The 288,358-nt window shown below is 41.8% G+C and overlaps 2 protein-coding genes across 2 annotated transcripts; one reads left to right on the top strand and one right to left on the bottom strand.

Moving 5' to 3' along the window:
• Window positions 1-48,527: 48,527 nt before the first annotated feature.
• On the top strand, window positions 48,528-117,451 carry CEP83 (centrosomal protein 83). Its single transcript, XM_082666672.1, has 16 exons — window positions 48,528-48,557; window positions 48,690-48,962; window positions 49,396-49,546; window positions 65,325-65,417; window positions 67,294-67,425; window positions 77,406-77,657; window positions 80,491-80,622; window positions 87,353-87,467; window positions 88,740-88,884; window positions 88,998-89,147; window positions 94,874-94,949; window positions 97,615-97,772; window positions 99,424-99,553; window positions 113,772-113,875; window positions 115,668-115,857; window positions 116,839-117,451. The coding sequence occupies exons 2-16, from the start codon at window positions 48,790-48,792 to the stop codon at window positions 116,941-116,943; spliced, it is 2,106 nt and encodes a 701-aa protein (XP_082522798.1). The 5' UTR covers window positions 48,528-48,557; window positions 48,690-48,789; the 3' UTR covers window positions 116,944-117,451.
• Window positions 117,452-121,064: 3,613 nt separating this feature from the next.
• PLXNC1 (plexin C1) lies at window positions 121,065-260,746 on the bottom strand (the record flags this gene model as incomplete). The annotated part of the gene is made up of 31 exons (XM_082667025.1): window positions 259,673-260,746; window positions 242,003-242,143; window positions 230,574-230,708; window positions 227,087-227,187; window positions 206,335-206,449; window positions 198,110-198,257; window positions 194,685-194,772; window positions 192,569-192,671; window positions 192,327-192,428; window positions 180,615-180,754; window positions 177,045-177,224; window positions 174,361-174,448; window positions 171,163-171,366; window positions 170,861-171,046; window positions 168,394-168,496; window positions 165,467-165,568; window positions 165,069-165,172; window positions 161,371-161,409; window positions 161,037-161,161; window positions 159,837-160,035; window positions 155,096-155,242; window positions 142,063-142,240; window positions 139,715-139,818; window positions 129,965-130,019; window positions 127,505-127,536; window positions 127,298-127,405; window positions 126,063-126,226; window positions 124,132-124,279; window positions 122,503-122,643; window positions 122,333-122,407; window positions 121,065-121,169 (listed from the first exon to the last, which is right to left on the bottom strand). Exons 1-31 carry the CDS (start codon window positions 260,729-260,731, stop codon window positions 121,065-121,067), a joined length of 4,719 nt encoding a protein of 1,572 aa, XP_082523151.1. The 5' UTR covers window positions 260,732-260,746.
• Between the last annotated feature and the right edge of the window lie 27,612 nt (window positions 260,747-288,358).

The raw sequence follows: 288,358 nt of genomic DNA, 5'->3' as shown, positions 1-288,358 counted from the left end.
ATCATCTAAAATATTTATTTATTGCCTACTGTGTCCCAAGCATTATATGTTAAGCAGAGAACATACCGTAGTAAACAGAACATGATCCTTCCCCTCAAAGAGCTTATTATCTGGAGCATGCATTCTCAATGGGCAAAAAACGTTAGTTATTACAATTGTTTGTGGCCCTCCAAAGAGCCACAGTACATAAACAGATATACAGGATATCTGTGGTTTAAGATCTCATAGTGGGTAGGGGGGAAAATTAGGATAAAAATGCCTAAAATGACTCCTTAGGAGGTCAATCATGAAACTAAAGTTAAAAAGCCTGATCTAAAGGAGGAAAAAGAGAAAAAATGAATAGGATGAAAGAGAACAAGAAGGAAAAGTAGAATGATGAAAGAGAAATAGGAGAGATGAGAAAATGAGAAGGTATGTGAAATTTTAAGAAGACAAAAATAGTTCTGTCTACCACTGAGCCATACGACATATAACTTTTTTTCCTTGACATTCTGAAATACAAGCTTATTCTTCTTACATTATTTCTGGCTTTGGCAACAAAGTATTAAATGTGAAAAGCAATACTAGAATGCCTTCTTTTTATCAAAAGAATTCCCATATCCTAAATCACTCTTTCTTAATCAAATACTCCACATGTCCTCACTTTCTCTCATTTAAAATTTAAACTTATAAAACAATTTCCTATTAGGTTCCTAAGGACCCCATTATTCCACTCTTGTATGTGTAATGCAAATTTATTAGCTCCATGATATCAAAGCCTTCATTTTTATAGCAGTTATTTCTTTCATTTATCTGCCATGGTAAACAAACACATTTGTTGTTGCTTGATAGCTTATCAAGCTTTTCTGCAGTTTGGATTTACCCCTCAGGACCATATACTTTCCTTTGCTGTGAATACGGGTGCACCTAACAACTTTATGATTACTAGTTAGATTTCTCAGATATCTTGATATAAGGAATTAAGTGACCTTGCTAGCAGACATTGGTATTTCAGTTAACAGAAAGGAATCATCTTTATCAGCACTTAAAATATATATTTTATTGTGGTATGATTAACATAGAATAAAATGCACACATCTTAGATGTTCATTTTTTAAAAAGACTTTAAAAGAGCAGTTTTAGGTTTACAACAAAATTGAGATGAAGGTACAGAGATTTCCCATATACCCCCCCACTCTACACATGTATATCCTCCCCCATTATCAACATCATTCACCAGAATGGTGCATTTTTTTTACCAAGGCTGAACTGACATTGACACATCTAATCACCCAAAATCCATAATTAACCTTAGGATTCAGTCTTGGTGTTGTACATTCTCTGGGTTTGGACAAATGTATAATAACATAATCCATCATTACAATTTCATACAGAATATTTTCACTGCCCTAAATTTTACACTCACACTAGCAATGTAAATATCACAATTTGAAGCAGCTGGAATTCATATTTGTGTTATTATTAGACTTTGATGTGTCCATTTCACTTAAGTTAAATTTTTTGGCATAAAGTTGTTGAAATTATCCCTTTAATATCTGTGTAATTACGTTAAAATGAAAACTTATGCACAGAAAAATAAAGTAGATGACAGAAAAGGAATCGGGAAAATAAGCACATAACATGGCAGAAAAAGGACGTGTGTGTGTGGTAGGAGTAAACAGTCTAGTGACAGAAAGAGGGAATTATAGTTCAGTGTGGCAAATGCCATGAGAGGCATAGAGAGAGCACACAGGAAGGATACCCAGTCCAATCTGGGAGTCAGATCAGGATGTCCAAATGACAAAAGTTTGTCCAACTCTAGGTAAATTAATGTAACCAAATCTGTGGACACTTAAAAAGCTGAGACTTAGATCCCAAATATAATTACTTCACATTGGTTATCCACCTGTGAGGGTCTGTAGTAAACTGGCCCTTTTTCACTGGCATCTTTAATTAAAACAATTTTGTTTTTGTAAAAATGATATATTCATTATACAAAATTCAAACAAGATAGAAAAGGTCAAAAGATAAAATAAAAATCAGTTGCATTTTGGCTGACATCCTTCTTGATCTTTTTGTATTTACATTCACATACATACACATGCATACTCATGTTTGGGTGAAGCACTGTTCGTGCTAAACTGTACTCTGCTTTTTAGGGGGAAAAACAAACCTATATGCTGTGGACATATTTTTGTGTAAATAAAGAGATTTACATCATCGTTTTTAATGGCTCAAGGGTATTTCATTGTATGTAGGTACCATAACGTATTTAACTAGTGTCCTAGTGATGGTACTTACATTGTTTCCATAAGCACCTATTATAAAAAGGGGGTGAGGAACATCCTCGTAAATCTGTTTTCTTTTTCTTTTTCTTTTCTTTAGAGCGCATGACTAGAAAATGAGTTTGCTGGGGCAAAGCCTAATTATTTTGTTAAATTTTGGTAATTAACGGTGTACCAATTTCAAGGTCACACCAGTTAGGCATGACAGTAATTGTATCCCCACCTCCTATCTGCACTGATAGACAAAAAGGATGTTTGCAAGTTGAACATCTTTTCATTTGTTAATTAGAAGTTTGTTTTTCTTGGTTTAAGAATGTCCTACTGATATCCTTTGCCAATTTTATTTATTGTGTTAAGTTTTAAAATTGATATTCTATGAGCTTTTTGTGTATTAGGAATATTTTCCTTCTTTTTCCACATGATACAAATTTATATTCCATTTTGTGTGTAGATAATAATCTTTATGTGGTTTTTATCGAGTTTTTTCTTTAATGGTTTCTGGTTATTGCTTCATACTTAGAAAAGGCCTTTCTCAGCTCAAGATTATAGTCACCTAGATTTTCTTGTAATATTTTTATGGTTTCATTCTTTACATTTAAATTCTTGTCATCTGGTATTAAACAAATGAAACAGATGTAAAGCCGGTCCCCAGCGTTTAGTAATTCCTCAGATCATCTTTTTCCCACTGACCAATGATTTGTAACATATAGTTCATTGATACCACTGAACCCAGTGGGCCCTGTACTCGAGCTAACACGTTTTGAGATTTGGAGCGTGCGGTGCGGGGAGGGACTCGCGCATGGGCCTCTTTCCTGACCTGGCCGTTTCCGCCTGGCAAGCTGCGCCGGCTCCCCACTCGTGGGCCCAGGCCCCATGGCCGACGCGGTAGGCAGGAGACTTCGAGACTCATTCCGTCTGCACGGTCGGACACAAAGGCAGGCGGCGGTGGCGGCAGGACCACTATCAGTGCCCTCAAGGAAGAAAAAGTGTCGGAAGAGCCAGCGGAGCGCAGGAGAAGCGCGAAACTGGGAGAAACCGCCGAGACGTTGCGTGGGGAGGAGGCGAGGGGGAGCGGCTTCCCGCTCAACTGCGCGCGTCACTCTGGCTCCCTGAGGCAAGTGCCGGGCCCCGGACTGGGCGTTCCCTTCGGCTCTAGGGATCTCCGCGGCCCCAAGAGGCTTCTCGGAGCGCCAACCTGGCCCCGCCGTTCCCACTATGGTCGGGCACTACCCCAGCCTCGGCTCGCTCGCCGCCTCCCTCTTAACTGCCTCTGGCCGCGGCTGGCGTCCGCGGCGTCGGTGACGTCGACGTGGGGGCGGGACTTCCTGCTTCGCGCGCCCTTCGGTCTCGGGACTCAGCCCGCTCTGCGGGGTTTGAAGGGTGGCGGGCGGCGGGCTCGGGGTTGTTTCCTAGTCGGACTTCGGCTCCGGCCCCGCACCCCAGAGAAGGCCAGTCCACCGAGGAGGAGCGGGGTTTATCTCCATTGCTGCCGCTGCCTTTTTCGCCTTCGGAGCTCTCTCGGGATACCCCACATTTCCAGGGGTCGGGAGCCCGAGGGGCGCTCTTGGCCCTGCGGCTCCTGCTCTTCAGCCTGCGCCGCGAGCGGCCGCCGAGACCTCGCCAGGCGTGACGGGCTGGGCCTGCACCCCGCGTCCGGGACCGTCTCCCGTGGCCCCAGTGCCCCGGCGGGAAGAGTGCCGTAGGCTCCCGTGGCTGGAGCAGTGGAGGTGTCCACCTGGAGAGTGCGGCCGGAACACCGGTCACTGTTAAGTTTTCTGTGCGCACGTTGCAAGGTCCGAGTGTGAGTCTGGTACGTAACGCTCTCTTGTCCGTGGTTTGGAATGCTCGTGGCTTTTTTCTTTACAACTTGCCCTTGAATTCTTCTTTTATTTTTCCCGTAAAGCAGGTGGAGCGGGTGTTAGAAAAGTAGGCTGGGAGAATGTTCTGTAGCCGATTAAATGCACGTGAAACTCTGTGGGGCTTTTTGATGAACTCCAGTGGTGCTTGGGTAGCCTCAGTTTAAAAGCTGACTAAACGTGTGGTACCTCCAGTTTCATTTGTGAAAAAAAATAAGCTGCCATTTTCGTTGACCCTGAAGACAATTCTAACAGTGATGTTGGCTGTCATTACAAAGATAACGTTAGAATATGTGAATGCATGCCGGGCTCTCATGGACATTTTCATGTATCCTTAGTGTCCAACTTTGGCCAAAAAAAATGGGTACTGAGCTCTTAAAAATAACCATTGTCAAGTATTTTAAAAGCCTTTGGTCACATTAGTTGTAACGATGAAACTATTTCAGTAAAATCTCCAAGATGTCTAGGATAACAAGAAACTTGTCCTTAGTTTCTCATATCAGTAGTATATAGTTCATAATGTGTTCAGACTATGAGCATAAAATACTTGAGTAGATCTAAAACTGAGTGGGTTGTTAAAGCACAGCTTTTGTTACCAAGCAACATCTCTGTAAACAAGTCTAATATTCAACTAGAATATAATTAAATGTATCTATCCTGCAATTATCCGGATTCAGAGTTCTCTGAATTCATAGTTTAGCCTGTAGGTGGTTATAGTTCATACTCACCTTTTGTACTGAGCTGTGATTTCAAACGCATTTTGTTTAGGATTATTAGAATGCTTTACATTTTAGAGTCGTATAGGACTCTACAGAGAGTTAAAAATGGATTTGAGTTACCCTTTGGTTTTTGGGGACATACTATGTCAGTTGTTCCCCTTCCTTTGAGTATTTTCTAACCAGGTGAAGTGTGGTTATATTTAGGAATTGTATCAACTAGTAGGGTGATACCAATTTAGGGTAACATAGAGCATTGAGAGAACACTTATTGCTCACAGGTGGTTTTTTTTTTTTTTTTTTTGCTTGGGTCTCTCCCTGTTGTGGCCTCTCCCGTTGCGGAGCACAGGCTCCGGACGCGCAGGCTCAGCGGCCATGGCTCACGGGCCCAGCCGCTCCGCGGCACGTGGGATCTTCCCGGACCGAGGCACGAACGCGCGTCTCCTGCATCGGCAGGCGGACTCAACCACTGCGCCACCAGGGAAGCCCTCACAGGTGGTTTTTAAACCTTGGTTTAGCCAGTAATGTCACTCTTACTCTACTCATTGAACCCTTAATGATATAATTTGTATGGCAAGTAAAGGCATACCTTGGAGATATTGTGGGTTTGGTTCCAGACGACTGCAGTAAAGCGAGTCACATGAATTTTTTGTTTTTGCTTTCCAGTGCATATAAAAGTTATGTTTACACTATACTGTAGTCTATTAAGTGTGCAATGTGCATTGTGTCTAAAAAATGTACATACCACGGGGGCTTCCCTGGTGGCACAGTGGTTGAGAGTCCGCCTGCCGATGCAGGGGACACGGGTACGTGCCCCGGTCTGGGAAGATCCCACGTGCCGCGGAGCAGCTGGGCCCGTGAGCCATGGCCGCTGAGCCTGCGCGTCCGGAGCCTGTGCTCCGCAACGGGAGAGGCCACAACAGTGAGAGGCCCGCGTACCGCAAAAAAAAAAAAAAAGTACATACCTTAATTTAAAAAATACTGTATTGCTAAAAAGTGCTAACCATCATTTGACAATGCAGGGTTGCAACAAACCTACAATATGTAAAAAATGCAGTGTCTGAAGTGCAATAAAGTGAAGCACAATAAAATGAGTTATGCTGGTAGTTTTTTTTTTTTTTTTTTGGTTCGCGAGCCTCTCACTGCTGTGGCCTCTCCCGTTGTGGAGCACAGGCTCCGGACGCGCAGACTCAGCGGCCACGGCTCACGGGCCCAGCCGCCCCGCGGCACGTGGGACCTTCCGGGACTGGGGCACGAACCCGCGTCCCCTGCATCGGCAGGCGGACTCTCAACCACTGCGCCACCAGGGAAGCCCTGGTAGTTAGTTTTTAGACCACTTTTTTGTGATATTTTGAATGCAGTAACCTTTCAAGTATGTAAGAAAGTAGGTGAGAACATTTGAGACACCGTGAGACTGAATGACTTCTTTGAAATCAAACTATTAGTAATGGGAATCGGAACTTGCAGTTTTATATTCTTTACATCATGCCCTGACTGTATTTCAAAAATCCGTAGATTCTGTTTTAGTCCTTTCCCTCTTTTTCCTGCATGCTGATGTTGAAGTAATGAAATATTCAAGAATGGGAAAGACAAGCAAAGAAGAAAAATCAAGAATGATTCATGCACGTTGTGTGATAAAATCCTTAGTAATCAGAAGTCAGCATTTTGTCATGAGAAGTTCTAATTCAAGAAGCTTAGAAGAATGAAATCTTAACAGATTAGTGAATGGTCAGAATTTTGTGTGTGTATGTGTGTTTTCTAGGTACTCTCTCTGCCTAAAGAAAATGAGTTTTATTTTAACTTTGTCATACATAATGTATTAGGCTCAGCAAGTAATTTTCTCAAGTTGTCTAACTTGAGTTGTCTAACTTGAGTTGTCTGTGTGTACTTTTAGGGAATGTTTATATGTATCTGTGTAAAAATTTTCCAGAAGTACTCTTTCCTGCTGACTGAAGTTCATATTTCTTAATCTGAACTCTTCAGAATCTCATCACACTCTGCCTTTTCAAGTTTATGTTCTTTACAGAAAAGCTGTACTCTGACCAGACTGGTTTCTTCACCGTCCTCTAAACCTACTATGTGCTTTCTGCTCTCCTTACCAGTCTTCATGTCACTGCCTGATTTCTTTCCTTCTTTCCTAAAATCTGAATTGTACCCTTTCTATAAAGTTCAACTCTGCAGGGGAGGAAAAATTCTCTACCCTGTTAGGGTCTGTGGCTGGGCCTAAGAATTAAATTGATATAGATTAACAGGAGAAAAGCATACAAGTTTTAAAAATTTTTTACATGTACATGCAGAATGAAGACCAGAGCAGAAAGCTTTTACAGGTCTTCCTCGACTTACAGTGGGGTTACCTCCCCTATTATAAGTTGATGGGTTTAATATACCTAACCTACCCAATCTACTCAACATCATAGCTTAGTCTAGCCTACCTTAAACATGCTCAGAGCACCTATATCAGCCTACAGTTGGGCAAAATCATCTAACCTACAGCCTGTTTTATAATAAAGTGTTGATTATCTCATGTTACTTATTGAATACTGTACTGAAAGTGAAAACAGAATGGTTGTATGGGTCCAGAGCAGTTGTAAGTGTATCGGTTGTTTACCCTCTTGATTGCTGGGAGCTGCAGCTCGCTGCTCCTTCTGCCACCCAGAATCATGAGAGAGTATTGTATTGCATATCGCTAGGCTGGGGAAAGATCAAAATTAAAAATTTGAAGTATGGTTTCTACTGAACGTGAATTGCTTTCGCACTGTTGTGAAGTTGAAAAACTCCTAAGTTGGGGACAGTCTATATCTTTTAGACAAAGAACAAGTTTGTGAAACATTGACAAGACAGAGTTTTGGACTAGGAGGAGTAAATTGTAGAGAAATGACTAGGAAGATAAGGGTTAGTTTAACAAGTTTGTACACATTTCTCGGCTTTGATTCCCCATCTCTGGCGATAAGAATGTCTTTTGTCCTCCTGGTACAGGGCTGGCACCTTTCACATGGGAGTTTTATCTCCTGCTTTCTGGAAGAAAAAGGAGGGTCAGAGTGCTCCTCTTGTATCTGCTGTTTCTCAAGTGCCTTTAACTACATCAGTATACCAGAGCGGCAGATTTTGGGGTAACATGTCCTAAACTCCACCTCTGAAATCCTGTAGAGTGTATATTTGTCAGTCCTACCATTTGATACTTTATATTGTATTGTTTTATCATTTCTATGTATGTCTTATCTTGCTAACTAGATTATAAGCTTTTTAGGCACAGGAAATCAGATCTCAGTGAGCTGTATCTTTAATCTCTTCCAAATAGAAGTTGCTGAATGAATGTTTATTAGAGATAAGGAATGTATATTTTTACTTTTTTCCTTCCTCGCATAATGTAGTGCAACTAAAAGAAAATCTTTTGAGAGTAACTGAGGGAGGAAGGGCAACTGTTAACCATAAGAAAGGGGATTAAAGAGGCGGGATTCACTGGAATTAGAGGTAAAGTTTCTGTTACTAGAAAGTGTGAATAGTTGAGAATTTCCCATGACCATGTCAGCAGTAAGGACTCCCTCAGGAATGCTAGCACTGTTCCCTAGTGGGCTTGGGAGTTTGGTCAGTTTCCTGGTTCTTCCTTAGTAGAATCTGGGTTTAAAAAAAATACTTCCCCCACTCTTTCCTTTCTTTCCTCCTCCCTGTCTTCTTCCATTCCTCTCTTCCTATTTCCCCATTTTGCCCTTTTCCATTTTACCTAGTAAAGACTTAATTTATGAAATTATATTAGTACTTTTATTTGGCCCTCATAAATTAGCAGTTCTAAGTTTTATATTTTTCTGTCAGGAGTGCCTCTCTGGGTCATGGAAGGATCATAGACTGTAGTCTAGCACTATTTTTTTTTTAAGTTTGAGATATAATCCAGGAAGAAAGAAATTAAAGTCATGAAGTGTCCAGTTATTTGTTTTCTGTATATTGTAACTTCAAATCACTTTTGGATTAAAATTCATGGAATTAGAAGGAACCTAAACCTAACCATTCTCTTCTGGAAAGTGCTTATCACTCTCCAAATATGTCCTTAAAAATTCTAGGTAATTTTTATAGTCTTGTTGTAAATCCTGTATCTGATGCTTATGACAAACAGTTACTTCAGTTAAAGGTATAAAAAAGTTGAGTCTCAGTACATTTATAAATCTTGGTTCGATTCAGTTGTTTCTTAGTGAGCTGGCTGTCTCAGCTTCTGAGTTGTTGTGCAGTATAGCATAGCAACCATTGGCAACAGTAGCATTGGACTCCAGGGATTTTCCCCATGAAGTTGCAGCGTGTATCTCTAGTGTTCACATTCAGTCTGTCTTTCTCAACTGAATCGCATTAAGGCAGACATTTGAGGTATTGTTAAACTGAAATTGTGTATAATATAATTAAGTATATATTTTTTGAGTACTGACAAATTATAACTTTCATGTTTTCCTCCTAGAGATGCATGATAAATATATATTGAATTATGGTGTGTGAAGGACATGTGAAAAGACTGGTTCAATTAAAGATTAGTCTATTCTGGACAGAAAAACTGTTAAGTAATAATTAACATCAGAGTTCTACACAACCGATACAGCCAGCCAGAGCTGGAGTGGATGAATTTGAAATGGTTCTTCTCTAGATAACATTTTTATATTACTTCTGGAGGTTCATAGAGAGCATAGATTAATAAGCATGAATTAATAGGCACCATGATTTTATGGGAAGAGAATTATGACTCAGGTGACCATGGCTTGACTAAGTTAGTTACTTAACCTTTCTTGGCCTATTTTCCCATTTCAAAAAATAAATTCCTGAAGATTTCTTTGAGAAACTGTATCCTTCCAATTTAAAGCAAATTTTATTTCTTCTATTCATTGGTTTAGTCAATGTTTGAGTGCCCATTATGTGTCTTGCACTATGCTAGGTACTAGATTGTGAATAAGACATAGTGCCAAGTCTCAAGCAGCGTGTTTGGTAGGAGAAATGGATTAAGTCATTATTTGTAATATAACCTGGGAAGTGCTATAAAGATAAATAAGGGTGTGTTCTGGGGGCATGTAGGGAGGACATCTGACTTAGAACTGCAGACATGATACATTATGACTGAGGAATGCCTCATTAGAATTATGTAAGGGTAATTTGAGAGTGTACAGAGAAGTATTCAACCTGGCCTGGAGGGAGTTAATCCATCAAGGAAAACTGGGGAGTTTCTCTGAATTGGAGAGACAGAGTCAGAAGTCGTCAGCCATAGTGGTATTTAAGATCCTGGGTGTAGACAAGAGCTGGTGAACATCAGCATGTAATAAGGAGGTGGAGAAAGAGAATAGGGAGGAAAACCAGAGAAGGGTAGAGTTTTGGAAGCCAAGGGAGGAATGAATATCACATTTAGTATACTGATTAAGTGAAAGTTGCTAGTCAAGAAACATTGTGTAGCACTATAAATGTAAACCCATCTTTGCAAAGATGCTTTCTACAAAGATCTGAACTTGCAGATGGGGATGGCTTAAGTCTTTGGTTAGCATCATAACATAGAGGAAGAAGTATATGTTTTGGAGCCTGAATCCTGAGATTGAAGATTAAAATCTTGGCTCCACCACTTTACTAGCTGCTTGGCTTTTTGGAAAAATTACTTAATTTTAGGGTCCTCAATGTCTTCATATGTAAAATGATACTTTTTTTTTTTTCCACATGAGTCATATGGATTAAAAGATACATGTTGTAATACCTGACTCAATTATAGTGGGCACTTGTTAAATGTTAATTTTTATCCATTCCACTGTTACACTCTTCTAAACACCTTTCTTTTTTGCCTCTTCTCCCCACCCCTGTACCCCTCATCATAATCTTTTATCCTTCAAGATCCACCCGAATTCCTGCCTTTTCCTTGATGCCTTTCTATACAGATGATAATTCCAAATTTTCTATAATGAAATGAACATATTCTTCTATCCCTCAGAACTTTCATATCCTTTTATTTTTAACCTTAAGGAAATTTTATTGACTCATGTATAAGAAGTCTGCAGATGGGTGGTTCTAGGATTATCAAATCAGTGACTCAGTGACATCATTAAGAACCTGGATTCTTTCTGTTTGCTTGGCTATTTGAACTTTGGCTTGATTACAGCAGTCCAATCATCACATTTTCTAAAGTTCAGAAGAGATAACTTTTCTGCCCAATTGTGAGCATACAATTCAGTGATCTTTAGTACATTTATAGAGTTATACAGCCATCATCACAAGACAGTTTCAGAACATTTTCATTAAACCTCCCCAGCTTCTCCCAAGCATGTATGCAGTCAATCCACCTCCCAACCTAGTCCCAGCAAACCGTTTAGCTGCTTTCTGTCTCTATACATTTGTCTTTTCTGGACATTTCATATAAATGGAATAAAAAATATGTATACTAGTCTTTTGCATCTGGCTTCTTTCAGTTAATATTTTTGAGGTTCATCTGTGTAGCATGTATCAGTATTTTGTTCTTTTTTATTGCTGAATAGTATTCTCTTGTATAGATATGTCACATTTTATTTATCCATTTATCAGTTGATGGACATTTTGGATTTTTTCCACTTTTTGGCTATTATGAATAATGCTGCCATGAAGATTTGCATAAGTGTTTGTGTGAACATATATTTTCATTTCTCTTGGGTAGATTCCTTGGAGTGAAATTGCCGAGTCATATGGTAAGTTGTAGGGTATATTTGGTCTTTGTCCCTGATTGCTGACACAGAGCTTCCAAAACCCCTTGGAATTTGTTGAGTGATAAGGAATATCTTTTGTTATTCATAATGAGCCCCTTTTGATCACACCTAAGTTTATGCTAATGTGGTGATTTAGAAGGGATCCCTAGATCACCTCAGAAGGGACAGGTCACCAGAAAGACCAAGTAATGAGATGGCTGGGATTTTCAACCTTACCCACTAACCTCTGGGAAAAGGGAATGGAGACTACTATAAAAACTCTTGAACAGTGCAATTCCAAGAGCTTCTGAATTGATGAATACCGGTGTTGAAAGAGTGGCATTCCCAGAGGGCAGAAGCTCTGTGCCTCTTTCCCCATACCTTGCACCATGCAACCCTTACATTAGGCTGCTCCTGAGTTGTATCCTTTATAATAAAGCAGTGATAGTAAGTAAAGTGTTTTGAGTTCTGTGAGCCGTTTTAGCAAATTATAAAACCTGAGGAGAGGGTTGTGGAACCCCTGACTTACAGATGGTTGGTCAGAAGTGTAGGTGGCAACCCGGGACTTGTGTCTGAAATGGGAGCAGCCTTGTGAAACTGAGCCCTTAAACTGTGGGGTCTGCAATACTTCTGGGTAGTGTCAGAACTGAATTAAATTGAATGACTACTGGGGACTTCCCTGGTGGTCTAGTGGGTGAGACTCCATGCTCCCAGTGGAGGGAGCCTGGGTTCGATCCTTGATTGGGGAACTAGATCCCACATGCATGCCGCAACTAAGAAGTCCGCATGCCACAACTGAAACATGCCACAACTGAAACATGCCACAACTGAAACATGCCACAACTGAAACATGCCGCAACGAAGATCCCATGTGCTGCAGCTAAGACCCAGTGCAGCCAAACTAAATATTAAAAAACAAAAAAAAATTTAGGACACTCAAGTTGGTGTATGGAGGATAGTTGGAGAATTAGTTGATGTGAGGAAAACTCTACAGAAGTATTCTAACAACAGTTCAGAATTAGTTTTTAATCTTTTGAGAAACTGCCAAATTGTTTTCGAAAGTGACCAATTACATTCCAGTCAAAAATGTACAAGGGTTCCAGTTTCTCCACAGTCTCATCGACACGTGGTATCATCTGCCTTTTTGATTATAGCCCTTCCACTGGGTGACTAGTAGAGTCTTGTGATTTTAATTTACATTTCCCTAAATACAAATGATGTTGAGTTGTTCATGTGCTTATTAGCCATTTATTGTCTTCTTTGGTGGAACATCTATTCAAGTCGCTTGCCCATTTTTTTAGCTGTTTTTTTTTTTTTCTTACTGAGTTGTAGAAGTTTTTTATATATTCCTGATAAAGGTCTTTTATCAGAGATTTACAAAGATTTTCTGCCAGTTTGTGGCTTGTTTTTTTTTATTCTTAATGGTGTCCTTGAAGTGCAAAGTTTTCAATGAAGTTTAATTTATCATTTTTTAGTTTGATGGCTTATACTTTTGATTTTGTGTTTCAGAACTTTTTGCCTAACTCAAGGTCACAAAAATTTCTCCTGTCTTTATTAAAATTAGTCTTTTCTTTTTTAAAATTTATTTATATATTTATTTATGGCTGTGTTGGTCTTCGTTTCTGTGTGAGGGCTGTCTCTAGTTGTGGCAGGCTGGGGCCACTCTTCATCGTGGTGTGTGGGCCTCTCACTATCGCGGCCTCTCTTGTCGCGGAGCACAGGCTCCATACGTGCAGGCTCAGTAATTGTGGCTCACGGGCCCAGTCGCTCCGCGGCATGTGGGATCCTCCCAGACCAGGGCTCGAACCCGTGTCCGCTGCATTGGCAGGCAGATTCTCAACCACTGTGTCACCAGGGAAGCCCAGTTTGTTTTTTTTTTAGCTCCTTCATTTAGATTTAGGATCCATATTGAAATAAATTTTATGTATGGTATAAGATAAGGTCTAAGTTCTTTTTTATTTTCATGCCACGTGGATGCCAACTTGTCCTAGCACTATTTGTTAAAATGGCTATTCTTCTCCGTCTTGGATTGTATTGGTACCTTGGTAAAAAAATCAGTTGCTTATAACTTGAGTTTATTGCTAGTCTTAATTATGTTCTATGTATACTCCTGTACTTAACTCCAGTACCACACTGTCTAGATTCTTGTAGTGTTATATACTAAGTTTCAAAATGGGTAGTGTAAATCCCCTAACTCTTTCAAAAGTGATTCTAGATCCTTTCTATTTACGTATGAAATTTAGGATCAGCTTGTCAGTTTCTACCAAAAAATTAGCTGGGATTTGATAGAATTTGCACTGAATCTATAGATCAACGTGGGAAGAATTGGTAACTTAAAATTGGGTCTTCCAATTCATGAACATGTAATGTCTCCCAATTATTTAGATCTTAATTTCTCTCAATGCTGTTTTAAAATTTTCTACATATGTCTTGTACTTACATTAAATTTATTCCTAAGAATTTGATAGTTTTTGATTCTAATGAGAATGGAGTTTTTGTAGTTTGATTTTTAGATTGTTCATTGCTAGTACCTAAAAATACAATCAACTTTTATATATTGTTTCTACATAGGTGATCGTGTCTGTGAATAAATCATTTCTACTTTCTTTCCAATCTGAATGTTACTACATTTTGTCATTTATTTTTGCCTTATCTTATGGGCTAGACTCTCCAGTGAGAGATGAATAGAAGTCTTGAGAGTGCTCCTGGTCTTGGGGGAAAGGTACACAGATTTTCACTATTAAGTGTGATGTTACCTGTACATTTTCTGTAGATTTCTCTTTATTAGGTTGAGGAAGTTTCCTTCTGTTCATAATTTGTTGAGAGATTTTAGGCATGAATGGGTATTGGATTTTGTCAGATTTTCCTCTGCACCCAATGAGATGATCATATGGTTTTTATCCTTTATCCTGTTAATATGGTATATTACATTAATTGACTTTCAGAGCTTAAGCCCATATTCCCAGGATCAGTTTCATTTACTCATGCTATATAATCTTTTATATATTGCTGAGTTTAGTTTTCCTAAATTTTGTTAAGAAATTCTGTTTCTATGTTCATGAAGGATTTTAGTCTGTTGGTTTCATTTCTCATGATGCCTTTGTCTGGCTTTGGTATCAGGGCAACATTGGCCTCATAGAAGGAGTTGCATGGCGTTTCCCCTTTTATTTTTTTTGAAGTAGTTTCCAAAGGATTGCTATTACTTCTCTAATTATTTGATGACATTTATCAGTGAAACTGTGGGAACCTGGGCTTTTCTTTGTGGCAAGATTTTAAATCACGAATTTGGTTTCCTCACTTGTTATATTTCTATTCAGATTTTCTTTATTTTATTTTTTTTTCAGTTTTGATACTTTTGTTTCCAGGAATTAGTCCAGTTCATATAAATTGTCTAAGTTGTTGTTGATATAAAGTTCATATTTTTAAAAAGTCCTTTAAATTACTGTAAGGTTGGTAATGATGTTCCCTCTTTCATTATTTTGGCAATTTATATCTTTTCTGTTATTTTCTTGGTGAATCTAGCTGTTTGTCAACTTTGCTTATCTTTTCAAAGAATCAACCTTTTATTTCATTGATTTTTTTTTTCCCTGTTTCATTGATTTCCACTCTGATATTTCTTTTTTTCTTTCTTCTCCTTGCTTTGGGCTTAGTGTGCTGTTTTTTCCCTCCTAGTTTTCTAAGGTGGAAACCTAGACTATTGAATGAAACCTTTCTTCTTTCCTGATATGTGTTTAAAGCTGTACATTTCCCTCTAGGCACTGCTTTAACCGCATTTTGTACATTTTGATATGCTGTTTTTTGTTTTACTTCAATTCAAAATATATTTTGAAAATTTTTCTTGTAATTTCTTTGATCCATGGGTACTTAGAAGTGTGTTGTTGAATTTACCAATATTTGGGAGTGTTCCCAGATATCTTTCTATTGTGGATCTCTAAATCCATCATGATCAGAAACTTACTTTAATGATTTTATTTTTTTAAATTTATTGAGACTTACGGCCCAACATATAGTGTATGATGGAGTGTGTTCCATGTGTGTTTGAAAAGGATGTGAATTCTGCAGTCTTTGGGTAGAGTGTTCTATCAGTTATCTTAATTGTGCCATTCTAATTCCTCTGTTGATTTATTTTACTATATTATGTTATTTTCATTGTGGTTGCTTTAGGGATTATAATATGTGTTTTAACCTATTACAGTCTTCTTCAGAATAGTACTAAATTAATTCTGGTAAATTATAGAAACTTTGCTCCAGTATAGGTCTTTTTATCTCTTCCTTTTTTTTTTTTTTGGCCCACACTGTGGCATGTGGAACTTCCCCAACCAGGGACCGAACCCACACCCCCTACAGTGGAAGCACAGAGTGTTAACCACTGGACCACCAGGGAAGTCCTTCCTCTTCCTTTTTATGCATGCATATTAAAAACCCAACAACACAGTGTTTTAATTAATGCTAATTTGCTAATTAATTTAATTATTTGTTTAAAAGAAATGAGAGCAATTATATTTTTAGAGGTTTTTTATTTTTTTTGCATTTACCTATATAATTACAATTTCCAGCATGTATTTCTTTTAAAATAAAAGTGGATTTGTTGCTTTCTGGTGATTTTTTTTTTCAGCCAGAAAATCTTCCTTAAGTATTTCACATCAGGCATTCCTGACAGCAACAAGTTCTCTCAGTCTTTACCTGGAAATATCTTTAATTCACCATCATTTTTGAAGAACCATTTTGTTGAATATAGAATTTTTATTTGAAAGCCTTTTTGTTTGTTTGTTTTAAATTCCATTTTTCCCTCCCTGGACTCATTGTTTCTGATGGGATGCCACCTGTTAATCATATTATTATTCTCTTATATCTGATGAGTCATTTTTCTCTTGCTCCTTTTAAGATTTTTTCTTTATCTTTGTTAGCCTTTTGACTGTGGTGTGTCTTAGTGTTGACCTCTGTGTTGGATTTTCTGGGCTTCTTGGATAGATAGATTAATATTTTAAATTTGGGATGTTTTCAGCCATTAATTTTTCAAGGTCTTTTATGCATTGTGTCTCTTTTTTCTTCTTCTGGAACTCTCATTACATGTATGTTGATACACTTTGTATTGTCTTTCAGATCTCTGAAGTTCAATTCATTTCTCTTCAATCTCTTTTTTTTTCCTCTGTTCTTGAGGGTGGATACTTTCTCCTAATCTATCTTCAGGTTCATTGCTTCTGCCTTCTGTCATCTCAGGTCTACTGTTGAACCCTGCCTAAGTTTTTATTTCAATAATTATAGTTTTCAACTTCAGAATCTCCAATTAAAAAAACTGTTTCTGTCTCCTCTTTGAGATTTTCAGTCCTGAGTCATTGTCATTATACTTTCATTGAATTCTTTAAATATGGTTTCCTTTAGTTCTTTGAACATACTTATTATAGCTTCTTTGAACTTTTTGTCTGCCAAATCTAATATTTGGGAATACCCAGGGACAGCTTCTATTTGCTGTTTTCCTTCCTGGGAATGGGTCATACTGTTTTTTTGTTTTTGCTTATAATTTTTTTTGAATACTGGGCTTTTTTTTCTTTTGGCCACACTGCATGGCTTGTGGGATCTTAGTTCCCTGACCAGGGATTGAACCCAGGCCCTTGGCAGTAAGAGTGTAGGGTCCTAACCACTGGACCACCAGGGAATTCCCTCCTGGACATTTTAGATAATAGTTTGAAGCAACTCTGTGTTTTGACCTTTCTCTCAAAGGTTGATGTTTTTTTCTGTTCATTTGTTTAGTAACTTGTCTGGTCTAAATTTGTGAAGTCTTTTCCCCCTACATTGTGTGGTTCCTGATGTCTCTGCTGTTTTATTTCTGTATTTTTAAACCTGGCTTACTATTTCTGCATAACTTAGTGTTCAGCCAAGGATTGGGCAGAGGTTGTGTTCAAACAGCTTGGACTAATATGGCCAGCACTAGTACTAATATGGCTAATGTTGCTGATGGAGCTGTGTGGGCTGGGCATTGTATTCAAACACAGGTCATGTTCGTGTCTGCCCTGGATTTTACTTTCCACCAACCTCTCTTGCATCTCTTCTGTGCATGTGCTCTGTTGGCTAAGGATGTGTGAGTGACCTGGGCTTGCTCCAGTTTCTGGGGCACAAGAGACTGTCTTTGTTTTTGTCTTGACTGTCTTTGTTTTTGTCTTTACAGTCTTTGTTTAATGTGGGCTGGTAAATAATTTATTAAACCCCTTAGGCTTTCTCACCTCCCAAAACTCCTGTAAAATTCCCAGCTAGTCTGCCAGTTTGTTGCTTGCTACTTGGAGTCCTGCAACCTCAGGCTAAAGGTGCCACTGGCCCTCACTGTTAGCTGCCACAGAGATCTCTGCTTTAATTGACAATGCACGGGCTCAACAGATTACCTTCAAGTAGTGGTGGTGAAGCTGCTGTTTTAGTCTGCCCTACCCTTGTTAAACTCCTAAGCACCCGAAAGGTAAGAATACTGTAGACTCATGTTCTTACCCAGAGTTCAGTTGTTTTTGTGAATAAATACTTCTCAGTTTGTTGAATGCCTTTGATTGAATTCCAGAGCACTGATATGGTTGATTTTTGGCTGTTTTGTGGAGAGGATTTGTTGACCTGCTCCTTCTCTCATGCTGGAAATAAGAGGCCTGTCTTTTGGTTTATGTGTGGAATTCTTCTCTCAGGAGGATAAAGTCCCATCTTTCTTTTATATTACTCATAATCCTTTGCACAGCATTAGACATTTATTGATCGCTCCAAATGTACTTGAGTTAAATTTCCTGATTTTCTTCAAGCATCAAATTATATGGCATTTGGGGCTGGGGAATTACAAGCTCTAAGTAGTTTCTTGCTTTCCTTATCCTTTTGATCAGTGGAAGGAACTGCTTACCGTTCATTCAACAAGTGTTTATTGACTACCTGTCATGTTCCAGCTATTGCGTAGGGTTTTGGGGTATAAAGATGACTAAGACATAATCTCTGATCCCAAGGAGGTCTTTGCCTAGTGAAGGAGATTGGTATTCAAATAGCTGATTATAATGTGGTGAAGTAAATACATTAATAGGGATAGATGTGTGGCATTATGGAAGAGCTCTCAAGGATACTTAACTCAGAATGGATTGGGGGGGAAGAAAATGGGAAGCATCCAGGAAAGACTTTCAGAAGGAAGTAATGACTGAATTGAATATGAAGATGAGTGAAGGGTGAGATTAGGAGATTGTGTTCTAGGAAGAGAGATCAGCATGGGGTGAGAAAACGTGTGGTGTGTTCAATGAACTATAAGCAGTTTAATGTTGGGGCATAAGTACATATCAGGGAGTTTTAAGAGATAAGGATGGAAGGGTAGAGAGGGCCCAGATTTTGAAGGGTTTTATATACTATATTAAAAAGCTTGGATTAACCTTTATTGACCAATTCTGCAAAACTGTGAGTGGGAAGTACTTTAGGATTCTGTCAAAGTTCGATTTGAATTTTGTTTAATTACATTTTCAACTACTTCCAAAGCCACAATAAAAGACTCTGGGGGTGTGTGTGTATTTCAGATGTGCTATGAGCTGGATTTTAAAACACTAGAGACCAACAGCATATTAACTGATAGAGAATAAAAGATCTGATATGTCTTTAGAATAACATCTTATGACTTTAAATTTTTATTATTAATATACATGAATAAAATGATATAGTGTTTCTAAATGTTGGATTCTATAAGATTTAATTTGAAAAAAGCTTATTGCTAAAATTGTTTGAAAACTACTATTGTATTTAGATAACAGGCAGTTATATTGATAAGGGAAATAAGCTGAGCCATAGATTTGGTTAATTTTGTAGAGTATGGATTTGAGGCTGACAACAACCACTTTTTTTTTTTAGTATATTTTTGAGTATTTATGGCATAAACTTGCATAGAAGGGAATGGAATTTGAGGACTTCTGGGTTATTTCCTGAAGTGGGGGCTGGAACTTCATCTTAATCTTTTATATTTGGTCACTGTTTTCTGATCTGAAAAGGGGATACTTTTTTCTTCCTCCTTTGGTCTTCAAGTAGACTTTGAGGTTCCTCCTTTTTCCTCAGTGACATTTTCCCTCTGATTATAAACATAACCTATGTTTGTTGTAAAATAAGAAAAGTTCAGGAAATGCACAATTAATAAAATCAAACATATCATCCAGAGGTAATCGTAATATTTTAGTGCCTATCCTGTATCTTTTCCTGTGCGTATATAGTCATTTAATATACTTTTTACAAAATAAGGATTATACAACATTTTATAATTGCTTTTTCTACTTCTGTAACAAACATTTACCAATGTTATTAAATATTCTTTCATAACTTTTTTTTTTTTTTAAAGAAAAATTTAACTGTGACATCATCTGGGCCTAGAGTTTTCTTTCAGGAAAATCTTTTTTCTAAAGTTCATACTGTTTTTTTTCTTTTTTTTTTTTGTGGTATGTGGGCCTCTCATTGTTGTGGCCTCTCCCGTTGCGGGGCACAGGCTCCGGACACACAGGCTCAGCGGCCATGGCTCACGGGCCCAGCCGCTCCGCGGCATGTGGGATCTTCCCGGAGCAGGGCATGAACCCGTGTCCCCTGCATCGGCAGGTGGACTCTCAACCACTGCACCACCAGGGAAGCCCCCATGCTGTTTGTTTTTAAAAATAGCTTTATCTATTGATAAATTGATAAATTGTACATTTTAAAAGTAAACAACTTGTTTTGTTATACATATACACCTGTGAAACTATTACCACAATCAAGGTATTAAATATATTCGTCATGACCTAAAGTTTCCTCATTAGTGATCTTTTCCTCCTTCCCCCACCTCCACCAGCCACTCATCCTATTTCCAAACAACCACCTATCTGCTTTCTGTCACTGTGATTAGTTTGCATATCCTGGAATTTTATGTAAATGGAATCATGTAACATACTCTTTTTTGTCTAGATTTTTTTCACTTAGCATAATTATTTTTGAGATTCACCCACATTAATGCATCCCTTTATTACTGAATAGTTCCATTGTATGGATATATCACAATTTATCCATTTACCTCTGTTGGACCATGTTTGAGTCTCACAAAGCTGCTATGAACATTTGTGTAAAAGTCTCTGTTTTCATTTCTCTTGGTTAAATACCTATAAATGAAATGGCTGGATTATATGGTAAGTGTATGATTAATTTTTAAGTAACTGACAAAGTGTTTTCCCAAACGATTTTCCTATTTTACATTTCCATCAGAAGTTTATGACAGTTCTAGTTCCTCTGCATTCTAGTTAATAACTTGCTGTGATCAGCCTTTTAAATTTTAGCCATTCTAATAGGTGTATAGTAAGTAGTATGGCATTGTGTTTTTAATTTGCACTTCACTAAAGACTAATGATATTAGTCTTTACGTGTTTAATTTCACGTGTTTAATTAACCATCCATGTATCTTCCTTGGTGAAGTGTCTATTCAAATCATTTGCCCATTGTTTTGTTTGTTTTGCTAAATTGAGGTGTTTTCTTGTTATTTAGCTTTATTTATTTATTTTTGGCTGCGTTGGGTCTTTGTTGCTGTGCGCCGGCTTTCTCTAGCTGTAGCAAGCGGGGGGCTTCTCTTTGTTGCAGTGCACAGGCTTCTCATTGCGGTGGCTTCTCTTGTTGCGGAGCACGGGCTCTAGGTGCGCGGGCTTCAGTAGTTGTGGCTTGTGGGCTCTAGAGCGCGGGCTCTGTAGTTGTGGCGCACGGGCTTAGTTGCTCCGTGGCATGTGGGATCTTCCCAGACCAGGGCTCAAACCCATGTCCCCTGAATTGGCAGACGGATTCTTAACCACCACGCCACCAGGGAAGTCCCCCTGTTATTTAGTTTTGATAATTTTTTATGTATTCTGGATGCAAGTCCTTTATCGATATATGATTTATAAATTATTCCTTCAGCCCTGCTTATCTGTTCATTTGCATTACAGTGTCTTTTAAAGAAGTTCTTAATTTTAAAGTCCAGTTTTTCAATTTTTTCTCCTATGGATTATGCTTTTGGTGTTGTATCTAAGAAATAAATAACTCAGGATCAAAATAATTTTCTGTGTTTGCTTCTAAGAGTTTTATTGTATTATGTTTGTGTTTACATACACATTTTGATTCAATTTTGTGTATGGTGTGAGGTATGACTTGAAGTTTATGTTTTTGCATGTGGACAGGCAGTTGTCCTAGGACCATTTGTTGAAAAGACTATGCTTTCTCCATAAAAATGACTGTGCTATTTGTCAAAAATTGATTGACCATGTATATTTGTGTCTGTTTCTGAACTCTCCTCTCTTTTTAATGGGTTTATGTGTCTGTCATGATATGAATGTCACACTGTTTTGATTTCTGTAGCATTTTAATAAGTCATGAAGTCAGTGCAAGTTCTCTACTTTGTTCTTTTTCAAAGTTTTGGCAATTCCAGGTCCTTTGTGTTTTTCTATAAATTTTATAACTGGCTTGTTAATTTCTATTTTTAAAAAGTCGGCTGGAATTTTGAATGGCATTGCATTGAATTTGGGAGAAATTAACATCTTAATATTGAGTAATTTGATCCATGAATATGGTATATTTTGCTATTAAACATGCTTTTTTATAGCCTCTTTTTCCATTATAAATAGCACTGTGATGTAAGCATCATGGTGGCAGGGACCTAATTCTGTCTTCCACTCCTTCCTGGCTCTTTGCATGCACTCAGTAAACAGTTATTCAACAATAAATGAAGAAGGTTCCTGAACATATATATTTGTGCATATTTCTGATTAGTTTCTTAAGAGTACTTCCTATGTGTGGAATTGCTAGGTCAAAGGATATGCTCATTTTTAAAGCTTTTGGTTATTAGACACTTCCCTAGAATTTTGGTTTTTTGAGGCAGAAATATCTTGATTGATAACTGTCATAAGGCATGCATAATTGATTAGCAAATGGTGTTCTTGATGACATTCTTCCCCAAGTTTTCTCTTAAATTACACTGTAAGCCTATGGGAAAGTAGGATTCATATCACAGAAATTTTGTGGATCACTTTTCTGTCATTAACTAGATTTATTGGAATTGGGAGCTATGGAGATAACCAAAAATGAAGGCGATTGTAGTTTTCTTTTGAGGAACTCATAGTCTCTTTGGAAAGATAGTTTACATAGTTATAAATCACTAGAAGGGAAAAATACCCATGTGACAGAATTTAGAATAAATATCCTGAGGCAAGCCCAAGGAAAGCAGAAAGAAGGGCAGAAGCTATTGTTTACATTCACTTTTAGAGTTAACTATCAACTCTGAAAATAGTTTCATGATTGTTCAGACTGTAGGGTTTTAGGTTTGACTCTGACCTTGATTTGTGGATTAGTTGAAAAGTTGAGGAGGTATTTTAATTTGGCATAAGTATATGAACGATATTGTGAAGGTAAGAATAAGCAACATGTGTATGAGAGAGAAGCAACTTAATTTGCTCTAGCAAAGGGGTCCTGTGGGGCAGCAAAATGAAATTGTTTGCATTTGTATAGGGAGCTGGCTAATGCAGGGCTTTGAGTTTGGCTGAGAAGTGTAGATTTGATTCAGTAAACAATAGGAAGGATTATAATTAGGAGTTATAATAATGGAAACAGTTAATGAGCAAGATTGTCCTGGTGGATAATTTGCAGTCTATGTAAGGATGAGGAAAGACCAAAATCCAGGACACTGTTTAGGAGGCTTCTGTTAAAATAAACCAAATGTAAAATATTTGAGATTTTTGCACTAGAGGGTGGTGGAAAAGAATGGTTAAAATCAACAGACAGATGAAGAATCAGCAGGATTAATAATATATTACTGATAGGAGAGGGGGAATAAGTTGTGTGCTAAGAAATAAGGGGAGGGTAGTAGTGATTTTTTTTTTTTTTTAAGGAGGCAGGTAGAAAATTTGAAGTTAAAGGGTTTCATTCTTGTTATGCCAAGCTTCCATTATAGATGGGACATGTAGTAGAGTAAGAGTTTTGAGCTGAGAGAGAGGTTAGGAACGTGGTTATAAATTTGAGTGTCATTCAATAAGATGTAATAAATCAAGCTGTGAGAGAGGCAACTTGACTTTTTCTTTAAATTTTTTTGGCTGCGTTGGGTCTTTGTCGCTGCGTGCAGGCTTTCTGTAGCTGTGGCAAGCGGAGGCTACTCTTTGTTGCAATGCGCAGGCTTCTCATTGTGGTGGCTTCTCTTGTTGCGGAGCACGGGCTGTGGGCACGCGGACTTCAGTAGTTGCAGCGCATGGGCTCAGTAGTTGTGGCTCGCGGGCTCTAGAGCGCAGGCTCAGCAGTTGTGACGCACAGGCTTAGTTGCTCCGCAGCATGTGGGATCTTCCTGGACCAGGGCTCGAACCCGTGTCCCCAGCATTGGCAGGCAGATTCTTAACCGCTGCGCCACGAGGGAAGTCCGTTGACTTTTCTTGTAGAGCTGGAACAACAGACTAGAGATTCTCATGGTGAATGGGAGAAAGAACATACAAGGGTGAACAAGAAGGGTCAGAGAGATAGGAGGTGATCATGGTTTGTATATGCTAAGAGAAGAATATTTCAAAGAGGTTCTTAAAGGTGATTATGTGCAAACTGCCTTGATAAGGTTTCTTTATGTTTACTAGTGTTTAGCATAGCTTAGTAAACGTAGTAAACTCTTGATGAAAGATAGTTTAAATTATTGTCTTAATTATTGGATTAAGATTGAAATTTTTCATGTTATTATCTGTTATGTTCAGTTGGTAAGAAAGGAATAATGACACAGTTATTTTCATAGTTGATAAGCCATGTGTCTATACTCTCATGTAAAGGTATTGCCAACATTATCACTTTTGTCCCAGATTACAAAAGTAGTTTATTTTTGCATCATTAAAAACAAAACAAAACAAAACTTATACTAATAATTTTATTAGCTCAAGTGAAGGGAATAGTATATGACTTTATAATTATAGTTTTGTAAGATGCTTTTGCCTCCCTAATATTGTGGCATTTTTTTTTAAGTTTTATTTTTTTGCCCTTAGTTGTTTCTTTTAATTAAACTTAAAAAAAAACCCAGCCAGTTTACCCATTACTCCCCTCACCGCCACACCCAACTTCAACCACCAATCTGTTCTCTGTATCTATGAGCTTGTTTTTGTGTGTGTGTGTGTGTGTGTGTGTGTGTGTGTGTGTGTAGATTTCACATATAAGAGATCATATGTTATTTTTCTCTCTGACTTATTTCACTTAGCATAGTGCCATCAGGGTCCATCCATGTTGTTGAAAATGTCAAGATTTCCTTCTTTTTTATGGCTGAGTCATACTCCATTGTACATACATACACCACATTTTCTTTATTCATTCACCCATGAATGGCCACTTAGGTTGTTTCCGTGTCTTGAGTCTTGTAAATAATGCTGCAGTAAACATAGGGTTACATATGTCTTTTCCAGTTAGTGTTTTTGTTTTCCTCAGATAAATACCCAGAAGTGGAATTGCTGGATCATATGGTAGCTCTGTTTTTAATTTTTTGAGGAACCTCTGTGTCCTTAATTTTCCAGATGGATTATTGTACATGTTCATACTGCCTCAAGACTGTGGTCTTGGTCTTTTCTATTTTCTAAACCAGTTTTATTATCTCTGTTATAAAATATTTTCCAAGATAACTTATATAATTTAAAAAGTCTTACCACAAGGTGTCATTGTAACCTATAAAAATAAATTCCATGTAAATATGTGCAACACCAATTTTTACATTTCCTGTGTTTTTAAGTCTGTTTTTTTTTTTCTGTTTCATGTTTTGCAGTTGTCTTTTAAGATATATTGTATATCTCTTGTATTAAAGGAAAAAATTAAGTAGCTCCTGTTCTTGAGTTCTCATGTTTTTGCAAAAACACATGCCTTCCACCCACAAATGTCTTAAGAGTGTGTTGCTATAGAGATGATGGTTTGAAGGAAAGAATGAGGAGGAGTAACAGCAGGTGGACATTCAAGGAACAAAATACTTATTTTATGTCTTTGTTCCTGACAGAGCCAGCTTTAGCGTTTACCCCTCTGCTGGTGAAATCCCTATAGAAGAAAAGTAGGTATTTAGAGATACTGTGATGATGTTTGCATTTACTCGGATGCTTTTGCAAAGGTCCCTGTGCTTGATTCTTTGTTCCTACGAAAGATTAGTGCTTGAAGTAATTGTAATCTTTGAAACAGTCTGTCTTCTGCTTTAACTGGATTGTACTTTATTTAAAACAAAACAAAAAACTGTCCTGATTTCCTTTTTAATTAGTGTCTTTGAAAGAGATGGTTTTTTTGTTTGTTTTTTGTTTTTCTTTTTTTGAGAGGTGTATCAATATCTAACTACAAACTCCTGTTACTTCTGCCTCCAAATTCATTTTCAGGACTATTGCCTGTCGACTACCTGCTGCCACTATTTTTGTTCAGGCGTTCATCATTGCTTTCCTGGACTTTTGATCTCCTTTTCTTTTTCTTACTCCCCACCCCACCTCAAATCTGTTCTGCACCTTGGATAAGGTAGTTATTTTTGTGAAGTACAAATCTGAAACTACCCTGTACTGTCCGTCATCTACCACAAGCTTAAAACCTTTCCTTGGCTCTCCTAGACCCCAGGATGAACTCCCGTCTTCTGCACATTGCCTTCAAGGCTCTGCCCCACCTCTTCAGGCTGATAATGCTTCCCCACATCTCTCCCCTGCACCTCCAGTGATCTTCTCTCCATCTCCGTGCCTTTGTACTTGGTGTTTCTTCCCTGCATCCCTTTCTTTGTCTTAACTCAGGATTTCCTTCTTTGTGAAGTCGTCCCTGACAGCTTCTCCAGCAGAATTTTGCCTCTCTTTCAAGTGCACCCATACTACCTATAAATATATTACAGTGCTTTATAGTTTTGAAACTTTCTGAATTCAATTATTTTAAATAGGTAATATCCCCACATGGCAAAAAAAAATTTTTTTAAGTACAGTAAGGGTTTAATAAATTGTAAATTTTCTCTTATTTTTGTTTAGTTAGCAATTGTTGATCAACATGTATGTTTCCTTGACCACTATGAACTCTTTTTTTTTGCGGTACGCGGGCCTCTCACTGTTGCGCCCTCTCCCGTTGCGGAGCACAGGCTCCGGACGTGCAGGCTCAGCAGACATGGCTCACGGGCCCAGCCGCTCCGCGGCATGTGAGATCTTCCCAGACCGGGGCACGAACCCGTGTCCCCTGCATCGGCAGGCGGACTGTCAACCACTGCGCCACCAGGGAAGCCCCACTATGAACTCTTTGAGGGCACAAATTTTCTTTTATTTATTTCTGTATCTCTACCCAACAAAGTGTCTGGCATAAAATAGGCACTTAGAAAATGTCCATAGTACTCTGAATATGGGCAGGTTCTTCCTTGCTGAGAAGTCAGCTGGACTTGATGGTCTGCATATTTACGTATCTCCCTCAGAACCCTGTTAGGCAGTGGACCACTCAGTAAATATGATATAGTAGCCACTCAGTAGGTACTGATTGTTTAATTGCTTTTTTTTTCTTTTAAATAAATGGTTTTAAGGTTAACCTGTATTGTGTGACTTTTATTTATCTCCCTTTTCTGGCTCTGAAAAACTTTATACTTTCTTTCTGGCAGATTCTCAAATATGAAAAAGGGAATGTTTACATGAACTCCAGTAAAAATATCAGTTAAACTCATCAATTTTTAAAGTTTATTTAACTTTTCAGACTAATGCATAAATCTCATGGAAATAAAATTAAATCAGAATTTATTTAAAAACAAATAATTTCCAGGACATGTTGTTGGATCAGTAGACAACCTTCATTTTGTGTTAGGAGCCATATGGTAGCCTTTTCTATTTCAGGAGAAATACGGGACTGTGAACAAAGAAGACTCTGTAGCTCGCACAAAGGTATTAAGTACTCATAACTCTTTTGCAAAGTCCCCTCTATTATATGTAATAGAGCTTACACTAAGAAACATGGAAATGAATTTGAAGTATGGTTTGTGCAAGTGTCATCCTTGTTTTTCAGATCACACCTTTTCAGAGACTTTTATAATTTATTTCTAAGCATTTGAGGTTGACTGGTTACTATATCATACTTTCCAGAATTCTTTTGTGCGAATTAAGCTATGCGGAGGCAGACAGTGCAATTATAAGAATAGAATAACATTTTAATTCAGAGTGCTTTGGTGGTTGATTGCTAACCACTCTAATACATACCTTTTTCCCTTTCTCCTTCCTTACCCTCCCGTTTCTTTCTAAATCACAATTACAGGGCCTGGCGCCTTTCCAGGACTTTGAAGGGTCTGCTCCCAGCTGCACTTCAGGTTTTGGCAGGGTGTCAGGTGGTGACATTTTTTGTATACAAGACATCCTAGGATGGCCATCCAAAGGCTGTTTGGGTGACTAGTATAGGATTCTCTCTGGATATTAAGGAAACTCATTTTTACTGTTCTGTTTATAAGTGAAGTCATGCTGGATGTAGGTTCTCTCTAGACTTTTAATGTTGTTTTTAAAAAACAACATTCACTTTGGGGGCATGTAGTATTTAGAGCATTGTTTTGAAATGTTCAAAGGCGTAGCATGTGCTTTTTAATGGAATGTGTTTTGGAAGCTTTCCATGAGCATCAGCAGCTGTGCTTTTAGAATATTTTGAATTACCATCCTCTTGGGCAGACATTGTACCACTGCTTAAGAAATACAGCTCCTGTGCAAAAGAAAATGTCATGTGTGGGTCTGTGGAGCTGGGACTGGTCTAAAGATATGGGAGGAAGGACATGTGGGTGTGGTTATGTGATAGTAATAGTTGCAAAGATAGGAAGATGTATTTGGAGAAGGGTTATGCTGAGTCTTAAAAATTGCCTTTCACAGAGACTAGTCCATCTCATAAGTGCTTACTGATTAACAGGCTGATCAAAATAATCTGCTTTACCTTTCATTATTGTTTGAATTGTGTACTTTAAAACATTTGCATTATGAGTTTCTTTATTTGATAGACTCCACACAATAGGAATTGTTTGTTTTATTATATAGTTCAAATGCCTAATACATATTTAGATGTTCTGTGAGTAATTGATACCTGTCTATTGACTGGCTAAAATCCGAAAAGTCTGACTGTGGTAAGAATTTAAAACTGATGGAAATTTTCAGACTGGCTAAAATTCATTATGAAAAAGTAAACTGAAGAGAGAGCCAGGGTATTGGTTAGTTGTGGCTACTGTAACAGATTACCACATACTAGGTGGTTTAAAACAGCAACAGTTTATTCTCTTACAGTTTGGAGTCCAGAAGTCTGAAATCAAGGGCCACACTCCCTGTAAAGGCTCTAGGGGAGAATCCTTTCCTTGCTTCTTCCAGCTTGTGGTTTAAGGCATTCCTTGGTTTGTGGCTGCATTTCTCTGATCTCTGCCTTCTTGGTCATATTGCCTCCTCCTTTAGTCTTTCTCTTATAAGGATACCTGTCATTGTATTTAGGGCCCACCCATATAATTAAGGATAAGCTCCTCCTTTTAAGATCCTTAATTTAATCACATTTTTTGCCATATAATATCATTATCACAAGTTACAGAGGTTAAGAAGTGACATAGCTTTTTGGGCCAGCATTCAGCCCAACACAGAAGCCTCAGTTACTGAATATGGATGAGAGAAGTGAATTGAGGCTAAAGTAGCATAGAATGGTGGACACATTCATTTAATATTTTTGAGCCAGTATGTACCTGTGTTTGTTTTAGGTGTGGGGGTTATAAATATGAGTAAGACAGGTTTTCTTCCCTTGGGCGAAGTTACATTGCCTGTGTTACATATATTAAAAAATTACAAGATAGAAGATAGAATAATTACATAATAAGTTTGGGAGAGTCAGGAGTACTTCATGGAGGAAGTAATGCATTCCTGAGCAAGGTTTTGAAGGCTGACTGGGAATTCACTAGATCAGAGTGCAGAGAGGATAGAAAAGACCTTCAGGGCAAGGAAATTAGTATTTGCTAAGACATGGAGGTAGAAAACAGCAGTTTGTGCTCACGAAGCCACCTGTAAGTCAGGGCACGGAGATGAATTTAAAATTTGTTTTGTTTCTAGTAAGTTGCAAGGTAGACAGTCTTTGTTGTGATCCTTCTTAAAGCAAAGATCTTTTCATTGAGAAGATCTGTGAATGGCCATTAAATAGGTAAAAAAGATGCCTCAGGGAAGTGCAAATTAAAACCGCAATGAGATACATCCCCTAGAATAGCTAAAATTAAAAAGACCATGTTAAAAAAAAAAAAAGACCATGTTAAAGTAATTAAAGAGGCCATTAGACTGTGGTGGCTGTAATGCCTTGGTAGCCTATGTAAGCAAACCAAAACCTAAGCCAGAATCAATGCACTTGAATCCCAGAAAGTGAAATTTAAGAACAACCAATTACAGCCAACTAGGGTTTTCCAAATAAGAAAACTCCTCAACCTGTAGCCAACCAAATGCTTTCCTTGCTTTGGTTCCGCATCTCTGTAAAACCCTCTGCACTAGCTCCTATTGGTGGTATGGTCCTACTGCTTTCGGTTAGGTGCTGCCCAATTGGAATGGATGTATGCTCAAATAAACTCTTGAAAATTTTAATGTGCCTCAGTTTGTCTTTTAACAACTGACAGCACCAAATGTTGGCAAAAATGTGGAGGAAACGACTCATGTTGATTGAAATGGAAAATGGTACAACTACTTGGAAAAAGATTTGTCAGTTTGTTATAAACATATACTCCATGATCTAGCAGTTCCACTCATATATTTACACTTGTCACCAACTGAAAACGTGTCTACAAAAAGTCTTGTACAAGCAGCTTTATTCATAATAACCAGAAACAATCCAAATGCCCATCAGTAAGAGAACAAAATGTGTTATATTTAAACAATGGAATAGTCTTAGGTTCTTCCTTTGTGAGCTCATGGAATTGTATACTTAAAATTTATGCATTTCATTATATGTACATTTTACTTTAGAAACAAAAAGTCTAAATAAACAGAATTGGTGGAAGAAATGGTCCTTTTACACGTTGTGTATCCATGTGATATCTGAAACTGTGGTACCCTCACAACTGAGAGGAGAATTAAGACAGCAGGATGTTGGCAGAAGAATGGGAAAGACCAGGGTCCTTGATAATACTAATTTTTGAATGAAAATTTAGAATTTTGAGTTTTAAAATGGAAAATTTTGACCTCTTTAAAAAGTTGATTATAATATACATGTAAAAAAACAGAAAAATGCCCATCTGAGGGATTTACAAAGCAAACCACAGTGTAACCTCAACAAAGATCAAGAAGTAGAACACTACCAGCCTTCCTCAGGTAACATTATCCTGACTTTCTGTGTTAATCACAACCTAAACATACCCAGGCATGTATTCTCCAAATACTGTCGTTTTGTCTGTTTTTTATTTTTTATGAACTTTAGTTGTTTGGAATAATTGAGTACTTTTTTGTGTGTGTCTTTCTTTTGCATAGTGTATTTGTGATATCCACCTATATAGAGTCCATCTGTAGCTTTACATTGCCATATAGTACTAGTTCCTTTATACCATAGTTTGGTTCTTCAGCTGTTTATGGAAATTTGTTTCTAGGTTTCAGTTAGGAATAATACTGCTGTGAACAGTATTATTCCAACAGAAATCTCTTGGTGTACTTGTACTCACATATCAGTTAGTTATATATCAAGTAGAGGAATTGCTGAGTCATAATATATATGCATTTCTTTAACTTTAGATAATGCTTGCTTTTTTCCCAAAGTGGATATGCTATCATGCTTCCCATTCTCTCTGACCTTGTTACCATCAACCTTTTTGGTTTTCTCATTATGATTTTAATTTTATAAAGAATTCCTACACATTAGTACATAAAAAGATAGTAGAAAAAATTGGGCAAAAGATTCAAATAAACATTTCACAAAAGAGAATACCCAGAGGACCCATAAACAAAGAATGTCTTTAAAATATTTTGTTGGTGGTATGTAGAATGCAATTAATTTTTGTATGTTAATCTACTTAGCAATCTTACTAACTTGCTTTTTCTAATGATTTCTCTGTAAATTCTTTTGGATTTTCTGTATACACCATCAGAACATCTGTAGGTAAAGTTTTATTTTTCCTTTTCCAGTTTTCTTTTAACCTTTTATACCTTTGTCTTTTTCCAGATCTTCAGTACAAAGCTGAATAAAATTGGTGATATTGGACATCCTTGTCTTGATTGCATTCTCAAAGTCAGGCATTGAAGATTTTGAAATCAGTCACGGTGTTTGCTGTATTCTTTTTGAACACACCTTTTATCAAATTGATGTGCCTTTTAGTTCCTAGTGTGCTGAAGTTTTTTTTAATTGAGGTGAAATTCGTAAAACAAAATTAACCGTTATACAGTGTGCAATTCAGTGGCGTTTAGTACAATCACGACGTTGTACAACTACCACCTCTATCTAGTTCCAAAACATTTTATCACATCAAAGAAAACGCTGTACCCATTACCCTATTCCCTCCCCCCAGCCCCTGGCAGCCACCAATCTGCTTTGTCTCTATGCATTTACCTATTTTGGATATTCCATATAAATGGAATCAGACTTTGATGACACGAATGGTAGACATTTTATTTTATTGCTACAGGTCCCTGAGCATTGTTATTTTTGTCTATTTTCTATCTGTTGTTTAAGCTGAGTAATTTCTATTCTACTAGTTCATTCTTTCCTCTTTGTCTATCTTTATTTCTACTGTTGAGCTCATACTTAGATTTTTATTTTGGTCATTGTATTTTTGATTTCTAAGATTTCCATTGGTTCTTCTTTATATCTTCAATTCTTTGCTGAGACTTGTATCTGTTTGCTGTGACTTTTTCTTTTTTCATGTATTTCAAGCTTGTTTGTAATTGCTCACTGAAGCATTTTAATCATGACTTCTTTAAAATCTTTGTCAGATAACTTTAACATCTCTGTCTTCTCAGTGTTGGCATCTAGCAGTTGTCTTTTTGCATTTAATTTGAGATCTTCCTCATTCTTGGTATGACCAGTGATTTTCTATTGAAACCTGGACCTTTGGGGTTTTATGTTATGAGACTTTGGATCTTATTTAAACCTGTTTTAGCTGGCTTTTCGTGACACCTCTCTGGTGGGAGAAAAGGGGGGAAATGCTACCTCATTATTGCCAGATGAGGATAAAAGTCTAGTTTTCCCATTTGGCCTCTGTTGACACCTGAGTTATGGAAGATCATCATTTTGTTGTTGGGTGGTGAGGACTTCTTGCTTCCCATGTGGTCTCTACTGACACCGTAGAAAGGGTAGCCTTGTTATTACTGAGTGGTAGTGCCAGCCCTTACTCTCCACTAGACCTTCTCTGACAGTTCAGCAGATTGAGGAATGTGCTAATCCTTATTACTGTTGGTGGGGTGAAAGTTCAGGTGACCCATGTGGTCTCCACTAACATTGCAGGAGCATGGGGCTTTATTACTTCTCAGCAGAGATGAAAGTCCCAACTTCCTACTGCTTGTAGATTATCCAGGTAGGGTATTGGGGTAACTCATTACAACCTGGCCTCTCCACTTGGCCTTTGCTTGCATGGATGGGGGTGGAACCACAACTTTTTTGGTTGTATTTGCCTGTAGTAAGTTGATACTGTCTAAAATTTTTTTGTCTTGCTGGGCTTCCCCTTTCTTATTACTTTGGCTAGAGAAACAGGGTTTTTTTTGGGGGGGTGGTGTATGTGAACCCACTGCCAGCTTCTTCAGTTCCAAGTTGGGCATAAGTGAGGGAAAAAGAAAACCCAGGGAGCACGCCATTGTGTTGGTTCTTATGTCCGGGGTCCTTGGCTGGTCTGCCTTCTAGTCTCCGTTTTTCAGAGTCATGTTATGTATGTCATATATATATACTATTTGGGACTTTTAGTTGTATTAGTGGGATTAGGGTAATGTACACCTGCTCCATCTTCCTGGAAGCAGATGTCTTTATCCCTCAAGTTTTAATCTGTTTTCTTTAGTTCTAGATATTTTCTAATTTTTATTGTGACCTTTTCTTTGGTTTATAAGTTATTTAGAAATGTATTATTTCTAAGCATATATAATTTTCCAGTTATCTTATGGTATTGAGTTCTAGTTTAATTGCACTGTAGTCAGAAAACATATTCTGTATAAGTTTGCTTTTTTAAAAAATGTGAGATATTTTTAAGACCCAGCATGTGGTCATTTCTGAATGTTATGTGTATGCTTACAAGGAATGTGTATTCTATAGTTATGGGATACAGTTTTCTATATATGTCAGTAGGTCAGGTTGATTAATTGTGTTGTTTAAATTGTCTGTATTCTTACTGATTATTTTTTTCTGCTTGTTCTATTGGTTACCAAGAATAGTGGTTAAATTCTCCCCCTAAGAGTGTGAATTTGTCTCTTTTTCCTTGTAGTTCTGACCTCTTCATTTACTGTATATAAATTAAAATTGTCACAGCTTTTTGGTGTACTTAATCTTTTATCATTATTAATGTCTCCTTCATCTTTAGTAGTATATTTTGCCTTAAAATCAACTTTATTTGACATTAATATAGTTCCACCATCTCTTTTGATTGATGTTTGTATTATCTTCTCTTTATCTCAACCTTTCTGTGCCCTTATGTTTTACAATTGTCTTATAAAAAAGTCATATAGTTGAGTTATGTTTTTCCTTCCAAACTTCTATGTTGAGAAACCCTTTTTTAGAGTATTTGAGTAATTTTAATTTTTCCATCCTTTTAGCATGCGTTAATGGTTATCCTAGAGAAAGGTTTGCAGGCTTTTATTATGAAGAGTCACATAGCAAATATTTTAGGCTCTTCAGGCCATGCATGGTTTCTGTTATGTATTCTTTTCTCCCTTCCTCCCTTCCTTCATTCCTTTTATAGAGCTGTTTTAGATTTACATCAGAATCAAACAGAAAGTACAGAGGGCTCCAATGTACCCACTACTTGCCCCTGCATGCACAGCCTCCGGCACTGTTAACATCCCACAGCCGAGTGGTACATTGACATGTCATTATTACCCATAGTCCACAGTTTACGTTACGGTTCACTCTTGGTGTTGTACATTCTGTGGGTTTTAACAAATGTATATTGGCATGTATTCTATAATTATAGTATCATACAGAATAGTTTCACTGCTTTAAAAATCCTTTCTGCTCTGCCTGTTCATCCCTTTTTTTCCCCTAACGCTTGGCAACCAGTGATCTTTTTAATGTCTCCATAGTTTGGTCATTTCCAGAATATATGGGAATCCTACAATATGTATCCTTTTTTAGATGGGCTTCTTTCACTTAGTAACATGCATTTAAGATTCCTCCGTTTCTTTTCATGGCTCATTTCTTTTTAAGGCTGGATAATATTCCATTGTCTAGATATACCACAGTTATCCATTCACTTACTGAAGGACACCTTGGTTGCTTTCAAGGTTTGGTAATTATGAATAAAGCTGCTATAAACATCTGTGTGCCAGTTTTTGTTGGATGTAAGTTTTCAACTCATTTGGGTAAATACCAAGGAGTGCAGTTGCTGGATTGTATGGTAAGAATAATGAATTAGGGTTTCTGTTGCTCCACATCCTCACTAGCATTTGGCGTTGTCAGTGTTTGGGTTTAGTTCATTCTAATAGGTGCGTGTTGGTATCTCATTGTTGCTTTAATTTGCAATTCACTGATGACATGTGATGTGCAGTATCTTTTCATGTGCTTATTTGCCTTTGTATATTTTCTTTGGTGAGATGTTTGGCTCATTTTTTAATCCAGTTGTTTTCTTATTGTTGAGTTTGAGTTCTTTGTATATTTTGGATAACAGTCCTTTATCAGATATATCTTTTGCAAATATTTTCTCCCAGTCTGTGGCTTCTCTTCTTATTCTCTTGACAGTGTCTTTTGTAGAGTAGAAATTTTTAATTTTAATGAAGTCTAACTTGTCAATACTTTTTCATGAATCTTGCCTATGGCGTTGTATCTAAAAAGTCATTGCTATACTTAAGGTCATGTAGATTTTCTCCTATGTTCTCAGAATTTGATAGTTTTGCATTTTACATTGAGGTGTGTAGTCCATTTGAGCTAATTATGTGAAAGGTGTAAAGTCTGTGCCTAGATCCACGTTTTACTTATGTGTGTTATTTTTGCATGTGCTCTTTTGTCAAAGATCAGTTGACTATAATTTAGCCTGTTTCTGGACTCTCTGTTCTTTTCCATTGATCCATTTGCCTATTCTTTGGCTGATATATTGTCTTGATTATTGTTGCTTATATAGTAAGTCTTGAAGTTGGGTAGTGTCAGTTCTCTAACTTTGTTCTTCTTTAATATTATGTTGGCTATTCTGGATCTTTTGCCTTTCCATATAAATATTAGAATCAGTTTCTTGATATCCACATGATAACTTGTTGGGATGGTATAGAATTCATCTATCAGGTTGGGAAGAACTGACATCTTGGCCATATTTAGTCTTTCTATCCATGAATATAAACATTTTATTGTTGCCTGCCCTTTGCCCCGAGGTGGGAGGGAGGAGGCTCCTCAGAGCCTAGCACAGGAACTGTAAAGGAAATTGGTAACCACTGGCAAAGAGCACGTGCTGTGAGGGATACCCAGAGCAAAAAAAAAAAAAATAGTTAAGGTGTGAAAAGTCTCTATTACGGTAAGGCCAAAGAGTGAAAGGAACAGAGAGAACAAAGGTTACTTCTGTGAGGCTGGGGAGAGGAACACGCTGGCCAAGTGGACTGTTGAGGAGACTCCTGAGGAAGGCAATTCTGACATATGCTACAACATGGATGAACCTTGAGGACATTGTGCTAAATGGAATAAGCCAGTAACAAAATGACAAATACCGTATGATGCCACTTATATGAGCCGTGCGGCTGACAGGGTCTTGGTGCTGTGGCTGGGTGTCAGGCCTGAGCCTCAGAGGTGGGAGAGCCAAGTTCAGGACATTGGACCACCAGAGACCTCCCGGCCCCACGTAACATCAGTCGGCGAGAGCTCTCCCAGAGATCCCTGTCTCAATGCTAAGATCCAGCTCCACTCAATGACCAGAAAGCTCCAGTGCTGGACACCCCATGCCAAACAACTAGCAAGACAGGAACACAACCCCACCCATTAGCAGAGAGCCTGCCTAAAATCGTTCCTGCCCACCAGAAAGACAAGATCCAGCCTCATCCACCAGAACACACAGGCACCAGTCCCCTCCACCAGGAAGCCTACACAACCCACTGAACCAACCTTACCCACTGGGGGCACACACTAAAAGCAGTGGGAACTACAAACCTGCAGCCTGCAAAAAGGAGACCCCAAACACAGTAAGTTAAGCAAAATGAGAAGACAGACAAATACCCAGCAGATGAAGGAGCAAGGTAAAAACCCACCAGACCAAACAAATGAAGAGGAAATAGGCAGCCTACCTGAAAAAGAATTCAAAGTAATGATAGTAAAGATGATCCAAAATCTTGGAAATAGAATGGAGAGAATACAAGAAACGTTTAACAAGGACCTAGAAGAATTAAAGAGCAAACAAACAATGATGAACAACACAATAAATGAAATTAAAAATTCTCTAAGAGGAATCAATAGCAGAATAACTGAGGTGCAGGAGAACGGATAAGTGATCTGGAAGATAAAATAGTGGAAATGATTACTGCAGAGCAGAATAAAGAAAAAAGAATGAAAAGAACTGAGGACAGTCTCGGAGACCTCTGGGACAACATTAAATGCACCAACATTCGAATTATAGGGGTCCCAGAAGAAGAAGAGAAAAAGAAAGGAACTGAGAAAATATTTGAAGAGATTATACTTGAAAACTTCCCTAATGTGGGAAAGAAAATAGTCAGTCAAGTCCAGGAAGCACAGAGAGTCCCATACAGGAAAAATCCAAGGAGAAACACACCAAGACACATATTAATCAAACTATCAAAAATTAAATACAAAGAACAAATATTAAAAGCAGCAAGGGAAAAGCAACAAATAACATGCAAGGGAATCCCCATAAGGTTAACAGCTGATCTTACAGCAGAAGCTCTGCAAGCCAGAAGGGAGTGGCAGGACATATTAAAAGTGATGAAAGGGAAAAACCTACAACCAAGATTACTCCACCCAGCAAGGATCTCATTCAGATTCGATGGAGAAATTAAAACCTTGACAAGCAAAAGCTAAGAGAATTCACCACCACCAAACCAGCTTTACAACAAATGCTAAAGGAACTTCTCTAGGCAGGAAACACAAGAGAAGGAAAAGACCTACAATAACAAACCCAAAACAATTAAAATGGTAATAGGAGCATACCTATGGATAATTACCTTAAATGTAAACGGATTAAGTGCTCCCACCAAAAGACATAGACTGGCTGAATGGATACAGAAACTAGACCCGTATATATGCTGTCTACAAGAGATCCACTTCAGACCTAGGGACACATATAGACTAAAAGTTAGGGGATGGAAAAAGATATTCCATGCAAATGGAAATCAGAAGAAAGCTGGAGTAGCAGTTCTCATATCAGACAAAATGGACTTTAAAATGAAGACTATTACAAGAGACAAAGAAGGACATTACATAATGATCAAGGGATCAGTCCAAGAAGAAGATGTAACAATTGTAAATATGCATTCAACATAGGAGCACCTCAATGCATAAGGCAAATGCTAACAGCTATAAAAGGAGAAATTGAGAGTAACACAGTCATAGTATAGGACTTTAATACTCCACTTTCACCAATGGACAGATCAATCAAAATGAAAATAAATAAGGAAACACAAGCTTTAAATGAGACATTGAACAAGATAGACTTAACTGATATTTATAGGACATTCCATGTAAAAACAACAGAATACACGTTCTTCTCAAGCACTCATGGAACATCCTCCAGTATAGATCATATCTTGGGTCACAAATCAAGCCTTGGTAAATTTAAGAAAATTGAAATTGTATCAAGTATCTTTTCCCACCACAGTGCCGTGAGACAAGATGTCAATTACAGGGAAAAAAAACTGTAAAAAATACAAACACACAGAGACTAAACAATACGTTACTAAATAACCAAGAGATCACTGAAGAAATCAAAGAGGAAATCAGAAAATACCTGGAAGCAAATGACAATGAAAACACGATGGCCCAAAACCTATGGGAGGCAACAAAAGCAGTTCTAAAAGGGAAGTTTATATAGCAATACAATCCTACCTCAAGAAACAAGAAAAATCTCAAACAACCTAACCTTATACCTAAAGCAGTTAGAGAAAGAAGAACAAAAAAAGCCCCAAAGTTTGCAGAAGGAAAGAAATCATCTTAAAGATCAGATCAGAAATAAATGAAAAAGAAATGAAGGAAACGATAGTAAAGATCAATAAAACTAAAAGCTAGTTCTTTGAGAAGATAAACAAAATTGATAAACCATTAGCCAGATTCATTAAGAAAAGGAGAAGACTCAAATCAACAGAATTAGAAATGAAAAAGGAGAAGTAACAACTGACACTGCAGAAATATAAAGGATCATGAGAGACTACTATAGGCAACTATATGCCAATAAAATGGACAACCTGGAAGAAATGGACAAATTCTTAGAAAAACACAGCCTTCTGAGACTGAACCAGGAAGAAATAGGAAATATAAACAGACCATTCCCAAGCACTGAAATTGAAACTCTGATGAAAAGTCTTCCAACAAACAGAAGCCCAGGACCAGATGGCTTCACAGGCGAATTCTATCAAACGTTTAGAGAAGAGCTAACACCTATCCTTCTCAAACTCTTCCAAAATGTAGTAGAAGGAGAAACACTCCCAAACTCATTCTGTGAGGCTACCATCACCCTGATACCAAAACTAGGCAAAGATGTCACAAAAAAAGACTACTGGCCGATATCACTGATTAATATAAATTCAAAGCTCCTCAACAAAATACTAGCAAACAGAATCCAGCAGCACATTAAAAGGATCATACACCATGATCCAGTTGGGTTTATCCCAGGAATGCAAGGATTCTTCGATATATGCAAATCAATAAATGTGATACACCATATTAACAAATTGAAGGATAAAAACCATATGATCATCTCTGTAGATGCAGAATAATCTTTCGACAAAATTCAACACTGATTTATGATAAAAACCCACCAGAAAGTAGGCATGAGGGAACTTACCTCAACATAATAAAGACCATATATGACAAACCCACAGCCAACATTCTCAATGGTGAAAAACTGAAATCATTTCCACTAAGATCAGGAACAAGACAAGGTTGCCCACTCTCACCACCATTATTCAACATAGTTTTGGAAGTTTTAGCCACAGCAGTCACAGACAGAAAACAAATAAATGGAATCCAAATCGGAAAAGAAGTAAAACTGTCATTGTTTGCAGTTTGCTGCAAACATAGTTTGCTACCAGAAAACTACTAGAGCTAATCAATGAATTTGATAAAGTTGCAGGATACAAAATTAATGCACAGAAATCCCTTGCATTCCTATACACTAATGATGAAAAATCTGAAAGAGAAATTAAGGAAACACTCCCATTTACCATTGTAACAAAAAGAATAAAATACCTAGGAATAAACCTACCTAAGGAGACAAAAGACCTGTATTCAGAAAACTATAAGACACTGATGAAAGAAATTAAAGTTGATGCAAACAGATGGTGAGATATACCATGTTCTTGGATCGGAAGAATCAGTATTGTGAAAGTGACTATATTACCCAAAGCAATCTACAGATTCAATGCAATCCCTATCAACCTACCAATGGCATTTTTCAGAGAAGTAGAACCAAAAGTTTTACAATTTGTATGGAAACACAAAAGACCCCGAATAGCCAAAGCAATCTTGAGAAAGAAAAATGGAGCTGGAGGAATCAGGCTCCCTGACTTCATACTACACTACAAAGCTACAGTAATCAAGACAGTATGGTACTGGCACAAAAACCTAAATATAGATCAGTGGAACAGAATAGAAAGCCCAGAGATAAACCCACACACCTATGGTCAACTAATCTGTGTCAAAGGATGCAAGAATATACAATGGAGAAAAGACAGCCTCTTCAATAATTGGTGCTGGGAAAACTGGACAACTACATGTAAAAGAATGAAATTAGAACACTCCCTAACACCATACACACAAAAAAACTCAAAATGGATTAGAGACCTAAATATAAGGCCAGACAGTATAAAACTCTTAGAGGAAAACATAGAGCACTCTATGACATAAATCACAGGAAGATTTTTTGACCCACTTCCTAGAGAAATGGAAATAAAAACAAAAATAAACAAATGGGACCTAATGAAACTTAAACGCTTTTGCACAGCAAAGGAAACCATAAACAAGACAAAAAGACAACCCTCCGAATGGGAGAAAATATTTGCAAATGAATCAACAGGCAAAGGATTAATCTCCAAAATATACAAGCAGCTCATGCAGCTCAATATCAATAAAACAAACAACCCAATCCAAAAATGGGCAGAACACCTAAATAGACATTTCTCTAAAGAAGACATACAGATTGCCAACAAACACATGAAAGGTTGCTCAGCATCACTAATCATTAGCAAAATGCAAATCAAAACTACATTGAGGTATCACCACACACCAGTCAGAATGGCCATCATCAAAAAATCTACAAACAATAAATGCTGGAGAGGGTGTGGAGAAAAGGGAACCCTCTTTCACTCTTGGTGGGAATATAAATTGATGCAGCCACTATTGAGAACAGTACGGAGGTTCCTCAAAAAACTAAAAATAGAAGTACCGTACGAGCCAGCAATCCCACTACTGCACATATACCCTTTGAAAACCATAATTCAAAATGAGTCATGTACCGCAGTGTTCATTGCAGCTGTGTTTACAGTAGCCAGGACTTGGAAGCATTCTAGGTGTCCATCGACAGATGAATGGATAAAGGAGATGTGGCACATATATACAATGGAATATTACTCAGCCATAAAAAGAAACGAAATTGAGTTATTTGTAGTGAGGTGGATGGACCTAGAGTCTGTCATACAGAGTGAAGTAAGTCAGAAAGAGAAAAACAAATACAGTATGCTAACACATATATATGGAATCTAAAAAAAAAAGTGGTTCAGAAGAACCTAGGGGCAGGAAAGGAGTGAAGATGTAGACATAGAGAATGGATTTTAGGACACGGGGTGGGGGAAGGGTAAACTGGGACGAAGTGAGAGAGTGGCATGGACATATATACACTACCAAATGTAAAATAGATAGCTAGTGGGAAGCAGCCACACAAAACAGGGAGATCAGCTCAGTGCTTTGTGACCACCTAGAGGGGTGGGATAGGGAGAGTTCGAGGGAGACGCAAGAGGGAGGGGATGTGGGGATATATGTACACATATAGCTGATTCACTTGTTACACAGCAGATACTAACACAGCAATGTAAAGTAGTTATATTCCAGCAAAGATGTTTAAAATAATTTATTGTTTATTCTTTGACTTCTTTCATCAAAGTTTTATCATTTTCCTTACGTAAGTCTTATACATATCTTTTTAGATTTATACCTGTTTCATTTTTGGGGGGTTTTAATGTGTATGGTATTGTTTTAAGTTTCAAATTCCATTTGCTTATTGCTGTTGGAAGAAAATGACTTTTGTATATTAATCTTCTATCCTGCAATTGTGCTGTAATTGCTTATTAGTTTGGGGAATTGCCTTTTTTAAAAAAATTTATTTATTTATTTATTTTTGGCTGCTTTGGGTCTTCGTTGCTGCGCCTGGGCTTTCTCTAGTTGCAGTGAGCGGGGGCTACTCTTTGTTGCGGTGTGCGGGCTTCTCATTGCGGTGGCTTCTCTTGTTGCAGAGCACAGCCTCTAGGCGTGTGGGCTTCAGTAGTTCTGGCACGAGGGCTCTAGAGCGCAGGCTCAGTAGTTGTGGCACATGGGCTTAGTTGCTCCGCAGCATGTGGGATCTTCCTGGACCAGGGCTCGAATCCGTGTCCCCTGCATTGGCAGGCGGATTCTTAACCACTGTGCCACCATGGAAGACCCTAGGGCAATTGCTTTTTTAATTGACTCTTTTGGCTCTCCTTTGTGGACGATCATGTGATCTGCAAACAAAGATAGTTTTATTTCTTCCTTTTCTTCCTGTATCCCTTTTGCTTTTCTTACTGTGTTAGCTGAGTGCCATCCACTACAGTTTTGAAAAGGGGTGGTGAGAAGGGACAGCCTTGCTTGTTCTTGTTCTTACTGGGAATGCTATTTTTCTCACCATTAAGTATGCTGTTAGCTGTAGATTTTTTGTAGATGTTCTTTATCGAATTGAGGAAGTATCTGTCTGTCCCTTATTTGTTGAGAGTTTTTATCATGAATAGGTGTTGGATTGTCAGATGCAAAAAGTCAGATGCTTTTTCTGCATCTATTGATATGATCATGTGATTTTTCTGCATTAGCCTGTTGATGTAATGGATTATAGTAATTGATTTTTTTGAATATTGAATATTGAACCAACCTTGCATGCCTGGAATAAATCCTCCTTGGTCATGGTGTATACTTCTTTTTAAACATGCTGTATTTGATTTGCTAATATTTTGTTGAGGATTTTTACATCTATTTTCATTCTTTTTATTTTAACTCTTAAAAAAGGAGGTGACATTTTTAGCTTGGGGCCATACAAAAAGGGCTACAGGCCAACTTTGGCCCATGGAGTGTAGTTTGCCAACCCATTTCCTTTATAATATGTATTGTTGACTTATCAAAATAGAATGTTAATTGATACTTTTACTCTTCTCCCATACAGTGCAAGGACTCTTTTGCACTTGTAATTCTACCTTTATTGTCTTATATACCATTTATCTCATGTATTTTAAGTCAGTATATGTTAAATCCCACAAGCTATTATCAATATTTTATGCAATTAATATTCAATTCAAATTATGCATATATTTATGGTTTCCTTTAATCTTCCTTTCTGCATTGTCAAGTTCATATCTAAGAATTTTCATTGTGTATGAAACGTCCTTGACTGTTTCTTTAGTGTACATCTTTAGGGATGAATTTATTTTGTTTCTCTGAAAGTGTCTTTGTTTTACCATCATTCTTCAAAGTTGTAGTATTGCTGTATTTATCGAATGTTAGTTTGGCAGTTGTTTTCTTTCAGCACTGTACATTGTCTTCTGGCCTTCACTGTTGAAGTCACTTCTGTCTTTTTGTTGCTCTTATTTACAGGCACCTTGTCTCTTTCTGCCTGATTTTAAGATCTTCCCTTTATTTTTGTTTTTAGCTGTCTTAATGTGATGTGCGTAGGTGTGGATTTCTTTTTATTTATGTGCTTGGGGATTGTAGGACTTTCTTTTTTGGTATTTATTCATTTGGCAGTGTCGGGTCTTAGTTAAGGCACGTGGGATCTTCAGTTGCAACATACACAGTATTATCTTTTTAGTTGTGGCATGTGGGATCTTTAGTTGCGGCATGTGAACTCTTAGTTGTGGCATGTAGGATCTAGTTCCCTGACTAGGGATTGAAACTGGACCCTCTGCATTGGGAGCGTGGAGTCTTAGCCACTGGACCACCAGGGAAGTCCCTGTAGGACTTTTTATATCTGAGAATTGATACCTTTCCTCAGTTTGGGGATGATGTCAAACTGGTTTGTTTCTTTTTTTTTGAGGTATTGCTTCTGCTCTGTTCTCTCCTTTCTTTCTGGGACTCCAATTTCATGTCTGTTAAAGTGACGTTTTAACTTTATTCTCTATTTCTTTCCTTCTTTTCTATATTTTCCATCCTTGTTTATCTTTCTACTTTTTCTTGAACATATTCTTTTAAGCTGTCTTCCAATTACTTCCTAAACTATGTCTAATCTGGGCTGGTTTACCCACTCAGTTGAGCTCTTGATTTTGGTTATCACATTTTTCAAGTTTAGAGTTTCCATTGCTTTCTTTTTATGGTTTCTAATCCTTTCCCAAATTTCTCAACCTTCTTTTCTATTGTTTTGTACACAATTAGAATTTAAAAAATTCTTTTAGATCCATTGTCTGATGACTCTTTAATAGTGAGACCCTGTGTGTCTGCTTGTCGTCTGTTGTTTCTGTGGCTTTAATTCATGTTACCTTATCTTCCCATGAACTTTTACATGTGTGTATGTGTCACATATTTATTTTTTAGAGCAATTTGAGGTCTAGTCTAATATCTTTCTTCTGAATTACCCTTATTCCTAAGAGGCAGCCTTTGAAGTCTCTATCCGAAATGAAGGGTGTTCACCAGGGCTTCTCCACTCCTTGCTGACTTAATATATCTTTCGTTGAATTTAAAGACTGTCCCAGGGCATTCAGTCTCCCAGCTACCTCTCTGGAATTGGCAGATACCTCTAGGGGAATGGTGGTTCCAAGTGCCAGTCTCATCTTCCTGCATCCATATCTTCCCCCGTTCCCATCTCAGTAAATATTTTTTCTTTTGTTTTTCAGTGTCTTCAAGCTGATTTAAAAAAAGTATGTATCCAGCTTTTCTTGCTGTCCTTAGCGGGAGGCTTGATCCTAATTACTTAATCCTCTATTACTGGTAATAGAAGACTGTCTTCAGATTTCTTGGTATAAGAGATAGATTATATGGTAACTGAGTTGGGGTTTTCCATTTTTAGCTAAGGACGTTTCCATTTAAAACGTCCTTATAATTAGTATAAAAAAATAGAAGTTCTTTCTTTGTAACCTTGAATATAGAATGATGGACCACTTTTGAAGGTCAGAGAAAGAATTATTTTATGAGGCCTTTCTATCTATGACACTAGATATCTATTTGGAGGACTACCATACTGTATTTTTCAAGATTATTATTGATAAGTTGATTACTACTGAATTAGAGAACTGGATATGTTATATGTGCAGAGTACTTGAAAACAGATAAAAAATTCATTCTGACCTTGGTTAGTTTCACACAAATTGGCAAATAGTTTTCTGTAATTCTTAACTATTCCTAGAGGAGAAAATTCTGGAAAAGGCTATTGGCAAATGCAACCCAGGGGCTCATAACTTTGAGTCAAGGATTTCTTTCCAGTATCTAACTACTGTGTTTAAGCCTATTTATATTCAGTCATCACAGAAATAGAGAACAGTTAGTGATTATCGTGCATACTAGAGTCCATTTTCATTAGTATAGGGTTCACAAACTAAGACAAAATCTGTGTGAACAAAGGTGTGATGTGCATATCTATTCAGGGGCTAGCTGGAGTAGAATATTCTTGGCAGATGGTAGGAAATGAGATTACACAAGGTAGATTGGGGCTGATTGTGTAGTGCTTTGCAAGACTGGGTGTTTTGATTTTGTCTCATATATGGGAGCTTTTGAGTGAGAATGAGAAATCAAATAACAGTTTCTGACTGTTAATCTGGTAGTGTTTGGAGGGTAGACTAGAGAGAGAAAATATTGGAAGCAGGGATAATAAAAAGCTCTAATAGTCTAGTTACGAGATGATACAAGCTTGACTTTTTGTGGTTAAGTAGGAATGGAGAGAATGGAATGCATTTTAAAGAAAGAGTATTTGTTGTTCATACATGGGAAGTTGAGAGAGAAAGCAGAGAAGACTTTGAGTTTGTAAGTGTGGATGAATGTTAGCATAATACTGGTATCAATATCAGAAGCTGGAAAGTAAGGATGTTGAAGGTAGATTGAAAGCAAGGGTAATGAATTTGGTTTAAGATAATTTGAATACAGGGTGATAGAATTGTTCATTATCTGGAAAACAGTTTGTAGTTGTTAAAAAGAAAATTTAACAGTAAAATGTTGAAAGTGCAAGGTGCAAGTTTTCCTGTCAGGGAGTCCCCCCATTATTATTTCCCCAGAAGTTACCACTATTCCCTGCTTGGTGTACCACTATTTGACTTTTTATGTGTATGTAAACATATGTGTGTGTGTATCTGTCATTTATACTCTTCACCATGCTGTGGGGACAGATCTAACTTGTCCTTTTTAATGTATAGTATAGATAAACCTTTATTTATGGAAGTTTAGCTTATTTCTGATTTTTTCATTTTTTTAATTAAAAAAAGTCACAAAGAAAATTCTTATATAGTAATTACATTTGGGTACTCATCCAGCTATTGTCATAGAATAAATTCCTAGGATTGGGCCAGGGGATAAGCAGATTTATCATTTTGATACAGGTAACCTTGCAGAAAGCTTACTGTAGATGTGTGTGTGTGCACGCACGCAAATTAACGTATTTTTTGTGGTATGAGGGGAAAGTATATCATGCATTTGGGTGTGGTACCTACTGGTGATGTGTGTTGGTATATTCTAGCTTTATTATTCAAAAAATTAACATGTTAAAAAGTAATGAAATTGCAAACATCAACTTGGAACAGGAGAAATCCTCCTGGCTTGGGAAAATACACGGGGGCAGTACACATATGCTTGCATAGAAACTAGAATTGGAGATGCGGTAATGGTGGTGGTGATTAAGAAAGGGATATTCTGAAATTAGTGAAGTCCTGGAAAGTACGTCTAGTAAATATTTCAGTGCCAAGAGGGAAGGAGATAAATCATTTTAATTTTATTTTCCAGAAACTTTCAGGTCTTTGTAAATTTTATTTCTGTGAGGACTTAACTCTCATTTTAGGGTAGGGGTCAGTGACAATGTTTACTGTCAAGTTAATTGGAATACAGAGGAAAAAAGATATTCATTTTACCTTGGAAATCTTTCTTTTACTAGTAGTAGGACTGAAGGGTAACTTTTGATTTGTAAGCTTTTAGCTAATTAAAACTAAAACCTCATAATGCCTTTTGGTGATATTAGAAAGTATTAGGTATGTTTATTGTATGTTTCTGTCTCTTAAAAATTAATTTGCATCAAAGAGCAGAATCAAAATTACATGCCAGGGCTTCCCTGGTGGTGCAGTGGTTAAGAATCCGTCTGCCAATGCAGGGGACACGAGTTCGAGCCCTGGTCTGGGAAGATCCCACATGCTGCGGAGCGACTAAGCCCATGCGCCACAACTACAGAGCCTGTGCTCTAGAGCCCGTGAGCCACAACTACTGAGCCTGCATGCCACAACTACTGAAGCCCACGCGCCTAGAGCCCGTGCTCCGCAACAAGAGAAGCCACTGCAATGAGAAGGTCGGGCACCGCAACGAAGAGTAGCCCCCGCTTGCTGCAACTAGAGAAAGCCTGCGCACAGCAACGAAGACCCAACACAGCTGAAAATAAATAAATAAAATAAATTAATTAAAAAAAAATTACATGCCACTTTTATGATCCAGTTTATTAATTCCATGGCAAATGTATATTCTTGACAGGATAATGTTGTGGCAGCTGCTACTACAAACAGTGCACTCTGCATTTGCAAAGGTTGAATCCTTGTGCACATTTAACCGAAGAATAAGGAGTAAAGTGTCCTTGAAAGACTTTTACCCCTCTGTTAAAATAGATAAAGCAGGAAACCAAAGCAACCTCAATTTTAGTTTAAAAGTCTTCTTATGTAATACGTAGACATCACGTTAATTTATCAGAAATGATGTAGTTCAAGCAAGACTCAGTAATTTAATGGTGGGGTTGTGTAGGCTAAAGATGGTCTCTTGTAGTAAGAAAAGGTAATTCATAATAACCCATGACTAAGGGAGGTACTGTTAGGAAAAAATATATATAATAGTTTTGAAAAAGATGAATGAAGTTAAAAGGGACAGAATTGTTTTGATTAAATTTTTTGTTTTTAATTATTTACAGTAAGAACACTGTGTCATATTTTACTTCTAGATAGAGCAAACATTTGGTTACTTTCATAATCCTGGATTGGTGCTTTTGGGGATAGCTGAGGTGATTGACTTTCCTGTTCTTAGCACAGTGCATAATACATAGATGATCAATATTTATATGTTGACTGATTTATTCTCTGAATCTGCAGCCTGAGTGCAGTCACCTTGTGTCAAATAAAAGATCCTTTGTAGCATTAATCACAGACATAATTACATGCTGAAGGTCATCTTTGTGAAGACTGTGATTCTCCCCAGACACTTATCAAGTTCCAAATAGCTTTTCCCCTGGTTTCAGAGTATGGATTTCGTACCAGAATCCACTCTTGAAGTTTACCTCAGTAACTTCAGGAAACATTGGTGATTTGTGACTCTGGGACTACCTATACTGAAAGAGTCGTTACATCTAGTTAGGCTAATACTTGAAGATATGACCTTGATGGGCACAGAAACTGCATGGAGTAAAGAAAATTTAAGGTATGATTCAACTTTATTCTTGAATTTTATGAACAACTGAAAATCTGAAAATTGAGTTTGTTATAGAAATGATAAGGAGAATAATAAGTGATGAGTTCACTGATCACTAATTAAGTGTATTTCTCTCTTCAGGTATAATTTGGCCTCCCGAGATTCTGTCTTAGCACGAAGAAAGTGAAAAATACTCTTGAAAAGAAAACTAAGACAATAAGAAAGCAAGACTTGCTTTTACATGGTTGTCAGCTCACTTACCAATATGGACACTTTTCCCACCATTTTTCCTCCTGGTGGAGACAGTGGGCTGACAAGTTCTCAATCTGAGTTCCAAAAAATGTTAATTGATGAACGGTTACGATGTGAACATCATAAAACTAATTATCAGACTCTGAAAGCTGAACACACAAGGTAAATAAATTACTTAAATTTGGAAGTGAGAGGCTTGATTAAAATTTTTTATTTTGTCTAAATGTTTGCTCTGGAACATACAGTATAATTTTGTTATTTTGCAGTATACAATGTACATTTAAAACTTTTAAAATACAAGTAAATTTTCTTTAAATCAAGTGGATTATAAATTTGTAAAAGTCTTGTTTTGAAAGTAGCAAGACATATAAAATTAAATGTATCTAGGTGGCTAAATATGTTTTTTTCCCCTTCAAAGTAAAATTGCATTCAGAAATTACAGTGTTAATAATAAATGAAACTGTAAAGCAATTATATTTGTAAGTTTAATAAATATATGATGTTGATCTTGCTCTGTAGTGTTGGTTGACTTCACATAAAGTAATGCGATTAGAAAGCAAAGGATACACTTAAATTCTTCTTTTTAAAAAATCAGGTTGCAGGATGAGTACATAAAGTCACAAAATGAGCTCAAGCGCCTATTAAATGAAAAGCAAACTCACCAGGAAAAATTTCAGCTGCTGCTTGAAGAGCTACGAGGGGAGTTAGTAGAGAAAACTAAAGACTTAGAAGAAATGAAGCTGCAGGTAAGAAAATATATTCAAATTAGTATAAAAGTAGTCAGATATTTAGTGGAAATAAATAATTTTGGTAAATTTGGTAAATTTTCCCTATATTCTTAATGAATATTTTGTTGTATCTCTAGGTGGTATAACTTAATCTTCTTTCATATACTCTAGAATGTTAGCTACCCTGTAGGGTTTAGCCACAAAACTGTTATTTTAGGTAAATTTGTATTATATTTCCTGTTCTGATTTAAATAATACCTCACTCTTCAGAATAATTGGAGGAAAGACCAGTTTGTATTGATAAAAATTCACAATTTAAAAATATTTTTAAAAATAAAGGTGTATTGGATTTAAGTATTGATCTAGTGCTTGTTACAAGAAGGCATTATTAATATTGGAGTCATGGGTTGATAGAGTGAAAAGCCATCTTTCAAGTCATCCAGTGTGGCATTATTATCCAATTCATGTATTCTTTTGACAGCAGTGTTAAAGGAGTTTGTCATTCCGTATTATCTCGAAATCTTCCATTGTTGGAAACACCACCACTTAAGCTTGGGTTGGACCCTCCACCATGTTTACTGTTTCATTCCTACATATACATATTTAGGTCATTTAAACAAATAAAAACCTTTGAAATGTGAGTTGAAGAGGGAAATATAATTTAAACCTTTAGAATTGGTGGATTAATTTGTTTTGCAAAAATTGAGGCCTATATGAATGCAGTCTGTGAGCACTAAACCCAAGGTATTCAAAGTATTATTTTCAGGCATTGAAGATGTAATCACTGTTTCTTGAGAGTAACATGTAGACATGCTTATTTGTAATAAGCACATGCAAAATAGCCTAAGAAGACTAGAGTGGCTATATTAATATCAGATAAAATAGACTTCAAGACAAAGAGTATCATTAAAGATAAAAAGAACGTTTTTATAACCAAAAAAAAGGGTCATTTCACCAGGAGGGTGATGACCTTCAACAAATAGTTATGTTTCTATTCCTTAGTTTTCTCACGTGATAAAGGGCATAAAGGTTTTTATCTAACAGGGGTTGCTGTAAGGACTGATGAGATTATAACCTGTATATTTTCAGTACGGTGTCTGGCACATAGTAGCTACTCATAAATGATGGCAATTTTTATTCTGTTGGAACACAGACTCCACGAGGGCAGGTAGAGTGTGTCTCCAGTGCTCAGGATGGTGCCTAGCAAGTATTTGTTAAATGAATGACATGAATAAGTAGAATAAATGAGCAAGTTGGAATTGTTCTATTCATATATAGTATAATGTTGCACTTGTTGTCTCATAGGTATCTAGAGCCTTAGCATCTTAGAGTTGATAATCATCTAGTTCTCTTTCATATCTGTCATGAATTGAATTGTGTCCCCGAAAAGATAAGTTGAAGTTCTAACTCCCAGTACCTCAGAATGTGACCTTATTTGGAAATAGGGTTTTACAGATGAAATTACTTAGGTTAAGATAAGGTCGTACTGAAGTATGACAGGCCCTTAATATAATATGACTGATGTCCTTAATAAGAAGAAGAGAAAAGACATAGAGACGGAAACACACGGGTGGTGGTGGAGCAGAGAGAACGTCCTATGATGACAGAAGCAGAGATTGAAGTGTTGCAGCTGCCAGGGAATGCCAAGGATTGCCAGCACATCAAGACAAGCTAGGACAGGGCAAGGAAGGGTTCTTCCTACAATTTTCAGAGGGAACACTTAGCTGACACCTTGATTTTGGACTTCTGGCCTCCAGAACTGTGAGGCAATAAATTTCAAAGCAGAATTCCCGTTTGGAACTCTTACGACACAGAGCTGTTCATTCTGTGCTTCAGTGCTTTCAGTGCTAGAGAACCTAGTGAATTGTAAAGTGATACACTTCCATTTATGGATTGGAGGATGTTAAGCATTTTCTCTATCATATTGAAAGGAAATCATCCTCCCTGTAGCCTCCCTGTTGGTTATTGCAGTGTTCCTTGGACCTACACAAAATAACTCTGGATATTTCTTCATGTGATAGCTTCCCAAATGTTTGCTGATAAATAAAATTTATCTGTTAAAGTTTCTGTTTTTCAAAATAAACATATCTGATTTCTATGTGATATTTACCTGGCAGAAATAACTGAAAGAAGCATTTATACATAAATACATGTATTGAAGCAGTTTAGCTATTTGCTTCAGGGGGTGTTTGCAATTTGTACAAATTGTGAGTTAAGTAAATTCAGCAAAGTAAAATCAGCAAGAAATACGTCAATGAAGGTTTTATGAAAGATGATTATTTTAAAAATACACATGTATTGTCTACCTGCAAAATGCCTTTTCAGATTTAGAATTTAATATCTCTGGCTTCATAGAAAAACAATGTAAAAGACATTCATTTAAAGAATATTTCTGCATCACTTGTGCAGTTGTAGTGAATGGGGATAATAATAGTGCCTAGCTCATAGGATGATTATAAAGTTGCAATGAATCAATGATTAGAAATTATTAGTATGGTGCTTTGATGTCGTAAGTGGTTACAACAAGTTAGCTATTACATTGTTGTTATGTAACATGTTAGCAAAACCTTTTTTAAAAATATGGGAGTCATTTTATATGTTTCTGAAAAAAATTTAAAAAAATTACTTTGCCAACAGGGAAGACATATGGGAACATATGTTTATGTATGACTGATTCACTTTGTTATAAAGCAGAAACTAACACACCATTGTAAAGCAATTATACCCCAATAAAGATGTTAAAAAAAAAATTACTTTGCCAAACATTTATATGCTTTCTTTGTGCCAGGTAATGAAAACTGTGTAAACCAGTACGTTTACCATTTTATTTGGCTGCTAGGAAGCTCAGAGCAAAATTTAATACTCAGTTTGTCATTAATCTTTTAAGAATCTCTGGCACAGCAATATTTGCCCCCTTAAATCAAAATATTCTTTGAAAAATTCTGGTCTGTTTTATATTATTATTTTTTTTTATTGGAGTATAATTGCTTTACAATGTTATGTTAGTTTCTGTTGTACAATGTACTGAATCAACTATATGTATACATATATCCCCTCCCTCTTGTACCTCCCTCCCCCCACCCCCCATCCCACCCATCTAGGTCATCACAGAGCACCGGGCCGAACTCCCTGTGCTATATAGCAGGTTTCCACTAGCTATCTGTTTTACACATGTTTTACACATGGTAGTGTATTTATGTCAAACCTTATCTTCCAATTCATCCCACCGGCCCCTTCCCCTGCTGTGTCCACACGTCTGTTCTCTACATCTGTGCTTCTTTTCCTGCCCTGCAAATAGGTTCATCTATACCATTTTTCTAGATTCCACATGTATGCGTTAATATTGTTTTGTATTATTAATATGACAAATGTTGGAGTATTGAAGATTTTTTATATATTTAGTATAGGTAATGACACATAGGCGGTTGTATGACAGAGCATTCTTTTAAGTTTCTTTTCAGACAAGCAGTGGCAGTATTCCATTAGAAATCTAAGACACAGCATAATTTCCTCCTAATATGACATTGAGTTAACCCTCTAATTCTATGTCTTTGGTGTATGTCAGCTTTGAGAGAGAGGGAGAGGGGAGGAAGATAGATTTTTTAATGTGTGTGCTTGTTGTTAATAAGTTTCTTATGAGATAAGCATCTCTAACCATAGATTTTTTTCTTTATCAGAGACCTCATTGATCACAAGACTCCTGTGTAGTTACCAATTGCAGTGTTGTTTTTTCCTTTGTGTAGATACATTTTTCCATCAGTATCATTTTCCTTCCATCTTATGGACTTTAACATTTCTTATAGTACAGAAATACTGGTGAGAATTTTTTCAGCTTTTGTATGTATATGTAAGAAATGGTGTTTAAAGGTATTTCAGCTGAGCGTTGAATTCTAGATTGACAGTTTTTTCCCCTAATACTTTAAAGATGTTGCTCTTCTGTCTTCTCACTTATGTGTCACATAAGAAATTTGTTGTTAGCTTTATCTTTGTTCTCTTTATCTAGTGTGTCTTTTTTTCTTGTCAGCTCTTAAGATTTTTTCTTTATTGCTTTTCAGTAATTTGACCTGCCTTTGCACATATCTTCATGTTTCTGGTGCTTGAGGTTTAATGAGCTTCTTGAGTCTGTGGGGTTATAGTTTTCATCAAATTTAGAAAAATTTTAGATATTTTATCGCAATATTTTTTTCTGCCTCCTATTTGATTTCCTTTGGAGACTCTGCTAGTAGGCCACTGAAAGTTCTCCCATAACTCACTGATGTTCTGTTTGTTTATTTTTAAAGATTTATTTTTAAATTTATTTATTTATGGCTGTGTTGGGTCTTAGTTGCAGCACGCAGGATCTTTGTTGAGGCACACGGGATCTTTCATTGCGGCGCAGAGCTCTTGGTTGCGGCATGCAGGCTTCTCTCTAGTTGTGACGTGCAGCTTTTTCTCTTCTTTAGTTGTGGCATGTGGGCTCTGTAGTTTGCGGCATGCAGGCTCTCTAGTTGAGGCGCATGAGCTCAGTAGTTGTGGCGTGTGGGCTCAGTTGCCCCTCAGCATGTGGGATCTTAGTTCCCTGACCAGGGATCAAACCCGTGTCCCCTGCATTTTAAGGCGGATTCTTTTTCACTGGACCACCAGGGGAAATCCCTGTTTATTTATTTTTAATCTTTTTTGTCTCTTTGTTTCATTTTGGATAGTTTCTGTTGTCATGTCTTTAAGTTCTCTGATCTTTTTTCCTGCAGTGTCTAATCTGCCAGTAATTTTATAGTGCATTTTTCATCTCAGAAATTGTAGTTTTTATCCTGAAGTCCAGTTTTGATTTTTTTCATATTTTCCTTGACATGTTCAATCTTTACTTGTAGCTTTATGTGGAATTCAGTTATAGTAACTATATTAATGTCTTTGCTAATTTTAGCATCTCTGTCACTTCTGGGTTGGTGTTGGTTGGTTGATTTTCTTTTCCTATTTATTGTGGGTAGTATTTTCGGGCTTCTTTACATATCTGCTAAATTAAAAAAAATTTTTTTTGTATTTAAGTTTCAGGTGTAGAGCACTATGGTTCAACCTCTGTATACACTAGAGTTACCACCACCACAAGTCTAGTTATCATCCATCGCCATACAGCTGACCCCCTTCATCCATTTTGCTCACCTCCCAACCCCCTTCTTCTCTGGTAACCACTAATCTGTTCTCTGTATCTCTGAGTTTGCTTTTGTTTGATTTTGTTTGTTTGTTCATTGGTGTGTGTGTTTTGATTCCTCATATGAATGAAATCATATGGTATTTGTCTTTGTCTGATTTATTTCAGACAAAGAAACTTAGCATCATACTTAGCATCATACCCTCAAGGTCCAACCATGTTTTGAATGGCAGGATTTCATTTTTTTATGGCTGAGTAGTATTTTGTTGTCTGTGTGTGTTTGTGTATGTGTGTGTATGTATAATGTTCTCTTTATCCATTCATCCATCAGTGGGCACTTAGGTTGTTTGCATATCTTGGCTATTGTAAATAATGCTGCAGTGGACATAAGGGTTCATATATCTTTTTGAATTAGTGTTTTCATGTTCTTTAGATAAATACCCAGAAGTGGAATTGCTGGATCATATAGTAGTTCTATTTTTAATTTTTTTAAGGAAGCTCTATACTGTTTTCCATAGTTGCTGCACCAATTTACATTCTCACCAACAGTGTAACAGGGTTCTCTTTGCTCCGTATACTCATCAACCCTCGTTATTCATTGTTCTTTGATAATCACCATTTCTGACAGGTATGAGATGATATCTCATGGTTTTGATATGCATTTTCCTGATGATTAGTAATGTTGAGCATCTTTTTATGTGCCTGTTGGCCAGCCTTATGTCTTCTTTGGAAAAATGTTTATTCACATTCTCTGCCCATTTTTAAGTTGGGTTGCTTGGTTTTTTCTTGTTGTTGAGTTGTAGATAGGTGATTTGCAAATAACTTCTCCCATTTAGTAAGCTGCCTTTTGTTTTGATTATGGTTTCCTTTGCTGTACAGAAGCTTTTCAGTTTGATGTCTGTTTTTTGCTTTGGTTTCTCTTTCCTTTGAAGTCTGATCCACTGAAACATTGGTAAGATTAATATCAGTAAGGTTGCCACTTATGTTTTCTTCTAGGAATTTTATGGTTTCAGGTCTTGAATTCAAGTCTTTATTCCATTTTGAGTTAATTTTGTGTATGGTGTAAGATGGTGGTCTAGTTTTTTATTTTTTTTTTGCATGTGGCTGTCCAGTTTTCACAGTATCATTGACTGAAGAGACTGACTTTTTTCCCAGTATCATTTTTTTTGAATTTTATTTTATTAATTTGTTTATACAGCAGGCTCTAATTAGTTATCCATTTTATACATATTAGTGTATATATGTCAATCCCAATCTCCCAGTTCATTACACTATCACCTCCTCCCGCCACCACTTCCCCCCAGGTGTCCATATGTCTGTTCTCTACATCTGTATCTCAATTTCTGCCTTGCAAACTGGTTCATCTGTACCATTTTTCTAGGTTCTACATATATGCATTAATATATTTGTTTTTCTCTTTCTGACTTACTTCACTCTGTATGACAGTCTCTAGATGCATCCATGTCTCTACAAATGACCCAATTCCGTTCCTTTTTATGGCTGAGTAATATTCCATTGTATATATGTGCCACATTTACTTTATCCATTCATCTGTCAATGGGCATTTAGGTTGCTTCCATGACCTGGCTTTTGTAAATAGTGCTGCAGTGAACATTGGGGTGCATGTGTCTTTTTGAATTATGGTTTTCTTTGGGTATATGCCCAGTAGTGGGATTGCTGGATCATATGGTAAATCTATTTTTAGTTTTTTAAGGAACCTCCATACTGTTCTCCATAGTGGCTGTATCAATTTACATTCCCACCAAGAGTGCAAGAGGGTTCCCTTTTCTCCACACCCCCTCCAGCATTTGTTGTTTGTAGATTTTTTGATGATGCCCATTCTGACTGGTGTGAGGTGATACCTCACTGTAGTTTTGATTTGCATTTCTCTAGTAAGTAGTGATGTTGAGCAGCTTTTCATGTGCTTCTTGGCCATCTGTATGTCTTCTTTGGAGAAATATCTATTTAGGTCTTCTGCCCATTTTTGGATTGGGTTGTTTGTTTTTTTAATATTGAGCTGCATGAGCTGTTTATATATTTTGGAGATTAATTCTTTGTCCATTGATTTGTTTGCAAATATTTTCTACCATTCTGAGCGCTGTCTTTCCATCCTATTTGTAGTTTCCTTTGCTGTGTAAAAACTTAAGTTTCATTAGGTCCTATTTGTCTATTTTTGTTTTTATTTCCATTACTCTAGGAGGTGGATCAAAAAAAATCTTGCTGTGATTTATGTCAAAGAGTGTTCTTTCTATGTTTTCCTCTAAGAGTTTTATAGTGTCCAGTCTTACATTTAGGTCTCTAAACCATTTTGAGTTTATTTTTGTATATGGTGTTAGGGACTGTTCTAATTTCATTCTTTTACCTGTAGCTGTCCAGTTTTCCCAGCACCACTTATTGAACAGGCTGTCTTTTCTCCATTGTATATCCTTGCCTCCTTTGTCATAGATTAGTTGACCATAGGTGCATAGATTTATCTCTGGGCTTTCTATCCTGTTCCATTGATCTATATTTCTGTTTTTGTACCAGTTACCATATTGTCTTGATTACTGTAGCTTTGTAGTATAGTCTGAAGTCAGGGAGTCTGATTCCTCCAGCTCCGTTTTTTTCCCTCAAGACCACTTTGGCTATTCGAGGTCTTTTGTGTCTCCATACAAATTTTAAGAATTTTTGTTCTAGTTTTGTAAAAAATGTCATTGGTAATTTGATAGGGACTGCACTGAATCTGTAGATTGTATTGGGTAGTATAGTCATTTTCACAATATTGATTCTTTCAATCCAGGAACATGGTATATCTCTCCATCTGTTGGTATCATCTTTAATTGCTTTCATCAGTGTCTTATGGTTTTCTGCATACAGGTCTTTTGTCTCCCTAGGTAGGTTTATTCCTAGGTATTTTATTATTTTTGTTGCAATGGTAAATGGGAGTGTTTCCTTCATTTCTCTTTCAGATTTTTCATCATTAGTGTATAGGAATGCAAGAGATTTCTGTGCACTAATTTTGTATCCTGCAACTTTACCAGATTCATTGATTAGCTCTAGTAGTTTTCTGGTGGCATCTTTAGGATTCTTTATGTATAGTATCATGTCATCTGCAAACAGTGACAGTTTTACTTCTTCTTTTCCAAGTTGTATTCCTGTTATTTCTTTTTCTTCTCTGATTGCCATAGTTAGGACTTCCAAAGCTATCTTGAATAATAGTGGCGAGAGTGGACATCCTTATCTTGTTCCTGATCTTAGAGGAAATGCTTTCAGTTTTTCACCATTGAGAATGATGTTTGCTGTGGGTTTGTTGTATATGGCCTTTATTATGTTGAGGTAGGTTCCCTCTGTGCCTACTTTTTGGAGAGTTTTTATCATAAATGATGTTGAATTTTGTCAAAAGCTTTTTCTGCATCTATTGAGATGATCATATGGTTTTTATTCTTCAGTTTGTTAATATGGTGTATTACATTGATTGATTTGCGTATGTTGAAGAATCCTTGCATCCCTGGGATAAATCTCACTTGATCATGGTGTATGATCCTTTTAATGTGTTGTTGGATTCTGTTTGCTAGTATTTTGTTGAGGATTTTTGCATCTATATTCATCAGTGATATTGGTCTGTAATTTTCATTTTTTGTAGTATCTTTGTCTGGTTTTAGTATCAGGATGATGGTGGCCTCATAGAATGAGTTTGGGAGTGTTCCTTCCTCTGCAACTTTTTGCAGGAGTTTGAGAAGGATTTGTGTTAGCGCTTCTCTAAATGTTTGATAGAATTCACCTGTGAAGCTATCTGGTCCTGGATTTTTGTTTGTTGGAAGTTTTTTCATTACATTTTCAATTTCATTACTTGTGATTGGTCTGTTCATATTTTCTATTTCTTCTTGGTTCAGTCTTGGAAGGTTATATCTTTCTAAGAATTTGTCCATTTCTTCCAGGTTGTCCATTTCATTGGCATGGAGTTACTTGTAGTAGTCTCTTAGGATGCTTTGTATTTCTGCGGTGTCTGTTGTAACTTCTCCTTTTTCATTTCTCATTTTATTGATTTGAGTCCTCTCCCTCTTTTTCTTGATGAGTCTGGCTAATGGTTTATCAATTTTATCTTCTCAAAGAAGCAGCTTTTAGTTTTATTGATCTTTGCTATTGTTTTCTTTGTTTCTATTTCATTTATTTCTGCTCTGATCTTTATGATTTCTTTCGTTCTGCTAACTTTGGGTTTTGTTTGTTCTTCTTTCTCTAGTTCCTTTAGGTGTAATGTTAGATTGTTTATTTGAGATGTTTGTTGTTTCTTGTGGTAGAATTGTATTGCTATAAACGTCACTCTTAGAACTGCTTTTGCTGCATCCCATAGGTTTTGGATCGTCATGTTTTCATTGTCATTTGTCTCTAGGTATTTTTTGATTTCCTCTTTGATTTCTTCACTGATCTCTTGGTTATTTTATAACGTATTGTTTAGCCTCCATGTATTTGTGGGTTTTTTTCCCTGTAATTGATTTCTAATCTCATATCGTTGTGGTCAGAAAAGATGCTTGGTAAGATTTCAGTTTTCTTAAATTTACTCAAGTTTGATTTGTGACCCAAGATGTGATCTGTCCTGGAGAATGTTCCATGCACAGTTGAGAAGAAAGTGTAATCTGCTGTTTTTGGATGGAATGTCCTGTAAATATCAATTAAATCTATCTGGTCTTTTGTGTCATTTAAAGCTTGTGTTTCCTTATTAATTTTCTGTTTGGATGATCTGTCCATTGGTGTAAGTGGGGTGTTGAAGTCCCCCACTACTATTGTGTTACTGTCGATTTCCTCTTTTATAGCTGTTAGCAGTTGCCTTATGTATTGAGGTGCTCCTGTGTTGGGTGCATATATATTTATAATTGTTACATCTTCTTCTTGGATTGATCCCTTGATGATTATGTAATGTCCTTCCTTGTCTCTTGTAACATTCTTTGTTTTAAAGTCTATTTTATCTGCTATGAGTATTGCTACTCCAGCTTTCTTTTGATTTCCATTTGCATGGAATATCTTTTTCCATCCCCTCACTTTCAGTCTGTATGTGTCCCTAGGTCTGAAGTGGGTCTCTTGTAGACAGCATATATATGGGTTTTGTTTTTGTATCCATTCCGCAAGCCTGTGTCTTTTGGTTGGAGCATTTAATCCATTAACGTTTAAGGGAATTATCAATATGGTTATTCCTATGACCATTTTCTTAATTGTTTTGTGTTTGTTTTTGTAGGTCCTTTTCTTCTCTTGTGTTTCTCACTTAGAGAAGTTCCTTTAGCATTTGTACAGCTGGTTTGGTGGTGCTGAATTCTCTTAGCTTTTGCTTGTCTGTAAAGCTTTTGATTTCTCCATCAAATTTGGATGAGATCCTTGCTGGGTAGAGTAATCTTGGTTGTAGGTTCTTCCCTTTCATCACTTTAAATATGTCATGCCACTCCCTTCTGGCTTGTAAAGTTTCTGCTGAGAAATCAGCTGTTAACCTTATGGGAGTTCCCTTGTATGTTGTCATTTTTCCCTTGCTGCTTTCAGTAATTTTTCGTCTTTAATTTTTGCCAGTTTGATTACTATGTGTCTCAGTGTGTTTCTCCTTGGGTTTATCCTGTCTGGTACTCTCTGTGCTTCCTAGACTTGCATGGCTATTTCCTTTCCCATGTTAGGGAAGTTTTCAACTATAATCTCTACAGATATTTTTTTGGGTCCTTTCTCTCTCTCTTCTCCTTCTGGGACCCCTATAATGTGAACGTTGTTGTGTTTAATATTGTCCCAGAGGTCTCTTAGGCTGTCTTCATTGCTTTTCATTCTTTATTCTGTTCTGCAGGAGTGAATTTCACCATTCTGTCTTCCAGCTCACTTAATCCCTTCTTCTGCTTCAGTTATTCTGCTATTGATTCCTTCTAGTGTATTTTTAATTTCAGTTACTGTATTGTTTATTTCTGTTTGTTTGTTCTTTAATTCTTTTAGGTCTTTGTTAAACATTTCTTGCATCTTCTTCATCTTTGCCTTCTTCCTTTTTCCAGGGTCCTGGTTCAGCTTCACTGTCATTATTCTGAATTCTTTTTCTGGAAGGTTGCCTATCTCCACTTCATTTAGTTGTTTTTCTGGGGTTTTATCTTGTTCCTTCATCTGGTACATAGCCCTCTGCCTTTTCATCTTGTCTGTCTTTCTGTGAATGTGGTTTTTGTTCCACAGGGTGCAGGATTGTAGTTCTTCTTGCTTCTGTTGTCTGCTCTCTGGTGGATGAGGCTATCTAAGAGGCTTGTGCAAGTTTCCTGATGGGAGGGACTGGTGGCGGGTAGAGCTGGGTGTTGCTCTGGTGGGCAGAGCTCAGTAAAACTGTAATCCACTTGTCTGCTGATGGGTAGGGCTGGGTTCCCTCCCTGTTGGTTGTTTGGCCTGAGGCATCCCAACACTGGAGCCTACCTGGACTTTTTGGTGGGGCTAATGGCGAACTCTGGGAGGGCTCAAGCCAAGGAGTACTTCCCAGAACTTCTGCTACCAGTGTCCTTGTCCTCACAGTGAGACACAGCCACTCCCCGCCTCTGCAGGAGACCCTCCAACACTAGCAGGTAGGTCTGGTTCAGTCTCCTATGGTGTCACTGCTCCTTCCCCTGGATCCCGATGTGCACACTACTTTGTGTGTGCCCTCCAAGAGTGGACTCTCTTTTTCCCCCAGTCCTGTCAAAGTCCTGCAATCAAATCCCACTAGCCTTCAAAGTCTGATTCTCTGGGAATTCCTCCTCCCATTGACAGACTCCCGGGTTGGGAAGCCTGACATGGAGCTCAGAACCTTCACTCCAGCGGGTGGGCTTCTGTGGTATAAGTGTTCTCCAGTTTGTGAGTCACCCACCCAGCAGTTACGGGATTTGATTTTATTGTGATTGCACCCCTCCTACCGTCTCATTGAGGCTTCTCCTTTGTCTTTGGATGTGGGGTATCATTTTTGGTGAGTTCCAGTGTCTACCTGTTGATGATTGTTCAACAGTTAGTTGTGATTTCGGTGCTCTCGCAAGAGGGAGTGAGCGCACGTCCTGCTGCTCCACCATCTTGAACCAGTCTCCTCCCCAATATCATTTATTGAAGAGGCTGTTTCAGGCCTTGAATTCCAGTCTGTAATCCATTTTGAGTTAATTTGTATATGGTGTAAGATAGTCGTCTAGTTTTATTTTTTTGCATGTGGTGGTCCAGTTTTCCCACCAGTATCACTTATTGAAGAGACTGTCCTTTCTGCAGTGTATTTCTTTCTTTTGTCATAGATTAAATGTCCATATATGCATGGGCTTTTTTCTGGGCTCTCTATATTCTGTTCCATTGATCTATGTGTCTGTTTTTGTGCCGGTATCATACTGTTTTGATTACTATAGCTGTGTAGTATAGTTTGAAATCATGGAGTGTGATACTGCCAGCTTTGTTCTTATTTCTCAAGATAGTTTTGGCTATTCAGAGTCTTTTGTCATTCCATGCAAACTTTAGAATTATTTCTTCTGGTTCTGTGAAATCTGCCACTGGCATTTTGTAGGGATTGCACTGAATCTGTAGATTGCTTTGGGTAGTATGCATATTTTAACAATATTCTTCCAATCCATGAGCAAGGAATATTTTTCCATTTTTTGAGTATCTTCAGTTTTTTTCATCTGTGTCTTATAGTTTTCAGTGTACAGTTTTTCCCGTCCTTGGTCAAATTTATTCTTAGGTCTTTTATGCCTGGTAAATATTTATTGGATGCTAGACATTGTGAATTTTACTTTGGTGAGTGCTAGATATTTTTGTATTCTGGTAAATATTCTTAAGCTTTGTTCTGGGACACAGTTCCTTGGAAACAGTTTTATCATTCTGAGTCTTGCTTTTAGGATTTGTTAAGTGAGAACAGATTAGTGTTTAGTGCTAATTATTCCCACTACTGAGAGCCTTCTGAGTACTCTACTCGTATCTCTCTGGAATGAAGTTTTAAGTCTGGCTTTTGGGAAAAGGAACTCTGTGAGAGCTCTAAATACTCATCCCTCTAATCCTTTCAGGTGGTCCTTTGCCATGGCCAGGAAGCTTTTGCAAAGCTCACCTTCTGTGTTTTCTGTTTCTTAGGGATCTTCCTTGCTTCATTATGTCCAATGTCTTGAAAACCATCGTGGTTTTTTTTGTTCAGTCTTTTGTTTGTTTCAGGCAGGAGGGTAAACCTGGTCTCTATGCCATCTGCTGGCAGTGGAAGCACTTTTTTTTTTTTTTTTTTGCGGTATGCGGGCCTCTCACTGTTGTGGCCTCTCCCGTTGTGGAGCACAGGCTCCGGACGCGCAAGCTCAGCGGCCATGGCTCACGGACCCAGCCACTCCGCGGCATGTGGGATCTTCCCGGACCGGGGCATGAACCCGTGTCCCCTTCATTGGCAGGCAGACTCTGAACCGCTGCGCCACCAGGGAAGCCCAGCACTTTTATTTTTAATTAAAATATTTTAATTAATTATGGAAATCTCAAACAAGTACAGAAGTATAGTGAGTGGTACGATGCATCCCCACATACCCATCACCCAGCATCAGTAATTACCATCTCTGAGCCAGTCTTGTTTTATCTTCTAACACTTCTGCCTCTGTCTCTCAACCCCTCTGGATTATTTTGAAGCAAATCATATCATCTCAACCCTAAATATTTTAGTATACATCTCTATTATATACCAAAGCAGTTCCTCAAAAGTGTTTCCACGATACCATTTACATACCTAAAGTACTTATTTCTTTGAACCTCTTAGTGTTGTGTCTTTGTTCACGTATTCCTAATTTTCTCACAGTTTTGCTTGTTTGTTGTTATTTTTAAAGTTGGTTTGTTTGAAAAAGCATCCAAATAACATTTACTTATTCTTTTTTAATTACCATTCCTTCTCACTTTGGACTTGAAATTATTATAGACTCTTGACATCATAAACCATAATAACAGGATCTTTCCATCTGGTTTCTTTAGCCCCATTCACTGCCTCTCCTTCCCATAGCCACCAGTTCTCTCCCACCAAAACTTTTGATTCATCTTGCTTCTTCCTAAAATATACATATGGTAATGCTTATTCACCTTCAGTGAATAAGCAAGGTACAGAAAAATGTGTATGGTATGCCTTTCTTTATAGAAAAATTAGAAGTAGTATATATGCTTATATATCTGTGTACTGCTTCAAGAAGGGTACATAAATTATTGACAGTGGTTGCTTCCTAAGAGGGAAACTAGATGACTGAAGTGAGAAGACTTAGTTTTTTAATATTATATTTTGTTTGAATTATTTTATTTATGTAATTTATTCATTTTAAGTAAAAGGAAAAAATTTTTAAATACTGAGTAAATTATAAGAATATGAACTTGGTGTTCAGGAAGCTTCCACTATGTGGCTCCCACCTCTTTTCCTTTTGTTTCCAGCCAGGATGCAGCTCTCCAAGGTGGCGTTTAATGGAAGTGTGTCAGCATGGCCTTGGTGTCACAGAGTCTAGAGATTACTACCAACATTAACACAGGGGCGCAGGATTCTAAATTTTCTGTAGTGCTTAGGGTGGTTCTACCTAAAATGCCTTTAGGTCACCTTTGAGGATCATTTTTCTCCCCAGGGAATTTAATATTTTATCCATTCTTCGGTTTTGGGTTCTACCTAAGCTTTAGTTTTCCCATTCCTTTGATGTGCCATTCTTTCTGTCCTAAATATCTTTTTTGTTCATCTTTACCTTTCTGGTAAGCCTGTATTGCCTATTTTTATAGGTATTCGTATGTATAAATTATTTTTCACTTGAAAGTGTGAACTTTTTATGGGGAGAGATATACTTCCTTTGAGGTTTTGTAATCTTTAGCAAGTTTGACTCTGTGTGTTTCAGTTTTGATAAAAAGGGGTATGATAATGTAGCTATATTCTGGATTGTTGTAGGGATTAAATAAATTAATGCATGTAAGGAATTTAGAACAGTATGTTATGTAGATTATAGTATGTTGCACAATGCTTTACATATAGTAGGCATTCAGTAAAGTTTTTCGAATATTTGGAGTATTGATGAATAAACAAATAAATATTATTCTTAGTTTTCAGAGATTAATGTAAATACAAACTAGGTTTTTTTTTTTTTTTACAACTAGTATTCATTAATTAATTGATTAAAGAAATAATCGAGTGTTTCCTTTGTGCTAGGCAGTAGTGCGAGGTTTTGGGAACACATGATGACTAAAGACTAACTGTGTGTTCTTTTAAGGAGCTTACGTAAATACTTATTGAAATGTGAGTTCTATAAGAGTATAACATGGAGGAGCCTAAAGTAATTTTGCTGGTAAATATCAGCTTTCTCTGATTGAAAATAAGTCTGAAGAATTTCCTGTGGTATACCAAATTGTTATACCTTTATTTTGCTTGCTTTAGAAAATAGAATCAGCCACTGTATCCAACATGATAATCTTAGCTGCCAACATAGTTTTTCCTATTAATAACAATAATAATAATCAGTAATTGTCTTTACCTCATGTTAATGGAATTTTGGACATCTCTGAGAGCTTGAAATTGAGTTTCTTTGTTTCAAATGATGGTTCTATTTATATAATGGTTATTGTAAAATTAGGTATATCATGAAATTTCTATTAGTTTAATTTCATTGTCATAATTAGGAGAGAGGCTTTGAAATTTGTCTGATTCTTCAATTTAATATTTGTGATTTCATATTTAGAATTGTTTTATATTTCTCTACATATTAGGTATTAAGTCCACAGAAGTTGGAATTGTTACGAGCTGAAATACAACAAGAACTAGAAACTCCAATGAGAGAATGTTTTAGGCATCTGGATGAAGTAAGTAATTTGTATAGAAGGGCTGTGCATTTATCTACATGTGACTGTGAAAGGCTTGAGGAAAAGCATCATTCTCCTACTCAGAAGCCCTGCAACAGCTTCCGTTCTTACTCAGAGTCCTTATAGCAGCCTTTAAGACTGCAGACGATCAGATCCCATTCTTGTGTCCACATTTGGCCTTCTTGGTGTTTCTTTGGCACTTCAGAAACGGTGCAGTTCAAGTCTTTGCCCTAGCTGTTATTCCTGCCACATATCTCTTGGCTAATTTTCTCATCTTTTTCAAGTCTGCTGAAATTTCACCTTTCCAGTAGGGCCTACTTTGACCAACCCCTGCCTCCTTTTAATATTGCAACTTGCCTTTCCTGTCACTCTTTAGACTTTTGGATACCCATTTACCCTGCTCTACTTTTTATTTTTCTCTAGTATTTATAATCTTCTAATATGCTATATAATATTTATTGTGCTTATTTTTAAAATTTTCCCTTTTACAACTGCTAGAATGTAAGTTGTATGAAAGGAGGAACCTTTATCTGGTTTTGTTCACTGTTAGAGTCCACGTTCCTAAAACACTTCCTAGCATACAACAGGTTCTCAATTAATGTTTTCTGAATGAAAGAATGAATTTCATGCAGCCTCAGAAAAGTAAAAATTTGTTAGTTTTTCTTCAGATTGAGATCAATCTCCTCATATGAAATGTTGGTATGATGTGACTGAATGTTTAATAAAGGGAACAGGAAGAGATGACAGATATTGACTATATTATGTACTATCCTAGACATTTTATACGTTATCTTATTTAATAAACATACTGGGCCTTATACATACAAATGAATATTGTCCCCCTCAAAATGGTCCCCTTTGGAAAGTTGTAGACTAGTGATGCTGTCATTGCACAAAACAGTTGTGGGAATCCTCTTTTATAAATGATTTTCTGGCTTGATAAAGTCATCTTTTCAATATCATCCTGATGGGTAACCAGAGCATTATGGTTTAGGAGTAGATTTGATTTTGGATTATAAAAAATTACTTAAATCTGAGGTAGGTGATCAAGTTAAGTAAAAGCATGTTTTTTTTTTTTAAAAAAAAGTATGTTTCTGATAAAATCACAAAACCCACTTTCTTGGTTTGTAAACAGGCTTAGAAATCTTTCAACTAAAGATATATAGTGAGCTGAGTATTTTAGGAGGCATGCTTTCCTTGTTAATTCCCTGATGTATGTTGGAATAGTGTCTCCATCTTCCTGCTCTGTTACCTGAGTTTTTATTGAGATTCAGAATGCCAGCAGCTTTTGAAGTGTTAGGAAGCAGAATTTTAGAGCATAGGCATTGCATGTGTTCTTGGTTAGTCAGGAGAGTTGGTGCTACATATATACTTCAGACTAGTGTGTTGAATTGGACTATCATTGTAATATTTGACTGAACCTTGAGTTACTGTACTAAACATTCAAATAATCATTTACCTACTTAGAATTCATCCTTTTTGACTTCTAAGGGGGTATTTTATATTTTATTACAGAATTTTAAAAATCTATTTTGAAAGGTGTGCTACATTTTTAAATATTATTTTATTAAGCCCAGAGGTCAAAAGTTTTGACATGCTAATACATTTTTATTATTAGAATCAGTGAGGAAATAAGATTAATTGAAGGGTAATTTGTTTTACTGATACCTTTTCAGGAGTGTGCTAGTTCTGTTTGTAGCATTCTTGTCATGAGAACTTTTCCAAGATTTGTTTATACTTCTGTTAAGCTTAATTTTTTACTTTTAGAATGGCTCTTAGTATAAAACAATTTAAAATTTTTGAAAAGGTGATTTTTGAAGTGAGTACAAATTTCATTTATAAATTTGTGATAAATTACAATCTTCTTTTAATTTAGGAAGTAGAAAAGTATAGAGCTGAATATAATAAACTTCGCTATGAGCATACATTTCTCAAATCAGAATTTGAACACCAGAAAGAAGAATGTGCACGTATTTTAGAAGAAGAAAAAATAAAATATGAATCAGAGGTGAGTGACTGATTATACTAGTTTAGTCTTTATCCTGCTAGTCAATAAAATTTTATGATTTTATATTTTTTGTGAATCTCAACCTAAAGTTGATTGCATAATTGTTTTATTAATTAATGGTTAAGTATTTGTCATGATTTTCATCTGCTCTATAGCAACATTTTTCTGGTGAATGTTCTTTTTGGACTGTTAAAAGAGGAAAAGATGAAGAAAATTTATTTTGCCCCAGTCAGTGGAGATAGATAGCAGAGACAGACTTCTCTTTGCAAATACAGTTTGTCTGTGTGATTGCTTATTTAGCACTGTCCCCCTCTACTTATTGGAATCAAACCGTGTTCAGGAGAGCTCTGGCTGTCAGCCCATGCTCCTTGTTTCCACTGATACAAACAAGGGGTTTATACATTAGGGTGTGCCCATCACCATCACTTCGTTCTTTCTGGCATCTACAACTGCAACATTCTGTCTCTGATGCCTATAGCCTATACCCCTATTCTCTATTAAGTTTGGCAGCCTCTCTTCTCATTTTGTCGTTTGTCTCCTAATTTTGCCAAAAACGAGGTTTGTGTCTCTTATTCTTCATGTTGCTTTTAGGTGATTTTTCAGGATGGAAAGAGAGAAATATCAGTTTTATGTTGCTATATTCAAATAAGAAATCTAATGCTAGTTGAATTTATTAAAAAATATCTTGTTGTCCGTACTTACATGAAGCATTGTATGTACAAACACATCTTCATAATACATTTATTGCATTGACTTTATTTGTAATTAAGAGCTAAAATATATTCTCCTTCCTTTACCAATTACTAATTGGATCAGACTGATTTCTTCTTATCAGTGAGCAAATTCCTCCATGATTGTTTGAAAAGTAAGAAGTTGAATGAGCTTTGGATCATTGGGGTCCATTAAGAATTTGGTACCAAAAAACTATAAATAATTATAGTCTTTTTCATTAAAAAAATTATTTATTTTTTTTTACATATGATCTCATGTCTATTATGGTCAGTGATATGGAGCAGGACCGTCTTATTTTCTCCATTTTAAATGGCGACACTGAAGCACGAGATAAGTGACTTGCCCAAAGTCTCACAGAAACTCAGCAGCCAAGTTAACAGTAGAGCTCAGGTACCCCAACTCCTACCCAGAGTTTTAAGTTTCAAATTATTAATGATTTGAGGTTGCCATGCTAATTAGGGGCCATCTAACCACTGGAATATTGTAGAGAGATCAATTGATTTATATTATGTAAGATTTTGAAAGATTTTGAGTCTGTAATTATGATAGACTTAAAGGAACTACATATAAAAATTTTCCTGTGGAAAAAAAAGAATGATAAAAAGATTTCCAACCTAAAATGTAGGTTTAGTATATTGAAGAGTAACTACTGAGGCTGAAGATAGTGATGCTTTATTTTATACTTTGCTTTTAAAGTCTAATGTTGATGTTTATCTGGTAATGATTATTTGTATTCTGTAGTTTCTAGTTTTATTGTGTTTTTAAAGAATGAAACCTGCATCTGAAACCTGATGCCTATTCTGTTTTTCACCCATGAAAGACCAAATGATATTCATTAAAAATTTTAAGGTGCCAGTGGCATCTTAAATAATTTTCTAATTGGAATGTCTTATGACATTCTTAGAAATCTGGAGATAAACGGCTAGCTAAGAAGCTATGATTAGTAAAGGCTAGAAAAGTAAAACTTTCTAATAAGACTGAAGTTCTCGTATGAGTGTGTTTCATGTTTGATAATTGCAATCATCGTTGCTTTTGTTGTGGTCATCCATTTACAATGCTTGGTGTCAGCTTATCTCTTGTAAAAATAAAATACAGTGTGTGTGTGAGTTGTGGGGGAAAAAAAAAGACTGAAGTTTTCTCCTTTCTACTTCCTAGTTGATTATGCAGGAGTAATATTAATTAGTGGATAATTGGGTGTCTGCTTTCATTCCATCACTTATCTTTACACTCCAGTTTCTCTTTACAGTTAAAGTAAAAACTAGTGAGATGATGTGGACACAAAACAGCAGTAAAACTTCAAAGTAAAGCCTACTCTTGCCATCTATCAACTTTACAATTTTAATTGGTATAAAATATATTAGCTTGGTGTATTAAAAATAATTGGATTTTCTTGCATTAATTAAGGAATCACACAATACTGTACATTTTCACTTCTACAGATAAAAGAAATAACTGAATATTCTTTAGTGTTTTGTTTCATAGGGGAATACTTGAGGAAGATTTTGTCAGTGTTTTCCTGAGGAGCACTCTAGGAATTCACATGTCCCTCATGATATTTTGAAGTTTAAAAAGTATATGAAAGAAGATATCTTTATGAAAAAGATAATGGCATGATTTCTCAGTGCATTTGACTGTATACAGATGAAATTCTGAAGTTACATATATAGTTGTTATTTGGAAGTGCTACTAGTGTGTTTATATTTTATTAGGACTCTGATTTTATATTTTTCTGCAAATAGTAATGAAGAGCAGTACAAAGAGTTTTAGGTACAGATGATTGTAATGTAGCCTGAATGAGTGAAAGAGTAATCCAGTGGAGATACTAAGATCTTGAGAGAGGGCAGTGAGCACTGCATCATATGAAGACCTGTCAGTGACACAGTACATAGTGACAGGTCTCCGAGATTATTCCATCATGCTTTCCAAACTGGCTGAGCTCTACCTTGGCTTGTATGGGGCTGGTGAGAAGCCAAATTTCCTATGGCAAAGAAGGAGAACTTCTTTGGGTCCCTGTTACCACATGCTGTTTTTTCATTATAGCACTGGTAGCACAGAACTTGATAATGCGCTCCTTCTTTGGGTCCTTATCCTGACATGTATGTCGGTAGACATCATGAAATCTCTCAAAACACTTCTTTTTTGTTCTGATAGGTTTTGAAGTTCTATCTGGAGTGCTGCTTTAGGTCCCGGTGGGTTCCGTTATCTGAAATATTCCAAGTTCTCTAACTTACACCCTTCTCAGATTACTCTGAACTATTGATACATTACAATAGATAAAAGTCTCCCAAATTAAAATTAAATTACTTCACAGTTGGAATTCTCTGGAATTGATTTTAGCAAACTTTTAAGAAGGGCTTTGTGAAATTTTACTCATTAAACTTTTCTGTGAAAGCAGTTTTGAATATCTCAAAAACTTAACTTTTTGCCTGTAAAATTTTAAACATTGCAGATGTTCATTTAGCATGACATGGGGAACGGACTTAACTTCTCTGTGCATCAGTGTCCTCATCTATAAAATGGTGTTGTCAGTAGTATCTATCTCATGGAGTTGTTTTGAGGATTTAATAAATTAATGTGTGTAAAGTGCTTAGACCACACATAGTAAGCCTTCAATAAATGGTAGTTGCTATTATCATTATTTAAAGTTCCACGTGCTCAGATTTCTTGAGTATATGATCTTGTCCTTTACTTGAGCATGTTAGGGTTTTCAGTGTCAGGTCTGCACTTAGATCCTCTAAGTATTTTGAGGGCACATATCTCATTACAGTGCCTGCATCCCCCATCTTCATCTCACCATCATTCTGACTGCTCTGCTTTCAGGTGCTCTCTGCCCTAGCTTTTCCTATCAGTCACAGTTAGTTATCTTTTACTACACTCATGACCTCTCGGGGCCTGAAAAAGGCATGTGTTTATTATCCCTATTCTCTTGTTCAGTTTGAGTAGAATTCTTCTAAAGACACTGAACATCACCTCATTTCCCAACAGTTCTTGCATCCCATCGTCTGATCTTTCCATATTTATGTCTGGAGGCAAATACATAGTCATGGGGAGAAAGTTCTTAGTACTGTCTTTCTCTTACTAGGAGAAAGTAAGGAGTTTAAGGAAAGGAGATGTTATCTTCCAAAATTAGATTAAAATATGAACTTAAATCTGTAAATAATTTAAGTGCTACCTTCTTCTTAGTGTAAATAAATGAGAAAATGGTTTTGTTTTCCATCATTGATATAGGAAAAATCAATTCTAATACATATAGGGGAAAAGGGGAAACTTGGAATAATAGGAATATAAAAAGGTAAGCTAACTTGACTTTAGAAACAAAGATCAGGGAACTTGAAATTTCATGTGCCAAATGTTTACCATAATGCCTGACAAATAGTAAACATTCAAATTAATGGTATTATCACTATTAGTACCTGACAGCATTAATCATAGTACTAATTTTCATAATAAATATAGTAGATATTTTTAAATAGATTTCATATTTGTAAGTGAGAAGCTACAGAAGTTGAAGAAGTGAAAGAAAACAAATTTGTATTTAATTTACTGGGAGAAGCACTTTATAATTCTTGGAATTTTGTCAGCAACCCTAGAGATTAGATAATCATTATTCCCATTTTATAAATGAGAAAACGCTCATGAAGCACTGAGAGACTGGTTCAAGGTTGGACAGCTAGTAGGTGGTAGAGCCAGGAATCAAATCTAGGTAGTCTGGGGGTTTCTGCTTCTGGCCATCGTAGAGTTTTAGGGACTGAATTTAACTTAAGGTGCTGACTAAAAACTGGGACAAAATATAGGAAGCTGTGGTTTTCAGACACTAGAAAACAGGTAGTACGTACTAGGCAGTGATCCCTAAAAGAAGGAAACAAATAAAATGAGCTCTGAGAGATTGCCTCATCTTATGTCCACCAGAGTGGAAAGGCCACCTAATGCGTGGTGCATTGCATAGAAGACTCAGAAGGATTTTATCTCAGTAGTAGGGCCAAATTAGCCCCACAATAGTGGCTACTCTGGTTCTGCCTAACAAGTGTAAAAGAAAGATTTGAAAGGATCAGACTATTCCTAAGTAACTTAACTGAATAATAGAACAAAGATTTAAACGTACCTAAAGGAATACAAAAGAACCTAACATTAAAATGAAATAAAATAAAAATAAAATTCAGAATGTCTGACATCCAGGATAAAAGGACTGGGTTCATAGTTGTATTCTACCAAACATTTAAGGAAGAAATTATACCCCGTCTTTACAATTTCTTTCTAAAGATAGAATCAGAAGGAATCTTCTTAATTCAGTCCATGAAGCCAGCATTACCCTAATACCTAATCCAAACAAAGACGTTACAAGAAGACTATAGACCAAACTCTCCCATGAACAAAGATGCAAGAATTCTCGATGCCACGTCGTTAGATCCCACATGCCGTGGAGCAGCTAAGCCCATGTGCCACAACTCCTGAGCCTGTGCTCTAGAGCCTGGGAGCCACAACTACTGGAGCCCGTGCTCCGTAACAAGAGAAGCCACCAAAATGAGAAGCCCGCACACCGCAGCGAAGAGTAGCCCCCACTCACCACAGCTAGAGCAAGCCCATGTGCAGCGACGAAGGCCCAATGCAGCCAAAAATAAGTAAAATAAAATAAATTAAAAAAATAATAAAGAATCCTCAGCAAAATATTAGCAAATTGAAATCAACAATGTATAAAAATAATAATGCATCATGAACAAGTAGGATTTATTTCAGGCGTTCAAAGCTGGTTCAACATTAGAAAATGAACTAATGTAATTCATCACATCAGTAGGCCAAAGAAGAAAAATCACATCATCATATCAATAGATACAGAAAAAGTTGTTGATAAAAGCCAACACCCATTCATGATAAAACTGTCAGCAAACTAGGACTAGAGGGGAGCTACCTCAACTTGATAAAGAACATCTATAAAAAAAAGTACAACTAACGTCATACTTAGTGGTGTGAAACCAGAAGCTGTCCCACTAAAATCAGGGAACAAGGCAAGGATGTCCCCTCTTACCACTCCTTTTCAGTATTGTACTGGAGTCTTAGCTAATACAATAAGACAAGAAAAGGAAATAAAAGACATACAAATTTGGAAGGAAGAAATAGAGCTGTCTTTGCTTACAGATACATGATTGTGCAGAAAATCTGAAACAATCAATAAAAAACTCCTGGAACTAATGCAGCTTTTACAGTGGAGTTGCAGGATACAAGGTTAATATACAAATGGCAGTCACTTTCCTATATGACAGTAATCAACAAGTGGAATCTGAAATTAAAAACATCATTTACATTAGCACCCCCTCCAAATGAAATACTTAAAAAAATATGTAGAAGATCTAAATGAAGATCTGATGAACATAATCACAGGATGAATAGAGTGGTATTTCACCTTCATGGAGAGGAAGACTTAATGTTGCCAAGATGTCTGTGCTTCCCAGCTTAATCTGTAGATTAAGTACAATCCCAGTCAAAACCCCAGCAAGTTTTGTGGATATTGACAAACTGATTCTAAAGCTTATAGAGAGCGGCAAAAGACCCAGAATAGCCAGCACAATACTGAAGAACAAAGTTGAAGAACTGACTATAAAGCTATGGTAATCAAGACAGTGTGCTGTTGGCAAAAGAACAGACAAACGGATTAATAGAACAGACCAGAGAGTTGAGAAATAGACCCGTAGAAATAGCATCATCTGTTCTTTGACAGAGGAGAAAAGGCAGAGTAGAGAAAAATTATCTTTTCAACAAATGATGCTAAAACAACTAGACATGCAAATGCAAAAAAAAAAAAAAGTGGATCTAGACACAGACCATACAACTTCCCAGAAATTAACACAAAATAGATTATAGACCTAAATGTAAAACTTAAAATTATCAGACTCCTGGAAGATAATGTAGGGAAAAACCTAGATGACCTTGGGTTTGGTGATGACTTAGATACACCACCAAGATATGGTACTTGATACATGAAAGAAATAATAAGTTAGACTTCATTGAAGTAAAAACTTTCCACTCTGAAAGACACTCTATTTTTTTTTTTTTTTTTTTTTTTTTGCGTTACGCGGGCCTCTCACTGCTGTGGCCTCTCGTGCTGCGGAGCACAGGCTCCAGACGTGCAGGCCCAGCGGCCATGGCTCACAGGCCCAGCCACTCCGCGGCATGCGGGATCCTCCCGGACCGGGGCATGAACCCATGTCCCCTGCATCAGCAGGCGGACTCCCAACCACTGCGCCACCAGGGAAGCCCTGAAAGACACTCTAGAGAATGAGAAGAGAAGCCATAGGCTGGGAGAAAATATTTGAAAAAGATATATCTGATAAAGGACTGTTACCCAAAATATACAACGAACTCAAACTCAACAATAAGAAAACAAACAACTGGATTAAAAAATGGGCCAAAGACCTTAACAAACATCTCACCAAAGAAGATATACAAATGGCAACTTAGCATCTGAAAAGATGTTGAACATCATGTCATTAGGGAATTCAGGACTTCAAGGGAGATGACATGTGAATCTGAGATTGGAGGAAAAGGGGAGAGCGGAGGCTGTGTCCAAGATCTTTACCCAGAGGATGGATAGCAGTGATTGAATATGAGCTCCTCCAGAACAGAGGTTTTATGATTGTAGTTGACCCTTGAACAACATGGGGTTTGAACGGTGTGGGTCCACTTATACCTGGATTTTAAAAAATAAATACACGTACAATACTGCATATAAGTGGACCCACACCATTCAAACCCATGTTGTTCAAGGGTCAACTGTACACAATCCACGGCTGGTCGAATCGGCAGATGTAGAACCCGCCCATACAGAGGACTGATTTGAGCCCTTGGTTTTTGGTATCTGTAGCAGGTCCTGGAACCAATCCTGTTAGATACTGGGAGCCGGCTGGCTGTCTCTGCTTATCTGCTAGGTTCTCTAATGTATCCTTAATACCTAGAGCAGTGCTGCCTATGCAGTAAGTACTCAATAAATATTTGTTGCATGAACGAATGAATAGAGAAGTTAGAAGGCAGTGATTACCAGTTTTGGGAGGAGTGACTTGGTAGAGAACTCTTGTTAAGGAGTTATCAATGTGAGATCTAATGCTGAATTTGGTATTAGCTAGCTCAGTCCAGAGCTTCAGCTCTCACTTCAACTATCACATAGATGCCTTTTAAAACTACTGGAGGAAGCAATAACATAGGAAACATGCTGGTCATGAATATTAGCTGTCTGATCCCATATGTAAAATGAAGACTACAGGATAAATTATTGTTACTAAATGCAATTTTATATATAACACTTAGCTCAGCACTTGATCCATATTAAGTACTCAGTAAAGGGCACCATTGTTTGAACCCGAGTTTCATATCAGTGAGCTGCCACACCTCTGATATAGCACAGTGGAACAATATTTGGATTTCCTCATGCAAAAGCTAAGTGGTTTCTTAAAGATCTTCCAGCCCAGCCCTTCATTTTAACTGATGCCAAAGTGAAAAAGTGACTTCCACAAAGTCACACACCTGGCTGAAGGAAAGATGGAGGGAAAAAGGTAGTTGCGGACCAAACCTTGGGGGTAATGTTTATGTAAAGGATGGGAGGAAAAATAGGAGACACTAATTAGTTGAGTGTTTGAGGGCTTGACCCTGAATTTTACAGCTGCCTTCTATAATAAATTTTATTTTCTGGGAAGAAATGGCATTTGCCTTCTGTGGATAGCTCTACCTGTATTTCCCATTGACATCTTTAATTCAGCTTCAGTTCAATGTCCAAAACCTAACTGGAATCACTACATGTTAGAACTGAATAGGATCTTAGAGGGCCTCATTCTAACCTCTCATTTTACAGATGAGGAAAACATTCTGCCCTGGGGTGGAGGTCTCACACTTCTTAGATTCACTTATAGCAAAGTGAGCAACCAGTTGTCCCTTGGGCCATTTTTGCCCAGGCTGCAGAGCATTACTTTAAGTCCTTTGGCTTAGAGTGAGCCTGCTAAGCTCCTCCTGGCTACAACAACCCCTGGTGCTGTTTATAGCCGGCGCTTCTAACTTTCTTTTTTCTTTTTTTTAAACAACTGAATCTTTAAGTTAAATCATCTGAAGAAACCCCATATATAAAAAGAGACTAAAAAGAGGAGCTGCTGTGGTTAACAACAAAGGTTTGTTGGTGGTGATAGTAGGGGATAGGGAGTTGGCGAGATCAGCAGAGGGAAAGAATGAGGTGTTTTTTTTTTTTTTTTTTTTTTGCGGTACGCGGGCCTCTCACTGCTGTGGCCTCTCCCGTTGCGGAGCACAGGCTCCGGACGCGCAGGCTCAGCGGCCATGGCTCCCGGGCCCAGCCGCTCCGCGGCATGTGGGATCTTCCCGGACCGGGGCATGAACCCGTGTCCCCTGCATCGGCAGGCGGACTCTCAACCACTGCGCCACCAGGGAAGCCCAAAAGAATGAGTTTTACTGTGATTACTTGGACCCTTATTCCTGGAGGTGAGGGGCCTCTGAAGTGCCTCAGAGGTTAGGAAGCAGTTTGAAATCCCCTGATTTGGGGGCACATGAGATCTGTCAGCGATGGTTGGCGTGAATGAGAAGACCACTGGTATTTTTGTTCAACAAGTTCCTTGGTGATTTGTCTACATGCCCTGGAGTAATGATTTTCAGCTCTTTCTTGGATCTGAGAATTAAGAGCTAGGCCATCACTACAACTAGGGCTTTAAGAAACTCTCAGCTATTATTTAAAAGCTCTCATCAGTCACATTTGTTGTTACTTATATGGACAAGCAGCTTTTTTTGTAAATTAAGTTGCCTTGGAATAGATGATTTTATTAGTATAGATATAGCCCAAGAATTACTGTCACATGAGGAAAAGCTTAGGAGTAATCAGTTTATGCAAGATCAATATGATCTTGCATAAACCCCTATAATGTTCTGATGAATTTAAAAATACTTGACATATTTTAATTATTTTATAGTATTACTTATAGTTTTGAATTTTAGTCAGCAACTGATGAAGCCCTGTGCTAGGCACCACGGGGAGATGGAGGGAAAATAGGACAAGATCCTTGCCCTCACATTTGAGTCATGCCAAGTACAGAATGAAGAATGTGACATTTTAGGATTTTTTTCCTTTGTACTTCATTTTACCACCTGAGCTTTTTTTTTCATATTGTACAATTTTTAATTTTAATTTACTGACTTGTAAAGCATGTTCATGGCTGAAAATTCAATAATTTAAGGTTGTATGCTTTCTTTCAAATTGTCATCAGATTGCAAGACTGGAGAAAGATAAAGAAGAACTACATAACCAGCTGCTTAGTGTTGATCCCACAAGAGACAGCAAACGAGTGGAGCAACTTGTTCGAGAAAAAGTCCATTTGTGTCAGAAATTAAAAGGTTTAGAGGCTGAAGTAGCAGAATTGAGAGCTGAAAAAGAAAATTCTGGTGCTCAGGTAGAAAATGTCCAGAGAATTCAGGTGCGGCAGTTGGCTGAGATGCAGGCTACAGTCAGATCCCTGGAGGTAAGGTTTTAATTGCTTCCCGGTAGATATCGCGTACTTTCTTTAAAGTGCAGTTGACAAGCCTTTGATTTTTTTTTTTTTTTTTTTTTTTTTTTTGCGATATGCGGGCCTCTCACTGTTGTGGCCTCTCCCGTTGTGGAGCACAGGCTCTAGACGCGCAGGCTCAGCAGCCATGGCTCATGGGCCCAGCCACTCCGCGGCATGTGGGATCTTCCCGGACCAGGGCACGAACCAGTGTCCCCTGCATCGGCAGGCGGACTCTCAACCACTGCGCCACCAGGGAAGCCCAAGCCTTTGATTTTTTAGGGCATAAATGTCTGCTCACCAATCTAACGCTGACGCATTTATGGAATCCCAAGAGTATATATACTTTTTGTAAAGAAGAAAGCTCTTGATTCATAAGCAGTAGCTATGCTACCATATTTACAAGGGGATTATTTATTCTTTGGGAGTCACGTTGCCTATCTGAAATGATTTAACTTTTACAGTGCCACAGAGTAGAATATGCAAAATTCAAAAAAAAATGGAGTTTCTGAAGACTAAAGTCACCTCAAACCAGAAAGAGCAATTTCTTTCTAGTTATTTCCTTACACTGGGATTCAAGATCTTAAAATCGTAAATCCTGTTTCAACAGAAATACCATACTTATATTATGACAGCTTCTTGCCGGAGTTACAAAATTGAACTTGGCTACTAATGCATATAAGCCTTTACTGAATTATTTCCCTGAGTTCATTAGAGAAAGAAAAGAGCTGGCAGAGCTAAGCTGGTACTCCTAGAGGTATCTTCCTATGAAAGTTCTTGTTTCTGTTGTTGGAGAGGAAAAACTTTTCTTTTACCCTCTTAGGTTCAGAGTTTAAGGGTTGTGAATTAAACTGACAACAGACAGATTAGCAAGAGAAAAGATAGATTTTTATTCATGTACGTAAACAGGAGTTCACAGAAAAATGTGACTCAAAGAGGCAGTAGTAGTTTGGGGCGTATATACCATTCTAATAAGGAAAAGAGAGGGGGAGAAAGGACACTTATAGGAAAAGAAATGACTTTTAGGAAAGATAAACGGGCCCTTAGGAAAACAAATGGCAGATATGATAATTTTGTGATGTTGTTTGTGTAGGTGCTTTCTTATCCTGGTGTTGACTTCTTGTCTTCTGTGATAGAAGTTGGCCTTCCCTAGTTATGAAATCCCTGCGGAGGGGACTTCTAACACTTAAATTCTTTTTAGAGGCTCTACTTTTAGACAGATAAGAGGAGTTCAGGAAAAAACTTTGTCCTGTGTCTGTTGATTCTCAAAAGCCTTCAGCTCCAAATAATTCTTATTCCACAGTGGCATATGCTGGACCCCTTTACAGTTTTATTGAGATAATGCTTATTCCTCCTAGTCCTTAGTGTCTTACGTGTAGCAAATATACTAGTTTGATAGTTTTTAAAATTTTATTTTGAGCAGTCCAAAATGTTTTGTTTTCTTCAGAATAGTTGTGAGGTAATTTGAACTGGAGGGAAATTAGTGTGCACCTAGTTTGTAATTAAAGTCCAATATCCAAATCCAAAGTAGTGATTTTTTTCTGGACAGCAAACTGGTACAAGAAGTACATTAATATGTTTTGAAGAGTAGAAGTCACCTTTTTATTTTTTGGATGAAACATCTGGCAGTATTTAGTGGTTTCCTGAATTGAAATTGTCAGTATCATTGGACCTTAGACGTGAGGCAGTTCAGAATGAAGTGTTTATGTTGCCATCCTTCTATCCTTAACGTATTTACACGGTGACAGTGGGATGACTGCGATTGAGTATGGTATGTGATCTCAGTGTGAAACTTTGCATTGAGGTCCTTTAGAGTGATTATTTTCAGGACCAGTTGAATGATGACAAAAGATGGGAGGTTCTTTCACAAGAGCCTGTATTTCATTTTATCATTTGTCAGATGAAATGAAAATACGCACATGACAGGTAGCCTGCCTTTCTTTGATTTTTTTTTTTTTGTCTATCATTGTGCCTGAAGAGTATCATTTTTTATGTGAGGAAAATAGGGGTTTTTTTTTCTGAATTATTTGTTGAATACACTCCTTATCATATTTAAGATATATAGGAAATGAGCTGTTGCAGAACTGAAGCTTATCCTTTAAATGCAAAATGTTTTCATTTTAACTATTTTGAATAGAAGTATTTTTAAAAAGCATTTAGTTTTCCCTTTCTAATTAAAGAGTACTATGAGTATTACCAACTGGAAATTTTCTTGACAGCTTACTTCATTAAGAATATTATGTGATGAGTTCAGGAGCTATTGAGTTCTTTGCCCATACTTCCAGAAGCTCCAGATTAGTTGAGGATTTTGAATTTTTAATCTCTTGGGGATTGTTTTCTAATCTCCATTGATTTTAGATTTTCAGTTCTCACTTCTTACTACTACACGTAAGCCCTCTCCTCTACCTTGTAATGTGCTTTTTCATATCTGCTGTGTACTTGAAATCCACCAAAATGCTTGTTTGAATTATGTCCACAATAGTATACTTGATACCAAATAGGTATCAAGTGAGTGTGTTAGGTTCTCTCTCTCATGCGAGAAGTGTATGGGTTTTATCTTGGTGGAGGCTGTTGATAAGTTGTTTGTCCAGATAACTTCGTTGCATATTTCCTGGAGCAAATATCTTGCATATGAATTCTACCAATTGCTTTGTGAAAACTCTTGTTACTTCGGTATATGTTAATATTGTTGAGGTTTTGAATAATTTTGGGTAGTATGATTATTACATTTATTTAAATAGTGTTTATTTTGTTTTTATATAATTGAAAAATTGTCAACAAATTTTAAAATATTTTATTTTAATAAAAGGCTGAAAAACAGTCAGCTAAACTACAGGCTGAACGCTTGGAAAAAGAGCTACAATCAAGCAATGAACAAAACACTACTTTAATTAGTAAATTGCATAAAGCTGAACGGGAAATAAATACATTGACCAGTAAAGTAAGTTGTCTTAAGTATTTGCTTTATTCTTTAGAATGCTTGAGACTGTATAATAACAAAGGAATTTTGTGTTTCAGTAGCTTAGTTCCCTACATTGAAGTCTCTTTTTTGATCTTATTCTACCTTCCAAATACATGTAGAAACTGACCAGTTCTTTTTTTTTTTTAATTTATTTATTTATTTTTGGCTGTGTTGGGTCTTCCTTGCTGCGTGTGTGCTTTTTCCACTTGCGGTGAGCAGGGGCTACTCTTTGTTGCGATGCGTGGGCTTCTCATTGCGGTGGCTTCTCTTGTTGCGGAGCACGGGCTCTAGGCGTGCGGGATTCAGTAGTTGGGGCACGAGGACTCAGTAGTTGTGGCTTTGGGGCTCTAGAGTGCAGGCTTAGTAGTTGTGGCGCACGGGCTTCATTGCTCTGCAGCGTGTGGGAACTTCCCGGACCAGGGCTTGAACCTGTGTCCCCTGCATTGGCAGGCGGATTCTTAACCACTGCACCACCAGGGAAGCCCCTGACCAATTCTTAACGGCTTTCATTGTGACCACTCTAGTCCAGTTTTTACAATAGCCTCCTAATTGGTCTCTTTACTCTCTACCCTGTCAGAGCTCTGTGTGATCTGGCCCCTGCAATCTTTGCTCAGCCGTCACAGTCCATTTTCCCTCCCATTCACTTTGCTCTAGCCTCACAGGCCTTCTCACTCTTCTTTGAGCAAGCTTACTTCTACCTCAGGGCCTTTGCACTTGCCCGCCTTGCATGGTCTTCCCTCACATATGTATATAGCTTTCTTCCTCTCCCATTTCTTTTCTTTTTTAATTAATTAATTTATTTTTGCTCACGTTGGGTCTTCGTTGCTGCATGCGGGCTTTTCTCTAGTTGTGGCGAGCGGGGGCTACTCTTCGTTGTGGTGCGCAGGCTTCTCATTGAGGTGGTTTCTCTTGTTGCGGAGCATGGGCTCTAGGCATGTGGGCTTCAGTAGTTGTGGCACATAGGCTCAGCAGTTGTGGCTCGCAGGCTCTAGAGCTCAGGCTCAGTAGTTGGGGTGCACAGGCTTAGTTGCTCCACAGCATGTGGGATCTTCCCGGACCAGGGATCGAACCCGTGACCCCTGCATTGGCAGGTGGATTCTGTGTTTTGTTTGTTTGTTTGTTTTTTTGATACAGAAATATGTTTATTAATGCATTAAAACCAAATCTCATGATGAGTTTAAAAATTACTGTAATTTTGAAGCAGTGATAAGTATTAATGATATTTTGAAATATCTACAAAAAATGTAATATGATATGAAAATATCTGTCACAGGTACTGTTAATACTACGATGGTTTGTAGTCAACATTCATAGTTGAAGTGGAAGGTGGATTCTTAACCACTGCACCACCAGGGAAGCCCCTCCTCACCCATTTCTGATGTTGCCTTATCAGAGAGGACTTTTTTTTCTTCACTTTGTAAAATACCATCTTCCTCTGCCTTATTCTCTATCTTTTTTACCTGCTTTATATTTCTTCATAGCTCTTAACACCATCTGATATATTTGTTTATTTTTGTCTTTTCTACTCCCTTTGCCTCAAATATAAGCTCCAAGACAGCAGGGACATTGCTTTTATTACTGTTGTATCTCTGGCTCCTGGAACAGTGCTGGCACACAGTAGACAATAAATATTTGTTAAATGAGTAAATTAATAGCAGCAGCATGATCTGCATTTGTTATTTTATTTTATTTATTTATTTTTTGCGGTACGCGGGCCTCTCACTGTTGTGGCCTCTCCCGTTGCGGAGCACAGGCTCCGGATGCGTAGGCTCAGCGGCCATGGCTCACGGGCCCAGCCACTCCACGGCACATGGGATCTTCCCAGACCGGGGCACGAACCTGTGTCCCCTGCATCGTCAGACGGACTCTCAACCACTGCGCCACCAGGGAAGCCCGCATTTGTTATTTTTAAAAGAATATAATGGTTTGAACACCTTTTTCCCAGGAACTTAGAGGTTTTTTTCCCCCTCAAATGCAATGTATATAAGGAATCCAGTAACCAGAAGTAGGGTAGCAATGATGAAAGTATTTTATAGAATACCGCAGTGAATATCAGCTCTAGAGTCAGACATATTCAAATTCCATTTCTTCCCCTTGCTAGCTGTGTGACCTGGGCAATTTAATTTCTCTCTGAAGACTTTAGCATTTTCCTTTATAAAACAGACTAATACCTACTTTATAGAGTGTGGCACAGATTAAATGAGATATTATGCATAAAGCACTTAGCATAAGGTCTTATATATAATCACCTGAATATTAGCTATTATTAGTAGTACTTGGGTCAGCTCTAAGAACTTGAAAATAAGACTGATGTCTGAATCAGTGAGATCATGTATTATATTTCTGTCAGAGCAGAGTTATGTAAAATCACCTTAAAAAACAAAATGGTTTCTAGACCAGAGGGAATTTATTGTAGCCTGGTAGAAATATATGAACTTATCTAGAGGAGTAGTGCATTCATCGTAAATTCCTTGTCCACAGTCAAAGTGTTTATGACAGAGGCAAGAGAGAGTTTTAGTTGGCAGAGTGTGAGTATTCTGGTCCCATTGAAGAGATCATTCTTACTGTGGAAAGGAATACCTCAATCTATTTTAGTTTGTGGCCATGAAATAATCGATTCATCCCATTCCTTTTGTTCTGACTGCGTGAGCCCTGAGCAACTTTCTGACTGTTATGTGATTTCCTCTGTAATTTTGTCTACAGGGAGAGAGAACGCACTGGTCCTTCAGAGTTAGAGTATTCTAGTTTCCATTATAGTTTTTTCTCGCAATTAATAAACTGACATTCTGGTTTTATAGATCACTCTTTGTAAACTTTAGTAATGTGAGTTCAACCTTGAGAGTGGTCTTTAAGTGTGGTGACAAAATTTGATTTCTGTGCCTGAAAAGCCAAAGCCATAATATTAGATGTATTAGATGCCACCCTTGGGAGATAGTCTACCCAGTTTTTTCTATGGCAAATACATACTCTTTTACACTTCCAGATTGTATGTTTATTAACACAGATTGCTAAGAGTTACCTGTCTTTTTAAAGGCATACTTGCATTATTATGCATATAAATGGTTTATTAAAAACCACCCACCAACTTCAGACAGACCAAGTTTTCATTTGAGATCTTGCATATAAAAAGATTTCATTGGAAGGTTAAATTTTAAAATAATGTTTCAAACATTGTCAGAGTTATCTTTGCAACTTGAAATTTTCATCCACATTTTGCAATTCTCACAAATGGTTGTTTGCAATGCAGAGGAACACCTGGGGTGTATTTGTCTAAGTTATTCAAATTTGTAAATGTTTGTTAGGTTTTTGAACAGTTATGTCATTGTGACTGTCGGTGTCTTGGATTAAAAAGTATTACCAAAGATGGCCTAAAAATGATGACCTTAAAGATATCTAATATTCAATGAGATAAATTCTTCCTGTTATGAGGTGTTTGAGCTTTAGAACTCCAATAAAATGTACAGTTTTAAGGAAGTCATCCCACAGAATTACCTTATTAGCTAAGTTTATGAGGTCATACCATCTCAGACCTTTGAAAAAGATCAGAGTTTGAGTACTGTCTCTTTGGAATTTACATCAAGAGCTTCTTGAGCAATACATTTTTTCAACTTTATTTGAATTTCTGGCTTACATATATTGTTTTCTTTGTGTGTGTGTGTGTGTGTGTGTGTAATTAACAGATCCTGAACCCTTATAAAATGCTTACTGTTGCTGCTTCGTTACATTTCTTAAAGTTTTATTAGTACTAGCTAATATTCTGAGTACTTCTGTTGTATCAAAAGCATAAAGCAAATTCACAATGTAAAGACCAGAATCTACATGGAAAACATATTGTGGAAAAATAAAAAGCAGAACAGGGTAGCTTGGCACACGGAAGCTTAAGAAGATTGTAAATCTCTTCAAATTATTTGCAGCATTTTAACATTGTGCATTTTATTTAAGAAAAGATCCCTAGTTTTCCTAGGATTTTTGATGCTTGATTACAAAAGTTAAGAACTAGGAATCTAGAGGCAGAAAGAAACTTTATTATAACTATTTGGGATTTGGTTCATATTACTCATAGAAAGTGTTTTTATTCATCGTATCTAATAAATATTCATATACGTTTTTCCATTTTTAATAAATAAAATAATTTTAATATCATTTTGGAAGTTAATTACTATTAGTGTGAGTGCATTCAGTATTTCAGTATTTTAGAAATGTGGCACTAAAGAAAAACTCATCCGGGTCCATAAATAAGTTAATTTGAACGCATGTTGCTTGAGCATATACCACTACTTTAATAATAGAAGTAGTTCTGAAGATAGACTTGTCGTTTGACTTCCGATCAGTGTTCTTTCAGTTTCACTGATTATAGTTTAATTGAAAAATGTTTTCTCATTTCAGTAAATCTCAGTGAATGAATTAAGAAATATGTTTTTTATATATTTTGTAGTTCTTCTCGTTGAAAGATTCTACAAAATAAGATGGCTCTGATTTTCCACCTCATATATAAAGCAGCTACAATGTGGTTTGCTAATGAACTGCTGTGTCATTCAAACCTTCTACAGTTAGTGTATAATAGCAGGTTATGATTACATTTGTCATAGAAAGTAGATTTTCATTGTAGTTGTATTTCTTCCAAATTTTAAAGCATTTATAAATTCTGTCCATGAAATTATAAAAACCCAATCTATAGAAAGTTTAAATTTTAAAATAAATACAATTTTTTAGCTGCTCTGAAAGTATTTCAAAGCTGCTTTGTAAACATTGTTCAATGAGACTTGCTTTCATAGAAAAGAACTTCAGAAAGATTTAAAAATGCAAATCTGATGTCAGCACAAGATATTCATTTTGTGTTGTGTCATTTGAAAATCTACAGGTTAATTTGTGTCGTAGTGTGGTTATTAGCAGTACAAAGGCAGCACAGTACTTGACTTTCTTGTTTCCTTTAAGTGAGGAATTTGCAGGAAACCTTGTTATGTTTCCAAGACCTTTCATAGATGGAGTCTCCTCCAGTAAGACACTTCTGTTTCTCATCTTCACCCTCTTTGGCTGTAGGACCTCTTCCTGATTTATTTCTAACTCCCATCTCTAGTTTTTATAGCCTTTTATTGCACTCAAGTAAATTATCCTTTACCCTCTTGTTACCACCATCTTATATTTTACAGATTTGGCTTGTATATATTTGTGATTTTCTCCTCTGATTTCATGGTTTTATACATTAGTATAATATGTCAGAATGCAGGTTTATCTAACCTTTATATCCGTACTGGTTAAATCCTCATTATATAGTACTGTACCTAATTTTAGAAGCACCTCACCAAAGGGCAGGGATATGGAAACTGTTAAGAGAGTAGTACAGATGATTAGAGAGACAAAGCTTTCTTGTTTGCTGCTGTATCCCCAGCTCCTAAGACAGTGCTAGGGCACATAATAGGTGCTCAATAAATATTTATTGAATGAACAAAGGAATACTACTTTAAAAAATTTTTTTGTTTATTTTTGGCTGCATTGTGTCTTCGTTGCTGCATGCGGGCTTTCTCTAGTTGCGGTGAGCAGGGGCTACTCTACTTTGCGGTGTGCGGGCTTCTCATTTCAGTGGCTTCTCTTGTTGTGGAGCATGGGCTGTAGGTCACGCGGGCTTCAGTAGTTGTGGCACGTGGGCTCAGTAGTTGTGGCTTGCGGGCTCTAGAGTGCAGGCTCAGTAGTTGTGGCGCACAGGCTTAGTTGCTCCGCAGCATGAGGGATCTTCCCGGACCAGGGCTCAAACCCGTGTCCCCTGCATTGGCAGGCAGATTCTTAACCACTGCACCACGAGGGAAGCCTAAGGAATACCACTTATGAACTATAATTATTCAGCTTTCAAAAGGAATGTCTCAGGGAAAAGCTGAGATTGGTATGTGGTTAATTATATGGAAAATATTGACAATTAGTTACATTCACCTTGGGGCTTTAAAAGAATCAGGTTTTGGCAATAAAGGTTTAAATTAGATTCATACATTTTGTACTTGTTTATCCCACTACCAGCATACACACACACACACACTATTTAGTCACCAACTTCAATAGATTATTCTTTCTTGTCCCCTTTGTTAGTCCTTTGCCTCTTAATTGGTTTCTTTACTTTCAGTTTCTTAATCCAGCACACTTGCAATTAGAGTTAACTTTCTGAAACAAAGTTGATTGTGCCACCTTCAGCAGCTAAGAGGATATACAACCCTTTTGTATGGCATATAAAGTTTATTCCCTGCCACTCCACAGTTTTCACATCTTCCTCTGCTCTATCTATGACACATTGTTCATTGTTTTCCAAGCAAACCAGGTGGCGTTCTACCTTTATAACATTTTATATGCTGTTCCTTATACCTAAAATGCCATTTTGTCACCAGCAGTTTTTTTTAGAGGAAGGTTTCAATTTTTTTTTCCCTGAGGATGTTTCAGTCATTGACTATTGGATTTTAGGTACTTGCAGTTAAGCCTTTAAAGGCAAGATTAAGCCCGATGACCCCACCCTGCTATTGAAAGAAATGACTCAATTCTGTTAGGAACAGACTGTTTTCTTGGTGCTGAGTACTGTTCCAGGAACTGAAGCATCTTCCCTGCTGGAAGGTGCTTATACTCTATACTCTGCTACCAAAGTGTTTTCTCATTTCTACTAATGTTTTTGGGTTAGCATTTAGTGGCAAGAAAATGACCAATAGTAATTTCAATTTCTAATTATCAACAGGTAAAAGAACTTAAACATTCAAACAAACTAGAAATAACAGACATCAAACTGGAGGCAGCAAGAGCTAAGAGTGAGCTAGAAAGAGAAAGGAATAAAATTCAAAGTGAACTGGATGGTAATATATGATTTCCCATGCTTTTTACTGTTACTTTCACATATAAACTCAAATTACTAAAATAGATCAAACTGAAGTTTATTTCCAATTTTAAGCTTAATTGAATTTTAATTTTAGAGCACACATATGTATTGTTTTTATTTGTATGTTAAATGTTCATTCTGTGATGTAACTTTTAAAAAAACAATCTTATGGTTATATCATTGTTATTTGATTAATACATAAATTAAGTGAAACTTTATAGATCGGATTCCATACTTCCTGGGTATATAACTTAAAATCTGTTTAGATCATGTGATTATTAATATCAGACCATTTAAAATCTAAAGAATATATAAGTGGGTTCCAGGTCCAATTTTTAAGTTTAAAATTTTTTTTATGTAGACCCTAGGCCAGTTGTTGGGCCTAGTTCAGCCTAAGCTTATTTTTAAACTCCAATTTAGTCTTAGAATGTCCTTCTCATCAAGATTTCTCAGAAATTATATTATTTCTGACTTTTATTAAGTACTTAAATAAGCTGCCTGGACCTGCAGCTGTCATGAAGTTGGTCTCTAGTTGAACTGGCCTCCAGTTACAGTTTCAGACAGAGCTTATGATGAATGACTATTTTCATTATTAATTTCTACTTGATGTTGACTCACGGATTTTCATAGAGTTAGGGAGCATATTTTCTTTGGAACTTAAAGAGTTTGAGATCCAGTTTTGCATTCTTTTTAAACTTTGAGTTAGATATGAATTTGTTTTAGTTATTCCATATGCAAAATACTTGTCATTTCATTACGAGGAAAATTTGTGAATTCACTGGACAAACTTGAAAGTGTCCAATTTGTATTAGATATCTAACAGTTCTGATAAGTTTCAAAAGCTTCTGTGATTTTATTCACTCTGCTTTCCAGCTAGCTTTATGATGATGCTGTCTGTGGGATTTAGGTTACAGAACCCTTTTAGAAGTTAAGTATTTAAACCTCTTTTCAATATTACCCAGGTTGATGTCCCCAGCTCTCACGATCCAAATGAGTAAATGTATATAACCTTTTGTTAAAGTGTTTCTGTGTGAGTGCTTAATAAAATGACAAATTAAGTCTGAGTAGTAGTCTTTTTCGTTAAGAAAAGTTTACCAACAAAGTAAAGATCTTTGAGATGTGTATCTGGAGAGACTTACTTTCTATATTCTTTCGTCTTACCAGCTTACGAATATTTGCTGTTAATTGCAATTTTTCTTCTTAATAACATTGAATACAGTACAGTTTTCTCCTTTAAAAAAAATACTAGGATTACAGTCAGACAATGAAATTCTCACATCAGCTGTTGAACACCACAAAGTGCTTTTAGTAGAAAAGGACCGTGAATTAATACGTAAAGTACAAGCTGCCAAAGAAGAAGGTTACCAAAAACTTGTGGTATTACAAGATGAAAAGTAAGTACCTAATTACCTTATTTTGTGTTAAATCTCCTTGCAAATGAAAACATTTTGCTGTCATATCATCCTTATTGTAGTTCTTGTAATATAATTATCATCTGTTGTTTTAGGCTAGAACTTGAGAGCAGATTAGCGGATTTAGAGAAAATGAAAGTGGAACATGATGTCAGGAGGCAATCTGAAAAGGATCAGTGTGAAGAGAGATTGCGAGCTTCACAGATGGCAGAAGAGTCGGCCAGGAGGGAACTTCAGAGTATTAGGTTATATATGCATATTTTTTTAAACTTCATTTTGAAATAATCTCATAGCCAACAAAACATTGTAAAACTAGTACAGAGTATTCGCATATAATTTTCACCCAGATCTCCATATCTGAATTATTTTGATACCTTTGTTGGTTTCAGTTGGCCATATGTGAGTGTGTCTGTTTCTGGACTCTGTTCTATTCCATTTATCTGTATGTCTGTCTTGACAGCAATATCACACTCTCTTGACTACTGTAGCTTCATAGTAAGTTTGATTCAGGTAGTGCAAGTCTTCTACCTTGTTCTTTTTTGGCAAGATTGTTTTGGCTCTTCTAGGTCCTTTGCCTTTCCTTGTAAATAATCAGCTTATAACCATTTTCAAAAAGGCTTAAGATTTTGATTGGGATTGCACTGAATTTGTAGCTCAGTTTGAGAAGAGTTGTCATCTCAACAGTATTGAGTCTGTCCAATCCATGAATATGGCTTATCTCTCCATGTATTCAGATCATCTTTAATTTCTGTCATCAGAGTTTTGTAGTGTTCATTGTATATATCATGCTCATATTGTATTACATTATAATTCTAAGCATTTTTATGTGATTATAAGTGGAGTTATGTTTTAAAATTTTACTTTCTAATTGTTTATTGCTGACATATAGAAATATAGTTGAGGGGCTTCCCTGGTGGCACAATGGTTAAGAATCCGCCTGCCAACTCAGGGGACACCGGTTCGAGCCCTGGTCTGGGAAGATCCCACATGCCACAGAGCAACTAAGCCTGTGTGCCGCAACTACTGAGCCTGCACTCTAGAGCCCGTGAGCCACGACTGCTGAGCCTGTGTGCCACAACTACTGAAGCCTGCACTCCTAGAGCCCGTGCTCCGCAACGGGAGAGGCCACTGCAATGAGAAGCCCATACACTGCAACGAGGAGTGGCCCCCGCTCGCTGCAACTAGAGAAAGCCCGCGCACAGCAACAAAGACCCAGTGCAGCCAAAAATAAAATAAATAAAATAGATACAACATTAAAGAAATAAAAAATGTTTAAGAAATATAGTTGATTTTTATGTATTGACCTTGTATCCTATGACCTTACAGAAGTCACGTATTTTCTACTAGCTGCTTTGTGGGTTCTTAGTTTTCTAACGTCATGTTGTATATGTTGTATTTCCTTTTAGTTTACTTGTTCATTTTTTGGTTTTGGTGTGTTTTTTTGAGAATTTAAGTAGGTTTTATTTTTTTGATAGTATTTTTTTCAATAGATCTTTATTGGAGTAAAATTTTTTGAGTTGGGAATTTAATTCAACTAATGTTCATTCTTTCATCTTTATTGGTAAAAATATCATGCTGAGAATTTTCTTATCACTGCTTTTTAAATGTATCATATAGATTTTGATATGCAGTGTTTTAATTATCATTATTTTTTAGAAATTCCCTAATTTCAATTTGCATCTTCCTTTTCACCCAAGAAGCAATAGAAGGTATAGTTGTTTAATAGAAGGTGAAACTAATAGTTTTCTAGGGCTGCCACAACAAAATACCATAGACAGGGTAGTTTAAACAACAGAAATTAATTTTCTTACAGTTCTGGAGGCTAGAAGCCTCAGAGCTCAATGTGTTAGCAGATTTAGTTTCTCCTAAAGCCTGTCTCCTTGGCTTGCAGATTGGTTGCCTTCTTACTGTGTCCTCACAGGGGCTTTCCTCTGTGTGCATGTATCCCTGGTACCTCTCCCTCTTATAAGGACACCAGTCATAGGATTAGGACCCACCCATATAACCTCATTTAACCTTCGTTACCTCTTTAAAGGCCTTGTCTCCAAATACAATCACGGGTAAGTGATTGAAGGATTTTGAATTTTCAGGTGATAGGGCTTTCTTGTTTATTTTGTTGTTAAATTTTAGTTTTATTTCATTGTGATCAGAGTATTGATTCTGTTATTTCTGCTTTATGGAACACTCTAATGTTTTCCTTGTGACCTAATATATCAAGGCCAGGACTACGGTAAAGCCAGTGAGGCACCCAGGGTGCAAAATTTAAAGAGGTACTCACTCTTATGTGTTGACATTGGACTTGCAGGAAACCTGGGGTGAGTCTCCTTAAATTTTTCACTCTGGGCACCTCACTTGCCTTATCTCAGTCTCAGACCTGTAATACATGATTGATTTTTATGAGTGTTACATAAGGACTAGTAAAGAAAGTACTCAATTATGAGTATAAAGTTTGAAATATACATCCATAAGATCTACCTTACTAACTATGATGTTCAGGTCTTCTGTATACTTTTTTTTGTCCACTTCATTTGTCTTGTACAAAGAGTGATATATTAGTCTCCTATTATTGTGTTAGTGTGTTTCTATCTATGACTCCTTAAATTTCTTGTAATTTTTTTGCTTCATAGGTGATTGATATATTATTTGGTATATAGATAATCATAACAGTTATACTTTAATTATGAATTGTGGCTTTTAGCATTTAAAAGCACTTTTCTTTTTGTCATTTAATTTTTTTTGCTTGAATTCCACCTTGTTTGATATTGTTATTACTCCTGTTTTATTTTACAATTGTTGATCTGTTTTTTCATAGATTTCTGACAGCTGTTGCTGTAGATTTTTTTAGGTGCATATATATTCATGGTTACTTGTTATTTTTCCTTTAATGTTTTATCTTGAATTTTATATAGTTTAATATTAACATTTCTACTGTTTCTTTCCTTTTGTTCATATTTGTGGTACATCTTTTCACTTTATTTTCAGCTTTATTTATTGTTTTATTTTAAATGTGTCCCTTATGGACAAAAATATTACAATACCTTTTAATACAGGTAATTACAGGTAATACAGGTAATTACAATACCTCTCCCACAACGGGAGAGGCCACAACAGTGAGAGGCCTGCGTATCACACACAAAAAAAAGATTTGAATGATAGTTTCTTGAGCAGTATGTTAACTCATTGCGGAGCACAGGCTCTGGACGCACAGGCTCAGCGGCCATGGCTCACAGGCCCAGCCGCTCCGCGGCATGTGGGATATTCCCGGACCGGGGCATGAACCCGTGTCCCCTGCATTGGCAGGCGGACTCTCAACCACTGCGCCACCAGAGAAGCCCCTAAGGTTACTTTTTATTTGTAAAATGTAATTATCCCTTAGAATCCTAAATGTAATGATCTTAAATCATGGACTAATTTTCTTCTTAAAAAAAATCAAAAATCTCCTATCAGTTATGAATTCTAACCCAGCACTGCTTCAGCAAAGTGAACTGAAGAAAATTTTGTAGATCATCTCTTATAGTCTACCAAAATGGTGTTCTTACTCCTTTCATGTTTAATGATAGTCAGATACTCTTCACCAATGGTTTCTTTGGCTTCAGTTTTTATAGGTAGGGCATGTTTGTTTCTCTTCATATCTACATAATTATTTAGAAAGTATTCAGGCCACTAATGCTTTCATAACTCAGTCTTGTTTCTTGTTCATTTATCATGTGTATCCAAAATCTCAACCAGAGCTAAGATATACTTGGGGCCTAAGTTTTCTAACTCTGGACTGGAGCTAGGACCCATGGTGTTTTCTCCCCTATTTTCATCTCCATGGTTTTGTAGAAAGAAACCTTTACTAACTCGGTAACCTAAAAGCTCCAAGTTAATAACAACCTTAAACATTTAAGGGAGAAATGCCCAGAAAGTTTGAGGGAGTAATAGTATAGCTAGAATTACAGAATAAGAGTATGATTGGTACTGTCAAAGGAGCACAGGAAGAGCAAGACTGGTCCTCTTCCTTTAGGTCCATTGTTTCTGGTGTTTGTATGTAAATATCTCAGGAGCAGTGTATTTTATTGTTTCTTCCATATCATATTGTCCAACCACCTTGTGCATTTAAATGTGTAATCCAGGATTTGGGTTGGTTCATTCAGTCCAACAACAGATACTTACTGAATTTTTTTTTTAATAGATCTTTATTGGAGTATAATTGCTTCACAATACCGTGTTAGTTTCTGTAGCACAACAAAGCCAATCAGCCATATGCATACACATGTCCCCATATCCCCTCCCTCTTGAGCCTCCCTCCCACCGTGTCTATCCCACCCCTCTAGGTCATCGCAAAGCACCGAGCCGACCTCCCTGTGCTATGCTGCTGTTTCCCACCAGCCAACTATTTTGCATTTGGTAGTGTATATATGTCGATGTTACTCTCACTTCGCCCCAGCTTCACCCTCCCACCCCATGTCATCAAGTCTGTTCTCTATGTCTACCTCTTTATTCCTGCCCTGCAACTAAGTTCATCAGTACCTTTTTTTTTTTTTAGATTGCATATATATGCGTTAGCATACTGTATTTGTTTTCCTCTTTCTGACTTCACTCTGTGTGACAGACTCTAGGTCCATCCACCTCACTACAAATAACTCAATTTTGTTTCTTTTTATGGCTGAGTAATATTCCATTTTGTATATGTGCCACGTCTTCTTTATCCGTTCATCTGTCAGTGGTCATTTAGGTTGGTTCCATGTCCTGGCTATTATAAATAGTGCTGCAGTGAACATTGTGGTGCATGTCTCTTTTTGAATTATGGTTTTCTCAGGGTATTAGTGTTTAAAGCACAGCCCTAGGCCTTTGAGAATATTGTCTTCCCAAGAAGCATTTCTAATTGGGTTGAAAAGGCATGCTAATAATGCTAAACTATATCTAGTACGTGCCAAGCAAATTATATTTGAGGTAAATGAAGGATTTTTAAAAGGGAAGTTTGAGGGCTTATCCTGTCAGAGCTAATTAAGTGTACAGTCTTTCTCATGAGGTTAGTTAGTCCCTTGGTCACCAGGGATACACTGTGTTTTAAGGTTTTGGCTGAGAATGTATCATTCCTTTTGAAAAGGACACAAATTGTGTAAGTGTGCATTCATCTCAGGGATGAAAACTCATATTTTATAGAATACAGTATGGTGTCTGTACTAGATAGTTTTCTTTTAAATTCTGAATTTAAAATCAGTATAATTACGGCATAATGAAGTGGGAGACAGAGATACTTACTTGGGTGTGAGAAGACCTGGGTCTCATCTTGATTTGGCTACTTGGTAGCTGTGTGATTTGGGCCTAACTTTGCTAAGCCTCAACCTCTTTTTCTGTATTATCTGGAATTATAAAGGTGACTCTGCTTACTTCCATACAACTGTTATGAGAAATTACTACAATTGGCCAACCTTAATTAAATGCCTGTTATACTATAGACATCATGGTAGGCATTTAGGATACATTTAGGAGCTCTATAACCCAGTAGAGTGAAGGTGAAGTAGCAGTATATCTGAAAGCATTTTGTAAATTGTGAAATACTGCATGGCTATAAGATAGCTTCTCCTAAACTGGACTCCTTTCTCCTGCCTTACTGACCCACTAGGCACTCCTCCACCAAAGCCATTTTTTCAGGCTGTTCCCTGTGTTTATCAAGATCCTACCCACCAGAGTTTTGTCTCCATGTAGTAGTCTCTCATCCTTCTAGATAGACTTGATTTCTCATCTTCTCTATGCCCATAGTTTGTAGATTTTTCCATAGCAAAAGCAGAAATTTGTTACATTTTAATTATATGTGGACACAGCTTAGTTGCCTGAAGTCAAAATCTTTGTCTTTGAATCTACCACTTTATATAGCACAGCGCCTTGTGTCAATATGGGCACTCAATAATATGATTGTCTAATTCAGTGAAATATATGAACTCTGGATTTTTAGTAATGTCTTTTGTTGGGTTGTGATTTTTAGGTTAAAACTTCAACAACAAATCGTGAATATTGAAAATGCAGAGAAAGAAAAAAATGAAAATTCTGACCTGAAACAGGTATTATTTTAGCAAACATTTTGCTTTTACTTTTTTAAGTGCTTCTTTAAATCTGTTTTTGAATCTTTATTGGAATTGTATATATAAATATTCTGAAAATATCACTCCAATTGATAATGAATTGATGAAGTTGATATGTAAAGTGTTTAGACCTCTTTAAGCTCTTGTTTAGTAAGCTTCTTTTGTTTTTCTTAAGATATTTATATGCTGCGGCTCATGATGAATTTTTTTTAAATTATAGTTTAAAGGGCAGTATTTTGAATTACTTGTGTGATTGACTTGTAACTTTGCATTTTCTTATTCCATGAGCTATTTTTTATTATATCCCTATGAAATCTAAGAGTTGTATTTATGGAAGGAAATTCATATTTTAATTAAAGTTGTTTGGGTTTGGGAAAGATTTATATGGGCAAAACATTATGAGGAGTGAAAATTCCATTTTTAGGATTTATGCTTGCATGCTAGCTGGCATTGCTTTGCATGTATAGTTATGGTTTCTAAGTTCCAAGTAGGAGGGCATAATGTGTGATAGTCTGAGAGGAGTTATCTAGTTTCATTGACATTGGGCTTTCTGTCATCCTGTAGATATGGAGAAGTATTAAGCTCTTTGAAAGTTGCTTGTTCAACCAGCTGTAATACAAGTTTTATATTTACTGCTGCAGTTAAAAGGACTGAATAGTTCTTCATGGAGAAATTCATTCTAAAATGGAAATCTGAGACATACCTTTTTACTTTATTCTTCTGACAGTTGCTCTTTGGACCTATACAGTTCTGTATGTGGCTTTGCTACCATCAGGAAGTAATGGAATTATTTCCCATTTATTGCGTAAAGAATCTGGTTTCTTTTGGCTCTTGAGTCTTGTAATGGATTCTTTTGATCTGAAGTCACTTGACTCTCTGCCTCCAAACTTCTCTCAAGAGAATGGCTTAGAGAGGTAGAAGAAAGTGAAAGAAAAATGAATACTTGTTTATTAATTGGTAAAATGGCTTGTGCAAGAATTAGGTGTAAATATGTCCCAAATGAATTATTTGGATAAGACTTAAGAGCAATGTGAATCTCCTAGCCTGTTAATCTGTAACTAGATAATTAGCTACTTTTCATGAGAAAAAGTACTCCCAGATAAAGCTAAACTGGGATGAAGAAGCCTGACATTTCAGAGTTTGATAAATGGTTCTAGAGGCCAAGGAATCCCTACCATTCATTAGGTTTCTCAGAGCATCTTTCTTCTGCCCAACACTCTATAAAATGCTTAAAAACTACTCAAAAACAATGTGAGAATGATCCTACCTGCATTTATGATTCCTGACTATTCAGAGAGCAGAACCTTTGGAAGGGTTGCTAATCACAATGTTGTGGGAGTGGGAGAATGGATTTTCTTAGCAGCTTTCCCAGCTTACCTTTTAAAATCTGTTCTTTCCTCGGAGGCTAGGAGACTAATATTTGGATTCTCTTTGCTCACCTCCCTGCTCTCCTTCTAATGACACTTCTCCCCATTTCTAGTACCTCTTCTGGCCTGCTTATTTGGGGAAGAAGAGAGAGGACTCAGTGGCAGATTGAGGAATAGGGTTCTTGATGGTCTCTGGTTATATTAAGATACGATCCTAATGCTGCTGCCTTTTTTTTTTTTTTTAACGTTTTTATTGGGGTATAATTGCTTTACAATAGTGTGTTAGTTTCTGCTTTATAACAAAATGAATCAGTTATACATATACATATGTCCCCATATCTCCTCCCTCTTGCATCTCCCTCCCTCCCTATCCCACCCTGTAGCTGGTCACAGAGCACCAAGCTGATCTCCCTGTGCTATGCGCCTGCTTCCCACTAGCTATCTATTTCACATTTGGTAGTGTATATATGTCCATGCCACTCTCTCACTTCGTCCCAGCTTACCCTTCCCCCTCCCCGTGTCCTCAAGTCCATTCTCTAGTAGGTCTGCATCTTTATTCCCGTCTTGCCCCTAGGTGCTTCATGACCTTTTTTTTTTTTTTTTTAGATTCCATATATATGTGTTAGCATATGGTATTTGTTTTTCTCTTTCTGACTTCACTCTGTATGACAGACTCTAGGTCCATCCACCTCACTACAAATAACTCAGTTTCCTTTCTTTTTATGTCTGAGTAGTATTCCATTGTATATATGTGCCACATCTTCTTTATCCATTCGTCTGTCGATGGACACGTAGGTTGCTTCCATGTCCTGGCTTTTGTAAATAGAGCTGCAGTGAACATTGTGGTACATGACTCTTTTTGAATTATGGTTTTCTCAGGGTATATGCCCAGTAGTGGGATTGCTGGACTGTATGGTAGTTCTATTTTTAGTTTTTTAAGGAACCTCCATACTGTTCTCCATAGTGGCTGTATCAATTTACATTCCCATCAACAGTGCAAGAGGGTTCCCTTTTCTCCACCCCCTCTCCAGCATTTGTTGTTTGTAGATTTTTTGATGATGGCCATTCTGACCGGTGTGAGATGATATCGCCTTGTAGTTTTGATTTGCATTTCTCTAATGCTGGTGCTTTTTATAATTTCATTTCAGGGTGTCCTGAAGGGCACATCAGTTGGGTGTGGCATATGTGAGGGAAGATGCTTAGTGTCCTCTGTGTCTCTCATATTCTATTGCATTTGTTTAGTGGCCTTATATTTCTCTTCTTTCTTCTCTTTTAAGCAAATCAGTAGTTTGCAGATCCAAGTGACCTCACTTGCACAGTCAGAGAATGAGTTGCTGAATTCAAACCAAACACTGAAGGAAATGGTGGAGAGGTTAAAACAGGAATGCCGAAATTTAAGAAGCCAAGCTGAAAAAGCACAACTAGAAGTTGAAAAGTAGAGTTTGCTCTTTTTTTTTATGTACAAACTGTTTCTTCTTTCTGCTATATTATATATAGTTCTTTTAATGATGATTCCAGTGTTGACTGTATTTTGGGAACTAGTTACAAATACCGCATTGACAGTGTACAGTGGTCTTAGGTAATGTATTTTCTGTTTCTAGAGATGAGCTTTATGGACTCTTGAATTGATTTAAAAAAAAAAAAAAGAAAAGAAAATAGACATCTAGGGAAGAAAACCTTTTAAAATTCTGCCTGACCCCACAGTATTAGGAAAACCTTCAAAGAAACACTTCTGTATTCATTGAGTAAATCAATACATTTCTTACTTCAAATATCTAAATTCTTCTGAATGCCAGAGAACAGAAACAAAATTTTTGATGTGTATAGCTTACCTCTTAGAATTACAGTTATAATCTTTTGGATTTTCCCTTTGAAAAGTTCATTTACTTGTTTATATTTTTTGATTTTGAAATCTCTTAGTAGTAGACAGTCTAGTAAACTGGTAGGGAGATGAATTTGGTGACCAAGATCTTATATTCCCTGGAAAATGTTGTTTATATATGGTAGGAAACTACTATTTTGTATTTGCTTTGTTATTATAACATGTCATTATTATAAGTTTTTGAATCTATGAAACATTATTTTCACAGTTTTTCTTCTGAAGGCTACCTTGCCACATAAAACCTTTTCCTTATTTTTCTATTATTTAATATTTTAAGGCTTGTCCATGGACTCATATATGTGGTTGAATTTCAAGAAAAGGAAGTAAGCAAGATAACTGTCCATAATGTGTTGTGATGTTCCACAGGGTCCAAATTATTTTGCTTATATTTTGCAAATAATAGGAATTTGTATCTTGGGATCCTCAAGTGATTTGAAATGTGCTTAAGAATTCCAATCATAGTATAGCTAGCAAATGTAACTAACTTATTGGTTTCTGAATGTTATTCATAGGATTATATAGCAGAAAATAGCTGGACTTGGGGTCAATAGAATGTGATTTTGATCCCAGCTAAGATACTTAAAATCTGTTTGACCTTAGTCATGCAGTCTGACTCCTCAGGGTTTGTATATCTCATTTGTACTGCCTGTAGTGATGATACTAAAAATCATAAAGTATACAGAAGAGCTTTAAAGATGTAAGTTGTTACGATGTTACTATAAAATACCATTTATATGAATTTTACTCTAGCCAGGAAACATACCACATTAAGACTTGATACCAAGGTTGATTTTAAACCATCTTTATTAGGCCCAGTTTTTAATAGCTTGGTGGTATCATGGTTTAAAGCTGATTATCAGTTGTTTGTCCTGTCCCCCCGTTAACTAGGTATAAGTCTTTAAGCAAGTTAGTTAACAGCTCTAAGCCTCAGTTTCCTCAGCTATAAAATGGAAATGATAGACGTACCTAACTCAGGGGGTACTGTGAAGAATAAATGATGTAGTACACGTACTGTTCTAAGCCCAGTGGCTGGCTCATAGGAAATACTCAGTAATGGTGGTGATAGCAGATACGTGGCCATGCAAGAATGCCTGTGTTGGATTATGAAGGCTGTGGGTGAAGTAGGTAGTGAGTTTGATTATACTTGCGGTAATATCTCTTCTAAGAGTTAACATCTCATGTTTTGCGTACGTTCTTCTGACAGGGCATTGGAAGAGAAGCAAGTACAGTGGTTGGAAGAAAAGCATAGGCTTCATGAACGTATCACTGACAGAGAAGAAAAGTATAATCAAGCTAAGGAGAAATTGCAGCGAGCTGCAATTGCCCAAAAAAAGGCAAGTGGTTCTCATTAAAGTGATTTCTATAGAGTAAAAGCATAACTATTTTAGGAGAATAAGATGTATAATTAAAACTGAGACTTTACGGGTATGTTCAGTTTGATATTTAAACATGACATTTTGCTGTCACATTGTAAAGATAAATTGGGAAAATGCAAACTGCTCAACAGGTTTATTTCTAAATGTTGTGTACAAGTCAGTTTTTCAGAGTATGCATTTTTCCACAGAGACAGTGGTTTTCATTGATAAAGTTTCTAGACCAGCCCATACAAGTGTCATTTAACTCATTCGCACTTAAATTACAGGGTGATTAGGCCTGTTTCAACTGTGCTTAACTAATACTTTTAACATTTGTTTTGTTTTACTTTAACATTGTTTTTGTTTTTTAACAAAAACTTTTTTGTTTCCAACTCAGGAATATAGAAGCAAGTATCTCATTGCCCCAGAGAAGGAACTAGGACTCCCCTGGCTTCTGAAACAGCCATGATAGTTCCCACAGCCATGATCTTTTTAAAGTTTCATCTTTGCAGGCATATTTTCTCCAGAACCTAAAAACTTTCTTTTCTTGGACGTATCCAGGGCATCATGGAACTAATGTAACCAGATGATTCATCTAAGTCAGTGGTTTACAACTTTTTTTCTACTCAACAAACCCAAGGAATGTAGCATAGCCCCATCAGTAACCATGGCTCTCCATGGCAGCGATTCAGCAGTTATTTTTAGTAAGATTGGCGCATGTGTGTTGGGGGAAGGGAAAGGAAGTATTTAAAAAAAAAATCCCACAAATGATTTGGATATGTCTCCATTTTATAAGTTCCTTTAGTAGTGGCGTTGGTTGTGGGGAAGTGAGGAGGTCTGAAATGAGAGGAATTTGTACTCTAGACATAGGCACACCGGTGTCTTAATGTCTGTATGTTTATTGGTAAGGTTAGCTGTTCATATTTGCATAAGAGAAGAGAACTGTATATCATTTACATATTCTGAATTTGGAAATCAAGGACACAGTTTTTAGTTACCTGTTTACATTATTAGATATAACTGCCAAATTCATCCTGATAGTTGGAGTGACGACATGAGAAGTCTTAAAGTCATTACTTCCCCACTTTCTTGCTTTATGAATGCTGCTTTTCTCTTTCCATTATGCTAAAAGTAGTATAACATTGAGATTAGAAAATAGCACTTAACGATATAGGATCCCAGCGTTTTATACTCAAATATAAATACTTATGTTGTTGTTTCGTTGTTTTTTCCCCCTGTATCACTTCTCTCTCTTTCTTTCCATATAAGTACTGAGCAGCGTATGGGTATTGATGGGATTTTAGTGAAGTTATTTCATGGCTTGGAATGATCTCCGAAATCCTACTTATGCTTCCTTGTACTGTTTGAAGCCTAAAAGCATCTGATGCCAGATTAGCTAGAAATCATAAGAAATTGTAAGAGCTGATTTTATCTTTCACAGAAAAAACTTTTTTGTTGGGGTTTTAGAGATAAGTGTCTTAGAGATCAGATTCTAATTATTGAGGCTAGGTTGGGTTGACTTCTTTTGGAGCAAAAGTGACATCCAGTGGTGAGAGAGGTTATCAACTAATCATAGGTATACCAGAAAGGGAAGGAGGTGATTTTTTTTTTTTTAATTTTATTTATTTATTTTTGGCTGTGTTGGGTCTTCATTTCTGTGCGCGGGCTTTCTCTAGTTGCGGCGAGCGGGGGGCACTCTTCATCGCGGTGCGCGGGCCTCTCACTGTCGCGGCCTCTCTTGTTGCGGAGCACAGGCTCCAGACGCGCAGGCTCAGTAGTTTTGGCTCACGGGCTTTGTTGCTCCGCGGCATGTGGGATCTTCCCAGACCAGGGCTCAAACCCATGTCCCCTGCATTGGCAGGCAGACTCTCAACCACTGCACCACCAGGGAAGCCCAGGAGGTGATATTTTAAGAAACGTGCGAAGTAACCTTTCATCAGTATTGACCTAGGATGAATGTTTTTCCTACTGAAATAACTGCCAAATTATGGGGGTGAATATAGTAAACACCTGTTTTACTTTTAAAAATGTGACCTGTGGATAATGGTTTTAAGTTGCAGGAAATTGTTAAACTCAATTCAGTAAAAATTATGACCCAGAGCTGTCCCATTATGTGGAGCACTGCCCTGTAGGCTTACAACTTTACCTCAATTAAAGTGGAAAAGCAGATAGTACATGTGACATAGAAATACTGTAAAAAGTATATAAGTATGTATAATTTTAGGGCTGGGGGATCTTAGCATTCAGATAGTTTTTACAGATTTGGAAACTGAAGTGGTAGGGAGCCAAGATCATTGACTAGTTAGGAACGCTGTGACTAAAGTCTACATTTTTCTATTCTTAATCCTGTGCTTTTTCTGCACTGTTAACTCTTTTAATTGCCCCCTTTCTTTGATTCGAGATACTTTACTGCTTTTCTCTTCATTATAACCATAATCCACATGAGTCTTATTTCCTGTGGCAGAATGATCACTATAAAATTAATTTTTTAAACTCACACCCTTTTCCCATTCAAGTTAAATATAGTGCTTCTGTATGAAAATGTTGGCTATAAGATTATATAAATATGATTCGTAAAATTGCAACAGACTTTTAAGTTTCTTAGATGGCAAAGATCATAACTTTCTTGTGTAGTAAGGCTTCAATTAAGTCACGAAATATTAACTCTAGGGCGGAAATCATAGTCCTTTAGAGTTACTTTCCTGTGAGAGGTTCTTACAACTGGGGAGTAGCAGCTTTATTTTTTTTTCCCCAGGCTAGGTAAGATGGCTTCATTTACAGCTCCAACCTCCTAAGCACAGAGATTATGTCATTTCTGGTAAGTGTTTTTAGGTAGAGTCTTTGTTCAATGATATTTTGCTGTGTTGATTTGTTTGGAAAAGTTGGACCGGGTATCTTGAGTTGGAATGCCCTTCTGTAATTGATGACTTCTCTGTATGTTGTTCCCCACACACTGTTGAAATGTGAGTATGAAGAGAGATCTCTTGGTATGAGGACGATGAGTTGTGCTTTTCCTTTTGAGGCGCTTGAAATGAGAACTTGTTATTTTTATTCTAAGGTATATCTCTAAAATAATTCTTGGTTAGATGTTATGAACGGTTTTGAGAAAGAAATGAACCATAGTCTTGAAGTTATAAAATATCTATTGAATATGCTGTGTGGCCTGGCATTATTTTATACACCGAGGGGAAAATAGAAGCCATGATTAATTCCTGCCCTTGATGACCATATAATCTAATTGGAGAAATAAAATAGCATGCAGTACCTAAAGAATCTATTAGTCATTTCCATGTGATCTGTGTGGACACTAAAGTTTGAGAACTACTGTGCTAGAGAGAAGAAAGCCTTAAGACAGGGAGACTAGTCAGGAAGCTATTTATAATAATCTTAAAATGAGGTAAGACGTCTGGAATTTGGGCTTGCAATATAGAATGAAGGTGAAGGATGACTCCTAGAAGTATTCCAAAGGAAAAAATGAACAGAATATAGTGCTAAATAAGAAGAAAGAGAAAAATACGAAGTATTTTAGCTATGAGAGGATACAGAGGAGTTGTCATGATGGAATAAAGACCATGTGTCAGTTGAGTAGAAAGAGAAGATACATTTGACTAAACACACGTCAGGTATGAACTGATGGTAGTGCATCCATATAGACATGTCATAGACTTTTTTTTTTTTTTTTTGGCTGCACTGTGCAGCATGTGGAACTTCCCTGACCAGGGATCAAACCCGTGCCCCCTGCAGTGGAAGCGCAGAGTCCTAACCACTGGAGCACTAGGGAAGTCCTGTCCTAGACTGTTAAGTGAAGATATCATGTAGGTTAACAGAAATAATGGAATGTAAAGTGTGGAGATCAGTAATTCAGCTCAGGGATGTATAATTAGACACTTGAGATTTTGGGAACTGTTGAAGAATGAAAGGACTAAGAACTAAGTTGACTTGGGAAGAGGAGCTGGATTTAGTAGAGGAATGGTCATAGAAGTAGAAGCTATAGTATGGTGTTACAGAAGCCACAGGAAGAGAAAGGAATCAAAGGTAAATGGTCGTGATTATTGAAGAGAGTTCATTGAATTTGGCTAGAAGGTGATAAAAGGAAAATTTCAGCTTTGATTCTTACATCAGTATTCTTTTGATTTTTCTTTAACTCTTTTGTGTTGTAATGTGTGTAACACTAAGGCATCCATTTGATAGACCTGTGATTGTATTGGACTGATAAAATCAAAATTCCAATCATTCCTTACAGCCACTTTGTCCTGTGGACTTTCATTTCTTTCAGTAGAATATCATTCTTCCAGTTACTTTGTCTTCAAACCTTTGATTCATCCTAAGGGCTCCCTTTCCCCAAATATAATCAGTCACTGTATTCGTTTCCTAGGTCTGCTATAACAAATTACTACAAACTGTGTGGCTTAAAACAACAGAAATTTATAATCTCACAGTTCTGGAAGTTAGAAGTCCAAAATCAAGTTGCTGATAGGGCCATGCTCCCTCCAAAGGCTCTGGGGAAGGATCTGTTCCATGCCTCTCTCCTAGCTTGTGGTGGTTGCTAGCAATCCTTGGTGTTCCTTGGCTTGCAGACACATCACTTCAATCTGTGCCTCTCTCTTCACATGGTGTGTGTCTGTCTCTGTATCCAGATTTTTCCCTTTTCCTAAGGGCACAAGTCAATATTGGATTTAGGGCCCACCCTAATCCAGTATAACCTCATCTTAACTTTACCCTTTTTTCAGATAAGGCCACTCTGGAGTGTTTTCCAACACCAAGAACCAATTATCTAATTCTCTGGACACCAGCTGGGTGCCAATAATTCAATTAAATTCTGACACTACATCAGATTCCACAAATTAAAGGGTTCAGCCTCAAGACTAACCCCATGTCAGGTGTCAGGTCCTTAGCCATCTGCACTGCTGACCAATGACTATAAATTGGGGTACCCATAACACCCCCCACCCAGGTTCATAGAACTCAGGAAAACATTTTACTTGTATTTACTGGTTTATTAGAAAGGATACAACTCAGGGACAGCCAAATAGAAGAGATGTATAGGGCGAGGTATGGAGGGGGAGGGGTGCCCTCTCTGGGAGTGCCCCCTTCTAGCAAATCAATGTATTCACTATCCTGGAAGCTTTCCAGGTATCCTTGTTCAAGAGTTTTTAACAGATATCAATCTCCAGTACCGCCACTCCCAGAAGTGGAGGGTGGAGAGTGGGAGGTGGGAATAGTGCTGCAGGTTCCTACCTTCTTACTACTTGGTCTTTCTAGTGACTGGCTCTATTTTGAGATTACCTAGGGGTCCCACCCTAAGTTAACTCATTAGTATTAACTCAGGTATGATTGAAAAGGGCTGGTTATGAATAGCAAAAGATGCTCCTATGACTCAGGAAATTCCATGTGTTTTAGGAGCTCTGTGCCAGAAGCCCAGGGCAAAGACCAGATATATTTCTTCTTATATCATAGTCACATTCTGAGTAAACATAAATATTTCGGAGACACTGTTCTACCCAGTATAGTCACTAGAGCCTGTGAATTCTTCCTTTATAATGTATCTCACATTTTCCCCACCTCATTTCTTTTTATTCTTATTGCAACATCCTAGCTCAGACTCTCTTCACTATGAGGTTTCTCTATATTCGTTTAGGCAGTTTACTCAACAGATTTATTGAGAACCTACTGTGTATTATACCAGGTACTGTTTTATTCACAGGGATACAGAAATAAAGACGCTGCACTGAGGAGCTTATGTTGTAGTGGATGGGAGACACGGGGTAAAGGAACAAGTGTCAGGTGGAGATGCGTGCTAAGAGGAAAACTAAGGGGGATAGAGGGCATTTATATAGGTGATCAGAGAAGCCTCTGATAAAGTAACGTTTGAGCAGAGACCTCGAGGAAAGAAGGGGGAGGCCATATTTTGTATGTAGGGGAAGAATGTTCCAGAGGGAATAGAAAGTAAAAGAGGCAGGGGTCTGCTTGGTATGTTGAAGGAATACAAGGAGGGAGACCTGGGTAACTGGAATGGACAGAAGTAGTAGGAGGCTAGGTGATGTAGGGGCTTTTTTTGGGTTTTATTCTGAATGAGATAGGAACACACTGGAGTTTTGAATTGAGAAATGCTGTAATCTGAATTATATCTTCAGGAGAATCTCTGGCTGTTGTGTAGAGGGGCAAATAGGACTCAGGAAGACCACTTTTCGGTAGTTCAGATGAGAGATGTAGAGAGCTAGTAGCAGACTTGTGGTCGGATTCTGTATATTTTTAAAGGTAGAACTTAACAATGGTTACAGGGTATTAAAGAGATAAATCAAAGATGCCTAAGATGTTGGGCTTGAGCACGTGGTTAAAATAGAATTGCTGTTTACTGACGTGGGAAAGACCTTGGAAGGAACAGGTTTAGGGATAAAATAAAGATGCCTCTTTTGGACACATTAACTCTTTGAGATGCCCATTAGACTTCCAAGTGGAGATACTAAGCATTCTGGTGAATACATGAATCAGGGCTTCAGGGAAGAGGACTAGGCTAGAGATAAAGATTTGGGACTTACCGGCATGTAAGTGATATTGAAAGCAATGGGATTAAAAAATAAGGTCACCTGGAAAGTGAAGGAAGACAGAAAAGAACAGGTTTGAGTTTTGAGGAATTCCAGACTTTAGAAGTTGGGAAGTTAAGGAGGAGACTGAGAAGGAGTGGCCAATATGATAGGAAAAGAACCAAGAGAGTACTAGATGCCAAATGAAGAAAAATGCTTCAAGAAGGATTAGCTGTGTCGAATGACATTATAGTGTCGACGAAAAATTAATCAGGCGACCTAAGAAAGAATTGGAAAATTTTATTCAAGACAAATTTGAGGGTTAAAACCCAAGAAGAGCATCTCAGAAAGCTCTGAGAACTGTTCCGCCCGTTAGAAGCCAAGATACAGTTTATATAAGCTTTTTGAGACAGAGGGCTGTACATTAAATGACCTATTATTGACAGTTTACAAAATCCAGATTTTAGTGCCATTGTGGTGGGTCATGTGACCCTTTATAATCTAGAAGGAATGTTCTCTTTTAAGGCATTGTCTTGCTGATGCTAGGAGAATGTTGCTGTTTATGGTTGAGCAGGTATTCCTGCTGATGGGGGAGGTATGGTCAATGCATAATGCAGATACACAAGGCACAGTGAGGGGAGAGGGGAGGCCAAAGCGCAGAGAAGAATTTTTATGTTTAAATTTTTCTTGTCTTGCCATAAATATGAATTTTATTTCACAGTGGTAAGATGATAAAATAGTAAGATGAAGACTAAGAATCCATTTGACTATATGGTAATTGTTGGTGGCTTTGTCAAGAGTTGTTTCTGTGGAGTAGTAGGTATGCAGGTCTGATTGAAATGGAGTATAGTTTGTCGAAGGAATTTTGTTGTGAAGAACAGAGAACTGGGGTAATAGCTAGCATTGTGGGAGCAAAGGCTTCCTTTAAGAAGGGAGAAATTATAGGATGATTCAGTAGCAAGGGGAAAATTGATGATGCAGGAGAAAGAGGGGGCAAATGAAGGGATGATATCTTTTAGTAGGCAGAAGGGCATTAGATTCAATTCAGAGAGGGAAGGGATAGAAACACAATGTATCTATTGTACCTGGAAAAAAGACAAAATATATGCTTGTAAGTTCCTGATAAATTCATGGATGTAGTGGAAATTCTGTACTGATGGCTGCTATTTTCTCAATGCAAAAAAGAATCTGGGTCACCAGCTCAGACTGTGAAGAGTGGAGGTCTAACAGATTTGAGAAGAGACAAGAAGTTGTGAAAGAATGTAAGAGTTTGGGAGAGTGATTGGATTAGGGAAATTAGTAGGATTTCCAGGTACCAATAGGGGGGCCCATTTGAAGTTAGTGCTGGTTAATTTAAGGTGAGACCGGTCAGAGAGAGAGAGAGTGTGTGTGTGTGTGTGTGTGTGTGTGTGTGTGTGTGTGTGTGTGTGTGTGTGTGTGTGTGTGTGTGTGTGTGTTAGAAGAAGAAGAAGGAGGCTTGGCTTGGGTCAAGATAATGAGGGTGCTGCAAAGAAATGATTATAATGTTAGGGTCTAAGGCATTCATTGGGTCTACTAGTCAACCAGCTATCCAGTTCTTTTGCTGCATTCTAACTCAGTTCCTGGCAAAGAGTAGTGCTCAGTAAATGGCTGGTTGTTTTTACAGTGATGAGGATGGGGCAACATTGTCCTGAACCCTGTCTTCAGGAAGCTTATCTCCAGATTTGCCTCTTAAGAGGCAAACTTCAGAGTCCATCCTATACACTGATACCATATTAATCTTTTCAAAACAATGCTTTCACCCATCAGTTTCCCTGCTGGAGAACCATCAGGGGAATCCACATTCCTATAGAATTACAGATTCTTCTTAATTCATTTCTTATCCTTTCTAAAAAAGCCTTTTCTCAAGATTTTGTATTTTATGACTGGAATTCCCTTCAGAAATCCCTGTATTTTGTATTAACTATGGTTAATATAGGGCCCAGTTAAGTGTGCACTCTGTGTGTGTGTGTGTGTATAAATATACATGCTTAAGATTTGAAGATGATAGTGAAAAAATTGGTATTTTACTACAATTTAAATGAGCAGTACAAATGGAGAAACAGAACTAGATTTTAAGATGGCAGGTTTATATAATCATATAATAATGAAGTATTAAGCATTTCGATCTTTAAAATGTCTGCTGTTAGTTGGACTAAAATACCTAAAAGGAGCATATGCTTTTGATAATGACAGACTAGGAAATATGTGGATCAGCTCTCCACATGAGAACTAGAAGAATCAGACAAAATATTTTTAAAAATATCTCCATGAAGGGCAGTGAAGAATTAAGAGGCCAAGATCCTGGAGAGATGGGAAACCTGGAGAGGTGAGCTCAGCATTTGGGGCTGCTTTTCCCTTAGAGGAAGCTGCCAGTTCTGGAAGAGACAGCTTGAGAGGCTGAGAAGTGAAGCAAAGCTTTTGACAACCTCGTAGGGCTTGGGGACCAAAAATTGGAGTTCAGAATCTGCCAGAGAGAGGGTCTCAGGTCTGAGTCTACTAGTGCTGTGGGTTGAGACCATGAAGGGGTATGCCCTTGGACTAAGAGTGAACTAACTGCAAATAGCCTGGCCCTTGCAAGTATTGAAGCACAGCTTCAGATCATCTGTCCTTAAAATTAGATTAAATTAACCCCTGTTGTTAGTGTTCCTAGCTGCCTGCAAGAAACAAATGTAAATCTGCTTTAAGGGAAACTAGCATTGTAGGCTTCAGTTATTTCCTCAGTTTTTAAAATGTAGTGTCTAGCTCTAAATAAAAAATAAACAGAGATACTACTGCACATCCATTAAAATGGCTAAAATCCAAAACACTGACAGAACCAAATGCTGGTAAGGATATGGAACAATAGAAACTTTCATTTATTGCTGGTGGGGTTGTAAAATGGTACAGCCATTTTGGAAGACACTTTGGCAGATTCTTACAGAGTTAAAACGTAGTCTGGCCATACAGTCCAGCAGTCATGCTCCTAGGTGTTCATTCAGATGAGCTGAAAATGTATGTTCACACACACAAAAAAGCTGCACACAAACGTTTGTATCAGCTTTATTCATTATTGCCAAAAGTTGGAAGCAAGCAATATGTCCTTCAGTAGGTGAAGGTTAAAAAACTTTGCTGTATCCATACAAGAGAATATTATCCAGTGACAAAAAGAAATGAGCTATTAAGCCATGCAAAGACATGGAAGAACCTTAAATGCATATTGCTAAATGAAAAAAGCCAGTCTGAAAAGACTATATATACTGTAAGATTTCAAATATATGACATTCTGGAAAAGGCAAAACTATGGAGACAGAAAAAAAATCAGTGATTGACAGTTTGTGGGGTAGGAAGTAGGGATGAATAGGTAGAGCACAGGGAATTTTTAGGGCAGTGAAACTATTCTGTATGATACCGCAATAGTGCGTACAGGACAGTATGCATTTGACAAAACCATAGAACTGAACAACACAAAGAGTGACAATGTAAACTGGACTTTAGTTGATAATAATGTATCAGTATTGGTTTATCAATTTTAACAAATTTCTATTAATAATAATAATTCTAAAAATAGCTGCATGAGGAAATAACATTGAAAATCAAGAGAAGTAACAGTCAATATAAAGAAACCCCCCATAGGGGATCCAGGTAATGGAGTTATCAGATACAGACTTTAAAATTACCGTGTTGTAGATGCTCAGAAATAAATGCTTGAGAATTGATCAGTAAACTAGAAGACATTTTTTAAAATGGCAGGCTTAGAACTAAAAAACACAATAACTGAATTATGAACTCTATGTATAGATTTAACAGCATCTTCATCTGCCTCCGCAAGGCATGAGCAGAAATCAATGAAGCAGAGGTTATACAATAGAAAATTTAACTTGCCAAGAGCTGATCAATCTGAAAAGATTGATAAAATGGCTTCTCCCCAAACTCCTCATAAAGTAGGTAGGTAGGTAGATGAATAAACACAAATGGACACTATAATGAATGAAGAAGGGGTATCACTATACATCTTATAGATATTAAAACAAAAAGACTATTATAAGAACTGTGTTAATTATGCAATTTTGATGAAATGAACAAATTCCTTGAACATCTCAACAAAACTAATACAAGAATAATTAGGAAATCTAAATAGTCCTGTATCCATTAGGGAAATGGACTCCTTAATTTAAAACCTTCCATAGAGAAAATTTGGTATTTATATATATATATTGCAAAATGATTACCACAATAAGTCTAGTTAACATCCATTACCATATATAGCTACAGAATTTTTTTCTTGTAATGAGAACTTTTAAGATATCGCTCAGTAACTTTCAAATATTGCAATGTGTATCATTAACTATAGTCACCATGCTGTACTTTACATCCACAGAACTTATTTATTTTATAACTGGAAGTTTGTACCTTCTGACCTCCTTCACCCATTTCACCCAGCCCCCAGTCCCTGCCTCTGGCAACTGCCAGTCTGTTCTCTGTATCTTTGAGCTTATTTTATTTTTTTTTTTAAAGATTCCACATGTAAGTGAGATTATGTGGTATTTTTTCTTTCTCAGTCTGGTTTATTTCACTTAGCAAAATGCCCTTAAGGTCCATCCATGTTGTCACAAATGGCAAGATTTTCTTCTCTTTTATGGCTGAATAATATTCCAGTGTGTATATCACATCTTCTTTATCCATTTATCCATTGATGGATACTTAGGTTGCTTCCATGTCTTGGCTGTTGTAAATACTGCTGCAATGAACATGGGGGGTGCATATGCCTTTTCAAGTTAGTGTTTTTGTTTTTTTTTCACTAAATACCCAAAAGTGGAATTGCTGGTAGTTCTATTTTTAATTTTTTGAGGAACCTTCGTGTTATTTTCCATAGTGGCTGCATAAATTTACATTCCCACCGACAGTGCGTGAGAGTTCCCTTTTCTCCACATTCTCACCAACACTTGTTGTTTCTTGTCTTTTTGAGAATAGCCATTCTGACAGTTGTAAGGTGATAATCTCATTGTGGTTTTGACTTGCATTTCTGTGATGATCAGTTCTTTCTTTACATACACAATTAGAAAATAAAATATATACCATTTCCATTAGCATAAAAAATATAAAATATTTAGGAACAAATCTAATAAAAGATAGGCAAATATTGCTAAGAAAAAGTAAAGAAGACCTAGATAAAGGGAAACTATACCACGCTTGATTTGAAAGACTCAATATTATTAAGATGTCAGTTCTTCCCAAACTGATCTGTAGATTGAATGCAGTCCTAATCAAAATTTCATTAGTTTTCCTTGTGGAAATTGGAAAGTAGATTCTAAAATTCATATGAAAGTACAAAGGACTAGAACAACCAAGGCAATCTTGAAGAAAAATAACAAAGCTGGAGGACTTAACACTACTAGGTATCAAGATTTACTTTAAGCTACAGTCATTAAAACAGTGTGGTATCGGCATAAGGACAGACAGACAAATGGAACAGAATACAGTCCAGGAATAGTATATGAACACCTGACTTACCACAAAGTACCACTGCCTTTCAATAGGGAAAGGATAGTCCTTTAATGATGTGGAGTCAATTGGTTATCATTAACCCAACCTAATTAGATAAAAATGAACCACAGACCCAAATGTGACAAGTAAAAAAATAAAGCTGCTAGAAAAAAACTTGGGGAGAAAATCTTAAGATCTTGGGATAAGTTTTTTTAAACAGGACATAAAAAGCACTAACTGTAAAAGATATGGTTGATAATTTGGATTTTATTACAATTAAGGACTTCTTTTTATAACACGACACTCTTATGGGAAAAAATGTTACCACACACTGAGAGAAGGTCAATCTGCAACACAAATATCTGACAAAGGGTTCGTATTCTGAATATATAAAGAACTCCTACAAATAAGAAACAGATTACTCAAAAAAAATTTTTTTTAAACAGGCAAAAGACTAAGACAACACTTCACAAAAAAAGGAAATCCAGATGGTCAGTATGCATAAGAAAAGGTAATCACCCTCATTAGCTAACAGGAAAATGCACATTAAAGCTACAGTGACATATTATTCTATTCCACCAGAGTAGCTAAAATTTTAAAAGACCGACCACACCAAGTGTTGGTAAGGATGTAGAGCAATTAGAACTGTTGTATATTGCTGGTGGGCCTGTAATTAGTAATTAGTTAGAACCACTTTAGAAAACTGACAGTTTTTACTAAAGATAAAACATATGTATACTGTATGACTCATTCCTGGGTATATACTCAAAGAGAAATGAGGACATATATCTACCAAAAGCATATTCAGGAATGTTCATAAAACTTGATTCATAGTAGCTTCAAAGTAGAAAACAATTCAAATTCTTATCAGTAGGAGAAGGGATAAAATATAGTGTGTTTGTAAAATGGATAACAGCATAACAGTAGAGAGGAACTGTGACATGCAATAACATGGCTTAGTCATAGGGATAAAACGTTGAACAACCACCAAAAAATCCAGAAACAGAAGTGTATATAGTGTATGATTTCTTTGATGTGGGCAGGTGAATGAATAGACAGAGTCCTGAGTCACCTGTACATATATACATCCTTGTGCTAATAAAGGACAGAAGGGTGGTTCCTGGGCCAGGGTAGGCGATGAATGAGCTATACCCGTAAGCAGTAACATGAATAAATCTCGCAGTATTGAGTGAAAGAAAAAAGCCATCTGTAAAAGAATGTGCACTGTGACTCCATTTGTATGGAGTTCAAAAATACACAAAACTACAGCTTTGGAAGTAAATTAGTTGGTTACCTTTTCAGAGGACAGAGGGGGTAGAGATTGAAAGGAGGGAAGGGTAGGGGCCCTTTTGGTACGGCAGTGCTCTTGACCTGTGAGGTAACAACACCAGCATTTGCTTCGTGGTTTTACATTTTGCTTTACATTTACATTATGTGCATTTTTCTGTAAGCCTGTTATACTTAGGTAAAGAGTTAGAAACCAGAAATCTAAAAGGTCTGGAGCTACTAAGTGATGGTCAACATTTATAGGTGTTTTTCTGTAAAAAAAATAATAAAAACGACCTGTTTATAAAACTGAAAAAGTGTTACCTTTTTTCATTTACTACTTTTGCATTATACATAGATTTTTCCATATTAGAAAATTTTCCCTTTATGAAGTTTAAATTTTTTTCTTTTTAATATTTAGAAAGGCATGCTTTCAAACTGAGATGCATCCATAATCAATCTTATCTGTCTGATCCTTTAATTTACTACTTTGGTAGCAATTTATCAGTTGCAAACATGCTTTTAAATTTTAAATTTATAGTTGTTTTAAACCCATGATAATCGTCTGGGAAAATGAACAGTCACGATTATGAGGTGACAGGTAAACTCATTAGTAAAACTTGACTCCTTCCCTTCCTAGATTTTTTATTTGCACAATTTCCTTATTGATATCAATTTTCTGGCTTGACATTTATAATGGTTCTGTTTGTCACGTTGAGGATATGAGGTAGATCTGTGTTTTATTACCTTTAAAATTTTTAGTAAGCATCATATCTACTAATCTTTGCTCCTAGTATTCCCTGAAAATACTCATCTCTAAGTAAAATTTTTTTGGTGAGTAAAATATTCACTATATAGCTTTGTTCAAATAGGAGAGTATGTATTACCATACTTGCTCATATTAATTGTTTCTCTTTTTCTAGAGAAAATCTCTCCATGAAAACAAGTTGAAGAGAATGCAGGAAAAGGTAGAAGTCTTGGAGGCAAAGAGAGAAGAATTAGAAACAGAAAATCAGGTGTTAAATAGGTAATGTGTTTGTATGTATACATACCCCATGTGGCTATTTTGACATTATACAACTTTGTTTCTGAGTATAGTGCACTTGGGTTTCTTTTAAAATATACATTTAAAAGAATTCTAAAACTATGCATTAGACTCCTAATTCATTATCTTTGCTTTTTTTTTTCTGATTGAATGTTTCTTCAAACCAAAAGGTCTTTAACACATGCATTTGTATTACAGTTGGGACTGACAGGAGAGGTCAGTCACTGGCTTTGGTAGCCAGGAGTGGTGTGAATCCTTGCTGCTGAGACGAGACAGTTTAGTGATTACAAGTTCTAAAATTGTGGCCACAACTTTGAATCAAAGTTCAGTTTTTTTATTTTTTGGTATGGAAAATATTGGGCAGTAGCTTCTGGTTTTTCATTTACATCCAAGCACAGCTAATAATCTGCATCATTAGCATTTTTTAGCAGAGATTTACCATATTAAGATAGTGGTAGTGGCAGTGTCTGACCCATGTGATTCAAGTTAATAAAATCTTTTCAAATTCAGGTAATTAGTAGTTGTCTTCAGCATTTAGACAGTATCAGACTTTTCTGTAACGGGAATTGCCTGTATAGCAAGCAGTGATGTTTTTTATAATGTGCACTGGTCTTCTTGGGTATAATTATTACCAAAATGTGAACAGTTGTGTTTTTTTTAGAACATCCAAGAGGTTTCTAGACTGTGGAATAAATGCCAACTTTATAATACTCTCTGTTCCAAAGTAAGAAGCCACCAAATTCATTCTAAAACAAAATTCAACTTAATATTTCAAAATTAATGGTTATGGAGGAGGTGTTACCAATTCAAGATTGGGCAGCTATAGCACAGATGGCCTAGAACTTCGAATGGTTTTGAAACTATATTTGATTACTGGTGTGATTGATCGTCAGGAAATTTATGTCCAAAAAGGTGGTGATCTGTGAAAATTGACCATATTTCACCTACAAAAATGGCATTCGTAAGATTCAACCTAGGGCTTCCCTGGTGGTGCAGTGTTTAAGAATCTGCCTGCCAATGCAGGGGACACGGGTTCGAGCCCTGGTCCAGGAAGATCCCACATGCTGTGGAGCAACTAAGCCCGTGCGCCACAACTACTGAGCCTGTGCTCTAGAGCCCGTGTACCACAACTACTCAGCCTGCACTCTAGAGCCCGTGCGCCACAACTACTGAAGCCCTAGAGTCTGTGCTCTGCAACAAGAGAATGCACTGCAATGAGAAGCCCACATACTGCAATAAAGAGTAGCCCCCCCCAAAAAAAAGAGTAGCTCCCACTCCCTGCAACTAGAGAAAGCCCACATGCAGCAATGAAGACCCAACACAGCCATAAATAAACAAACAAACAAATAATTCCCTTTAAAAAAAAAGATTCAACCTGGCATTTTCTCTATTTCTATTTGATTCCTGCAGTAAAATAAGGCACCCTTTTGGTTTAAGGAGTCTCCTTTTAGTTTTAGGATTCATGGGTTGGTGGAGTAAAGTGGAAATGAAAGTAAAAGTATCAAAAGATTTTTAATCTTTGATTAATTGGCAAATAAAACTTTAAAATCAGTTGATAGCCTGCAGGGCCAACAATAACGCATATAATTAAGATGTCATATCATGTTTCTGTTTATCTTTCTAGATAAACCAAATTTTATGTGTATATTATATATAGATAAATCTTATAATTTAGAAATTCTTTTCTTCCAATTAAAATTATGTTCTATGACTCATACCGTTCTTCAATAGAATGTAACTGTATTAAACAACAGAAACACTTTTTCTTTTTAAGACAAAATGTTCCATTTGAAGAACATACAAGGCTTCAAAAAAGACTAAAGGATATACAGAGAAGACATAATGAATTTCGAAGTTTAATTTTGGGTCCTAACATACCTTCAACAGCATCCATCAATCCTGGAAGCTTTCAGTCACCAACTGTGATTCCAGGCATGGAACTATCCTTTCCTCCTCATATGCAGGTATGAGCATTTATTTTAGGAAAGAAAGTTAGATAAATATTTCCATACGTTTTTACCTCTTTAAATAGTTAAAAACCTAAATCTTTACCAGAAAAGTCTGCTGAGAGGCATAGTGGATTTGAGTCTATCCTATCCTTTAGCGATGGTGCTAGGAGTAAAGTCTCCTGTTGGGCAGTTGAAAGGAAGAAGCTTAACTGATAAGTCTTTGAATAACTGTTGAGTTTGTAGTCACTCATACAATGCTAATTACTACCAACATTTACGCAAATGTACTGCACTATGTATTTTCCATACAATATTTAATCCTAATGAAAAATGCTTTGAGGGAAGGTATTGGTATTCCCAATTTGCAGGTGAGGAAGCTGAGTCAGAGAGGTGAAGTGACTTGACTAAGGTCATAGCTAAGTGAGAGTTGAATTTCATACCTAAATCTAATCCCAAAACCTGAGATGGTTCTACTTTATCAGATCCCTAAGATGTTGATGGAATCAAATTGATTGGATGATTTTCAGAAGATGAACTGTTATTAAGCAATGACATCTTGTAATGTTGAAAGCACTGAAGATTTTTAATGTTGTAAGTCACCGAATTGAATCTCAAACGAAGTGCTTTGTTTATATAATAAACTGCTATTAAACTCTCATCACATTAGAAAGTTGCCATATAAGTACAGCTGGGCCCTACATTACTATTATCTAATTCACTCCCTGGTGAATTTTACACCTAGAGAGGAACAGACTTTGGTTTTTTGCTGAAGGCTACAGCCAGAGGCAGGAGAGAAGCAAGGACTAGTTGGTAGTCTAGACCATGCTGGTGTTCTTAGACTGCTAAAATGGTCATCCTTTTCTTGCCAGGTGTTGCAGGCCTGAATAAAAGAGGCACTGAGGCCACTGCCTAACGGTTATTTTTCCACCAGTTTTTCTAAGTCTTTTTTGGTGTGCTTTTTCTTTTCTTTTTTTTCCCTCTTTCTGTGCTTTTAAGGAGGAGCAGCATCAAAGAGAACTCTCTCTACTTCGCAAAAGACTGGAAGAACTAGAAACAACACAAAGAAAACAACTAGAGGAACTTGGATTTCCTGGGGAATGATTTTCTTGGAGAAAAGGCAGATCAAAAGGGATGAAATCAGTGACTCAATAAGGCTTGAAGTTCTAACGTATGTGGTATTTAGATACTTCATTACTGTTTGCCAAAACACTTGAATGTGCCTCAAGAGAAGGTACCAGTACATGATGTATTGAATGAATGTCAGGATTTTAGGGTTATACTAATGATAAGTGAAGCACTAAAGCAGCTTCAGAGATACTTAGAATATTATTGACAACCCTTTGAGAATGTGAAATAAATGAATAAAAGGAACTCATTAGGGAATCAAGTTTTTAAATTATTTTATTAATCTTACTTTGTTGAATTTTTTGGCATTTTGCCTAAAACATGCCCATCTTGAATTCCCTCTTCCTCTTCTTTGAGATGCTTGGCAATAACAGGGTCAGTGAACATTTTCTGGTTTACTATATATGAGTTATAAACCTCTAGTTCTTGAAAAATGACAATTTTAAAGTTAGTGTAAAAAAATAAGATATCTAGATATATATTATAAAACACTACCTTTTCTAAAAGCTGTGTGCACATAATTTATTAAAGAACTTAACATTTTTCTAACTGCATTGTTTTGTGTTTAATTTTGTTTTAACCATACAGTGTAGAAGATCTCACTAATTTTGGCTTCGTTGGGTTAGGATTGATAGGAAATATAACAAAGTACAAATTAAATCCTGTGGCTCTATACAGCAAGGGCCATTCATTGCAAAACTTGCACCCAGTGGGGTCCCTTTAGAAATATTGCTGGTTTTTAACTTTTCCTCCTCCTGTTTTGGATCTAACCAAACTGTTATAAATGTTTTATTTCTGTGGCTGCATTGGGTCTTCGTTGCTGCGTGTGGGCTTTCTCTAGTTGCAGGAGCAGGGACTACTGTTCATTGCAGTGCGTGGGCTTCTCATTGCGGTGGCTTCTCTTGTTGTGGAGCATGGACTCTAGGGGCGCGGGCCTCAGTAGTTGTGGTGCACGGGCTTAGTTGCTCCGCAGCATGTGGGATCTTTCTGGACCAGGGCTCGAACCCGTGTCCCCTGCATTGGCAGGTGGATTCTTCACCACTGTGCCACCAGGTAAGTCCCCATTTGCTTTTCGGTTTTTTTAAATTTTATTTATTTATTTATTTATTTTTGCTGTGTTGGGTCTTCGTTTCTGTGCGCGGGCTTTCTTAGTTGCGGCGAGCGGGGGCCACTCCTCATCGCGGTGTGCGGGCCTCTCACTGTCGCAGCCTCTCTTGTTGTGGAGCACAAGCTCCAGACGCGCAGGCTCAGTAGTTGTGGCTCACGGGCCTAGTTGCTCCGCGGCATGTGGGATCTTCCCAGACCAGGGCTCGAACCCGTGTCCCCTGCATTGGCAGGCAGATTCTCAACCACTGCGCCACCAGGGAAGCCCCCCCATTTGCTTTTTTATGTAACATTTTTAAGGCATTCTGCTGGAATAACTAACTTCACGTCAACAAGGCAAAGCTCAAGTCTGCCGGACTAAGTGGAATGTTCATTATCCAGTAGTCCTCACATTCAAAAGTCAAAGTTAATTGATAGTGGAGGCCAGGAGTAAAATTGCACAGCCTTAACATCATTTAGAAGAAACTAGATTTACTTACTAATTTACAGAGCATATACAGTGACACTTTGTTTTCGAAAAATAATTAATTTCCATGGAGCCACTCAGAATTTTAAAATCTATTATAACTAGAAATTTTGAAGGAGGAAAAAGACAAAAACAGTCCACATTTACATCAAAATGTTTATTTTTGGATATAGACATTTAAAACATTCATCTCCAAGAACGGCTTCAATCAGGTATACAATAAGAAATAGACTTTAAATCCCTAATACAGAAAAAGGTAACAGAATTAATTTTTAAATGCTGCTGTAGACACTAGTGTTAGAAAAAGAAAGTTGTTTATAAATGGTTTTGCACCAAAAAAATATGCAAAGAAACTTGAAAATAGACAATGTTTGCCATTTGTTTCTCTGGTTGCTGTTTAATATAGACCCAGTGACTGATTGTCTTCAGCACACATCTAATTTGGCCATTTACTGCATTTGGCTAATGTGGTCCAGATAGTGCTCTTCACTGGAGGATTGACAAACACGCTACATACATTAGTGAATCTTCACACCACCTCAGTGAGGTAGGTTAGAAATATTGTACAGAAATTGAGGCACAAAGAGGTAAGTGACTTGCCCAAAGTTCCCAGCAGCACAGTCCCTGGAAAAGAAGGTAAGTCTCCACACAGGACTCATGTGCCAGAGAGCTGGACAGGGACACCCTCATGTAGCATTTACTGAATACTTAGATAAAGCTGTAACTGATCCTTTGAGATTTCTTAGCATTTCTGTACCCTAAAGAAGGGAAGTCTTCTGGGCAACTCTCCTACCCTTGGCTCTCAACTCTCCTACTATTGTGAACCCCTTCACATCAAGACTATAGCAGCCTTAGATGGGGACCAGACCTCTCACCTTTATAAGTAACCTATTTGGTAGTATTTTTGAGGTGTGTCCATTGGACAGATAATAGTCGAAAGCGACAGGATTGGGAAGGTGCCTATCAATCAGGGCAATAAATGCTTATTTTCTCTGATCAGTTTGTGAGGTGTCACCTCTCACTCTTTACCAGAGAGTGAGGAGCAAAAAGAACTGCATTCATTTAAGACAAACTCACATTTAAATCCTGATATCCCATACAGTGTTGGTAAATGATTTTAAGGAATGTGTGATCAATGTTTTATTTGCTACTTGAAAAAATTTCTTTCCTCAATCTGGGATTTTGAGCACCAAGGGTAAAGGTGCCACAAGGAAAGTTTGAGAGTTGCCAATTACACTTTTTACTTCTGGTTTAATAGAAGGAAAACACAGTGGTATTAAAGTTGGTCATGAGCAGCAAAAATTCAGGAATAAAAAATCAGCAATAAAAAGACTACAGTATAACTAGATAGATAGGGAATTCTTTTAAAAAAAGGCATGAATAAAACAGGTTTTTTTAAACTCTTTCTCTTGTGAGGAATACTCTCAAAAAGTACATCGTAAGACTAAGATACCAAGTTGTATACTAATATTTTTCAGGCCATGGGCCTCAAATATATATATTCATATATAATACTCCAGTGTGAACAGCAATTTCATGAAATGTAAAATGTTTTTTTTTTTTTAATCACACACAAGTATTTATAACCACAGGGTTCACCAGAAATCTAAAGCAAGGAGATAGTAATATAGAGATGTAGGATTAGAGGAGTGAGTTACTCTTCCACAGACAGTTCTGATCGAAGTGTTTAGACAGAAAGAAGCTACTGATTTTTTTTTTTTTTTTTACAATAGCCAACCTGTCCACTATCAAATACATTTAATATGAAAAAAATAAAATGAAGAAAACGTACATACTTTAAAGTGTCTGGGTAAAATGCTGTCGCATTTAAAGAAGCCTACTCCCTCTCCTTGCTTTAGAGTTCCTTAGTGAAATGGAGGTGAGTTTGATGGAGTACAGTCGGTGACCACTGAAAAAACACGAGCCCTTTCAAAATGTTGCAACACTGTTAGTTTTTGGTTTAAAAACACACACACACTCACAAATGCTAAGTGTACACACTACCAAATTCTGCGGTCAGCTTTTCCAAGAACTACCGGGGAAAGTTTCAATGCTGCAAGTCCTCAAGGTTGCCCTAACACCCCTACCTTGTTTCCAGATGACTCATTTCACATTTTGTTTTGATCACTGGCAATGTCCCTTGTCTGCAGAGGTGCAGTGTAGTCACAAGTGCTACACAGCTGTAGTTTTCAAACAAAACCACGTATATCATTGTGCTTAAGTGGAGACTGTAGTTACAATACCGACCCTTGCCTACTGGCCCTGTATTCTCTGTGAACAAGGAGGCTGTTTGTAACAACCACTCCAACTCTATGTACAGAAGCACTCCCACAGTACACACACAGGCACAGTGCTTGGTATGCTTTCTAAAAGCTGTGCATGTGCCTTGCTCTCTTAAAAAAGACAGTGCTCAAAGTGGAACCTATGTGCAAACTTAAAAAATTAACGACACAGAGTAGCTTAAGCAGCCATTTTGCTCCCAAGTCGTCTGAAGAACTTTACCAGATTAAGCCAGGCCCCAGAGTGCTTACATCCACTTGCATTTCTTCTTTTCATCAAATAAGACTTTTACATGCAAGAGTTGTTTCTGAGCTTCTTCCAGCCCTCGTTCTCTTTCTAGTTTATTTAGAATCTGTTGACAATTAGAACAGTTATTTTAGATATTGTGGTTTTAGCATTACAATTTTTTTTTTTTTTTGCATTCCTGATGCTGTGAGTGGTAAAATCTGTATGAAACAGATGCCAACATTTTCTTCAATCATTTAATACTCACTTTGCAAGTTGTTTTGCTAAGTCATTATCACAGGATCAACAACGCTTAGGTTTAAAATAGAAGCTCACAAGAAATTCCAAACTATTTGCTTATAAATATAGGGCCAGAATTTCAAGGCCCTGTTTTATGCATTATGTTACAGCCATTCCAAGCACAGCAAGCATTCCTGGGCAGCCAACATGCAGGCAAGTATTTCTTCTTAAATGCAGCAGGCAGGGGCATCCTGGTCAGAGACGTCTACTTCCCTTCCCTCCCCTCCCCTCCCCTCCCCTCCTGGGCAGTGTAGTCCCTCCTCTCCCCTCCCTTCCCCAGTGCTTCCCTTCTAACCCCTGACCCCTGGAAAGAGGGATGCTTATCATGTTCAAGGAACTCATTGCCTCTACCCTACCTTAGTGCTTCACTTGATCTTCAAGTAGCAAATGGAATTGGTGAGCTATTCTCACCATTGACATGGATAGCCTGTCCCAGCATGACTGAGTGGGGGGAATCAGGGAAGGGGGAATTAACATATTTGGAAACAGCGCATCTGATGACTGTGTCTGTGTGAATTCCCAAAGAAAAAAATCCAGATTAAGGAGGATTAATCATAAAGGAGAATGGTTTATTGAAATAGTTGCTTAAGTTAGAAAATATGTCATACTTTAACTACTGAATACAGAATCTAGGCGATTTAACAAGCTTAGCTTTCATTTTAGCTGATTACAACCAAGCATAAGCAGGCCCCTTTTATTAGGACCACTACTTACTCATCAAAGTTAAGTATGCCAGTATGGCTACAGGCCCCATTAACTCAAATGTAAATGGTTGGTCCAAAGGCGAGCAGCATAATAAAACTATGAGGGGCAGCAGCCACGCGCAGGGTCTGGCTTGGTGCCAGGATCCCCCATCTCACACAGGCTTCCTGGCCTCCCTTTCTGGCCATTTGGGATGCCAGAGCTGTCCTGAGACCTACAGAATGCTTTATAACCAAATTCTGGTGACTGATTCATATCTATTCTTTAAAATGTTATTTAAAATCTTACCTCATCAAAATATTTTACGATGTATTTGTAGATTTCTGTCAAGGCCACTTCTTCATTAAATTCATTTTCATGTTTCTTAAAGAAATAAAGCCTTGTTGAGAGATTCTGCAGTGGCTTTTTTTTTTTTTTAAGAAATATCCAAATACAGTCTTTTTACTTTGTAACAATACCTTAGATTCCTGAGTTAAGAATTCTTCCATCTCTGAAGATGACAATGGAGGCAAATCCCTGATTGCTTTGTAATAAGACTTGACTTCCTCTTTGTAGGTTGGGATATCCTTGGCATAGAGAAGTTTATTAGTTGGTGCTTCCTGAAAAACAACCACCGCCAAAAGAGTTTTTAAAAAACCATAGGGAATTTATAAGAGTACCAGTGTAGCTGAACCTCCACCACGATTATCTCGTGGTAACAAGGACTCTTCACACAGCAGGCCTTCATAAACGTTGTTGACTGCCTGACTGACTGCTATCCAGATAGTTCTGGTGAGTCACTGTTATTTTCAGGCAGATTAAATGCTAATATATTCTGCCTTCCTCTTATAAAAGAACTGAAATTATTATTTTTGCATGATTTTGAGTTACTGTAACAATGGAACTTACTGCAATCATAGTTCATTACTAATAGTTGTAAAAAGCCTGAATTAAAACGTTTGCTCTCATCCTCACCCACCAGTGAATTCTGGCATTTATAAAAGGTTTGAGTGTGGGTCTGATTGAGCCCTTTATATAACCATGAACGTGGTAGGTAACTGGCAGTGGCAGATTTTCCTGCTTGTCCCTTCTATTTTATTAGATTATAAAGCTCTTCCAGTGTCCTCAGGAAAGAGCATGGTCATTAGTATTGGTGGCTCTGATGTCTCATTTTTGCAAAAATTCCCTGGCAGTTTGAATGTTTTTAAGTAATTTTAACAGTGATATTAAAATTTAAATGAAGATTTGTTTTTAAAAGTTATAATTTTGACAAAATTAACATCTACTGTCAAAGAAAAATTAATAAATAGTCAATCTAAGAAAGAAATGGAAAAATGTATTCAGGCCAACCTGAGGATTATGACCCAGGAGATAGCCTCTCAGAAAGCTGTGAGCACTGTTTGGAAGAGGTAAGGGGGGGAGGCCTGTATATGTGATCTGAGGGAAGGGGGATGTGCAGTCAAATGTGCACATCTTGGTTGAAGTTCACTGCTATTTGTGAGGAACAGATATCTTAGAAATGCACTAAAACCATTAACTAAGTATGGGAAGATTCAAGAAACTGAGTTCATAAAATTTTCTCTTGAAAATATCTAACTGAGGGCCAGTTCTGCCAGTTTCCCCAGAGCACAGAATGCCTCATCCTGATCTTTGCCTTGAATTCCTTTCAGGGTGTTATTACAATATTGATTTGATTGTAAACTGACAAACTAGAGGTATTAGAAATCTCAGGCAAGATTTTCTTCCCCATCAGAAATTTGTTGTATTCAAATAGACGCTTTTAGGTATATTCAGATGGAATTAATTTAGGCAAATTTCAATAGTTTCATACTTCGGGTTCATAGTTTATTAGTGCCTGTAGATGATTTTTCTAGGAAACAAAGAAAAACAAAAGGTTTTCACAGGCGGAGTCTGCAGTAGGGTGGAGATGATCTATTTTGGTTTTCACTTAAACTAGGTTAAAAATAGAAATAAATGAGAGATTTTTTGAAGAAAAGCAAATTTTCAGTGACTATCACTGACTTTCTTTTTAGCTGGTATGGTTTATTATTTGAATGTTTACGAGGAAGGCAGAAATACATACAGGAAATCCTAAAGCTGGGCCTTACCTTTCCAAGTTGCTGCTCTGTGAGGGAGAACGCATCCATGAACGCCTGGGCGATCACTGACAAACAGCCGTCTATGTGTGGTGTCTTCTTAATGTCAAAGACAAACTGAGGGTTCTTCAGGATATTTACCCAGAAGCGAAGAGGGAGGCTGTTCCAAAAGAGAGAAATCTCTCTTCAAATACAGCCATTCATATGAGGCAGATGCTCTGTTTATCACAGTTTGTAAACGGGTGTTTTTGTCCTTGTCATTGAAGTATGCAAGTCTGCTTTGCCAAATATACCAAGCAACAGATGGCAGCGTCACTCAGCACAAGAAAGGGTTAAACTGTCAGAGCTACTGAAAGGGAGGACTGGAGAAGTCTGAAAGTGGCCCTTGACAAGACAAGAACTTTCTCCACAAAAAGTTCCAGATTATATTAGCTAATGGTTACCAATGAGAACGTCTCATCAGATCTCTAGAACCTGACCTCTTCTCACCCCCTCTAAGTGCTACACCCTGGCCTAAGCCACTGTCATCTCTCACCTAGATTATTACCCCCCAGTTCCCAAAAGTTAATTCTCCCACAGGTACTAGCAGAATCAGGTCCTGTGTCTCCTCTGTTCCAAACCCTCTGTGGCTCTCCACCCCTCTCTGGAGAAAACCCCTGCATGACCTAGGCCTGGGCCCTCATCTACTACTCTTCACCTTACTCGCCCCAACTCCACTGGCCTCGTCACTCCTCTTCTTCATGCATACCAGGCACGCTTGTGCCTCAGGACTTCGCTTTTGTCTGTCTTTCTGAAACGGTCTTGCCCCAGACGGCCTCATGGTTTGTGCCCTCTTTGAAGACCTGATCCAAATGTCATCTCCTGAGGCCTCTGACCACCTGTCCTGTCTCTGTCCTTTTTTCCCCACTCTGTGCACTGCACTAGTCGACTTCTAACATACCACAATTTACCTGTTAAAATGCAAGCGCTGTAAGAACACGGATTTCTGTCTGTTTATTACTTTATCTCCAACACCTAACAAACAGTACTTGGTATACAGTCGGTACTCAGATATTTGCATATGAACTTGGAAGTCATTCAGGGTCCTGTGGCCTAGCTAATTCCCTCCATCATATGGGCTGCTGGGCCTCTCAGTAGCTCTCCTGTCCTGACTAGTGCCCCTACTCGTGTGCTGCTGTCTTCACAGTGAAATTGTCGCCTGCAGCACCGGAGCCTGGTGTGGGAGAAGCAGGGCCTGGGAAGGAGGGGCTAGAACAAAGGGAGGGAGGGAGCCAGAGTAGAGACTTAGGATAGACCTGGAGCTTTTAACACTTATTTAAAATGGTCTGGCTTCACCCCAATGCTTAGAAGGGCTTGAGGCTGCACTGAGAAGTTCTATTACATCATAACTAACTCTCATTCACCTCATGCACAGAGTATTTCAATTAGAGGTAATGAGCCATGTTTCTTTACTGAGGAGAAATTTTAATTTGGATGCCTTGCCTCAGCTTAAAGTATTAAAAAACAAAACAAAATACACCCCCCCTTTGACTAATTCTCATGGCATTTGATCAAATAAAAGGAGAAATTTCTATACAAAATAGACAGCTTGGAAACCGCAAAGAGTAATTCTCTGAGGGACAAATTTAAGAGTCTTCTCTAATGGAAAATTGTATGATAAAACCACAAAATATTAATTTCTCATCTTTTACTGGTCAAGCTAAACTTGTTTAAAGATAATTATTTTCTTTGTCCTAAAGACTAGGAGTCTCAGCACAGGAATGGTTTTGTTTATTGTTTAAAAATAGTAAAAACAAGAAACTGCTTTGACATGATAGCTTACCAAGCCAAAAAACTCTAAGATAGGGATAAATGAATCCTTCTGTAACCATCCATGCCCTTCTTTTAGTTAAGATTCTGACCCAGGTTCTTGAAAACAGTAATCACCTACTGTTTGTTCCCACCTGTTTGTTTTCCAAATATGTACAACATCAGGATCTGTGATTTTTTTGCTTTCAGCCTGGGCATCCAAAAAGTCAAAAAAGTATTTTATAGCAAACGGGGCTCTGCTGTTGGGTAAACTCCAAATGCTTCTAAAAAGTTTTTCGAGCACAGAGTGAATTGCCACCTGAAAGACAGAGCACATCAGACTTGGAAGATTTAAAAAAATAGGGTGGTGGTTTTGAAAACACAATGAAAAATGAAATCTAAGTTACAAAACAGAGAAAAACAAGCTGAAGATAAAGTATGTAAAATCGACAAATGAGGCCAACACTCACAGTATTAGACAAAGGTCCTGAAAATCCATGCCCAGGTTTAGATCTGCTTCATAAGCTTCTTGCTGATAACACTGTTTAGTCAACAGGGAGGCTACCTTAGACATCTCTAGCAGTTGAAATGTAAGTTGGAGGTCTGTATACATAAACCAAGAAGCCCCAGACGGTTGGCTTTTATTATGTTCAGCCTAGAAAAACTCAAGTGGTATTGCTCGGTTCCCAGAACTTTTCCTGTTGCATGTATTTCCATCATAGGGTTTTATTGTGTACTTTCCAAAGCATTTGAGTGTTCTACTAAAACAAAATAGGCAGAGCTCTGTGGGACAGATGAGAAAATCAAGAGGCTCTGGCTGTCCTCTACCCACTAGATAATAGCATTTACATTGCGAGTCATTTCAGGAAAAAAAAAAAAAAAGGATCACCACAGACTTCCATTAATCCCACTAAAAGCCAGATAAAGTAAAATTTGCTCCCAATTTGGTATTCCATGGGCTTTCATATCTGACACTTTTATATGTGAACAGAATTCTTAGTTTTAAAATGACCTCCCCCCTCTTCATTTTATTTGCAACTCAAAGAGGGAGTTTTATTGCTCACCTATAATAACAAGTAAACAAAAAGGAATAATTATGCTGTCCACCTAAAAATATAACAATAGTGCAATGGTGGGTAAAGGGACTGGGAACAATATTAAATCCCTGACTGAAGATGTTATGGTGGAAATTTGTAAAGTGCTTTATCTTTGCAGTTTGTAAAAACAGAAGAAGAAGGGGGTAGGAAGTGTTTACAATTCAAACTTTCATTTTGCTTTGCTAGAAGGCACAAGGGATTTGTAGCATTTTCACACTTCAGTGGAAATGAAGTCAAACACATCACACACCCCCAAGGTAGCCGTAAAAGCGCTCCCAGAACAGTGAGTTTACCTTGGTCGACAGCAGCTTTGTCAGATACATTTCTTTAACTTTGAACTTGTGCTTCCCTCGATGTCTCTTTCCCTGCACATCTTGGAATGCTTCCGAATCTGGTAAAATCTAAAGGGAAGACAGAGTAGAAGAAGCATTACCCAAGGAGACCGTTCGTGCTGCAGAAGGCATCCGCTTCAGCAGGAGCACGAGAAAGCCTGAACTCACCAAATGGCAGTGGTCTTCTGAGTATTCCACATCTGAACGCCACAGAAAGAGGGAGAGAAACAGTCCATTAAAACAACAGCCACGGTAACTGGCCTTCTCATAAGATGCCCCATTTGTGCTATAAACAGAAGAGGTTACTTGAGCCCTCCTACTTGAGCTCTTCATAGCTACACCCCCCCCCCACCTCCTTGCTGTGTCTTAAGACCTTAAGAACATTATTGAAGACAGGATGGGCCAGGGACTGGAGTGGGAAGCAGGTTCCCTGTCCCTGGAACAGGCTGACCGATCACTTCAGGGTGGGGTAGGAGAGGTTCAGGTCAGCTAGAGCTGGGGCACCTACTGTGTGCCAGGGGCTACTGGGCAAACAGCAATGAATAAGACAGACCTAGCTCTCACCTAATGGAACTCACATCCTAGCCAATGAGAGAGACTTACTAATTACACAATTAATTATTTAATTCATATCCTTGTGATAAGAACTGTGGAGAAGAATTATATGCTAGGAAAGTATGTAACAAGAGACGAACCTAGCCTGGGAGGTTCTCTGAGGAAGGGATGTCGGGACTGAACCTAAATGAATGGATAATGAGCCAGGCCAGTGGGGGAGGAGAATGGGTACAAAGGCCCTGTGGTGGGAGAGAAGGCGATCTCGGATCTGAGAGAAGGGCAGCAAGGCGGAGGTCATAGAGCAGGTGGGAGAGCAGCACAGAGTGAGGACACTCTGGGAAGAAACGAGGTTGTGAAGGGAGTGGCAAATGCAGGGAAGGGAAGGATTAAAGCACTTGGTTTTTTGTTTTGAAGATTAGAGACTAGAATACCTTGAAATGCTTGTGGAAAAATACAGTAGCGAGCGAAGGAAAGCAAGCGCAGGTGAGAGGAGAGATCGCTGGTGGTGGCGTAGGAATGCTCAGAAGGTCGGAAAGGAGGGTGGGATCCAAAGCCCAGGTGAGAGACAGGCCTTGCTGGGAGGAAGGGCAGCCCTGGAATGTCAGGGGAGCAAGGAGGAGGGAATGGCAGAGGCAGGGAGGCAGGGTTAGTGCACACTGTCGAGGGAATTCTGATTTCTGTTTTCTCTGTGAAGCACTGGGTGAAGTCATCTGCTGATAGTCAGGGGAGCAGTGGGGGGTCAGAGCTTCGAGGAGAGAAGGTGGGATTATGGAGAACACAGTCGGTTGCTTCGAGAAGCAGAAGCACGGGGGGGGGGGGAACAGGCTACGTGGAGGGTCCTGGTCAAGACGGGAATTTACTGTGACTCCAACTGTGCTGTCGTGGGCCTTTCCCCTGTGGCTGCCCAGCTGTAGGGTCGGGAAAGGTGAGAAGTTGGGTTCATCCAGGGCTGGGTTGGGACTGTCACGCAGTGGGTGATGAAAGGACAGAGGGGCAAGGGTTTGGAGGGTGATCCAGTGTCCACTGGATTGGACAGGGAGGAAGCAGAGGTGTTTTTGACTGCCTTGAAGTCCCATTAAGTGATCCAAATGCAAGATCTCTAAATAACAAGCTCTCAAAAAACCAGTCATTAAAGCCTAAAATACACAGCTCTTGCACTTATTAACAGCACAAAGACACCAATCCCCCTAGACCAGAAAGATAGCCGCCTTCTGCAAGGTGGTTTCTCACTATAGCCTGACGTATTGATGGATGGGGGAATGTGGGGTGGGCAGGGTTCCCCACAGGGTGTCCTACAACCTACCAAGTTATCCTATTTAATTGGGAGCCCTGCATTCTTCATTTGCACTCACCAGATGTTGGGACCTACCAGGCTGCTCCTAGCACTGAATCCAGGAATCAGAAAGTCCCACCTCCAGCTGTGTGTGTGAACAGGTCCTGCTGGTGAGACCCAGAACCTTTCTGGGGGCTGAGGACTGACTGTCTTGCGTGGATATAATTTCTCTGGAGACAAACCTGGAACCTGGACCTAGGGATTTCCTCAAGGCACTGTCACAGTGTTTTCCTGCCCCAAGGCTGGCGGGGAGGTAGAAGAGAGTTCAGAGACTGGCCTAGTAATTTTTCACAAAGCCCTCTCTGTAGTTGGTCTGTCACTAGGAGATTTGGGCTAAGTGAATTATCTTGTGTGTTCAGAGCTTCCAGGGCTGTGTGATAATCTGCGGGCTTCGCTCAGCTTGCCAGGGGGATCCCCTCGGTTAGCCCCCATCCTACTGAGGAGTTGGAAAAGAGTTACAGTGGCTAAGATTCTGCCCTGAGCTTAGGGTGGTTAATGACAGCAACTTCCTCAGTGTCGGGCAGCCGGGGCAACCACTGTTTACAGTTTCCTGTCCCCCTCTTTGCAGGTTTCACATTCTCAGGACCAGAAACAGATCTAAATGCTTTCCTCCACTCTCTCAGAGAATTACCTGGCAACCACTCAATCTCATCTTTGTGACAGTACATCCGAGAGAGGCAAAAAGTGATGCTTTATAAAGTGGGGTGAGAACAAAAGGTTAATAGCATTATGTCTGTTACCTGAAGTAAAATTTGCTATCTTCTTAAAAACTTTTATAGAGGATCCATTTGATATCTGAAAGCAAAGATAAAAAATAGATGAGTTTTCAAAATTTGATGTATTTCTCAACTTTACCCAGGAATTAGATGGCTGGGTGGATCTTATATTCTCTCACTTATTCTATCAAATATTTATTAAGAATTCCTATGTTTTGGGCACTGGAGGCTGGGGCTATAATGATAAGCAAGACACTGTCTCTGCCCTCAAAGAGTCTGCGGTCCTGTGAAGGTGGCAGACCGAGGCCATGAGATACAGGGAGGCAAGTGCTCGAAGGATGCTGTGGGGCCGATAGGAGGTGGGCCAGCCCTGGACCAGGGGAGGACCCAGCTGTGCTGGGAGGCATCTCAGCTTCTAGGGGACAGGAGATGTTCGGGCCGTTTTCATTTTGGGGGTTACTACTATATTAAGAAATGCTGAAACAAGTTTTCAAAAACCTATAAACTGGTAACAGAGCAGTTTCACATCTAGGTATACACCTGTACATATCCTGAGATAAACTTTGTAAACACCCCGTACTGGAAATAACCATCAACAGTAGAATGAATAAATAATTTGGGGTATATTCATAAAACAGGCTATGATAAAACAATGAAAGTGAGCAAATCACTGCTACCTGCCACATGCATGAACCTCACAGTGATGAACGGTGAGCCAAAGAAGCCTGACAAAATGGAATGCATACCGTGTGATTCCATTCTCATTTAGCTAAAACAGTCGAAACTATGATTTAACTGTTTGGAGAAGAGAAAGGGGGGTGGTGATTAGGAACGTCCAGGAGGGAGCTTCTGTGGTGCCCACAGTGCTCTGTTTCTTGATCTGAGTGGAAGTTATAAATAAGATAGGCTCACTTTATAATTCATCCAGTAGTACACTTACAATTTGTTTTCTTTTCTGCAGGTATTGCTTATTTTTTAAAAGAATCTTGTAAAAATCATAAAAATGCATGTACTTTTAAATAAAAACTTTAAAATTGAAGCATGACTTACAGGAAAGTGCTACTATTAAGTGTACAGCTCAAGAACGTTCACTTAAGTACATACTGTGTAACCACCGCCCACATCAAGATATAAAATTATATTTCAAGGTCCCAAGAAGTACCCCTATTATGCTTCTCAATCAGTAAGCACCCCATCTTCATCCAGGGGTAATCACTTTTCTGACTTCCATTGCCATTGATTAGTTTTATCTGTTCTTGAACTTCATGTAAATGGAATCATTCAGCATGGGGTCCATATAAGGTCTACAGCGTTCATCTGTGGTGTTGCAGCGACCAGTAGTTCATCCTTTTTAAATTACTATTATTCTGCTGAATGAATACACTACAAAAAAATTGCTATACAATAAAAGGAAAGAAGTACTGACACATGCTACATGAATGGACCTCAAAAACATTGCTAAGGGAAAGAAACCAGGCACAAAAGATCCAATTCTGTACAGAATAGGCAAATGTATACAAACAGAAGGTAGGTTACTAGTTGCCTAAAACAGGAGTTGGAAGAATGAGGAATGACGCTGAATGAGTTCAGGGTTTCTATTTGAGTTGATGAAAATGTTCTAAAATTAGACTGTGGTGATGATTGCACAACTCCACAAATGTTCCAAGAACCACTGAATTGTACACTTTGAAGAGGTGACCTTTGTGGTATATAAATTATATCTCAACACAGCTGTTAAAAAACTGTCACAGATTTTAAATGTACGCAGTTGACAAATAAATGCTTTTACCACACTGACACACAATTTCAACACCAATGTATAGCCTCTTTTGGAGATAAGGTCAAGAGTTCTCATCTGAGGCTTTTTGGGACCGTGGAAGCCGGGCCCCAATGGCCTTTTGTGCACCCCTTCCCCACACCCAACCAGGGGAAGAAGGCCTCTTCAGGCCAAGGGGGACTAGATGCGGAGAGACAAGAGAGCAGGCCTTGCTTCCTGGGAGGAGTAAACTCTTTTGAGGGGCTGGTCCACAAAAATGTAAGACAAATGGGCCATAAGAAGAGGCAGGTCAGGGATACACAAATCTTCACCTTCATTCTGGGATGTGGCTGAAAGATCAACCCTGTCATTTCTGAACATCGCACTTGAAAGCGCGAAGGCTGCTCTGAATTCTAATATTAATTTGGACCTGGCCTCCCTCCGCTTGGAAAAAAGTAGAACCTTAGAATTTCTCTTCTGGCCTGCAGCACACCGGTTATCAGAATGTACAAACCTGTTCAGCAAACACCAAAGGATTAAAGCCTAATCTCTTGCAGGTTGTCCCCACAGAGGAAGGAACACGCACGAGAGCCAGCCCTAGAGGGGGCCCCTGAGCACAGGGTCCAGCCAGCCGTGTCCAGCCAGCCACTAAGTATAGGCCAGAGGCCTCCAACTCCTGGTGTTCAGGACATCTTGTAGGGAGGGGGCTCTGGGCAGGGGCTGGCAGGGGCCCTCTGGCCTCTGCAAAGTATCTCGAGCACGGATTCTAAACTCTTATTGAGCTCCTGGACTCTGCCATTATTACCAAACGTCCTCTCTTCTCCCCTTGAGCTATTCACTGAGCGACCCTGTTGGCTGATTTGTCAGCTCTCCTCCATATTTGATGCAATTAAAGTAAACGCTCTGTGCAGGCACCCCCCTAGCAATACTCAGACGCCGAGTTTATGAGAATGTTTGAACACAGTTACAGAATTCCTCCCCATGAAGAGCTGGATATGCTCTGTTTCTAAGCCAATAAATACCTTTTTAAAAAAGGAAGCTGGTGATTCATTCTGGGTAATTGTCAAAGAATGAATCCCAAATGGACCCTGATGAGTGTTACGCCAATACTCTGCTACTGTCAGATGCTTTGTTTCTCCAAAAGCAAGCACCCTTGCTTTATAGTCCCAGACACCACGGATGGACCTTCCAAGGAGGAGCACAGCCAAGAGTTCAAACGTCTTTTCAAGAGCTGGCAACGACTCGCTGCTGACACAGCGCTCGGGCATTAAGACAGCGCACACGCAGCCTGTACCGGGGAAATTTTACTCTGAAATCATCTCCTGAGAGCAAGTGTAAAAGCATTTTATTAGCGGCTGAGTTGTGTGTGTGTTTGAGCATGTATGTGTGCAAGTGTACTGCTAACTTTCACAGCTGCTCTAGGGCTGGAACATTTTTCCCCCGCGTGACACTTTAACATTGTTGTAAAGACAGAAAACTAGTTTGTTTACAGATGTTTGTGGGGGGAGAGGTTTCCATTTTCTATTTGGCACAAAAGTCAGCTGCTGCTCAGTTAAGGACAGAAATGCCTTTTTGAAAAGTGCCACAGAATCTGAAGTGTTAAAACTATGATGCTGTTTGTTCCATCTGAGGAGCTCCAAATGCTTTCCTAAGAGTGGATCATTAATCCTCCTGTACTCCCGTGAGGCAGGGAGCGTCCTCTTGGCCCCTACTTTAAGAATGAAAACCAAATTAAATCAACGAAAGATTAATGTCACTAGATGGATCTGTGGCAGGAATGTTTCTCCAGCCCAGAGCAGAACTGGTACACAGGCAATTTCAAATTCAATTCCTTCCAGTCTCATGATGCTCCAAGATTCAAAACGACGACGAGGCCACACCCCTCCAGTGATGGCTGGCCCGTGTCGGAAAGAGGTGGAGAGGACTGCAGACTTTTCCACCATCAGAATTATGAGCTGTGACCACAAAGGGAGAGATGGACCCATGTCATCAATTTAAAGTTGCTCCTGAAATAAACAGAAGCTATGGACTTCCCTGGGGGCACAGTGGTTAAGAATCCGCCTGCCAATGCAGGGGACACGGGTTTGATCCCTGGTCCAGGAAGATCCCACATGCCGCAAAGCGACTAAGCCCGTGCGCCACAGCTACTGAGCCTGCGCTCTAGAGCCCGCGAGCCACAACGACTGAGCCTGCGTGTCACAACTACTGAAGCCCGCGCACCTAGAGCCTGTGCTCCACAACAAGAGAAGCCACCGTAGTGAGAAGCCTGCGCACTGCAACGAAGAGTAGCCCCCGCTCACCGCAACTAGAGAAAGCCCGCATGCGGCAACAAAGTCCCAACGCAGCCAAAAATAAAAACAAATTTATTAAAAACAAACAAACAGAAGCTACATATCCCCCAAACCATTTGCAAGTAAAGGCGGGATTTCTTCGTGGTAAAATACTATCTTTATGCCACAAGTTGAAGATTATGCCATAAAAACAGATTTTCTAGAAATGGAAGGTTGAACTTATACTTAACCTGATGAAACTGCCATTTTTGTAAGTAAAAAATGGTCAGATATTGGCCATTTCAAATGACTGAGCCCAAGAGGAAAGCTGGAACTTTAGCCTAAGAGTTTTATGGAAAATTATGAATAGGGTCTGAAATACCATGATACTTTTTCCTTAAGTCTAAAAACACAATAGTCAATACAAAGCACCATGTGGAAGCCCTTACTGGTATCTCTCATTCCTAAAATGGTATTTTGTGAAAACAGAATCCTATTCAACTCGTGTTGTCCCAGCAACCACTCATCAATACTGCTCTCCCCGCCTTCCCCTTAGCTCTTCTCACTGACACCCCAAGGCTGGAGGCAGCTGAAAAAGGAATCTATTTTCTTCTTCAGGGCCAGAGGGATAACCTTGCTCAGTTCTTCAGAAAAGGAGGCTCGGTGCTCATTGGACTGTTTGGAAGGGGCCCATCAGATCATTCTCAACAGACACGTCAAATCACCCAGGATGTTCCTGACACCCAGGACAGAGCTCTGAAGGATTCTTGAAACTAGTGAAAATGACAGTACAGCTCCTGCTTCTCTCTTGTGTGCCTGGAATTAGCCTTGGGCCAGAAGCAAACACCCCTTTGAGGACTGCTGGAACCCTGAGCTAGTCTCAGGGAGGGAGCTTGGCCTCCACCAGTGTGCGGGCGATTGGGAACCTGAGCTCCCCAGGCGTTTTTTGGGCTGGAGCTGTCAGCTCTTGGATGCCTGAAAGAGGCCTCCCTTCTGAAAGAAGGTAACTACTGTCGCCTTCAAGGAATATTGGCCTTAAAGGATGTCAGAGTGGGATTAGAAGGAAGCATTTTGATAAACTCACAGACGTGAGATTCATCATAAGATCTGAAAAGAGGTTACCCTTTTAATTTTGACATCACAGAAGGCAACTACCAGAATTTCTCATAAGCTCTCCAGCCAGGCTGCTTCAGAGGCTAGGAGCACAAGCTGCAAGGCTGGCTCTGAGCAAGGTTATCCCTGTGGCCCTGAGCAGAGCCATGGTCTCTGTGCAATTCCTTTTTCATCTGCTTCCAGCCTCGGGCCGTCACTGAGGAGAGCATGGGAGCATGGCCAAGTTTCTCAGCCTCCCTGGGCCTCAGAATGGGAATAATGACAGTGTCTACCTCACTGGGCTATACAGAGGACTAAAGGACTTACTCTTTGTAAGAGCTTCTAGAACAGTGCCCAGTATACAGGAAGCACTCCATGTGTCTAGTAAGTACGAATCTGAAGTCATTCATGCTGTAAGAGCCCTTTAGAGACAGTCCAAGCCCCTTAGAGTCACAGATGAGACACCTGACCTGAAGAACCACTGACTTCACCCAAGCAGACCCTTTGGAACATTCCTATGAGCTTTAAATGTCATGTGAATGACAACTTTGGCGTTAGAAGTGACCACTTGGGCACCGGCGCGCTCCCGTTAGGAGGAACATGCTTCAGTGACACGGTGGTTAAACGTATCTTCTGCCCTCAAAACCTCACAGCTCAGAACGAGAAGTGTGATCTGTAGAGAACATTTCCTGCCGGACACAACACCTGTCCTGCACACTTGATGCTACCCCACAGCTGCGTGTGGGTGCAATAACATGGTCCAGCAAGAGGGCACACGGCGGGGCAGGTGCAGAAAGCCTGGACTGGGAGAAGCCACCCTGCTTCAGTCCCACCGGGCAAGCATCCCCACACCCTCTATACACGCACACAGACACACACAACTGATCTCGTCAGCTCCAGAGCACAGCACAGTCCCCTTCACAGGGAACACACACACAGAGGTGGCCAGTTAAGGAAGCACCAGGGCGGAGTGCTTTATAGTGGAGAAAACGCCTGTGGCTTCACGTGTTTGTAAAGGCATCGGCTTTACCCCTTGTCTGCCCGGGACAGAACGAGACTGGAGCAGAAATCTGTCCTCTTCCATGCTCATCTGATGGAGAATGAGGGTAATCAAAGCACCTTCATCACAGGTTGTGTCAACGTGAATCACGCTTATGCACACGACAAGTGCTGGGTACCAGCTGCCACTGTCATCATTCTGGAGAGCAACTGTGCCGACGCCCAGGGTTGGCAAGGATGCCATCCTGCTGGTGACAGGGCATTGCTGGCAATCTGGTCCATGAGATGCTATGTTTTTGCTGTGCCTTCAGATCCCCTCTAGAAACCTGTTCTTCAAATATACAGACAGTAAATCATTCAGAGGAGACCAGCTACACTCTATTTGCCCTAAGGACAGAACAAGGCAAGAGGAGAGAGGCTCGCACTCCAGCAGAGGGGACTTTGTTTAGATAGCAGGAGGAACTGGCCGTCACTAAAGATTAACTTTAAAACCTAACTAATTTGGGCTAATTGGAGGGAGATGAGTCTTAATCACTTAAAACTCTGAGTTAGACCCTATTTTTAACTGAAATATAGTTTTTCACTTTCAAGCACCTACAGTGATTCAAACTAGAGCGCTTTAGTAAATGAATAAGAGTGATAATTAGCATCCTGTCTCTTTGGAGGGAAATGTGTTTGAGGAGAAGATTTTTCTTTAATGAAAAAGGGGCAAAAGCGAGCTTCGGCTCAGCCCTGTCAAATTACTCCAAATGTTGATTGTGCAGGGGTGCTGCCAAATGGAGCACAGATTTAGGCGGCCGAGGGTGGTGCTGGACGCTTTTGTTCAAGCAGTCTTTGAAAACCAGGGCATTTGAGATGGTCCAGGCACAGAGAGCACGGCGCCGATGACCTCCCCAGTTTCCTTCAAGCTCTCTGCGTTTATTTGCCTTACGGCTTAGCTTTTTCAACGTAAGGAGAATCCTTTAAGCCCTTGTGTCCTAGTCTTGTCATTTATTACCACCATGTGGCAATGCTAGGGTATGAGGCCAATAAATCATTTGGATGGGAAGTGACTACAGGCCAGATTAATTTCATTATCATCCTTAAGCAGATAGGTGTCTAGTGCAGCCGATGTCTCCAGTGAAGACTGATGTCCTATCTCCCCTGACAGTCTTCCCCTTGCCTTGCAGACGGCGGTGGTGGTTCTTCGTTCTCCCTGCTGGAGTGTCTTGGCCTGCCTTTTCCTATTAATGCCAGTGAGTGGCCACACCCCCTTCCTTTGGGGCCCACCCCATGCCACACAGTTGCCAGGGGACGCTGAGAAGCCTGACCAGGGTGGTCCAGCCCTCCCTGCACAGCTGAGCAACGCCAGCACATTAGTCAAGACGCGAAAGGAGGGCATTTGTGGCTGTGTTTCTGCCAGGCTTGCCAAGACAAGCTCACTCCCCAGATACAGGGAGAGGAGGAGACTGCAGCCGGGCTGCAACTCTGAACTTCAGACTGATGCCATAATAAGCCCCCTCTCCTAGGCACTTCCACCTCTGACTCCTTCCATCCATTATATTTCCTCTGGGGCACTGCTTCTCCGAATGTGGCCCGCCGACAGGAATACATACTTTCAGAAAGTTCCCTGGGGATTTTTATAAACTCCAAAGGCTAAGCTCGACAGCTCTCGGCAAGATGATCCCAAGGTTGGAAAGTCTAAGCTGCAGAAGGGGGAGCACAGGAGCAAGTTGTTAACCTGCCACGTTCTCTGCTTGGTGCCCTCCAGCAAAGGCTGCAGGGGCACCACCCACCCACGGGTCACCCAAAGCAACTATTTCCAAACCGGCTCTGAGACCCGTTCAGCCAAGGAGCCCAAGGCTGCGGTGCCCTCTGTTCCCAGCTGCCGTCCAGGAAGCTCTGCTCAAGGAGAAGCCTCAGCTTCTTTCTGGGTGAGGGGAAAGCCGGGCAGGCCCCAAACACCTTCTTGGTGCAGACACATCTCCCTGGGACTTAGAGCCATGAAAGGCGGGGCGCCTACTCTCCAAGGGGCCTGGGAAGCCACTCCCCTGTCTTCTCCGTCTCCGCAAGAGCACCTGTGCATCTGCCCAGCCAGCCCCATGCCTTCCTGACCCCTCCCCTGCCGCAGTCTCTCTCCCAGCCACACAGCTCATGGTGTCCACCTTCTGCCCATCTGCTTGGCTCCATCTCCAGGGCCACTGTGTCATTCCTGGTCAACATCATTTCTCACCTGAGGTTCTTCTAACGAGTCTCCCTGTTTCCAGGTTTGCACCTCTTATATCCATGTTCCACGCACAGCCACAGTCATTTTCTGAGACGCAAATCTCCCCTGTTTAAGATCTCCCAATGGCTTTCCACTGTGCTGGGGATAAAATCCAGACTCCTGAAGAAGCTGCTGGGCCTGCACGGTCCCCTTCTCCCCTCCCTCCCCACTTCTCTGGCCTTCTTCCGTGAGAAACCACGGCAGGTACTGGTTAAGCCGTGGACCCTAGAGCCCAACAATCTGGATCCCAATCTTGCCTCTGCCACGGACTAGCTATTAGGAAGCCTCCCCGAGCCTCAGTGCACCCATCTATAAAGCAGGTTAGTAATAGTCCCTGTCTCGTAGGACCGCTGTGGATAGAATGAGCTGAAATAAAGGGAAAGGCAGAGGCCAGCACCTGACACAGCGTAGGGGCTCCGTAAACATTGGCTGTTATTGGTTCTCACTGCTACCCCTGTCCCTCTCAAGTTCTAGCCAGTCTAAAAGTCTTACTGCAGAAGAAGCAGCATGCACTCCCTTCCCTGCTGGGTATGCTGGCCTGGTTAAGTTCTGCTCACTCTTCAGGTCTCAGCTGAGTCACTGCTTCCTGCAGGAAGCCTTCTCGGATGCTCCGAGTCACAGCACTATCACACCGTGTTGTAGTAACAGTGCTAGTATTAGTAGTAGTAAGGTGTTGCCTTACTCCTCGTCTCCTCTTCCCTTTCCACCCCTTCTCTCCGGGGCCATAGGCTCCGTGAGGTCAGAGACTTGGCCTCTGTTCCTCTTGCGTGCAGCCCCAGCTCTTAGTGCAGAGTAGGTACTCAACAAAGATTTGATAATGTTGCTGAATGACTCCCAGCCTGCCGGAGTGTTCCGAAACCTGCCCTGCGTCCCCTCTCTGGTTCTGGGCAGGCTTCTCGGGCACTCAGCTCTCTGACAGCTCACGTACTCCCCTCACCCACCTCAACACTCACCCAGCATGTGGGTCAGAGGCCAAGGAGGCATCGCTGAATGTTTCAAACAAACAGGAAATGGAGATCTTCTTCAGAAACCAAGGACCCTACACAAAGTTCACTGATGAACAGCAGTGCAACTTAGAACTTTTAGAGGCTCTGTTCAGTGTCAAGCTGAACAGTACCCCTTCCACTGAACAGGCCAGAGAATCTGGTAAGGGTGAAGTTTCCGACCTAAACCGCAGGATGGAGAATGACTGGGTTACATGAAAATCGCAGCTCTGGGAGAGGGGGTACCGGGAAATGAGCAGAACACGAGCAACTAAGGAAAACTTCTGACCCAGAAATAAGCAACCTGCAAATGATTCCAGAAAATGGGTGAGAGTCTCGTAATAAGAATTTATGTGGTCCTGTTGATGATCTAATCCGGTTAGGGTTGGGGATGAAGAAGGAGCTGGTGGGTGCTAAATCTTTTCCTACCTCGTAGTGGCCAATGGTATTTAGCTTGGTTATTCCATCTTCAAGAATCACAGAGGAGCTGTCAATATCCAGAAGCTCTTTGTGTCGTGTGCCCACTTGAAGCTCTGGGAATAAAAAAAAAAGAAAGAGCATGTTGTTCTCTTTTAACATGACAATGAGGAATGTAAAATGCTACCCTGTCACTTTTGCAATTATTATTTATGTTGCTAACTAGCTACAACAAATAAAGTGGTTTGGAAGACATATCAGCCAGACTGGTAGCCTGACTTCGGTTTTGTTTTGTGTTTAGGGCTCTGACGTGTAAGACCACTTTTCCCTGAAGCTTTTACTCTGAGGCCAAGCCTGGAAAGGAAGACGAAATAAGGCATCCTCAGGGAGACTCAGCTCTTCAGAAAATTCCAAAAGCAAACTTGTATGCCCACACCTGTGTGTTCACAAGCAGGTGCTCTGGGAACTATCTTCCGTCGGTCCCCGTGTGCGGTGCGCTGGTGGGCTCGTATGCCAACGCCATGGGCTTCAACTCCTTTACAGAGGTTGCCAACTTGTGCCCTAGGGTCAGAATGTGGCCCATGGATGTGGGTTTTTTTCTTGTTGTGAACCTGCACCATGTTTCATTTATTACTATTCTAATGTCAATTCAGCACCAACATTTAAAGACTGGAAGATTGCACATAAAAATTAGGATCTGTGATTTCTCTTTTAAAAAACTGGATCATCTGGTAACACTGACCACACCGGCCCCCCGTGGCAATCATGGGCTGAAGCTAAGTAGCACTGCCCCCTTACGTGGCAGGTGTCTTTTTCCAGTTAAGTCGGGTCCCACCACTTCCCATTATCCCAGGTGGGCTGACGCCCCTTATTTATAATACTTCCTGCCCCTCTGGGCATTGGAGTTTGTGAGCCTCTGCTATAAGAGGTCTCAGCACAGCTGCCTCTCGTATTGGATTTTAACACAATTTATGGCTGGTTTCTAAGGCTTTGCCTTAGTTTTCTGGGGCTAGCCGCGGAGGTAGTTTGGAAGATGAGCAGACATGCAGAAGCCATTTGCCATCAGACTGTAACGGGAAGCTTCTAGTGGGCTCGTCCTGCTCCCTGCCTCTGCTACATTGGAGGCCAGGAACATCTGATGGGCACAAACCCTGGATGGTGTGAGGATGATACTACGGACCAGGCAGTGGCAGGACTGAGGCCACCGGGCCGTTTTCCCATAGTCCTCGGCTCCAAGCGGGCACCTCCTTGGTAGTCAGAGCAATACTTCGAGACGTAGGCTCAGGGCAAGGAAGTTGATGGCCCTGGGTCACGTCATGGTTTCCTGGCCGGGGCTGCCCTTTGCCCCTGCGTCTACCCAAATGAGCTCACATGGTCTTGAAGTGCCCAATAGTCCAGCCAACCGAAGGAAGCAGAAGAGAGGTGGCTGAGAGGTGCTTTAGTGGCCTTGCTTTCCTTGAAGCCAGGTCTTGGGGTTGCTATACATTTGCATGGTTTCACTCAAATGTGCCGGACCCCGCCCCCAGGCTTCTCGCAATGGCCTTTCAGCAGAGAGTCTGACTTAGAGGGCCCGGTGGGATGATTTTAATTGCCTGCTTAGTGGAGGCTACAACTGTACGTGGAAGAGAGATGAACCTTGTTATGCTGTCTGTCACTGTTGGCGATTTTACTCTTTTTTCCTGTCCCATTATCTGCTATAAAATCCCACGACAGTCTCCTGGGAGGGCTGCGTGGAGCTCAACTTTAAAATGTTGATGAACATTTGAGTGAAGTGGAGCCCTGTTAGCTCGCTCACGCATATGCTCGCCTTTGCAGTATACCAATAGAGCCCGAAAATGAATTCAGAGCAGATGCTGTTTCATGTTGGGGGAGGATGGAGACTATACTTAATGCAGGATGTGATTAGCAGAGAGGAAGATGACCTTTCTAGCCTTCACACCCAGAGTCTGAGCCACCCGCTAATGACACACTCAGTGTCACAACAAACAAATCAAATGCCAATGTGAAACACAACACATACAGAGGGCCTGAGGTTGACACCTTTCTGTACTTCTTGGTGCAAGGTGAATTCATTTGGTCTCAGGGTTAGCAATCTCATGAATCTGATTTACAAACATAATATTGAAGAAAAAACAAAAAACAAAACAGCATCTTTGAAGGATCCTGCTTTCTAGGAAAAGGAGTCATGATACCTATGGGAGAACCATGCAGTCTCCTGGCCTCTAGACATGCCGTTTGGGAACAACCCAGGCTAGTAAGCTTCACCAAACAGAGCTTACATGCGGGGGGCCAGGAAGGAGGGAAGGTGGAAAGGATGCTCATCAGGGGATTGGGACAAAACAGCTCCCGTATCACCTTACCAAGACCAATTTCATTCAGCTGAAGTCCGTAAGGAGAGCCGTTTTTGCTTAGGAATGCTTGGAAAATCTTCTCCTTGGCTTGACCTATGGTATCACAATCAAGAACGTTGACTGAAATATTCCGACAGACATCTGCACTCTCATTTTCTGGGATTTTTTCAAAGGTGACGGTTAATGCCTGCAAGAACACAAACAGGTTTCCAAGTCTATTAGATAATTGCAATCTGAAAGGCAATCATAAAAGACACAAACCTTGGCGAGTCCTACTAATACCTCTGACAGCACATTAGCAAACACCATATCGCATTATACCACTTTAATCTTTTTTCCATAATCCATTCTTTTCAGGGATAATGGAAAGGAAAACAGAAAGGTAAAACTCTCATTACAGAGCAAGCATTGAATAAATATATCTGAGAGTAAAATATATATATATATGCATATATATATATATACACACACACACATATAAATACTCTAAAAACGGTGATTTCTAATTTCATCCTCAAAAAAAGAAAAAAATTGGAAAGCTTCCACAGTAGATGAGGGCAGACTGGTGACTATCTTTTAAATTACAGGACCACAGAGTCCTAGTAGGTTATGAGGTCTCCGTATTGATCATGCCAAAGAGGTCACTTCATAATATGCAGCATTAACTACAGTAACGTGCCTCTCCCCCTCCACTTTCAACTGCTTCTGACAGGCAGTTTCTTGAGCTCTCATTAAAACACTGAGATCCCCACCCTGTACTATAATTCTTGCATTAATTACATTTCAGTGCCATTACTTATGGTTTTGTCAGTTAACATTCTCCCAGTGCAGCAAAACCTCAGAATCAGTCTAATGGGAGAAGTAAGGCCTTGGTGAATGTGTGAAAACACAGAACTAGGGAATATTTCAAAAGGAATTTAAGAGCAATTTCAGGTTTACTTTGCCTAAGAATAAAGCGATCTAAAACAACAAAGTTACATACTCAGGATCCTTGGGGGAACTGATTCAGGGAAGTGCTGAGAGTATTTTGTAATTAGCACAATATACAGTTTAGATTCTAAGCCACCCTGGTAATCATGGAGCCAGAGGGACCTGGGTGTGGTGTGAAATGCACGATTATTTCGTGTGTTTGAGCCTGGCTGCAGTGAGGGAATGTAAAATGATTAACTAATGGAAATGTTTAAAAAATGAAAACACAAATAATGTGGAAAATGGGGACCCTTAGGGTTAACTCAACTTTAAAATGGGTATAAGAATAGTACCTGGGGCTTCCCTGGTGGCACGGTGGTTGGGAGTCCGCCTGCCGATGCAGGGGACACGGGTTCGGGACACGGGTTCGTGCCCCGGTCCGGGAGGATCCCACATGCCGCGGAGCGGCTGGGCCCGTGAGCCATGGCCACTGAGCCTGCGCGTCTGGAGCCTGTGCTCCATGACGGGAGAGGCCACAACAGTGAGAGGCCCGCGTACCGCAAAAACAAACAAAAAAAAGAACAGTACCTGGCCTCTAGTGTTTCTATCGAGATTAAATAAGATCACGCATGCCAAAGGCTTGGCACGGGGCAGGGTGCTGGGAAAGGCTCGATGGTGATGATAATGATAACTAATAATAAAAGGCATGTTATTATTTCATATAACTTATCACTATGATTATTGTTAGTATTAGTATGCCTTCATGTGGAAACAGACTCAGGCGGCCTTGAGCAGCTGGGACCCTGACTCCACGGTCAGTATCTCTATCAGAGTAAAGAGCAAGCTGCCCGAAGGAGAACGGGGCAGAGCACCTGCTCCAGGGTCAGACTCCTGGGTTCAAGCCCAGCCCACCGCTAACTAGCTGGGTAATCTCTCTGTATCTCAGATTTCTCACCTGTAAAGTCAGAACAACAACAGTAACTGCCTCCCGGGGTTCCCGTGATGATGAACTGAATTAATCACGTCGCGCCTAGAACAGTGTCTGACTCAGGAGATAGGACTTAAGGACCCCAGACACGGAGAAGGGGCTTCTGAAGCTCTGGGGAGGTGCTCAGAGGCACGACTTCTTTCTACTGCCTTTACATCTTGCCCCTCCAATCCAGTCTATAATTATGCGAGCGTAAACCTTGGTGCAGTCCTCACCGAGTTTCAGATGAAACTCCGAATCAGTGGAGGCTGGAGTCTGAGGTTAAGTGGTGGTCTCGGTCTGGCCTGTGAGAGTTTCTTTTTTCTGGGACAGAGAGTGGCTCCCTTGCCTGTTCTCAGAGCACATTGGTGTTCTGGGCCAGTGGCTCACTGGGCAGGGATGCGGGACTCCTGATAGCTAGCAAACACTGACATACTGGGTGGGCGAGAAGCAGGGTGGAGGTTGAGAACCACGGCAGGGAAGCCTCAGGCCAGAGCCCTCTCCTCACCTCCTTTTTTAGTGACATTTATTGGCACCCTGCCAAACACATTTCAAGACACAATTCTTTTAATCTTCCCAATATCCTGGGGCAGGAGGGTGTATTATTATTATACCCACTTTTTGAGTGAGGAAACAGAGGCCTGTGCCTCTAGGGACCCGGCTTGTAAATGGAGAGCCAGGGGTGGCAACTTGAACCACTCAGCTTCGGTCCCTCCCACCCCCTGGGCCCTCCCTCCTCCTCTCTGTCCCACCTACAGCCCAGGAACCCTCTGGACCGCCAGGAACCTTAGATCAGACTATAACCAAAGTCCTAAGCTGCATTCCCAGCACAAACGGGATTCCTGGAGGGGCAAACGTCAGTCCTGCCCTGTACGGTCTGAGTATACTTGCCCGTGTCTCCCTGTATTTCTCTATGAGTTGGTCTCGCCAGTAGCAGTAGTGGTGGTTAATGTATTTCACAGGGCTTCCAAAGATAAAGACAAATGAAAAGGCCCTTTTAATCAGGGCTACAGCGACCCCAGCCTGTTTAATAGTTTTATAGGTATTTGCGAAATAACAGTCTGTGACTACCTAAAGGGCACTATTGTCTTCAACAAAAACACCTCTTTACAGGCAATAAATGTTCTCCTTTAAAACATAACCAAAAGGGGAAAAAACCCTTAACTGGATGTAAAATAATGTAAATCTGCCACTGCCTTCACAGCTAGCTGGGTGGGAAAAAGGTAAAATGGCCTTTTATAGCGTCCACAGGGAATTCTGAGAGTAAATTCAGACACAAATTGATTTGTGTTCATTTTTTATGCCGCTAACGCTTAGCGCCCCAACAGCAATTTCTGAATGTGTAAGAGTAGCGGGGGGATCTCAGAGCAGGCCCTGCCTCTTAACCCGACCCCCAGGCTTGAAAAGCTCACGCTGGGCCTCTGTTCCCCATCAAGGAAGATCCCCCCAGAAGTGCTACCTCCCCTTCAAAACCCACTTAACCAGAGTCCTTCCTGTGCGCTACTCAGTGTTAGGGGCCGGGGTTAGGAGAGACCAGAGACACGGTCCTCGTTCTCAGATGATTCACAATATACTTGGGAACCAAAGCACCGCCTCTGAAGCAATATTCAGCCACCAGACGCAACTCTTTCACTCTCAGTAAGTGTCCAGAGAATTTGAGCAGAGAGGACAGGAGGGTTGAGGGTCCTCAGCACTGGCACCAGGCCACCTGGATCATCCCCTTCTCCTGCTAGCTAGCTGTGGGAGCGTGGGCAAGTCCTCTAGCTCTTCTGAGCCTCAAAATTCTCATTGTTCTTATCTCGAAGGAGTGACAGGATCACTAAATCATGACATGTAATAACAGAAAATTAAGGAGTGCTTCCTGTGTGCCAAGCACCAGGACAAATGATGTGTATTAATATACATAAATTCATCTCAGGAACAACCCTATGACATAGAACAGATCCTATTATTATTCCCATTTTACAGATGAGAAACTGAGGTACAGAGAGATTAAGTACATTGTACAAGATCACCCAGCAAGAAAAAGGTAGAAGCAGGAACTCAAGCTCCATGTTTTTAAATATTTGCTGAGCCTGCCTTTCAAAGCCTGAAAATGTTTTGTAAACTAAGCACGGTTCAAACCTATGGAACGGTGATTAATTGTCAAGACCCACAAAAGGCAAAAGCATCCTAAAAGGCACCCTGGTCTCTTCCCCCCAGTTCTGCCCCTCTGTTAAGAGGAACTGCTCTGGCTACGAAAGTGTCAGCAAAGCTGGGGCGACAGATATGGTTGACTGTACAATCAGCAGCCTTCTCTCTTCCTTCTTCTGGCGGCAGCTCCCTTCTCCTCATTCACCAGGGACTGGTCATGAAACCCAATGAAACATAAAGGGAAAGCATTTCTACAAAAGGGGAGAGCAGTGCTTAGAGCTGTGGCGGCTATTTTGTGACTAAGAGGAAGGGCCAAGAGGAGCAAGGAGATGGTGACCCAGAGCCCTGACACTGCTGAGTACATGGACCTACCTTCGGACTGCTTACCTCCAGACTTCCCGCTCTAAGTGCAATTCCATGCTCTTAGGATTTCACACACCAATAGTCATATTTTCTCTTACTTACATCTGCCTGCACCCAATCTGACAGAGCTCATTTTGTTGACGCTGAGGTAGACAAAGTCATTCATTGATACCCACCTACTTTCATTGATACCCACCTACTTGGCACGTACTGTGTGCAGAGCATTGCAGGTGATATACAATAGAAGCTGGCACTGATCCTGCCTGGGAAGTATTTGAAGACTGATACAACAACTGTGGGATATACACGACAAATTCTAATACCAGGAAGAAAACAGTAGGTATAGATGGAGTGCTTTAGAGGTTCAGAGAGATATTACCTCTAGCTTGGAGGAGGGTTTTCAAAGGGAGAGAAATCAAGGAAGGCTGCATGGAGGAAGGGCCACTTGAACTGGGTCTGGAAAGGAGCAACATGTACAACAGTACAGGAGGAGGCCTCTGGACCATGGAGATACTTGGCTTCAACTCTTATTAGACTGATGTGCGGCAAGCTTCAATCTCTTACTCAGGCTATGAGGTTAGGAAGTCTAGATAAAGAATCCCATTTCCTTTGGGGAGAATAGAGGGTAGAGGACTTGAAGAACCATGCTTGCCTTTCCAAAACCACCACCTTCCATGTCAGGGAGAAGCCCTGTACTATTTACAGAAACAAAAGCTGAGGAAGGTAATACAATTTGAGGTTTCTAATAATAATAGCCAACACTTACTGAACACTCACCATGTGCTGGGTGTGCTTTGCTAATTCATTTAATCCTCATGACTGCTGTCTGAAGAGGGCGCTATTATTAGTGTCATTTAACAGATGAAGAAGCTGAGACACAGAGGTTCAGAAACGTGTCCAAGATCGCAGAGCTGCTGAGGGTCATAACTAGGATACGTCCATACTCTTAACTGCAAAGCCAAAGGCCAGTCGAGGTGATCAACTTCCGAAGGGCAGTCCCAATCTGCCTGAGGTTCTCAATAAACGCTATCCAAGCAGACAGGTTGGGCACAGCAGAGGAGGCTCCACCTCCTTACCTTGGCTGGCATGGGACCCCATGGAACCCACTCAATCTGGAGCACCCTGTGGTTTGGGCCCCACTGACAGGAATTTTTATGGGGCTCACGTTCACCTAGAATAAAGACGACCTTTCCCAGCCTCTGCTGCAGCTCGGTATGGCCATGTGATTAAGTTTAGGTCAATGAAATTAAGCAGATGTGTTATGTGGCAGCCCCTGGGAAACTTCCTTAAAAGACAGCTGGTGACCGTCGGTCAACTTTTCTATAGCTCAGCATATGTCCTCCTGGCTGGAATGTGGAAGGAGCCTGGCAGGGAGCAAACACCTTAGATCATGAGGTGACCTCAGGACAGCAAGAGAGGAGCTGGGGTCTGCGAGGACATCCCAGCAGAGGCGCCCACCAGTGCTGGGATGCCCACCTCAGAACTTCATGTGGGAGAGAGAGAAACTCCGCTGTTGCTTCAGCCACAGGTATCTTGGGTCTCAAGGAACAATGGATTCAGGAACAATGCCTTCTCTACTATCAAGAAGGGTTCTTAGAAGGGCAAGGCTATCTTGAAGGCACAGGGACCAAAGCCAGAGAAAGGACCAGACTGGAAGGACCCGGTCCTTTGCAGCAGGTCACAGTCCAGCCCTTTTAGATGTGCAGGATTGCAGTCCAAGTTAGCTGGGCAGGTGTGTCATTGTGGTCTCCTGTTCACATCTGTCCAGGAGGATACTGTCTGCTATAGGTTGTAAAAGCCCACATGTAGGGGTTATGAGTAACATTTTCAATAGTGACATAAGCTTTTAATGACAACGGATGCAGCTAATCAACTGCCCTGCATCACCCATCATCAATAACCAACCAACCAAATAACCAACCAATGCTGAGGGGACCGTTTCTGCTTCAACCATACTGTTGATAAGAAAAACAGCTCAGACGAGAAAAGCTGTTATAAATAAATAATGAGTACCTACTCCGTGGCATGATGGCTAGACATCTTACAGATATTATTTCCTGACCTCATAAAAAATGTACAAGGTTAGGGTTTAATTAAAATAATCCACCTGTTTAAAGATGAGGAAACAGGTTTAGAGAGGTTGAGTGACTTGCCCAAGGTCACACAGCCAGTTTGTAACGCGGCTGAGTCTGGATTCACACCCAAGACGGTCAGACTCCAAACCCCACCTCTTCTGAGCTGAACAACACAGCACCCCGACATACAACCACATTCCTGCTTTACTAGCAGCTTTACCCATGGGCCCTTCACACAACTTGGCAGTTTCAGGCATTGGGGAGGCAGAAAAAACAAGCTGCAGAGGGCTAAGAGGACACATCAAAAGCGGGGGAAGAGGCATGGCCCCCCATTTTCCCCAGTTTAGTGGGGAAAGGCTGATGCAGCTACCTCACTAACTCATCAGCCACATTCTCAGCTAATAAGGGCAGGGATGTTGCTGCATCCTTTCTGTAGTACCTTCTAAAACCTACAAATCAATTTTAAAAGAATTTATTACAAGCCAGCGACTTTATCATAGACGGTCTTAGGCCAATAATTGCTTTCGTTAAATAAAACCTATAAAATACATTTCGAATTTCACTGCAGAGCCAAATGAAGGTCAAGAGAAAAGTCTGGTTCTTATACTAAACTGAATTAGAGAGAAGAAAACCACTTCCAGAAGTTCAGTAGAAGCAGCAAGAGCCCAGAGTTAGAAGTCCAAGTCTCAGAAAAGCTTCTGACCTGAGGTTTTTCTCAAGCTGAGTCAGCCCTGCGACATTCTACCAGCCGCCCCTCTAACGCTGCTCTTGCCTGCCCGACCTCCCCTCCCCCACCCGCCTTTTCCTTTCCCCACCAAAGACTGAGAGCCCCACGCTTCCTGGGTCAGGGTATTTAACCCTCTGACAGAATACTGAGGGAGAAAGGCCTTTTCCATTTTGAAGAAAAAAATTAAGTTAATGGAGAGAATTTCCTCAAATTTAAGTTTCTCTCACCAGTCTTATACACTTGCTAGCATTTACTAACACTTATTCATGCAAAAATCAAGTGAGAATCTGTCCAATTTAGCCCAAAATGATTGATTCCAGTATTTTAGGTTTAATGTATTTCACAGTTTTCTGGGTTTTTTTGGCAGAGTGCCCATAAGTTTCAGCTTTGTGGATAGTGGTGAGGCAGTTCCACTGCTGTGTCCCTAGAAGGAGAGGAAACAGGCCAAGATTTTGGGGGGTGAGCAGGAGAGTGGATTCTAGGGGTTTTTTTCTCTATTATGTCAAGCTCTAGATTAAGGGATAGCAAAATTTCTGTAAAAGGCCAGATACTAAACATTTAGGACTTTGAGGTCTGTTATCATCTCTATTGCAACTACTCAACTCTGCCACTGCAGCAGGAAAACAGCCATGGACAATAGTGAATGAATGGGTATGGCTGTGTGCCAATAAAACTTTATTTATAACAATAGGCAGCAGGGCCACATTTGACCCACAGGTTGTTGTTTGCTGATTCCTGCTCTAGATAACAGTAACTTCAAATGGAATGCTGACTTTGACAATGCCATAAAAGACAAATCTAAAACAATGCCTTGGGCTTCCCTTGTGGTGCAGTGGTTAAGAATCCGCCTGCCAATGCAGGGGACATGGGTTCAAGCCCTGGTCTGGGAAGATACCACATGCCACGGAGCAACTAAGCCCGTGCGCCACAACTACTGAGCCTGTGCTCTAGAGCCCGCGAGCCACAACCACTGAGCCTGCACTCTAAAAGGCTGCAAGCCACAACTACTGAGCCTGCGTGCCTAGAGACTGTGCTGTGCAACAAGAGAAGCCACCGCAATGAGAAGCCCGCGCACCACAACAAAGAGCAGCCCCTGCTCGCTGCAACTAGAAAAAAGCCCATGCACAGCAACGAAGACCCAGTGCAGCCAAAAATAAATGAATAAAACAAATTTTATAATAAATAAATAAATTAAAAATGCCTTTATCTCCACCATGGTTTGCTATAAAAGTTACCATTCTCTGAGGGGAACAAGTATAAATAAGAATCCTTAACGATGAAGTAACAGAGTCATATTTGAGCCATAAAGAGGAAAATTAAGTACGTGTGTATTTAGGTAATGAAATTATTTTCTAATCCCAAGACTATGGGTGTGAGAAGAAAGAATATGAAGAGGAGAATCATTTAAAGCACTCATTTAAGGTTAATTTTTCATTTTCCACTGCCTGCCGTCAAGTAGGATGACTTACCACAAATGATTATAAAAAATGGTTTCGCTTCTCTGATCAGAAGCTCAGAACAGTAACTATGGAGTTAGTAATGGTTTCAGTATTATTGCAAGCCATAATGGAAATGATCTGCACTATGGTAGAGAGAAAAAGAAAAACAAAGCTCAAGAATTGTTAATTAACTTTACTGTTTCTCCACAAATGCTAGGAGTATTAAAAACAAGATTGCTGAAGTGCAAACATCAGGGTTTAATGAACAATGGGATGTAATTGAAGTAACAGAGAATGACTTAATCGGGACAGTGGGTTGTTTAATTATGGGGATAATGGATCTTCTGAAAGGACCAACTAAATGGAACAGAAGGAGCTGGGGAGTGGAGGGCCCAGCGGCCGCGTTGAAGGAAGCTTGCAGATGAGGAACTCTTGCTAGGGATAGCTAGGGCTGTGTCAGAGGTGAAATATTTTACAAACCAGGATTGTCCGCAACGTGGTAACTATTGGGGGAAAAGCCTAGTGTGGGCTGGTGGAAACGTTCAATAAATCATAGCTGAGGCATCAAGATTTCTGTAAGCGAGTATCTGTGCTTTTCCAAGACTTTCTAATAATCTTAAAGACTTTCTCATAGATATGAGAACGAGGGCAATATTATGTTTGTCAGAACACTGTTTCCCAGGGCGCCAAGATGCTATCTCTGATACAGCCGATTGGCAGGCTCATTTCCTGGGTTTAAGAGTTCAAAAAACCATTTCTCGCTTAACTTTGATTATAAGTCAACCTTCTCTTGCTAATTCAGCACACTTGCCATGAGTTATTGGGTTTTCTCGTCGCCTCCTGAAAGTGAAGCAAATGTCCTTTCTCCCATGTGGTACACTTTCCCGGAACTGAAATCCTCAACCTTCACTCGATTCTCCGAAGTTTCAGGCGATCCGCTCCAGAACGACTCTCTAGACACAGCCCACCCTAAGGGAGAGCCCGAGATCCTTCAGCCACAAAATCGAACGTGCCTGAAAGTTTGCAAAGGAGGAAAAACCTTAGAGCAATAGGGCTTATCTCTCTTCTAGCTGTCAACTCGGAATCCCTGGATGTTAGAGGAGTCGTGTGTGCGCGCGCGCGCGTGCGTGCGTGCGTGCGTGCGTGTGTGTGTGTGTGTACAAACCCTCTCCTGATGCTCCTAGCCCGGAGCAGGAGAATGTAATGGCAGTTTGCCTCACTGAACACCAGCCTGCAGTGCCTTGCTGGCGGAGGATGGTTTCTTCTGGCCCTAGAGGAAGTGACTTTATGGGGCTTTGCTTACATTTAAGAAATGGCAGAGGAATTTTCCTCCCAGGGCACAGCAAACAAAGAATTACTTCTTGGAGCCCATGTGTTAGTATAATGATTTCATGTATAAGCAACTGGCATGTTGCCTTTATGTTCTAGAAAACACCCTACACCTCAGGGAGAACACATCCTAATTTTAGAGGAGTGAAACCTGACTTTGAGGCTGTTAGATGAGGCGCTGTGGTTTTCACCATTTGGCCAAACAGGGGTTTGGGGGCCTCTTTTTAAATGTGTCCCAGCCACGGTACCAGGCTCTGTCATTTCAAGTTGTTTGGGTGGCTGCTCTTGATTTTTTTTCCCTGCCTTTTTTTTCCTTGAAAATATTTACACACACACACACACACACACACACACACACACACACACAAGCGAATTCGTTCACCACACCTTGGTTTTCAAATACATAAACCATCTCAGCAAATTTAGAAAGTCAAGACTTCAGATCACTGGGTGTACATGCGTGGGGAAGGCGGGTAAAGTGAGAAAGGGCAGGGGGAGGTGGGAAAGAGAGGAAGGAAGAAAATTTAAAAGATGATGGTTAAGGCTGAGGGGACTTGCCTGAAAGGAAATGAAAAACCTTAAATCTTTTATATCGACCTTCTGCTAACATTTTGTCACACAAGCACAGACCGGATCAAGCTGCTCTGGAGCTCCCAGTATAACCATCCACCATGAAAGAGGTTTGGGGCGGGTCCAAGGAAAGGCATTAAAACTCAATTTCAAAGTCAAGGGCTCTAGAAACAAGTGGCCCACCCCTCTCCCAGTCTCAACGCTATCTACCGGCAAATCCGTGTTCGGAAAGGAAGATTTATGTGGATTTCTTAAAACATAATTTTCCGTCAACCTTTTCCCCAGGGGCTACAAAGGAAAAAAAGAATCCAAGTCGACACAAATGTCTTCAGCATCAAGAAACATTTTGATGATGAGTTGAGTGTTAACACATCAGAAACACATGGTCTTAATTGACTGTGAAATAAATAACGTTCCAAAATGAAAGGGGGAAAAGTGTTCCGACGTAAAGCATTAGAAAGGACTCAAACCTCAAAAGTTGCTCCAGGCATTTGAGTCCTCCCCACTCCCAGTTCCGTCTTCTGCTCTCCTCTCCTTCCTGTGCGGGTTCGTGTTTTCATGAAAGTGAAACACTGCTGGATTCCCCTGACCTATATTCACTTGCAAATATTTCTCTTTGGGAACCTGTGGGGCTCCTAAAATGTCTCAAAGTAAAAGCATGAACACCTGCATTAGGACCAAGGCCCTGGGTTTGAAGACAAGACCCTGAATCAGTAAAAGGAGAGTCAATAGGCCCTGATGCAAGTTCATCATTTGTCCTCCAGGGTACCAGTGGGGTTCCTCCTGCAGGATGCACGTTAGAATTACCTGGAGCATTTAAAACATCTATCCGTGCCTGGGCTCCACCCCCAGAGATTCTGATGTAGTCAGTCCAGACGGAAGGCCCAGGCATGGGTCTATCTGGATCTGCATTTCTAACAAGCGCCCGAGGAGATTTGAATTAAATTTAATAACTCTTTACACTCATGTGCCCGGCAATGGTCTAAGTACTTTACAGAATATCAACTCTTAATTCTCACAACATCCATGAGATAGGCAGGTACCATGATCATCATCCCCATTTTACAAGTGAAGAGATGGAAGCACAGAGAGGTTCCCAAAGTTGCCCAAAGTCGCACAGCTAGCCAGTGGCAGAGGCTTGATTCAAACCTGCCTGGCTCCAGAGTCCACTCAGTAACAACTATATCAGTAGTTCTCCCTGTGTGGCCCTGGACCAGCGGCAGCTGCAGAAAGCTCTTCAGAAATGCAAATTCTTGGGCCACACCCCAGACCCACGCAATTAGAAACCCTGGGGTGCTGCCTCCCAACTGGCATTTAATAAGCTCTCTCGGGACTCTGATGCATGCTAACATCGGAGAACCACCGCACTCCACCCCCCCTCAGACACAGATGGGAGTACCGGACAGGAGTCAGACCTGGTGACCTTCTGCTCCGCCTCCCACCTTGTGGATGGCGGCCAAGCATGTGCCATGTTCAGGGGAGGGTCAGCTCCATCCAGCGGTGACCGAGGACTCGAAAGAGCTGATGTAGGGACTCTTCTCCCACCAGAGGACACAACCATAACATAGCCTACAGCACCATAGTGCCTTCTCCAATTAGGGGATGAATTCTTCCAGGATGACACCGCAGTGCTTGCCATCCAGAGCAAAGCCGCAGGAGCCTCGGCCCCTTTACTGAGCAACACAAAAACCCCACTGTAATTTTTTCCTCCTTCCCCACTAATGAGATTGTGAAGCAGCCCGGAATCTCTGCAAAAGCTAAAGATCAAACCAAAATACAGCAATCCCTTTTCCAAGTCTCTGTTAACAGAAAAGCACAAAAAAATCCTAAGTAATTTTGGAGATACTTGCCATGCTTGGCTCTCTCTCTCTCAAATTCCTGAATGTGCAAAAAATTGGTCTCTTTTCCTTTAGGAAAGGAAGAGAGTGGGCGGGTGGAGTGGGGACGGGTGAAAAGGAAGATCTTAAATGGGTGAAACCCTCCAGCAGCCAAGCAATCATCTTCCTGTCGTGATTTACAGCATTCCTCTAAAAATATCTGTGAGATCACAGAACGATAAGTGCATGACACCAAACATTTGTAACTAATCCATGAAAATAAAGTAAGGGCGTCATGTTGCAGGGGGAACACAGTGGAATTTGTCTTGTGTTATCGTTCTAAAATAAGACGGCCTCAATTTGGTTGAAATATATCTTCACACATTGTCTTCCAGAGCAGAGCCGTTTGAGAAATTCTGATTGCAATTATAAGCGCTGAGTAGGGAGTGCTTTGCAGTTCCTTTGCCGATGCTGAAAGCTATAAGCCATCCTGATATTAAAATCTTTGGAAATGGAGGAGTACCCCAGGCATCATGACAATACTTTCTCCCCCAATCCGAGTAATTAAAATCTATTATGTGAACACGTGTTAATATTTTATCAACTACGGTTTTAATAAACTGAACGTATGAGGCCTCCTGTGGTAGGAATGATCATTTCAAGCGACGCTTCCCAACTCACTCTCTACCCCACCAGCTTCATCGTAAACTCACCACAGTGCTGAATTCCGGAACCTGCCACAGCAGCCAGTCCTCATTAAGCGTGTACAGGGCTTTGCAAGTGATTACATCGACGGGGCCCTTGTTTATCTTCTGGTTCAGAGTCGTCACCAGCAAATAGAACGGTTCTCCAACAGTCTCCTTGGAAAAGACGCAAAAGTGACAGTTAGCTTTCGGCAGAATCCACTGTACTTTCCAGAGGATCAAAGTTTCAGTTTATGGCCCTACGACAGGAGACAGGCGGCAGTGTTTTCTAACAGTCAACATGCACCTCCCAAGAAAATACACTTTGCTCCACTTAGGACTAGGAGCAAAACTCAGGAAACTGCCTCTTCTCCCCCAACACACACGCGTGTTCGCACACGTACATGCACACTCTCATGGCATTTACAGAGGTGATCATTCTTTTATGCTTAAGCTTCTCTATGGTAGCCCAGTGCTCATCAGTTGGCCTAAGAACAGTTGGTAGAGATTTAACCTTTCTTTACATTCCTATTTAACTGCCCTTTTTTTTTTCAGCGCGCTAAAAATAAATGGCATGTAAAAAAATGCAGAACGATTAGCCTTGGTAACCAGAATAAACATAAAAACATTTTATACATTTACCTAGGAGGAAGGTTTTGGGTGTCAACAGCTTCTCACGAAGGAGGTGGCCTTCAGTTGCAGTCTGCAGCCTCCCCTCCTGACCGTGAGGCGGCCAGCCCCGGCTCCTTCCCAGACCCAGCCTGCACAGTCCCACCCGGGCACCTTTGCTGGTACAGGCCACAGTGTACCGCACCTCCTTCCCCTGGGCCAGAGCCGATTCCAGATCCTTACTCTAAGGATCTTCCCAAGCATCTGGCCCATCCTGATGACTTCCTTCTGCACCTTTTTCTGGACCAGGGGTGGCCACCCCTGCTGTTATTGAAACGCCTGAACTCTGTAGTCACTTCGCGCTTGAATGGACCCTGAGGAGCCCAAGGGGGAGGCTTGTGTGTTCCTGCTTTCATGCAGCCTCTCAAAGCATGTCGCCCTGGCTTGACGATCCATCGTGTAGTATTTGCTAAGTAAATAAACCCTCTGTAATCAAAAGGACATTAAACTGAATTTAAGGGGGAAGAAGAGCCAGGCCCAGAACCAGCAAGTCCAACTGCCTCAGTGATGACGAGAAGCCAGCCACGTGACTAGGGCTTGAAGCACCAGTTTACAAAGCCAAGCTTCACAGCCAATGCATCTGGCTTGGAAAGGAGGGTTCCACTGGCTCTCTCACCTGTTTTCCCTTGAAGAGGTAAGCTAAGACGTCTTTGAGGTCTCTTGGATCCCACCCCTACCCGCCCCGTACCATCCTCTATACTGACTGCAAAAGCACAGCCCTCCCTGGTCCCGGGCTTCCTGTCACTCCTCTGCTGCCCTCCCTGCCACTGGGGCCCTGTATCACTTTCCTCTCCCCTCCTGACATATCCTGGAGTCGCTTCCTTACTGTAGGACAGGGTTGGAATGTTCAAAAATTTCCCAGGTGGGGAGAGCGCTGGGACTAGAACATGACATTTCAATTCTTATGAGAAACTTCCTTTATTTAGAGGTTCACAACCACACTGCTCTCATCTCTCTCCCTCCACCCCCTTAGGTAATATCCCGACCGTAAACCTAGAACCTCACTTCTCTCTTTGCTTCCAGCGCACATCAGAGATGGGGGTAAGTGCCCTTGGGAGGGGGCTGGAGGCACCTGCAGAGGTCGGCGTTAGGGGGCCGGTGGGCTCTTCTGGGCTGTGTGGAGTGACAGCTCCAGACTCGATGGCTCTGTGGTAAGAATTCTCCACAAGCGTGCAGCTAGACTCAGATTAGTAACATCTCATCTGGCACCGTTACCCACACCCGTGGTTCTAAACCTGGATAATCATCACCAGAATCCCTTGGGACTCTTATGAAGAATTCAGATGTCTGGGCCCTACTCTAGACACGGAATCTCTGGAGATGAGGCCTGGGCATCTGTAGTTTTAACACCTGCCGGGGGATCCGGATGTGTGGCCAGCTTAGGAAACGACGGAGCCACGACGTTTCTTTGTCACCGCTGAACACAAGTTCTAAGTTAGTCATACCTGCTGGCGGCTTGGGCGTCTCATCAGACCAGGGTGCACACAGCTTCCCAGGGAGCCGGCCTGGGGCAGAGCCCCGTGTATGGAACCAACCCTGCCCTTCCCATCCTGTGATGGGAATTAAGCTTGGCCCCTTCACCATCCTTTCCTTCGTGAGACCAGACTCTCTGACCACGGCTGAGCTGTAGGCTTCTGCACCTGTGACCTCATTCCAGCTCCAAATCCCTCCCTAAGCCTGGAAGAAGTGAGCTGCCTTCCTGGGGAGGCATTAAGCCGGGTGGCTAAGAGCTCCCTGGTGCTGTCACACGAGCTATGGGATCTTCCTCTATGGAAGGAAGTCTTGTCTATCCTGTGTGCCCCAATTCCCCAGTACGCAAAACGGTCCTAAAGGTTCTCACCTCACGGGATTCAGTGAGAAAAAGGAAGCAAAGCTCTTAGCATGGTGGCTGGCACATTCAATAAATGGTAGTTATTATTATTACTTGACCCACAGGGCCTTGGAGGCACAGAGGAGGAAGTTACCTGGAGGTCACAGTGCTCGTGGCACCCAGGCCGATGTTTGGGAGGATGGGTAGAGCAGGAGGGCCAGGCCGTCAGAGTCCCACACCCTTGGGCACCTGGTTGGGGAGGTCCGGCCCTGCACGCCAGAGGGAATTATTCCACTGAAAATGAAAGTATCGCCGACGGGCCGGATGCCACTTCCTCCCAGGGAGCACGCTGGCCTCTCACCACCCCAAGTGCCCAAGACACTCCTGAGTCAGCACTGCAAAACCTTGACGAGGAATCCTCTGCTCAAGGGGGCCATTTGGACTCAGAGCGCAGATTCTGGGGACGCCTCGCCTTTTTAACGCCCAAGAGCAGCAAGGGCAAGGCTCTGACTAGGCTTCGAGGGCTCAGAATAAGAATCACAAGGTCCCAGAGAAAGAACTGGAAAGGGAGTTAAAACCAATGGCCACGCACCTCATTTGGTGGGTAGAAAACGGATGCCCAGATGGAAAGGGCCGTACCTGGAGCCGCGCAGCAAGCTGGGGCCGAGACGAACTTACAGCCCGAACCTGCTGCTTCTAACCAAGACTCCTAGGCCAGCGCTCCTCCTACTGCCCCCAGGTTCTCAAAGGCTGGGTGGTGCAACCACCTGCAGGAATTTGGAAACGTTGACTGCTGCGCCCCACCCTGAGCTTCTGACTCAGTGGCACGGTAGGTGGTGAGGCAGGAGCTGCCTTTTGAGACTGAGACCCAGGAACTGGGTGAGGGTCCTGCTGCCTCTGTTTCAGAGCAGCTGCGGCTGAAGCTAGGATGGAGGAAGCCAAAAATATTCACCCCAGAAATAAGCGCTCCACATCTCCCCAAAGTGTGTGATGATTTATACCAAGTATACAGCAAAGAAGGCAGATTTCATTAATCTTAATAAATAGGCATTGCCTTGGGAGAGAAAAGGGTTGGTTAAAAAAAAAAAAGGTTGTGCATCTACTTGTAAGATTACATTAAACATTAAACTAAGCACAGTCTATTTAAGGCACTGCTTTTTGGATCTAAACTTAAGTAGCACTGTTAAAACCTGTGGCACAGCAGTGTATCTTATTCAAACTTTAATTAGATTTCAGAACTAGCTACAAACACACAATTATGTAGTTTTGCTGGAATCTGGATGGCTGGTGAAATTGAAGAAGGATAAGAGCGTCCTGCACCAGGGGCCTCGGAGGGCTGAATGAAGCCTGGGTTCAACAGAACACACTTCCTTTCCTACTAATATTTCATAATAATAATGGGCATCATTTATGGAGTGCTTACTCAGTGCCAAGCAATTGGATACATTTTCTCATCAGTGCTTCAGAACAGCCCTAAAATATTCTTCCTCCAGTTGTACAGGTTATAAACCCAAGGCTCAGGCAGGTCAAGAAACCTGCTTGGGGCCTCTGGTAAGCGGGTGGAGTCTAGATTCAAACCGGGCAGCGGGCTCCAGAGCCTATCCTCTTAACCAATGGAATCTGTGCCAAGTTCACATTTGAAAAGATTTTAAGATTCAATTAGATTATAACCATGTTCACTTAACTGTAACAAAGTGAACTCAAGGGGCGGGCGGCTTTTTGGAGACTTGCTTTCATATGGGATAACTGGTTGGAATTGAATGTAATTAGCTTACAGAGAGCGTAGCGGTAGGTAAATGGCTATTTCCAAGATGCTTCAGAGGCCCTGAAAACAGTGTGTTTCCATCAGCATTTGAAATATGCCCTCCACTCAGCACATGTTCATTAACCACGTGAAGGTGGATGCAAAAGTCAAGGGGTATAAAGTTTCAGTTATGTAAGGTAAGTTCTAGAAATCTATCATACGACATTGTGCCAATAGATGACGCTGTTTTGTACACTGAAAAATCTGTTAAGAGGGTAGGTCTCACGTTAATTGTCCTCACTACAATAAAATTTTTAAAAAGTCTTACTCGAGGAAATTCTAAATGAATTGTACTTGCCTAGGCCAGTTACAGCAAAAACAAATTTTATTTTCCCCTCCATGTGCTCCTAGTAAGGACCAAGACTAAAAGTGGTTAAATGCTGACACCACAGAGTGCTCAGGATTTATCCTGGCAAAGACATCAGCATCTGCTAAAAACAGCTGCCTATACAGTCAGCTCTGACGCCACCAAGGGATGCGACACTTACCCGCAGAAAACCAGAAAGGCAGACGGACATCCAGTTTGTGAGGAGCTTTTCCACCACGGACTCTGTGCGTCTCAGCATGAGTTTAGGCTGCATGTTACTGCACTGCTCCATCAAGTCCCTGGTCAGCACCTCGAGGATGCTGGTTAGGTAGACCAGCTTAGTTTGCAGTGCAATGGTTAAGAAGGAAGCAAACAGACACCTATTTAAAAATAGAGCCTTGGTTACAACAGCCAAGACACGGAAGCAACCTAAGTGTCCATCAACAGACAGATGGATCAGAAGATGTGGTACATATATACAACGGAATACTATTCAGCCCTAAAAAGAAGGAAATCCTGCCGTTGGCAGCAACATGGATGGACCTTGAGGGCATCATGCGAAATGAAATAGAGAAAGACAAATACTGTATGATCTCACTTATATGTGCGATCTGAAAAAAAACAAAACAAACCTCAAACTCAGAAAAAGAGATGTTTGTGGTTATCATGCTGTACACCTTAAACCTATACGGTGCTGTATATCAATTATATCTCAATAAAACTGAAAGAGAAAAAAAAAGATATACAGATGATGGAAAAAAAGCATATTGAAAAAAACCAGAGTCTTGATTAAGCAGGTTAATCATCAGCTGTGGCTTGCCTGGTGCCGATAGCAGTTTCCAAGGAAACTTGAGGGGTCAGGCAATGGGATGCTAACGGGGTGCTGCCCTGTGGGTGCGTTTTTTTAACATCTAAGTTTCAACTACCTTTGTCCTCGATCCATAAAAACCACACAGCAATGTTAACTTCCGGTCATTTTATATGGTTTTCAGCATTTTCTAGTTGACTTTAAACTAGAGCGGTAACAAGAAGTGAATGTCTTCCCTGAATTTTCAGGGTGTTTTTAAAAATAGAAAACAGCACACTTCTGCTTTTTGACTCAGGACTCATGTGTTTTCTTGGTATTGGGTTTTTTTAGGGTGCTTTTTGAGGGGGGGTGTCACATGTGTGTGTGTCTTCAAAATAGAATTTGTGTTAGAGCGTTGTGATCTGAAATGGAAAGAAACATCAGGACTGCATGGTGACCCAAATCAACCAGCCTCTGGAGAGATGCATGTCCTCAGATACCAAGCTCAGGTTGTAGTTCCAAAACAAAATGAGAGGCTCAGGTTTTATTCTTTCTACTTAATGGCTTTCAAAGTATAAACAAATGGGCTGATACCTGTCCTTCACTGAAAAGTTCTTCTGCTTTTCAAGAGTGTGGATGACAGTAACAAGGAAACTTTTATTACAAATTAGGGCATCCAAAGCTGTGAGACTTTCATTCTTGTTGTTGGCGTCTCTGTTCTGAAAAAAATATAACATAATATAGATAATATATAAACTTAAAGTTAGAAAGTAGATCCACAATGGGTTTTCCAAGACAATGAATTATTTAATATCAAATTCGTGATCCCAAAATACCCACAATAACAATTCAAAGTAATAATGGAGATGATGATAACACTATGAAAGTCAGGCAGTCATGAGCGAAAAATGAAAACTTATAGACTTACATGCATATCTTCAGTGAAGATGTGTGTGAAGCCACCTGACTGAGAGGAAGGAGACACTTTTATTACTCATAACAACCAAAGGAAATGAAGAGTGTATTTTTGTCACAATACCCGAGTCCATTTTAATGAGACACTATTTGCTAATCTGAAGAGCCCCTGGGCTTATGTTCACAGCATATCTTCTACATAATAAATAATTGTTCAGCTCTCAAGAAACACCAGTGACTTCTGAAAGCCTCTAAGAATATTTATCATTGCATCAGTTCTGGTTTTGGTAGGTGAAGGCATCTCACACTTTAAAAGAACTGACTCAAAAGTTAAAGAAGTGGTGGTGAAAGATTATGCAAATGTACAGACCACTCCTCAAGCAATTTGCCTTCTAAGGATAAATACTGAGTTGTGTTGGTAAGTTTATACAAGTCTTAGCTTAGAAGCATTTACTGTCTGGATACACATTGTCATTCAAGAAGGGGTGGAGGGGGGTGGGTAAAAGCTAGAACCTGGAGTCAAACAACTTGGGTTCCAATCCTGGTTTTAATCACCTACTGGTCACATGACTTTGGACAAGTCATTTAACCTCTCTGTGCCTGACTTTCCTCATCTGAAAAATGGGAACAATAATGATTCTCACCTCACGGGTTAGGTGTGAAAATAAAATGAATGAATACACAGTAAGTTCTTCATGTCAGCTATCATTATCGGTTTTTGCTTTCTTTTTTTAATCACTAATTTACAGCAAACTAGACCACAATGCTGTTGCCCTGCTGGTTTGTAAAAATATTTTAAAGTGTTATGCTCTGTAGCTCTTGAATATAAACTTTGGGGTTTCCTTTAATGTACAATATCATAAATCATATTGGAATTAAACGACTAAATTTTAAAAAGCATGCTAACACTTTAAATGAGTCAACAGGATGAAAATATAAATTCAAACATTCATTTATTTAAAAATTTTTTGGTAATACTTGAAACTTTGGGCTACTTTTATATCTTATTTAAGTAAATTTCTTCTGCAGAGAATTTTTGCCTTATAGTTTCAAATTTGTTAGCCCAAGTAGAAGACCTCAAACTATTACCTCATACTCTCCCCTGGTAATAAGCAGAAAAATCAGACCCTGGGTTTGCAGTTTCTAGTTCCTCATATTTTTCTGCTGAACCAACCTTATGCCAATAGGCAATTTAAACAGATTGAGGACTTCCCTGGTGGCACAGTGGTTAAGAATCCGCCTGCCAATGCAGGGGACACGGGTTCGAGCCCTGGTCCGGGAAGATCCCACATGCCGCAGAGCAACTAAGCCTGTGCGCCACGACTACTAAGCCTGCGCTCTAGAGCCCATGAGCCACAACTACTGAAGCCCGTGCGCCTAGAGCCCGTGCTCCACAACAAGAGAAGCCACCGCAATGAGAAGCACGTGCCCTGCAACGAAGATGCAACGCAGCCAAAAATTAATTAATTAAAGAAAAAACTTAAAAAAAAACAGACTGATTCTTGACCTTAAATAGAGAAATACCGCTCTGGCTCCCTGGGTTTCAATGTTCCTTCCTCCTTTCATTCAAATTCTTCTCCTCTAGGTGGTTAGGTGCTCTGCTTACCCTTATTTCTTCTATTTTCAGCACAACAAAGATGCCAATATAATGAAAAGCTAGGCTTTAAAAGCCAAAAACCAACTAGCAGGGCAAAGAACTACCGGTAATGCCTTGGTCTCTGAGAAGCTACCATCTCCTCTGGGCTTTGCCTATTGTTAACCGAGTAGGTGTTGATCACCCAAGGTCTCCCTCTGCCACCCAACCTCCAGGCCTAGAGGATGTGGCTCCTGATCTATCAGTAAAGGGCCGCTCAACAGCAGGACCTACCTTCAGCCTAGAATGCATTTCAACTGGTGTTGTTCTAATGGAGTATCTTCCCTTGTTCTCTAGATCTTTTCTTAATTGTGACAAATTCAGTTTTAACTTAGGTCTTCTCAATAGGGTTCTGAAAAATGTATGCTTGTTTTTCCTGTGTCTTCTTCTGACATCAGTTTCTATAGTTTTCCCAGTTGTCTTTCAAGATTCTACATAACCCTGAGTTAAATCAGTTTGCCTTCTTGCACCTCTCTCTTCTGAGATAACACAGCATTGTTCCTAGGAATTTTTTTTTTTTTTTAAACACTCGCAACAGCATTCTTTTGCATTCATCACTCTATCTTGCTCTTGATGACCGAATTTAGAAGATAGGAAAACTTTTTCTTTCAGGCCACAGATTACTCTCTTCAGCACTCAAGGGCAATCATTAACTATAAAAGCCCACAGAGTACTCCTGTAGATGGTAGAAATCTCTCCTTTTATTGCTATTAAATTCTTAATGGGGATCTCAGATAGCTGGGAAATAGGACTCTTGGTGCAACCTTTGCTGAGGCCCTGCACAGTCATCATGATTCAGGGAATTAAACTCCCCTCCCTAGGCAGTATTCTGCCATAGAAATGAAGGAGGTGGCAAATGGCAAGTCGTGGTGCCTGCTATTATTGGAGGATAACTTAAAAAAAAATACAAGTACTAAAAGCTAAAGTCTTATTTCTAGCCTTCTTGATTTACAACACTAAGGCTTGGACAAAAAAAAGAAAATATGGTGGGTGTTTTATGGAGGTATCCCACCCTCCAGACACAGCATCACATATCATGGTGTCTGCTTCTAGAATTATAGAGAAACTGGAAATTGCTTACTGCCTGTGTCTGGGTTTCTGAACTCTAGGCTTCTGGCCAAATGTAGCTGAGAAGCTGATGGTAAGGTGATACAAGCTCTCTTTTGGCCTGGAGAGATTTTCTGGCTTTGCTTAGAAGTCTAGATTTAAATGTAATATGTAATTGGTGTTGATGTGTTCCAGAGGTTGGGCCTTGCTGTGGTCACCCGTTCTGGACAAAAAAAAAAAAAAGGGCAATATGGAGGAACTGGGGTACCGGGACTTGGAGGTGATGGTAGGAGGATGAGTGTACCTCGCCAAAGACTTGGAAAGGTAAATGAGGAAGGCTATGCGAGTGGGTGAGAAAATGGAGGTGTTAGAACGTGAGACCGAAAACCCAAAGGGTTAAGCAGACTACTCCTCGGATCCTAGAACAAATTAATTAATCGTTTCATGCAGCTATTTCCACTAAATGAGGATGACACAAACTGATCAGCTGAAGAATAACTGCTGGAGAGAACCATAAAAACTCTACATTGCTAAAAATGGCTGCTATTAACTCAGATTCTACACGTGTCTACTTTTCTCCCTCTTGGCCAACAGTACTTTTCATTTCCAATTGAGAAGTAATAGTGAATAATCTAGTAGCTGCAATGTAAGTCATGCAGATAAACACAACAAACTGGCCAGCCCACGATTTATTGATTTTTAAATAAACTAGCTCACTTCCCAGCTACAAATTCAGTTCTAAACTGGTAGTAAAATAAAGCAAAAAAATCATCACTTTGAACTTGTGTCCCTCCTAGGTTTTTGTTACTGGACAACGAGTAATTGCCAGTGACCCATCACTGCTTTATACCCTAATCAATCCAATTAATAGTTATCCTCCTCCCTGCTCTGCTGAGATTTAAGCCATTATTCTGTACCAAGCACATTATCTACCGCTGCCTTGGAAGGAAACACTGTTTTTGACAGTAGCAACAAGCACCTTCATTATTATTCAAGACTGAACCTTAGGAATATGATCGATGCTCTTTTACCTCAGGGAAGAAAGTTCTCAGAGCAAAATGTTTGTAGTCAAGGAAGGGAACAGTTCCAAAACTATCAACCACATCCAATTTATCCATCTGCAGCTCAGCAAAGCCTGCAAAACAGAATCCCAAGAGCAATATTTTAACTCAGAAAACAATGGATAAGATCTTCTGCTGTTTTGTCTAACACGGAGTATGACCTTGGTTTTCATTAAAGACGAAACAGTAGATAATTACTTGGTTGGCTGCAGAGAAGAGCTGAAATAAAACACAAAGCCGGGCCTAGACCCTGCTGTTCAGTTGTCTTCTATACAAACAGCTCTCATTACTGTGGCTGGTTCCGTTTAAGGGTTAAAAAAAAAAGGGGGGGGGGCTTGTTTTTCTACAAATAAAATTTTGGAGCCTACCGTCACGTATCTCTTTCCGGAGCTCGCTCTCCAGGAGCTCCAGCTGTTGGCTCTGTTTGCGACTCAGTTCCTTCGATTTGTGCCTGGTCACTCCCACAGCCGCTGTGGAGACAGAGATCCAGCATGAGACTGACAAAAAGGAAAACAGAACCAACCTGTGCAGTCCTTTACAGAGGAGGCGGCAGAGGGAGAGCGAGAAAGGCTAGCCTGGAAGAGGTGGAATTTCTAAGAAGAAAGATTCCCAGTGAGGGGTCACTCTACAGATGAAGATGCTCAAATGCAACAGAAAAACCCCCCAAAACCCCTACTCATCTTCAAAGTAAAAAACTACATCCAATAACCTTCACTTGGAACCAAAGATCCCAGCTGGCTGAAAAGGAATGAAACAAGCCAAGTTTCCCTACAGCCACAGGCCACTTAATATTGTTCTGTTCTTTTTTAATGTTTCTAAACATCCCTAGAGAAATAAAGTTGAGCCTTAAATGCAGAAAAAAACCCCACACATCCACAGTGAGTTACATGAGCCAAACTTGCATAGATCAAATGGGGTGACAGGATGAGTGGTCCCCAGTGAACCCTTGTATCTGGATATTGCTTCTTTCTCCACTTCATTTTGCTTCTAACTATGCTGTAGATGCAGTAAACCGAACAAGTTCGGCACTCGGGTTCATGTCCCCGCTCTGCCATTAACTAGCTGTGCGACCTCAGGGAAGTTCCTTGGCATCTCTGTGCCTGGCTGCCTTATCTATTCAAGTGCCTGCCTCCTCGTGACACTGACAGGATTCTAGGAGGTAACTCACAGAAAACATTTAGATCTTATTTTTAAAAAAGCATATGTAGCAATTGTCAACTCTCATTATTATTCTCAGAAGTTTTTCCTCTTTTAATAGAAATTTCATGATAAAAGAATCCTGCTAGATGTGAATGATGCTGGAGGAAACAAAATTCAATACAGCTGTGTGCTGGACCACTTCATAAAGTCAACAGTCTTAATCATAACGTGCATCATGTATCTTCAAGAGAGGGTGGAGCAGGCAGGGATTCTCAAATTTGCTTGACTGTGGAGCCCTCTTTCCAGGAGCATCACTTGGGACCGCTGGCACTCAGACCACCCTTTAGGCAGCACCAGCTCACTGCCTGAAAATGGAGCTAGCAGGCCACGTCCACAAAGCAGGGAGTTTTTCCTGGCTGAAATCTCCAGGGGAAGCTACAGGGGGTGTTTTGTAGGTGGCAGCCTTAGGCCAGGCGTGTATAGTGTTTTCACTAATGATGTGATCGATGGTCTGAAGAGTACACTTACTCAAGCTGCTAAGGACACATGCCTCCATGGAATCATGGTAAGAAGGGGAGGAGAATTTTAAACAGCTTTGCAGATACCAATGAAACCAAAAGTGATGTGTCAGATGGAGCCCACTTCACCTGAAAGAGCATAAACAATCTCTACCAACAAAGTGAAGGGAGAGGAATGAAGGTTCGCAGAGAGCCCAGGAAGAGATCAGAGGTTTCTGGGAAGTCACAAAGTAGATGTGACTCCATGATGAGACTGCTCTACCTAGAGCTGCCTGACAGCAGCGGATTCTCAAAATCGAGCTCAGCGTTTAGAATTTACAAGTAATCTTATTTGAAGCCAGCACCGGCCAGGACTTTATTAAAATATCAGGCCCAATTCTGGATTCTAGATGCATTAATAGTGGTGGATAACTTGGAGAGAGCTTTAAAAATACCTGAAATGATCATCAACAGTACAAAACAGGGTCTCTGCAAAATGAATTCATTCCATTAGGCTAGTTAACAATACACACAAATCCTTCCTTCACTGGACTGGGAACTAGCCAAGAGAAAGGACCAGGACTGAACTCATCTTCCCTAAGTCCAAAGCCTTGCACAGCTATCAGCAACATAACAGGTGCTCAATAAACGTCAGGTAAGTGCGTGCAGGGATAGATGAATGAGTGAGTGAGTGAGTATACGGAAGGAGACCTTAGCAACTATTAGCCAAAGACCATTAGAGAGGCGATGCCTGCATTAAATCAAGGAATATGATGGGCTCCATAGCTTTGGAGGAGAGCTCTCTTTTTTAAGGAGGACAAGAGGAAACAGACTTAAAATGAAAAGCAGCTCAGAAACAGAGGTCAAAAACTGAATGGCTACAGGGACCAGGTCCTCAGATGAGGTAAGTGGCCTGGGTGGAGACAGTAGGGAGTGGTGGAGACTATGGCAAAAGCTCAGTGAACACCTGCCCTCTCTCTAGGGGTAGCTGCTCCTCAGCTCCAGCAAACTGATATTATGGAAAAATTAGGATCCAATGATCCAGATCTTTCAAATTTTCAAGAATCGCCTAATTTTAAAATGTTGTCAATTACTTCACATTTTTAAAAATGCTACGTGGGCCAAACAAAACACATCGGTTGGCCAGATTTCACCCAGTGAGCAACCACCATGGGATCACTGTGCTTGGATGAGCCTTGGAACATTTTAATAGACGGTATAGATCACACTTCCAAAACACAGTTCTGCCAGGAAAGACAGGGCTGGGGTAGGGGTGAGGGGTGGGGTTTGCTGGGATGAGAAGGCAGGATGAGATGACCAAGTCTTGGAGCCCCAAATCCCAGAGGAATTCTGAGGAAACAATGTAAATGGGACATTTGTCATCACAATTCACAGGTTCAGGGAAGCAAAGTGGATTATATTTCTCAAACACCAAGATACCAACCATCTTTGTAATCCAGCCTTTTATTAATGAAGCATCCTAAAAAATGTTTAGAAAGCCCTCAACGTGTACCTATTAGTCCTTTCCCAAAGTTTTGATCTGGGTTTTCATCCATTGATACTTAACTGAAGCAAACAGCCCCTGAAGGCTGAAAGCCTTCCTGCCTGCCGAGGCCCCAGGGAATAATTTCTCTGACAAAATTAAACAGGGCACTTACCAAAAATGACAATCACTAGCAAGACGGGCAGCCCAATCAGAAAATACCAAGTGGAAATAACCGATTCCCGCTCGACGTAGAGTTCCAGGTTTCCCAGTTTGACCTAAGGGGACAAAGAGGTGGGGTCGAGGTGGGAACCACATCTAGGTACACAATTTTTCCCCCCAAATGGCTTTCTCCAAGATACAAAAAGAGGTGGCAAGCTAGGTAGGATATCCGAGTTCAAGTCCCGTCTCTGGGCAGATTAGCTATGTGAATTTCAGCCAATCAAGAACATTCCCTGTGCCTTGGTTTCTGGATTCAGCTCCAATCAGTTGCAGGGCTAGACCCACAGATTTTACACTTTGGTCCCCTTTGCCCTGGGGGTTTTAAACTGCAGGAATGGGGGCGATAAAGAGATAGTAACCTGTGGGTAAGACACCCTCTTACCCCTGGACTAAGGAAGTAATCCAACTTTTTAACCTCTTCTACATCTTGTGTTTTCTTGATGGGCCTATTTTGAAGGAAGCATTCTGTGGGAAAAACCAGTTTGGCAATGCTGCTGGGATGATCCCTGAGGGGCTTTTCCAATTTTAGGTTTTGATTATAAAAGTTTGTAAAACTTGTAAAGGGAAAAACTCTATATCAAGCCTTATTTTTGCATTGACATACATATAAGTATTGAGGAACATTACCATCCTGGGAGCCACGGCTGCCCCTGTGGAAGTATCTGTGCAAAGTGGCTAGAGTGCAGACTCCAGGCCCAGACAGCCCAGGTTCTAAGTCCCAGTCCAGAGAATGAACCCGGGCCCTCGGCAGTGAGAACACGAGTCCTAACCACTGGACCGCCAGGGAGCTCCCCCTTGCTGTCCTTCCCAGCTGTAGGAGCTTGCGTGAGTCACCTATCCGTGCAGCTCTCACTTTCCCCATCTCTAAAATGGGATGCTGTTACGCCTCTTCGGAGGGTTGTCGTGAAGGTGAAACGTGCCGGCATTTGTTTGTAAGCAAGTTCCTGGCACTCCCGCTCAGAGCTCTCCAGCGGACTCCTGGAGCTCAGAGCCAAGTCCCCACAATGACCCCCAATTGGCTCTCCACGCTCCCCCTGTTAATGCTCTCACCTCCTTGGAATACTCCCCGCCTTGTTCCTTCCACTCCGCCACACTGGTCTCCTTGTTGCCCTTTAACAGCACCAGGGAGGCTCCTGACCCAGGAACTTTGCAACCTGTGGTTCCCTTTGCCTAGAACACTCTACCCCAGATGGCCCACAGCTCATGCCCCTCGTATCCCTGAGGTCCTGATTCAAACGTCGTCTTGGCAAAAGCCCTTTTCTGGCCGCCATCGTAAACCTTGCAGCACTGCCCCTCACCTCCTGCTTCATTTTTCTTCGTAACAGTTACCACCATCTAACACATCTTCAATTTATTTTCTATACTACCTGCCTTTTTAGGTAAGATCCATGAAGGCAGATATTTTGGGGGGTGGGGGCGGTAGGCGGGTCTGTTTACTTCTCTGCTATGTCCCTATGTCCCAGTGCAGGCACTCAGGAACTAGTCCTGGATAATGAAGGGTGCTACCATTTGCTCTTCTCAACTAACCAGACACGTGGGATCCCTTGTGAGTTTAGCTGCTGTTATTCATTTTATAATTATTACGACCCTCTTTACCGTACAACAGACGGACCAAGGGAGGTTCAGCTAAAGCCAACTTATCTAAGGCCACACAGCTATTAACTGGTGCAGCTGAGACACAAACACATTTTTTGTTTTGCCTTCCAGTTGATGTTCTTTTTTCTTATCCTTTACCCAATTACTTATGACTCTAGATCATAAAGCGTTTTGGAGGGGGGGATATAGACTGTGCAGAGTCTCATATGGCATGAATACTATAAACGGAGGTTTCTAATATGTTTCCCTTCACCACGGTCTCCTGTCTTTATTGTGGGACATAAATATACCAGTGATGGGACGGACCCTCAAACGTGTCTGGGAAAAGATTAAATGCAGTGAGTCTGACTTCATGGTGGAGGAAGCAGCCCATGACCCCTAGATTATCTGGTCCCCATTAGACTCCACTGCCACTTTCAGTATGCCAGGGAAGCCCCCATTCTGGGTGTCTGCCAAGACATGCCACCTCTGCGTTTGGGCAAAGAATGACAGCTCGCTCGTCAATGGGTCTAGCGATTCTGCTGCAGATGCTGCGGTCTAAACGTACGGCTAGAACAAAAGCTATCAAGACTCATTAGTATCATAAACAATGGTGTGCTCAGTGCTTTGACATTCCAATGGCACAGGGATGGGTTCTGCAAGCTATTCTGGAGGAATAGCGTTTGGGCCTACAATACCAGCTTTGTTTATCTTCACTGAAAGTGAAGATCTAACGATCCATAAAAGATTCTATTCTGGCTTCTGGTTTAGCCAAGGAATCCCCCCTCCCCTCGCCCCACACCAAATAAGGTAAAACTGACGGGTAGGACTGTCAGGCAACCTACGCGAACTTTCTTGGAAGAGGTGGCAATGCTGTTTGCCGCAGTGATGCCTTTAATTTTGCAGAAGATGGTGGTGAGATCTTGATTTCTAGTAATATTTTCAAAACTGCAATTTAATTGCTCATTTTCTCCATGAAAGAGAGTAATTTCAATGTCTTTCTTGGAAATGTTGAAGTTATCATTTTCTTTCTGTGAAGAACAAGGTGAAGATGAAGAAGTCAAGGCGTGTGTGAAAACTCACAAACATAAGACACCTTCCCTGTGGAGGGGAGCACATCCTCCAACCCCAAATGAGAGAGACATACTTGAATTTTGACTTCCAATTCTGTGTCCACCTCAGGTTCAGCCCGGTACCCTGTAAATCTGGGGTCGTCAAGGTACTGCAAGCTTCCACAATCCAAGTAGGTCTCCTGGACCCTGAGCTTCACAGTGACATTCGTACGCCCTTTTGAACTCTTTAAACTGGGGGCTAAAAATCTGCAGTGAGTCGCCATACAATATTCAGAGACCTGAGGGAGAAGGAAAGAGCATTTTGACAGCTTCATTAATGAATTTCAGCTCTGGGATTGAAGAGCTAAGTGACCTGGGCAACTGAACCTCTCTGTGCCTCTGTTTTCTCCTCTGTAAAATGGGGATAACAGCATACCCACCTCATGGGGTTGAATTAACTCTAAATTAAATGAGATGAGGTCTCACTAAATTAAATGAGAATATCCATGCAAAAATGCTTACAAATCCATGCAAAAAAGCACTCAACAAATGCTAATATGATTATTAATATTATTAGTAATAATGAAAGAAGAAGGTGATACAATAGGAAAAAAGGGTACTCGGAAGAGAAGTCAGCTAGAGAAAGGGGAAGACTGCACCAACGGGCCTGCGTGTCCTTCAAGACGTCAAGGCTGAGTCCTGGGAAACTACAGGAAGGGAGGAGCCAGTTCTTCGGCAAGGCTGGCTGCAGGCTTGCGTCTGCTGGCTCAATCACTCTGTGCTGGCGAACCCCTGTGCTTTAGCAGAAATCACTAACCACAAGAGGAAAAGGCTTTGCAGGCCTAACAAAAAGTAGAGGAAAACAAAAGTAAAAGGGACAACACAGCTCCCATGAAAGAAAGAGCATGAAGATGGGAAACCACGCAGAAAGGGTGGCCCACTTTACAGGCTTATTTAAAACAAACAAGCGAACGTAAATACTGTCATTTTCAGGTGTGCAGAGAGTTGGGCAGAGAAAGTTGCTGGGAGAGGGGAGGTTGACAAACGTTCTCAAGAAGAGCAGCTAAGGCTCCTAAAAGGAAATTTGCCAGATGGGGATTTTTCCTCTTTGTTATTTGCTGTCTAACTAATGTTGGAATTTTAAAAAGAGGGTGGGAAGAAGCAACAGGTGGGAAAATCTGATGCAAGGCACTGAGATGTGGACAAGCAGAACCTCCCTTCACCTTTAACGCCTTTCCAAACGACGGCCCTGAATCTCTCATTCACATCTCTGGCGACATGAAGAAAACCACAAAACCCACTGCCTCAGCCCTCTCAACAGCCGGAACCCCAGCAGGCTGGCTTTCTGCTGAAGACGCCTTCTAGAAAGATTCCTGGTGATAGGGTCACCCTAACCTCATTATTCTCTACTCTCTAAATTTCCATACCAGTGTCATCCGAAATGCTCTTTTTCTCTAGTTTCTGAGCAACTTCTTGGCCACCTTCACTGGCCATCTTGTTTTCTTTCACTCCTTAAAATTAAGCTGTTCTGCAAGATTCCATCTCAGGCGCTCTTTTCTTCTTCCTTTGTGCCCCCACTCCCAGGATGTCGTTCACATTCTCCTTCTAGCGACCATGCTACAAAGATGACCTGTCATCTCCCCACCATCCCTAGATACCTGCAAGAGCATCCTTATGGGTCTCCCAGGCTTTTTTTCAGTTACTGCCTCTCCATTTGATCCTATGCACCATCGCCAAAATCATCATCAAGGGTACCTATCCTCATGTCACTCCCTGCTCAAAGATCTTCAATCCCTCCCCACTGCCTACAGAGTTAAGGGCAGACTTTTCAGTCTGATCCTCTCTTCCGGCCCAGCGTGGCTTTGCAGCCGTCCCTCTGGCTCATTCCCGACCCATCCTCTCGGCTCCAGCAGAGCAGGACTCACCAATATTCCCATCAGGGGCCTGTGAGTGAGTGTCTCCTCTGCCCCCCTGCTTCTACCTGCTCATACCGCTCCACTCCACAGACATGCTGAAATCTGCTCTAGTTTAATTTCTCTTTCATGTGAAAACACACAGTGGGGTATCTGAGCTGGAAGGGAACCGGAGGACCTAGAACTTCAACACGGCCTGTGCGCTCAGCTTTCCATCCCAGTGGAGACTACCCGTCTCCCTCGGTGAAGGCAGCGTGACTCTCTTTTTTACCTTTTGTCCCTGCAGCCAGGAAAATGTTTGGCCCACAGTAGGTGCTCAGTGAATTCTACTTGATATAGGGACAGCACTGGGGAGGGAGAGCAAGTTCACTCACAAATGCAGGCAATGCCTCTGGTAAGAGGGTCAGTCTCTACGAACCACTCAACAGGATGTGTTGACATCACGGAGATGGGGCCTGGAATCAGATACAACATGAGGCTTGGAACTGGCTCTGAAGGGTGTCAGGACTCGGACATGTGTATGACAAGGATCTAGGAGGACTTAGGAAGGCCTCCTGGACCTAGACCTGAAGCCACCCTGGTTCCAAGCGGAGGCCGGGTCTGTGGCCACTAACATGCCTGCCAGCTTTGGCAGGTAGTGGTCCGGCTGGGTCTCAGAGAGGCTGTTATCTTCACATCTCTCATGAAGGAGGGACAGAAAGGGGAAGAGAGAATGGGGAGAGCCTTCGAGAAGAGCCTAGAAGTGCACTCAGAGGCCCCGACTTGTCTCTGAAGTTCATCATTTCCCATAACGAGGCCCGTGTGTGAATCGTGTTGGGCTAAGAACTAAGTGGGGCTGAGGGCCAGACCCCTGTGCGGGGACAGGAAAGGCAAGAGGAGGTGAGGTCAGAAGGAAGGCACCAAGCCAGGTCAAAGAGACAAGGGCAAGAGAAGGAGAAGCACATGACAGCATCTCTGGGACTTCCACAGGTCACCTCACCTCTGAACCACAGCGTGCTCTGTGTGGTGGGACCACTACCACCTACTCTCTACAGGAATGCTCTTCCTTCCATCACACCTCAGCCACTCACAAGGCATTCTCACACGTATTCACAAACACTGTCTCATCAAGGTGACTTGTTACACAGGGAGGAGATGGCAGGTCTTGTCGTATCACCTCTCTTCCCTCTGTGCCACACCTCGAAACTCTCAACTCCAAGTCTGAGGTCTTATTATTTCCATTATAGTACAGATGGTATTTATTATAGATCATGCAACAGGTAAAAGCTTATGATAGCACAAAGGCACAGGAACAAAAAATACACCCCAACATATCTGAGTGTGATGAAAACAAAATCATCCTTGAAAATAACTATTATTACAAAGCAGCTGAAGACTTACATTTATGTTTCCTTTTAGCTCGTGTGAAATGATTAAGTTGTCAATTACATCAAAATTTCGACCCATGATGGTTATATTTTGACCACCACTGCAAGGCAAAAAGCAATGAGAGGAGTTTCATAGATAAACACACAGGCATTTTGCATTTATGAATAAAACCATCAATTTATTCGTACTCAATATTAAACTCAGTTATGTTTGAGAGCAAATTAATAAATTCTAATTTCAAACGCACGACAGCTTAAAAAGTCTTTTCATGATACTGACAGTTTTTAAGATACATAAATATAAAAATTCAGGTTGGATCCTGTTTTAAGTCTAAGAAAATGTCCAAATTCTTGTATAGAATTTTGAGTTTTGCTGTGTCATGTTTCCACATATAATTAGATCATCAGCTGTACCTTGAAAAGATTTCACTAAGTAGAATTTTGTTTGATTACTGTTTAATCTATATGAAGACTTCAATCTAACAGCTTTCAAAATCAAACTCCCAACCTACCGATTATATTTTATGTAGGGAGACAGGGAATACTTTGGACAAGGTAAAATTATAAATGACATTATAAGTCTAAATTCCTATTTGGTAAACCACATAAGTAACATTTATGTCCTATCTCTCTGAAACTAAGCCAAATAATTTCACATATTCTTAGCACATAATTGCATTTAAGCAAAGTGGTCATTAGATGTGAAATAAACAGCTGTCCACAGCTCTGGCCACCCTTTCCCGTTCACACAGGTCACTAAGACACTCATTCCAGGGGACAGGAGCCTGGATAGGTCAGTTCCATCGGCCAGCCGAGCCCATGATGACAAGACCAGGAGGTGGGCACGAGCAGGCCAATTTGTGTAGGGCAGAGGGACGACATTAAGCCCTGAACCTTCCAGTCACAAGGGGGAAGAGCTGAGCTGGCCTTGTGCCAGCCTGTCACCATTACTAGAAAACCAGGCCAAGTGTGCTCCACCACCGGTCAGACTGCAGAGCCATGTTCTGCCAAGAGACACGGGCTCAGAATGTCACAGGTGACTGGACATTAAGAATCCTCATATTGGGCTTCCCTGGTGGCGCAGTGGTTGAGAGTCCGCCTGCCGATGCAGGGGACGCGGGTTCGTGCCCCGGTCCGGGAAGATCCCACATGTCGCGGAGCGGCTGGGCCCGTGAGCCATGGCCGCTGAGCCTGCGCGGCCAGAGCCTGTGCTCCGCAACGGGAGAGGCCACAACAAAGAATCCTCTTATTTTACAACAAAGGAGAACACTGGTGGCTCAGAGCACAGCACCCCGGGCCAGACTGCCCCGAGCCTTCAAGTTGTCTGAACGCTCCCCACCTCAGTTTCCTCATTGGCAAAAAGGGCTACTCATAGCGGACCCCTTAGGCTTGTGAGGATTTCTGAGTCAACAGATCCAACACACCAGGCATGTGGGGAGTGCCGCATCGATGTTTGCTTTTATTTATAGGAAGGATTGAGACCCACGGCAGAGAGTGCCATGCTGGAGCATTGGTTTGGACATTTCAGCTTTCCTCATACCACTATTACAGGCAGAATCGAAGTCCCAACACCCAGTACCTCAGCATGTGACTATATTTGGAGATACGACTCTGAAAGAGGTAATTAAGGTTAAATGAGGCCATTAGGGTGTGCCCTAATGCAACACGACAGGTGTCCTTATAAAAAAAGATTAGGACACAGGCAAGCACAGAGGGAGGACCACTGTGAAGGCACAGACAGAGGATGGCCCTCTACCTGCCTAGGAGAGAGGCCTCAGAATAAATCAACCCTGGAAGCGCCTTGATCTTGGACTTCTAGCTTCCAGAAATGTGATGCAATACATTTGTGTGATTTAGCCACCCAGTCTGTGGCTCTTTGTTATGGCAGCCCTACCAGCCTAATACATCCACCGCTCACTTCATCTTAAATAGGAATATCAGAAGTGATTTTCTTCTTTTTCTTTTTTTTTTTTTAAAACAAAGCTGCATCTGTAGTTTCACCTAGACAGTACTTTGAAAGTTAGCTTCATGCTGTGTTAGGAGGAGAAACTATCTTTAGGGTTATATTCTAAAATCTGAATGTGAATTTAAATTCAGCTAAGGGGGAGTGTTTTTTTTTTTTCTTAATGTAAGAGTCACCTGAAAAGAGTTTCTCTGGAATGTCCATCTCTCACTTAGGGCACATCTTTGAAATGTAGATACTGCTTTGCATTTAGATAGCTCCCAATATTTCCTCAAATTATTCAAAACAGCTTACTCTAAAGGTTATAAATTGAAAGATGTAAGAAAGAAGCAGCTTTGTGTCATGGGCAGGAATGAAATGTAATGAAGAGGGTTATGTATTTGTAACAGAAACCTAGGTTTAGTTACTACAATTGAACAAAAATTTTCAAATGCATAAGGTTTAATACGATCTGAACATAAACCAGAGTCTGAGCAAACATTTTAGCTGTGAGTTTCCCAGCAGCCACAGCTAAGAGTAAAACAAGATGTACTCATAGTGTTTACTGTGACAACGGAAAGCAAGCTGCTTATCAGGTATACCTTTGTTTCCTAAGAATAAATCCTACAGAGGAAATTCTGTGAGGAGAATTTAGATATGACAATTATTTCTATATTTATTTGCGTGAAATCCATGATCTTTATGCATATGACCTTGTTAACCACAACAAGAGAAAAATATGCTCTAGAAAGTACCTGATCCAGGTGGTAGCAGGATATATGAGGGAACAGAGGGGCAGAGCGATATAAGACAAGTATCCCGCCGAAGAACAGCTCCCGCCGTCGAACTGGATACACACATCCTTCATTTCTTTTCGGCTTGATGGAAGAGAGAATTTCATATGGGTGTCATTTAGCACGTGGCTAACCTGTATCCTAGAAAGGGGTAGAAAAGAACTCTTCAATGACACGGACCTTAGGGCAATTGATTACCCAAGGGGACAGGATATGAATTTCACTTGAACTACAACAGCTCCCAAACTATCGGAACAGCCGCAGGCAACTGCCGATTAATCAGGGTCCACTTACTCAGTATGGGTATTCTCTGGGGGCTGGGTTCCTCTTTCTTTTGTGCATTTTTATGTTTTTATTTGCATTTCCCTTAGAAGTGGGGAAAGAAGGAAACGTAACCCTTGCCTTTAAGAAGCCCTAATAGGAAGTGGAACGTGGACTAGGTATTAAAGTATACTAAGGAACTGTCATTAATTTTGTTGAGTATGCTAAGGCTATATGTTAGACATATATACTGAAGTATTGTACTTGTGAGTGAAAGGATATGGTGAGATATCCTGGGATATGCTTTTACTTTTTTTTTTTTTAATTTTTAAAAATTTAGTTATTTATTTTTGGCTGCATTGGGTCTTCATCGCTGCGCATGGGCTTTCTCTAGCTGCGGCGAGCGGGGGCTACTCTTCATTGCAGTGCGCGGACTTCTCATTGCGGTGGCTTCTCTTATTGCGGAGCATGGGCTCTAGGCGTGCGGGCTTTAATAGTTGTGGCACGCGGGCTCAGTAGTTGTGGCTCGTGGGCTGTAGAGTGTAGGCTCAGTAGTTGTGGCGCACGGGCTTAGTTGCTCCGCGGCATGTAGGATCTTCCCGGACCAGGGCTCAAACCGGTGTCCCCTGCATTGGCAGGTGGATTCTTAACCACTGCGCCACCAGGGAAGTCCTGGGACATGCGTTTAAAAACTCCAGCCGCCATCCTTCCTTCACTTCCAAAAATGCGGAGGAGACAGATGAAACAAAATTGGCAGAATGTTAAGTTTTGAAGCTGGAGGAAGGGTACAGAGAGGTTCGTTACACTCTTTTCTCTTGTGTATGATTGGAAATTTCCATGATGAAAAGCTTGAAAAAAGAGAAGTCCCAGTCAAGCACCGGGGCAGGGGTGTGGTAGAACCCAACCCCAGGCAGAGATGGGGATTCTGCTGTTCGAAGAGCAGAGGGCGCAAAACTCAAGTCCTAAAGTCCATGCCAAGAGCCCAGGGGTCTCAGAATCAATCAGCATCAGAACCAAGCTGCCTCCCGAGGAGCTCCAGACTGGAATTTAGCTGGGACTGTCCTAGGTGCTCCTGAAATCTGCAGAGTGTGCCCTCAACACCTTTCAGCAGTCAAAACAAAGCCTTCTACAACATTCCCTCTGTAACCTGCAGCTTCCTCTGTACATCCCGTCTACAATGAGCCTCTAAAGCGCAAGTCATGAAGATGGGGTTCTGTCTGAATAATGCTCAGTATAATTATGCCACGTGAGAATCTATTATTATTACTTAAAGGCTACGTGCATGTTTATCTACTTTAATGCACATAGCCTTTAAGTAGCAATAACAGATTCTAACAATAAGGCAAATTCAAAAAAATTTGAGTCGGTTTGTACTTGCACCACCTCAAATTTACATTCTAAGATTTTATATTCAGAGCAAAGCTCTAGGAAGTTCATTGTAAAATGGCTGATCATTAATATTCACACTTATTTATCAATTTTTGAAGGAGGCAGAAATATGGGTCCTTCCACTACTATCCTTATATTTTTCTCTTCAGAGTAATTAGGCATTAAAAAATACCATAATAAAAGAGTTTTAGGATTATGGCATGAACTCAGATATAGGATTAACTGGGTGTTATGTTTACTGCTCATGAACTTGGGTTCACCACACAGATGTGGTTACTGAAATGCTACATGCAGAAAGGTCTCTCTTAGTCATTTAATTTAATAACTGCTGTATCTCAAGACACATTCGGAATTGGAATGAGAGCATAAACAGTCAGAAACACGGTAATGCTAGGAAAAACGACTTATTTTCCAGTGAATTTGATTGCCTTTCAGTGAACACACAGGTGTCTAACTTCACAGATTTTGCTACACAAAATGAAAGATTTTTGCAGGGGGTTATTTAGCCAGGATAAATGGTACAAAAATACCTGGGTCGCATAGATACAGCCACTAATGTGTGCTTGATAATTCTGGTAAATAGCAGAACAGAGCAGAGCCCCCAGTGAGCAGCTTTTTCCATCAAAATGACAGACATCCCAAATTTACTGCTAGGAGGGGAAGGGGGTGGCAGTTAAATGCAGCAAATGAATTAAAACAGAAAACTCAGTACATAAGTGTGGCAGATTCAAACACTGTACAAATCTGTTCCAGTAGTTAAGACCCAAAACACCACGCTTCAGTGGACTGTCTTCAGCGCGTTCCCACGATGAGAACAAAGTCAGTATTACACTTCACGTAGACTGCAACATCTTTTACTTCAATTTAGCTCACAATTATAAACACTAACAAGCAGAAAACTCAAATTATCTATTATTATCTACCAGGGAAGCCCTATTATGTTATTATTATTTTCTCTCTTTTTGTGGGGTAGCATTTGCACAAGAGTGTTAGTGAAATACTGGGATTTTCTTCTCTCAAAGCTTCATTGAAAGGATGTGTTAGGGGAAACAGATCATAGAAATAATGATGTTCAAATGGTACACTGACCAGATATTTGTGTTGGGGTGTTTTGTTTTCCTTCTTCTTTTTTAAATTAATGTATGTTCCACTGAGTTATTATTCGAGCCTGAAACCAATCCAATAAAGAGAAGCCCAAAAAGAATACAATGGGGGCTTCCCTGGTGGCACAGTGGTTGAGAGTCCGCCTGCCGATGCAGGGGACCCGGGTTCGTGCCCCGGTCCAGGAAGATCCCACATGCCGTGGAGCGGCTGGGCCCGTGAGCCATGGCTGCTGAGCCTGCGCGTCCGGAGCCTGTGCTCCACAACGGGAGAGGCCACAACAGTTGTTGAGAGGCCCGCGTACCGCAAAAAAATTAAAAATAAATAAATAAATAAAAAATAAAAAGAATACAATGGATCAGAAAATTTCCTTTTTTCAACTGTAATACATTGAAAGTGTGGTCCTATTTTCCTGTAAAATTCCAAAGTGCTCAACTATTTTTCTAAGTGGATCATCTTCAAAATGATGTTTGCTACTCAAATCACTTGATTTTGTCCATGAAAACAAAACAAGACCCCAAGAGGCAACATCCTGGAATTATTGTATACTGAGATTTTGGGCGTAACATGGGACAGATTCTCCCACAATTAACTTTAAATGTGGTGCTTAAATTATTTCACTTATTGAAATTATGTTATATCAAATATGCAGACTAATTGGCTCAAATTGGCACATGGAAATAAATTAACTATATAAAGATTCTAATCACAGTGCTATTCCTTTGATGTTTTAGCTTTTCACTACTTTACGAAGAATAAATTACTCATATTTCAACTCACACATCCTTATCACAAGTACTGGTTCCTTTCAGGATCATTGTGATATTCGATGCCTGGGTAAAGTTTGCTCCCGTGACGATCACATTACTTTTCCCTAAGGTTGATATTTTCTGTGGCTCAATGGACTTAATGTAGAAGACCTATTGGAAGGAAAAGATTCAAACACAAGATCAAAGCTAAGAAATGGCACTGTTTGAAAAAATCTGTTTATGTGCTGCAGTTCGAAGAAATCACTGGGAAATTACAACATTTTGCAAACACAAGCAGACAGTGTTTAATGAAATCAGTGAATTCAGGGAGAGGGCTGAAGACTCATGTCTCTCAACATGCGACAGCATGAGGTCAAACCAATTAGTCTTTGTCTCACGAGACAGTTGAAAATACAGTTGAAGAGTCTGACATTCTGTCTGAAGAGTGAGCTATCACTAGAGTCTCAAAAATGCTCGCTGCCTTCCAGCCTCTGCAGGCTCGCAACATAGCAAAATGAAGGAAAAGACGAGCAGTCCACTGACTGTAAGTCAGCACCAGACTCATCACTAAGTTGGAATAAATGTCATTCGGGATAAATTTAATTCCCAAGAAAGCAGTTCCTAGTTTTTGTTTGTTTCAGTAGGCTATTTGAATCAAGGAGTATACTGCAGCGAAAAAAAAAATCTCAAGAAATCAACTAAGTCACCTAATATCAAGTAGTTGCATGCCTAAACCACTGGGGCCAACCATTTCCATTCTCTGGTTTGCAGATACCATCTTCTCTTTGGTACCCATTACAAGCTTTATCAGGCCTTTCTTTATCAAGAAAGTCTCCCTTGGAATCCCTCGCAACTGGGGCCCCATCTCACGTAGATTATGCACCTTACTTCTCTATTTGCAACGTTTAATCAAATTCTCCTTTTTAAAAAAGCCCTCTATTTGATGGCAAGAATCATTTTCCCTTTCAAAGACAAAACAATCCTGATTTCTTTCACTTTCCTCTACAGATGCCGCTGTCTTTCTGATCATTTAGTAGTTGTTTTGTAGACCATTTCCAGAAAGTCTATGTTCTACAATATGGACCAAACAGGACAAGATTCTAAGATTCTAGCCAATAGAAAGCTCAGCAGATCTTTAGCATGAGTGAATTTTCATACTCGCACTCTTGATATTTGAAAACCACCCCCAGGTTCAGAGATGCTTAATCATGTGAAATTTGGCTTCAATCATAAACACAGAGTGTATCCACTTAGAGGATAACGTCTAGGAGGAAGCCACTTAAGGCACTGGGGGAGCTTTAGTCCCATCCAGCACCTGCCTACCACCTGCTTCTTCAAGCAGCCCAGGGTCCTTTGCTCCTTTGTATGTATAATGCTCATCACGACGGACTTGCTGCACTGCTGGGGCTGCCCATCCTGCTGAAAGGATGTTTTATCATTCTGTTCCTTGAGAAACCCAGGTGCTATATGGTAAAGCAGTCACCATCACTCATTATCACTATGGATCGGTTCTGCAGATTGAGGTAAATTCATTGTTTATGTCATCACAGTAATGATGTAATACGACAGAGAATTGATTTCGGTGGCAGAATTTATTTTAATCACTTTAGTAAAGGACTTGAGCCCCGTATTTATAGAATCACGAAGGGCCCGAAAGGGTCACTTTAATTATGCTGTTAGAGTTGACTGCATTTTATGGGGGAAATTATCTGCAAGAGTGGTACTTGGAATGGGGGGGATTAGCGAAGACTTCAAGATAAATCCCTTGCAAATGCCAAGTGTGTGTTGGATAGCAAAAGGCTTACTCTTTGCTCTGACATGATGACAGCTAAGTGAACAGGTATTTGTTAAACACCTACAGGATCCCTAGGACAGCGCTAGGTGTTGTGGAGGACACATAACCTCTGTGTGCACTAGATCAGGGGTGGGCAAACTCCTGGATTTGCCTGGAGCAAATCAAATTCAGTCCGTTGCTCGTTCTTGTACAGCCTATGAAAAAACTGTCAAAAGAAGAATAATATTCCATGACATGTGTAAACACATGAAATTCAAATTTCAGTGTCCATAAATAAAGTTTTTTTGGAACAGAGCCACGCCCGTCATTTATGCACTGTCTGTCACTGCTTTTGTACTACAACGGCAGAGCTGAGTCTCTGCGACAGAGATCATGTGGTTTGCAAAGCCTAAAATATTAACTGTCTGGCTCTTTGAAGAAAAAAATCTTGCCAACCCCTGTACGAGAGGATCCACTGTCTTCTTAGGGAGGCAAGAGGCTTTATGTTAAACCTCAGTGCAGACTCACATTTATATCCAAGTCAGCTATGATTCTCAGGTTTCTTTGAAGATAGCCCTTCTCACTTCTTAGACTGCTGATGTCTGCTCACGCAAAATTTCAAACACGCCCAGTAAATGCTACTTCTTCGCTCTCATGAGAGGCTAAAGAGAGCCTTACAACTAACCTAAAACAGATTTTCTAAAGGGGATTATATTTTGCTCCTTAAACGGCTCTACAAATACCATCAGAGGACCCGCCACGTCATCTCATTAACTTTTTAAAAATAAATTTATTTATTTAATTTATTTATTTTTGGCTATGTTGGGTCTTTGTTGCTGCACGTGGGCTTTCTCTAGTTACAGCGAGCGGGGGCTACTCTTTGTTGAGGTGCACGGGCTCCTAACTGCAGTGGCTTCTCATTGCGGAGCACGGGCTCTAGGCTCATGGGCTTCAGTAGTTGTGGCACGTGGGCTCAGTAGTTGTGGCTCGCAGGCTCTAGAGCCCAGGCTCAGTAGTTGTGGTACACGGGCTTAGTTGCTCCACGGCATGTGGGATCTTCCCGGACCAGGGCTCTAACCTGTGTCCCCTGCATTGGCAGGCGGATTCCTAACCACTGCACCACCAGGGAAGCCCCACGCCTCATTAACTTTTTATTTCCTCTTGGGTAGAGACAGCTACTTCAAAAGGATTTGGTTTTAAAACCTTATTGTTTCGAGAAGTTTCCACTGGCTGTCTAGGATGGGATCCAGCCCTGGCCTATCTCATGAAAGCAGATGCTTCTTGTCTGCTTGCAAAGAGGGTCAGATTAGTTGTCCTTTGCTTGCTTGGAGAACCCCTTTTAATCTTAATAAGTGCAGTAAAGAGCTACCAAGGGGATCTCACTAAATAAACAGCACAGGTATACAAGGAGAAAAAAAAAAACCAGGGTTCTTATATGGCTGTACTACCTGGCTACAACAAGTCTTAGAAATAAAACATTTTCTATTTTTACTGATAAATATCCTTTAAAAATCTATTACAGACAAAAGGCCAAGAATGATCTCTCCACACACTCAACATTTTAGATCTATTTCTGTATTTTAATCAAAAATTAATTCACAACCCGAAATGAAGTAGCAGGTCCCATAAACTGACACATACAAGGGGTTAATTTAAAAACATAATCCAGCTTGATGCAAAGAGATAATTCCTTACAGCCCTACAGTGAAATTCCTCCCTCATCCTATGTCCAAGGATTTCCATTTATTTATCAAATCAAAATACCATTGGCTGTAACCCTTATCGCCCTGGGTTGCCCAGCAATTAACCTCAGAATAGTCCACTTCCTGTCAGTTACATTTTAAAGACTTAAGAGTTATTTTTAAACGGCTGCACAATTTTAAATTATTTCATAAAATACTATGAGCTCTGGTTGCTCACAAGTTTAAATCACTCCCTGTTTGGTATAAAAAAGCACATTAGAAACTGGCTAACTAGGTAATTACAGAATAGCCAGTTATTTTTATTTATTTTTAAAAAACAAAGTCATTATAAGACACTGGAAATAGCACAATCACTAAGAACTAGTTATCTTTGGAAAGGTCTAAGAGGATTACTCCTGACAGCAAGAGCACTTTTTGTGAAGTCTGACGTCAACACAATTCAAATTACCATGACATTAATGGAGAACCTACCACGATGATTGAAAAGAACGTATCTCGGAAAGAGGTACATTAGGAAGGCTCAGTTTATTAAGACCAAATTGTACTCTCGTATTCTGTTTCTTAAAAAAAAAAAATCTGAATATAGCAAAGCTCTCTATAGCCCCGGACCTGAATCAACACTCAGTAAAACATCTCTCAGATTTTCACTTGCGAAATTAGTTCAAACGGGACCGGATAAAAAGTCACATGAATCCAAAACCAGCTGGAAATCTGAAACCAAAGGACATTAGAGAGATGAAAGGTAGCACAACTAATTAAAGGAAAGTGTCCTGTAGGGCCCTACAGGGGTATTCGGTTCAGAATTATTTAACATCTTTATTAATGACCGAAAAGGACGGAAGTAATATATTAATGAAATGTATAAATTGAGAAGAGTGGTAACCAGCAGTGGAGATGGTAAAGTGTAAAAGGAGGTGAGACGTGGAAAGAAAACAGCAAAATACAATCCCGCCGAGGAAAAACGAAAGCGCTAAATAGAACGAAAAGGTTGTGTCCATCCGCGGCTCGGCCCCCAGGTGAATGCCCCTTGGTGGGGGCCCCGGGGACAGGTCCTTGGGAGACTGGAATGTAACTTGGTCCAGGAATTGTCAAGAGTTAGAATGCCAACTGAGATGGACCTGGAGATAAGAAGGTGACAGACCAAGGCCCCGTGCAGAGAGATTAAGGCTTGCTTCTGTGACCTGGGGGACTTGAAGGCGAGGCTGCCGAGGCCAGTTTATAAAGTAGTTACTCTTCGTCACTGAACTTCCCGAATGGGACTCCTGAGACCCGGACGGGGTGCCCAGGACTCTGTGACCAGGGAGGGTAGCGTCTCCCCTCTAGCAGAGACCCCACCACTCAAACCCCACCCCCTTGCTGAGTTGCAACTTCACCGTGAGACACTTGCCACTCCCCTCTCCTGAAGGCCTCAGTTTCCCATCTGAAGGCTCTTCTGCTCTCCCCGTCTTGGAAAAGATGCCAGCCTTGCCTGGGTCCAACTCCTTCACTCTGACTGTGCCCCAGCCCACCCCCCTCGTCCCAAGGGCTTCAATGCTAACGCATCCCCCTGACAGCCTGCCCAGGCCATGGATGGGGCAGGCCGTGCCAGCCTAATGCCAAGAGAAGAAGTCCCTTCCAGACTGACTTCTATCATCAATACTACACTGAGGTCACACAGTATAGAGCAGTGATTAAAGCTGTGGGCCCTGGAGTCAGATGGCCTGGGTTCAAATCGCCATGTCTATCATTTACTACCTACTGACCCTGTGCAAGTCAACATTTGTCTATCAAATGGGGAAAACAGGTCCATTGTGAGGCTCAAATAAAGAGGCACTTTGAGCTCAGGATATAGCACAGGCTGCACAAATACGGGTCACCTACTCAATTTAGCACATTCTGGCCTTCCTGTGCATAACTTTTTCCGTTGCGCACACTCAGATGCTTCATGAAAATGAATCTTACTTCCTATTATAAGTTCTACAACGTAAACTCCAAAGGGCACACACTTTGCCTACCTGCCCAGCACATAGTAGGTGTTTAATAAACACTTTTTGAATGAATGAACAAACGAATGAGTGAATAAAGGAGCAATTGGCAGTGAACCCCACGGCACCCAGCACAGTGCTAGGCCCACAGAAGCTACTCAACAAGGTATATAATAAAGTTGATTTCATTTTCAAGGCAAGGACCCTGAAAGAGGTGATTGGGATTGCCTGGGAGAAGTTAAAATGCAATCAAAAGTGATGGAGGAAGAGAAGAGAAGTCACAAGGAAGAGAAAGAATATATATTCTCCGAGAGCAGGAGAACATGATTTTGTATGGTGTATTTCTACCCGGCGGCGATAAGCGTAACAAATATTAGAACAACATCATATCACAGATCTCCACAACCTTTCCTTGACAACAGGAAAGAAGAGCAGCCACCTCTTCTCTCAGCAGGTGGAGGCAGCAGATATAAGACTGTTCCGAAAAGGAAGGAAAAGAGGTTAGGGCAGGGCGACAGGGCCAACCGTCTCTGACAGAGACTGGCCCTTACAGCTGAAAATACTTCCCATCCAAAGGGCAAATGTAGATTTTTGAGTTATTTTCCCTGTTCTGGTGATGCTTTTCCTAACATAGCCCCCTGGTACATGACAATATGTGCTTTTAGGTCACGGTCAAGGGATGGGACATAGGGTCATGAAACAGTGTGAGGGCAACAGGGCATAACAGGGGTTGAGCCAGGAACCCTCCCTCATAAATGCCACATTCATGGATGAGCAAATTCATGCATTAAAAAAAAATGTCTTGAAGAGCACTGTATTTGGTGTAGGCTCCAGGGTCATTTCAATCTTTTTTTTTTTTTTTTTTTGCGGTACACGGGCCTCTCACTGTTGTGGCCTCTCCCGTTGCGGAGCACAGGCTCCGGACGCACAGGCTCAGCGGCCATGGCTCACGGGCCCAGCCGCTCCGTGGCATGTGGGATCCTCCTGGATCAGGGCACGAACCCGTGTCCCCTGCATCGGCAGGCGGACTCCCAACCACTGCGCCACCAGGGAAGCCCTCAATCTTGTTTTGTCCCATAATTTCCTGCATCCTTCTGCTCCAGCCAAATCGAATCACTTAGGGTCTCCCGTAATGGGTTCCCTGGAATTTTCTGGTGACCCACTATGCTTCTGCAGTGCTAGCCCCTCTGCTTAGAAGACCCACTCCTCTGTCTCCACGTGTCCCTTCCCTCAACTACTGGCTGAAATGCCATCTTGTCTCCATCCATCAAAGACTTTATCCAACCACACCGATTAAGCGCTTTTACCCGCCAGGCACTGGGTTTAAATGATCAGGAATGACTAAGCCAAGGCCCCAGGCACAGAGAGGTTCTCTGGGCTTGTATACGGCCTGGTACCTTCCCTAGGTTAATATTTTTTTATCTTGTATTCTTATCTATGTGCTCATGTACATATAAGATTCTTGAGACTGAGGACAAGACATGTTCCCCACCCCCACCCCCCCACCCTCGCCCTGTGGTATCCACGGAGCTCAGTGTAATGGTATCTACTAGGTGCTTGATAAACACCTGCAGAAAGAATCAACCCTAGCTCAGCATCAGGAAGCCCAAGACCATGTCTGTACCGTTCACGTTTCGCGTCCCCATGCCCGGCACAGAGGAAGCACTCAGTATGTACGTGATGTGGACGATGCACTGAATGAAAGCCCTCAACGCTTCTCTGCTAGGAACAGAGTGTTCAGTGCTTCATTCAAGGCCAGCATGAGAATCAAACTGGAAACCTGGATTTCCACATTCCGCATGATGATGAGAAGACAGCAGTGTCTCACAAAGCATGAGAAATCCCTCCGGAGACAAACACTACTCCACTCCCTATTAACCAAAACTGAGTTTCTCAACTGAGTCATGTATTTAAAGAAAACATTTCAGTATCAACACGATGTCTTTCTCCAATATGATATTGCTTCTGTGTGGAATCTTAAAAAATGGTACAAATGAACCTATGTCCAAAACAGAAATAGTCACAGATGTAGAAAACAAACCTATGGTTACCAATGGGGAAAGCGGCGGGGGGGGGGGGGGGGGGCGGCGGTGAATTGGGAGATTGGGATTGACATGTACACACTGCGATACATTGGGTTGGCCAAAAAGTTCGTTCAGGTTTTGTTCTCCGTAAGATGTTAAAGAAAAACCCGAACGAACCTTTTGGCCAACCCAATATAAAATAAGGACCTTCTGTACAGCACAGGGAACTCTACTCAATACTCTGTAATGACCTATATGGGAAAAGAATTTTAAAAAGAGTGGATATAAGTATATGTATAACTGATTCATTTGTTGTACAGCAGAAACTAACACATCATTGTAAATCAACTCTACTTCAATGAAAATTAATTAAAAATAAAAGATGTCTTTCTACAAAGGTCATTCACAGAGAAGCACTGAAGACAGGTCTGGGCTTTGTTCATTACCGCCGCCTCCTGCTCCCTTGGTGGCCCCAGTTCTTTTAACCACATAGTGTCAAAAGTCAAAAGGTTCCGTAAGACACAATACAGGAAAACAGGATGCCGTGACCTTACTTTTTCCTTTAAAATAAAAATGTAAAAAGTCATTGTCTGAATCACGACTTAGCGATAGAAAGGAAGACACTATTGATGCATAAAAGAACTGGATGGGGCTTCCCTGGTGGCGCAGTGGTTAAGAATCTGCCTGCCAATGCAGGGGACACGGGTTCGAGCCCTGGTCTGGGAAGATCCCACATGCCACGGAGCAACTAAGCCCATGTACCACAGCTACTGAGCCTGCGCTCTAGAGCCCACGAGCCATAACTACTGAGCCCGCGAACCACAACTACCGAAGCCTGCGTGCCTAGAGCCCGAGCTCCGCAACAAGAGAAGCCACCGCAATGAGAAGCCGCGCACCGCAACGAAGAGTAGCCCCCGCTCGCCACAACCAGAGAAAGTCCGTGCACAGCAACGAAGACCCAACACAGCCAAAAGTAAAATAAATTTTAAAAATTTTTTAAAAAAAGAACTGGGGGCTTCCCTGGTGGCGCAGTGGTTGAGAGTCCGCCTGCCGATGCAGGGGACGTGGGTTCGTGCCCCAGTCCGGGAAGATCCCACATGCCGTGGAGCGGCTGGGCCCATGAGCCATGGCCGCCGAGCCTGCGCGTCCGGAGCCTGTGCTCCGCGACGGGAGAGGCCACAGCAGGGAGAGGCCCACGTACCGCAAACAAAACAAAAACAAAACAAAAAAAAAAAAAAAAAAAAAAAAGAACTGGATGAATTTCCAGAGAATTATGTTGAGTTAAAAAGGCCAGTCCCCAAAGGGTACCTCTGGGTGATACCATTTGTTTAAAGTCTTTGACATGATAAAATTATAGAAATGGAGAATAGATTAGTGGTAGCCAGGGGTCAGAAATAGAGAGTGGGAGGGAGGAAGTGGGTGTGACTATAGACAGGCAACGTGGGGGAGACTTGAGGTGACAGGGCTGTTCTGGATCTTGACTGTTGTCACTGTCAATATCCTGGTTGTGATACTGTGCTATTGTTTCGCAAGATGTTACTATTGGGGGAAACTGGGTAAAAGATACATGAGATCTCTCTGTATTATTTTCTCACAACTACATGTGAATCTACAGTTACCTCAAAATAAATTATTTTTCTTCCAAAACAATCATGAAAAAGAAGAACAAAGTTGAAGGACTCACACTTTCTGATTTCAAAACTTATTACAAAACAGTGTCTTATTACAAAATAGAAGAGACATATAGACCAACGGAATAGGATATATAGCATAGAAGTAAACTGTTGCATATATAGTCAAATGATTTTTGATAAGGGTGCCAAGAATATTTAATGGGGGAAAGGACAGTTTTTTTCAACAAACAGTCTTGGGAAAACTGGATACCCACACAGAAATGAAGTTGGATCTTTACCTTACACCATATATGAAAATTAACTCAGAATGGATCAAAGACCTAAATATAAGGCTTAAAACTATAGAACTCTTAGAATAAGAGCTTTATGACATCGGATTTGGCAATGATTTCTTGGATATGACACCCAAAGCACAGGCAAGAAAATAAAAAAATAAACTGCACTTCAATAAAATTAAAAACCTCTCTGCATCAAAGGATACAATCAACAGAGTGAAAAGGCAGCTTATGGAATAAGAGAAAATATTTGCAAATCATATATCTGATATGAGGTTGATATCTAAAATATATAAAGACCTCCTACAATTCAACAGCAACAAAAAAACCTGATTATAAAATGGACAAAACACTTGAATAGACATTTCTCCATAGAAGGCACACAAATGGCCAATAAGCACACGAAAAGAGTCTCAATATCACTAATCAGTAGGGAAATGCAAATCAAAACCACAAGAGAATACCACCTTATACCCATTTAAGACGGATACTATAAAAAAACGAAAACAGCCAAGTGCTGGAAAGAACGTGGAACGCTCATACGCTGTTGGTGGTGGGAATGTAAAACGTCAGAGCGATGAGGAAAACAGAATGGTGTTCCTCAAAAAATTAAAAATAGTATTACCATATGATCCAGCAACTCCACTTCTGGGTACCTACCCAAAAGAACTGAAACAGGGTCTTGAAGAGGTGTTTGTACACACCTGTTTATAGCAGTATGAGTTACAATAGCCAAAAGCTGGATGCGACTCAAGTGTCCATCAATGGATGACTGGATAAACAAATGTAATATATATACAAACAATGGAACATTATTCAGCCTTAAAGGACATTCTGACCCATGCTACAATATGGATGAACCTTGAAGACATTATGTTAAGTGAAATAAGCCAGTCACAAAAAAGACAAATCCTGTTTGATTCCACTTAACTGAGGTACCTAGAGCAGTCAAATTCATAGAGACAGAAAGTAGAATGGTAGCTGCCAGGGCTGGGAGAAGAGAAGATGAGGAGTTATTGTTTAATGGGTACGAGGTTTCAGTTTTGCAAGATGAAACATGTTCTGAAGATGGATGGTGGTGATGGTTGCTCCACAACGTGAATGTACTTAACTCTACTGAACTTGTACACTTAAATATGGTAAATTTTATGTTATGTGTATTTTACCGAAATTTTAAAAAAACAACTGAAACAACAACAAAAGAGAAGTTTAATTTTTTTTTTAAAAGCCACTGCCTTTCTGATTCAAACACCTGTCACTATGCCTTGGTTTCATAAACCAATGGGAAGAGAAATGCGGCTCATCACTTAATAAAACCTCAAAGACTTTAATAAAAGTCTGAAGATACTGGCACACCAAGCTTTTCTAATGCCTTTAATTAACTTCATAATCCATTTTGATTCACATTCCCTTTGCTTGTTACTAAATTCACCTAAAGTTACTCTCAACATTTTGGTAGTGATTACAAATGTGCTACTTATTTATATTGGCACCTGACCTTAAGTAGCAGCAAATGGATACATCAAAGCCACAGATTAGCCAAGAGACAGAAAACTGAGCCTTTAAGAACAAAGCATGTTACTGTTTTTAATTTGTCTGCTCCCACTAGACCCAAGGTTAATAAGAACAAGAACTTGTCCTTTTTTGTTTTTCACCACATAGTAGATGCTCAATTAACTTCCATCAAATGAATGAAGTCAGCATTTGTGTACTAAATGCATCTACCCGGAAATGTTTACATGGTCATGTTCTCTCTTTTCAAACACGTCTGTCAGTTGAGCTTGGTGATTTACTGTGAAGAAAATAAGAGGAATTTCCAAAGAAATTTCATGGAAAGTATTTTTCCATGAAAAACAGTTTTGAGAAGTGAAGAGAAATGTATATTTATTACATAGACACAACTCTTTGTTTTGACACTATTGACTACTGGTTAGATCATCTCTGCAAAGAAAAATAATCCAAAGAGATTCGTTTATATATTTTGCATAGACACGCCTAGCCCTCACATACCCCGCCCCCCCCAAAAATGCAATCATAACATGTGGTTAAACATTGAAATCCCCTCAGTGCTGTGTGCTCTATACTTCCTTCTAACTCTCCCTGAGAGCCACGAAGTCAGATTTAAAATTTTACTTTTACCGGGCCTTCATTTTTCATAATTACAGATTTTTAATTTATTTTATGCGAGTGTGCAGCTTCTGATGTATTGAGCCAATTAAATGCAACTTGGTTAAAAACCAAAGGTAACAAAGGGAATTTGGGTAGAAAGTAAAATAGGGAATTTTTAAAAGGAACCCAAAGTAGCAGGAGATGTTATTGCCATTCAAAGGGGGATTTTTCCCATTATCGATATGAAAACAGGGTCTGACCTGCAAGCCCTGGGTGGTTCCGTTACTTGTCTTCTCCTTGGATCCTCCTCCTCCTGCTGTCTTGGGTGGGGCCCCTTTCTCAGAAGCCACTGGACAGAGGTCCTGAAATGAAGAATATCCCTTCAACATCCGAACTGGTGGAAATTCGAAGTTTGAAATAAAGGCAAAAGACAGGCTGGGGCTAGGTGGTCACAAATATTTATTTTTGGTTAAACCCTGTAATACTGAAAATGTCACCTTACCTGGTTCCTCTTGTAATCAGAAGGGTCGCAAGCTGTGAAGGGATGGATACATTTTCTCTCACTTTCACACCAAGCACAGCCAGTTCCAATACATACTGGGCATCTGGCAACACAGAAAACCAACTTAATTCCCGCATTTTTAGGAAAACGTTCATATCCTAGAATTTCCCTCTGTGATGCTGCATGCGAGCATTTAAAAGAAGAAAAAAAATCCCTGGATAGACTGTGATGCACCCAGGGGAGAGAGGACAGTCCTTTGGGGCTAGGGATATAGTACTGACTTTATGCCCTGCTCTGGGCAGCCCTCGGGGCTGACGGACCATCATTACACTTGCTGGGGGGTTGCCATGGAAACCTGAAGCTGGGGTCACCGGGTATGTCAGTAGATAACAGGAACCCACTGCATCTGTTTCTGAATCCAGTTCTGCTATTTGTCTACCTTCAGGTAAGTTTCCCTCTGGAGACTGATCTCCCCCAGCCCCCCCATAAACCCACCCTTACTCACTGGAGCAGAAACACTGCCAAATGCCTGGAAGACGGGAAACTAAAAGTGCTACCTGGCGAGCAGAGAAAACAGGGTGCCAGTGTTTGCTTTTTAATCAAATTAAGGAAGAACTGTGTCTACTAATCAAACAACCATGCATGGATAACAGCGGAAGACTTGAAAAGCACTTAATAGGATAATCAGTGTTAAAGCAAGAACAATAAAAATGGAAATCGAGGTGGGTTTGGAAAGGTAGCCAAAGGAGGCAAAAGGAAGGCTCAGCCCGGGGACAGTGAGAGGCCTAGATCAGGGAGAGGGGACACATGTGCATTTCATGTATTGTTCCAGAAATGCCAAGGCATCCTGAGACTCTGACCTACAGAAATGGCAGTCTCGGTGGGAGAAGAAAGCACAGGCTCGCCTAAGGGTTCACCCGCCACCGAAGTGCGCTAGAAGCAGGTTTGTGACGTGCGCTCTTATCACTACCCCTCAAGTGTGATGACTTTACTAAGTGCTTTTCGAAGGGGAAGTAGGTACCCAAGGAAAGGGTGCTCCCCCTCTGGGGAGCTGTGGGTCTGAGGTCTGGTTCTTAATTACCTAGCTGCGGACCTGGGGCAGGGCGCTTCCTCTCACCAGGCCTTACAGGCGTGGGTGCAGGAGCTGTGTTCTGTTTAAACTCTCCTTGAGCTACACAGATCTATGTAACTCTCCCCCTTTTTCTTTTTTCCCCCATTTTCATGGACTCTCTGTATCAAGTTTGGTGTTTTTCCTCCCTGAATTCGTTCTGCTTGTTAGAAATCACTGAATTCAATCCCTCTTTCAAAGTGCCGCGGTGGTAAAGGTGAAGTCCAGCGGCTCCTGTTCATATAGCTGTAGGGTGACCTCCCAACTCAGCATCGAGTTCGAATGCCTTTACCCTGAAGAAACAATGGTTCCCAGACCAGACCCAAAGAAACCCACGTTTGGTACTCACACAGTTGGTCAAGCAAACCATTGAAAGAGCTATAGAATCACTAATAATACAGCTTCCCACTGTTTCCATGGGAACATCCATCCCATCTTGCAGCTGGAAAACCAGGAATCTGGGAGACATATTTCCTCTGTCTTCCGTCTGCTTTAGAAGCAAGGACTGAAGTGTGGTCCTAACTCAGGGGGGTACGTAGCTCAACAGGGCCAAACGCAGTACAAAAACGTGGGTCACAATTAACATGTTCTTTTGATGACAGAGACTTCCTCTTGTGCTTCTCCTTGACCGTGACTTCCCCTTATCTCATGCTCAGACTCTCTTCCTTGACTCAAATTCCCAAAGCCAGTCTGATCAGGTGAGAACCTAGCAGCACCCCTTCGCCTGTTACTTCAAGGCCACCGCTTGGTTGGAGGGATGCATTTCCCTGTGGGTAAAATACACCCAAGCACAGCTGTTGGCCTCTTCTCTGCTCCACCTCACTTGGCAGGGCTTGAACAAGTCAGCTTATTAGCTCAGGGGCTCTCCTGTCTCCCGTTAGGCCGTGCTCCAAAAGGCACCTTGGAAAGTTCTCCTCCACAAAAGAGGTCTTTAGGAAATCGAAGAGTAAAGCAAATAAATACATTAAAACCAATGAGAGAATATTCACATGTTAAATAAAATCTTACTCTCTTAATGATGAGCAGTTGGTAAAGTTGAATCTTTTTGACACACTCCAGGAACTGAAGGAGAACGTCACGTTGACAACTAAAACATCTGGAGCAAAGGGGAAAAAGAAGTCATTGACGGTGGAGCCCTGCTATCGTCAAGCAAAGCTGTAAATGCAAAAATTAAATATTTTTTGCCTCCTCCACAAAGAGGGTGGGGTGTGCCAGCTGTTCGCTAACATTTCAATCAGTACGTGGCTCCTTCCCGGGGGCCATTCACGTCAGGCAGCCGAAGTGCACAGCACATGCCTCCAAACAGACCCGGGCCCACCTAGCGTTCCAGGCCTCCCACGGATAATCACTAAGAAAAAGCCATTTCACAGCCCATTTACAGCTCATACTCTCCCTGGGATCACTATCTCAGCTTGTAATTGGCCACAGCATAAGAATAAAACAAGTCACCGAGCAAGAACTGCCTAGAACATGATAACCGGAATGTTAGAGAAGAAATCCTGCACCTTCAGAAAAATCCATACTACGGATATTTACCTAACAAACTCCAAAGTGTGGTTCCCGTGGGCTGAGAGCCATGATCTTCTTGGGGTCAACTGTTGCCAAATCTATGATGAAGGTTTTCTTATTTGCTTTCGAAAACCTACCCATGGGTTCGAAAACCCCCAAAGAATAAAGTAATAAGATAAAAACTCTGCTAAATCAGCATGAGAGAAATGGCATATTTCCTGTACCTCTTTAACTTACATACTCTACCCTAGGTGATCCCTAAATCTGGTTGTGTATCAGAATCACTTGAGAAATTGATGAAAATATAGATTCCAGAGCCACACTCCTAGATATGCTGACTCAGCAGGGCTGGGGGATGTCCGGAATCTGTCTGTAATCTCCCCATGTACTGACTGTGTATAGCCAGGTTTCGATGCGGCCGCCTGGAGCGGTGCCTTTCAAATCCTGTTGTGCCCAGGGACCAGTGCTACTCTGTGATATCTTCATTGTCACCCATTCTGGATTAATATCTTCTTCCTTTTATGAATTAACGGGGAGAGCAGATGATGCTTTTAAAATGAAAAGTCTTTCCTTGACAAATTAAGAAGTTGGCCTAACTTTGTTGGCACCCCTCATTTTTCAACTGAAATATTATTAGTATATGAGTCCAAAAGTCTGAGAACCCTTACTTTAAGGGGTTCTCTTCAGCAGGAATATTCATTCTGAAAGTCAGGATGCCACATAAAATTCTGCTCACATAAAGTGGGTATATGTGAAATGATAATCCTCTGTTCCAAAGACAAGAAGGTTTGGAGGGCTGGCGTGACCTCTCAGCAAGAGCATTTGAACAGACACTTGATAACTGTTAGTAGCATGAACATATGGACAGTAAGTACTGAGGGATTCCCAGTGAAAATACGTATCAATGGAATCAACAAGTGTCCAGTGATGGAGACTAGCAAGAGTTGTACCTTCCTGAGTATCAACTGTGCACAAAACACTACTGGGAAATATCACAAGGAAACGAATATATATGCTCTCTGCTCTGGAAGCATTCGCAGTTATTCTAGAAGAGATAAAATAACTTAGGTGAAAAAGCACAGTGACAGTATAGTCAAGGAAACACCCTCTGAGTGGTTCAAGTTCCATGCAGCACCTGGGTACCAAGATTGGGGTGCAGGTGGGGAACCCAGAGGGTACTGGAACGATCGGGATGATTAGAGCAGAATCTGTCAAGCCTATACGGAAGAGGTGACTTTTCAAAGCAGAAGGGAGACAGGATTTGGTGAAAGAGGCAAAGCCACTACAGGCCACAAACAAAGGTTTGGCAATGGCCACTGGCTGGCTGAATGCAAGAGGTGGGAAGTGGTTTTGTTTGCCTGCTCAGAATATGGAAGGCATCCAGAGAAAAGGGCAGACAAAGGGTTGGGTTCAGTTGACGGAGGCTGTAAAAACAATCAACTACACTGTAAATCAACTATATTTCAAGTTTTTTAAAAAGATTTAAAAAATTTTTAAAAAGCAATCAACTAGCTTTCCAAGGTGATCTCAAATACTTCCGGGGCTTCCCTGGTGGCACAGTGGTTGAGAGTCCACCTGCTGATAAAGGGGACACGGGTTCGTGCCCTGGTCCGGGAAGATCCCACATGCCGCGGAGCGGCTAGGCCCGTGAGCCATGGCCGCTGAGCCTGCGCGTCCGGAGCCTGTGCTCCGCAACGGGAGAGGCCACAACAGTGAGAGGCCCGCGTACCGCAAAAAAAAGAAAAAAAAAAAAATCAAATACTTCCGAAGCTTATGTTACAGGTGAGCAAGACCGGTGAATCACATATTCATATTCATGAGACCCAGAGGGACTCATGAATTCTCAGTCTGTCCATTGTATTAACTCCTAACCATCCTTTGAATCCACCCACTTCGCTCCACCCTTACCTGTCTTCAACAGTTTCAGCTCTCAGTCCCATCACCCGGTCACTGCCACAGCTTCCCTTCTCTCTGACCTTTCAGAACTCAGCCCTTCCCTCCTCCTGTCCCATTCTCCACCTGCGGCCATTCATTCAACAGAAATTTATGATCATCAATGGCTACTTTGTGCCAGACACTTTGTACCTTCTTTGGTATCCATTTTCTATCATTCTGCTTTCTACCTTATTTGCCTTGGCCATACAGAACCTCTTCTGGCTCCTCAGACAAAGCTTTTTCTCTCCTTTTGGCCATCACACTAGTTGTTCTCTGACTGCGTTACTCTTCCCCTTCTTCTTTGTCCAGCTCAACCCTATTCATCCTCCAGAAAGTTTTCCTTGCACCCTCACCTGCCCCCACAAGTCCAGTTAGGTACCCTTTTCATGTGCTTCCCATGGTGTGCTATGTTCCCTGCATGCTACCCACTGCACTGTAAGGTGCTGTTTACTCATCTCTACCCCAAGAGGCTCTAAATACTGTGAACAAGGACCAGGTGAGTGTTTTCGGTCACTGACTCCCTACCATTTAGCACAGTGTCTGGCACGTAGATGCTCAATAAATACTTCCTGTATGAATGAACGAATGCAATGAACTTAAGATGATAAAATGTTGGCCGTTCTGTTTTCTCATCTCATCAAGGGCATTCCCAGATGTTCAGATCTCTGAATTATCTGAACCATCCACGTAAGGTCAGCCCAAAGGTCTCTGGCTTGACTCCACTCACCTAACCAACTTACCATCCTCTGTCATTCTCCAGCCACATGTGACTGTGGGGTCCTGCACTCCTGTGATGAGTGGAGCAGAGGTGAGCGGGACTGAGGGGAAAAGTGGGAAGCAAGGGGTAGGGGGAGAGAGAGTCTACAGCGTGGGACTATTCAGATTCTGTCATTTAACTTGTTTCCTGGGCAATCTGGACTCAGAAGTTTCTCCTGCCTGCTTCATTTTATAACAACAACAACAAAAAAAAACAGCAAGAGTCCACTTGCCTTTGTAGGTTGCTCTGGTCGGGATGCTGCAGGTGCAGGTCTCATTGGATACACTTTTGCCCTTGCAGAGCATCCTGCCGGTGTCCACGTTCTGCACCATGCACTCCGAGTGTCTTGGAGAGAAGCTTCCCACCACAGTCACAGTCGTCTGTGTGGGGAAGAAATTTCAGGAACCAAATTATGGTCTTTTTCCATCATTTCCATCCATCCTAGAGCCTTAAATGAACTCACCTCTGACTTGCCATAGAAAGAGAATTTCTTAGATTGCCAATATAAAGAAAGAGATGTTTTGTTGGCTATTTAATTTGCTCTTTTGTGAATCGCATATTCATATCCTCGGACCATTTTTTTCTGCTTTGTGTGTATTTTTCTTATCAATTTTAAGAGCTCTCTGTATAGTACAGATATTAATCCTTATCTGTCATATTTCTGACATATCTTCTCCTGATCTGTTTGTCTTGCAATTTGTATGTGTGTTATCTTTTACCCTACACGATGTGTCTTTATGTAATCAAATGCAGGGTTTCTTGTCTTGGTTATAAAGTTCTTCCCAAAGTCTTGCTTGTGGACAAATATAATATTGTTCCACCATCTTTGTTGCTTTATTTTTTAAACTATGTCTTTAATCCATCTGGAATTTATTTTTATGTATGGTGTAAGATAAGGGTCGAACTTTATTTTTATCCAGATGGTTAATCAGCTATGTCACAACCATTTACTAAAAAAAAAAATTCCTTTTCCCACTGAACTACCCCTTTTGTCATATATTAAATCACCGTATACCTGCAAGCTATTTCTGAACTTTGCACTGTTCCAATTATCTATTGATCTAATTCTATTCCAATGTCATCAAATTTTTACTACTGTGGATTTAAATATATTTATGGCAACTCTGTCTTTTTTTTTTTTTTTTTTTTTTTTTTGCGGTACGTGGGCCTCTCACTGCCGTGGCCTCTCCCACTGCGGAGCACAGGCTCCGGACGCGCAGGCTCAGCGGCCATGGCTCATGGGCCCAGCTGCTCCGCGGCATGTGGGGTCTTTCCGGACCGGGGCACGAACCCGCGTCCCCTGCATCGGCAGGCGGACTCTCAACCACTGCACCACCAGGGAAGCCCAACTCTATTTTTATTTTCATAATTTTCTTAGCATTTCCTAAACATTATTCTTCCATATGAACTTTAAGATCATTTTACGCAAATGGGGTGTGGGGACTGTGAGTTTAACTGGAATTGTACTAATATATGCATTAATTTTAGGGGATTTTATATCTTTATGATATTAAGTATTCTCATCCAAATACACAATTTTTTTCATTTGTTTATGTTTAGGAGGGAGGAGGAGAAGAAGAAAGAAAGAAAGAAAGAGAGAGAGAGAGAGAGAGAAAGGAAGGAGGATGGGATGGAGGGAGGGAGGGAGGGAGGGAGGAAAGAAGGAAGAAAAAGGAAAAAGAGGAAGAAGAAGAAAAAGAAACAGGAAAGTTAAAAATAATATGCCAGGGGCTTCCCTGGTGGCGCAGTGGTTGAGAGTACGCCTGCCGATGCAGGGGACACGGGTTCGTGCCCTGGTCCGGGAGGACCCCACATGCCGCAGAGCAGCTGGGCCCGTGAGCCATGGCCGCTGGGCCTGCGCGTCTGGAGCCTGTGCTCCGCAACGGGAGGGGCCCCAACAGTGAGAGGCCCGTGTACCACACACACAAAAAAAGTCCACATGCCACCGCAACTAAGAGGCCCATATGCCTCAAGGAGGATCCCGCATGCAGCAACTAAGACCCGGTGCAGCCAAAATAAATATAAAATAATAATAATAATAATATGCCAATGGGAGACCACTTCTGCATCATGTGCATGCAGGGGATCTGGTGAGGAGGTGGGCTAAATTTTAGGAAGCTGGGACCATAGGAAGTGGTAATCTTATCACCCACGATGGAGAGTGATAGGTGTCCATCTTCTGTTATACTTCAGACCTCTGCCCAGACTCTGCACAGCCAGCTAAGACCACTGTCTCTCATCTTCTGATACGCTTGCTAAATCTCTTCTAGCCCTGGGATCTCACCCCCATCTTTCCATTTTCAAAAAATCCTGTTTCTGAGCCATAGGATCATGCTGGAACGCAAGTTCTTAGAGCCCAACTTCCACTGGACTGAAGTCCAACCCTCTCCAGGGGACCCGAACATATTACTGAACCCCGGACCATCCCCAGCAGCTCATCTTCAACACCTGGCTGAACTCCCACGCATGCTTCACCCCTGCATTTCTCCCTGTACCGCACATCTCAGCGCATGACCGTTATCACCTGTTATCCTGTGCACATGTATGTCTTAAATTGAATTCATTGCTCAAACATCATAACAAAAGCACCAGAAGGCTTGTTAAAGTCCTATTTTCACTAGCTGTTTTAAATTTTCCACATTGCCTTCCAGTTCTCATATACATAGCATTTACATAACTGTAATCATTGCATTAATTTATTCCATAAACATTTATCAAGATTTTAGGAGGTGCCATGTGCTACACAAGGCACTGATTACTTCAGTGAAGTAAGCAGCTACCGTCCTTGCCCTCAAGGAGCTTATAGTCTAGCAGAAGTGTGGGAAAGTCTGCTAGATGAAAACCGGAGGGTCACACGGGATGGAGATCATTAAGAGAGGATAGAAGCCTGGGCTAGGATGGTACAGTAGAAATGGAAAGAATTGACAGCTTCAATATACCCATTAGAGGTAGCATGGGGCAGGACTGGAAGTGGGGCATGTGGATGTGGTAAGCAAATGGTTGGACACAGCGGTACTGTATATTGCAATGGGACACACGAGCAGGAGGCAGACCCTGGGTGGAAAAATCAAGACTTCAATTTTTGGATGTGTGTAGTTCAAGATGCTTGTGTGATAATTAAGAAGATATAATAAGCCTGGAGCCCAGAAGCAATCTGGGTGGGAGATAAAGGAGACATCAACATATAGATGGTATATCAAGCCATGGGAGTGGATAAGATTGTCTGTGGACAAAGTACAGAGTCAGAAGAGAGGAAGAGCCAAACCTGGGGCTGAAATAACTCCAACATTTAGAGTCAGGGAGAGAAGGAGCCAGCAAAGGAGGTCGAGGCATAGTCAAGAAGGAAGGAAGGGAGCATGGAGAGGGTGCGCCATGGAAGGTGATGGAAGACAGAGTTTCAAGAATGCAGCCAAGAGGCCAAGTAAGATGAGGACTTATAGTGTCTGCTGGAATGGCTCCATGGAGTTCAGTTTCAGGGGAACAATGGGGCAGAAGAAGTTGGAGTTGATCTGAAAATAGGAGACAGTAAGTGTTTTCAAGCAGTGGAAGAAGAGGATAGCCAGGGAGTTGAAGGGATTTTTGTGCGACTTTGGCTTCCAGGCAAGCATGGTTAAAAAGCTGAGACCTTGGCCTAATGAACCCAACGTGGGAATCCTTGCCAAGTTAATAACTCTTTCTTGAGTTAAGTTGGATAAAGAGGGAATGAAGACCCAAAGAATCAGATGAGATATGAAGTTTGAGTGTCAATTAGCTAGTAATGTCCATGGGGCCAAAGAACTTCTTGCCGCATAACATTCTATCATTCTATCGACAGACCTTGCTTTACGTAACCTTTCCTCTTATTGCCAGTATGGTTATTTCCAAGTTTCTAAGTCTATAAATGCCGCCGCAATAACATCTGTAAGCTTACGGGTTTTCTTTCAAATTACTTCTTCAGAAGCCTAAGCCTGGAATTAGTGCTTCAAGCAGGATGAATATATTTATGACTTCTGAAACATATCGCCAAATTGCTTTCCAAAAAGGTTGTGTTAATTGGCATCGCCATCACTAGGTGTCAGCAAACCTTATTTTCACTTTAATTTGTACTTATTTGATAACTGGTGAAGCTGAACATACTTCCATATCTATATCCAACCCTCTAAACCTCCTCTTGTGAGAATATACACTTCTGCCCACTTACTTTTTGGTGTCTCTAGATTTTTCTTTTTACTTTCTCCTAGCTTTCATATCTAGCGATTAATATTTTGCCTGTCATAAATGTTTTTCCTGAAGTATGTGCTTTAGTCATCTCTTATTTTTCCTTGTATAGATTTTTAAAAAAGTCAAGTATATGAATATTTTTCTCTTGCTATTACAGAATATATTCCTTCAGAGCCAGAAAATTATACTTCCAAATTATCTGATGCTCAGTTACTTTCTGTTAGGTTTTTAGATGAATTTCTTAATTAGACTAAAATTTATTTTATATTTAAAGTAAAAAAGGTGAATTAAACTATGTTTCCACATTGTAAGCCAGTTATTTCATCAACTTTCATGAAATAATTCTTTTGTTTCCTCTTACGATAATGCTCTTTAAAATTTTTACATCTTTTTTTTTTTTTTTTTTTTTTTTTGGTACGCGGGCCTCTCACTGTTGTGGCCTCTCCCGTTGCGGAGCACAGGCTCCGGACGCGCAGGCTCAGCGGCCATGGCTCACGGGCCCAGCCGCTCCGCGGCATGTGGGATCTTCCCGGACCGGACCGGGGCACGAACCCGTGTCCCCTGCATCGGCAGGCGGACTCTCAACCACTGCGCCACCAGGGAAGCCCCAAAATTTTTACATCTATTTCTGAGCTTTCTACTCTATTCCATGGATCCATATTCCTATTTTTAAACCAGAGTCATGGGCCAAATTATTGCCACTATATAGGTGTTTACAATCATATGGAAATGGTCTTGCTTAAATAATTTTATTTTTCCAAGATATATCTTGGATATTCTTGACCAGTTCATATTATTATTCCAGATGAACTTTATATTAATTTTAAGACAGTCTATTCAAATTTTCACTGGGATGGCATGAAATCTAGAAAATAGATTGAGGAAGTAGTGACATTTTTATGATCTCTTCCTACCAAGAAACATAGTATATGTCTGGATATATTTAAGATGTTTTTCATATCTTCCAAGAAAATACCTTATGTGTCTTTGTTTTTATATTTGCTTATGCTTTTAATTGATAAGGTTTTCCTATTATGAATTATAAACAGCATCAATAGACCACTGCCTCACTATCTAATTACTATTACTATTGCTTAAGACAAGCTGTCACATGGCCAAAATCACTATTTTCGTAGCTGGCTTCAACATGTATCTCCTAGTAAAAATGATTTGAAAATACAGGCTATATACCTCATTCTTCAAGTTTGTGCCTGAGTACTTCTGTTGTTTTTAATGAATGGGATCTTTTATTAATGGATGTTAACAGTTTGTCTTACATGTAGTAAGGTTATTGTTACTTGAATGTTTACTGAACAATTAAAGTTTTAAAAGCTAATATATTTAGATTTTACAGATATACAACCACTTAAGATTAGCAAATAATGATATTTTTATCTATTCCATTCTAATAATTATTTCTATTACTTGTTTCTTGTATTACTACACGGGACACAACTTTAGAAACAATGTTGGTTGTATCAGTGATGGAATTGATGTTTCTGTTCTGATGTGTAAAAGAACATTTCTAGTCTCTCCTTTAGGAACCATGCTGTTTGTGGGAAATACTTTTATTCCTACATTTTTTCTGTTTTTATCAGTATAAGCCATTTTTACTGACTGTTAAAAATCTCTTTATAGGTATACAAACATATAATTTTACATAATGCAAAATGAGATGTCACGCATCCCTTTTTGTGTTTGTCTGTGTGTATGAGGATTTCAGTTGTTTGTGTTTTTGTTTGTTTTTTTTACTTGTCTCTGACCTTTCCTCCACCACATGAATCATTCCATCAGGGGAGCCTATGTTTACAACCTAGCACGAATTCTTCCATGTTTTTCTCCATGCTCAAATAACCATATAGAGCCATACATACATGAACATACACAGGGACATTTTTTGGATCAATACAAGATCATGCTATACGTACTTTTCTGCATCTTGATGTTTTTACTCAACAAAATCTCATGAAGTCCCTCCAAGACAATCGGAATTGCTCTAATTCTTTCTTTTTAATGCCAATTTCATAACGAGGATGAGGATACACTGTCTTCTCATTGTCTTGTGTAAAGAGACAAAGCTTCTTGGAAACAGAGTCTCAGTACTATATGGGTCTTTTTTTCCCATACCACGAAAGTTACTAGAATGTTATTAGGTATATGATGGGCAGTGAGCAAACACTCTTTGAACCAAGCTAATAGACAGAATCGGGGAAAACCATAGACTTCCATCTCTATGGGTCTGGGATAAGGAATTATTTAAATAACCAAAGATCTAAGACTTTCAGGCAAGTCACAGCTAACAATCAAGATAGGAAATATTTTGAAATAATATGACCAAGAAATGGAGACTGACATCTTATCGAAATTACTAAAATAATCAGCCCAAAGTTGGGTTCAAAGAATAGCTTTACTCAAATTACTAAACTCGTATCTCCTTTACCTTGAGAGTGGTGGTTAGCTGGAGAGAGTGAGGTAAAGGCTTTGTGGGAAGACTCTAGAGGGATTAGGGCAAACCACAGTGGGACTCGGGGTGGGGAAGAAAGCACCCATAGTTCTCTGGGTGGTAAACATCTTTTGTAATGTTCCAGACTAGATGTGAATGGTGATTAACTTATACTAGTGAACCCAAAGATAGGTCAGCAAATTGTGCAAGCAGCACTTTTCAGTCAATGAACAAGTTACTTTCCCTCACCTCACTGAGCCGAAGTACTACCCTTAACATTTTCAAAATGATAAAAGAAAAAAAGCTTTGTGTAATCTTAACTCATCGGAGTTCTGGGTGTATTCAATGATCATGGTATTTTCTACCAGTCTCTATCAGCACTAAAGTCGGCTATTCTGCAGACTGATAAGAGAAATAAAAGTTTGGCCATACCTATACTTCGATGCGTAAGCATCCTTTTCACAGAATCTATTCATTCTGGTGCAGGGCTGATGGAGGCTTGGATGAAGGCTTCGACAGGTTTTTTTTGCCCACCCCCCCCATCCTCCACACTGCCACCCACACGAGGACAACAGAAAGTGACAACAGTCAGATAACTTGAAATCCATGAGTTCTGATCAGTTATGACCTGAAAGCTTGATTCTTTTTATTATTTATCCCTCATTAAATGCTCTGGCTCTCCTTTATTAAATGTTAAATCATCTTAAGTGGTACGGTTCTTGCTATTTGAAATGGCAAAGTGTAAGGAGAAAGAGAAAGTGACCCATCTCCTTGTTAATGTGGCATTCAAATAAAACAGAGTGAGCTCGACAGACAGGTCAAGGCTGCTGATGGTGATTCTGTACAGTTATCCATAATACAAGAGCTGTAATTAGGGAGAAAATGTCTCCTTCCAGCCACCGAGACTGCAAGGCAGGAATTCCATTCTCCCATGGGGCGCAGTTGGTATGTGAATCAGAAAATGCCTGAATATGCTCACGTTGCTACCTTTCTCTCATCCAATGACAGGGCTGCTGTGCTGCCCATGGCGGTACTGCCATAGCAAGAGCCCATGGACTTTCCAGGGAACACTCCCTTGGGATATTCACTGCCCACATTGCTTTCTCTCCCTCTCTATCAACATCACCTGAAGCCATGCGCATAAGACAGTTGTCAAGAGAAGTCTGAACACATCAGGAAAAGAAACCATAAAACAGCAAAATTCGACACTTAAGACACATTTAAGGAATCTTGACCATGAATCTGAACTTATTTTTTTTCTCGCTTTTTTAATCAATGTGGGTTTTTTTTTAAAGATTTTTTTTTTTTGATGTGGACCATTTTTAAAAGTCTTTATTGAATTTGTTACAATACTGCTTCTGTTCTACATTTTGGTTTTTTGGCCACGAGGCATGTGGGATCTTAGCTCCCCGACCAGGGACTGCAACCCGCACCTCTTGCATTGGAAGGCAAAAGTCTTAACCACTGGACTGCCAGGGAAGTCCCTATCAATGTATTTTTCTGAGACATTAGTAGTCCATCTTTTCCTTAATTTCAACAAATAAAGGTCATCTTTAGCTGTGTAAGATGACAAACTCCATGAGGGCAGGCCCATGATGTGTCTTATTCTCTGTTACCTCCCCATCACCTTGCAGAGTGTATGGCATCTGGTGGGCACTAAGTATCAGTTAACTAAATGAGTTTGATAATTTGACAATGAGGATCTCATAACTAAGCTTATTTGATCACTAATGGATATTTTACACACAGAAGGAAGCTGGCGTCAGTTGTGTAAAATGAGACAGTAGAGACCAGTTAAAAATCTTTCCTCTTACCTTATCTTTACTGCTTCGAAATAGGTAAATTTCAGGGCACTTTTTAGCTCCAGATGAAATATCCAGCCAGTTTTCTGAGTTCTTTAAATGCACACAATCTTCTTTAAAAGTACACCTATCAAAAAAGAAAAAAAAGGGGGGGTAGCAGCACACATGCATCAGTTAAAACTTTCTCATACTTGGCTTCGGTTCAAAATGCCAGGCTTTATATAGTGGATTACTGATTTCAAGAAAGAATAAGAACACGATGCGAAAACCATGAAAAGCAACAGGAAACCAGCAGAGCATTTTTTCCATCATGTCTCAGAGCAGAGAACAAATGTGGACATGTTGAACTTAGACTCCTGAGCCATCTCTCTCAAGATAACATTGCCAAATACATCCAAAACACAGCTTCCCCTGCATCCTACAATTAAAGAGCCCCCTTCTAGAAAAACCTGGTACAGAACAGCTCAAGAAAGGGTTCACACATTGTATACATTTTAGGTTTGCGATTCATTTCTAGAATATCAACCCATTGTGTAACTTTTTTTGTTGTTAAAAAAAAATGAAAGTGACCATTTTGTGCTTTGCAGTATGATAATCAAATAAACATATTGCAAGGGCAGAGTCTTCCCAAGAATTTGATAAGACATTCCAGAACCATCTGCTACATAACATTTATTTCGACAGATGTCAAATTATATCAAAAGATACTGGGTAAAACATTTGCCAGGGCCGCTTTGCCAAGTCGGCCAGCTCAGAGGATGCCCCCAAATAAATGTTAGGCTGGGGTCAGGGCCAACTACTTTTTTTTTTTTTTTTTCAGGGCCAACTACTTTGATAAACACCATCATAAGCTGAAAGGTGAGATCACCGCTTTGCTTGACGCCTGTCTCTGTCACTCTAGGTCACGCGAACTTGGAAACTCTTGCCTCACCAGCAGGGCCGCCAACTTAACAAGAAGAATGAACACCAAGGGCCCTGTGATTTCCGAATGGTGTTGGGCTCCACAGACATCCCCTGAACGGTATCAAGGAAAAGAACAAAACGTCTGTTACCTCTGCCTCCTCGAGGCCCAAGGTTAAAACGAAGGGGTGGAGGAGAACTAGTGACAGTAAGTTTTTAAAAAAACCGAAAATCCATGAATCATGTGAGATTGAAAAGCAACTAAATAATAACCACATTCAGCTCTGGGGAGTCCCTGAAAGGATGTGAGTGGAGTGAGGTGTGGTCCCCAACAGTGCATTTGACTTCACAAGCATTTTATTTCTTCTTCTTCCTCTTCTCTCTCTTTTTTTTAATTCTTAAGAATTTAGGCCCCATGGCTTCATCTTTGAGCGCTGAGCTAATTTGAATATGACAAAAATAGAACAGGAAGCCAGCGAGTTTCATTAACCCTCACCCCCAAGTGCAATACTTTCAGCATGTCATCATATTCTACCATCCTGGGGAGCCCTGCTTTCAGGGAGCACATCTGTGCCCAAACTCTCCTCCACCTGTGTCATCTCCTTCTCCGTCTCATGACCGCGGGGACTTTCATCAGCAATTCTCCAAAGCCATAAATTCACCTGACCCTTGATGACTACTTCGTCCATCACAGACATTAAGTTCAAATTAAACCTCCTTTTCAACATCAGGGAGAGTTTGCGATGGAGGTACACGTACGGCTGGATTGAAACACGGAATGATGAGGTTGGTTTCCTATTTTGTATTTGGAAGTGATGATGACTGTCAAAAACTACCTGCCTCTCAGAGGCATTCTGGTTTGTATAAGGCACTTCCTCTGCCTAAAAAAAGGCAAAAAAAAAAAAAAGAGAAAAAAGTCAGTTCTAGAGTGACTGGCGTACAAATATTTTTGTAGGCTCTTAATACTGCCTGGGAGTCAAGGCCTAAGGCTGCCAAAAAAACAAGTGTAAAATATTTCATACAAATAGTGCTACAATTTGCCAATTTGTAGGCAGAAAACGGTAGTGCCACTGAATTATCAGTCCCTTTTCTGACCTCCTATGGCATCTCTTGTCAGCACCACACATTTGGGTATTTAATCATATGCTGCCTTGAATTACAACTTAACTGTTTCATATGTCTGTGTCATTTCCCCCCAAGTAAGCTGTAAGATCCTCAAAGGAAAGGAAAGTGTCTTTAATATTTCTTCTATAAATCCTTCAGTGTCTGGCAGCATGGTATGCAAATACTAGGGTTTCAATAAATATTTTTGAATGAATGGATGAAACATGAAATCTCTACAGGTCCTTTCTGTAGGTGATTTTTCTTTCTAGAGTTTCCTTATGATTTATGTCTGACTTATACTTGCAGTCAAGAGACTATCTTTAATGTAAGCTAAAAGTTTGAATCTGGGGCCAGAGAGGCAACAGATTAGAAGTTGAGGTTTTCAGTTTGTCTTTTTGGGGGAAAAAAAAAGAAGAAAAAAAATATATACATGGACCTTTCAATTCCTATTTTGTATAAGGTGAAAACAAAATTTAACCATGTTAAGCAACTAAACATAAATTCCTGGTTTATAAAACACCTCTGAGATTTCTAAACTCTCATTCCTTGCTTCTCACCAGCTGAAAAATAAAAATAAAAAAGCAAACTGTGACACCAAGAATGAATAACCAGATGGTCAACCAACAACAATATCTTATTACTTCTCCAGTACGGCAGATTATAAAATCTTCACGACAGCACGTTACCCACACAGATTTCTTCAGGAGGGGGAACAGATCTTACAGCTCCCACGTTTTAGTAAACAAAACTAGTTACTTTGAAATGGTCCCTTTTGAAAGCCATCACTCTTATTCCTATACATCCACGAAAGCAAGGGTCAAGTGCATAGACACTTAAGCCTTTGCCCAAATACAATTAAAATCTCATTGTCAGACTCGACTCTCGGTGAGGCGGATCCTCAATGAAGCCGTCTCAAATAGGCTGATTTCTTAACTGGCTTCATTACAATTTCTTCAGGCCACAGATAGGAGGAAAATGGGATTCAAATTAGAATGAGCGCATTCTGGAAAAAAATGGCAGAGATATGTTTGCTTTTCTTATCTTATGCTATTGCCCCACTCTCTACGGAGGATCTCTCCAAAAGTCCTACGCCTCCCAACCAGTATTTTATTTTTCTAGTCCTTATTTCCAGCTAGCTCTCTTGCCTACAAAATAAGGCCAATGTGCAGACACTAGCCTACTTGCAAATTAGGAAACAGCCAGCTCAAATGCAAAGAAAAAAACTGCCTGAAGAAAAAAAAAAATCCCCAAACCCAAAAGTTAATTTAAAAAAACCTTTGCTAGGTTAAAGAACCGTGGATGCAATTTAGTGAATGAAACTATTTAACAGGCTTGTTCATAAAATCTGCTGTAGAGCTTAATCTATTCAAAATAATAAGAGTTTGAGATTGTCACTCACACTATTCGAGTACGTGGACCAACCCTCCCAGACCCCTAACTCGTAACGTTCATTCAAAACCTACCCCGGCACCGACTCATGAACAGGGAGATTCCAGACACTTGTTTCTAAGTTTGCTGTTTGGAATTCAGAAAGCATTTGCATACAATGGGTTTGCTTCCTGAGTTTGTGGAAATCTGTCTAAACCCTGATGTCCCTGAGTAACTACTCCACCATGTACCTGCCTGGAAGGAACACTGCCCCATGCCTGGCACTGTTCTGAGTGTTTACAGTTAGTCTTCCCCCATTAGTCCTCACAACCACCTCATTCTACAGGGGTGAAACGGAGGCTCAGAGAGGTGCAATAACTTGCCAAGGGTGCACAGCCCCAAGTGGCTGAAGTCTGGTTTCAGAGCCCCACGCTTGGCCCCTCGGCTGCAGGGCCTCCTGTGAGCCCTAACTGCCATTTAATAAGGTGCACAAACACCATGACATGTAGAGTTCCTCCTGGCTTCCTGGGGCCCCAACAGTGGTTGGAGAGGGGGCTGTGCCAGGATGAGGCGACAGAGATGAGGACCCCAGGAACAGATGAAAAGAGAAGGTGAGACAGCGCATCCAGGACGAAGAGGGGAAGCAAGGATTCGGGAGGAAAACAGGCGCGGGGTGGGGGGGAACCTGAGAGGCCTTGAATTTTCACACATCACTAGCCCTGAATACAAAACATCCAACTAGAGGTTAAAATTCCAGGAGGCCCCAACTCACAAATCTATTGTGTTCCAGAAATTTGCTTGCAAACCATCTGTTTGTAATATGGAATACACTTTTCTCCCCACAGAAATAATGTTATAAACAGTGATTAGGTCTCCAGGTTAGCCCACAAAACCTGTTTATCTGTAATGTAACTTCAGTTCTATCTATCTGCAGTATAAGAGTAGCAGAAAACAATGAGATTGAAGCCATTTGCATCGTATAACAGTTTTTCTTCTTTACTTGTGTTTCTGCTCAGCTGGTAGTCTGGGAACAGTGCCCAGCTGGATCGACTTGTAAATTTATTGTTACAGTATTGTATTTATACAGTATTTCTATTTTTTTTTAATGGGGATGGCTTAAATTATTGTTTTCATGCCAACATAAAGAACAGGGAGACCCACCTCTGGAAATGAGTTGAAGTTTCCAGGCAGGTGAAATGCCCATGGGATGGGCTGGGGGACCTTGAGAATCTGACTCTATTAGGCTAAAATCTCTCGGTAAGAATTTAGCACTTACTCAAACTTGAAATAGAAACTCTGAACTCAGACATGTAACTTCTACTTCCTGCTGCTCGAATTTCATCAGCATCTTCTAATCTAATTGTTCACCAAGAGCAGACAATCCCTGAAGTAAACTGATAACTAAATATCTGGTAATTGGCTTGAATGGGAGCAGTGGTGTGACCTGTTCCAAAGATTCTCTACCGATACAATATCAGAAAACTTTTAACAAGGAAACAATCCAGCCTCTCTCTCAGGAAACAGGAGACTGTGTCCATCCTGTGGGTAGATTTCTGCCACAAGAGCAAAGGTCTTCCGCTAAGTGATTTGAAACAGCTGTCTGCATTTTTCAGAAAGGCACGGAGTCCAGAGGAAGGGCCACGTGGTCCCCAGAATCAGGGGGCTTTCATTAATGCTGTCAGTCCACAAGATGGAGAAACCAATCTCGACTGAAAAGAAGAGAATTGGAAGTCACTGTGAAAAACTAAACTCTGAATTGCAGGCCTCCAGAGTCAGCCAAGGGGGATGCCAAAATACGAGACCAAAATAACTTGCCGGGAAAGCTGAAAAACTGAATTTCAGCTCCAGTGATGAAGATCCAATCTACATAAGAAAATGATGCTAATAACAGAGACAATTTAGAAGATTTGTTTTTTTTAAGTGAAAACACCTCACCTGCCAAGAGACGTTCTTTCACATGATTTGATCCACTTATTCTTCACAAAGCTATGAAGTAGGTACAACAAATTTCCCTGCTTTACAGCTGGGGGAAACTGAGGCACGGAAGCCTCCATATTGTTTTCCCAAGGTCACAGAGTTAGGAAGCAGAGCGGCTGAGATACCAAACCAGGCAGTGCAGCTTCCGAGTCCATGGTCTCATCTCCTACCCTGTAATGCCCCTCATAAGGGCTCTCACTCACTGAGCCCTCCCCAGGGGCCAGGCACTGTTTCTAGACTTTCCGGGACTTAACTCGTTGATCCTACAACCACCTCAGGGAGTAGGTATTGTTATCGGCTCCATTTCAAAGACGAGGAAACTGAGGCACGGAGAGGTTAGCATGCTATGAATCTCAGCAGTCTGGCACTGGTATCCATACTCTTACTACTGTGCCAATGCCTCAAAATGTTCAAAGGTTTCCGGCATAGCAATGTCATGAATGCCAAGATAAAAGTAAATATGTCCTCCCAGAGCTTGGGCCTTACGGGAAAATATAGGTTTTATTCCACTTCTCAGCATTTCTCAAAGTGTGTCCTTCGGGTTGTTTTAGGTGTTAGTGTTAAAGGAGGGTCAAGAAATTTGGGAAACACTAAATAAAATTAATGGTCTTCTCTATTGCAGGACTTCTCAGAGCCTTGAATATGCCTGTGCGCTTTGTAACTTTCCAAGACAGAAACGGATGATGCACCATCTTCCAACGTTTTTGTTGAGGGATTAGAAGTTCTAGCCATGCACGTTGGGAAACACTGCCTGATCTCAGTTAATGAGTAATAATCCAAACGGAAGATCAAATTAGAAAACTTCGGGCCTTTTTTTACTCTTTTTTTCTCATCTCTCATACCAGTTGATTGTGACCTATTAATTCCAAGCATTTCTCTATACTATCTCCTGCAGTCCGCCTCACCCATCACTTCTCACCTAGGCTCCTGCAGCAGCCTTCTGATGGGCCTCCCTCCTCCCTGCCTACAGTCAGCCTCCACAACAACATCTAGGTATTCTCAAGGACAGAACTGATCACACCACTTCCTACTTAGGAACCCTCAGTGGCACCCTTTCACTTACACCAAACGCCTCTACCTACATCACTTTCATGACCGGTGGCCTAGAACACACATTTCCACACTCATCTCAGTACTCAATACCATGATCGAGCTCCTGCTTTCCTCTCCAAACTCATCCCCAGGCAATCATGGGTTGATAAGTCTGTCTCTCTAGCCTACAAGCTCCTAAATACAACGGTCGCTAATATCTAGTGCGTGGTGCCTCACAGAGAGCAGTTACTTAATAAACACATGCAGTGAAAACTGCCCAGCTCTTCCTGGCATGTGCAGAATGCCCCAGGGCCTGCAATACTGGTGAAATGGTGTTCCTAGTTCAATGTCACCTCCTCCATATCTACCCAGCCTCCAGGCAAAGCAGTCGTGCCCTCCTCTGTGTCCCCATGGGCACCTTACAAATGTTACAAAGCACAATGCATTGGTTGCTAATTGCCTGTCTCTCTGACCAGACTATAAGATCCCCAAGGAAAAGGCTAACCTTATTCACCTTGGCACCCCCAGGGCCTAGTGCCATATCTAGTATTCCTTCTACAAATATTGTCTGAGTGCCCACAAGACATCAAACACTGGGCACTGGGGACACATGAATACCTAAGCCAGTTAAAGCTCCCCTCTTAATGAGCTTATATTCTGTTGAGGCACACAGACAAAAACCAAATAAGCAGACAATAATTTAAATAGTTTCAAACTGAGGTAAGTCTTCTGCAGAAATCAAAAATATAGCAGGAAGGAACTACTTTAGATAGGCTGGTCAAGAAAGATGGCATTTCAGCTCAGATTTCAAGGATGAAAACAATCCAGCCACATCAAAAGTAGTGGGAACAGCATTCCAGGCAGAAGGAACAGCATGTGCCAAGACCCTGAGTTCACTGAAAGCTTGGTCTCTGCAAGGAACTGATTAAAGACCAGACTGGCTAGACTTCAGTGAAGGAAGGGGAGAGTAGAGTGGGTCTGCCAGTTACAAGCCAGTGACCTTGGGCAAATCACATGCCCTCACACTTGTGTCTCCGGCTTTCCAACTGTAGAAACGCAGATAATAATTGTTTCTATCTCATGGAGCTGTTTCAAAAACGTACATCTATTTAACTGAGGCTTCCAATAATGCCTCAGTAAATCGTTGTTATTATATTTATTACACAGGCAAGTGAAACAGAATTTAGGTAAAAGGTTTGGATGACATAAGCCAAACACACACACAAAATCATAGAGATGCAAGAGGGATCTGGGCAATAGGGGTAACCAGACTGCCTTCTGCATTGCTCACGTACACCAGGTCAACAATCATCCTGCCTTTTCCATGTAAGGAGGCAGACACAGCTCACGGCTTCTTGGAAGTTCCTTTTTTTAAAAAATAAATTTATTTTTATTTATTTTTGGCTGTGTTGGGTCTTTGTTGCTGCACACAGGCTTTCTCTAGTTGAGGCGAGTGGGGGCTACTCTTCGTTGCAGTGTGCAGTCTCCTCATTGCGGTGGCTTCTCTTGTCGCAGAGCATGGGCTACGTGTGCAGGCTTTGTGGCTCGCGGGCTCAGTAGTTGTGGCTCGTGGGTTCAGTAGTTGTGGCTCGCAGGCTCAGTAGTTGTGGTGCACGGGCTTATTTGCTCTGTGGCATGTGGGATCTTCCCGGACCAGGGCTCAAACCCATGTACCCTGCATTGGCAGGCGGATTCTTAACCACTGCGCCACCAGGGAAGCCCCTTGGAAGTTTCTTAATCACAACCCTCCTCCTCCCAAGGGTTCTTCGGGTCTCCCTATGCCTTGAGCCCCAGCTATGAGAGCACCTCCCATGGCGTATTGAAATTATTTGGTCAGTGCCTGCTTCCCACACTAACCTGTGAGCTTCTCCAAGGCAGAGCCTCATTCATTTTTGTTTCCCCAGGGGCTAGTATCTGGCCTGGTATTCAACAAGCGTTAGCTAAATTGGATTAAGAATTAAATTTTCAAGTGACTAAATTCTGGTCTACGTCTCCATGATACCAGCATTAAGTTGTTTCATTGATTTTTGTTCACTGGGCTGGCCAGTTAACTGGCGTGGTGGAAAACCAACCTTTGTCTTGAAACTTGGAGCTATTTAGCACACGTAAAACACATCTGCAGACTGAAACACTCACACAAAAGGGAGCTGTGGCCTTCACCCCATGTGGTTCTTTGGTGGGTGATGAGTGCACTAAAAGTTGGTGATTTAATTTCCAAATGCAAACCCTGAACTGAAGAATTTAAGGGAGGCATTCGTAAAAAACAGGTAGCAAGGAAATAAAGATGGGAAAATGATGTCTCTTGAGTCAGGAAGATCTGGGTTCCAAACTGCTCTCCCACACATTTGTTCTGTAACAGGGAACACATTCCTTAGCCTCTTAGGATCTCAGTTTCCCCACCAGTAAACAGCTGGCAGCGGTAACAACCCCATCTTCCAGAGAGCAATACTGAATCCCACATGGGGCATTTCAGAAATGGTCCATTCTCCATAGAGCGGGATACAAGTGCCCAAATGTTACAAAACATCACAAGAGCAAAAACACAAAAGACTGGCAGGAAGGCTTCCAATGAAGATATGAACATCTGTTTGAATGTGGAGGAGTTGCTGGGAACAGGACAAGTACTAGGTCACCAAGACAAGTGAAAACATTTGAAGAATTTTTAAAAGCCAATCGATACATACTTACAGAATTGCTTGCTGCCTGAGATAAGGTCATTTCAAAACAAAAAATCTATTCCATTAAAACATATATTTACTAAAAGGGGTGTTCCTAACGGTACCTGCTTGAGTCAGGCTACATCAATTAAAGAGATGCGAAGATAAGTAGTTTGGAGGCTGAGGTTGGACCAAAAACAAAACTGGCTTCTGAGTACGGTAAGCGTTCCCCCTGTGCCAGCCACTGTCAGCTGTCCAGGCGCAAAGAGCTGGGCACCTTCATAGTTTCAACCCCTCTTCACCTTCTGCTTTGAAATACTCCCAGCTCTTCTAACAGCTGGCAAAGATGATGAAGAACCCAGGGGATTCATGTCCACCCAAGACCCGCCCCTCCCAGCGTGAGAAGGCCCCCAAATCCCTTTCAGCATCTTCGGTAACCCAGATGCCCGGGTTTGGCCTCTGCCAGGGTAATTCAGTGATGCCCCCAGGCCTGAATAACATATTCCTCTCTGCTCCCCACTACTTCCACCCCACAGACAGCTGTCCCACTTGCTTCTACACAATTAGTTGGCACAATGGGGTCCTCACACAAGGAGGTGGGGCCACCCCAAAACCCCATTATGATGATGATCGCTGCCATTAGAGCTGCACTGGACCATAAAGGAGTGTCACTGCACAGACTTCAGGCACGAGGACACATCCCGAATTGGAAGGAAAGGAGGGACAGATGCAGAATTAGAACCATGTTTCACCTCAAACTGTCTTCCCAGCCACTCGGCTAGATGAGGTCATAGCCTACGAAGGGGGCCATCCCCAAAGTGGAGTGTGCTCCTTTGGGTCTTTGCTCAGCTGTCCCCTTCTCCATGAGGCTTTCCAGGATCCTCTGGTTGAAACTAACCTCCCCTGCCTCCAGTCAGCATGCCCTACCCTCTCCTTGCTTTATTTTTCTTCCTAACAGTGATTCCATCTGACATGCTATTTTCTTCCTTATTTTCACACTGTCCATCCCCCCTCACGTAGTGGGTCGAATAATGTGGTCCCCACAATTCACATCCACCCGGAACCTCAGAATGTGACCTTATTTGGAAACAGGGCCTTTGCAGATGTAACGAGTTAAGGATCTCAAGATGAAATCGTCCTGGATTTAAGGTGTTCAATGACTAGTGTTCTGCCAAGAGAGAGGAGAAGGACATTTAAGGCCACATAAAGATGGAGGCAGAGGTTGGAGATATGCTGCCAGAGGCAAGAAACACCAGGAGCCACCAGGAGCTGGAAGAGGAGAGGAAGGTTTCAGCCCTCGAGCCTTCAGAGGGAAAGTGGCCCTGCTAACAGCTTGATTTTGGATTTCCAGCCTCCAGAACTGTGAGAGAATAAATCTGCATTGTTTGAAACCACTGAGTTGGTGACCACTTGCTATGGCCGCTCTAGGAAACTAACACGGCTCACTAGAAGGACCCCCATGAGGGCAAAGATTTGGGGCTGAGCTGTTCACTGCTAGAGAATCCTGGTGCTTAGAACCGTGTCTGACACACACTAGGTACTCAATAAAGATCTGTTAAGTGAATGCATGGATGCTTAAACTTTCAAGCTGGAAGGGTTTCTATAACTCAGGTTGGCCCGGAGTTCCATATTTAAACCAGTCATCCATGGTGGGTCCATTTGGACCAGGCTCTGCCCTCTCCTCCCACCACCATGAGGGATGTCTCCTTTGTTTCTCCTCCCTTTCACTATAGTGGTAGGGAAAGGTACTGGCTTGGGAGTTAGAGCTGAGCCTAGATTTGAATCCTGGTTCCACTACTTACACAACCTGTAGTAAGCAGATTAATGGCCCCCAACGGTGTCTATGTCCTAATCTCTGGGACTTGTTACCTTACATGGCAAGAAGGACTTCAAAGACGTGATTAAGGATCTCAAAATGGGGAGATTATCTTGGATTATCCGAGTGGGCTCAAAGTAATCACAAGAGGTTGCATGAGAGGAGGCAGGTGGGTCAGAGTCAGCAAAAGAGATGTGATGACGGAAACAGAATTCAGAGCCAGAAAGATCTGAAGAGGCTAGAATGCTGGCTTTGAAGATGCAAGAAGAGGCCACAAGCCAAGGAACGTAGGCTGCCTCCAGATACTAGAAAAGACAAGGAAACGGATTCTCCCTAACAGCCTCCAGAAGGAACAAAGACCTTTCTACACCTTGGTTTTAGCCCAAGATGAAACCCACCACGGACTTCTGACCTCCAGAACTGCAAGATAATAAATGTATGTTGTTTTAGGCCAGCAAGGTTGTGGTGATTTGCTACCGCAGCAGTAGGAAATGAATATAGAAACCTAAGGCTGTTTTCTCTTCTCAAAAGTGGGAATTGTAATAGTACTTTCTTCACAAGGTACCAGGAGGACTAAACGGAACATGCATGGAACATTCAGGGCACAGCATCTGATGTGTGATAAGCATATTCTCCTCCATGCATGGTGACCCTGCCTCCTGGCTGGGCCTGGACTCAAGGCAGGCTTCCTGGAGAAGGGGCCCTGCAATAGCTTTCTGAAGGATAAGTGGCCACATTCTGATGGATTCCTCTACTGAAAAGCCCTCAGGGGCCTTCTTTGCTACATAGTGCCCGCGTCTCATGATGGCAGACCGAACCAGAGTAACTCAGGTTTCAGAAGAATGTGGCGATGGGTTACCATGCACCAGGCGTTGTCTTGGTCAAGTTTTCAGGCAATAGCAGCTCATAGGCCTTAGGGTGGTTGATTGGCCCTGGGGAGGCTTGAGGAAGGAATGTCTCTTGGGAGAGAGAGGGAAGACAGACCTCAAGACAGGAGAGCAATGCAAGGAACTGGGTTTGTCCATAAGCAAATCATTGAATTCTTTTTGCTTATTACTCTGGGGTATTGAGGATGAATATGTTTAGCAGGCAGATTTTAGTTTTTCTCTCCAGTGTTCAAATCCCCTTCTGCTACCCCAACGCTTTCAGAAAGTCTGTTGTCAGACCAGGTTGAGAAATGACCTCGTTCACAGGGTCACGTGTTGAACAGCCAGCCAGCAGATGAAAACCTAAAAACTGCTACCAGGGGCTGCTTGGAAGTCTTCTAACTGTAAACGTGGAAGCATGCAGAAGGATATGAGTAAATGTTAAATTTATACAAACAAGTGAGGGAAGCGCACAGATACCTTATAATTCGCACACCTGGGGCCTTTGTCCCCGCCCTGAACACATCCTGGGCAGGGTGGGGCATTCTGGGATGGACAATAAAGATGAGTGTGGCCTCTCCTATGTGGCCCATTTTCTGAAGAGGACCCAGCCCTGGTTCCATTACGTGATTGGGACCGCAAGTGGAGCCCATGGTGGTGGTGGGAGAAGTGGAGAGGTATGTGAAATTTGGAGAAACAGCCGCTAAGTAGATGACTCAGGAAGAGACGTGAGATCAACTCAGTCTTTATAAAATATACTAGAAGACAGTGACCCTAGGGGGGGTAGGAGTGGCAAGTGTGGTACAATTAATGCTTGGGTTAACGCACTTCATGTTCTATATACAATGCCATCAGGATCATCTTTTAAAAACACAAATATTATCGTGCCAGTCCTCTGTTGAAAACCCTTTAATAAGTTCCCAGCACCAACTAATAGAGTCCAAACTCAGAGCCCTTCCCATCGTGGTCCCTCCCATCTACTTCCTTGCTTCCAGAGCCAGCGCTGGGGTAACATGATTCAATTTGCCATCCCCTAAAAGATCTCTTATTGTAGTGACTTCCCTGGTGGTCCAGTGGTTAAGACTCTGTGCTTCCACTACAGGGGGTGCGGGTTCGATCCCTGGTCGGAGAGCTAAGATCCCACAGGTCGCATGGCCAAAACAATAGAATAAAATGATCTCTTTATTGTGCTGGTTCCGCTCCCTGAACTACCTCTCACCCGCTCCTTCCCTCAGGGAACGTCTACTCAGGCCTCAAGACCCATTTTTTTCCTCTTCCCCAGGACCCAATTTTAATGCCACCTCCTCTCTGAAGCCTTTCCCAACCTAGGTTACAACCAACGGCTCCTTCCTCTGGGCTTCCGCCATAGTAGTAGCTAACATGACTTGAGTGCTTGCTATGAACAGGCACTGTGCCTAGGACTTTATGCACATCATCCGGTTTAATTCTCTCAGCAACCCTGCAAGGGAGGCACCGTTACTAGCCCTGCTTTACAGAAGAGGAGATCTGGCACAGGGAAGATAAGAAACTTGCAGGTCACAAAGAAGCCTGGATTCAACACCACACACTGGCTCCAGGTCTGCGTTCTTCCTGCTGCCAGTGTGGAAGTCATCCCCCTGCATCACTGGGCACCCCAAACTGGCTAGTTCTCCGACATTCCGGCTCGGTCAATGACACCTCTGTCCCTCTGGTACACAAGGCAGATACCCACACTCTTTGCCCTATCATCTCAACAGCAAAGCCCCTGCACCTATGAGACTCAGCTCCACATCTCTTGGGAGTCCTTCTCCATCTGACTTGGGTACCCATGCTTTGGGCTCCAACCTAGTGCCTCGTACAAGGCCTGGAACACAGTAGGAATCCAGTGTATGTTTGGTATCATTTCTTTACTTTCTTTGTGAGGACTCAGATCGAGGGAGAAAGAATACATCTTCCAGAAAAACGGTGGCCACTTTGATAGTGTATTTTTCATTTTATGGCCCTATTTTTAGTGTGTCAGACTCAAGGGGGGATCCAATTAATCCCTAAGTCCTGTCAATTCTATCTTCCAAATAGCTCTTAAGTCCACCTACTTCTTTCCATACCCACTATCCATACCCCAATCTCTTCCTGGTTTACAACCACCTTCTAAGGGACCTGCTGGCTTCCAGCGGTGTCACCTGTAGTCTACCTTGCACCAGAATGCTTGTTCTGAAACACACAAATGATCTAGTCTGTCTTCTGACTGAAACCCTGGGATGGCTTCCCAAAGTCTTTCCAACGAAATTCAAATGCTTTAACGTGGGTTTTAAGACCCCTCCTCCCCTGCCCCTGCCTACCAGGCCGCCCTCATTAACCAACGCTCTTTAGACCGCACGCTTCCCCTACTGTCCATTAGGCCGGGCGCTCCTCCAGCTTCCAGCCTTGGCACCGTCTGTTCCCTCAGCTTCCCCCGCTTCCTCTTTACCTGGATGATATCTGCTCACACTTCAGGCTCAGCTTAGACATCCCTTCCTCCGGGAAGCCTTCTCTGACCTTAAGTTTAGGTTACTTTTCTTTGATTGATTCATTTTCACTGTACCTGTTGTTGTCTTTGTAACTGAAGTATAACTGACCTATAACACTATGTTAGCTCCAGGCGCATTTGGTTATTTCTATACGTCACAAAATAATCACCACGACAAGTCTAGTTACCATCCATTGCCATACAAAGTTATTACCATATTATTGACTATATTCTCCATGCTGTACATTTCATTCCCATGACTAATTTTTTTGTACTGGAAGTTTGTACCTCTTAATCTCCCTCACCAAGTTCACTCATCCCCCTAACCCCTTCCTCCTGGGCCACCACCTGTTTCTGTACCTACGACTCTGTTTCTGTTTTGTTATTTTTGTTCATCTGTTTTGTTTTTTAGATTCCACATATAAGTGGAATCATACAATATTTGTCTTTCTTTGACTTATTTCACTTAGCATAATGCCCTCTAGGTCCATGCATGTTGCTGCAAATGGCAAGATTTCATTTTTTTAACGGCTGAGTAGTATTCCACTGTGCATATATACACCACATCTTCTTTATCCATTCGTCTATCGACGGACACTTAGGCTGCTTCCATATCTTGTCTATTGTGAATACTGCTGCAGTGGACATAGGGATGAATGTATCTTTTTGAACTAGTGTTTCATCTTCTTCAGAAAAATACTTAGAAGTGAAATTGCTGGATCACCTGGTGGTTCTATTTTTAGTTTTTTGAGGAACCTCCAAAGTGTTCTCCATAGCGGCTGCACGAACGTCCATTCCCACCAACAGTGCACTAGGTTCCCTTTTCTCCACGCCCTCGCCAACACTTGCTATTTGGTGGTTAGATGTTTGTTTGTTTTTTTTTATGTGTCCCCGTGGAATCCTCCACGTCCTCTGTGCTAACCCTATTATTCTCTATTTACTTATTAGTAGATTGGTAGCTCCTTAACTTTTTAGGGTAGACCGGATTATTGTTCCCAGTTCTGCAATCTCTCCTGTACTGGAATAACACACCCATACCCTTGGCCACTAGAGCAGGCAGCGTATGTTTCGCTACCCCGCTGATGCTGGGCTTGGCTGTGTGGCTTGCTTGCCAATGGAATATCAGCAAACACGGCATGAGCGGAGGCTCTGAATGTGCTGCAGAGTTTAGCTTGGGCTCTTGTGCTTCTGCTGCCTGCCTTGAGGAGAGTATGTGCAGGATGAGAGACATGTGAAGGAGACCTGAATCAAACCCTCCACCTGCAGCCACTGCTGAAGCTGACCCACGATCAAGAAAAACAAATTTTTGGTCTTCTAAGTCACTAACAATCTGTTTGTTAACACAGTATTACTGGAGCAGAAACCTGACTACCAACACTGTCTCTATCCCTCACTAGACTGCAAGCTCCATGCGGGCAAGAAAGAACAGTATCCCAAGCACACAGTAGGCGCTCAGTAAATATCTGTCGATGGGATGTATGACTGAATGAATGAACGTTGGCCATGGACGTCTCCGTCTCCCTAGCTGGCATGTAAACTCCTTAAGGCCGAGAACGGCATCTGATTTCTCTCAGTATCACCTAGTTATCTCACTTCCCACGTTGGGTTCTTGGGTTCTTGGTAGAGATTCAATAAATGTTTGTTGAAATTAGATAAACTGAATTTTGTGGGCTGACTTGGGAATCAGTCCTTAATTTATGACATTGTTTCTACGGGAAAATGCATTCCGAGTGCCAAACAAACTTGCAAATGAACTTTTGGAACCTCACCCGCTCATTGGTTCCGGATTGCCAGTTTTGTGGAAATCCATAACTAAACACATGTGCTGTGCTTTGCAATATGGGAGAAACTGAGAAGCTGCTTCCAAACCCAAGATATTCAGCCTGCAAAAATTCACTTTCCACCCACACAGACAAATTCAGCATAGGTTGGATTTGCGGTTCCAACAATAAAATACTAGACTTTTTAGAGCTCATTGTTTATCTAATTGCTTTTTGTCTGCTTATACTGGATGCCTATTCTTAACGTCCGATCAAAAGAAAGTTAAGATCATTTTCTTGCACCCCCCCCAACCTCAACAAATCCACTTTCTAGACGTGTATGAAATAAAGCCCAACCTTCTCAACAGAGAATGTAAATTATTTTTCTAAATAAATCTGTGACACTTACAATAAACACAGTGGGATGCTCTACAGTTATAAGAAAACAACCCCCTTTAGAATTCCTAATTTTGAATGGTACTAACAGCTTAACATGAGTCACGGATCTGAGGCTTAGTTTTATTTCATCTCAGGTCAGAACCAAGCCAGTTTGAAACCAAGTGATCTGACGTGGCTGGGAAGGGCCATCAGTCCACAAATCCGGAATGTTTTAACATACTTAATGCACACGTCTCGGCCTGCCATTGGTAGAGATTCCCAATCACTCAGTGTACTCCATTCATTTAACATATATTTTTTAAGCACCTACTATACACCACGTACCATTCTACATTCTGGGGATACAGTCATGAACAAGACGAGGTTCCCATGCAACTTACATTTTAATAAAGGAAGAGGCAGAGAAAGAAGATCATTTCAAATAGTGATGGGGCCAGGAAGCCTATAAACAGTGACGTCACTGTGACTGAGGTGAGGCTACTTCAGACTGGGTCATTGCAGGGAGACATGTATGCTGGGACCTGATGAGCAAGAAAGAGCCAGCCGTGGAAGCATTTGGGGAAGAATTTTCTAGACTGAGGAAACAGCAGGTGAAAAGTCCCTGAGGCAGGAAAAAGCCTGCCATATTCTTAAGTCAGAAAGAAAGCCCGTGTGGCTGGGGTCGAGTGAACGAAGGAGAGGGTGGCATGAGAGGTCTGAGAATAACCAAGGACCCGATTCTGGGAAGCCCTGTATTCAGGCCCTGGGAGCAAGGGAGTCAGACTGAATTCTGCGACGGAGGCCAGTGGAGGTTTTTAAGCTGGGGAGTAAAATGATCCGGTTTAGATTTTTACAAGACCACTCCTCTTGGGGCGGGGGTGAGGGGACAAGAGCAGAAGCAGCGGAAGCCGTGAGCAGGCTTTTCCAGAAGGCTGGATCCCTTTATCACAGCCCATCATCAATAACAGGCCTGATGTCTTCAACTTCTCCAGTTGTTCCCTTCACCATCTTGCTGGACTTGCTTACCACGCTCTCTCCCCGAGGACCCTGCTTCCCTGCAGCCCACCAAGGGCTGGCTGTTTCCTCTCCCTCATCACAGTGGTCCTCCTTGTCTCTTGCTGCCTCTTCGGGATGAATCTTCTTCCCTTCTTTCCAAGCCTGGCCCCATCCCCTGCACTCCCCAGCTCGGAAGCTCACACCATCGGGCCACCTGCCAGACCCCCCGGCCTCTCCTCGTCAAGAGCATCCATGGCCCACCCCGCCCATGGGCAATTCCTTTCTTTTCTGGACTGTGTGCCTCCTTGGTCTCTCCAACATTGCTCCCATAGTCCTTCTTGGTGACTGGTCCACCGAACACTCTGACCCCTCCTCAGTTCCCTGACCCTCTCTCCAATGATCTTGTCCTTCATCCTACTTCAGCTACACAATCACACCCCAGAACTTGCCAGTACCAATAACTCCGCCCCCACCATGACCTTAATTTCAAGTTCCCCATAGTCTGACCACTACCGCTTCTCCAGTTCCCCAGGTCGAACAAGTTTTTTTTGTTTTTGTTTTTGTTTTTGTTTTTGTTTTGCGGTACACAGGCCTCTCACTGTTGTGGCCTTTCCCGTTGCGGAGCACAGGCTCCAGACGCCCAGGCTCAGCGGCCATGGCTCACGGGCCCAGCCGCTCCACGGCATGTGGGATCTTCCCGGACCGGGGCACAAACCCGCGTCCCCCGCATCGGCAGGCGGACTCTCAACCACTGCGCCACCAGGGAAGCCCTCCAACAAGTTTTAAACCCCAAAACAACCTCCCCTGCACAGAGCTGGCTACCTTTCCACAACTCTCACTCCTCTCGTGTCCTCACGTCCCTCCCTAGAGCTCACTTCTGGCTTGGAGTCCAGGGTCCACTATTGTAAGTACCCAAATCCATATCACTGTCCATCCCTCGTAGGCACCCTCAGCTCTGGGCCCCGCTTTCCCCGCTTGAATGTATTTCCTGGCAAAGCCCCATCTCTGGCTACTCTAACTCTCCACTACCCTACCTCTATGCCCACGGAGCCAAACATGGCTTGTGGAAGCAAACCCATGCTTACTGCTCTCACTTCAAAAGCAAGACCACTAACTTCAAGTGAGCCCTGATGTCGTCTGGCAACTGTTCTCCCTTTCCCGGCTCTGTTCTCTCTTCCACTCTGTCCCATACCTTCTCTCTCTTCTCCCTTCCAACTCCAGGGCTTCCTCCCTCACCTCACCCATCTTACATTACTGAAAATGACATAAAGCCACATGCAAAGACACTGTGCGTGCTTCCATCACCGACCTGCTCCTGAGCCCATATTCTTCACCTTCCCTCCCATGACCAAGGATGAAGGGTCCCATGCTCCTGGCTGAGGCTGGGTCCCCCGCGGGTACACAAGATCGTATTTTCTTTCATCTGCTGAAAGACAACACCCCACAATTCTCCCTTCTCTCTCCTGTATCGTCAGTTTCTCTCTCTCTACTGGAACTTTCCCGACAGCACAAAAACACACTGCTATTTCATGTATCTTAAAGAAAACCCCAAAGCTCTCTGGACTCCACCTTTTCCTCCAACGTCTACTCCATTTTTCTGCTTTCTCAGCGGAGGAAATTTTCTAATTTTCTAATTTTCTCTTACAGCTTTAGCACCACTTCCTGTCCTCGCCACCGTACCAGTCAACGTCTGCTAAGCCCAGTGGCTCAATTCTCTTCCTCTCTTGCCTGACCTCTCTGCACCATCTGGCACAATGGACCACTCCCATCCTCCTTTCCTCCCTGGGCTTCTAGCAGGCCACCTTCTTTAGTCTCTCCGCTTCCCCTCTGGTTGTTCTCTCCCCACCTGTTACTTCTTCATCTCCTTGACCCCTAAACACTGTACCGCCTCAATGCTCAGTTTTCCAACTAATCCTCCTCTCAATCTACACTCCCTCCCTCATCTGGTCTGAAGACTTCACGACGTACCATCAGAATACCACTAACCCCCAAAGTCCTATCACCAGCTCGGACATCTCCTATGAACACCGGACCTGTGTTTGCCGAAAGAGTAGCCACTAGCTGCTACGCGTGGCTATTTAATCACCATCACCACTGTGACCATCACCACCATCTCCACTGCTGTCACTGAATTAACTCCTGCACAGAGCTCTACAAATATAGACAGAGAAGCTACATAAATGGAACAGATCAGAAAGATTATGGCAGACCTGCTTGGTGGGTGTGTGGCGATGCAGTGCTGCTCACGATCGGTTAATTTCTTAAACTCTAGTCTTAGGCAAGCGACAAGAAGAAAACGTTCCCACCCAATTACAATTATTCATGAGAATCTTTCTGGCCTTGCCTCTTTTGTCTGCCGATGATTCTGAAGCAAACAGCCCGGCAAGGAGGCCCAGCAAAAGGAAGGGCAATCATGTGTCTCGCTGCATCTCAGCTTCAGACTTCCTCCATGAACTCTTAATTAATTCCAGCCCCATATTTTTAGTTTGTTTCCCGAACCTCTTGCTTATATTGTATTTTCCCCCTCTCCCTTCATTGCTCTTGCCTTCCTCCCCCAAAGGCTCCCCAATTCTACCCCCAGTCTTCTTCTCTCTCCCTAAATTGCCCCTTGTTTAGCCTTCAGCTTCTCTGCACCTGTTCTACTCTTTCTTATCCTTTTTCACCTTTAAAAACTGAAAGCACCAAACTGACAGACACTGTTATGTGTTTTTTTTTCCCCCTGCCTGAGCTGCAGCTCAGGCTCTCTCTTCCTTGCTTCTATAGCAAAAGCCCGAGTACTGGGTTGCCATGGCAACAGCGAATCCAACCAGGCCGGTCCCAGCGACGTTGGGAGCTGCCATGGCGAGGAAGCCGCTACAAGTCGCCCTGGGCCTAGATGGGTCGTGAACATCGTAATTCAAGACCAGGCTGGGCAGATTCTGCCCGGAGACTGAGACTGCACATCAGGCCTGTGCACAGCTGTACAGCGCACCCAGAGACAACATCATCAATAATCAGGCTTCCACGGAGCCAACCAAACACGTGACATCACGAGGATTCATCTGAAAATTTTCAAACACGCCTATTCTTTTATGTCCTCTGACAGAGAACATTTTGCATCTCTCTCCAGTCTTGGAGAACTCTGTAGAAAGTAAAAGCTACAGGGACAGCTCCAACTTACGCCGGTATCCTTCCCCCAACCCCCCTCAACCTCTGCCCTCCACGTTGGGGACCCTCTCAGTGGTTCAGGTCAAATGATTCAGTGGCACCGACACAACTGGGAACATCACTGAGAATTAATTCAGATTACACACTGGTATTTTAGTTGGCGCAGAGATCAGTTCCCCCAGGTCACTGGCACGGATCCTTAAAGTAGGGCAACAAGTGTGCAGCCGCATGCCACTGTTTCGAAATCGTGAGTTGGTGAGAAAGAACTCAGGAAATACCTCTGCAGCAAACGGCACCAACCGCAGTGAGGGTCTGTCGCTGCTACACACTCCGAACAGGACTTATGTTTACTGCAGTTCGCGACACGAATTCTCCTCACCTAAAAATAAAGATGACAGCAGTTCAGACGGAATTATGAGCAACACCAGAAAAACTACAACACCTTATCTGATGAAGGGCCACAAAGAGACATTTATCCACTCAGACGCCGAACATCCGTGTAATGACATGGGGCAGCGGTTCTCAAGTTCTAGGGTATGAAGCAGTTTATCAGCGTCTCCTGGGGAGCTTTTGAAAGGGCAGATTCCCAGAACCCCTGCCGCTGAGGCTCTAGCTGAGTAGGTCTGGGGTGGGGCCTAGGAATCTGCCTTTTCAAGAGCTCTCCCAGGTGAGCCTGATCCACAGTCAGGTTTCTGATCTGCCGGTAGTGATTTTCAAGGATCGTGGAATCAGGCCACCTGGTTTTCAGCGACAGTAAATGGCACCTTGAAGATGAGCGTCTGGGGAAAGCAAGAGGCTCTGCCCTGGAGTGTCGGCACGAGGTTGGCACTTGACATGGAAATGAGGACCACCCTCCCACACCCCTCCTAGGGGTGACCCATCACCTCCACTCCTGGCTCCCCGCTCACACTCCCTCCACTGGAGGTGAAAATCAAAGAAACGGGGAGTTTTCCAATCATTCCTGGCCCCTAGAGCTGCCTCTTCCAGTTGTCAGAAAACAGCAGCCCCTGAGGTGGGCGCTGGTGCTGGGCAGACCCATGCCCTGGAGGCCGGCAGAGCCTCCAAACAGGGTTGCGGGGGAGGCAGGGAGGACCTAAGCCTCACATGCTGCATTTTCTGCAGGCAAAATCCCACAGCGTAGTCAGGAAACCTGTGGAATTCATTAAGCCAGGAAGTTGTACGTGCTAGAAAGCATAAGTAACTTCTTAAAACATATAGAGAAATAGAGAGTTCTAGAAGGGGTTTGTGAGAAAAGCAGGGGCTATCCCGAGGAATACCCTTCCATTCCAAGCTGACGTCGTGGAGGATAACCACCGCCCATCAGCTCACAGTCCCCAGCGCCGCTGACAGATGTGGCGGGCGGACCACCAGCCTGAGCCAGAATTAACCAGAATGTGGACACTTCCCTGTAGCTCACAGCACATCTTTGTAATTCTGGGGGATTTTCACAAATGTCACGGAATCTCTCCAACCTTGTTTTCTCATGTGTGAAACGGTGATAGTGCTGCTGACTTTGCGGGGTTATTACCAACATTGCCCAGCACATAATAAACGCTCAATAAATGCTGGCTATTGCTACCACATGAGAAAAAGTTTCCACGGTCCAACGAACCTGTGAAACCTCACAGGGAAAAAGCAAACGTTTCCTTAGCACAAGGCTTCTGAGAGCCTTTGAATGCTCTATTATGATACTCTAGGAGTGGTACAGTAAGTATCATCTGCTCCTGGGACCACTTTTGCTCAGAACATTGAGTGGAAAATGAGTCTCTAGAACATTCTAGGAGAACGACTCTACATGTACTTAAACACACAAACAAATAACTATGTGAAAGAAAGGCCACTATAAATACTACATTGGACCTGCTTCTCTAACTGAACACATTTACAGGGCCTATTCCACAGCAATGCATCTACTTCCATACGGTTTTTTTAATGACCAAGTATTCTATGGATGTAGCAGGGCATTTTAGTTTGGCTGTTACTATCTCCCCAAGAGTCTAGGAAAGGACCTTCCTTAGGTTTTGTCTCTCTAGGGCTTATACTGGCTCAACCAGAGAACCAAAGTCTTACTAATAGGATCTCTAGCAGTGAATCTAAGTGAAGACGGTAAGAATAACCTGCTTTGATGCCCAGCGGAAAACTCTTCTCGGGACTTCAGGCTTTGAATGGCCAGACTAGAACTCTTCACCTTCAGAAAGTGAGGACCTATCAACTACTGGTGGTTCTCACTGTGGTTCTCAGCCTACAGTTTTGGGGTCTGGGAAAGGATTTATGAGCTATTTGCAATGTTTCAAAAAGCGGATTGGAAAAACATGCACAGACCAGGCAAGGCTGCAAGTGTCTTTGCTTTGAGCTGGAATTTTATCAGCTCCGTGTGGTAGCACAGTCAGCGCTCTGAGTGGCCGTTTTGAGATGCCCTTGAAAAATAACGCCTGAGAATGGGAATTGTTACTTAATAAGTGCAGTTTGTTGAGTAGACAAAATTCTTTCAAATACGAGAACCCTGGGGAAGAAATATAATAGACAGTGTTTAAATGTTGAAGCAAGCTCGTCAAAAAGGTTCTGTATGGTGAAGAACAAAGGTATATGAGATCCACTGGCCATCTCAATGCGGTCATTTTGAATAACTGGCATTTCAACATGCAAAAGGCAATATAGCCTTTTCAGGAGTGTCAGAAGCAAAAAAGTGCTGCGACGTGGCCAGCACATGGAGATGGATGTCATTGCTCTTCTCCACAGGATGACTAAGAGGAAAAGAATGGAAAATGAGGGTGGGCCGAGGGCATCTGTTATATCCATTATGTAATTATGTACGTCTCACTTATCTTCTTTGCACTTGTATGTTCAAATGGTCATGGGTCAAAACAACCATGCCAGAATTGCCTGTTCGGTTTTCACAAATTTGGGGTTTGATCCTATTTATCATGGGCTTTAACATCACGTAGAATTTAAGTCCTGGCCCTGACAAGCCTCTATCTATATCCTTGAGAAGATATTTAACCTCTCTTAGTCCTAGTTCTTCATATATAAAACAAGGGTAATTTTTATCTCACTAGATTATTGACAGATTTCATTAACATTGTTTATTATACTTTGCGGTGTGTGTGTGTGTGTGTGTGTGTGTGTGTGTACAATTCTATGCATCTAGAGAGACCCTCTTTGGAAGAGTAACTAGCACAGCATCAGTAGGGACTCAGTAACAATTAGTTTCCCTCCTCCTTCCCTTGGTGAAAGCACTTTGTAAAAATGAATAAAATGTAAAAAGGTTTCCTTTTTATTTCAGTAAGCTGAAGCAAGAAGCAAAACTAAAACAGCCAGATAAATTAAGAGAAGGAGGGTGAGTGCCACATATTTCCCGGTTCATGAATGTGTATGAGACTATGGCCTGATATTAACCCCGAATTCCAAAGCCAATCCCATCGGGTATATTCATAAATGCATCTAGCCATTCAATGCCCACACGATCAATGTGTAAATTCAGTTACCTCGCTGATTACACTGCCATTTGCAAGCATACCTTTCTCTGAAAACTTTGCACTGTAAATATAGCCAATAATAAAATTGTCTACATAGGTAATAATTCTTGCTTACTTACTGACAGTAAGGTTTTTAATTCCATGTCTGTGAACCACTGCGCGTCTTCTTGAAGCCTGCAGCAGTGTTTAAACTCAGCAGCTCAAAGGAAAAGCTTCACCACTCGATAATGACACCAATTAAACAATTTGTATTCATAAGACAGAAACAGTAACTAGTATTTCTGCCTACCTCTTTTCCAGCTGTTAGATAGATGTAGATATTCTTCTTAGGATGAGGAACGAGTTTGTAGAAAACAGGTGTTTCTTCTTTAATTTCATAGATAACCTCCGGACAATTAGAAGTCAAATTCTCACCAAGAATAACCTATTTTTTAAAAAAGAGAAATATGACTTCTATTAAATAATCTGAATTTCAGGGTGGCAAAACTTATGGCTTAATCCTAAGATTACATCCTTTCTTCCTCACTACCTACACTGGCTAAGGTACCACGTTCCTTAATCATCAGCTCATATCTCAGCCTTCAACAAGGCTGGTGATAACAAGCTTGGATTTCTGCTTTTGTAGGGGACAGAGTCATGGTGCACGCACACACACACACAAAGCCACTCTTCGGCGCTGAAGCAGTATCCTCATATGTGGACGCTCTTTGTCCAAAACTGGCCTTATGAGAAGCCACAAGTGACAGCGTCATTAGTGCTATGCCAAGTGATCTTAAAACTAAAGGCAGGCAGCCTGACAGGTACCCGCATGGGTTACTCTGATTCTCCTCTATGGGTCTACACAGTTCTGTGTTTTCAAGTAACCAGGACAACTTAACAGACCTAAACGAGTAGGTACATATTTATATATAAAATACAAGTAAGTGTGGCTTTGAAGTTGGACATACCTGAGTTTCACTCATCTTTAGTCAATAAACATCTCTTGAACATCCACTATATGTATCTGCCACATTGTAGGTGTTTGCAAAAATGCAGTGAACAAATGGTGGGGAAATCCTGCCCTTATAGAACTTACATTCATGTGCATGCTGGGGTGGGGGGAGTGTAATGATAGACAATTAACAACAAATCAGTAAATTATAAAATATGTCAGCAGGCACCGCAATGCAATGAGAAGCCCGCACACCGCAACGAAGAGTAGCCCCCGCTCGCCACGACTACAGAAAGCCTGTGCGCAGCAACAAAGACCCAACGCAGCCAAAAAACAAAAAACACGTTAGCAGGACCAACAGTATAGCACAGGGAACTATATTCAATATCCTGTAATAACCTATAATGGAAAAGAATCTGAAAAAGAATAGATTACATACATGTACAACTGAATCTCTTTGCTGTACACCAGAAACTAACAGAACACTGTAAATCAACTATACTCCAATATAAAAAAAAAATACGTTAGCAGGTGATATAGGTCAAAATTAAGTGGGGTAAAAAGATGGAAAATGTGTGTTCAGCATTACGTTTCATTAGAAGGTGACGTTTTATTTAGAGACTAACAGGAGATGCTGGAGTGAGTCATTTAGATATATGTGGATAAAGCATACTCTTAGAAGAGTGACCCACTGGTGCAAAAGCCCTAAGTGAGAGCAGCCCAGTATGGCCTGAGCAGAACAAGTGAGGTAGAGAGGAGTGGACAACGAGGTAACAGGGGGGATCATATAGGTTCTTGTTGGCCTGTGTAAAGATTTTGCCTCTTACTCTAGGTGAGAGATGCGGAGCCACTGCAGGGCTTTGAGCAGAGGAAACACATGGTGAGAAGGTGGGGTTTGAAGCATGGATAGGAAGACTCCTCGGAAGATGATTACCCTAATCCTGGAGAAATATAATGGTAGCTTGGTCTCAGATTTGCATCCTGGCTCTACCCTTCAAGTAGATGTGCTCCTCTGAGCTAGCAACTTACTTAACCTCCCTGGGACTCAATTTCCTCACCTCTAAAATGGAACTAACAATGCCTTCCTTATAAACAGTGTTGTAGGATCAAATGAGAATTACAAATAATGCTTAGCACATCAACAATACTCAATGGATAATAACCTATTACTAGATTACAAGCACCTCTTGGGTAGGGACCATGTCTTAATCATCTTGGTACCTACCCCTCTGCCCCAGACAATACAATGCTTTTGAAAGTGAAGATGTTCAACATTTTGTCAGTTTGAAAACATCCAGATATGATATCTATATTCATATCTCTACCACTGTGGACATCAGTTACATTGGGCATATGATTTGAAAAGAAAAAACTGGCACCTGGGATTCTTTTCAAAGTCTACTTTCACACATCTACTGAGCAATAACATGCCTGTACCACACATCCTGATGGCAAGCACATTTTTGCTATTTAATCAAAAATTAGGGCTTCCCAGGTGGCGCAGTGGTTGAGAGTTCCCCTGCCAATGCAGGGGACACGGGTTCGTGCCCCGGTCCGGGAAGATCCCACATGCCGTGGAGCGGCTGGGCCCGTGAGCCATGGCCGCTGAGCCTGCGCGTCCGGAGCCTGTGCTCCGCAACGGGAGATGCCACAACACTGAGAGGCCCGCATACCGCAAAAAAAAAAAAAAAAAAAATTAATTTGGCTCAGGGAGAGCATCCCGCACGCGCTCAGGATGTGGCCTGAGTCTGGCTTTGTCCTGCGATGGTGACTTCCCTCCATCACCTGCTCTGAGTCAAACCCAGGTGGATTTGGTGCAACTAGTAGCTCACTAGGAGCCCATGAACCACTAAGTTCAGTGGCAGCTCTGTAAAATCAATGTAACTAAATAGATTAAATATGACTTTTTTCAAAAGGAAAAGCAGCGTTTAGGTCCAAACGGAGGTGGAAAGGTCTGTGCCTCAAGTCATTTATAAATGACTCTACAGCTGCACCATCCAATATGGCAGCCGTTAGCCACACATGGCTATTTAAATTTAAATTAACTTAAAAATTCACTTCCTTAGTCACACTAGCCACATTTCAAGTAATCACTAGCCACATATGGCTAGTGGCTATCATATTGTATGTGCGGATACAGAACATTTCCATCATCATGGAAAGTTCTATTAGAGACCCTGGCCTACAGAAACCTATGAGTCCAGGGAGACATCAGGCAGGCACTGACCAAGTGTGGACTTGCCAGGCTCCTGTCTTCCCATCTCTAATTCACATTCTTTATTAATCAGGTCAGATTCAAACAGCTGATCAGGTTCTTGGAAAGTGCTTGTATAGAGGGGGAGAGATAGGAAGCCAGATTTAAAGATCGATAGAAACATTCTCAAGTGAGGCTCAGGAGAAGGCTGCTGCCCAGATCTCTCTTGATGAATTCATCACGTTAAAACCATCATCTGGCAGAAACACCTATGAAGCATTCTTGCCAACAAAGCTGAAGCCGAATCTGATCAAGCCTTAGTGCTAACCTCCATTTAGCATCAGGAGACAGAAGGGGCAGAGGAACGAGCTAAACGGCGCCACAAGAAAGCGAACAGCCAAATCCACGGTGGGAGACATGCCACAGGACAACAGACTTCCTTTCCTCAAAAAGTCAACAGAGGTGAATCACAGGATAGGAGGAGGTCACTCAGATTAAGAGAAACAGAACAACCTCAATGTCATTTGAGGACCTTGTTCAGATACCAATTTGGACCAAACAATTTTAAAAAGACATTCTTGAGTCAATCAGGAAAATTTAGTTACATGGACTTGATATTAGATAATTCTGAAGAATTACTGATGATTTTGTTACTTGCAATCATAGCTTTATGATTATGGTGATTTAAAGAAATGATCATAGTTTTTTAGAGATGCATAATGGAATATGTAGGGGGTGAAATGACACAGTGTCTGGGATTTGCTTTAAAATTTAGAAGTAAATAAAAACAATATACAAAACACCACCACTCATCCATTTTAAGTGAGTTAGGAGCTGCACTGCAGTTGTTATTAGAGCTTATTTTATTTTATTTATTTTTGGAGCATGGTGGATACAGATGGGTAAGGGGCTAGAAAGATCTTATTTGGGTCAATACAGATTTATTTACTTGATACCTTAGAGATGAAGCATCAGTATTCTCTCTAGAACTTGGACTTATGGCAGGGAAGCCTTTCTTGCTTGCTTTTTTTTCTCTTTAAATTACCAAAGTGTACATGTACCAGGATTTGCCAACCAGTTTCCTGAACAAGCTACCTCGAGAGGCCAGCAGTGAAGCTTGTCCTGATAACTGCAGGTGCTGGGTTTAAAGGGGTATCCTTCATTGTGGTGGGAGTGAGACTTCTCTGGAAGGTAATTTGGCGTTCTCTCTCAACATTATAAAGCACATACCCTTAGATCCCACACTCCCTCATACATACATATATAATGATATATGTAATAGGTATTTATTGCAGCATCATGTGTTCTAGCAAAAGACTGAAACAACTGAAATGTCCAACAATAGGGACCTGGTTAACTAAACTATGGTGCAAGCAATGGAATACTATTTAGCAATGAAAAGAATCAGAAAGCTCTTTATGTATTATATGTTATGTTTACCATGCTATATTAAATATGTATATATACATGTATATACACATATATAACATATATGTTTAATAAAAGGGGAGAAAGACTATCTTCCCCCTTTTGCTCGCAGACATATATAAAATATCTCTAAACCATTATCACTGGTTGCCCCAGAAGTCAAGAATGGGTGACCTTCTTGGTTCTTTTGAGTTTTGAACACTGTTAATGTATTGTCTTTAAAAATAAATACATGCAGTTTATATTTTAAAAGTGTTTGAGGATAAGTGGGTCCAATGGTTTTCCTTTTCTCTAGATTATGCAGAGAAGGATCTCTGTACCCCCAAGGAAGTTTCCATTTTCATCACATCTTTAATTTTACTAAAGCAACGTGCTGCACAGAGGGACTGGGGTCTCTGCTTCAGCACGGCCCTCGTCTCAGATGACTACAGGAAGGATCTCCTCCTCCTCTGGATTTCTGTTAATATCACCTCCAACCCCACCCCCCAACCCACAGAGCCCAGCCCAGCACAGGGGCATCGGTGGAACACTTAGATCTTCTAACTGCAAAAGTCACATCAACATCAACACAGAAAAGAAAGCCAGCAAGACTGGAGCTGGGCTGCCTCGGAAAAGAATACGATAAGTGAAGCGATTCAGGAAGTAACGGTGAGTCACAGAAACCCAAAATGGGTTGAATTTTGCATAAGAGAAAATGCATTCAATACACACAAACTCCTCAGGCATGATGTGGATTTTCATCTATTGCTTCCAGCATACAACCTTAATATGGATCTAATCTGAAGTCAACCTGAGCCTCTGCCATGTATATTCTTACATACCCCTTCATCCATCTCAAATGTCACCTCCTCTGAGAAGCCTTCCCTGGTCACCTTTCTACCGTACCCCACGGTCCCTCTCTACACATCACTCTGTTTTCTCCACAGCACTTATCACCATGAGAAATGACTTCATTACTGGTTAATCCATTTAGTTGTTTTCTGTCTTTTTCTTCCCACCATGAGAGCAGGGGCACTGTTGGTTTTGTTCACTTTTATATCCTTGGCACCCAGAACAGTGCCTGGCACATAAAAGGTGCCCAATAAATATTTATTAAATGAAAAAACATACTCTAGTAGCGTTCAAGATTTTATAGGGCTCTTCAGATTTTTCCAGCTGCAGCCCATGTGGAAAACAAATTTTCCCCAATGGAGAACTTCAGTGAGTGTCAACATATTGTTTCTGTTGACATCTTCCTGAAGCCTCATGGCAGGCGATTAACTAGCCTTGGGATTTTCACTGCATACTAAAAAACCAACCAACAAACAAAACAAAAAAACCAACAACAACCCTCCCAGCTACAGTCCTGAAATGTATGGTGTGTGAGACTTCCACACCATACAATTAGCTGCATTACAAGTACAATACCGTCCACGGAAAAGACAGCCTGGTGAGGAAAATGAGGGGGAGAAAAATTAAACAAAAGACTATTTCTTTTTTTTTCTTTGCTATTAACATGACATGGGAAAGCCATGGGTGTTCAAAATGCTAAAATATTTTACACCAAATTTCTTTTCTTATACCTCACTCTGTGAGGCTGACCAGGTAAAGGGTAAACCAAAAATTCTCACTTATTTTTTTTTTTCCATCAACAGTTTCTAAGAAATGCTGCAAAGGAGACTTAAACCACACACACACACACACACACACACACACACACACACACACACACACACGAGGAAAGCAAGATAATTATCCAATAGCATTTACTGTGCTTCAGTAAGTAGGAGTAATAATAAAAATGAAATATAAAGATTAAAGCAAATTACTCTCTGGTTTCCAATCTACTGATTTTGATGTAAGTAGTAAGAGAAGCATACAGCCTGAACCATGAGTTCTAGATTTGTGGATTACACGGGCGAATTTGTTCCGAATCGGGGAGTCCCTGCACACTCACACACTGGAAGGAATGAGATGGGGGTAAACTTGAACGTGACTTTCTCAACAGCCAACCACGGAGCCCACTTTCAAGTTCTGACAGTTCCCACCACCTTTACTTTTTGGTCTGTTCCCTCAGCTCAGCGTCCATGCCCCCCCCACTTCCAACCCCAGGTCCTGTCCTGGGCTTCTCATGGCCTCCTCCTCCTTATTTGAACATTCTGTGGGAGTATAAATAGAGCTTGGCTTTAGAAAAGACCTGTTTTTGTTTTCTCTTATTTTTCACTCGAAAACTTTAAAAACCAGCGTCAAAGGCAGACTCTTAAAAGGTTACACACTTTGGAGGCAGGAAGAACTTTCTGGAAATGGGCTGAATCTCACTCCATGGTTTGGATAAATGACATCCACTAGTAGGAGCAGAGTTTGGAGAGCTACATAGGTAGCCAGTCCGGACTCAGCGTGGGCGTGGTGCTTCTCTGCTGGATATGGGGAAAGGGCATGATACGGCTTCCTGAATCCTGAACCCTGCTTTAGGCCTAAGGATGTTGGAGAAAACCAACCCTAGCCTCCTGTTGCTGGAGCCATTCTAAAAATCAACTTGAACACAGATTTCCTACCATTGCTCTAAAGGAGTCCACTGGGGAAAAGCAGGGGTTCCTAAGGGGGTTGAGAGGCTCCCAGGAGCTACTTGTAGCCCCAAGCGGAGAGGGCTCTGCCTTCCTCTAACACAGAAGTCTGCACTCAGCTGGGTTGTCAGCAAGCCGTCCCTAAAACCACAGAAGCCATAGAACCTTCTCAAGAAACCTCAAATACTTGCATCTTGATGTTAACCCAGATATTCCAACGTTAGAAAATACAAAATAAAAACCAGTTCCACAAACTCTCCCAAGCTCTAGAGAACACATCTGAATTATCAGTGCAGTTTGTTTGGGAGACTGGTTGCTTCCACTCAAATCACCTTGAGCAAGTTACCTAACCTCTCAGAGCCTCGGGTTTTTTCATTTATAAAGTGGGAACGCTAATAGTATTGAACTAGTGAACCCATGCAGACACTGGTTCTAATGCCCGGCACATAGTAAGAGCTCAGAAATGTTAGCTGTTATTATTCCTCGCCTACTGCCTTCTTTTCTTCTTTGCTTACAAGGAAGGTTAATGGGCATGGGTGAAGTTATTTCAAATTTCATTACTTATTTTACCACCTGGAAAAGTTCAAAATATTCAATTCTGCCCTTGAAATAAGGACCATTTTCTACATGCAACAGAGTCAGCTCAAAGGAATCCAAACTGCACCGTAGTCTGTACCACAAGCTGGAGAAAGAGCACGTGTTTACAAGAATCCTGGCCACACAACACGTGGGATGTGAATTCCCAAAAACGGAGTTCAGTGTGGCTCTACTTTTTCAGCTGATCTCAGTGAGGATGCTGACGACTGAAAAATTATAGCATGCAATCATGCTCAGAAAGGAAGTAAAATGAGGAAATATCCAGAGGAAAAAGTGACTGGACATCATCTGTCTCACAACCACTAGGATGGCAAGTCGACAATAAGGGGGCAGATGAGATATTCGCAAAGGACGCTTTCAGTTCCAAATTCCTTCAGGTTTTCTAAAACCTTACAAAGGGATTTAGAAATAAAAGTAGAAGAGGGCAGTAAAGGTATTAGCATATTGTGAAACCTTTAATTTTTCCGCTCATCATCAATAAAATCTTACCTTCAGAGGTAGTGCCAGATGACTATGACTCGGAAGAGTGCATGTCTTTAAAGTCACTTTAAAAGTGATTCGATATCTCGGCTTAAGCTCAAAATAATGTTTCCATATAATAGAATATGATATGATATGATATATATGATATATATATATCATATATGATATATATGATATTTTAAAAGACTTTACAGTTTGCCGTAACTTTTTAATATAAGCATTTTCCCTCATTAACTGAAGAAAAAAAGAATGCAAAACTGAATAGAGTCTGACCTCAACTATGTAAAAAAAAGAATCTAAAATGCTGACAGCAGCTGCCTCTACATAAGAAAACTAGGGGTATTTTTTCTTTGCTTTCCCCTCATACCCCGCTACTCTGCAACTTTCTCCAAGACCATGCATTACTTTTACAATAAGAAAAAAATCATTTCAGTAATATGATATTTAAAATTGCACCAAACTCTATGAAAACTCTGTGAGGTTTTCAGAGATTTAGGAAATCAGAGGGTCCGTGTATGTGTTGGTCAAAAAGAGCAACTGGCCCCCAAATGCTATTTCCTGCCTCTCCTCCAACCAGGCATATAGTACAGTGCCTGGCGTCTGTCGAAAGGCCGTCAACTCTTGATCACCAGGGAAACTGAAGAGTCAGGCTGTGGGTGATCCAAGCCCCTTCTTCTCCTGCTCCTGCAGGCTACCTTGGGTTGGCTTTTGTTTTTCTCTGCTCATTAGTACCTCCACTCTGTGGCTGAAGAAGCCAAGCTTGTGTCTATCAATGTTCGTCTTTTCTAACAGTTCTGGTGACGAGTCTGGCAAGGGACAAGCTTGAAGTGTTTGAATACAGGGATCTGGAGATCCTCTGTGCCTTCCAAATCGTCTACACAATCCTGGGGCTTCAGGACTCTGGGTGATTTCAGGGGCTGCTCCCAAGCATCTGTACGCAGGATACATAGGGGAGTCTTGGGAATGGCTGGGCTGTCCTCGGGAGCCTGGCGGGGCCCAGTCAGCTCACACTCTCCCCTCCCAACCTCCTCCTGAGGGGTAGAACCTTCCTGAGGGAAGCTGGGGGTGGGGTTTGACTCCCAAGAAGTTATCATACCAGTGAGGTATTCCCTCAGCCAGACAGTCTGCCTTCTTCTCAAGCTGGGATTCTTCCCTGAGCTTCTAAGAACCCTGAACCCGCTCCACTCCCACCGCCATGTGACTCCCTAGCAACATGCTTCCCACTCCCCCCAGAGGACCCTCACAGAGTGGTTGCCTGTGCCTGGGGCAGAAGCTACCGAGTCAGTGTAGCCTGAGACATAACAGTGTGGTCTCTGAAGTGCTTCCTGGTTCAAACCCCTGCTCTGCTACGGGTGACCTTGGACAAATGGTGCAGCTTCTCTGGGCCCCGGTTCCCTTATCTGTAAAATGAGAACAGTGTGTCTACCTCACTGAGTGGTGGAGGGGACTGAATGAGAACAGGGAGAGTGATGAGCACTGTATAAATGTTAGCAGTCACAAAACAAACAGAAAACCAACCTGCCCTTGTTACTGGAACCCTAAGAACACAGCCACAGATGTGGCTTTGGAAAGGGTAGCCCGTACAGATGCCGAGGAAAGTGAGACTTGGGTCAGCCGTCTCTTCCTCAGCAGCCTTGAAGCTGCAGCTCAGTTCCACCCCTTGGTAGCACAGCATCGCTAAACACCGGCCAGCTGCACACGAACCGCTGGGGTGAACAAACAGGACAGGCGAAACCAGGCCGTCCCATGGGAAACTATTTATAGCCAGTGTTCCTTCACCTCCAATTTACCATCTAACAGTTTGGTTGGCTCTGCTTTGGGGAAACAGTGTTCTTGTCAAAACACTCGTCAAAAATATCCCAAATCTGAAGAGATAACTGGCAAGGAGACCCAGTAAGGATTGATGGAAACTTCTTCCGCCAGGCGAATGGGTCCAATGAGTCTGACCAGCTTGGTGTAGGTCCAGACGTTGCCTCACGGCCCTGAGCAACTTGTATACAAGGACTGGTGGGTATTTACCTTCCCCCAGGAAATAAAGCTAACACAAAAGGAAAGATGATCAACGTATATTTTAAAAGCATGTGTATACAAACAAACCCCCTCCCATATGTTACTGGGTTTCCTCCAAAGAAAACAGATTAAATCAAGTATCTATCTACCAGGCACTCAGCACTGTATCAGGCTGTGGGAATTCCCGGCCCCCTTCTCCAGAAGCTCAAAATCAAGCTGGGAAGGCAAGACAAACACAAGTGCAAAGGTTAGGCATCAAAGCAAGACATTTGTAATGAGCCAAAAGAATGACACAGACAATGAGTATTTCAGGAGATGAGGGAGAAACGTGATCACTCCAGGCTTCCGAGTCCTCAGAGAGGAGGCGGAGTTTGAGTTGAGCCAAAGCATAGATATGCAGGATTCAGTAAAGCAGAGAAAAAAAGAGAGCAATCCAGGAAAGGGGTACAGTGTGAGCAAAGGTGTGGGAGCAGCACACAAGGCACATTGGGAGAAAGCAAGCAAGCAAGCAGGTTTGGCTAATTAGAGACGATCAGAAGAGGAAGGGGTTTCCTAGGTCATCTAGTACAATCTCATTTTACAGATGAGGAAATGGAGGCTCAGAGAGGTTAACAGATTTACCTCAAGTCACACAGCTAGTTATCAGTGGGAGATCAGCTGAGAAAACAAATCTGCTAATATTCAGTTTAGAATCCGAGCTGACAGTAAATTGACTGGCTATAGAGAGGCAAAGGAGAATCCGCCCAGGGTGAAAGAAACAGTGCAATTCTCAACCACGAATGCTGGTGGAGGTCACAGAAGGTGCTCCGTAAACGCTTGCTGAAGAAATTGATAACTGCTATATAATTTCAGACGAGTCATGTGTTATCTCTGAGTTTATTTTCTTCTCCTTCCCCCTGCACCTTTCCCCCAGTGAATAAAAATCTCGGCTCGGCCAGTGGTGTATCCGCACAGTGGAAATAAACGGTTCTCAGAGATAAAAGGCGAGGGGAGCCTCAGAGGGTTTGAGATTTCTAACCTCTCTGTGGTGGGTGTGGGTAGGAAGGTTAGAAAATGAACCACCCCCTCTGCGGGCGGCAGGTGGGCTGGGGAGAAGGAACATCTGTTTATTTCTTCTTTTTAGCCCTATAATCTTTTACCTCTTTGAAGTTGTGAGAAATCAGGTGCTTTGTACATTTTCATTATAAAGGAGATAGAACTGAAAAGTTAAAAGTCTTAGGAGGGTGAGCCTGGATGCGGTAAGGGCCAGGTCCCCATGTGCCTCACCCAGGCAGCCTGTGAGTAAGGAAGGGAACCGTCTTGGCAAGTTCCCAGGAATCAAGGGGTCTGTCACTTCCATACATGAGTAGGAGATTATTACAAATAGATTTCCAGAAATTTCTTTCAGGCCATTTCCGTGAGGGGAGGTGTCTCCGAGCAGTTCACAAAGCAGTTGGTATGGTCTTGTGTATAACCCAGAAGCAATACAAAATACAAAAGCACAAAATGGATCAATACTAAAATCGACATGGAAGAAGGCACAGAAAACTAACCTTAAGTAACTGGCCATTTCCAGTCCCCAAGAATAAAACAGTCCTGTTCATTACCACGGTGCCATAAACGGACGTCAGGTCGGAATGGATCAAGGTAGATGACGCGATTGGCTGGACTCTTTCAGGTTGATCCTTCTCATTCTGAACATGCACACAAACGCACAAATAAAAAAAAGATAATTTTTAACAGTGATAATTCTCATGATGATAAAATGTCACTCATGCCCACCTGGGAAGGATCCTTACTGGAGCCCCAAATACATTCTCTTAGACAAGATCCCCAGGAACAACCTTTTACCCCCTTTATCGGCAGAATCACCACGCTTGCCCAACCCGTGGAAAGCCATTTGTTTACTGTGTATTAACATGTACTGATTGCCAGCAGTGAGCCAGCCATCCATTTAACACTCCCCCAGCTGATATATGAAACTGAGTTCCCCTTTATTGCCAAAAAAGAGCCCACCGCTGAAGTGGGAGGGAGACAGTCTTATACATGGCTGTTTGCAGGATCAGGCTGAAATTTATTTTAACAAGGGTTTGGCTTCTGTGAGGTTAAACAAGCCACTTCCAGAGATGTGAGACGGACCATCCTATTGGGTGTGACGGCAGAGAGGAGGGACTCTGGATTTACAAGAAGAGTGCAGTGTGTGAGCCCAAAGACAAGGTAGGTCATTCAGAGGGCGAAGAGGGAAAGAGAGTCATGGATGGTAGGTAAGACAGAGCCGCAGGGCTAAAGAGGAACCAAGCACAAGGGCTGGACCCGGTGCTGATGTTCTTGAAGAAGAAATGGAAAGCCTAACTCTCAACCTGAAGGCATTTAAGCGGTCTGAGGTTCTGAGCACATGGAATCACATGCTCACTCCTGATCATTAAATAAAGCCCCTCTTTAAATCCAGAGCAGACAGTGTGTCGACCAAAATGTCTTTTTCTTCCTTGTTTAAAGGCATGAAGTGCTTCCTGCTGCTTCCTGCTTTCAACGACAGGAAACCGAGTTTGTTACACAAATCTCTGGAAGATAGGAGCTAGAAAGAGTCGTTGCCTTCTGCAGCTACTGAACACAGTGCGATAGCATACTTTATCTGCCAGAGTTTGGTTCCCAACTGTACTAAGGTTGGCGAAGGCACATCTACGCTTCAACCAATAGGAGAGCCAGCAAACTTCTGTAAGCATCACCGCAACTCCTAAAACTGCCCCGTTTGGAGAGGGGAGAGGTAGGAAGGGGGAGGCTAAGACTTATTAACCTCATTATATTACTGCCGACAGTGTTTATGTCTTTCAATTTATGTCTTATTAACTATTCATTATTTTTAAACCCACCAAGTTTCATTAACATCTACACTAAATGGATTCATGGACTAAATTGATTTCTGAAGCCTTTAAAGTGCCGTCTACATTTCTTTGTTGAAGTTACGCTGGGAGGAAAAGACATGCTGGCAAGGATTTCGCCAATGTCGTGATCTCTGCTCAAGGAAAAGATGTCATAACCTAAGAGAACGTGGCTTATTTGCATACAGTATTCCATAGTGAACTCAGCTTAAGAAGATTTTTAGAAAACCCATTGGAGATTTTTTTTTTTTTTCCTGTTAAAAATATACTTTTCATACAGTCGGGGAAGATGATGAACTGTCCTGTTAAAATGAAGCTGAGAAAAAAAATCTCTGTGGGTCTAAGAATCAGAACAATAGATCACTGTTTAGGTAAGGATGCCTCGTGACCATGAGCAGAAAAAAAGAAAAGTTGGTGACCTTTAGATGTAAAAAAAAAAAAATAAACCCACACCACACATCTTGCTTTAAAATAAAACCAGAATTGTTCAAACTTAAACTCGGCTGACCACGCCTCTTCTTTTTATTAAATATTTGAGCATCTCAGAAGTGCTTAACTCAGAGAACTGGACGTCACCTCTGCCCGGGCATCTGGAATGTTCTAACACCACTATCCTTGGCTGGAGGACTCCGTTTTCCCTCATCCCACGACCCAGACAGAGTAATGACTGTGGACTGTTGATTATCCATCCACAAGGACCAAATGGGATAGTGTCCTCCCACGTCTGGTATACAGTAGGTGCTTAATAACTGTAGCTATTTAGATTAGCTAAGAACTGTGACATCACAGTTAGCCTTGGCTAAGGTGGGATGAGATATTCTGTTTGTGAAAGACTGACTCCAAAAAATCCCAGAAGTGGCTCAAAAGCCGAAAAAGAACAAGGAGAAAATTGCTTCTAAATTACTGTCCCATCCTCTCTAGCATCCTTCCCTGGCTTCTGACTGTTTCTCAGTAATTGAAGTTTTCCAAATTAAGTCCTGGATCAATAGCATGGGTTAGTAGTAGGGCCATGAAATCAATGTTCCCGAATTTGAGAGCTGGTGGCATAGAACAAACCACCTGGGACTAGGGGTCAGAGAAGTTAGGTTTGCATTCAAGCTTGGTTCTCATCCCCTGGGTGATGTGGGCAATTTATTGAACCTGCTGGGATTGGCCTTCTCAGCTGTGAATAAGGCCAATGGTGTCTGATCGGTAGGGTAGTTATGAGGGAGAGATAATAATGATGGCAGTAATAATAACATGTTGATACATGCTAGCTGCTATTATTAGTAGTAACTTGCACTTACTGTGTGCTGCTTGGAATATTTTATAACACTCCGACTCAATAAGGATAGCATAGGGTAGTGAGCTGGACCTCCAGGCTTTCGGTCCTGGCTCTGTCACGTTCTAACTAATTCTGCGCACATTATTTAGCTTCTCTGTGACTCAGTTTCCTCCTCTATGCAATGGAAGTGACGACAGCAGCACTGATGTCATAGACTCATCATGAGGACTGAATGAGTTAAGACACAAGCCCAGGTAAAGCTTAGAAGAACAGCGTCTGGCACAGAGTAACACACAGTCCATGTGTGCGATCATGACCTTATTTAAAAACACAAACGGTTGATGCCACCCCTGTGGCAGTTATGCCCACCTCCTCCTTGGCCACAAAACCCTAATTTTGTTCAGGTAGCAATAAACCCAAGCCCGGGAAACCACGATTAGTCTAAGCCACACAGTAATCCCATTCCCCGTTGCCTGGTACTTGCTTTCCTACCCCTTAGAGCTAGGGGTGGCCATGTGGCCCAGTTTGGGTCTGTGAGATGCAAGAAATCCACTGGAGGAGCTTCTGGGAATAAGCTTCCTCCTTGATAAGAGGAGGCTCTTGAGGAGAACTCATTTGCCCCTCTTCCCTCACTTCCTCCCTTCGGAATCTGTGATGTGAGGCTCCCCGTGCAGAGTGGTGACAGCCATTTTTGCTTCCATGACATTCAAGATGGAGGATGAAGACCAACAGATTGGTGCAAGGGAAGGACAAAAGACCCTCAGCTCCTGAGGACACCACTGAGCTCAGACTTCCAAGCTTTAAACTTTTTACTAACAATGATGTTATGGTTTAAGCCACTGCTAATTGCCTGCAACGCAAAGCAAGTCCCTGTGTAAGAAATGAGAGTCATGGCTGGGGACATGGCACTAGACTCTAGCTTTTCCTCAGCTACAAAGGACCAGGAACCGGCCAAGCGCTTGTTCCTCTCACCCTGGAGGATCCTGGCCGCAGTCAGGATTGTGTAGCCAATTACAACAGCGAGCCTGGAAGAAAATAGGAAAGAGCGGGCTTGGACCTCAAGTAAACTCGAAGGGCTGCTCTGGCTGAATGGAAATGGCTTCTTTTGTGCTGGAAACACACAGAAATGGACAGGTCCCTGTGAATGGAAAAAGGAACCCTCTGAATGGCTTCCTTTTGCTCATTTCAGCAAATGCAAACAAAAGAAAGACAGGCTCCAGAGAAACCTGCTCACACAAGTGAAATTAATACCTGGGGAGCCAAGTAGAAAAAGGGAGAAAATAGTGCAGTCGGCCCCCTGTGTCCAGAGATTATTTTCACTCTTTTTTTTTTTGGCCTATTTTCTATCGTGCCCTTCTCTCCCTTTAGGGCATAATCACTAATGTTGCTCTCAGCCTATTCTGTCTAGTTTATTACGTGTAATTTATTTCTGAATTCCGGCCTCTGCTTGTTCTTCTGTGTGTAACAAGGTTAATGCCTTGTAATGATGCCTTTGCCAGTTCTGCATTTCGCGACAAAATCCGATCTTGATTTAGCTCTAAACCTTGTCTCCCCTTTGGGCTTTCTTGGTTCCCTCAGAGTTGTCACTCTGTGTCTCCTGCCTGCCGTGTCTAACCACACGTCCCGCCTACACTTGAGCCCGCTCTCAGAGGGAAACTTTTTTCAGTTTGAGGAAAAAGCTACCTTGTCTCAAATGATGTTTGGGCTAAAAAAGAGAGAGCCTTGGGCTTGACACACCAAAGCGGAACCAAGGCTACTGGGAAGGGGTGAGTGCTGGGTGTGTGTGTGTGTGAGAGAGAGAGTATTCAGGGAATACTGGGCACATCACAAGGGAAACAGCTTGACCTCCTTGTAGCTCCTTCATAAATCTTTCATTGACCATAAACACCCGCCAGCGTGCACTGCCCAATTCCAGGGGGCACCAGCCATGAACTCTAGGGTGTGAATGGCACGCTCTGGATTTGAGTACCACGGGGCCCCGCCCCTACCACGCGGAAGATGGCCTGACTCAGCAAGGATCACACAGAGCCGCTCACAGCCACGCTGCAGCTATTATGGGAACAGCTGGAGGAAATGTGCACAAAAGTGGCCCCTCAAGTGTTGGGGAGACAGCAAAAGTCAAGTCTTTGATCGCCCAAGGTGATGAAAGGACTCCCTCATTTTGGGTTTTCTTTATGGGGCAGGGCAAATACCAACTGGAACTTCTTACACATCGATAAAAAGCCTCTCGGGCAGTTAATTTTGTAGTCTATTCCTCTTTGGCGTACACTTAAGGGAAGCAGTTTCTTCATCATTACTTACCCAGGGGCCTACTTGCAGTTAGGAAACCTCAGCAGGAGTCCTATGCCCAAGATCTGGCCCTGCTCCGTCCCTGACAGGCTGCTTGATTTGGGCAAGTCCCTGAACATCAATAACCGAATCTGTAAAATGGACCCAATAATACACACGCCCTGTCTATTAGCACTGTTGTGAGGCCCAAATGAAATCATGTGTGTGGAAATAATTGGAAAACTATCTGTATCAAGCTAGAGAATGGAAAGAACAACTATTCACCCAAGGTAGATAGTGATTTTCTTGGCCGTTAAGGCGCCTGTCGCTTTTCCTTATTCTTCTAGAGTATACCACACTGATCGGGTTCTAACTTTATGGCATCTGATGATCTGAAGGAAGAATTAACCTTGGGGACTCAAATGATCCAAAGGAAAAGTTCAAAGTGTGCAGGAGGAATAAAGAAGGGAAGTTTAGGGACATACCTGGGCAGCCTCTATACCAGGCAAGCATGGGGGGCGTGCCGCTGAGCCACGGGGAACATGCAAAGTGGTGAGGTCTGTATTTCACATCCTCCCACGGGCTCTTCCACCTGCTTCCCTCCCTCCAAGGCCCCAGTGTCCTCCAACCTCCCAGGCCTTCCTACTGCCAAAGTCCCACTCTCCAAGATCTATCCTTCCTTTTTCCTGCTTTACACTCCATCCCCCATCTAAATCTCCATCCCTTCCATGTGGCTACTTTCAGTCAATTACCTACAAAAAGACAACCTGACTCGAACAATTCACAAAAATATATGAATTGCTGATAGTGTAAAAAAATGCATTCTCCTAGATTCTTAGAGTTGGAAGAGACACCGTTCAACCATGTTCTTCCATGAGGAAGCTACTGGCATTCTAGATGGGATATTTCTTCACTATGGGGGCTGTCCTCCATGATGCAGGACTTTTAGCATCCCTAACACCTGCCCAAGGATACCAGTAGTGCCCCCCCACCATCATTTTGACTTCTGCAAAACCTCCCTCTCTCGCACTGCTAAATACCCTCTAAATAAATGGCATCATCTTCTTTGAGAAACTGTGGAATCTCTCCCAAGATTTCAGAGTTGCTAGAAATTGATTATCTAGACATTTCTTCCCTCCAACTCTCTCCCTCCCTATCTTCCCCATCATGGTGAATGGTACCAAGATCCACCCTCAGCTCCTCTCTTTCCATCAGTCCCCACACCCAATACCTGAAAAATCTCAGCTGAATTTCCCAGCAATCTTACATCTATCTTCTCCATCTCCATGGTTTCCACCCAGTCCAAGCCCCCATCATCTCACTCCTGATCTACAGCAAGAGCCTCCTGGTTTCTCTCTTTCAACCTACAATCTGTTCTCCATCCAGTAGCCAGAGTGATTCTTTAACGTATAAAGTAGGCCACGTTACTTCTTTGACTAAAAGTCTTCAACGGCTTTCTATCACACTTAGAATTAAACCCAAATGCTTCCCCAGGTCCTATCTGATCTGGTCCCTGCCTACTTCTTCAAATTCATCCCTTGTCACTCTTTTCCTTCACTCTGCTTCAGCTCCCACAGTGTCTTTCTTTCAGACTCTTTAACATGTTCCCATCTTTCTGCCTCAGGGCCTTTGCATATGCTACTTCTGCTACCTCCCCTCTCTTCACACCTTGTAGGCTTTTTTTTTTTTAACTCTTTCAGGTTTCAAGTTCAATGTCACCTCCTCATGGACACATGACTATAGATCATCCTATCCCTATGCCAGTAGTTATTCTGAATCATAATATTCCATTTGTTTCCTTGAAAATAATTATAATTACATTGCTTTAAATTTTTTTATTTAATGTCTGTCTCCCGGTAGACTCTAAGCTCTACAATAGTTTATCTTACTCTACACTCTGCAGCATATACCTCAGCATCTGGCATGTTGTTAGCTGTCAATAAACATTTATTGAATGAATGAACGAATACACGGATCAGTATTTGAATGCTTTCAGTCAATATCTCACCAGGCAACCCTCGTACATTGCTAAATAGGTCTAATCATTACAAAGTTCTACAAAAGTTCATTACAAAATTTGTCCCTTGCAAGCACTGGGCCTTGGTTCTGCCTTGGGGAACAATACTAAACTACCCCACATCTGCTGCCATGTAGCTTGGCCTTCTCTAAATTTCACATCCATAGTTCACTGACAGTTTGCAAAAGACAGTCCCTAGGTCTTTTGCCATCTCCATCTATAGACAGTCTATAGACTCAGTGTACTTAAAATGAGGCTCTAAGTAAACAAAATACTTTAGGTATTTTCGTATCCTCTAACCAAAGTGAAGAATAATAGCACTGTTCTTGTCCCATGATTAGAACAGCATAACTTGTGAACTGTTGCATTTGGCTAACTCCTTAAAATAGAAATACTGAATAACAAAGTGGTAGCATGGAAGAGTAGAAAGAACAAGAGATTTAGGGTAAAGAAAAATGTGGGTTCAAGTTCAAGCTCTATTACTTATGAGCTGTCTCTAAGCAGTCACTTAACCTTTCTGAGGCTTCTCCTCCCACCCACCTGCTCCATCCAGTCCATTTATGGAGCACTTGGCTCTTGGCCAAGTGCCTGACCTGTAAAAATCCAGGTGGGACTGAACTCCCTATTGTCAAACTAAGCCAATCAAATGAGTTTTGAAACAAAATGCAGCATCTTGTCATTGGTTTTCTGACACACACAGTAACGGACTGAGTGCTTCGAGTGGGGACCGCACTGACATCCACAGTTCCTGCAAAGAATTCCGGGAATCCATGAAACCAGATGAGAAAAAAATCCTATTTTAGCAAACTCTGACTGAAATTCAGCATTTCATTTAATTATGAATGCAGACCAGAGTCATATTAACTGAACCTGTGACTTTGTCATCAAAAGAAATCAGATATTTTCATATCATTTTATAGTTGTTGCAGGTATCTCAAAATATCGTTTGTGCTTATCGCTACTTTGAAATGATGGTAGTTACCGCTGCTAGGTCTTGCTATTTAAATGTGCTAAGATATATTACTCTATTTCAAATTGGAAAAAACATTTTGATATATCTGTAGATCAATATAATTGGTTCATTTTGCAACTCTCTCTTTTTATTTTATGTGTTTAAAACCACTGCTCTGAGGAGGGATCTACAGGCTTCCCCAGAGGTCCACAGCACAAGGGCTCCACGGGAGGGAGGGGCACAGAGATGTTGCTAAGCCCAGGAGACTGAGACTGGGTGACACCTATAACTACCAGCTGCTCTGGGCCACCTAGCCCTCCTGATGCCTCAGAGGAGCAAGGACCAGCATGTGGAATCCAATTTCTAAGATTGCTCGCTGATGGCAAAGGAACCTCAGAAGGACGTCAGTGCAGAATAATTAGGAACAGTTGATGTGTTAGAGAATATCCTTCTCGAGTAGACTCTTCTAAGACCAGGCTGGAGGGAAAGACCAGGAATCTGGCCTCATTGGTGAGGGAGTCACAGGGAAACTCCCCTCTCTTTAGGCTCCCTGGCTTTTATTCCTCCTATAAACACAGCTCCCGGGGCTTGGGCTCCTCTTGGATGCTCTTATCTCGCCGAGCCGTAACCACATCTTCTCCACTAGATGGAGAGCACCTTCCTTCCAGTTCAACAAATACTTACTGAGGGCCCACCGTGCAGTAGACGGCATTCTGGATGCCTGGGAAACACTGATGAGACGCCCCTGGCCACTCCCCTCAAGGCACTTACAGCCCCAATGGCACCGTGTTGAGCCCAACACAGAGCCTGGCCCACAGCTGGCACTCCATAGAGGCTGACAGAGCGGATCCCCAATTCCTCAGTTCCTGGCCAACCACTTGCTTAATGGCCCTTTCTGGGGGGTCCCAAAGATATCTAAAACTCGACGAAAATTAAACTAATTGGTCACCAACACCTCTCAATTCTACACCTTAAGAAGCTATTTCATTGAACCCCTCCTCTCCACCTGCACTGCCACCACCTCAGTTCAGGTCTCCAACACGCTCACTTGGATTACTGCAGCCCACGCAATCCATCTCTTTCTCTCCACGTTCCTTGCGGCCACTGCTCTAGACCAAGGCAACGTTATTTCTCACCTGGACTACTTCGAGAGCCCCCTGCCTCTGCTGGGGCCAATCTCTCATTCGTGCCCCAAAGGGCAGCCATTTATTTAGGAATTCAAATCCAGTGGTGTCGCTTCCCTTCAAAGGCTCTTCTAAGCTTTCAGAAAAAAATACAAGCTCCTTCCCACTGCCCACCAGGACTACAGGATCCGCTGCCGTTTCCTTCCCCAACCTCTTTCCCCGACACTCTCCCCTCTCCACCTCCCTAACTCGACCACACTAGCCTTTGCTTCTTCAGAATGACCAAGTCATTTCCCCTTTCGAGGCCCTGCACTGCTCCTCAGTTCCCCTTGGGGACGTGTACAGCTATCCCTTCTCATCTTCCTGGTGGCAGCACAACCTCCTTAAAGAGAACTTTCCCCAACACCTCAACTAACACAGCTCTCTTACGTCCTGTTATTTCTCTCAGGGCCCCCATCTCAGCCGGGGCCTTAATTCTCTCATCTGTAAAGTGGAAGTAATGACATTACCCATCTCATAAAGTCGTGGTGAGGATTAAACGAGTTCATATTGGTAAAGGGCTGACTTAGGACAATACTTGGTATGAAGTGAGTGCTCTAGGAGTGCTAGCTATCATTTTAATATAAAAATAACCTCTTTATCTGCTGCATGTTTATTGTCTACTCTGTTGATCGTTGGTACAAATATTTCCTCACAGTGCTTGGCACATAGTAGGAACTCAAGAAGTATTTGTTGGTCCTTCTAATCAGCGGTTTTGCCTCTCATCTTGCCTCATCCATTCTTCTGAGTGATCTCTCTAGAACACAATCAGATCATGTCTGCCTAGAGCCCTGCTGCTGTCCTCCATCAGCCATGGGCCATGGCTTTCACACCCTGCTCAGCAGAGTCCCAGAAGTTCCTCTGAGATGCCACAGGGACAGGCAGGGGGTGGGGGGAGGGCGAGCTGCAGGATTCTGGGAACCTCCCCACCCCTGCTTCACCCTGAGCCCCGGCACTTGGCAACGGCCTCACCCAGAACAGCAGGTCAATGATGATTTATTAGCCTTTTTCTCATACTGAGCCTCTGGTTTAAGATTTAAAGCCCAGGTTTAGAAAGTCTGAAAACAACTGACCATCAGGATAAAATCCAGCCATCTTGGCCAGTCTTATTAAGCCCTTTGCCATCTGGCCCTGCCTGCTCATTTCTGGACACTCCCCAGCCAGGGCGAGCTACCTGCGGTTCACAAGCTTATTCAACTTCCCTCTTGTGCACAAGCTGTGCCCTGTCTCTGGAACTCCCTTTCTTGCCTCTTCTACTTGGCTTTAAGCCACAGCTCCAGCATCACCTCTCTGAAGCCTCCCAGGTCCTCCCACGCTGAGTGTGACACTCCTTCTTGGGGTTTCTGCACCACCTTTTTGCTAAATCTCTCACGATGTCTTAGGGCAACGTGAAGGTTTGTTTTACTCTCACCCCTTCTGTTACAGCAGGCGTCGGTAAACCACCCGCTGTGGACCAAATCTAGCCTGCTGCCTGTTTTTCTGAACGACCCCCTGCCAAGCTAATCGTTTTTACATTTTTAGATGGTTGAAAAAAATCAAAAGAATAATATTTTATGACAAGTGAAAACTATACATGAAATTCAGATTTCTGTGTCCATAAAGTTTTACTGGAACATCCCCGTGCTTGTTCATTTATATGTTGCCTAGGGTTGCTTTCACACTTCAGTGGCAGAGTTGAGCAATGGCAACCGAGACCGTATGTGGCCTGCAAAGCCCACAATATTGACGATCTGACCTTTACAGAAAAAGTTTGCCGACTTCTGCGATAAGAACATTGGCCAGAGAGGTGGGGTGGGGACTGCTGGGGTCAAATCCCCCTCGTAACTCCTCTGAGGAGACACCACGTGTAACTATTGATTAGACAGTCAAACCCATCAACTACAGAAACAGTAAAACTTAAGTCACACTTCTATTTGGTTTTGTGATAGTATATAAATTAGTATTAATTTTCTATCTTGATGAAAATGCTAAGAAAAACTATGCGCGCAATTGATTAAAAAAAAAATCTTCCCACTACCGTGCCCTGCTCCCACAAACAAGTTAGGCCCAGGATGCCTACAGACTGTGCCCCAGCGGACTTCGGTTGTTCTCTGAGCAGCCCTCAGTGATCATCAGCTATGTGCCACCACACATTCAAGGAAGACAGAGGTAGGCCACGGAGAAGCCTGAAGGGAGGTAGACATGATTCCATGCTGCTGTAGTCAACATGGCGATCACGGTGTGGCTCTTCCACCTTCCCATTCCAAGGCAGCCCGCCCACACACCTACTGGGGACCACTGCATGATGGGCTTCCTTCTTCTGACTGCACCTGGGGTCAGTACCTGCCCCAAGGGCAATGAATCCCTACCCTGAACGAGGGCTCATAATCTGGAGTGAAAGGATGGGCTGGACCCCATTCTCTCTCTTTCCTGGTCATTTGAACTAAATAACAGAGAAAGCTGTTGCCAGTTGGTAGCCAATGCAGAGGGTTAAATGCTATTGAAAGGCAGAGTGGGGGGATCGGGTAAGGCTGAGGCACATTCAGGTGGAGGGGGTGAGGGGCAGATGTGTGAGGAAGCCGAGGTGGTCACTACGTAGCAGGACTGAGGGAAGCAGCCACGCTAAGTCACGTTGACGATGAAACCTTAGAATGAGCACCCATCACACTTCCTGCTGTTACACCCCTTTCTGCTGCCGGGAGTCCAGACCCCCTTCCCGCTCTGTATCAGCCCCATCCTAGCACTCCTAAATAGTCATGATAGTCATGATAGTAAATACATACACAGCAGTTACTATAGGTCAGGTAGCGTTCATACATATTAACTCATCAATCCAGACACAAATCCTATGAAACAAATAGGACCCCTACTTCTAGATGAAGAAACAAGCACAGAAAGGTTAGTCTGCCCAAGTTCACACAACTGGGAAGTGGCAGCTGTGGTCCCAGTCGACCTGGCTCCAGAGTCTGTGCAGGCAACCACTGCACAGTACTGCTTCTCCTCCTAGATCTCCATGTAATCCCACCTGTTTCCATCCACTAAATGCCCCATCCCCTTGTTTGAGCTTGCTTATGTAGATCTTTGTTTCACGCAACCAACCGTGCCTAGTTAGGATTGAAACTGGTATCAGAATTGATCTTCGTAAAGACCAGATCCTTCAAGAGAATTTTGGTGTGGTGTACAGCACAGTAGAAGGCTCTAGACATCTCCCCCCGCACCCCACATCCTGGAATGAAATGCAAATAGACTGCTGTCCGAAAGGGTGAAGGAGCTAATTTAACTATGACCTATAGATTCTTGAGACTCCGACTCTAAACTCAAAAACAGTTAAGACTTCAGAAGTTTTTCTAGGTATTTCCTTTGGGCAATTAGAAGAGGATAAGGAATATAAGGGTAGTGGAATTAGCTGGTTACTTTAGATGACCCTAAGTAAAGCTGCAATGAAAACAGTGGCACAAATTCTTATCCCAGGTGCCTCAGGTGGACGACAAGGGAAACTGATACCTTACAGCTGTGGTTCTAAAAGCTGAATGTATGTTAGAATCACCTGGAGAGCTTGTTAAACCACAGACCGCCAGTCCCACACCCTACTCTGAGTTTCTGATTGGGGCCCAAGAGTTTGTATTTCTAGTAAGTTCCCAGGTGATGCTGAATGCTGCTGGTCCAGAGACTACGCTTGAGAACCCTACAAGTTCTTGAGGGGCTTTGTGCCCTACACCACAGAGCCCTCTCCTCTTGTCCGCTGAAAAGCACGATCACGCAATTAAATTATACCACAAAAGTGGCAACCATGCTGGGTTTCTATGGTCAAAGGTAACTCCCAGATTGGCAGGACCAGAAGCCTGGTGAGCCCAATGAATGGGGATTTCAGAGGAGTGGAGGATGCCAGTTAGGCTCGGACTAGGGAAGAAAGAGGCCCCAACACATCAGACACCAAGAAAAAGACAATGGTTAAGGGAGTATGAGGTGGCCAGGTTCAGGAAAGTGTGGCTGCCAACCACAGATAGCATCCCCAACATGATCCCCCGTTTACTAATTCAACAAGTATTTCCTAAGGTGCTATGCTAGGTACTCTGGGTTCAACAGAGAACAAAACGTTACAAGGTTCCTGACCTTCTGGGGCTTGTATTTTAACTGTGGCTGCTAATAAAGACAAGAGCGCCTGTAACCCAGACTTAACAGGTTGAGATTTCTGGATTTAGTTTATGAGCTAGTTCTTCTGTCTGAGAACAAAAGCTGGGAGCCCTCCTTTAAGGTCCTGTAAGTCTCTCTGAGGTCGTTTATAAGCCTGAATACAAAAGGTGCCAGCACTACCTAGAAATTGACCACTGAGGAACTACAACCCTCCCAAAGTCTGAATTTCAAGTGCTCAAACATGCAGACCCAGAAACCCCGTTGGCACTCAAGGATTCTCTGTTCTATTGTCTTATGCCCAGCAAACAGCTGATCCCAGAGCAGTTGCAAGGGCCTAGCAGGCTCCATGTAGGACAGGATTGACACCAGAACCCAATGTCTGTGAGGCTGGACTGTCCACGGCTGTGTGTTACAGGCCCAGGTCCTCAATCCTCTACCATGTATCAGTTGTGGAAACCAACCAAAGCTCTCCAGGCCTCAATTCCTCATCATAAAATCATAAACATAAACTACAATCCTTGCCCCATAGGGTGATTATGAGAATCAACCAAAAATAAGGCATGTGAAGTGCTTAGCACAAAGCCTGGCCATAACAGTCATCCAGCAGTAGGAGCTATGATGGCTTTTCCCTCTAAGTGGTTGTTGGGCTTCTTAAATCTCCCTTGCATATCACATGTGTGTATGGGGGTAAAATTCACCATCTAGTCCGTAGACTGCAAAGTGGCTAGACAGGATCATAACAGAAACTAAAGAAGAAATAAACATTGCAGGAAGGCTGTGGATTTTGAGGTCAATAGGGGTCACTGCTGAGTGGCCCTGGGACATCACTTCTGCATGCAGTAGCTAGAAGTGTCTTGGGTTACTGTCTGCTGGAGAGCATGTGAGTGTTTTGTGGTTGTCTGCATGACAGTTAAATTATGTCAGGCTTTGGAATTATGTGAGTGTGGAGGAAGCAGGTGTGTCCCTCCACAAGTGGTAGAATGAACTAGAAGAGTCAGTCCTGTTGGCCAACACAGTAGGAAACATGCCACCCTCAGTAACTATAGAGGGGGTGACCACCACGTTTAAACCACAAGCAACCCCAGGACCCAACTATGGTGGCCAAACAATCTGGAACAATCAGACTTCAAAACTGAAAAGTGTACACACTTTTCTACCATATGCCAAGGGTAACAGGAGTTCAGAAACAAGAGGAAGTTAACTTGTACATCATTTGAAACATTCACTTTTTATGTTAACCCAAGCACATAGATATGTTATGGAATAGAATGAAAAAAAAAATCACCTTAAGTTTTAAAACACACTTCAAGGGGCACCCTCCAGCCTCAGCCCCATAGCCTAGGGGAGGTTGGTTACTGCCTCTAATTAGGGGACTTTGAAGGGAAAGTCTGAAGCACCAAAGTGGTGGAAAGAATACAGAAGTAGATATTGTGAGACCTGGGTTTACGCTGGAGGCTCTGACGCTTCCTTTGCTCTCTTGAGCAAGTTGCTTAAGTGATCAGCTTCCTCATCAGGTAAATGAGAATGTTCCTCAGAGAATCAACCTTAGACTTGATGAGGGCCTCAAAAGAAGTAATGTATGAGGAAGTGCCGGATTATTAGAGAGTGTCTACAGAATTCGGCGGCCTGGGCACGTTCACAGGCTGAAGCTCTCCCGCGATAGTTGTGAAAGGAGATTCAAAGTTGGAGGCAAGACAGACAAAGTCACGGCCCAACGTGTGAACGGCTGAGGACACACTCATTGCACAAGCATCTTGTAAATTAATCTTTAGCGGGAGAAGCTGAGGGCCAGCAAATCAGCCGACAAGAGATAAGGAGAGAACCAAGAAATGAGAAAACACAACCCAGTCACTCCTGTCACTTTCCTACCCATGGTTGACTGAAGATGGAAAATAAGAGCGAGTCATCCAGGGGTAGCGGGAGGAGGCAAGCAAATCTAGCCCCTGGTGCTTTGCTGCCTGAGGATTACCGTTAAAATGACTGTGTCTGCTCTGGAGGAACCACTGTTAGAATCTACTGAGGCTCCCTCTGGAGTGTTTCAAGTTTTGTCTATCTTAGGCACCTGTAATTCAGCATGCCTTTTCCAAAACACACTGAAAACCTGAAAATAAAACACAGAACAAATGCAACCCAATGACATCATTGTTCTGAGTGACAACCAGGGGCACACTGATCCCATAGCCCCATTAAACGGGGCTGCCACCTGCTACCGTCCTTTCAATGGCAGAATCAGTGGCACCCAGCACAGAGCACAAATATTTGTGGAAGTCTCTTACCTGCCTATTTAATAGATTAGAAAATTGTCAGCGTTTTCATCAAAACGACCGCCTTTTTTTTTTTTCATTCAAAACCTCTCCTGAAATTCAATCCCACTAAGGCTTTTTAATTCATAAGAGCAGAAAGGAATTTACTTAAAGAATCATTGCAAAACTCCAAGCTCCTACCTGTGCAGCTGTGACAAGCTATTGTTTGAACCGGAGTATATTATTTAACTCGGATGACAAGCTCAGGGGGTAGAGACCCCGTCTTTCAGAATCCGCAGCTCTGAGCACGCTGGGAGCTCTCCATAAACAGCAGCAGCAAGGCGTGCTGTGGAGGGACCTACCTTAATTATTTCTTTTTCCAATTCCAGATTTTTGGCCGCAAGTGTTTATCCCTTGCTTGATTTCCAAGGGGCAGCTACCTCCCAGAAGCTCCCCGCGAAGATGGATCAACAGCTCTCTGACTTTCCCTTCCCCTCGTCCCAGCGCAAGCAGGAACACCTGATCAAGCCAAAATGTGGCTTCTGAGTGAGTGCATTCAGGGTGCCTACTGGGTTTGGAAGGGAACTAAGTCCTCCAGGCCCCAGTGGGTAGAGAAAGGCGGTAAAGAGAAATGTTTTGGCTCCACACATCTACACAGCTGTCAGATGGCAAAGCTTGGACTTCCACTGTTATCACCTGCTGGGGGCCTCCGAGCTGTCTTGTCATTAACCCCGGAGACCAAGTGTGCCTAAAGCTCGACACCAAGTAATATGTAGGGGTTACTTTCAAGTCTTTCAACGGAGAGGTCGAAGGTGATGATTTTTGCCAAACTTGAACTGTTACATAATAAGGCTCTCACAAAGACAGATATTAAATGTTAAATTATACTTGTATAGCAAGACGGAGTCATTTAGGGAGCATTATGTGTTATTTATGCTTTAAAATAATTATAGCAGTAACTAAATGAAGGCATTATGCGTGTGCCCCAGTACACAGGTAGTGGGCAAGGAGGAAGAAGCAAATGACCATTCTAAGGGGCCTTGCAAGAGACCTGTTTTTTCCTTCTGGGTAACAGGGCTAATATTTGGTAAGATGTGCTCTGCGTGGCTGGGGATGGGAGTGTCTTTCCATACACTTATTAATATACCTTACAGCCAACGTCCCCTCTATGCTTACACAACAAATGTACCAACACAACACGTTTTTCCAAGTGGAGACTTCTCGCCTTCCTCTCTGACGCATTTCATATCAAAACAATGGCAACACCTGTAGCCGTTCATTTCTGCTCTCTGATTTCCGTCCAGTTATAAAGGAGGCGCTCAGCAGGCTCCCCTCTCAGGAGCCATATGCGGACTTGACGTGCCAGCAGCCTTGGAAGGAAGACGGCCACGGAGAACTGCACAATGGCTCCATAATCCCCATCAACTGAATCCTCTTGAACCGCCGCTTTATTTTCCAGTCAAAGAAATGCCAATCTCAAGAGTCAAGCTGTGGCTGCCCTGGGAACCCAGGGGAAACCTCTGCCGTTTGCCTGGGAGGGTGGTGCCTCTGAGCCGCGCGATCTAGTCAGGCAATCTGGAGCCCAGAAACTGCCTGAAGTACCCTAACACCTTCTCTTGCTCTCCCCTCTAGGGCGAGGCTTTTTACCCACAAAGCCACCTCCAGCCTGCTCAGCTTCTCCCCCCAGCTGGAGATCACAGCTCACGCTCAGCGGAGCCACAGCCCCGCCCCCTTGCACGGGGTCACGCTGAGGGTTGTGTTCCCGCAAGCCTGAGCCTCTGTTCCAGGCTAGCGCTGACCCATGTCGAACAGGCTACCAACTCCTCAGACCACATCACACGTGTTACGGGGTTGGTGGGGGGAAGATGGGGGGCACAAAGACTGGGGTGTGGCAAGTCCTTTAGGTTCTGGGGCTTCTCTGCCTAGGGCACTGTGTTTGGTAACGCCGTTGAGGGCAAGGCTCAAAGCCACACGCCCGCTAAGACCACACACCTGGGGAAGAGATTAGGGAAGGGCGGGGGAGCGGCGCGGCGAGGCTCAGACCCAAACAAGCGCCCATGTTTGGACAGAGAAGGATGGCAATGGGATGCAGCCACCAGAGTTTTGAGCCTAACTCCTACCCTCGCCACCTCCCTTCTTACACTCCCTCGGGGACCTCTGGCCGTGCTTTAGAGTAGCCCGAGGTCTCGGAGACCGTAAGACAACGGCCGTCGGGCTGTGTAAATCCGGGACCTGGTAAAGGTCAACCCTCTCCCTCCGGCTCTGCCTCGCCGGCGGCTCCGCAGCAGGAGCGCTCCCCGCAGCGTCACGGGGTTAGGACTTACGCAGTGGTACTCAGCCTCGAAGTCCCAGCTGCAGGTCTTGGTGCGCGCCTGTATCTCCCTCATCCTGAAGAGGCAGAGTGCCGTGGTGGCGGGGGAGCGCCTCTCCTGGTCCCCTCCGGTGGCCGCGCTGAACACGCCCGCCCAAACGTCCAGGGCCTCCACCAGGCTGGAGGAGAGCAGCAGGCGGCGGCCGTCGGGGTGGCCGTGGCCGCAGTCGAGGGCTGCCTGGCCCTGGAACAGGACCTCGGAGCTCTTCGCGATGCGCGCCATACTGGGCCAGCCGGTGGCGGCGCCGCTCGTGTAGTTGTAGGGGTAGTAGGGGAAGTAGACGCTGCCGTTCCAGAGAAAGGCGTCCACGAAGTGCAGGCTACCCCCGCCCTCGCGCAGCTTGAGGCGTCCCGTCTCCTTCGTGGCCAGGCTGCGCCCCTCCGTGTCCTTGAGCGCGATGGCCGTTTCGCGGTCGGACGCCGCAGGGTTGCAGCGGCTTGCCGTCTCGGGCTCGGGCAGCACGTAGGTGGCGGCCACCGCCAGGTACCAGCTGTTCGTGTCGCCCGCGAGGTACACCACGCCGGCCGTCGAGCCCTGCGGGTGACACGACACCACCTCGGTGCCGTTGCGCAGGGAGCTGCGGCTCAGATTACCCAGGGGTCGCACCTCGCAGGCGCCCCGGTCGAAGGTCCAGCCGGTGAGCAGCAGCCCCCCGAGGCCGGCCGCCCCCTCGCGGTAGGGCAGCAGCAGCTTGCTGAAGCTGCTCCCCGGCCGGGGCCGCGCGGGGGGCGTCAGCGAGACGGGCTCCGTGCAGTTGCCCGCTTGGTCCCGGTATAGGCGCGAGAGCCTGTGCTCCAGGCTGTAGTCCAGCTGGTCCAGGCAGCTGCCGCTCGCCACGAACACGCCGTCCTCCCGGCTCACGGCGATGGCTCCGATGGCTTGCTCCGACCGCCACACGGGCTCGTCCGCGCCCCGGCCGGGCGCCGCGAACGCCAGCAGATAGGCAAGCAAGGGCAGAGGCGCGGCGGGGCGCTGGGGGCGCGGCGGTGCCTTCCTCCGGGAGACCTCCATGGGGTTGGGGGGGCCGCCCCCGGGCAGGGCGCGCGGCGGCGACGGCGGCTCAGGCGCGCGGCGACTGAGACGCGGGCGGCGGCGGCTCCTGCGCGCGCTCGGGCTCCTGCGGCCGCCCCATCCCAGCAGCTCGCCCGGGAAGGAGAGCGGGGAGGGCGGCGCGCGGCGGGCTCGTTCCGGCAGCCTGTGCAGCAGCGGCGGCGGCGGCGGCGGCGGCAAGCCCTGCGCGCTCCGGTGCCGCTTCCTCCTCGCCCTCCTTCTCCGGAGAGTTCCTCTCTGTGCAGCGCTGGCGCTCGAGGGGAGGCGCGGAGGGGAAGGGAGGGGACGGGCGGAGGGGAGCGAGGAAAGCGGGGAGGGCTGGAGAGGTTCGGTGCGCTTGTGCGTTTCACTTTCCCATTGTGAAAGTGGGATGCAACTAGCCCCCTTCCTCATCCTCTTCCTCCTCCGCCCTCCGCCCTCCGCCTCCTAGCCGCCCGCCCTCCCTCCCTCCACGCCCATCTCCCTCCCCTCTTGATTCGGTGAGATAGGGAGGAGGGAGGTCTCGTAATTTGGGTTACTGTGTAGGTGGCCTCTTTCATCTATTCATAACAAAGCTGAGCCGCCTGCCGCTGCCGCCGCGGCCGCCACCATCGCCCTTTGGCTCGCCCGGGGCTCCCGGGGCGCGCTAACAGTGCACCGAGCTGGCTCCTGCGCCTGTCCGCCTGCGGGGCTGTTCCAACGTTCGGGTTTTGTTTACGAGAGCAGCGGGGCGGGGGGCGGGGGGATACGCAAGGCTCGGGGAACTGGGACCCAGGACCCCGAAGGGTTGCAGCTGAGGCCCGGATCTCGGGCCACTGGAAGGCTGCGAGGGCGGCTGACAGGTGTGGAGCGGCGGGAGGGAGGCCCTGGGGAGGAGCGCGGGAGACGGTGGCGAGCCGGAGGCTCAAGGGACCAAGGCGCCCCTGTGACAGGGGATGGGTTTCCCCGGGTCAGAGGAATGGGGTGGAGGAAAGGCAGGCGCCAAGATTCTGGTCTGGACAATCCCTGGGGCCAGAGCTCCCATATTTGAAAAGGTTCTCCAATCTCCCTTGGCAACGGAGTCCCAGGCTTTCAAGCCTAGCACTTTGAAAGTTCTACTCATCATCTAACCTGAATGATCATGGCTAATATTCATTGAGCACTTACTGCTTGCCGGGCCCTGCTCTAAATTCACTACGTGGATTAAGACTCGTTTAATACCCGTAACAACCCTATTAATTAGTGACTGTTATTATCACCTCCATTTAATAGAGAGGAGAATGATCACGGAAAGGTTACAGAGCTTACCGGGGTCCTACTGATGGCAAACAACGGAACTGAGATTCGAATTCCATCTAGCTCCAGGAGGGCTTACACCACCCCCTCTAGCCACAGTTCCACCTGTGATCTTAACAGTACTACCTGGAGATCATTCTTAGCAGGTGAGACAGAAAAGTTCCCCAAGTTAAATATTCCAACCTACCTCGCCAGCCCAGCCTTCTAATCTCAGAGCCAAGTACCCTTATTTCCCTAGAGGCTCTCCCTCTGTCTCCTCCTTTCCCACCTCTTTCCTTTGGACACTCTGAGGTCTCACCAACTCACCCAGGGGGCAAGTGCCAGCTGGGTTGCCCCCCAAACCACCAAGAATTTCTGCAGCAGAGTGAATATCTGAATCATTGCACACCTGGGGGTAGGTTCATGATTTCTCAGAAAGGGGCCCCAGAGGATGCACAATACCTCCCAGCGTCCTGAGGCAGCTGATAGCACCACCAGCACCCTTACCGTCTAGCGGGTGATCCAGGGGGTGCAGCAGGGGGACCCCGAGGACCCTATGCACCCCTGAGAAAGGATCTCTGTCCCATCTCAGGCTATTTCCAGGCCAGAGCCCCTAGGGAGGTTAATTGGTCGCCACCCCTTTCTTCCTTCCCCTCCCAGTTTCCCAGCTCTAGGTAGAATCTGTTTGGGGGTGGGGCGGGGTGCGTGGGCTTCCTCCACATGCTCCTGAAGGAGCAGCTGTTGCAGGTTTGAAACTTCTACAGCAGGGCTCCAAGTTCTCCCCAGTGCTGAGGGATAAGGCAGGAGAAGGAGGTCTGGAAGGCTTGAGGAGAGGAGGGTGAGGTGAAGCAAGGAGCAGAAGAGGAACTGGGGCTTCGGCCCTAGACGTGCAGTTAAAGACTCATCATTCCAGCAGTAGCGCTCATATTCTGAATTCAGAGTGGTCATCTTTCCATTCATCATTTCCTTGTTTGAAGTTGGATAACATTATCTTGCCTGCCGGGAGGCAGCAAATGCTTTCCCACGAGTGTCAGGTGCCTCCTTCTGCTACAGTGAGAGCGGGTGGGGTACCCGTGAGGAGAGAGGAAGGGGAAGGCCTAGAGCTACCAGGTGGATGTGAATCAGGAGATCTTAGGCAAGGCTAATCAGATGCTCTCTGCTCCAGAATAATCAGGCCTTACTCCCCCCATTCCCTACCCACCTGAAATGTTTTAAGAATTTCTGCACTGCCAGAAATCTCAGAAGCATCTGCAGAAGCTCATAGAACCCTTCACAGCATAGTAGGGGATGTACGTGCCAGTATTTTGACAGTGTTCCCCGTGAATGATGAAGAAACACAATGAGCTTCACTGCTGTCATGAGCCGGCTGTGGCAGTGTTGTTATGTGCTGAGAAGCAACAGTTCAATTCCATTCTGGAGATAGTTTGACTTCACTGGTAACCAAGTCATTTCTCTAAGTCCCGTAGAGTTGGTACAATCAGGAGCCGACCATCTTGGGAGCTATTTGGATTAAACATACTCTGTGGTGCGGCATTTTGATCACTACTCAATTCATTCCTGCCTCGTTTTGAAAAAGAAACAACATCTCAAAAAATACTACCAGCAAGAAGCATAAGTGGCTTTGGTGGCTACAGCTTCCTGCCATTCTACTGGGCATAAGCCCCGCTCCTGAGAGCAGGCTTCTTTTCTCTCCCATTTAATTGTATGCAGGCTCCTATGGTGAAAGAAATCAGAATCTGTGCCTACTTTTTGGCATGAAAAATACAGAAGACTAGGAAGCATATTATTGTGTTCTTTGCTGATTCTACCCTGTTTTGTACAAACATGTTTGCCCCATTCCAATTTTCCTGTGTACTAAAGCTCCACCTTCAGGACACAAGTTCACATTTGAAAACGGTGGGAAACACGAACAACCAAAATAAATATTCAGGCATGTGGATTCCGTATGTTTTTGATCCCTTTCTCTTGGACACCGCTGTCTGGCCAAGGGTGCAAATCCCATCGGTGACAACACTCCCCTCTCCAACTATGGAGCCCATCCTGTTGGGTGTCACGTATCGTACATTCAGAACTCCTTGTAACACAACTGGCTGAGACCCAAAAAAAGGAAGATGGTGCAGATTTATCCTCCAGACAGAGGCCTGCTACCACGGAAACAGGCAGTTCAGACTGATTCGGAGCAGTTTTTATTTGTAGCGTTCACTAGATGGGAAAGTCTTCATAATGAGAAAATATCAACTCCCTTAGGCACCAAAGGCAATCCGGGTTAACCAAACCATCCACATCCAGACTCATTTCTGCCGGACAGGACTTTATAGATTCCGTGGTTTCCTGCTGAGGCTCAGGACATTAAGAACCGGTCGGCAGGCAGTTGGTCACAGTCGTAAGATGGCTATCATTGGTGCTTCAGTTTAATTTCTGACGTAAAAAATTCTGACAGTGGTCTGTAGGGATGACTGGGCCAGCAGAGATGAAAAGTCACCAAGAATATTAGTTCTGGCGGCCAATGAATTCTCTTTATACCTTATTTATGTAGCTACAACCCCCTGGGAGGCATCTGGGAAACACCACCCAGTGGGTTGAATAGTTCCAGTGCTGTCCGTCTAGGACTTAAGACAGGCCACTCCCTTCTCCACAGCTTTGCTAAGTCTATGTGGTCTTCCACATCGAGGACTTTATCAGAGCCTCTAGCCCCCTTTGTGACTGACAGGAAAAAGAAATGAGCCAGGCTCCTTTCTAGTCTGCTGATGAGTAGATGGCTGAAAGCAGATAAGATGAAGAGCCGTTTAATAAGTTTGAATTGATGCTGAGAGACGAGGTGAATACACTTCAATCGACATGGAAAGTCAGTCAAAGGCACAGTTAAGATGTGGCTGAAGGAACACGGTGCCTCGTCTTCCCTGCCCACCCAACATGGCCCCAGACAATTGCTGATCACCCTTAACCTCAGTGATGGTGCCCGTGCCTTTGGTTAAAGAGGTGAAGGCTCAGTGGTGTTCCTTCAGTAGGTGGAATTTGGGTTCACTCCCAACATTACAGTTGCCCTTTGGACATCATGTTGTCCTCATGGTCATTCACCAGCAGACATACAATTGTGCAAAGTAACAATTCTTTACTCAAGATCCAATGACTCCCTTTAAGCTAAAAAAGGGCCTTCACTCAGCTTTAGGGATAGATGAACTATTGCCTATGGAAAGGATGTAAAAGGTCAGATGTTTTTAAGAGACAGTGGTGTCCAGGACATCACCCTGCCACCTAGTACCCCCCTTCTCATGTAATATACTCAGTGCCATGAAGTTTCTCTTGATCCCTTTCTCCAAAACATTCACCAAAACCATCAGTGGTTAAGAGTCTGAGACCATTAACAGCTGAAAGCAAAATACGCTAGATCATCAGCCATCACCGTGTTTTTTCCAGACCGACTGGAGTTCACCCTGCATGGAGCGCACAGTCATCTGTAAATTATTTCTCCGGGTTTGGGGGACCTCTGTAACTTGCTGAGCAGTCTCTTGGTCACCAGCTTGTCTCTGATTTTCACAAGGTTCAGGTCTATCCCTGCTCATGTTTTTCTTGCTGCTCTTTTGAAATACGGAGCCAAAAGGGCATCATGGACTAGACACGAAACGCCGATCCCTCTTTAATACAGTGTCTTTTCCCATGTCTCTGTTCTGCCATCACAGCTCTGAGGCTCCCCGTCAGCGTAATTCTAGGCCCTGAATCCTTTGATAACTGGCAGCTTGGCATAAACCCATTCAAAGAGGAGAGCTGCCAGAAACCAGGCTCTCATATTAATAAGAACTTGAATTCTTGAAACAAATAGCAGAAGATAAGATAAACACGCAGATAACATCACAGTCACCCATATTTCTGTTTCTTTGAGATTCTGACAGGGAGATGCTTGAGCTGACAATAAAGTCGCTGGACTTGGCCGTGAGTGGTCTGCTGCTGGCCACCAAGCTGGCGCCCCCTTCTCATTTTTATGGCCTTGCCGCTCCCTAGAAAATATTTCCACCAATGTGGACGAGAAGCAACTGGCATCAGCTCTGGGCCTGGGTTGTTGCTGTTGGGAAGCTCAGCGTGTGGTGCCCGTGATGAGGGCAACCCCACTCGTCATCCGCCGTGGGGAAGGCGCTGGGAGTATGGACATCCAAACAGCATCATGCACAGATCCCAAGCGCAAATGCAGTGGAAGGCTGAGCATTTACCTCGCCCTCTGCCCCTTCTCTAATCCTCCCTATTTGTTTGTTCTTCCCCATTTGTGCTGGATATTCTCCATTTACCTCTACAGACCCCACGCTTCTCCATCCTGCTCTATACCCACAAGTTTGACATTCCTGGACATCTCCCTCGCTTTCTGGCTGCCGGTTGGGTTCAGCCAATGCGAGGCCCCAGCAGGAAATGCAGGGGTGGGTGGCTAGGGTAACATCCAGATATTTATTCTCCCAGTGATCTGTCCATTGGCCTTGGCTGTGTCCCTCTCAAAGGCTGCAGATCCTCTGGGCAGCCCTATCCTACAGCCACAGCTACAGTCCCAGCCTTCTCTGGGTTATCACCATCCCTCACCCTACTCCTCAGGCCTGTGGGAACCAACACCTCCCCTGTTGCCAGCCCTTGGAGGTTTCTCTTCATCCCATCCATACCTCTGCCACCATCTCTTCATTAACGAACCCATTTGCCCGTGTCACCTGTTTTCTGCCAGAACCTTAACCGATGCACCAGCCTCCCTCCAAGCGTGGATGGAGAAGTGACCTAGAAGGCTATTTAGATCTGTGCTTTCTGTCTCTCCACTGATAGAATGCATGAAACACTGCTAGGCACAATAGAACTCCTGGTCTTTCTTTCCAAGTGTTGGCTCCCCCAAATCTGGATTTGGAAAAACTCCATTTCTCTTCCTTTTGCACAGGCTGTCCTATGCTAGTTCAACCTGGTAATACAAACAAATGGCAACCTGACTGAGTGGGATTATATAATTTTTCCAGCTAAATCATAAAACTAAAAGCTTTACCTTAAAAGTAAACTGAGAACTCCTGAGGGCTAAGGGTTCAAGAGGTGGTGGGGGGCAGCGGTGGTTCTGATCTCTAAAACACTGCTGAACACTTGAAGTCTATTTTCAAATAAGACACGAAACTGAACATACTGCTTTTTCCTTTTTAGACATTTCTCCTTAAGTCTGAACTTCAGCAGTCCCTTCCATACAGTCTAGAAATTCCATTTTTATTCATGATTCCCAAAACAGGATTATTAAGAGACTGCCATCCTTCCTCATCTCCAGACCTCACCCCACCCCACCCCCACTAATATTTAAAGATAAATCAGATATTCTTGGTTCCTTCATGGCTCAAGGACAGGTGACCCACACAGTGTTCTATGGAGTAGAAATAGAAACCATCATGAGTTCTAAGGCCAGTACTTTTTTTTTTTTTTTTTTGCAGTACGTGGGCCTCTCACTGTTGTGGCCTCTCCCGTTGCGGAGCACAGGCTCCGGATGCGCAGGCTCAGTGGCCACTGCTCACGGGCCCAGCCGCTCTGCGGCATGCGGGATCTTCCCGGACCGGGGCGTGAACCCGTGTCCCCTGCATCGGCAGGCCGACTCTCAACCACTGCGCCACCAGGGAAGCCCAGGCTGGTACTTTTTTAGAGGGTACTTTATTTTTACCCTGCTATGACTTCTGTGCTTTAATCATCTGAACCAGCCAATCTGAAACCAGACTTCCCTCCTTTATTGGACATTCTTAATGGTGATTAAATATTTACACTGTCAGAGGCCTTTTCTTTCCCCACCACAAAAGCTGCAATTTGGAACATTCAGCTTTAATTGTGAGGAGAGGCACACTTACATTCATTGTCAAAATAGTCAAAGATACTTTTCTCAGTCTCTTTGATTGGGGGTTGGGGGTTGGGTATTGGCGATAGGATAGGTATGTGATCCCAGCAAATTGGATTTCTTGCTTACTGAGAACTGGAGACGGAGCTGTTCTGAGGCCACTTAGCAGAAGTGGGCTGAATCAAGGCCCCCTTGTGGATGCAGGACCACTGGAAGCCCACCCACTGGAACCCAGAACTCATGGACCTGAGTTCTCGCATGCCCAACCGTGGAGTAGGTGAGGTTTGCAATCCCAGCTCTCAGAATCACTTTATGTGCCCACCTCTTCCTTCCTTGGTGGTATTACCTCTAGCCACCCCAGCCCCTTGGGAAGCCCAGTATAATGACTCAGTGCTTGGGCTGCAGAGTGGGCCACCGCAAAGGGTGAGACCTGTACAAGGGCTTCCGGCCCAGGGGACAAGAGGAACTGAAATCTGGCCTGCCTTCTGCTCATCAAGCCCTGGACCCTGGCGTGGGGTTGGGTGTGCCCCAAGGAAGAGATGCCTTTTCTCTGCACAAAGACTTTATAAGGCTAGTGGTAGCCTTAGTCAGGCCTAGGTTCCAGACCCAGTGACCCTACCACCCCAAAACCATGTAGCCTTGGGCTCTCTGAGCCTCAGCCCCCTCACTGTAGCCTGGAAATAGTAGCATCTAACCTCATGGGGTTTTCAAGCATATTAAATGACAATATCATCATCATCATTATTATTACCATTACTAGATACCAGGGCTCTAATGCTATGTTAACCCAGTATTAGTCTGCTAGGGCTGCCATAACAAAGTACCACTGACTGGGTGGCTTAAACAACGGAAATCTATTTATTTCCTCACAGTTCTGGAGCCTACAAGTCTGAGATCGAGGTGTGGCAGTTGGTTTCTTCTGAGGCCTCTCTCCTTGGCTTGTAGATGGCCATCTCCTCCCTGTGTCTTCACGTAGTCTTCTCTCTGTACCTAACAATGTCCAGATTTCCTTGTCTTATAAGGATGCCAGTCATACTGGATTAGGGTCCGCCCTGATGCCTTCATTTTACTTCTTTAAAGACCCCATATCCAAATACAGTCACATTTTGAGATACTGGGGGTTAAGACTTCAACAGATGAATTTGAGGGTGGTTTGGGTGGGAGGAACACAACTCAGCCCGTAACACTCATTTCGGGTCTCATCCTTAGGAAAGAATTTTAACAGCATTTCTTGGGCATATACCCAGTACTGAGCACATTTACTTAGGTTTGACAAGTACTTAAGACTTATGCTCATCTCCTGGCTCTTACCATCATTATTGTCAAAAACAACTAGTATTTACTAAGGAACTTCCCTATATAGGGCTTTTTTGCTAAGAGCTAGGGATATATTTGGTACTATCTTCCATTTTTAGCAATGAGATAGTCTTTAAACAAGCCAGGCCCTTACATGCCTCCATGCCCTTGCAAATGCTGTACTTTTCATCTAAAACATCCTTTCCCTCTTCTCCACCTTGCAAACTCCTATTCATCCTTCAAGACCCAGTTTAAAAGCCACTTTCTCCTGGAAGTCGTTCTTGAAAGTGTACTAGAAGCTCTGTACTAGACTATGAGCTTTTTTTTGGTTTTGGTTTTTTTAAATGAAATTAAAATAGAAATCAAGTTCTAATTCATCTTTGTGCCCCCAGGAACTAGCACAGGGCCTGGTGTATAGTAAACGTTTGTTCATTTATTCCAAAATGGTAACGAGTATCTCTTCCTTGCCAGGCTCCCTTCTACCAGTGTACTTAAATCTGCCTGTTGCATTTGTTTAACCGAACTGATTTCTCCACTTGGTTGTGAATTCCCTCCCCCAAACTTGAATAGCATTTTGCCAGTCTATGAAAATATTTAAATCTTGCAGTTTACATTCTACACTATACATAGTTGTGTATATAGTTCTTCTATTCAACTGTAGATTTCTTGAGGTCAGGGATGGTGTCTTATTCAGTTTATTGCCATAATTCCCTTTATGCCTCAAACTTTTCCTTCATTTACTTGCTCATACCTTTAACAAATACTTCCTGAGAACCTACCATGTGCTAAGCACGTGTTCATGGCTGTGGCTGTGGCAGTGAGCCAGACCGATGGTTCCCTCCCTGTGGAGCTTCCTGGGCCTTGCACAGTGGTCAACACATATCGGTTGAATTGCATTCTACACACTGTAAACTCTAGGGTCAGGGAGTCATTCTTTGGGGAACTCACAGCCCCAGATACAATGACTTAATCTAGCTTATGTACCATACATATTTACCAGTTTGTGAATTTATTATCTCTGTAGAGGCAGAGAACAGAAAAGGAAAAAAGCAATATGCAGCCACACACACACAAACTATTATTGACACCATGGAGGAGCAACCGCTGAATTCAAGTCCAAGCGTTGTATTTGGATTATTTGTTAATTTACAGCATCTTTCAAACTTGGTTTGAAAATGGCTCTGTGTTAAAAAGGGAAGAGTCTTATACTGTACTTATGTTAGACATGCTTATAAGAAGTATAATAATTATCAACGGAGTGCCAATAATACTTTAAGAACTCCGCTGAGCCTTAAGGTCACACTAGTGCCTAACAGGTATTTAAAATTAAGCTCTTTAAAATCGAAAGGGCACAGATTCAGCATTCTCTATTTTTTAATAAGCAAAGATTCTAACAAATAAAGACCCTCCTTTTCAGGGTAGAAACTTCTGTTTATAATACAAATTTTCATCTAAAGTTGTTAGTGGATGCCTTCTAAATCCAGTGAGAATTTAAATAGTTGCCACTCTTTAACATACCTTGAATGATATTCTCTAATTTGTTTGAAAAATATGACAATAGGCCAGATCTCTGAGCCCTTACAGCGTGGAGGTCACACCCACCAACGGACAAGTAAGTTTTCAAGGGTACATCATTCCATTATGCTTAGAAAAAGCCAAGTTTTGATACACCCTAGGCTTCCCCCTAGTGGTTATAAAAGGTACTTGATAAGAAAAAAATAGATACATATTCACTACCTGAGGGTAGGTGGTGGGTGCTGTGGATTACAAGCTTTCTTTCATCCCTTCCTAGCATCTGTTCCCCGAAGTTGGAAGTATGTCACCAATTAATAAAGATTTGACTAGCACTCCTCTTTCTGTCTAGTGTCCATAGTAATTAAGGTGTCTGCCTGCAGGCTTGCAAATGCAGCATGAAATTACAGTCAGCCTTAGAACAGAGCAATAAACTGAACATGCTTTACGATACCACCACCTGATTTCCATTAGACAATCAAATTCTCAACTGTAACTATTTTGGTCCAAATTGATATGGTGCCTTCAACCGAATCATGAAAAAGATTGGCTCTTTTCAGAGAATCTATTAATAACTATGTCGGTGGTGGTCAGCTACTTAAAAAAAAAAAAAAAGCGCTTTTGTATATTGTCCAAATCAGATTTTCTGGGTGTCAGTCTTTGTTATGTCTTTTGAAAAATACCCACTACTTGCCATGTAGAAAGTTTATGAATTCATTCCATACACACTTGTTGATTATAGGCATAACACTAGATATCAGAGGGGGGAAGGAGGAAACAGATATGAATAAGACACATTTCTCAGCCTCTGAAAAGCCCATCATCTACTCTGACATGTCAATTTTCTGTCTCCTTCACTGGTCCCCTTCTTCTACCTACCTCTTTAAGTGTTGATGTGTGGGCAACCATGGTAACTATATTTATCTGCCCTGAAAGCTTTACTGTCACTGTTCTTCTGGTAATAGAACCCGTCCCTGTACCCCCAGCCAGATGAGGGCACATGACCTACGTCTGGCAAATGCTAGTGCCCCACAGCTGGTCTAAGGATAGGTCATGTGACCCAAGCAAAGCCAATCAGAGTTCTTTCCAGGGACTATTATATGAACAGTGGGAGAGAAAAAGGTCTTTTACTGGGATAGCTTAATCTGGGGCTACCAGTGACTTTGTCCTCCACCTAGTAGAAAAGTCCAGTCTGAAATAGGAGGCAACGAGGCAAACATTCAAAGAGAAGCAGAGATGAGACAGACAGACACAGACACACACACACAAAGACAGGTTGATTGAGGCCCACCGGGCTGAGTCCTCAGTCTTGGTCCTTTGACTTGAGCTGGTTTGGGTTGAGCCTCTCTCCCTTGCTCTGTCTCTGGTCCTCTCTTATGCCAGCTCTGTCCTCCCTCTCAATATCACCAATTGCAATGGGCTTCCACCATCACTTACCTGCTGAAGACTCTAAATCCCTACACCAGCGTGATCTCTCGAGCATTAGATCTGTATGTCTAAATGCCTAGTGGCCACCTTCCTTGAACGTTACACATGCATCTCAAACCAGCTTTCTTCTACTTTCCCCCACAAATTCCTAGTTTTAATGGATGACCCCACTGTCCAGTCAGGTTCTCAATCCAAAAACTGGAAGTCATCCTGGATACGTCCCTCAATGTATCTAATCAGCTTGTAAGTCCAAGTCTGTTGATTTTTTATCTCCCTACAATTTCTCGTATCCCAGATCCCTTCTGTTCTCTCATTCCTACTCCTTAGTGCAGCCCCTCACCGCTTCACATCTGGGCCTTTGTAGGTGAGACTGGTATTCCTGCTCTCAGGCTCCTTGTCTACCCCCTCCTGTCCAGCTTTCGCATTGCTTTCTCATTCTCTTCCAAGATGGAGAGTTGATTAGGTTTCTTACTGTTAAAAAATCCTTCAATGCCTCTGCATTGTTTTCCAGTCTTTTCATGTCACGGCCCCATCAGGCTCCACTCTGCTTGGATCCGCCATCCTAGATCCACACAAGGCTACTTGCCGCTAGAAGCGATCAGCCTAAGGGTGCTGGCTTCCAGGCTCTGCCCAGCAGTCCCAAGGGCTGAGAGGGCAGGGTAGTATCTCAGCATACCATATGCCATATTTTGGGGAAGCTCTGGCTTAGAAATTACTGCTTACACTTCTTAGCTTGACGTATAATGTCCCCGACTGCCCGTCTTTGCAACACTCTGTTCCCATGCCTTCATGCGCACCTGTAACTGTGCTCTGGGCTGAGCTAATTGGCGAGTAACTGTGCAGGGCCAGTAAACCTGAACTCTGAGGCATCTGTTGGCACTGGTTGATATGCCTGGGGGCTTTTGTTTTGTTCTGTTCTGCCTAAAGGAAGAGGCTGACGTTAGGCTTTTGTGGAAAGACACAAAGAAAAGTAGATGAAAACAGTATGCCTCCTGTTCCTCAGACAATCCCCTGTAGAGCGCAGGGGTAGGCAGGAGCTAGGAGGTATATTTTTTTTTGCGGTACGCGGGCCTCTCACTGTTGTGGCCTCTCGCGTTGCGGAGCACAGGCTCCGAACGCGCAGGCTCAGCGGCCATGGCTCATGGGCCCAGCCACTCCGCGGCATGTGGGATCTTCCCAGACCCGGGCACGAACCCGTGTCCCCTGCATCGGCAGGCGGACTCTCAACCACTGCGCCACCAGGGAAGCCCTAGGAGGTATACTTTGACTGAAGGCCTATGACATTCAATGCGTCCCCACCATCTTGGGGTCTAGTGATAGAGTGAAACACAAAATCAGAGAGAAGGGCTTTCTTGCTAGCTTTGCAGAGAATACTGTTTCAGTGTCAGGGGAGATACAGAGTAGCAGGGAGGAAGCCGCTTTCAAATATGTTTCCTCGGGTCTTCCGAAAGTGATTGGAGAGATTGAAGAAGAAAGGAGTTGAATCTAGAATTATGCAGGTCGAGGATAATCAGACAATAAAACTCAGGGGTATTAGTCATGTGACCTCATTGGCATCCACTGGGGAGACCTGTGAAAAATAGTTTACAAAAGCTATGTATATGTTATGATGTGTTTAGTTATAAGGGGGAAAAAATCTAAATACCTGTAGCACAGACAAGTAGGTGTTAATTTTTTTTCCCCACACAAGGAGTCCAGTTGCCAGGATTGGTTGCTATTCAGTGTTACTATCAAAGAGCCCCCCCCCCCCGGGCTCTTATTATCTTTCTGCTGTCACAAGATAGCTGCCACAGCTGCAAATATCTTAACAGTTTTCTAGACAAGAAGGAGAAAGCTAGTTTTCTCCTAGCCAGACTCCGTCTGTCTTTCTATGTACAAATGCAAGGCCCTGAGCCGACTTCCCCTTATAACTCATTGACTAGAATGTGGTTATGTGCCCACTCTGGACCAATCACTGGCAAAGAGAAAAGGGATGACCGTGTTTGGTGCTTGGTTGGCTCATGAGCCTGGGTCTGGGGGAGGAGCTTACCTTCCTTGAGATCATCCCAGTTGGAAACTAAGGTTCTATTAGCAGGGAAGTAGGAGGGAAGGGGAGGAAATGGGTGTTGGGTAGGTAAAGAATGCTGCTCCAATACTGATGGATTTATGGTTCCTCATTCCCTATTCCCATTGGCTAAATTCCAACTCATCCTTTGGGTTCTCACTCTAGCATCTTCTCTTTTTTTTTTCCAGAGTTGACCATCCTCTCCTTGGTTTCACCAACACACCTGGTTCATAACCCTATCTTTTCTCTCATTACCTTCCATTGCAATATGTATTGGTCTGGTGTCCCTATGGCTCTAGACTCCTTGGGGGAATTAGTTATATTCGTCTTTGTCTCTAATGTCTAGCATGATGCCTGGCACATAGTAAGTGTTCAGTATTTGTGGAATAGATGTTGCATAAACAAATCCGAGATAGAAAATAATCATGTTAGCACTGGCATCTTCAAGCATGAAGGCCCAATAATATGCACAGTCGACAGCTATTCAATTCAGCCACATATATTTATGGCAGGTCTATTGTCTGCCAAGCACCAGAGGCAACCCAAGAGAAGGATAACACAGGATCCGTGAACTCAAAGAGCGTATGCACTGCAAAGATAACAGAGATGCAAAATAGCATCTGATAAGTGTCTCATTAGAGCTACAGGAGTTCAGTGGTGGGGGAGACAGAGCACACTGGGACAGGGAAGGCATGGTAATTAAAATCCACAGGTAATCCAAGAATCTTAATTTAATCAGTGCTTTCAACCTCTGCCCATTCACAACTTCTTAGTGATGTAGGAAAACTCTCAGATTTGAATGTCATTTCCCCTCGGGTGCCCTGCCTATCTGTCAGTGCACCTGTGACCTATAGTAAAAGAACCACATGGTAAACAGCCAAAGAGGAAACCAGGGAGAAAAGGGGACCTTGGTAATTCACAGCTCAGATAGTCAGCTCTTGAACAGCTGAGAGCTGGTGCAGTTTTAACCAGCGGTTTGAAGATCAAATGATTCCGTATTTCACAATTGTACTGCATTTGAGGTTTTTGTTAAGGTGTGTTATTGGGAAAGAGGTAACTAAACCAAGTGAAAGGCACAATGAAATGCACTAAATGATTCATTTTATAGGCCCCTCTCTGCATGGAAGCTCTGCTTTTGCAATGGGGCAATACTGAAATCACCTAAAGCCAGGGGAACGATGCAGAGAGTCTAAGGGGCCCTTAACATTTTGTGTGTGTGGGGGAGGGGGAAGGCCATGGACTTCTTTGACAATCTAGTGAAGTGTATTGCCTCTTCTCACAATATTTTTAAATCTTAAAACTTTTTTTCCCAAAAATTAAAAAAATACATAGGATTACAAAGGAAGCCAACTATGTTGAAATACAGTTACAAAATAATAAAATCATGACACGGTACAGATGTGCTTTTTTAGTAACATTATAAATAACAAGATCTAGCAGCACCTCTAATATTTAATCATGATGTAAAGCAGAGATAAGTAGGAATCAAGGTATTGGTAACAATTGTCATGTGATTTGAAAAGATCTGTGATCTCTCTCGTGTTGACAAAGTCACAGGTGTACTATTGCTATTCCAATTTGTTGCCGACAATCGTAATGGAAGGAAATGCTAAATTTCAGTTCGAGAAAATAAAGATGTCATTTTGCTTTACCATCCACGTTCACAGACCCCAGTTAAAAACTGCTGTTCTGAGGTCCCTTGAACACCTGGTGATGGAGTTAAGAGCCAGAGTCAGTGTGTGTTTTCCTGCTGTCAATGGACACAGGTCTAGAATGGCATTTCCCTCATCAAGTAATTATATTACAATTTATATTCTGCTCCTTAAAAAAATTAGGTTCTTAGGGAGATAGATTCGATAACAGGAATAGAGAAACGGCCCTTTGAGGATGCTAGTTGGGAAAGACCTTTATTAAATTCATTCCCATTAACTCTTCTTGGAATGTGTTTCTCTTCCACTGGTGTTCTTGTGTTTTCTGCTGATTTAGTAGTTGCTGGATCCTTGACAGTCCCTTGTGGTATCCTTGCCTCATCAGATGTGGACATCTCCGACATTGGCAATGATTCAGGAAGCAGAAATTCATGCTCTTAGCCTAGAGAAGCTAGGCTTCTTTGAAAATGGATGAGCGGCAAGGCCAGGTCCCTCTGGAAGGGGAATTTTGTGTGCATTAAAATACAAATGAGGAACTCCTGTAATTTTTCATCTTTTTTTTTTTTTTTCAAATACAAAGCCGTAATCATAGTTGACCAGGCTGGTTGCCATGGGGCTGGTGCACGGTTCCCCTTTCCTGTTTATTTTAAGTCCTTACCTAAATGAGAAGAGGAGAAGAGAGTGCAAAGGGAAGTGTCCTAACACAGTTGGGAAGGGTGGATCGCTATTTCATGGATTTGCAAAAATGAAGTTCCTTCTCCACTTAGACATAAGCACACCAGACACCAATTCTCCTTCAACAATTACTGTTTCGTTTAGAAGGTATGTCTTCAAAGATGAGCTTCCACACCTGTAAATTTTGTTTAAAAAGGTAAAAATCTATTCGATGGTAAATCTCTATCTAAACGGTAGGTAATTCAGAAAAACTAGGTGATTGGAGGGGCAATTCTCAGACAAATCAGATTTATGAGGGCAACACATTCCAAAATATGGTGTTGTTAACAGCTTCACGTTGGAAAGTCTTTTGACCAGTGACACACTTATTATTTTTTTAAAAAGTAGCCTAAAGTAAAGAACACATCTGCTGGGTGGTCATCTACTTGGATGTAGGACGTTTTTTTCCCAATCAGCAGCCACAGAACAAATCACTTCTTCACTTGTATTGGTATTTAAATTATAAGACAAGCGGAGCATACATCCTATCCTATTACAGCTGTTTGTGTGTGTTTCTTTCTTTTTGATTTTGAATTTCTGGATCCGGTCTTGGCAATCTCTAGGGTCTTCCTGGACAATTATTAGGTTCTCAATAAACATTTACTGAACTGAATGTAATTAAAGAAGGTGTTGCTGGCTAGACAAATCAGCAAATGGTTTGTCTGTAAAACCTGATCAGCAGTGTTAAAAGATTTTCCACCACCAGTAACTTGAAGAATGGATTTTCAAAAGGGTCTAAATGGGCAGTGAACGGATTAGAAATGAACAAAATGCAGTCCGCCAGGAACCTGACAATGCTTAATATGCCACTGTTGAATAAATTACTAGTTTTAATATTAATAGTGACCATGATTGCATACTGCCTCGTGCAGTTTCCTCCTCTGTAAAATGGAGACGTGAACAGAATGTCCATCACGGGGTTGTTACGAGGATTAAATGAGTGAATGCACGTAACACAATTAGACTAACACCTGCATATAGTGTTAGTTATTGTACGTGCCAGGAATGGTGCTCAGTGTTTCTTGTACTTTACTAGTAGAAATAACGAAGAGCCAGGATGAAGAGAAACCTGAGGAGTTGGGGAGAAAGAAGGGTAGAAACTTATATCCTAGAGGTTTTCAGTTCAGTCCTTGTATTACTGTCCTTGTTGCTTGGAACAAGTGTCACCAACGCTTCACGCGGCAGGCTCCGGGTCTCAGCATCTGCTCAGACATGCCTCCTCTCACTCATATTAGGTTCCCTCATATTATTCCCTCTTTCCCTTTAGAGCATTTAATATGGTGTGTAATTGCATGGGTCATTCTTTGTTTACCCAGCTCTGAGCATCTCTACCACTAGACTGTTTACTCCCTAAATGCAGGAATTGGTTGTGTTACCCATTATCCTCAACTCCTAGCAAAATGCTCGGCACATACTAGATGCTCGGTGAATGAATGAATGTATCAGTGTACCTGTAGTGCACAAATGGAACAAATGAATGTATCATTTATTCACACATGAATAAATGAATGGAATGAATGAATGAATGGAATAAATGACTGAATAAATAAATGAATGCTGTAGGAGGTTACCACCAGCCAGCATGGCATCCACTTGGTCTACAAGATACTTGTCTCTCAAAAGCACACCAGCACTTAGAAGAGTGACCCCCCCCACACACACACACACAATTACAAAACAGACACTGTATTCTCTTACAGCTTCTTCCAGGATCCTAGGATTTGTGTCTTCCACCTCCAGAGAATTTTAAACCAGCCCTACCTCACCATATACTTCCTTATTTTGATCCGGTTTACAAAGAGAAGGGGTGGAGATGAAAGGGGAGGTTACCCTGACAGCAGCTGGGGTGTAAAGGTGGAGGGAAAGATAGAATTTGAGGGTAAAAAAACAATTCCTTTTTGAAACTTCCTGAGGAGGCAGGAAGTACATGCCGAAACCTCAAAGTTTTGGGTTATCAACAGCACCCTAAAATCCCCAAACAGGTTCAGACACCCAGGGTGAGACACAGGAATGGACTGGATGTCTTGGAGTTAAAGGCCAGATGCGGAGGAAAGGAAAAATGAAAAAGGGAATCCTAGAGCGAATCTCCTTGGATTACTGGGAAACACAAACAGAACTTAGGGAAGGACGGCAAAGAGAAAGAGGAAGTGAAGTTTTCTGATCTTGCCGTGTAAACCAGAATAAAATGGTCCCACCTGGAAACTGACAGACAGGAAGCCAGACTGCCTGGTCCACTTTTATGTTATAGCCCAGAGTGCACATGGAGTCTGCCCTGGAGGGGATGGAGGGGCTCCTGTATCTTCATCTTTTGCAAAATTATGATCCTTAATGCATTTCTTTTTCCTGCTATGCCCAATTTGTGATGCACTGAATGCGCAAAATGTAATTTACAGAAATGAAACAGATCTGTTTGTCAGTGAGGTAAAATTATGAAGTTTCAAAAGAAAAGAAAGTATTGTGAACATCTTTGAGTATTTGTGTAAGTCTATACTATGTATATAGCTAGGGTTCAATAGCAGCCCGATTCTGGGTAGTGTGTGTGTGTGTGTGTGTGTGTGTGTGTGAGTGTGAGACAGAGAGAGAGAGAGAGTGTGTGTGTGTGTGAGAGTGTGAGACAGAGAGAGAGAGAGAGAGAGAGAGAGAGTGTGTGTGTGTGTGTGTGTGTGATGCTTGAAATGAAAAGTAAGGGGGGTAGTATCTTTCCTGCATTTGATTTCTCCATTTAAAACATTCCCACATCAAATGGCTGTGAGTTTACCCTGAGTATTACCTCTGAGGTTGGCGATAAACAACTTGTGTACTTCTCTCTCCTGATTCATGCCTGGAGCTTTCTAATCCCCGTGGCCTAAAGGTCTCAAAACAGATAAAACTGAAATGAATGTCTAAAATTCCTACGGGCTCTCACCAGCTATTTGGGAAATAAATATAGCTGCTTGCAGGCTAGCTTCTATTTGTCCAGAACTACCTAGCCAAAGTGGAAGCTGCCCACACAATTACACTCTAGTCAAAGTATTTTGAGCTCCACCCACTCTCTGCCCAGTTTTAGCATGGTGTGACGGAGCAAGCTGGCAGTGGGAAGCCATGTGAAAATGTCTCCAAGTGACTGAACCCCAGGCCTGTTTGCAGGTGGGGCTTGACCACTAGCTGCTAACTCCCTCCTACCATAAATACACAGATTACTTTTGAAAGTTCTTTCACACAAGCTCTCATGCTTAAAACTAATAAAAGAAGGGCAGACCTCATATCTCTCCTTTACAGAATAGGAAACAGGATCAGGGAGGTGGTCGTGGGGGAAAATCAGAACGTGAGTGTCCTGATTCCTGGTCCATCGTTCCGTGAGTCTCAGCTCTCAGCACTGGAATCATCTAGGAAACTTAGAGAAAACCCAGATGGTTTTCAGGCTCAAGACCAGCTTCTCAAGGGATGGAACATGGAATGTGTATTTTGTAAAAAGCACTATAATTTCAGATGAATAGCCAAGGTTGCAAACCCCTTAGTTTAACACATGCTTTATCAGAGCACCCAAGATAGTATGAAAATGAATTTAACTGAAGCATAAGGAAAGAAACGTGGTTTGTTCAATTTAGAAGTAAATTCTATTAGAGCGATACTACTGCGTTGCATATTGTATTGTGTATAAAGGCGCCCTCTGGAGTTGTGCAAAGGGCAGGATATCCTGTTGGAAGGATATTTGTTAATAAGATGCCAAAGAATACAGTAAGAATCCAAGAGGGATCAAGGTGACCCGTTAGAGGCTCTGGAAGGCAGATACACACCCAAATTCCCCTAACTCCACTGGGTTTCTACAATGCCAGAGAATGAAATAATATGCAGTATATCCAGACTGGCTCCCTGCAGGTCCCAAAGCAGAGCCTCATTAAAGACACTGTCAATCTGTTGGGCGGATATGGTCTTCTCTCTTCTTCCATGCATGTTTCCTCTCTAATCACAGCGGATACAACTATTCCAATGGTGAGGAGTTAGGAGCCCGAACACCGGTTCTGGTCCCATCCCTGTCATTACCTGCTTTGTGATTCTGGCAGTTGAACTGACTTTTAGTTTTCTTATCCTTGACATGGGGAGTCTAATTCTTTCTCTGCTTGCCTTATATGCAGGATGCATTGTGATGGCATATTTATACAAAAATACCAGTATTAGGCATTATTACTATTACTATGAATAACACCTTTGGATTCCTTAGTGCCAAGTGGGGCGTGTTCATTCTATGAGTCCCATATGTCATTAATATCCCATTTGTTAGAGGCCTAACCTCTTGCCTGTCTCTGTTGTGAGAATGTTTATGAAGCACTGGGTCTCTTTCATTTAACCACCCAAGCCAGAGCACTCCAGAGAGTTGAAGAGAGAAGACAGAGCTAGGTGACTCAGGTCACAACAAGAGATTGGGAGACAGAGTCTGGTGGCAGATCAAACTGATTCAGGATTGAGAGAAGGTCCTGAGGGATGGGGACAGTGGCCAGGCTCTGGGCTTGGTCCCCAGTACAGTAGCCATTAGCTACATGTGGCTATTCGATTTAAATTAATTACAATGAAATAAAACTTAAAGTTCAGTTCCTCAGTCACACTAGTCACATTTCTAATGCTTGATCGCCTCGTGTGAGAGTGACTACCATATTGGACAGCGCTGATGGAGAACCTGTTCATCATGGTGGAAATTTCTGTTAGATGGTGATGCTAGACCTTCTGAGGGGTGGACTGAGGTTAATCTTTCCCATAGTGTGGCCAGATATCAGTTAGAGAACAGCATTCTAACGTTGGTGCACTGGGAGGCCTGGGCAAGCTGGGATAAGTCACTGTTATTTCTGGCCTGTCCCACCCCCTCTCTGATTCAGCCTGGAGATGGACTGAGAAGCACTGATGTGGGCCCCTCACTGGGTAAAGCTGGAGCATGGAAGCCCTGGAAGGGACTTTCTGGTCTCAACAAGGACAGCATGGACCTTCCTTGAACCCTTGGGAAGAGCCAGGGGCAAATGGAAAACCTTTGAAGACCAAAGTATGATCACAGAAAGCTTTCCTTCACATACCAGCACTCGAAAGACACCAGCCAACCTCTGCCAGGTGCTGTCACATCTCTGAGCCTTTCAGGACCCACACAGTAGGGCTGGGTGGAAAGAGAAGCCCGAGAAAAATCAAAGAAGGTCATCTGGGCAGGGCCCTGGAGCCTGCATCGTCCCACCCCTTCTTGGGAACCGACATTAGATCTTCTTTAGACGGTAACAGCGGCCATTGAAGAAGCCGAGATGGTGAGAATTCTCTCTTACCCCCAGACCTCACGCCCTGGCTGAACCGAAGGCAAAGTTCAAGCCAAGTTCTGCCACACTTCGACTTTCAGACCAAAATTCTTCAGCCACACAGGCCTAAAACCTTGATGAAGTCATTGTGAGGTTCCAGCTCTATGTCCCCTTTGGTTACTGAGGCCAGATGCTGTGCCCCCAGCAGGCATCATGCCATCAGAAATGCCCGACGCCAATGGTCAGAAGCTGATTAGGGATCAAGCCTCAGGTGCTGTCCCAGTGGTGAGGGTTTTAGGGCTTGGCTGGATTCTTATTCCCTATTCATTCCAGGTGTGTGTGGTGGGGAGTGGGGAGGTGGAGGGGGGCTGTCTTTGAGCCATTTAAACCTAATCAGATGTCTTTGATGAGAATTATTTCTCACATGAATCATGCAAATCAACAAGTCACTAATTTCAGCAGTAGAAAACAAATGCTGATATTCAACATGCAAACAATGCGCAAATCATTGATTGTTGATTGAGGTACCGATCGCAGAAAAACTTCTAGCTGCCTCTGAAGTTGGCTGTCTCTGATGCAACACTAGCTGACCTCCCTCAGACTGTGCATTCCTGGTAGTGACCACCTGACAGATGCATCATATCACCCTGATTATTCCGAAGTACTTAAAAATAAACAAGAAACATGTTCCATTGCTACAAATAAACAAGAAACATGTTCCAATGGAAGCATGTGTAACGTGCTTCCATTGCTATTGGAAAACTTAGGTAGAGGAAATTCAATTGACTTTAAGTCACACAAAGAAATAGAACTGAAGAGATCCCAGCTGTTCTGAACCTTGGATCCATTCCCCCCAATCCCTAACCCAGCCTGTGTTCCCTCAAACATGGTGTGTGTGTGTGTGTGTGTGTGTGTGTGTGTGTGTGTGTGTGTGTGTGTGTGTGTGTGTGTGTGTGTGTGTGTGTGTGTGTGTGTGTGTGTGTGTGTGTGTGTGTGTGTGTGTGTGTGTGTGTGTGTGTGTGTCTCACATACCCTTGGTCATCCTCTCATGATAGCCCCCACCAGCTTCCTCTGGCTCCCATTCTTCTGGTCATAAGTTCAAAACGCTAATTTGCCTCTAACTCTTTGGGAGACTGATTCTTGTAGACTGAATCTAGAATAAGTCAATTCTTTGTTCTCTGGAAGACTCCTACTTATTTAAACAATTGTCATATGACGTTTGCTTAATTTAACCTTATATTTATTTAAACTCATCATATAATGTTAGTTTAACTTAATCTTAAATTCCAAATCCACTAGGGATAGGAAGCTCCTTGAAGGGCAAGGACACTATCTTAATTTTTGGTATTTTCAGTGTTCAAGGTAATGCCTGACACTTACATGACAGCAATAAAGCACTGCTGGATAGAAGAAATATGACTAATAGTATTGTATCTAGGGCACAGAGTTAAAGCTTATCCTGGTGATAGTTCATAGCATGGAAGATTATTACGCATATAATAGGTAACATTTTTATAACCTTTACTGTGAGCCAGACTTTTTTCTAAGTACTTTATATATATTCACTCATAAATCTTTATAAAAATCCTAGGCAATAGATACTATTATCCCCTTTTACAGATGAGGAAACTGAGGTGCTGGAGTGTTAAATAATTTGCCCAAGATCACATAGCCAGGAAATGAGAGAATCAGGATTTGAACTCAGACCCTCTGGCTCCAAATCATGTGTCCTTTCTCTTATGATGTAACAAGTAGGAGGAAAATTAAATTTTTACTTCTGCCCCACATCCTATACCAAAATAATATATAAAGGGGTTTCAAATGATCTTCTGCGAGTCAAATGGCTAAGAGATAATAAATAATCAGCCTAGAAACTGTCAGGGAATTTGGGCCACCACTCAGGCAAGTATAGCCATGGGAACCAGTGGAAGAAGATGGAAGTTTGACTCTCATATCCATTTCCTGGAGATGCATTTATGAGTGCATGTATATGGGTGGGACGGACTGCTAGGGAAGAAAGAAAGAGAAAGTTGAGAAGCAGGGGAAGAGGAAACTTACAGAAGAGGAACCCTCTTTCTACCCTTGCTCTTCGGGCAGCCCCGGTTGCACAAGTGAACCTATAGTGCCTTGCATCAGAGAGTAGCGGCACCCAGGGCCTGTGGTCACCTGATTATTGCCGTGCAGGGGTGGAGACCCAGCATGCTAGACCTTCCAGTTTTTTTTTTTTTTTGGCTGTACGTGGGCCTCTCACTTGTTGTGGCCTCTCCCGTTACGGAGCACAGGCTCCGGCCGCGCAGGCTCAGTGGCCATGGCTCACGGGCCCAGCCGCGCCACGGCATGTGGGGTCTTCCCGGACCGGGGCACGAACCCGCGTCCCCTGCATCGGCAGGCGGACTCTCAACCACTGCGCCACCAGGGAAGCCCGACCTTCCAGTTTTTAAAGAGAACAGGAAATCTGAATTTTATGTGAGATGCCCTGAGTTTTAAAACAATACACTCCTCCCTGCTTGAGACACACTCTACTAGCCTGAGAACTCAGATCTTAGACTTCAGGATGTCCTGGGATTCATAATTGTAAAGACTCACTTAGGATCCAAAAGGAAATGCAAATGTCTGCATCTAAGTTACTGCAACGAACCATGGGCTTTTCTGGCCGTTCCCCAGGAACCGCCTTGGATGTGCAGAAGAATTCCCACTCATGTTTTCCAACCGTCATACACGTATGCACCACTTTACAGTTTTTACCACGCTTGTATACCACTCGTATCCTGATTTATTTAATACTTTTCTCGTTATTGGCTCTATATTAACGCGCTTTTTAAAACGGAGGCTGCCACAGCCTATAATAAAATCACGGATTTGATGTGCTAGACACAGTGTTTCCTAAGTACGTTAAAAATAAACAACTAGTAGAATTAATATTGCTCATTCTGCCTACAACTTCAAATCATTCTCTCGTGATACACTTTTCATTATTAGAAAGCACTAACATTCTGAAACAGACTGTTTCAGACAAGGCTAAGACGGACTGTCGGGGAAGCAGAAAGAGACATGATGGTGCTGGGCTGGGAGGGGAGGAAGGGGAGGCAGAGTAGAGAGGAGACATTCTCTTCCACTTGATAAGAAACGTGGGAGCTGGATGTTTCACTGTTAAACGACGAGCTGTGGTTTTATTAAAAAACTCCCCGCCCCTTCCATTGGTTTAGAAAAAAAATCTCTGCCTATCTCTCATATTTCATTTGCCTGTTATCTCCCTCCTACTAAAAACAATTTGCATGAAAACAATCAGACTCTTTGTTCACAGGAGGCCTCGGGCTCCTGCTGCTTTCTTGCTCACGCTGGCTGGCGCTTTTTCTGTGGTTTAATCCGAAGCCCCTGTTTTGGGTACGAAGCAGCAGGTAGCGGAGCCAGGCTTCAGACCCGGGGTTCTGGAGGAGGTGGCATTTTCAGTTAGAATGCTTGAGGGCTGAGTCCAGGGGAAGAAACTCCTTGGAAGTGGACCCACAGGAGGGCTGGGATGAAGTGACTGTGAACGAGCCGGGGCGGCGGGGGTGCGGGGTGGGACTAGCTTCTATAAAGTGAACGGTACAAAGAGTGTTCCACTCCAGAGTAATAGACGCGGACAAGAAGGGGCCCTTATTCCCAGCACCTTGCCTCGGGTGTAAATGACACACAGACTTTCCTCAAGGTTCAGTCCTTGGCACCCTTAGCAGGCAACGTCACGAAGCTGCTGGTTGGAGCTCCCCTCCTGACACGGGCAGAGAAGGCGTCCTTGTTTTTCTGGAGTGATGATGGCTGCTCCGTTCTTCCATCTTGTTTTAGAAAACTTACTTAAAAATTTATAAAAGCAGTTCCTCAGGATGGAGACCACGCTTGTGTTCTCAGTCAGAACTCAGCAGTTCTCAGACTCCAGGGGTGGGGAGAGTGTCGGGAAGGTTAAAGTAGACCAGGACCAAAGGGGCAGAGAAGCCCCAGCAGCCGTCCGCAAACTGTGCCCTCGGGCCGCATCTTCTTCTAGTTCCTGTAACGAGGCCCTGCCCCTCCCGCGGCAGGCCCTTTGCACACGCTACCGCCTAGCCACCCCTAACCCACATCCACTGCCTTACGGGCCCTTGTCTCACATCCTTTACTGCCTTCCCTGACTCGGCTACTTCCCTCTGTTACACACTCTCACAATCGATGCTCTTCTTTGTACATTTTCTAGTCATTTCTGTAATCTTCGGTCACTGCAAGCCTCGCAGGTTATAAAAATACGTTGAATGAACGAGTGGGTGAAGGGATGGGGCTGAAAGATGGTTCTCTTCTTTGTGAAGATATGACAGATGCGAGCACATAGAGACATGGATGAAAACACACAGGTAGAGGTTCTCTTGCAGCTGCCCCTGTGCCCAAGGAGAAGCATTTTCTTGGCAGGCTTCTGAGTACAGAGCAAGGCTGGCTTGGCCCACACAGGGCAGGGCCAGGAATGAAACCGCATGAGCTTGGCATCAGTAGCTCCGGCACTACTCCTCTGACACGGAGCAACAATGAAAAGGAAGGAAGGTGGTGGGCACCGCTTCCTGCGCCCCCCAATTTTCTTACTATCCAGGGAGAAGCAGGGATGGGGTGTCTTTGGAAGGGTCTCCGTGCCTAGCAAGCAGCCAGAGGTAGCCAGGAGGAGAGGAAGGAGGTCTGCTGCTGCTGCAGATGAAATGACTGAGAATTCAGGGACCTGTCTGGTGGCAAGACCGTCAGCCGTGGAAGAATCCATTTCCGATAGCTCCTTGTTATACATTATTCATGAAAACAGGAAGACAGAGCCGATAATATCAGAATGATGCCGCTGTCCAGCAGATCTAATGACTGTAGCTTGAGGGCATTTTAACTAGCATGGAAAAAAAAATGATTTTTGCCAATGTGAGGTCTGGGAAGCTTAGAAAGGTCACGCAAACTTGAAGAGCTGGTGTGAGTTTTGTAATATTTGGAAAAAGGCGTGGCCTTCTACCAGCGTCATCCGTTTCTTTGTGGTGACTGCCCGCGCCCCCCCCCCCAGGCAATTTCTTTGTTTCTAACAGAGAAATTAATGCTGCTCTAGTTAAATAGCCCTAGGTTTTCAAATCAGTTTCTATTTTCATATCTGTCAGTCAAAAGGCAGGGACAAGCACTAGGACTTTGTGGAGGGCTTCGCCAGATTTCAACATAAATTATCAGTTTCTAATCTTCTCCAGCCTCCGGGGCGAGGGCTTTTTAAACAGTGAGAGTATTCTGCTATTGCTGAAATCTGATTCCTCCTCCCATTTTTGATTCATTACAACTGCAAGATTCATTCCATCCTAAACCCCCCTCCACCTTGCTGTCAAATAAGCCAGGAGGTTAGTTTGTTGTAAGAGGAGAGAGAAAATGGGAGGGCAGGTCATTTCAGTCTTCCCGGGGCTGGTGGTGCCGAGAGGGAGACGGTGCCTCACTGCGCTTCTTGATCTGCCGGTTACTTTCTGTCCTTTGTGTAGAATGTTCTGGCTTCTTGAACATCGGTTGATGCATTTAATTACATTCATTCATTTATCCCGCAAACAGTTATTGAGGGTGGATGAATTGTCACGTGTACTTGCAAACTATTTGCAAACTAAAAAATGAACCAAGCTTTGGTGCCGGTCCCCACGCAGCGTACCATCTCTGCAGGCAGATGGACGTGTGATCGAACTGCTGCATAGAATAGTGTTTCTCCAGGTGTGCTGGGAGTGGAAATGATTGTGGAAGGTCTTCAGATGATCAGGTTTTATTTCAATAATTATGTATTTTATTTTCTTGTGTATTATATAACATAACTAGCCTTTCCAACCTGCAACTTCAGACACTTGCTCAGGAGGCTGGTGAATTTGTTTTTCCCTTTTATTTATTTTTTTAAACATCTTTTTTGGAGTATAATTGCTTTACAATGGTGTGTTAGTTGCTGCTGTATAACAAAGTGAATCAGCTATACATATACATATATCCCCATATCCACTCCCTCTCGTGTCTCCCTCCCACCCTCCCTATCCCACCCCTCTAGGTGGTCACAAAGCACTGGGCTGATCTCCCTGTGCTATGCGGCTGCTTCCCACTAGCTATCTATTTTACATTAGGTAGTATTCATGCCACTCTCTCACTTCGTCCCAGCTTACCCTTCCCCCTCCCCGTGTCCTCAAGTCCATTCTCTACGTCTGCATCTTTATTCCTGTCCTGCCCCTACGTTCTTCAGAATCATGTTTTTTGGACTCCATATATATGTGTTGAGGCTGGTGAATTTGATTTAAAGAAAATATTAACGATAGACCAAGTGCTATTAGGATATGGCAAAATCACAAAGTTGGATGATGATGATGATGATAATAATACCCAATACTTAAAAGTGCTTAGTATGGGCCAGGTACTTTTGGTGTTTCACAGTTTTTTTGTTTTTTCTTGTTTTTTTTGTTTTTTTGGTATAATCTCCTCTACTGATTCTTGGAGAAACACTGCAATAATTTGAATGAATGAATGAAATTGAATGCACCAATGGATATTCAAGAAGACGGAACATTCTACAGGAAGGACAGAAAAATAACAGGCTCACCCTCTCACTGGCTGCTCTCTTTCCTGCTCCCCACAAGGGGTGAGACAGCCTAGCACTCTCCCTGCGGC

Source organism: Grampus griseus, assembly GCF_964374135.1.
Source record: "Grampus griseus genome assembly, chromosome: 11".
Classification (NCBI taxonomy): domain Eukaryota; kingdom Metazoa; phylum Chordata; class Mammalia; order Artiodactyla; family Delphinidae; genus Grampus; species Grampus griseus.
This window is presented reverse-complemented; position numbering and strand designations above follow the sequence as displayed.

Excerpts from the sequence above, each read along its gene's own strand:
- CEP83 (XM_082666672.1), top strand. The coding sequence starts at position 48,790 with ATGGTTGTCAGCTCACTTACCAATATGGACACTTTTCCCACCATTTTT. Across the intron at positions 89,148-94,873 it reads AGGGAACTTCAGAGTATTAG|GTTAAAACTTCAACAACAAA; the intron begins GTTATATATGCA and ends TGTGATTTTTAG. Across the intron at positions 113,876-115,667 it reads GAAAATCAGGTGTTAAATAG|ACAAAATGTTCCATTTGAAG; the intron begins GTAATGTGTTTG and ends TTTCTTTTTAAG.